Source organism: Cuculus canorus, chromosome 3 (assembly GCF_017976375.1).
Source record: "Cuculus canorus isolate bCucCan1 chromosome 3, bCucCan1.pri, whole genome shotgun sequence".
NCBI classification, from domain to species: Eukaryota; Metazoa; Chordata; class Aves; order Cuculiformes; family Cuculidae; genus Cuculus; species Cuculus canorus.
In genome coordinates this window covers 30,759,200-31,023,857 of record NC_071403.1, presented here as the reverse complement: position 1 = coordinate 31,023,857, position 264,658 = coordinate 30,759,200, and the positions used below count along the sequence as shown (strand labels likewise).

Here is a 264,658-nt window from a genome sequence, read left to right as displayed (position 1 = left end):
CACCTTGTGTATGGGCATGGGGTGCAGTAACTTGCAGATGGCAGGACCGTGAATTAGATTTAGGGCAGAAAAACACTGCTTTTGGAATAAATTTGAAGTTGGCATGCATAGGCAAAAGGAACAAGTTATAAAAGTCAGTGGGGGTTTGTTTGCATAAAATGATTTGAAGCTCCCACTGCACCAAAATGTTGGCAGAGGTTCGTTAATATTAAAGGAAACTTCACTTTTCCCCTGTCTGCTACTGGATGACTAGAAGTTACACTTCTGCAAGGCACTGGTAAATCTCTACGTTGCGAATGTCTTGTGGGTTGGAGGAGCCCTTAAACCATAGAGAAGGCGCTTTTTCCACCTACAGGGTGTAGTTCCAGGCTAGGCTCCAGCAGGGGGAGGCAAGGGCATGGGATTCTTCAGGAAACCATGGGATTCTTCCGGGGAATACCGAGTTTATTCCGAATTGTAGATTTGGGTTTGTTTTCCCAGTTTCGGAGGGCGAAAGTGTAGATGGAGCTTTCTTCTGTTACGTATGCATTCCTCCTATTTTTATGCCTGTTTATCTGTAGGGGGTTTCTTCCAAACTCCTTGATGAATTTATACTGAGGGAAGCACATGTTAAGATTGGAATTATTTAAATTATTTTCACTATTTTTTTAAAAAAAAGCCTCAACTGGCAGACAAAGAAAGGTAGAGCTTCCTTTTTGTAGCAGGAATAGGGGTGTCAATGGGTCAATTTTGAGCCTTAAACGTGGCTTCGCATTAGTTTTTGGAAAAGTTTTGCATAAGATGGACATTGTGATGGTATCTCCAATTCAGCTGTATTTTAGGTGCTGCAAAGTTATATATGTTAGGCATATATATAGGCAGTTCTACTGTGAGAATGCTCATACCTCAAAGAACTGATTTATGGTGTACCTGGGATGCCTTTTGGGCATCCACAATGTGGTCATCAGAGTTTTACATTCTGTGCAGTAACACATTTAAAAATGCCCCTGGCGGTATCATATTTAAAATCTGTGCAAGGGGATGGCACTCTCTTTTCTTGGGATTGGTCGAAGACAAAGCCTGAGTGCTGGATTTGAGGTTGAACATGTGCTTAACCTCATTTCTATCCTGTAAGGTATGTAGGTGCTTTGTTGGCTGTGCAGTGTTGAGACCTTAGCGAGCTGGGGAGCAAATAGAAGAGAACTTCGGGTGACACGTGTGTAGTGCTGAGCTCCAGACAGGATACCAAATTTGTACACACTCTATATCTGGGTGATATTCGTGGCTTGCACTTTGTTTCTTTCCTGTCGTTGTTTTGTTTTACAAGGCAAATTGAGCCCACGCAGACACTATTTAGTTGGTAGAAATAATTTCCTGCCAAAATTGCTTATCATTCAGTTTAACAGAACTGTTACTGGCAACGAAACCTATTAATAAATCTAATTAGCACAATAGATTGTAAAGCTAATGATAATATTTATAAGCCAAGTTGCATACTCTTTACCTAGAATTTAGTTTCAAATGTGTGCTGAATCAGGAAGCATTTTCAACCTTTCGCTGTGTATAAACCTTACACCTATAGCCATGCCATAGTGTGACTGTGCTTGCTCTAAGAATTAAGCAGGGAAGTTGTTACGGTTCCATCGCACGTGTGGAATTTAATAGCACAAAGGAAACTGCACAGACCACCTTGAGCAATTTCTTAATTTGTCCACCTTTAAAACAAGTTGTGAGTGCTTTCCTTTTCATACAAACAACATAGCTAGATGCTTCACGGCATAAAGCTGGAGGCATTCTGGAGAGAAACCCTAAAAAGCTGGACATCTTGCAGGTATCTCCTGCAATGCCTTAATGACGCCAGGGCATTCCTGGTCTGACTTGGCCCAATGAGGATTGCCCAGGCCTTGCTTTTGGCTTTGCATGGGCATGGCTGTTAGATGCTCCAAAAGCCAGGCTGGTATGATGCCACCCTTAAGGTGAATGAAAATGAAATGCTGCTCTTGCTACAAAAGGTTGTCCTGGCTTTTAGGCGTGGTTTTCCATCACTGGAGTTGTTTACTTGTATGCCACAGAGTCAGTGTCTTTTGTAGCCTCTGTACCCTGTGATCTTATACCCTGTTGACCTACTCTGCTCTCTCCGATGGATATGCACCCCGAACATATGCAGGGATCAGAATGAGGTCATACTCACCAATATGCCAGGCTGATGTTTCCAGCTGCTGGGAACTGAGATAGAAGTGGCAGCAGGGACTTTGCCTCCCGACATCCAAGCATCCATGCTGAGATGCCTGGATTTATTTAGATGCTACTCTCCCACTGAGGAGATGCCTCTGGAGCAGGAGGTTTGGTAGGCCAGTGGCACATTGTTTATTGGGCATTTTATTTTCTTCTTCCCGGCACACAACCCTTTTTCCATGCCCAGATCATGGCTATGGAATTTATGCTTTCTAATGTATGCGTGTGCAGTAAATTAAACTCAAATTGAATGACCAATTTCCTTACCGCTGAAGCTCCATTAATTACTATGTGTAAATCACATTAGCTGAGATTATTTATTATAATGGCTGTAAAACAGACAGTGTCCATGACAGGGTGGTGAGATTTGGAGGCCTAGGTGACAATCACTTCTGTCTTTTGAAATGAACAAATGAAATGTAATAGTTCTTACTTTGTTTTGCATTTGACATTTGATCCATTCAAGCCATCCTGCTGTGCAGGTCCTTCCAAATAAATTCAGATGCAAGAGAGCCTGTTGTTGTCTTGGTCCTCTGTGCAACTCATGAGTGGCAGCTTCCCATTGTGAGACAATCCGAGCAACCTCATTTATATCATTAGCTTCTCTTAAATGCTACATGGCAGAAGGCACTGCTGCCTACAGGTATACTTCTTTCTTAAGCTATGAGGATTTACTCTTTACAGTTAACTTCCTCATGTAAGGTTTTATCTTGGTTGTATCTTTTTATGGTTCCCTCCTGATGTAGGTTTGTTAAGTGTATTTGGTTCTTTTTTTTTTTTTCCCTCTCCTTCATTGCAATTGGAGCTTAATAGTTCATTTAGATGATGAAAAGCTGGCCAATTATATTTTACGTTCAAATTTACATTTAATATATAGTATGTATCCTAAAAGTTACCAGGGATTTAAAATAAGGAGACTTCTATACACAAGCTCTCTATTTCCTGGCACAAACTGCTTTATAACGTCTGGCTGATGTCTCGGCAAGCTTATAAGACTCAGAGGCTATCAGGCAGGGCAGCTGGGGCCAATGTCATAGTGGGGTTCAAATGGCCCATGTCCCCTGCTTGTCCTCCACCCTGTACTCCCCCAGAGACCTTTTGCCTCTGGGTCCCAGAACAGGGGATTGGGCTGTTTTGGATGAGTGAGGAACCTCATCTCCCATCATCGTTTTTTGCCTGGCAGCCATAGAAGTCGGGACAATGGGCCACAGCCGTTTAAAGGGCTGTTGCTTTTGGAAAGAGGATGTTGGTGGGGAATGGCTAAGTGCTGCTGCTCTTCATGTGATGATGTCCCCACTGTGGTGACACCAGAGCTGGCTCTGCTGGGCAGACAGAAACAGGTAGCATGCTGCATTGAGCACTTTGGAAATGAGACAAGCCAAGCACTAAAAGCAAGAGGGGGTGGGTGGCAAGGCCAGGGACAACGTCTGCATTATAAGCTCAACAGAAACAGAAGGCTTATAAGAGAAATAGTCAGGATGAAAGCAACTTAGTCTGTCCAGTCCATTGCCTCCTTGAAGCATAAACACTAAAATCAGCCCTGCCTGATGGCTCTTTAACCTTTTTCTCCAAAAGGTTGTTGATAGAGATACCTGAAGTGGTGCCCATGAGGTGTCCCTGGAGTGTCAATGTTGGGCAGCAGTGCAGGTCAGGGTGAGCCGCTTGGCCAGCCCTGCCCACCTCCATCTTCGTGCACGTTGCTAAAAGCCAATTAAAACAAACAAACAAACAAAATAGTGTGATATTGTTCAAACCCTGGTGTTTCTTAAATGAAGCATGGCCCTCTCGGTCAAATGTGAGCCTGAGATATTCCCAGGAATGACAGCAATTAATCACCACATGGCTTCGAATCTTGATGTAAGTGCTCAGTGTTAAATATTACAATGGCACCTCTGTGGAGGCTGACACCAGCCTTTGTAAGCCAAGTCTCTGTAGATACGAAGTTGTAGGCTAGGCAATAATAAAATAATTCGGCTTGTTAGACACAGGCAGGGCTTTTCGGTATGCACATCATGCAACTCTCAAAAATGATGGAAGTGTCAAAATAGCAGAGGAAGGAAAATATAAGGAAAACCCTAAAATCAAAACTTTTATTTAACAAATTTCACCGCTAATATTAGATTAGTTTTATTTAACTACAGTATGATTTCTGAAGTTTAGCATGTGAGTAATTAATCAACTAGCCCAGATAACAACTGGGAAGTATGTTTAGGTTCTGGATTTTTATTTTCCTTTTTTCCTGTTGGCAGCTATTCCACAGCTGAAATTTGTAGCATTTGCATAGAGCAGAGGCCACTTGTAAAGTTCAAACCTCTTTTGCTAGGTCAACTTATTGCTTGCCTGTGACAGGATCTTACAAGTCATTGCAGAGCTGGATGTGGATGAAAGACAACAGAGCCTGCCCTGGGATTCTGGATTTCGTGTGACTTTGGGGTGCTTTGGAGGTGAACTATACTAAAGTATACCAGTAAAATAAAATCCAGATACAGATCATCCTCGGAAACCAAATGAATGAAGAAACTTTGATACATTTCTGATCTCTTCTTGTACTTTTAAAAAGTGTTGTGTGGCCAAGAGATGTAGCTGCTGTCTGTTGGTTAGCCAGGCAAATGTGGGTGTAGGTGCTACAGCTGCCTGGGTGGCTGCCCAGTGGCATCTCTCTCCAGCAGCAGGACAGTGCTGCTCCAGGGCTTTACTTAAAGGTATCACTCCCCTCAGCAGCATGCTGGGGCTCCCTGTGTCTCTCACAGCTGTCACTGAACCCCAAAGGGTTTGTGGAGAGGTGCCTGTACGTTGGCTCCAGCTTGGGGATGCGAATGATGTGCCCTGGGCAGAAATCATCCTGTGCAACCAGTGTTGGATGTGGCATTTTGACATACTGACAGTGGAGGGACACCTGTCCCATATACCCATCTGACAGTTTTCTGAGAAGAGGAGCACTCATCACTGAAGTACCTTAGAGTCATAGAATCACCAGGTTGGAAAAGACCTCTTGGATCATCGAGTCCAAACATTCCTATCTGCCATTAAACCATATCCTTGAGCATCTCGTCTACCCATCTTTTAAACACCCCTAGGGATAGTGACTCAACCACCCCCCTGGGCAGCCTCTGCCAGTGCCCGATGACCTTTTCTGTGAAAATTTTTTTTCTGGTGTCCAGTCTGAACCTCCCCTGGCGGAGCTGGAGGCCATTCCTCCCTGTCCTGTCCCCTGTCACTTGGGAGAAGAAGCCAGCTCCCTCCTCTCTACGACCTTCTTTCACATAGTTGTAGAGAGAAATACGGTCTCCCCTCAACCTCCTCTTCTCAACCCCAGTTCCCTCAGCCACTCCTCGTAAGACTTGTTCTCCAGCCCCTTCACCAGCTCTTCTCTGGACACGCTCCAGAGCCTCAACATCCTTCTTGTAGAGAGGGGCCCAGAACTGAACACAGTATTTGAAGTGCAGTCTCACCAGTGCCGAGTACCTTCTTCCACTCAGCCCCTCTTCTCTCCTCCAATAAAAAAGCTGTGGCATTTGAGCCCTTGGATCACAATTACTGTTCAACAGGCTCTAAACAGTCCCAGGGTTTGGCTGCGAAGGAGACTCTGCCCCTCCTCGTTGTACAAGCAGATGCTGTGTGGGGAAGTTTCACAACTGAGTTTGTATGCAAACAACATACAGCTCCTGACTGCTGATGGCTATCCAACTCCCGACTAATTAAAATCTATAAACTATGCTGGCATATGTAATTTAAAAAATAACTATGTTATAGTATGACTATGCATGTGTATTGACTAAAAATAGCACTTGCCAAGAGAAAAAAAAAAAGAGATAATTACAGTGAATTTGGATGGCAAGTGATTTTATTTTTTTCCATTGAATTAAGGAAAAGGAGTGTGCAAACATAGCTTATATAGAGACATATATCTTTGCTGCTCTTTTAGCCATGGAGAAAAATCAAATCTACTGGACTTGACTATTTATATAAAATTTCTTTATATTTAATTGCTCTTAATGGCTTTCTCTCTGATGAGTTTTACTTGAGGGTGGCAGCTGAGCCCACCCCAGCTAGTGAGATGCAGCGCTCCTTTGGCTGCAGTCAGGAGATGGCACCATCACACCTCATTTCCCTCTGTTTCTGGTGTGCGAGCAAGTGTTCAGTCTGGTGGAGAGAGGCTTTCTGTGGGATGGTGAGCCGTGGCTGCAAGGGAGGAGCTGTAATGGAAGCATAGTTTTCTTCCTGCTGCAGTTATTAATATTCGGGGACCAAATTTTTGGGACTGAACCCTGGTTGTGAATTGCTTTCTTGGCTTTCACCCCCACTTAGGTGTCTGTGGCACACATCAGCTGTTATCCCTGCCTAGCATCTTCAGCACTATTTCCTCCAGGATTTATGTGCTCACATACGCCCAGGAGCACATAATTTTTCATGGTGGGAATAACTTCTGCTTTCTTGGTGCCAGAACAGTTTTCTAAGCCTAAGGGATAAGAGGGAAAAGCCAGCGAGGGTACGATCCTGTTGTGATCTGATGGGGAAGGGTCCACACAGGTTCGCAGCACGTAATGCAATAGCTGCTGGAATGAGGGGTTGCAGTGGGGAGGGAGAAGAACCCCATTTGATATCCCCCTCTGCAAAAAATTACCTCTCCATTGCTTCTCTTTTAATCACATCCATGTGCAAAGCCAGCAGCTCAGGCTTTGTGTCTGCAAGGCAGGACCAGGGGTGCAGGGAAGCAGAGCGTAGGCATCTGCACTGCTCACATGCTGAATGGGAGCCAATGAATGGAACTCAGTGGTACCTTGCACAGGAACGGGGTTTCCTGGCTGTGGTCTCCTGCTGCCAAGCAGGGAGCTGCAGGCTGCTGCTGGGCTGTAGGTGTTTGATTATCACTTATCTCTACTGCAGAAATCTAGGCTAATTCAGCCAAGCTGTTTGAGAAAGAGGCTCAAAACAGGAAATGTTTAGATTGCTGTTTTGGTTATAATCTCATTGAGTTATTAATTGAATTAATTATTGTACTACGCTATTATATTTGTTAAAATAGATTCCTTTTATTTGTCAGATGATAACACTTCCCAGCTCATGATGCCTTGCTGTATAAAGCCAAGATTTAGAGCAAAGATGCTAGTGAATGAACTCCAGGTAATTTCCCAGAATCAGAGAATCAGCAAAATCTCCATTTAGGAAAGGTACTCATCTAGGAAAGGTACCCTAAATGCTGTTTAAACCATTTCGCTTTCCAAGACGGTAAATGGACAATTGATTTTTTTTCCCTGTAAAGGCAGTGTGTAAAGCCTCTGGGGCTCTGCAAGTATAAGTTGCCTTAAAACATGCACCCAATATGCATCCATGCTCACTGCTCCATCCTTTGAGCATTCCTGCAAGGACAAGTGCCTTTTGTGTCGTGCCCTGTGCTCCACGCATGGAAGGGAAATGGACTGCATCTGCTCCAAAGTCATCTCTGGCTCTGCCCTGGTCTGCCAGAGGGGAGCAGGGTGCTGCTTATGCCTCGTGGCAGTGTCAGTTACTGCAGCTGGAGCAGGAGAAAATACTGTCATGAAAACTCTCTGTCTCTGTATTATTGCAATTCTTAGAAGAAAAAGGTAATGTTTCAGTGCTTCACAAATAACAGTCCTGGTACACACTCAGCAAAGAGTTTCTAATTTAGCTTTTCAATGCCCTACCCTTGTCAGGCACTTCTCATGTAATTAGCAGCTGAAAGTCATGCAAAAACTAATCCTGACTCTTCCTTCGTTTTCTGTTGAATGAGATGTGGTAATTTCCACCCATCTCGTCACTCCTGGGGCAAGCCCCTCTGCCCAGCATCTGCTGAGATACTGCTGAATGAAGATGCTGGGCTGGGCCGCGGTAGTGTGTCTGTTCTGGGAACAGCCTCCAGAAACACCGTTTTGGGAGCCAGTGGGAGCTCTGTCAGCTGAACAGCAACAACTGCCAACATGGAGGCCAAGGTTGGCACCATGTCCCTGTGGGGCCATCCCTCTGCTGCTTCAGAACCTTCACAGGCGGGTTTATTGGGCTGCTGACACCAGAGGTGAAGCCTCCAGCTGCACCCAGGTGCTGACCAGTGAGGCTGTTATCCCACATACACAAGGGTGGAAGTGAAGCCAGAAGCTCGAGGGGAGAGCAGCGTTCCTATTCCTGAACTGCCCAGCTTTTCCTTATGCCAGCACCAAGGCTGCTTTTCCGAGGGGTGTGGGTGCCGCATCAGGGCAGTGCCACACATCTGGAGCAGGTACTGGGTACCTGTTAGGGGTGGGAGCGTGGCAGCCTGACCGCTTCAGCTCTGCCTCTGCAGATTGCTGTACGCTGGGTCTCAAGAGAGTGTCATCAGAAAACATTTGCAGATAAGCAAATTAGAGTGGTCTGCCCCAGCTGGCATCAACAAAACCTCCCTGCGCTGGACCTGGAGGCACAGTACGGTTTTAGAATCACTGCTGATGGTGGACAGACAGAGACGGTCCATGGCCACTCACCTCGGTCATATGAAACAAACACATAAAGCATGACCATATGTATCAAGTGCATCAAACAAGGGGGATTAATAAGCCTTCTTCATTCCTAGCTGCAGCAAGTTGCTTTGATGCTTCGGAGTTTTGGCTACAGCTTATTGCTCCTTATTCTGCCTACTTGTGGTTGCAGAGGATTTTGCCGGGCATTTGGCCTTTTGGATTCCATTGTTGTTATTGTTTTTCTTGAAATAAGCTGAGAGGGGAAGGGACGAGGTGTGATTTCTAAAGCTCAAAGATTATTTCTTTTATCGCTAAGGATGCTGCTTGACTTTATTGCCTTTCCAAGCTCTTTAACACAGCACTAAACGAGCTGTTAAAATATTTTAAAATCAATAAATGTAATAAAGAAGCAAGCAAATTACAAAGCTGCTCCTGATGTTTAGTGATTTGGGAAATAATTGTGTCCTGAAGCCAACATTGAGTCGGGACAGGGAGGTGGCTGGGTGACCTTGCAGGGGTGACTGTGATGGGGGATGGAGGAGGCAGAGCCCATTTGGAGCCTGTCCGGGGCGGGGCGGGGGGGGGCACAGGGAGCTTCAGGGCATCTGGTGAGTGCAGACTGGTCTGGATGGGGGTCTGAGTGGGATGAGAACCCAGCCCTGCCACCTCTTGCCCATCCAGGCCACTGCCAGGCTTTTATTTGGGAGTTTCCCTTTGCCTCCCTGGCAGCACGCTCAGGCATGGGCTTAATATTCAGCTTAGCCTCCTGAGCAAATTGCCAGAGCGCATCAGTAAAGTCTCTGAGGCTTCATTCATGTTTAGCAACGTGCCTAAATGAAAGGTGACATTCAGGGACAGGCTGAGCAGGAGCTACTGGTGGATGGTGTAGGTTCCAGCCTGCCTGAGGATTTCCTGCTTGCCTAAGTGCTGCTATCCCACCTTACCTCCTCCATTGGGCAAGTGGATAGGAGCCGGGATGTGAGAAGGGAACAGGGGTGGTGATGGCTGGAGTCATCCCCTCTCACTGCTCTTTTCAAAGGTTTACCCATCTTAAATGCCTTTTCAGCAGCTGCCCTCCCTGGAGACCGGCTTGCTTGAAAGATGATACCACTCTTGTAATTAAGGTAATTGTTTAAATTCAGTCCCATGAACCAGACCCCATCATAGCTTAACCCACTCTGTCTATGTAAGTGTGAGGGGGATGTAGAGGGTCGAGGTGGGTGTCACAAGATCGATTCAGCATCCAGAAAGATTTATGGCTAAAAATCTTGTTAAATTGAAATGCCTAATAAAGATGCAGGGAAAAATCACATACAGGGCATAACCTGGGCAGGCAACTGCCCCATAAGATCCTCTGCTGCCTTTTGTGCAGCAGTGACTGATGGGGTGATCCAATGAGACATTTGCTTGTGGCAGAAAGATGTGCTCCAAGCCCCCGCATCCCTGCTCATCTTCTACCCGAATAGTGGGTAGGGCTGCATACACTTGGGCTGTTTCAGGATATTTAATTTCCTTTCTCAGTTCCTCTGCATGCTTTCTGATTTCATGGAAATCTGAAGGTAATTGAATGTAATTGTTTAAAGAATCGAATTATTTAAATTATAGAGTAATGCTTGAAATAAAACGACAATCTGCGGGAGTTTATTAATGTTGTTGGTGAATGGAAAGCAGCAAAATGCTGTGTGCCTTCCCACCTGGCGCAGGGCTGCAGGGGCCGGTGTGCCAGGGAGCCCTCGCTGGGGAGGGATGATGGCACAAGATCAGGATCCAGCACACTCCTGCATGGGTGACAACACTCTGGGATGCTTGTCCCTCACTGTGAGAACCCAGGTCATGGCCAGGTTTATCCTCAGTCCAAAATGGGCTGTGGGAGTTCAGCAAGAGCTGGTGAGTCAGTCAGTCCCTTTTGGAGGTGTTTCAGGGCATCTGCAGAGGATGACACAGATTACCCTGAGAATAGTAGCTGTTCCTGCACCTGTTCCCCCTATTCTTATGGATTGCGATGGGCACCCATGACCCCAACCAACAACGTCAGCAAAAGAAGAGCCCACAGCAGACAGCAGGGCAGGGCTTTGGTGAGGCTGCTGCTTTTTCAGGTGTGACTTCAGGCAGCCAGGGGTAAAATTTGTATCAGTGGCACAGAAAAATACCTAGCAAATCTGAAGGCAGACAAGCAAAGCCTTTGCACCCAGGTGACCAGGTGAGCTACTGTTTAATCCGGCTCTGAACAATTCAACTTGAACCCTGGGCATCCAGCCGCCACTCAGCCAGTCCTTAAAGCATGCCCTTTGTGGTGCCATCACCTGCCCCAAAAGCTTCACTCCTGTGCCTGGGATCTGATCCTGCTCAAAGGAGGCTATGAGGACAAACAGGGGAGAAAAGGGTTGAAAATTAGCAATACAAACAAAGTGACAGAGAAACATCTAGACACTGATGCAAAGAGCATGGAGGGGGATGGAGAACACAATGAGAAAGATCTGTACTGAAAAAAAAATATGCAGATGGATGATGGCCCAGGGTTCAAATTGTCAGGGAAGCTGCAACAGGAGGCAGGAGACTCCAGTAATGCTCCTTGCTCTGCTATTGCCTGCCTCTCTGTGCAGAGATCCTTTAGCTTTCTCTGCAGCATCATCTTCATTTGCAAATCCCATGCCTACAGAGGAAAGTGTTTTAGCATTTTTTAAGCTAGCTGATGCCAAAGGCCTCAAGTAAACAAGACTTTATTTCTCCCCTCCCCCACTTTATCACCTTTTTCATGTCTATTTGGAAACAAAGTGCGTGTTTACATGGCTTAAATGTGTTTCTGCTGTTTGGTGGGCAGCTTTGATTGAGTAGCGATTTAAAGCCCTTCTACCTTCTCCATCTCTCCCGCACCATGCAGTCTGGCACATGGGAGAATGGAGTGGGCAAGCGTTAGGCTGGAAGGGCCACCATTAGGTTGAAGCCACCAACAGGTGATCACGGCTGCTCACATGGAGCCTGACACTTGCATGAGTGTGCCAGGAGCACATAAACAGACTGTTCCTATGGACTGTCCTGGATCCCTCTCTTGTGGAGCCCAGGATCTGGAAATGAACCTTCCATTTGACTTCATGGCAGATGTAAATGCTTCAAACAATTCCTCTAACACTATCTCATCCTCCCTTACTTTTGGCTATAAGTTAAGCTGCCCTCCAAACTAGTAATAGAATCATAGAATCACCAGGTTGGAAAGGACCCAATGGGTCATTGAGTCCAACCATTCCTAACACTTCCTAAACCATGCCGCTCAGCACCTCGTCCACCCGTCCCTTAGACACCTCCAGGGAAGGTGACTGAACCACCTCCCTGGGCAGCCTCTGCCAGTGCCCAAATGAACTAGTTTTTGATGAACAAAAATTCAAGACTCTGTAAATTAAGCTTTAAATTCGAGGCTGTCAAATAGGCCCTGCAAAGAGCACAGTCCGAAAAATTCTGCAGTCCTTAACGGAGCAAAACTTGCTCCCAGAGCAGCAGGGGCTTGGCTGGTTTGGGGCCTGAAAAATTATGTGTGGCATTAACAACAGTGGTGAAAAAGAAAAATTACCAGTTCCCTCCCCAACACTTTGCTATTGTGTTGCATTGTATTAATACCATTTTTTCTTGTTGTGAGAAGCTGCAGCTGATGCCTCAGCGCTGCGCTGTTGTGCCAGCCTGCCCGTGCTAGATGACATCGGTAACGTGGTGTGACATAACCAGCAGCACGGGGTGTGACAAACCACAGCAGCAACGCATCTACTGAGGTGATGTGAAACGACAGGGGTGGCTAAGACCCATGCTCAAAATTTTAAACTGCTTAAAGAGAAGGCAGGCTTTTAAAAAGATTCTGTCATGATTTTTCTTAATCACTAACACTTCTCTCGTTTATCCTATTAGGGAACATAAACAGGAATTTGCACGGTGCTGCAGTTCCCTCCATTTTATTCTGGTGCATGAATCCATGATTACTGGTCTACTGACCTTGATTTTTTTTCAAAAAAAAAGAGAAGAGGGAGAAAAGGGGATTACAGGACTTTGCCAGGATGAAGGCCAGGCTGAGGAGCACTTGGGTATCTCCTTACCCAGTGTGTTTGCGAGTACCATGGATTTCATACACCAGTAGTAGAAGATCGAAAAACAGTGTTCCAATTTTTTGTTGATAATGCATCTTATCACACCGACGAAGTCCATTGAGTTTATAGCAATGCAAGCAAAAAAAAAAACCCAAAACACCAAAACAAAAAGAAAAAATGCTCTCTTGTTTCTCCTGGCTCTACCAAACTTTATTATTTTCTTTCTTTAAACATATGAAGTTTTTCTCTAGACACGATTTTAAGAAAGAAACAAACACCCCAACCATCCTCCTGACCTTATTGTGCTTGCAACAAACCCGTGGTATGAGCTTGAATGTCTCACCTTGTTTGCGGTCTAGGGTGGGCAGGTACTCATTGTCCTCCCTGCCACCAGGGAAGGGCACCAGCGTGGCCCTGGCTCTTATAGATACAAATGGTCCAAGATCTGACATCCCCTGCATTTCTTCCTCTTTGTCGGTAAATATAACAGGCTTAACATTCATCTTGTCCTCTGTGGTGACAAGTTGAAAGCAACTCCCCAAAACCCTGTAAAGCCAGGGTAGTCAAAACAAGTGTGCAGGGACCATGAAAGCAGCAGAACCAGTGATTGTGGCTGCAAGCCTGTCTGATGAGCTATTCACAGAAGTGGAAGCAAAGAGAGGTGAGGAGCATGTTTTGGCGTGCAGTACATACGAAGGAACAATATATGTGTGTGAAGTGGGCAGTGGGGAGCTCTGCAACACTTGCAAACAACTGTGACAAATCCCTTTGCTGGGATAATTTGATCTAGCACAGTCAATGGAGCATGGCAGGATTATTATGATCATTATTTATTACATGTATTACTGAGGTTTTTTTTGGGGGGTGGGGTGTTGCTAGTGCTGTGATAAATGAAGGAAGACCTGGTGCCTTCTGTGATGTGTGACTGGAAATGCAGTGAAAAACTGCTCCCACATGCTGCCCAAATGCCATAATATGGGTGTGATAACTGATATTTCTACATGTTATGGATATCATTGCCTGACCATACCTGAAAATTATTCACAGTGTGTACAGGTGCATGTGTGTGTGTGCATGAGTAACACTGTACACACACACCTAGTGTCACTGGCAAAAAGGTCCCGAGTGTAATTCCCCGATTTCCACGTAAATAATCCAAAACAGAGTGACTGGTCCTTCCCATCCATGGCATCACACAAGCTCAGCATCGGGCCAGGCTGCTGCAGGAGTGGGACAAAGGGCTGATGCTACACTCCGGTTTCCATGGCAACGGAGGAGGGGTAGTGAAACCAGAAATGTTGCAAACACCCCCTCTGCTCATCGAAGCCCAATGCACGTTATTGCAAAAGATACTACTATTTGGCAGAAAGGGGGAGGGGGTGAGGGGGAAGGGTCCAAATGCCTTTACCTCTCAGCTTGCGGAGTTTCCGAAATAAAAAGAAGCGGCTTTTTTTTCTCAGTATAGCTGCGGAGAGAAAGGAAACCCGATGCGCAGGCCTCATTTTCTGCGTGTAAAATGTGTGTGTTCTTTAAAAGGCAGTGGTTGGCTGCTTTTCCGGACATGATGTGGTTGAAGCTGTCATCTTAATGGAAATTCATTGCTGTAGCTATGGTAAATCGAGTTTTCTGCCTGTGCTGAATGCATTAGTCTAATGAGATGTTTGCAGCTGGAGAGCTGAGCTGCTGGAGACTTACACTGTGCTAAGAGACAGGGGGAAGATGGCTTTTGCTGAGGTCTGTGTGACTGTGCTGAAAGTCCTCTGCCCTTTGGGTCCCAGTGCCCGGGCTCTCTAAAGGCACTGCTCAGTGTTTTAACCTAAGCAATAGGTAAGGGGAAAGCATGCTTCTTCTTCTCTGCCTGTTTGTGGTTGAGCCGTGTTGGAGCAATTCTTGTTCTGCTTGTCTGTATGGTAACTTTACAGCTCCTCAGTTGGAGACTCTCTTCACCAAAGCACACCCTTACTTAGCCCCGGGAGCAGTTTGTGCGAAGAGAGGGGCAGCAGATCGGTGTCTGCTGTCGGCTGGTGCTGCGCGGTGGTGGGAGCGTGTGTGTCTGTGTGTGTGTGCGCGCACTAGTTGATGAAGACTTCTGACTACAGAGCACTCTGCATTCAGGGTGGCTTCGGGTTTTTCCAAACCTGAAGCTAAGCGGGTTTTTCTTTTACTGCCAGGTAAATATCTCTTCTATTTTAAAAGCAACTTGTTTTGCAATGTATGTAGCAGGCAGTATTTATATCACAGATTTTGGGGTTTAGGATAGTTCATAGAGCAATGCGTTTAATTGTCATCTCCTCATATCTTCAATCTAGGTGTTAAGTTGAATTTTTATCCCTAACTGAAAACTGCAGAGAGCAATACTCTTCATATGCTGGGTTTTTCTTGCAAGACTAACAGGCATCTAGCTTGTGAGGGTCGCCAAGGAGCATACTTTAGCAGAGTTGTTTATGTATGTCTTTTGAGGTGTTTTAAGGGTAACTTTGAGAGAGGACAGAGCATGGAGATGAAATGTGTGAGTGTGCCTGGCTAGTCACGCTGGTCCCTCCCTCACTCCCCAAGACTCCACCACTACCCCAGTCTGCAGCTCTCCAATTGCTGATAGAGGGTAAAGCCTGGTATGGTTTAGTGAGTAGCTCAGTCTTTGAGATCTGGATGCTGTTTTCCTTTCCATAGTTGGTGAGTGGCTGTGAGCATTGGTTTCTTTGCCTCGAGATCAGCTAGCGACAGTGATCCAGCAGAGAGAAGTTGTTTTTGGTATTGGTGCATGCGAGGCTTGTGGCAGGAATAAATATAAAGTTAATCCGGTGAGCTGCAGAAGGAAAGTTGTTTGAATTCTCTGCGTGAAGAGGATTTCTATTTGATCCTAGGTTTATTTCAAAAGAATTCTGAAGACATTTTGCTCAAGGTTACACCAAGGGCTTTTCAAGCTGAAAAAGTGCACAATGGGAGATGTAAAGCACATAAATGTGTGTTAAGTAGCAAATACTTAGAAAGAGGGGGGATACTGTTATTTGCGAGAGCAGGACTGGAGTCTAAAAAGTGTCTTTGTGCCAGAGAAGTACTTGCGGCATCCTCCACCGTGCTGTGCTGCCAGTCCCCAGTCCAGAGAAACACACCAGTCTCTGTCGGCCGGTAGTGTGTATCACCACATCTTCCTTGTCTCCAGCCTCACCTGACATCAGCTGAGGATATAACTCGGAGATCTGCAAATTCAGTTTTGTGATCTTATTTAAATGAGGTGTTTCCCAGTCCTCTCCAGCTGCAGGTGACTTTTTATTTTAATTCAGAGGTCACACTGATTTTCCTGATAAGGCAGAGCCCCACTGCCCCGTCATAAAAGTTATTCAGCCAATGTACATGTTCCTCAGATTCAAAAGACTGGCAGAGGCAAGAGGTTTTTAATGATGGAGTGTGGGAGCGAGACAGGAAAAAAACTAACAGAAAAAGTGCATGTGCTGAATTAGCTCAGAAACTCTGCAGAGGCTTTACCTTGAGAAATGCTTTGTTGATGTAGGGTAGTAACTCTGATATTTCTGTTATGTTTTTTATTGAAATATTTAACTTGTGTACTTTCTCGTGTTTTGTGGAAAAGAGCGGGTAGAAAGAGGCAATGCTCTTCTTGGGCCTTGCCCTGAGGTTTTTCGCCTGCTGGGAACACATGACTCTATGGGTGCTTGATGGTAGCTACAGTAACTAGAAAGAAGAAATTGCAGTAGGATGCTTTCCGCTCAGCCATTCCCTTAGCTTTGTGCTTGACACAAAAATTTCATTTTTGATACATATATAAAAAAAAAGAAAAGAGAAATTCCGTAGTACACCCCATCACGGTATGTGAGTGACACCCTGAGCTTCATGAAGCTGAGATGTGATCTTACAGAGATGTCTTCCCAATGCCTTCCCTCCCTTGAATTTGAGGGAACATTAGAAGAAAAGGAAAAAAGCAAGAGAGGGCACAGTTTGCAGGGCGAGACAAATAAGCGGGGTGTGGGAAAACTGGTTGTTCACAGCCTGGGAACAGGAAACAGGCAAGCAGCGCAATGGGATGAGGCAGGCAAGTGAGGAGCTTTCTGCTGGGACACGGACTGCCCTCAGTGGGGATGTACCCACCATAATCGTTCCTGGACATGCCAATGCCTGTCAGCATCCTCGCAGGCTCTGCCAGCACCCGGCTCTGGTGGGAGCTGACCTGAACCCCACAAGAGCAGCATCACCACTCCTTGTCGGGCTCTGACCAGAGGAACCCAGGGTCTCCTGTCATGCTGCAGACTGAACTCATGTCAACAAGGCTATTCACAGCTTCAGTTTGAAAACATCCAGGGTACTTCAAACTTGAGATTGAGGCATGCTCACCTCCTGCGGATGGCAGGAAACCAATGCAAGCCTGGAAAATAAATACAAGGCATAAAAGCATGGTTCAGGTAAGGCGCAGACCTTCAGGAAATAGTTTGTGAGAATAAGGACAGCAATGATTTCTGTTAAAAATTGAATGAAGCAAAATGTTTGTATTTGATAACATTGAAGTCAGCAAAGCCCTGTTATCTTCAGGGGTTTTTATTTCACTTTCACAAAGTATACTCAGTGGCATTGTGGTGTTTTTTCAGAAGAAAATCATAACAATGAGAAAAAAATACCCCAGTTCCCTAAAATCCTGTGCTACTTCTCTCCCTACAGCTTTAAAATGGTGCAAAGGAGGAGTCAGCCCTATTTACATAAAACACTCCTAGCTGAGTTCTCTAGCTGACCATTAAGAGCAGCTACAGTATTTAACAGGGGACAGTCACCAGCAGGCTCCCTGCTGTGTGAATAAACAATAATTGTTTTATTTATGAGGAGAAAAATATTCCAGACTCACCTTAAAGGGAAAAATGAATTACATGTATTAATTCTGTCATAACAAGTTCATGAGGAACTGGTTTCCTGTGCAAAGGATGCAAAATTTTGTCTTTATTTTGCTGTATATTAAAAAAACCACAACTCCTTCAAAATTGTGAGTCAGGGGATTAGACACTGCTCTGCCAAACAAAATCTTGATATATGGGTGCATTAAAGGTACTTACTCAATTTGCTATTGACTAATAAATTTGAGAATAATTTATAATCTAAGCTAGCATCTTTGCATTGAGTTTTCCTATTGATGAGAATGAAGGAATTGACAAAAGAAAAGGTAAGGTGCAGTGAAGGTGGAGTTAAGATCTGCTAACTAAAGATCTAAACTTCTGATGTTCTTTTTTTTTTAATAAAGCTTTATAAAGATGTTGAACCTCTAAGTCATTCATTAATATTGACTGCTCCCTTTAGGAACAAGTGTAAATTCGGCCCGAATAAAGAATTGCCCAGAGAGACTCTGGATGTGTAATTATGTTCCGCTGAAGGATGAATAATTCCTCTTGAATTGAACAGTTTGCTGTTGCCCTGCAGTTTATCCTGACCCCATCTTTAAAGGTGCTTCTCATCATGCAGGAGAAATGGTGCTATAAATGGTAGCCTTTTGCTCTCTGCCTGTTTGAGTTTGTTGCTCTGTTTAGTTTGGATGTGGGATGTAAAGGACAGGATTTTCTTTCTGTCACCATCAGTAGTGGGGCCAGGAATATGCACCTGGTTTCCCGCTTCTCTTACCTGGCACGTGAGTGGATGCTGACGTGCTTGGAATTTGAAATGTCAAACTAACAAAAGCTTTCACAGGGGCCAGCTGTTGCTCTTGTTGCTTCAAATACTTATATGTGTGGGACTCCCAGGAGTATTCCCTGGCATTTTCTTGGTTTATGACAGGTGTGACCAAAATTGAGCACTCAGGGTTGTGTCCTACATCGGTCTCGGTGCTTTGGTTTCCATACTCCGCACAGAGGGTCTTCTCCTACCCGCATCGTGGCGTGCATGGATCCTGGGTGCCCGCACTCCCCTGCTCTGGCTGGGGGCAGGAGGGAAAAGCCCAAGGTCTCACTCCTCCATTAACTCTGCTGTGGTGTGTGGCACTGCCCATCATCCTGCCACCATGCTGCAGCTTCTGGGTCTCAGCTAGGGAGACGGGTAGCTGGCTAAGGCCATCTGCAGCTCTACCCCTAATGCATGCCAGTAAATACATGTTTTTCTCCATATCTGGAACTGGCTCTGATTCTGAAGCAGTGCCCAGCCCTGTATGCCAGCTCTCTCCTCCGCACAGGGTGCCCAGGAGCAGTGGCAGGTCGGCTGCCGGAGCTCTGCCTAGCACCTGTGCAAGCCTTGTGTTCCCGGGGAGAGCTGCAAAGTGTTCATCCTGCAGAATGTGCAGCAGTAGACGACTCCTCACAACATCTTCTGTGATCCCAGGTAGCAGAAGTAATATGTAAAAAAACACCTATATTTGTCTTTGTAATGCTCCTTGGATATGGGCAGCATGTGTGCACGTGCCTTTTGATGAGGGACTGGACATCAAGGGCTGCTCTACCTTTCTGTTGTGTAAATACCTTTTGCTAATGCTTGCCTCCATCTCTCCACACTTCCTCTGTGTTTCAGTGGTGTGAAGGACATATCACAAACTGTGGTGTGTTTCACTTGATGGGAGGTGTAGGGAACGTACGAGATGCTTTCTTCTTTCACACTGTCTTCCTGCAGGTGTCATGCACCTGAGATTTCAATATAGGAACTAATTGTGAGTGCTTTTGCTCTCAAAACTTATTTAGATTGAATGGCATGTGAGAACATGCTATTCCCACACTCCAAGCCTTGCAGGATAGACTACCAGGAACCAGTTTCCCCACTGCTGACAGAGCTTCCTGAGGACTGCAATAAGCATTTCTTACAAGGAAAGTCTTCCCCAAAACAACTTCACAGAGGAAGATGCCATCTTGGGATGTACTGAGTTGAGCAGACTGGCTTGCAGGCAGCTGTCTGTGCAAGGGTCTCTTGTGCGTTAGTTTCCTTCTGCTGGCAGGAGGAAGGTGCCACATCCCTGTGATGCAGAAGTCATCCTTAGTGACCTAAAAGTGTCTAAGCAGCACTGGTCCCCAGTGGTTTCTTCCTGCCTGACTGCCATAGAGGGCACTACAGACAGATAAGTTTTTAATTCAAGACCATATCTTGGGACACAGGCACATTTATAGAGAATTATGCTCATTGTCACCCCAAGAAGCTCCAGCAAATGTTTAGGCACTCTATAAAGTCCCAGGGAGTGTGTCACTCAAGCACTGCAAGTCTATCAAGGCAGGGGAAAAGAAAGGTGGGAGCAAGGGACCACTGCCAGTCCCATTTGCTGGGTGTTCCCTTTGCCATCTCCTGTACCCTTGCCACAAAATCAATCTCTTGGGTGCCCTCATGCTCCCAGAGGGCCTCCTGCGGCTCCCTGGCCCCAGAGTGCAGCCCAGATTTGGGGCAGAGTGGGCACTCCTGAGCCACGGGGCCAGCATGGCACCCTGCAAGGGGCAGTGGTGGCTGTCCTGGAGAGAGAGTGGGGGGACACAGCAATGTCAAAATGAGCACAAGGAGGTTTGGGATTGTGGGCTTTGTTTTATAGAGCTGATGTGTAAAGTGATCTGCTTTCCAAAGTATACTATTGGAGATTTGCAGCCATCTGCACCTTCAGGCACTGTGGGGTGAGAAGTGTCTCACTGAAGAGAGCAAAGGTTTGGGAGGGGACTTCAAACCTGGCCAGAAATAGTATTTGAACAGAAGAGATTTCAAAAGGAAAGGTAGTCACTGAACAGGGGAAAGTGGAGTTTTGAGGTCTTACCTGAGGACAAACCCAAAGGGCAGTGTTACAAGAAGGGACCCCACATTAAGGACAGATGCATGGTATTTTTTTCCTCTGCTATCATTTTTGTTGGGGGCTGAGCTGCTGCTGTGCCTGGGCACCCTGGGCTGATCCACTGGGCAGCCAGGCAAGCATGGTGGTGGTGGTGCTGGCCACTCTGTTGTGGCTTGCACCTTGCTTTGCACAGCCTTACCGTTGTTCCCTCAAGCTTGGACAGACACAGCAGCCCAGGATGCTGGAAAGACCTCAGGCCATAGAAGGTATCAGTCTTCTGCCTTGGAAAAGAACAGAATTGGAGAGGGCTCTATCTTGCAAATACCAGATGCAGATCCTCAAAAGAGCATCCATGAGAAGAATCTGTGCAAAAGGTCTCCCTCCTCTTTTCTGTACCAGTTGCCTTTAGGGGAAGGGTGCCAAGAAAAGAGGCTTGCAGCGGGTGACCCATCTTTCCAAGGTGAGTGTGTTCCCTTCCTGCAGCTGGGCATCTGCTAAGGAGGAGGTGAGTGAGAGAGCAGGGACAGTGCAGGGCCCTGCTATGTCCCCAAGGGACAGGAGGGACTCCACTGCCACCAGCAGGGAAAAGCAACATGAATAGAGGTTTAGTGCAGGTCTGTAGTTGACACACACACAGAGTAACAATAAATAGAAGAGAGGATGTCTTCAAGAAACTGTTCATGATCATTATTTATGTACATATGGAGACTCAGTACCCTTTCCCCTGTTACCTTAAAAAAATATTTATAGCATTTATCTCCCGATTTCATCTGACAGCCTCCATCTATTTCCCTATAAACGATGAATGAGAGATGTGCCTAGTAGCTGTCTCTTATGGCTCAGTAAATACTTGAATTTATTTGCATATTAAGTCTGCCACATTTATATTGCGCTCACTAAATGCAGCAACACGAAATACTACACAGAGCAGGCTAGTCGGCCATTAACGTGCAAGGATTTATGTGAGTGACTTCCTTTAACATTAATGGAAGTTATCTACACAAATCGCCTTCCAATGGGAGAACAGACCATAATGTATGTAAATACATATTAGTCACTGCCGTTTAGTCATTCAAAAGGGTGCCTAGCAATCTAAAACACTGCTCTGGTGCAGATAATCAATCAGTTTTCCTTAAAATATGGGAAGGGAGGGTGCTGCTCGTGTAGGTTGCTGTGTACTGCCTGAGCTGGCACACACTTGGAGGTGGCTGCAGTCACTCAGGCTTCAGCGGGACACAGGGAAGGAAAGTTTTCCAGGGCTGAGTCCTTGATGAACCACTGTTCCATGTGGAAGTGGGGGAAGATCATAAGCTCCTGGTGTGTCTGGGTAAGGTGTTCCTCACTTTCTACCAGAAGACCCTGCTGTGTGCCCCAGTGCCAGGAGGAATTACAGTCACCTCTCTGGTTTTGTCAGGCTTGTTTCTCCTGCCATTTAATCTTTTAATCTCTCACCTGGGAGGACACATTCATGTGGGTCAGTGAGCACCATCACTAGGTTCTACCCATGCACGTGATGTATTACGTCTCCTTTCCCCAAAAAAGGACATCCGCCTTGCAACACTGGGAGCTTTGCTGCTGGCTCTCAGGAGCCCCCGGGGGTCAGTGGGGCTGACTGTCTCACTGTGGAGACTGCAGACGTGGGCAAGGTGTGCTCTGGGGGGAAACCAGCTTTGCACCCCCTCTGCATGTCTATTTTTTGGCTCTCCCATCTGGGAAAAAGGCAGTGATGGGTGCAAGTGCTGCTGTGCTGGCCCCCAGCTCAGCTCACAGTCATTTGCACTACCTGGGCAAGAAGAGTCTGCAGAAGTTGGGTGCCTGGGGGTAAGAGCCTTTTTGTTACTGACCTGCCATTCAGCCCTACCTGCTCCCTAGGGCGGCTGAACTGAGAGCAGTTATTATTTTCTTTATCCATTTGCAATTGCATGCCTGATTTTGGGCCAGGCACCAGGGCTTCTCTAAAGGCACAGTGCCTTTGACCAAGTTTTGCAATAAATGTCAGAGGGAGCCCATGTTGTTGAAACTGAAAATCTGCAAGTCTCGGTGAGGTGAGACATGATGTTTCTCAATGACATGTTTTAAAACAAACTTGCCTTTTCTACAGCTCCTTTGGTCCAGATTGTCTCCCAGGGACCTGTGATCCACTTGCATGTATGCATGTGTTGCCCTGGGGAGCAGGCAGGCGGTAGGCCTCACTCTTGTCTTGCTGGCAAGGGCTAGGATGGGGACTGGGACTGAGCAGTCAAACCTTGGCTGTGGCTGCTGTTCCCTTGGCTGTCTCAGCTGCAGGAAAAGATGCTCCCGCCTTTCTGGCCATGCTGTTCTCCCCACTCAGCCACAAAGCCCTGTGCAGCACTGAGCATCTTCTTTTCCTTCTTTATCAGAGGAGATAGAAGCCAGGCAGGTGAACAAAGAAAACCTTGTGGTAAGAGGACAAACTTTGGGGGCATCTTGACCCTCATGGATGTGCACGTGGCACTGCTGCCATGTTGCTCAGGAGGCACCTCACGGATTCAATAGTCCAGGGATATTTACCACTTGTTGCTCTTTATTATGTTTATTGAACACACATTAATGTGTTTTGTTGCTCATGGGATTGCTTTTTTCTCTCTGTCAGCTTAGATCACGTGGAGCAAGAGATTCAGCCCAGGGAAGGGCTGATGTCTAGTGGTGGACATGGAAGTGTTATGCTTATGGTTGGACTCGATGATCTTAAAGGTCTTTTTCAACCTAAATGATACTATGATGCAGGTATTTATTTACCCAGGTAGGCAGGAGGCTGCCCGTGCTGAGGAGAAAACAAAGGGTGCCTGAGGAATGTGGTCTGGAGGGAGGCGTGCAGGAACATCCGCCTCTGTGAAATGGGGAGAGCAGGACTGATTGAGGCTTCTGGTGAGTGATTTATTCTAATTAATTTGGAAGTTGGGGAGCTCTCCCTAACTCATTAATATTTAGCTCTGCAGATACAGAGGTCTCATGCACAGGGACATATGGGAAGGGTTGATGAGCACAAAGGACCCCCATCATCCTGCCTGAGTGAAAGTGTCAGAGCAGGCAGGGAGCTGGGAGGGGAATGAGGTGAGGCTCCAGCCCTTCTCAAGTGCCCTCAGGGACCAGGGAGCAGCTCTGTGAGTGCAGCTGGCAGCAAGCGAGGTGGGAGGCTGTGCCAAGAGAAAAGGTCCCCAGGGCCAAAGAGGGGGAAAGCTTGCCAGAGCAAGCAAAAATTGCCATACATGCCTGCCTGTGTGCTTTAGGAGATCACACAAGCCTTTTCTCCCAAAAATCATGTGAGATTATAGAAACACATGACATATAGGCCATGGCCATGCCTGTCCCTGAGTTATTTCTGCCATTAGCGCCAGCACATGGATACGTGTATAACCATGGGACACTGGTGTCTGGCACTTTAACAGCTAAGTGGAAGTGCAGAGGAACTGGAACTGGAAATGATGGTTTGCTGTGTGCTCAGTCTGTGTCCCAGGCTGCGACTGCAGCCTTAATCACTGTTCAATTAAAAAGTGTTACTGGTCAGAGGCATTTTGATGATTATTGTTAGTAAATCTGGGAGAGAATGCACTGCTTTTTTATTTATTGTTTTTTTTCCTGGCAACAGAGAAATAAATAGCGACTGAATAAATAAGCCTCTGAAAAGGTCACATTTGCCTACAGTCACAGTCCATGTGTCAGTTTCTTATGCTAATTTTGGGACAGTAAAAAGCTTGACGCTATGGTCCCGCTGCCTGATGATTGCTAGAGAGGGCAGCTGGGGCTGGTCGATGTAGGGGAGTTAAAGCATCAGGAGAGAAATGATATGCTGGGAGGGCCAGGAAAGTGTGTTCCTTAAAGGAACACAAAACTAGAGGAAAGCAGAAGGAAAATGAAATAAATAAAGTCTGAAATCCCTCCAGATATTCAGGGGGCTCCATTCCTTGTGCGATTTGGATGGCACCATGCCACGGCCCCTCACAGGCTCCTTGCAGGCATGGAAGATCTCTCTGAATGAAGTATGTTAAAATCATCTGTTCTCAGAGATGATAAAGGAGCTAAGAAAGCTTGTAGGGGGAAATAGCATAAACTCCAAATGGGGAAAATGGCTTCAAAGAATTTGAGGCATAGTAATGACATTGATGGTATTTGATCCTGTATGAATTAAAACATAAGAGATTAAATCTGACTTTGGGCTTTAAGATGCAGAAGGAAAAGTTTGCAGTAGGGCACTTCGGCTGTTCTAATGTAGGTAGCTGAAACACACTTGGTCCAGGGGCATTTAGAGAGTGTTTTGAATTTCCAAGAGAAATACAAGGACCATGTCAATCTAAGGTTTACTTTCCTTTGCAATTTCACAGAGATTTCACAAAGAGATACATACTAATTTTCTCAAACTATGCACTGCCTCAAAGAGGTGATAACATATCCCAGAGTGATGTGGTCACACACACAAACCAAAAAAGGATGTCTTACCTCCATCCAATCTCCTCATTCCCTACACAAGGCAGGCAGAGTGAACTGTGACCTGCTGATATTTTGTCTGTCTCTCTCATAATCACTTCTGCTTTCTCTCTGGCAGAAGAAAGGGATTAAAAGCTGAAATGTTTTATTGAACAACTTTGAAATGATTCTGCAGGGATAGATATGCCTAGGACCTGGAGGCGCTTATGAAAGCTTCTGGGTTAGGGAGATTTGTGGGACTGAGGAGCAGAACAGACCACCTTCCTGACCAGGGCTCATGCAGGCACCCTGAGAGCTTCTCACCAAGTGCCCACTGTGCTCAGCAAATGGTGGAGATCTCCCTTTCTGAGCAAAAGACTGGTGTGCCAGCAGGCATGGATGTGTGTTTCTTTGCTAGTGATTCATGTACTGGGACAATCCTCAGCCACCGAGTGATTCCTGGAGCCCTCAGTACCACCGAGCATGAAACCCTCTGTGCTACATCAGCATATGACATAATGAGTGGTTGTTGTCAGGCTCAGGCTGCTGCGTGCCTCAGTCTGTGCAAGGAGACACTTCTTTCTCAGCAGCCCCAGGTATTTCCATGGAGCTGTGATGTTGTCTTTGCTACTCAAATTGCTGTCTTTGCTACTCTAATTGTTGTCCCAATTAGTTAGAAGAAATATAGCCAGGAGTGGAAGACATTGCCGGTCTGGGCTGGACACCTCTTGCCAATCTTATGATATAGACATAAAAAAAAGCAAATAATGACATCTTGAGAACCAGTAAACAATTCAGTGTACTGGGGGAAAAATCACTGTGTGCAGGGAGTGAGTATGCAATATAAGCTCTTCCGTGGTCCCACAGAGCGTGGTTTTGGAGGCTTAAGCTGGACCGCAAGAGTGCATATGCCTTCCACTACTGCTCGTGTTGCTCTCCCAAATTACTGTAGAAATTACATGAGGGCCAGGCTTTGGGATTAGTTTCTGTAACATGCCTGAAAACTTTCTGTTAATTGCCCCGGGAGCTGGCCTGGAAATGTGTTTTCTACTGACTGGCACCTGCAAACACAAACCAACTGAAAATTCATTCAATGGGACCTTTCGTCTGAGATATTTTTATTTGAAAATCAGCAAAAGCAGACATTTAATCAGTACAATTTTGCAAAAGTCAAAAGTTTTGCAGATGCTGTGGTCCCTGAAGTCTCCAAAGACAGAAACATAAGAGCTACTTCAGTTTATGCCAGAAATGGATGAATCTTTTATAAGTATTATTTCTCAAAATGTAATATAAAAGTGCAGCAGGTCCCTAAGGGATAAGGATAACTTTATGTGAGAAATGTGTGAAATTCCTGCCCTTTATCTAAGAAAAGATATTTCCCTATTGACTTTTGTGATATAACTTCTTCAGTTTTAGAGGGGTTAATTTATTTCCTGGGACAGATATTTGTGGCAGGGATATCAGCTGGTACACACGATCCAGCAAAGTGTGTTGGTGTTGGAGACAAATCATCCCAGAGTCAGTGGCTGGATATTACTGGTGACAGAAAGAGAGGCAGCGGGTGATGTGGGAGCAGGGGGACCAGACACGGCTGCTGAGCCCCCTCAGGCACCCAAGCATGCTGCTGTGGTATCATTTGTGTGCAATAAGAGAAGCAGTGGACTGCTTCTTCAGCGCTCAGACTGCCTGGAAAGCACATTTTTATTGGAAAGGGGCCTGTCCCAGCTCTTTCCCCAGCCCTGGTGATTTCATGCAGCAGACATAATTTAACACGGAAGGAAGCACAGAAGTTTTATTCTATATTGTGGGCTCAAGAAAGATGGGAATGACTGTGGTTGTACCCAGGACAGGGGCTGTCTCTGTGTTAAAAACTTATTTACTTGGCAATGTAGCTGAGGATGATAGTATGTAAGCCATAATTAAACACTTAGAAGGCAATAAATTGCAGCAAAAAAAATCCAGACCACCCCAAGCGGCTCATCATGACAATTTTCTCTCTCTTTTCCACTATGAAGTTCACTCGTGTTTCTTATTAAACTGCTGGAGGTCCACTGGACCTGGGGAAGACGGAGTTTTTCAACTCGACTCCTGTTTCTGTGCTAGTGACTCTTTTTGTGAGTTTCAGATGTTTTCAGGGATCGGCCCAGGTTGTACAACCCAGATTAGCTCCAGACTAGCAGGTGTTGGGGGAAGGCTGGGGCGCCATCGGCAGGATTGGTGGGAAGCAGATTGATGTCCTACCAGTGTTTTGGGGGTGGAAAGTCCATTTTCATCCTGCATTGGGTGTAAATCATAGTAATTTCCTTGTGCATAGGAGAAAGTCAGTGAGCCAATGCCTTTATATCCAGTACATAAGGTTGGGATGGGGTTGCTCGGTGATGAACGCACACAACATAGGAGAGCCGTGGCAGCAAATAATGAGAGGATAGGACCTCACATTAGGTAACAGTCTGACACTGAGAGGCCATCTCTTCCTAACAGAGTACCTCCTCTCATGAACAGAGAAGAGGGAGAGGTCTCAACCTTCTCCACTCTGTTTAATGTTAACACCTTTCCTGGCTTTCATCCAGGCTGCCTCATCCAACACTCTCAAGACAAATCTGCAGTCCAAGGACCAACCTTAGCTATGTGGATGCAAGTTATGCTGTGCCCTTAAGCCCTGGAGATAAGCATTAGTACTGCTTGTCTTTTATTTAGTAGTATAGCTGTAGTTAGACAGACTCTGGCTTGGTCCTGAATATGATGGGGACCAAAGTTTCATGATCCCATGGGCTGGGGAGTGGCCAGGCTGCAAGTGAGCAGGGCTGCGGCAAGTCTGCTTTCTAGTTTTTTTTTTTTTTGTTCTGTTGCTTTCTAGTTCTTTTTCCCTCATGCAGACTCTTTTGCTGCTTTCCAACAAAATTTTTGTTGCGCTTTGCTCTTTACCTCAAAACGTTGATGTAAGAAAGAAGAATTTCTATACATTGTGGTTTTCAAAAATCCCCAGCCAGCTCTCATTGCAGTGTGCCACAGGGAAGTGGCATAAGCATCCTGAATCCTTGCATATCTGCTTGTCTGGATCACACTGGTGAGACTTTCTCTCTTCTATCTATTTATATTTGCTCTCCTCCATTGTCTCCACTGCAAGGTATATGAAATCTCTCCTCAACTTGTCCTGTCCCAAATGCACCCAAGAGGTGAGAGGGCATGTACATCTAGAAAAACACCGTGTGTGGGTACATTGTCTCTTCTCCCTGCCCACCTCCCATCATCTAACTTGAATACTTTGACTTTCTCTGAGTAAGTATCTGATCCTTCTTCCTGCTACATATAAACGTCAAACTCTTGTTTTCCTGCAGGAAGGGCAATACATAGCTGGTTCAAGAAAACAGTTCTGGAAGCAGTTCAGGAAAATCATCTAGATATTTGGATCCTTCTTTGAAGCGAGCTAGGAGCTTTGTGAAGCTTACCCATTCATGGCAGACACTGGTTGAAAATGCCCCATAAATGTAAAAACTATGGAAAATGGGGAGGGGAAGAGGGGAAGGCAAGCAGTTATAAAAGAAGAGGCCAGAATATTGCCATACAAGCAAGAAGGAAAAAGTATGAATCAGCCAATTACCAACTCAACTGGAGAACTGAAATGACCGTAATATAAATGTTGCTCATTTCACATTCATTTGTTCCAAATCTTTGTGCCTGAAAATGTAACAGAGACGAGAAAGGATCTGTGGTTTATGGGTGATGAAAGCATCTGGCTTCTGCGTGAGAAACAGAAGATGAGAAAGAAAGTAACTGCATTCAAAAGAGAAGATGGTGCTTTCTTCCTTGGTCTGAAGGCTGTAGATAAATAAGGTATTGCTTTGTGTGCCTGTAGTTCAAGGAGGGTTAGCTTGTTAACTGTGCAAGTTCCCTGGTAACAAAGGTAATGGCAGGAGGGGACTTCTGGAAAGCAACCAGTAAATCACACTGGCGAACTGTGTGATCAGAAACAAGGGCGACTGAACTAGCAATTGCTTGGCCGAATGCATGAAACTGGACCTGCTACAATACAAAGCCCAATTTAAATTTAATTGCTGGTTCAGAATCACTCAGCCTCAGTTTTATGAGCTGAAGCCCTATGACGGCTACAAACATTCATGTATTTAAGGAAAGATTTGTTTCAGTGTCGTCTAATCAATAGTATACATCCTGAGCATATTTACATCTCCAGCACTCAGGGTTTGACCTGGGGGAACTGAGGCTGGAGGATCTTGGTGTTGGAAGATATTTCCTCCCTGGTAGTTCAGGGAGGAAAGAGGGATGTGCTCTGTATTACAATCCTCCTAGTCCCTGGAAAACTCAACTTGGTCCTGAACTGCAGATGGCCAGAGGCAGGGCAACCGGGAGTCAGGTGGAGGATCCGCAGGAAGTATCTTCAGCTGGTGGCAGCCTGAAAAGGTAGCAGCCCTCCACTACACCTCCCAGAGGTGTATGTTACACACATGTGGAGGGATGCTGGTGTAGGCAGCAGCACGCCATCAGCCTGCTGAGCAGAGGGAATGTTAACAGCCTTTGCAGGCAACAGGGGAGAAGATATACCGCCTTCAAAAATTTTGCAGCCTGTCGGCATGGAGGAGAGGGCTCTCTGATGAGGTGGGGAAGGCGAGGATGTGAATTAGAATTAAGCTGCTAGGAAGGCTTGGCAAACCGTAATCCTGAGATTGCAAGTCTGCGGGAGTAGCTACTTGTATAATAAATACCTAATTTATACTACTCAACCCTCAGCCTCAGCTCTCCATCCTGCACCTCCAAGCTTGCAGAGGGAGTTCTGCACCGCTCCTGGACCAGCAGTCCCCTACATTTTACGACTCTTAGGATTTCAGGACAGGGGATTTTAAGAGGCTTTTTTTTTAGCAAACTAAAATGGCAGCTTTGCATACCCAGATGCTGAGGCAGAAAACTTGGCAAACCACAGTCTAAGGCAAAGACCTGCAAAAGGATCTCCTCCCTCTCCTGCAGCTCGTCAACATGGGAGACTGAGTCCAGGCACTGGTTTATTTCTTATTTCTATGCAGTATCAGAAGTGGTGCTACTAGTTCCACATAAGAGAGAGAAGGAAGGAATTGCTATTGTTTTCTCCTTTTTTAGTGCACATTTGGCCTGATCACTTCAGAAGAGTGACCCTTGCCACTCACATGGTATCATCACATCCATTTTTTCACATCTTTTCTTTGGTGCTCTGCCCATGTTCACTCACTGTCTGTAAAGTTTCATTTGCTCAATTCCCAGCTACAGGCTACTTGTCTGCAACAAAACTGTCAGGCCAAATGAAGAAAGGTAAGAGCAGGAGGCAAGGCTGGCCTCAACTGCTCCTGGGGGTCCCATTCTCGCCAGGGTTTTCAAGTTCTTCTGGCTCATTAAGCAAACCTGAGTGAGAGGGGGCACGCAACTACTGCTCTACCTGCTGTCACCAGGGTGCTATCCTTCAAAAGAACACCTCCTCAAGGACAGCACTCTCACTGCTGCTGAATTTCACTTAAAAAAAAAAATCAGGTTGTAAGATGACACTGGGAATAATTTTTCCTTTCTTTTGCTTTTAGTAACAAGGAGAGGAACAGACACCATCAATACTTTTTGCCTGGATATTGAAGAATCTTGTGCTATTTTCTATCAGCTTTCTGCCCCTTTATTAAGGGATGCAGACCATGAGAGGGAGAAGAGGGCAGGGTACAGTACTGGGTGCTGCTTGCATGATGTCTGTTCCTGTCCCACCCCAATGCAGCAACTGTAAAATGTCAAATGCAGCTGTGCAAGACCTGCTCTCAGCAGCTGAAGAGCAAGCCTGCTGCAGGATCCCTTCTGAAGGGTGCTGCCAATCATGAGCCTGGAACAGCCAGCAAAGCACCCATGGCAGAAACCTTGCTGGGTTTCTCCTGCACTGGAACACATTTGTAAGAGTAAAAAGGTGTTTTCTTTTTTGAACTCAGTTATATTTGAATCCTCTGGCAAATTGTTTAATAAATTGCCATGCAATTGCTATTGCAGTGTAACCTTCAGCACATTTTGCAGCTGGAGACATGCAAGTAAAAAGGGCTGAAACTAGCTGCGAAGAGAAATGTGCTGTTTGCTGAGATGTGAATAGTCAGGCAGTAATGTGCCAACCATGTGCAGACTGGCTACTGCACCTCCTTCAGTACCCATGAAATGGGACAAACTAAAGTACAGAGCAATTAAAAGAACAGCCTCAGGTAGTTTCCTGAGCAGAAGCGAGGAGGATGCTTGGTTTTCTATAGATTTGTGCCATGGAGCTGCCTGATTCTGGTGTCTGAGAGGGGATCTGATCTAACATGACCTTTTCCCAGAATCAAAGCTTTCATATTCTGTCTTCTGCTCTCACTGTCTCATAAGTCAGTTGGCCAAAACTGAGGAAGCACAGCTGAAGGATCTCACGTTTCTATCTGGTACACATTTCTACTACACCTCCAAACACTTGCATCCTTTGCTCTCGTGCCCCTTCAGGTATGTTTGAAATGTTTGAAAGTCCAGGAGTCATGTGGGGAGTGAAAGAGAGCATGAGTTTGTGGATACATGAACACTTACTCTACAGGAAAGTAGACTAAAAAACACACACCACCTTTTTGCCATTCTCTCAAACACAGAATGAAGGCACTGGAGGAAAACTTGCCACCATCTTCTCACTGTTGTCTCCCATAGTCTCTCTGGCTGACATAATCGCTTCAGGGTAAGGTAACGGATGCTGGTATATGCTGTTTGAGATGCTGCTGCTACTTTCACTTCTATCAAGAAGAGTTAAATCTCTGCTGTGCTGCAGGGAGAAGATGATATATGGCTCCCAGCTCTAGGAAAATATTACAGCTCATTAGAAATCCATGTTTTTACTGCCTAGAACAAACCTACATTCACTCCTCCTTGTACATGCTCACAGGCTCCAGTGTAGCACTGCTCCGTGTAGGGAGTATTCAAAAATACCTCTTTGGAATACTTAAAGATCAGTCTCCTTGGGAGTGGGTCCAAGCAGAAGAAAAGGTGTCCGTATTTTCTCCAGCCCTTTCTAAACGTATGTGATAATGTTTAAAACATAAGATAGCTGGCAAAATTCGACTACTCTAGGAACTAATAAAGGAAACACGTTCTTTTGTCCAAGTGAGAGGTACTAGAATATTTGGCCCAATTTTCCTTGAGAAGCAGCATGTCACATGAGAAACAACGGTTGGGAGATAGGTGACAGGAGTAGAAGGAGCCTGGAACCTGTCATCAGCTGACCTCGTCCCAAGCAAGTCACTTTGCATGTTTGATTCTCCTCCTGCCTCCTGGAGGGGATACTGTGGAAAATATGGGAGAAGTGAGTCACTGAAAGGTTAGGAAGTTCCTTACTCGGGACCTTGCAGAGAGTCTGGGACAAGCCCAGGAATCTCAAGTCTTTCTAACCTGTGAAGCTCGAGTTTCCACTTCCAAAAAGGTAATGATTTCTTCTGCAACGCAATGTGCTATTGACCAGAAATATGGTGAATACAGCATAAGACAGAACTGGCCATTGCAGGTAGACCTGAGAGGCCAAGGGTGGATTTCATACGGGCATTATAGATATCTAGACTTAAGCCTTTTTTCGCCGACTCACTTTATAACAGAAGAAACTTACTTGTTTATACGGAGGACATCATTAACCTCATCCAAATATTGGGTCTAAAATAGGTGAGGCAACCCCAACTGTGATTAACTTTGGATTAAAACACTTAAATAAAGGTGTCTACAAGGAAGTGACAGAGCCTCCAGGATAGTCATATTGTGCCTGGTCAGTGGACCCTTAAGCCACTGAGCATACAATAATGTACATCTGCATCTGGGCAGCTGAATGCGCATCTTTGACTTCATTAACTACATCTCCAAGGATACCACGGGAGATCAGACATCCAGCACACACAGAAACACCATTCTGTAAGGGTCTGAACGTAGGGATTTATGTGTCTTAATCTGTTATTGAATTCTTCCCTATAACTAAATCTGGTTGCCTAAAACAGTCCTCTAGTGTCCCCTGAGATGATTTGAGGTGTTGAAGATATTTGGCAGATGTGACACAAGATGTAAGAGAGAGCACATCTGAAATGACTGGAGGCACTGAGGTTATGGATGAACTGAGGTTTGAAATTAGGTGAGGTTAATCCTATTTTTGTTCCCACAACTACCACAGGTATTTTTGGTGGTTGTTTCTTTAATGATTGGTTTGGGAAATTCGACCATTCTAATCACAGTTGGCTGGGCAGTCTCAAGGGGATTAATTATGTACAAATTCTCTTCCTGGGGACAAAATAGGCAAGAGAGTCTTTCAGAGAAGAAGCTTTGTCTCACCTCAATCCCCAAGGCAACAGTCAAGAGAAGAGTGGAGCTTTGCAAATCTCTGTAGAAAAACTTCATGCCATGGCTGAAAATTATCCTGACCTTTCTTCCAGCAACGGTGGGACAGATGATCTCCATACAATGTCATTAAGTAGTCACATTCGGACATGCAGGGTATGTTGGTTCAATGCTTTTATTAGCAGAAATTCCTACTGTCTGCTTCACTAAGCACCTTTCACGTACTATGCAGTGCTGCTTTGGTATTCGTCATGAAGAGATGCGTAACACCTCATGTCCCTGAATACTACCCAGGTGGAGCACGCAGGTATAAAGCTTTGCTTTAGATCAGGCAACGTTTCTCATTTTGCTTACCTACTCTGCAGGACACCATCCTGAGTGGTCACTGCCAAAGGGCTGCCCTGCTGTGCACAGAGAAGAAGAAAATAGTCCTGTGACTGGCTGAAAAGTATCCCCTCTCTCCCATTTAATAACATTAAATTCCCCCACAGAATGTGCTTTCCTGAACAACAGCTGAAGGAAATACAGACAAGTTGACAAGAAGTTTGTATCTTTTCCTACTGTGGCTGTTGGGTGGGTAGATCTGGGAGACATGAAGCTCTGAAGGAGTCAAGAGTTGGAGGCAGGGTTGCAAGTGCTGGCAGGAATTCCTGGGCTGGAGTCCTTCTGCAGTGGCTGTACTAGGAGTGAAGGTCATTCTTCTTCATCTGGCGTGAAATGGGCATATTTTCTACTCGACTGCACTTTTGCAACTTCCTTTGGCTTAAAGCATGAATAGCTTGTTCCTTCGCTATGCATCATCCTTGTGCCACTCCAGGCACAGGTTTGCACGACACCTCGTGTAAACCAAGTTTAAATGATCATTCTCTGGAATTACCCATATAAAATTTAATGTGATATTTTTACTTTCAGCCCTTGCAGTTACTGGAGCGCAGGTTAAAAGCTGCATTTATTGCAGGCATTTATTTTTATTAAGAATGGATCTTTGCAGTCCATCAAAAATACTCAGCTTGGGAGGAAATGCACTGTAGCTCTCCGCTATCAGCTGTAGTTGCCAGCACGGTGAGCTGTGCGGCTAATCATACAGCACATACACCAACATGTGATGTTGGGCAAGTGGAGTGCAAAGCATGGGCTGTTAGAAATATCCTACAGGTCACAGGTGTTGATCTAGTGTTTTTCTTTTCACTCCTGACTTTCCATGGGGCAGACTGCTGTGCACAGAGTGATCCTCAGGATCCTCTGAAGTCATGACAGAACCTCTGCTGCCCAGAAGGAACAAGATTCCTGCAATGCTTGCCTAGGCATCAGGATGGGGAGAGGATTTTTCCTGCTGCCTCCTCTCTATGATTTGATGGGGCAATGTGGAAGGCAGGCTTGTAAATCAAATTTCCAGATTACAATGTCTGAGAGACAAGCAAGGAAAGTTTACCACATGTCTGGCCCTGCATTAAGTGATGAGAAGTCACAAATGTTAAGCAATGTCCCGCTGTTATTTTTATACTAACAATAGGAAAGTGATAGACTCAGGTCAGATGAGCTGCACTGTGTTCATCTGTCCAAAGCAGTGCCTTGCGAAAAGTACAAGGACAGGGCAAATGTATACTGATTTCCCTCCCAAAATACTCTCCCAGGCTATTTGTACCACAGTGTCTAAACAGAGGAGGTGCCTTTGTTGGTAGCCTATAATTTTCTTCCTTGAATTTGCCCTTAAATTGCATCAAGTTCTCTCAACTTGCCTCGAAGCCACAAGGCTTTCCAGCAGCTGAGCCATGGGTCAAGCACAGACTGTGGCAGTCATTGGAGCTGCCCCAGGGAAGTCCTTCCGAAGTAACACCCTGACTTTGTCAGGGGGTGTGGACAGTCAGACAACCTCTTCTGTCCCTCTGGCCTCTCTGGCCAACCCATAATTTAACTGCATGTTTTTCAGCCTGCCCAAAACCTTTCTCCTAAGAAGATGTCATGCTGTCACCCTCCATCACCAGACAGTGGCAATATTTGCTTGTCTGCTATCTTCTCCCCCTGCTGGGGAGCACACTTTCTCTCCAGGACTTGCAGCAGTGTAACACAGTAAATGCTGCCAAAGATGCTCTTCGTTTCTCTTAGCATACAAGAAAGAAGAATCAAGTCATGGTTGGGCTTGTAATTAAGCGTAATAAAAACAGCTTGTATATTGCAGTTGACTCCTTGTCTTTGCTGTTTCAATTCAAATGCAATACACTGACACCATTTCATGCGCAGTCCAGTTGGGTCTTCTATGTCAGCATATGTGGCAAGGAGTTTTAAGAGGTTTTGCCTAAGCACAGTGTCACAAGTGTAGAGAGCAGAGAGAGGACAGAAAAATTGAGATTGTTAATATTTAGTATGGTTCCTGACCACCCTGTGTTTAATACTTCACCAACTGCAGAAGAAACCAACATTTCAGTCAAAGGAGAGTTCTGTGTCAGCAGCTCTTTTGCTTCAGTAGCTGTTAACTCTCAGAGTTTCTGAGGTGCAGACAGCTACCTTTACCATCTACGGAGAATATGATAAAGACTACGCAATGCAGTCAATGCAGGTCCATATCCTCCGTGTCGCAGCCTCATGGCCATCCATGGACCCCACGTAGGAACCACTGCTCTTCCTCAGGCAGGGACCAAACCAGGATTGGGCTTGCCTTAGCCTCTGCTGAGCTCCTCTGGGAAAAAAAACCTTTGGGTTGCCAGGCTTTGTTTACCAAAATGCAAAACTTGAAGCAATGGGTTTTCATAGTGGGTTTCTGTGCCAAACCCAATGTAATCCTTGTATTATAATAATATATAATATTATTGAATATCTAAAGGGTGAGTGTCAAGAGGATGGGGCTAGACCCCTTTCAGTGGTCCCCAGCAACAGGAAAAGGGGTAATGGCACAAACTGGAGAACCTGAATTTCCACCTGAACACGAGCAAAAACATCTTTTCTGCAAGGGTGATGGAGCACTAGGACAGGCTGCTCAGAGAGGTTGTGGAGTCTCCTTCTCTGGAGGTATTCAAAATGCACCTGTATGCTTTCCTGTGCAACCTGCTTTAGGTGAACCTGCTTTTAGCAGGAGGGTTTGGACTAGATGACCTCCAGAGGTCCCTTTTAACCTCCACCATTCTGTGATGCTGTGCTTTCCCTTTCCAGCCAAAGTCCCTGCCTGTAGCTAGCCTGTAATGTAATGTCCTGGAGATGTTTCGTTTTGGGAGGTGGAAGAAACACCGAGGCTGTCTCTCAGAAAGCACTGTGGGAAGGAGAATGCACACTGCTGAAGACAGAAGGAAAGCAGTTATGCTTAGCATAGCCAGAGCCTTTCCATTTGACTCCTGCTGTGGCAAGCCTGAATGCTTTTAATCCTGAAAGCATATTCTCTGCAGTCATACAAGACTTCTATTTGGTAAAAATCAGAGTCCCAAGGCAGTCTTTCAGGTGTTTCCCAATCTGGCTGATCGTGCCTGGAAGGTGCAACCACAGTGACCCCAGAAAATCTGGTAAATTAGGCACTACAGGTTTGCACTGATCTGATGTTAGACATTCAGAGTTTGCATGAAGGTTCTAGGCAGCCAGTGTTGAAGACTGGGAATTTTAAAGTCAATATATAAATACTCCCATATGTAGTGGATCTGTCTGGACTGAGCAGATACCCCTAGTGTTATTAAATCCCTCAGTTTTTAATATGTTGTAAATAAATGCATTTAGTGGAGCGTGGGGCTGGGAGCTCTCTGTTTTTCCTGGATAAGACCAGAGAAGTGAATTTTTTATTAGTCAATCATGCTTACAAAGTTTTAACTAGGCAAAACGTATTTGCCTTTGAAGCAAAGAAGCCCCCAGCTGCAAACACTTGTCACCAGAGGTCCCTATGAAGTGACACACTTCCCACTATGTGGCTGAGCACCCCTGATTTCATTCCCAGCAATGTCAGCTCTGATCACACTGCATTATGAAATTGTAAGATTTTAAGTGTAGTAAGAAATTTTGTAGGTTTCTATAGTTTGTAGTTTTGAAAATACGTCGTCGTTTGTGGTAACAAGCAAGCCTTTACTTGCTTTATGTAGTTTGAAGTTAGAGGATGCTCTTGGTCCACATCTTTTCTCTGCAGCCAAGATGACTATGAGTCTGCTCTATAAGAACAGAGGGGAAGGAGTCTTCCATTATCACTGGCCTGAGGGAGCATGAAATTGAAAACCTCAGCCATCACAAGGCTTATCATAAAAGCATGAGAATTGCTAAGACCCTTATGTTTAGTAATGTATGCAGGCAGGACTGGGTCCAGTATTCTGCCCACACACAGGAAAGACGATGCCTGGACAAACCAACATCTAAAAACGTATTTCTGCAGGTTTCTTTTTTTATTGACTTTTGTTAACATTTGATCCTTGCCAGAACCAGTGAAGAATGCTGTATATTCCTGTGGTACTGTGTGTATGATTATATACTTGTTTTCTTCATTAAAACCTGGACAGAGGAAAATGGACCAGATTCCACTCCATCAGCTGCATGGAGTTGTGGTAAAATAACAGCTTTTGATGGAGCACATCCAAAAACCCACTACTAGCATGCGTGGTAACAGATGCTATAAAATTGCAGAGAGTAAATGTTTGGCAATTCTCTAACACGGCTACCTTGTACGGGCAGCCTCATGGTCAAATTCAGCCTCTCTGCTCAGGAGTGTTGCATATGAAGTGGAGGGAAGTCCATTTTCATACTGATAGCACTTCCAAGGTGAGGAAAGGCTTGCAGAATAACAGAAGTCAGGAAAAAAATCAGGTTGGCAGGGACCTCAGGAGGTCATCTACTCCAAACCCACTGTGAAAACAGGCATTGCTGGATGGGTGTAAACTCATGTCTTCATTGTATTTATCTGCAGAATCCAGATTTAAGGTCACCGTAGTGGGATTTGCCTATTAGACATCTGCAATAGAGACCTTGTCAGGCGAACCAGCTCCCTGTACAAGGGTTATGTCCCACTTTGGAGAAGCTGAGCCAGCTGTGGTCAGGTGAATCCCACCCAGGAATCCTACCTAGGAATGCATTTCTGTGGTATATTTCTTGCTGCTTTACAATGGATGGTAACATGGAAAATGATAGCATGATAAAACTGCCTTCAGATGAAAAACCTAAAGGGAAAAATAAATAACTGGGGTTTTTTTTCTTTCTTTTTTTTAATCTCTTTTTTTTCTGGTTTATCAGCAGCCTCGGGGCAAATGAGCCACCTACAGTGCCTGCCCCCCAGCCTGGTTCCTGGGGAGATGGAGACCCCCAGGATGGTGGGGAAGAAGCGAGGGCGGCCCCCACTCCAGCCAGCACCCATCAAAGTGGCAGCACACAACCTCTACTCAGCACCAGCTGGTGCTTTGCCCGTCATGAAGATCCCAAAGAAGAGAGGAAGAAAACCTGGGTACAAGGTAGATACATCGTTTTCATACTCCTTCTCCATGTTCTAATACATTTTCTCCTAGTGTTTCAGGAGAAATCCAGGAATGGAGGAAAGTTGTACAAGTGTGGAGCAGTGCAATGCAGAAAAAGTAGGAGAAGCTGGTTTCTTTTCTATTTGAGCTGGTGTAAAAGAGAGGAAATCTGTCTTCTTAAGTTTACAGTTATTTAAGTTGCGTTGTTTGAAAATAACTTGTCCCCCATAATGTTGCGTGAGATAGCTGCACACTTTCTAGGACACATTTCTCTCTCATCACTGTTTTCTTCTCTCTTACTAACAGTGACTAGAAACTAAACAAATCAAAGGAAAAGGAAAGTAATATGGGGAATAAAAGGAGAAAATACAGCTCATTTCCAGAGGAAAGAAAAGGGCCTTTGTAGAAAGTAATGAGATTTCACTTGCTGAGGAAAAGGCAGTTTTGGTTATTTGTCTACTGACTTTGGGGGAAAATCATACCCAGCTCTCAATACAACCCTGGTGGGGAGGCATGGCTAAACAAAGAAACACCTTAAACCCCTCGCATGCTGCCAGTGGGCTGGGGCTCTGACATTAGGCTGGGGTTCTCTCACCGTTCTCCTCCCGGCATTCTCAGCACTGGCAGGAGTAGGGTGACCAGGTGAAAATGGGACAGTGGTGCTGAGGGGAGGGGAAATTATTCTGGGGAGTGAAAATGAGCTACATTGTAGTGAGAGGTCCTGTTGTCAGTAGATTTCTCTGTTATTCTCTCTATCACTGCCCAGAGCCAGCTAGGGGCACAGTACGTGTGCTGTGCATGTTCCTTGTTTTTAATGGGAATAGGCACAGACATGCAGTCTGTTCCATAAGGAGGACAAATTGCTGTTAGAAAAGAATAACTGCTTAAGTTCCTGATGTCAAAACAAAAAAGTGAGTAATAGGAGTGGTGCACGCACAGGGTCTGCCCCAGCCTTCCCTGGAGAAGGTCTTGGATCCATGTGTTTCCCTGCTCTTCACTGGGTCTCTCCCGCTTCACAAAAGACAACAAGGCCCTATGTACAGTGCTGCCAGGTGAGCTCTGGGCACAGGGACCAAATATCTCAGCTCCTTGGGTCCGGGCTTTATCTGGTGTGGGCTGCCCTTATTGTTGCCCTTCCCTCCTTTTCACCTCCTGCCAGACTGTTTTCCTTCCATCCTCCAACCTCCCTCCTTCCTCCTCTCTCTTTTCCAGGCAAGCTCCCCTCAACACCCGCTGCATCCCATTACCAGATTTCCCTGCTCCTCTTCACCCATTCTGTGCAACGCCTATTGCAGTGGACATCAGTACCTCAACTCTTAATGCTTTCTTCTCATCTTTTGCCTTCTTCTGTATCTCTCCTTGCTTCATGTATACCTTTCTGCTATGGGGGTGCATTTTGAAGTGTGCTTCAGTGTGTGCTGAAAACAGACTTCACATGGCTAAGAAATTTTTACAGCTGCAGTTTCCTATTTCTTCTGAAAAGCCTTAAATTTGGTAATGTGCGTGATATAACACTCAGCCAAGCAGAGCCAACCTGACAGCAGACTTGGGTGCCTCTCTTGGGATTACTGCAGAATTTTATAGCAATAGTCCAAAATAGAGCTGCATGTCCAGGCTAAGACTGGGGCAAACACTCTGGTGTTCTGTGAAATGCAGAATATGGAAATACTTATTTTTCACTTCAGTATTAGGTTAAAACTTATTATATTTATTTTAGTTTATTTATGACAAGTAATAATTTAAATTATTATCAGTAAAGCTGGGTCACTTGTAGGCTTTTTAGGTCCAAACCATCTAAGTCTGGGATAATAGTACTTACGAGATGTGGTGAAATTGAGTCTCTGAGATGATTAAAATACATGCTCCAAGTTTCAGCAGACCCCATGCCTTCTACCCCTGCTCGTCTTGCTGACCCCGGTCCTTACTCCTATATTTACATTTGATTTATAATTTGACAAAAAAAAATACTCTGGGGAATACCTTCTGTTCCACACATTCACCTGTGAAAATGCACCCATCCACCTGTGAAAAAGCCTCTCTCCAATCACCACATATTTGTAAGCAGAAGAAGAAAAAAAGGAAACTCGATTAAACACTTAATCTCCTAAAATACTGCAGTAACATTGTGCTCTGAACCTACGTGGCCAAGCACCTGATTGCTGTTGCCCCATCTTCTTCTGAAGGGAAGTTTTTTTTCCCTTGGCTGGGTACCATGCACTTCTCCTCCCCAATTTCCCCAGGGACTTAGTGGAGAGGCGACAGCACCCCTTTTTCAGTAGTGAATCTGGGATGATTTTATTTCTTGGTGAGCGATGGCACATAAAAAAGGCATCCTTGTATAACCAATGGCTTAGTTTCCTGGACCTGACATTCATAAGTTGTAGCATCCATGGCATCTGGCCTGACACTGTTTATTTGCGCTATAGGATTCGTACACCAAAGCGATATTTTCTGTGAGGCAGATTTGTACTCTTTGTGCTCAGCTGAAATGAACCCCTCTCCATCAAAGACACTTCCCCAGCATGAGTCAAAGATTACATTTTTTGATGGGGAACTCTAGTTTGATTTAATTAGCTTGCTAATTGTATGACTTTCAGATACCATGAGACTTACATGCATTTTAAAAAATGACTCCCTGTCCAAATGGCAGACGACCAAATTCTTTATAGCAACCAGATAGCTGAATTATTACAGAACAGATGGAAAAATACTTCTGAAATTTTAGCAAACTAGGAATTTACAGCCTAGATTTAAATTTATTTTGACCGAGATGTGAATAACAGACATTTTTAACCACATGCTCCTTATAGCCAGATGACCCATTGCCTGTTTTCATTGATATTAAAGCAAATATCTGTGTCTTCCTAAAATGAGGTTTTATCACACTTCACCATCAAGCAAAGTCCTTTTCCTCGTTATCCTGCTTATTTTTTTCACAGCTTTGGTTATAATATTTAGTCAGATGTTTTTGCAAAAAAGAGTTTTGTACCTGATGTGGAGCTATTTGCTGTAAAATCCTACATTTTCCCCAAATATAATATTCTTTCTGACTGTCTAAATCTCTAGGAAAAGTCTGTTGTGGCAGCCCCAGGGGTTAGGTTAGTCGATGGATCAGTTTTATTTCTCTGGCTATAAGTGTGGGGCAGCCCCGAAGAGCTGCTTAGAAAGCCTGTGTGAAGGAAGGCTGTATTAGGATCCAGGGGGGGATTTGTGGTGTTAAAAGACATTGTAGAGACAACCATGTGGGGCAGCTGCGACAAAGACCACCACATGCCTTCCAGCGGGCAACAAAGCTATGAACCCACCTGAGCAGTCCCAGGGCAGTTTATCTCATCCACATTACGAGCCATTGCAGCAGATCCCACGTGGATATGTGGTCTCAGATGGGGTGAGCAATCAGCCAGGATGCTGCGAACTCCTGCTAGGTGGGGTGCACAGGACGGTGTGTGGGGTCACAATTCCGTTTCAGGGCATAGGTTCCCCTGCTGCCCTAGAAGTCACTATTAATGCTGACAAATAAGCAGTCAGGATTTGGACACAGTGGCTCTGACATTACACAGACAGCCTTAAAAGTGCCCTGGTTGTTCACCTGTCCTCTGCTACAGCCTTAGATTTCAAGGCTACACGCACTCCTGTCAAAGTTACCTGCCTCATTCACTGCAAAACAGTTGGGAGATATAAGAGGCTGCATGCAGACTGCCTTGCTTCAGAGGCGAAGAGGGGGATTGGGATGACATAAAAAGAAAATGTGGGAAAGATCTTGGACTGTGTTTTGCATTCGCCAGCACAGCAATGAACACTCTCTGCCCTGGTAAATGAGCTAAGACTTGACTTGCCTCGTGCTGAACCTCGTCACCTGCAGCTAAATGCACAGAGAGCACGAGTACAGCCAAAGACCCCAGAAGGTGTACTCGGGAGATCTATGCTTCCCTGGCTGGTGAGAGGGCTGGAGAACAAGTCTTATGAGGAGCGGCTGAGAGAGCTGGGGTTGTTTAGCCTGGAGAAGAGGAGGCTGAGGGGAGACCTCATTGCTCTCTATGACTACCTGAAAGGAGGTTGTAGAGAGGAGGGAGCTGGGCTCTTGTCCCAAGTGACAGAGGACAGGACAAGGGGGAATGGCCTGAAGCTCTGCCAGGGGAGGTTCAGACTGGATATTACGAAAAAATTTTTTACAGAAAGGGTTACTGGGCACTGGAACAGGCTGCCCAGGGAGGTGGTTGAGTCACCTTCCCTGGAGGTGTTTAAGGGACAGGTGGACGAGGTGCTGAGGCGCATGGTTTAGGGAGTGTTAGGAATGGTTGTACTCAATGACCCAATGGGTCCTTTCCAACCTGGTGATTCTATTCTATTCTATTCTGTTCTATTCTATTCTATTCTATTCTATTCTATTCTATTCTATTCTATTCTATGATTCTGTGCTTCCCTGGTGCAGGCTTAATGGCACCTTTCTGCCCAGCCGTTGGAAGCCCACCAGCAGGACCTAGCTGGCCCAGGCACCCACCTTGGTGCCTCTGCCCTTCTGACTGGAAGGACACAGGCCTGTGGCGATAGGGTGAACCCTAGCCTTTTCTAGAAACATGTTCTAGAAAATGTTTTGTCAGGGCAAGGGATAATTGGTGCAAGGGAACTAGGAGCCTTAAAGATGGCTATGATCTAAATGGTTTAAGAAAAGTACAGGGCAAGTTTGCATTGTGGTTCATCTTGTTTCTTTCCTGAGTATTTTATTGTCTAATCTGGCAGAGAACTTGTTCAGAAGGAAAAAAATCTACCTGGGAAAATGTTCCTTCTTCCTTTTCTAATTTTTTTTGGTGTTGGATGATAGAAATATCAGCTAGATAAATCCTGACTGCTCCGAAGGGGTGTGCAGATTGTAAAGGAAACTCTAGGACTCAACAGGATCTGCCTTTTCTGCAGCCACTGCTTACTCAGACAAGCTTGCAGCCAGCATCAACAGCACAAAAACTCATGCTCTCTCTGCATCTACTGCATGTGACTTTGGTGAAGTAGACACACTTATTTGCTACCCTAAGTCCCTGATCAGCTTTCTCTGATCTCTTTTCCATGCTAGAAAGTCCATAAGAGTGGGAGGGTTGGTTGTACATCTTGTTCTAAAACAACCACTGCTTTTTATAGCAGTGGGGTTTTTTTATAGTTCATGCTGTGCATATTAAAACTTATGACATTTGATATTGAAAAGCTGATTTGAATGCCTTACTGCCAGGATTTCCCAAAATGCTGTGACAGATTTTTACCGTCTCCTTTTCTCTTCTCTCTTTTTCTCTTCTTTATTGCTTTTTTTCACATTCATGCATATGTGCTCTTTACTGCCAAGATCCTTGTCAGTCAGCTGGTTGGTTGGGTTGGCTTTTTGATTGAGAATAATCAGTCCAAGAAAAGACGTCTTTAAATGAAATACTTTAAGATTTACACTTAGTGATATATAGGGATTATTCAGGATTTCAGTGGCCAGTAGGTATATAAGCCGTGTTTGCTAGTGTACTGTCTCTTGTAATCAGGCATTTTTTATTTTGATCTAATGAAGGCATATTCTCTGCTACCCCTAATAAAACAGCATTTATCAGTATCCAGAGGCTGTAGAGCACATACTGTTGCAATTAAATTTGTACTAAACTGTTCACTAAAACAGCAAACTGCCAAGAAGGGGCTTCCAGGCTACATAGTTTACACAAGTCTTGCCCTCTGTTTATTCACTCCTGAACATGAGCCTGCCTGGGCTTCCAAGAGGAAGGGAACAGGCAGAGAAAGAGTTCTGCTGGTCATTGTCCTACTTCTACTGGGCTGATGGTGCTGGTGGAGCAGCGCACACTCAGATCATGCATAAGGTTCAAGGACTGGAGAGGAGACTTCTGCCCCTGTGTTTGGAGCCACAGGGCTGTGAGCCAGTAAGGATGTTAAGGAGCCACAAAGCAAGTGAAACAGAAGTTACTAGGTGTGCTGTCTCCAAAATAGTATCCATATAGATGTGTGCATGTATGAGTACAAGCGTATGTAAATGTACATGTCAATATATATACAATTATATGTGTATATCTTTATATCAATGTATATATTTTATATCTGTGTATTTATTTTGTATAAACACACATACGTATATAGGCATTTATTATACATGCATATATGTGTACGATCAAAAGGAAGCCCAGAAGCCTGGCATATGTGTTACCCAAAGTTTCACAGTGCTAGTCCACTTCAACAAAAAAAGCAAGTCGTAGACATGTTGTTATAGAAAATAACAGATAATGATGCTTCTCTCCTTCTCACTTGGGATAAACCCAAACCTGGATGGGGACCTTGATTTTTGAAACATCATTTTTCTCTCTTTTATTTTGATTGTTTGGAAAATAAACACCCTTTGCTTCTGGCCTTTCCTGATCCCAGTCTGTAGGCAAGAAAACCCTACAAAAAAAAAAAAGACAATATAGGCAGGTATGGACTGGCAGTAGCCAGGGGCCAGCTCAGGGTCCCTCGTGCACTATGGCTGCCATAGAGCAGAAGGTCAAATCCATAGTTTGTCTTAGATTCACTTATTGAACATATTCTTCCTTGTTCTGGCTGAATCCTAAGGGATTGAGCAGTGCCCTGAACAGTGGCCTGCAGGGGATGGTGACTGGATGAAGTGCCAGCTTTTATTTCCATCCAGGTTTGTCATGCCCATCTTTCCACAGAGGCTGCTCTGAGGGAAACTCTAGGTTGTGTTAAAGAACAAGTTCACAAAGGGCTTGGTGGAGGTCTGGAAGGCAAAAATTACACCCATCTCAACAAGACGGCTTTTTAATTTGTTTTGATAGGTACCACCCCAGTTGAGGCCACTGTGCTACTTGCTTGTGAAAGCAAGACCATGAATTCTCTCTTAGTGAAGCCCTTGCTGGGTTTAGCCAGTAATTGGGGAATGATCCAAATTCCCAAATATTTAATGATTAAAAACTCACTTGGATGGCACAAAGTCCAACAGACTTCCTCACCCTTTCCCAGCTTTCTGTTTTTACCATTACACTGAAACAGTGACAATTATTTTAGAGAGTTGTAATCATAATAATTGGAAATTCCATAATTCATGGAAAACACGAATCTTTATCAAAATTACTTTTATTGTTCCCCAGGAATTGCTCAAAGTTTGGTTTGTAGGTAGTGGCCTGGCTTCATTTCTACCTAAAATTCTATTCCAAAATGTATTTTGTACATTATTTCTAGTTTGGGTGTAAGCCTCAAGAGAAGCAATACTCTGCGAATTTAACAGGGCTAAAAATACCTTTTTAATCTTAAGCTTGTCACTTATATCAGTTTTAGCTGTGACCACTGAAAAACAATAACAAAAAAATCACCTGCCAGAAGAACAGCTCAGTGTAGTGTATGTAAATATATAAACCACCCAGCTGTGTGCTTGGCTCTCCCTTCATAGCAAAAGGAAAAGAAAGAGTGGTGCCTTCAGGTCATATCCATCACATCAGCCCTTTATAATTACTGATGAGACATTGCCAAGTACCAGCAGTAGTGATATTGCACCATAAATTCCCATTGTGTTTCACTTCTCCAAGCTGGGCTGCAGGTCACAAAGATTGCTGGGTGCAACAGTGCAACAGTTTGTATTTACTACCTGGTAATAACACACTACGGATCATGGTCTGGTCTTATTTACATGGGTGGCAGCCCAAGGTAGCCTCTTGGTGCCAGTGACTTTACACAAGATTTACACTCCTGTAACCAAGAGCAGAATTTAGTCCTAAATTATGGCGTAGTTAAAGACCCTGTGTTTCCAAGCTGCAGTGAATTGTTTACACCCACATGAAGCGGGTTGTAAAATGCCGTTGCGCTGATTTGTTAGAGCGTTAGATCCAATTTGCTCAGGTGTAAATAACTGCCCGCTGGGTGGCATAATATTTGCATCCCGTAACTTAACGCGTTCCTGTCTGCTGCAAATCAGTCAGGCTTCAGGCTTCAGTATCCTCCCAGGAGCGGAATGGATGCTCCTGGCCTGGAGAAAGTGGTGCAATAGCAGATTGCTAATGAGTGGGAGTTCATGGGGAGAGACATACATGGAATAAAATTGGAATATCTTGTGTATACTTTCATTACCCAATCGATTATTTTTTTGCAGCTGAAGTCTCGTGTTCTGATGACTCCCTTAGCAATCTCTCCACCGAGAAGCACACCGGAGCCAAATATCAGTTCAATACCCCAGGATGCAGCTACGATACCCAACTCAGCCACCCCACAGGCTCTCACAGGTACCCAGCCTCTACTACTCATTTGCCGAGGGGTAGGAAGCCAGATGCTGTGCTTTGCAGAACAGCAGAGCTCTTGAAAATAGTTTTTTTTGCAGATCAAACTGGCAACCACCGACAAAGAACAGAGATGACCTACAAGACGGTATTTTGAATGCTATATGTGAAATTCAGCGGAGATGTCAGATTCATTCTTCTTGAAATGCAGACATCAGGATCCCATGAATGCTATAATTCCATACCCAACACTCATCCCATCAAATGTGTTGCAATGACCAGGCTAAACCCCAATGTGAACATGAAGCAGCTGTTGCAGCTGTGGGGAGAATAAGGATGGGGAAGCCACAGTCTAACTGTAGGCAGGGTTACCAGCACATAAAAACCAATGCCTTATTATAGCAGCAGACCAGGTCATTTCTGACTGTAGTCAGGGAAAACATAACCTTGGTTTTTTTTGCTTATCTGACCAAAAGTAACATAGATCAATGCTTTTAAGCTGATGCAAATGAGAAGAAAATCAACAAGACAGCTGATTTACTCTGAGATTTCGGCAGAGAAATGGATTAGATAACATTAGAATCTAAACACAATGCATAAATCCCATTATTTCTTAGCTGGGATGCACAGAGGAGAAGTTTTCCATCTGCTCTGGTAGCAGAATGATACTAAGTGTAATGACGATGACAATAATAATATATTTTATACTCATTTATCCCTTCACATGTGGAGACTGTAAAGTGCCTGGCAAACATCAGTTGAGTAGTGTTTCATAACACTGACCTGAGAGGTGTGCCCAGTGCTGCTTTCAGAGGAGGATAGGGAGGCACAGTCCACCAGCCCCACTAGATCACAGGGGTGGCCACAGAGGCAGAGACTCTGTGAGCCATTTCCAGCTCTGCAGATGCAGTGCCCCGGACCTCTCACTGCCCATCTCCATGCTGCTGGCACCCTTTCACCTGGCACTTTCCCAATGGTGTGTGCAGGCTCCCACTAGAGCAAGGTTTGCAGGAGATGGAGGCAGGCTCAGGCCGACTTTTACCTCCCTATATGCACTGAATGGACCGTAGGGACCTCGGTGGGGGACCCAGAAGGCTGAAGAATCCTCTCCATGGCTGAGCCCTGGACAAAAGCTGTGGCTTGTCATGGCAGAAGCCACATCCAGCAGATTAGGTGAGGTTTGGCATGGTGGCATGCTGGGAAAGCTGTCCCCTGCAATTCATGCATGCTCCTGCTGTTTTTTTGTGTGTTATCCCTTTGTTTGTTTGGCAGTTGGAAAGTGTAAAGTGCTAGGTAATGATAAGTGTGATTGCTATTATCCTCCTGTTTACCCAAGATATACTGCTTGAGCCCCTTCTGCTGTTCAGTGAGAGATGGGGTAGCAGAGTGTGCTGTGACAGTTGCACTAGATTTTCATTATGGTGATGCAAACTGTAAATTATTTCCAACTTTACACAGCTGTCATCATGTCCTCCACTCCGCTTGATGATTTTTTTGTCACATATCTGATTTCCGTCAGAGGATAATATTATATTGTCTGGGAGGTGACAGCTCAAGCACACTCACTCAGCTATTATAATATGTCTCACTTTAGTCTGACTTTAGGCTATGTCTTAGTCACCCTTAGTTACCACAGCGTTATCTCTGCTTCCTCCAAGGAGCCAGTCTTAAAGTAAGTCCATGCTAGTGAAAGGAGAAGACTGGGTTTTTTTGGCTATTGACAGCAGGCCTGATAGCACATAGAAAAACTGCCTTTGCAGGCAACAGCATGTGAGAGGAGGCATGTAGGGCTTGGCTGCGGAGAGGCTGGAGCATCCTTCGCAGATCTCTGTGCAGTACAGTCACATGGCTGTGCTCCCAAATGCGGATTTATCACTGCATGCAACGTACAGCTTCCCTTGAGGTCATGCAATTTGCAGAGCACTGGGTTGGACGCGGGGGGGGGGGTGGGGGGGGGTGGGGGTGTGGGGTGTGGGGTGTGGGTGGGGAGTAGGATGCTTCCAAAGGCCAGAGTCTCTGCCACTGCACTGTGCAGCTCAGAAGAGCGTAGCCCTCCAGCAGTGAAAGCTGCATAAAGGTCAGAAGCAGCAAGGGCCAAAGTCTCACAAAACTCATCTCAGAGCAGTGCTTCTCACAAAGCCTCTCAGTGAATCAGCTTAGAAAAACACAGAGGAAAAAAAACCAAACCCAAAACACATCTCAGGCTGGAGTTTACACATCGCTGTAGGGCCACCCCTGCTAGTCACTGTCTTGCACTCACTGGCCATTTTTTCCGGTCACCAGCTGTGTGGACAAGGTAGGCTGCAAAAGAGTGAACCCCAGGACCTTCACTAACCATAAAGGAGCTTCTGTAGTTGCATGTAACTTATCCTCACCCAGGATGCTGAGCAAGGCTTCCCTTGGCTCAGAAAATGGGTGATTGGTGCAAGGAAGCCCTGCGGTGTCATGGCAAATGGAAGCAATTCACTTGTGAATCGAAGAGCTTGTGAAATAGATAGGAATGTATAAAGATAACATTTGCTAGGATGCTCTCAGGGCCATTTTGTAACAACCTTGTGGGGATTTTGTGTCCACAGTCTGTATTTATGTCAACAAACAAGCGAACCTGGGGCCTTACCTTGACAGAAAAAAAGTGCAGCAGCTGCCAGAGCACTTTGGACCAGAGCGACCATCAGCGGCCCTGCAGCAAGCTGTTCAGGCCTGCATCGACTGTGCGCTCCAGCAAAAGGTGGTCTTCTCACTCATCAAGCAGGGCTATGGAGGAGAGACGGTGTCAGGTAAAGCATTTTTGTAAGGAGTTTGTGACCATATGGGAAGTACAGATGTGATCTATATAGACTTCTGTAAAGCCTTTGACACAGTCCCCTACAATATCCTTCTCTCTATATTGGAGAGATATTGATTTGATGGGTGGATGGTATGGTGGATAAGAAACTGGTTGGATGGTGGTATTCAAAGAGTAGTGGTCAATGGCTCCAAGTCCAGATGGAGATCCATGACAAGTGTTGTCCCTCAGAGGTCCGTCCTGGGACCGGTGCTGTTCAATGTCTTTATCAATGATATTGACAGTGAAATTCACTGAACCCTCAGCAAGTTTACAGATGACACGAAGCTGAGTGGTGTAGTTGCCACACTGAAAGGACTGGATGTCATCCAGAGGGACCTGCACAGACTGGAGAATTGGACCTGTGAGAACACCATGAGGTTCAACAAGGCCAAGTGTAAGGTCCTGCACCTGGTTAGGGGCAATCTCCATTTTCAGTACATGATGGGGGATGACGTGATTGAGAGCAGCCCTGCAGAGAAGGACTTTGGAGTGCTGGTTGGTGAGAAGCTTGCCATGAGCCAGCAAGGTGCGCTCGCAGAAGGCCAACCGTATCCTGGGCTGCATCAAAAGAAGTGTGGCCAGCAGGTGGAGGGAGGTGATTCTGCCCCTCTGTTCCTCTCTTGTGAGACCCCACCTGGAATATTGTGTCCAGTTCTGGAATCCTCAACATAAGAAGGATATGGAGCTGTTGGAACGGGTCCAGAAGAGGGCTACAAAGATGACTGGAGCACATCCCATATGAGGACAGGCTGAGAGAGTTGGGCTTGTTCAGCCTGGAGAAGAGAAGGCTCCGAGGAGACCTTATAGCGACCTTCCAGTACCTGAAGGGGCTACAGGAAATCTGGGGAGGGACTGTTCACAAAGGCTTGTAGTGACAGGGCTAGGGGCAATGGGTATAAACTGGAGAGGGGCAGATTTAAACAAGACACAAGGAAGAAATTCTTCACCATGAGGGTGGTGAGGCACTGGCACAGGTTGGCCGGGGATGTTGTGGATGCCCCACCCCTGGAGGTGTTCAAGGACAGGTTGGATGGGGCCTTGGGTAGCCTGATCTGGTGGGATGTCGCTGCCCATGGCAGAGGGGTTGGAACTAGGTGATCTTTAAGGTCCTTTCCAACCCAAACTATCCTATGATTCTATGATCCCCAGTCCTGACTAAGACTAGTCTATTCTAGCTGTCCCATTCACATCAGCAAGCTGACAACCAGCTTTGAACAGCACTAATGCCTTTGTAAAATAAGCTGCTGCAGGAATCGTCTTGGTGTCAGATGAGAGTGTACCAGTTAAGAATATTGCAGTGATATTCAGAGAAGGAACAGAGATAGCTCCAGAGTCCTGTGCTTATCATTCTCTGAAAACAGTGCTGAGGCCAGGACTGTGAGCTAAGATTTTCATGCAGCTGTACACAGATGAGCAGCATTGCAAGCCCGCTCCATGCCACCTGTTGCTGCCACCTGTTGCTCTAAAGAAAAACTCTCACAAAGCTCAGATGCTGATGTGTCCTCTGCCTGCAGTTCATGAGCCAAATCTGTTCTCAGCTGTAGGAATTGCAGAAGTCGCGTGGCAACTTCCCATACAGCAGGACTATCTAAACATATCAAAGAGAATCAGAGATCAGAGGGAACTTCCCCAAAGCTCCTCATCTTCCTGCATTAAGACTTCTTGTGGTGTCCTGATGAGTCTCCCACATCCCTTGGTGAATCCCCTGACCCGGCTCTCAGATTGAACATGAACTTTTAGTCACAGCGAGCACTTTGTGTCACAGCACTGTTTTAGTTCATGGAGGTGCAGCGGGAATGGAACAATGATGGGAATATAGGAACGAAACTCTCCGTTGAGCTGCTGCGGATGAGTCAGTCATGAACACAAAGCCAAGGACCACAAGTCTAATCAGTTTTGCAGGGAAAACACCAGATCAGCTATGCCGTTGGGACTCTTACGTGGGAGCCTAGTTTCTGGCCCTCTGTGCAGCACATAAATCCTGCTTCCTCCCTTTCCTCTCAAACTACAGATGTGCCTTCCCTAAGGGACATCAGATATATTCTAAGAATAATTTAAGTTTGTTCACAGAAACACAAGACTGAAGCAATTTACTATAAACCTTCACTTTTGCCTGGTTCTGTGCCGTGTATATGTTTTTCATTACAAGCAGGAGAATCACGATGGGCACCAAACCTGCCACACTCCTTGGTCTCAGCTCCTCTACACTAGCTCAGCTTCAGATACCCGAGATGAAAGCACCTGGTCAATATTGCTCCCAGCTTCATACCTCTTCTAATCATTGAGGAAGGATGAATGACCTCCTAGTCATGGTGCGGCTCTGAGATTGCAGCTTTCTCCCAGCTCAACAGCAGGGCAGACAGATTTTCTCATGTGCTTACCAATCTTCCCATGGCTCAGCTCACAGATGCTCAATTGGCCGTGGAGCATGATCCCTTACAGCAGCTCAGGTCAGCAGGAAATCTCTGAAGTTATTGCAACGATTATAAGCCTAACATTGCAATTTATGCTCATTAGTAGTGACTGGAAGCTGTAGAACTGGAAAAAACTTTCCAGGTGATGGAGTTCAGGCAGTCATATCATGTAGTCTTCCCTGCAAACCTGTTGAAACCTAAATGGGTCCTGCTACAAGTGATCCTGGTGAGACTGTTGTGACCCCTTCATGTCTTTCATGGCTGTGACCTCTCACATTTTAGATTCCTGGCTAAATATGTTCCTTGACAGCTTTGTCCAGGAATTTTAATTACTCTGCTCTCATCATTGAGTTCAATCTTGGATATATGTCTAGAGAGAAATCCTCATCCTGCTGGCTGAAATACACAGTTTCTTTCAGGTCCTCTCTGCATTGTGCAGAAGATCGCTGGATTAGTGTAGGAAGTGTCTTGCCACAGCTCCATGTAGCAGAGATGGTAATGAATGCAGTGCCACAGGGAAACTTTCTGCTCCCTGAACATTGCTTTAGCCTGCCTACACACCTGTTCAGCTGTGAATTCACCCTTCCTGAGCCTAGGTGACCAGAATGGTGTTCACTGGTCCACCTCAGGTTTCACTAGGACATTATAGAGTGGTATTGACCTCCCTTGTCTCTCCTGCAAATGCTTTGTTCAACACGTCTTTGAAATCTGACTTTTTCATCACTGTGTCACTTTGGTGATTCAGGGGCATGTGGTGAGCCTGTCCAATCATTTCTCCTCTCATCAGGTCATGCTGACCCTCCTCGAAGAATTGTGCATTGTAGTGTACTTCCCAGTATTTTTTTGCACTCATTTTTATGAGTGCAGATCTCAAAATCAGCTACTCCTTTGTGTGCAGTCTCCCAGGCCTCTTCTCCATTGATAAACCCTCCTATCTTACAGTATGTACAAAATGCTTTTTTTGCCAGCACAGACCACTGCTGGTTCCTCTCCAGCACTTGCAGTCTCCGGTCAGCAGAGCCTGATGTCATCTCCTGATCCACCATTCATACGCAATAATTTCCAGTTTAACAAAAGACTTCTCATACTTTACTTAATTCTAGACAGACCACAACTGAAAACCTTCCTCTGACTATAAATACAAATAAATCAGTAAATAAAAATCCGTGATGAAGCTGGTAGCCCTCTCTTCAATACAACCCTGGTACCTTTTTTTCATTTTCATTAAAGCGTCATCTTTAATACTTGTCTCCCTATTATCTTTTAAACCCTTGGGTATTGCTGAAGTCAGTCTAATAGTCTGTCATTGGCAGATCAATTTCTTTCCCCTTCCTTAGACTGGAGTATCATAATTGCCTCCTTCCAATCATACTATACAGTTTTCAGTTGGATGCATATATTAGAAATCCTTGAGCTGCTGGCCGTACCAGTTGGCATCGTTTAGCACTTCAGAAGGAAGGTAATCCGGGCCACACAAACACAGCTTTTTAAGCTCTTCAAGTTCATTTTGGTCTTCAGAGGGGGTAATTATGAAAGATAACTTAAGACACATGAACACTTGTGTGAAATCTTCCCCTGCTCTCATTCTTCCTCCTGCTGTGTATCTGCACGTATTGAATTACTCCACTTGTTTTGCAGTTTCCGCTTCTTTTGAGGGGAAGCAGCATCTCTTGAACCTGCAGATAGTGAACAGCATCGGGTATGTCCTGCGCTTCCTGAAGAAACTCTGTCGCAGCCTCTTGTGTGACAATCTCTTCAGCAACCAGCCTTTCCAGCAGTACAATGCCATGTCGGAAAGCCCAGAGGTGTATGAAAACAGACGGATGGAGGCAGGTAGGCTACTTGATCAACTTGGGCTTGGGATTTAATAGGGCTGAAGAAGTGACTGTCTTTTTTTTGGTCCTGTACCATGTATGCTAGAAAACTGCAGGTCTCTGTGGCACCTTTCCAGGGGGAGGCAGTGGACTGACTTGCAGTATTTTTCACAGTGGCTATAGAGGAGGCTTTCAGGTGAGAACTACTGTGTTGGGGAACTGCGGCAGTGATAGGGATAATATTTTTTAATTATCATTTTATAGCTTTTTTCTTTTATTTCTTTTTCTAAGGAAACAAGATTCATATAATCTGCTTTTCCTTGTTACTGTCAGTTCTTTCCCATAACTTCTGGCCTCCTCAAGCATACCTGGCCCTGGGGTAGAAGCCTCAAAGGGATTAAGTTCCTTCAGGCTGCAGGTAGGTAGGAAGGTAGAGGGGAAATTTCTCTCTCTACTCAACTCAACCATCATATTTGATATTGAAGGATCCCCACTGACTACAAAACCTTCTCTGCCTGCAGACAGAGTGTTGTTTTTCCCCACCCCCTGATCCCTCCGCTAATGCACTGCCTTGGCTCATTTGCTGCAGCCAGAGGTGGGAGGCCAGGTGAGCACTTGGACCCCAGCCCACAATTTGGTGTCGCCACAATGTGAATAGGAACTCATGCAGTAATGGGTATGCTCTGGGCCAGCACTTCGTTACCTGTGCACTTCCCCACTTGCATGCTGCTTGTTTTAAAAATCACTTGCAAAGCCAAACAACCTGCCGTCACTTGAGGGGACCTCTTACTGGGCAGAAGGAGGGAGCCACTCACAGCAGTGCAGTTTTGGGTCAGTACTGTTTGCATAAATCTAAGTTGAGTTTATTAAATGCAGTGTATTCAGCCTGGATCTTGAACTGTTACTTACCTTGGTGACTGTAACCTAAATGAGAGTTGTGACTGCAAACCTAAATGAGAGTTGTGACTGCTAAGGGGTTTGCCCGGCACTTGTGGGAGTGTCTCTGCCAGTTTAAAATGCCTGTAGGCACCATCAAGGTCTCTGCCTTTATGCTTGACCATGTGGGGTGAAGCCTTGAGAGGCTATAGCTTTGGGAAGGTGTACCCAAGGACGATGGTGGACCAAAGAGGCACCTACCCCAAGAAGCACCACGCTCCCAGGTTGATGGCATGCCTGGTCCTCCTTCTTGCCCATAGCCCAGTGTGCTGGTCCAAGGTGTTGGCCCTGTGTAGCCTCCATGGAGTCCGGACATGCCTGCAGCCCCCACCTGTAATCAGTGGCTGAAAAGCTGCCCTGGGGCCCTGCTATAGACGTCACAGAAGTTAGTTTAGAAAAAAGAAAGAGACAAAGTTATGGCCCCAAACCTCTGCTTGACCTGCAGGCTTCCTCCTGACTTAAATTAATTTCCCTTCTCTTTTATTAACAACACCATGGGTGTTTGGGGAGCACACTGTCTCTCATGCATTCAGTTTAATAGATATCACACTGGCAGCAGAGAGAAAGGTGGTTTAGTGTCCACAATTACAATGCACAAATTCCTTTTTTGCCAGGAAGACCCTTCACTGTGGGATGTGGAGAAATTACCTTTTTGTGCAAAGAAATGCAGCTCCCACTCTGTCTCATAGGGGAGAAAAGGCAGGAACCCAGATCGGAAAGCAATAACTTTTTCCTCTGGACTAGGACATTTGCAGCAATCTGAATGTTTCTAAGAGGTCAAGAGGTTTCTGTAGTACTGAATGAGTGCAGCCCAGGAGGCCTGGCATTTGAGTTTGCATTTGCATTTTCATTTGCACTTACATTTGCACTTACTTTGCACAGCAGGTCTATATGTGATAGAAGACAACTCCACAACCAGAGTTCTTGCAGTGGCTGTTACACTCTGAGCATCTTCCTCCCTACACAATTTCAATGCAGGTATCCCTGACGCAATTTCCACTGACTGCCCAGATAAGAAGGAAGGGGCAAAATATTGGTTTTGCTCCAGATCAGGCAGGAGACGTGGATGCAGGGAAGGCTTCTCTTCCCTGGTTTTCCCACTGCTGAAGGGAACAATGAATAGCCCCTCTGGAGGCAGCATAGGATGGGCAGCCTGAGCTGGTCAGGGCTTGTGCTGGCCTGAGCTCTCCTCTCCTATGCCTGGGAGTGGGACGGAGTAAGAAGCAGTAGCCCTTGGGACTTTGTATCTCCATCAGCAGCAGCGCTGTGGTACAGTGAACAATGTGAGCTGTGAAATAGCTGAGGGCAGCAGTTACATGTGAGGTTAAAACTCCCTCACCAGGCTCCACCAGTGGGGTCTGATAGCCACTGGCCTGCTAGGTAGAGAGCTTTAGTGTGGGTCAGCACGACCTGCAGAGATTTGGTTGCTTCTGTGTTGAAGTGAGGACATGGGAGAGGTGATGGAGTAGACATCTGGTCCCACAGTGAGGGAGGCTGTTCTTTTTCTGGAGCACCTGAGCACTCAGATGATTCTCTGAGCTGGCAGCCCCAGAAGGGGACTCTCCTTCCATCAAAGATTATCAGAAATATTGTGAGGCAAGATTTGAGGACACTTTCTGCACTCTGCTGACCACTGATCCAATATACCAAATTTCGTAAACCTGGGTTGCTCTCCTGAAGCCTGTACATGTGCCTAGGGTTTTCTGGGGGTGGAGCTCAGCAGCCTTACCAGTTACTGTCTGCACTGCTGTGGGCTCCAAGATACAGGCTGGAGAGTTGAGGACTTGTTTCAGTGTAGCCAGGTAGTTGTTTGGAAAATCCACCTGCAAGATTACTGCTCTGCCCCAGAGCACACATGAAGGCACAGAAGGAGGCATTAATTCTTCTGCATAAGGCCCTTGAAATGGAGAATTTTGGGAAGGAGAAAAGCTGCTTCTTCCCCATGGCAACTCATACTCAGCTGGAGGAGCTATCTGTCTGTGGCAGTGCGGCAGAAGAACTGGAGTAGCAGGCATGGTTGTACTGGGCTGATGGTTGGACATGATAATCTTAGAGGTCTTTTCCAACCTTAATGATGCTATGTTTCTGTGATTCTATGATTTACAGTGGCAGCCTCACACCTTTCATGCTGTTCTCAGCTGGAGCCAGACAGATGCATATTATTCCTGCTCATCATGTTAGGATGTATTCAACAGCTCTGTTGACACCAGTGGAATAATTCCAGTTTTAGGCACTGGGATCTGAGCCACAAAGTCTATGTTTAATGCTGCGTTGCCTAAATCTCCTTCTGTCCCAGTGTTTCTGTGCAGCAAGGTCTGTGTCAGCCAGTGTTTCTCTGCAGCAAAGTCAGCACAGGTGGGACCTCTGCTATACAGAGCACAGACAGGATTTTCCTGTTGTGGCAATAATAAGGAGGACAGAGATCTCCTCGCAGATGGGTCCACAAGGGTGCCTGTTGGGATAGAACTCACATGGAAGGAACAGGGCCATAATAAAGCACCACAGGAAGACATGCAAAGCAGCCACATTTTTCGTTGTTTCTGTTCTCCAGCTTGTAATCAAGATGTACTTTCTTTTAAAACCACATGCTTGTCAGTCACTGTGTATTAATGAATTTAATACACGTATTGACTTCAGTGCAGTAACTCTTGATTTACACTGGCAGAAGTGAGAGGAGAAGTTGACGTTGTGTCCCGTCATATTAATCCACTTACACCATACAGGAATCACCTCTTAACCTTGCCCTGAAGCACATGCCCCTAAGACATTATTCACCTGTGCTCATAGCAAACTGCCAGATGCTAATGGCTTCATACAGGCCAGGTGGGATTTGTTGATATATGCATATATCCATTACAACAATGTTTTACATGTCTAAGAAGCACACATTCTTTGGGCTGCACCCAGCATTGGCCTCTGCAACGAGCCTTGTTTGCTATGCATTACTCTCCCTGTGCCTGAACTCCAACACTCTGCCTGCCCTGTCTACTCTCACATCAGCACCCAGTCTCCAGTGAGGGAACTTCCTGCCTCACAATAACAATTTGTGGGGAGCAGCTGTGGAATGACTCCCAGGACTTCATATGGGAAGTGCCTGGCTTCAGGTCTGCATTGCAGCAAATCCTGAGATGTTACCTGTCCCCACAGCACCCGAGTTCAAAATACCTCTGGTCCTGTGCTCCACAATTTTCCTTCAGAATGGTAATGCAGTTTGAACTAAAATGCTGGCCAGATCTGGGTGAGCTCTGCAGAAAATGCTGTAAAGTGTGCCAGAGCCTATATGGATCGGAAGCCAACAGAGATCCTGTGAAGAGTCTCCATTCACACCCTCTGTGTTCAGCTTTCATTAGTCATTCTGTGCTGAGCTAGTGGAGGCTTGGAATGAGCATGGGAAAGGGATGTTTCTGGAACACCATCATACTAGTGACATGTACCTATGCAATGTTAGGCTGTTATTTTTCAGAGGAAAGCATGTTTCTTATAAAACTTCTTGCCAACCTGATGGTCGTCACAGAAATTGAAGTAGATTCACTTATGTGGGAAGCATAAAACTTGATAAGCATCGTCTTTCCCCTTTCAGTCAACTCTTTCCTTGCTCTTTCAGTCTTGAACTTTACATTTTGGTTATTTTGTGCTGTTGGACAGTTACTGAGCTCCATGCAGAGTATGGCTAAATGTAGCTGCAGCAAATCTTTCGTTACTCAAGGACTTCTGTGGCCAGCCTTTAAACTTGTCCTTATCAAGGTGAAGACACAAAAGGTCTGTGGATAAAGCCCCCAGCCTTGCTCTTCTCCCCACGGCCAAGTCAAATTTGTATGCATAGGTTCCATGTGGTGTCCTCTACCACTGTCCACAGGAGAACATGCCAGTGGCTGGATGTAGGAGCCCATATGGAGCAGACATGCAGAAGGAGGTAGAGGTACTGTTTACTACATCAGTGCTTCTATATATAGGAAGGTGGACTCCTCCTGCCTACAGACACTCGAAAAGTTGGTACAAGAAGTGCTGTAGCAGTGCGCTATAAGAGACTAGTAGGCAAGACACTAAGCTGGAAGCTGGATTTTGTCAGAGACTTTCCCATTGATTGTGTGGGCAAGTCACTCTTCCCTGCTGTGCCTTTATTTGAGCACCTCTCCAAGGAAGGCAATAATTCTTGCCACCATGTACAAAGCCCTCCTAAAACAGTTAGGAAAAAAAACAATAACATGATAGAAAACCACACATTATTACAATCAATATTTTCTCTTCCAAGCACCAAATAAACAGCAGCTCAGAAATTTCAAGCCCTGAGAGGGCAAGAAAAATGTTTTCTTTCCTCTTTCTAGTACTGTGGTTTGTTTAATCTTGTCTTGTTTCATCCTATGAGGAACAGTGCTTCTGGCTTCTCAGCATGCTCAGAATAAATGGCTTTTATGGCTATCAATAGCTTCAGCTCCTTTCAGCATTTAATTACCTGCAAAGGCCATTTATTGCCTCATATATTCCTCTACCATGAACATTATCCTTTAAACAATAAATAAAGTATTAAAGTCACTCTTAAAGAGGGAGCAGAGGAACTGCACAAGCCGTTCAGCCACAGCAATGTCTAATATAAAAAGTCTGTCTGGCCTTAGGTGAACTTGAATTGATGGCAGAGCCTGCAGCAGAGTAGAGAAAGAGTGGGATGGCTGCAGGCATTTCTTCCTTCCTTCCTTACATGGGTACATGAGTGTGTGCACCTCTCAGCAGGCTGGGTGCCTCCTCCCTTTCCAGACACGACCCAGCTGGTTGCAGGGCAGGGCATCCCACCGAGGACACCCACGCTGAGGTCCTGCCTGCAGCTGGGGCACCATCCTCAGCACTGGCCTCCTGAAACAAAGTCTACAAGGTGGCAGCTCTGTGGCAGAGCAGAAAGAGAAGCACCTGCAGCTGGAGCTGCATGTTGTCATTCAGAAATTTGGAGGGGGACGGGAACAGTTTAAGATAGTACAGGAGGTAGGAAGGAAAAGGAGAGTGAGAGAAAATAAGACAGTCAGGCAGGGCTCCTGGAGTGGGGTTTCATGAAGGTGGTAGTAGGGGCTTTGGCATTCAGGCCCTTTAAATCTAGACCAGAAGAAACTAATGAAATGTACACTAAGGGGCAAATCCTAGCAGGAAGAAAAATGAGAGGGGGATGGGAGGGATTAAATTCACTTGTGATATAATCTTCCTGAACTCTATAGAATTGACAGAATTTGATAAATAGACCATTCTGACCTTTAAGCTGTGTGATTACTGTTTGCTAACCCCCAAATGAAGAAAGAGTCCTTTTCTCTTGCTTTAAATTTATGAAATTGTATCTCCCTGTGGATGCTAAGCAATGAAGCTATAAACAGACAACCCAAGGGAATACCTCCTTCCCATCTTCTGTCAGGCTGTTTTACCTCTATGGTCTTGAAGGGATGCAAGAAAATCCATCCCTTCTGAAAAGCTACTCCAGGGGGCGATTGGCACTCTGCTCCCAGCAGTGGACAAGGAAATGCCCAAAGGTCTTTCTGTCCTTCAGCCCAAGATGTGCTCAGAGCACAGGCACTGACAGTGCTGGAGGTTGCCTGTACTGCAGCCATGAAGGTTAGGAGAGAGAGATAAGTTTAAAGAAGGGAAAAAAGATCCTCTATTTTTGCTTATCAAAGGGTATGTTTAAGGAAAGTGGATGAAATGATGGGCATAAATGCATGAAGCACAGGCAAGAACTGATGGTGAAAAACCTAACCTTCATCCAAGTGCTGCATGCATTAGCCAGCATGACCACCAGTTTTTTCATAGGTGCAAGAGGGGAAAAAGATGATCCTTAGGATCCTTTCCTTGATAACATCACTTGGGAGCTGCATGCAATGTGACCATGTAGGCTCTGATAGTCCATGAAAGCTGTGTAGCTCATTGCTGCTGGGCTGCTGTCACAGCCAGGGTAATGCAAAAACTGGCTATGACAGTGAAGGGAGCTGCGAGAGTCAGCAAAGCCAGCACTTACTAAGTTAAAGACAAAACAAGAGATGTTTTGGAAGAGGGATGAACATTTGCTTATGTTTTGTGAATCTGGAGCAGAGAACCCTTGATTCTGGGACCGTCTGGTACATGGTGCCTACAGCCTAGGCTTGGACCTCCATAGGAGGAAGAAGAGCCACCTGACAGGGGGGAAAAGGGAGTGCTGTGTTGAAGCTATTATCATTTGACAGATTTCAAAGCAGATTCAGAATTATTTTTCAAGGGACATTACTGATTTTTGCTTGGTTGTTTTTCACTGTTTCAGCTCAGTTTTTCTCCTCCGCTATATTGCTGTCTTTTCCAGCCATTTAGATTAGAAGGTTCTTTCTTCTTTATTTATCTTTATCTGCCTTCTGTTTCTCTCTATCCTTTTTCAGTTCATTACAAAATAAATGGAAACCCCCACACAATGGCATTTCCAGTTCCATGGAAATAAAGCATCCATTTTTTTTTTCCATGAAAATTCTTGCCCCCTGTTTAATCAGCAGTGCTCCCCAGCTCCTTAGGATTTATTTGTTCTCAGTAATTATACAGAGTACATCAAAGTGCTTTTCAGGAAACTAGTAACACACAGCATCTGCCTGAAGAACATTCATCTGTTGTCAAAACGAGTGCAAAGAAGGAGATTAAAGCAACTAAGAGAGTAACAGAAGCAAACTGTTGGCAGTGATGTGCAGTTCGGTGTTTGTGTTGGGATGGTGCTGGCTGTGGGCAGCAATGAGGAAGCTAAGGGTGCACAGTGAGGACTTGCATCACTGGCAGCTTGGCAAGAGAAATACATCCCAACCTCTCACTGAAAGTAAGCTACGAACAGAGGTTTGGGGAACCTGGTACCTTATGGTGGGTTTCTTCATGGAAAAGATAAGGCTATGGATTGATTTATACGAAAAGGTGATAGTGGCTTGCTAGACTCCAGAAGAGAAGCCAAAGTTAAGGAAAATGTAGTGAGGCTGGGGATGAGTCCTGGGATGGAATCTTGGGGCAAGCCCAGCTCCCTGACAGCACAGTGCAGTGCAGCAGGTGGGTTTGAAGGGAAACTGGCTTTTCGGAATCAGGGGGAGAAGGGGTAGTAAAAAGAACTGAGAAAGGGGAATTGGTGAGTTCCTACTTGCTGGGACTCGTATTGGCCAGAGTCGTCAGAGGCAGCAATGAAGAAAGCGGGAAAAGAAAATATTTGTGAAAGGGAACAAAGGCTTTAGGGCCCAGCTGTGTTGTATTTATATGGCAGAGGAAACCCCAGAAGAAATGTCAGTAAGTCCAGCTGAGCTGCAGAACTAGGCAGGGAGAAATGAAGCAAAGGCATTATAAAAGATTTTATACCCACATATAAACTTGTGCACAGGGTCATGGGTTATATGTGTTGCACCTATTTTCTGGATGAGATTATTAGTTATTAATGTACAGCTTATTTTACAGTTATGGCACTTTTATAAAGTCATCTCACTTCTTGTGTGTCAAAGTGTTTGTTTTTCAAACAAAAAACCTGCTGTTAAATATTTTAAGCCAGTACTAAGCCACATAATTCAGGGAGATTCATCATGGTGGTAGCAGAACAGAAATGCACTAAGTACTTTTGCTGCAGAGAATCCCAGTACGTAGCACCTCGAAATTTTCAAATAACGGTCATTTTTATCTAGTCTGTTCTATATACTGCTTTTTGCGACTTTTATCAATGCTGATTTATAAGCATACAGTCTACATTATAAACTACCTAGATAGAGAAACCCCCCTCTAGGTACTCCTAGAAGCTGGAGACAGAAGAGGTCGATAGCAGTCTCTCCTGTCTGCCTCTGCCAGTGCAGAACTATTGCTGTGCTAAAACACAAAATTATACGACCCTGATATATCTCCTTTTCATGATGTACATTTTGGTGTAACATCAGGGTAAAAAAGGAGGGAAGACAGTGGAGGAGCAGGTCTGAAATGAGGAGAAAGAGACCAAAGGAAGGCTTTTTCTAAAGGACAGGTCTCTATGTAATTGAAACCCGTTTGCTGTCACTCATGGGTATGCAGTACCTGAACAATTTGCCTATGCTGTACAATAGGACTAAAACCTCTCCATTGCAACACAAAGCATATACTCAATTATCACCAAGCCCCTAACCAAAAAAAATATATATTTCCTCAATGGATTATTTGTACACACGAGCACCTTTTATTATCAAATCTAATATATTTGTAAGCAGCAAGCTCATGAATTTACTCTACCTTTTATACTCAGTTTGGACAATAAAACTGTGTTCATCTGTTCCCAGCTGGTTTCATTCCCTGGTTCTACTGCATTAAACACAATGTGGCTGTTGTCTGGGCTGCAAACACTCCAGGGATATTGTTTAAATAATGAAAAAAAAAAAAGCCTATGCTGAATTCTTTGCAATCAGGACAACACTGGATTTTGGAAAAGTCTCTAAAAAATTCACATTATTGATGTTAACTGACTAGCAGCTTCTCCTTAGGGGATTTGGCATTTCAGTTACTGCAAAATATTTTTTAGCAGCTAAGACACAGTGAGATGATATATCATGCAGTAAAACCCCAGACTAAACCCTGGAGATTTCACTGCAGGTTTTATCTCCACAGTGTGACCATGGTTTCGGTGTTTATAATATCTACATTCACAAGTGGATGATGCTTATTTGCATTTTCCTGTTCTGACTGACTTGTATCCCATCCCCCACCCTTTTTTTCCTCCATGGATGCAATTGTGTGTTCCTATAACCAATGCAAAAGTTCTTCTGTAGACCCAAAAATGCAGGTATGACAGCCCTGAGCTGCTGTTGGTGAGCCCAGCTTGCTTGCTGCCTCTCTCTCTGCAGCAGCCTCAGGGATGCTGTGGCTCCTTGGGGACGCAGCTTTGTGCCAGTCCACCTACATGAACAGTGAGCAGCTCAGCTCCACTGCCATGAACCAGATGTCACTCCCTATAATGCTTTCCTGGTCCAGCCAAGCTGTGGCAGCCACGGGTTGGTGTGGAAAATATCTGGTCCTTGTCCAGCTATGCGGGGTGCAGATGCATGCACTGGAGAGTGGCATTGACATGGTGTAGAAACACCTGTTAAGGGGTGACATCATAGTTTCATTGTGCTGCATGACTTGACAGGTGATGGAACTGAAAGAAGTGAGTTGGTGCTGTAATCGCAGAGTAAATCACAGCAGGCAGAGTTGGAAAGTCTTAATCCATCATAGGAAGCTCTTATCTTTAGATAGATGCATGCAGGCCCAAACTACAAGGAAGATAAGGTCTGTGGTCTATTTCTGACTGGGCAGAAATGTGTGAGGTTGTTTGGCAGACACAGAAAGTTATTTTTTAGTCTTTTAAGGGCTGACATTAAAAAGAATATAGCATTTCAGAACCAATGCGTATTTTTCACACTCTTAAATACTGTTTAGATCTCGCTGCTCTCTCCCTCTCCAGCTTACATTAGATGGAACTGATGGTTAAACTCACTTGAGGTATTTTCTTCTACATTTCTGCATTTGCTTTTTGTGTTTCCCTACTTTTATTTTTCTGTCCATTAAGGATGAGATGCAGAGTTTCCAACCTCCACAGCTGCTTAAAGCTGTCCCCTCCCACTCACCCTCAGTGCTTCCCAGACAGGGCAAATGCCCTTGTGTGGGGAGCTGGAGCCAAGCGCAGGAGTTATAAAATACAGGCAAAGATAAAACCATAGAAGGAGTCTCTCAACAGGATTTTGACACTGTGGCTGGCTTCTCTCAAAACGACTGGGAGATGAGAAAAGGCTGGCTCTGGCTGAGGGAAAGGAGAGGTCTGAGGAAGGTATGATATCATGCAGCTTAAAATACAGAGTTCACATCTGGTCAACCCGCTGCAGAAAATATATAGCAGCACTTAAAAAGGTACAGGGAAGTGTCAAAGGGCAAAGCCTGTCACTGAACAATATGAGGAATAGGAGACAACACAAAAAAGGAAGAATGGGGGAGGAGAAAAGAAAGAAATCTATATTGACTATGAGGAAAAGTGGTTAATGGGAAAATTAGTTAGAGCAAATACAAATGACCAAACATTAGAGGTGGTGGAGTTAAAGGTTATGAAATGACACAAAAGTATTGGTATAGAAGGACAGGCAGTTGTCCTGGGAAGCTACCAGTGTGTAAAAGAGGACCTCCCTGGTTTGGCGATCGGTGTCCAGCATGCTCACAGGGGTTTGGGTTTCCATTGGTGCCCTGTGCAACCTTCACACAGATGGAGCCACTCCATGGCTGTGCAGGACATGACCTGTTAAATGGGAAAGGAGACCCTGATCCCAGTTCACTGCCCTGACCTCAGGCTCAGCTGTCCAAGTGGCAATCTGGGGATGAACCCAGAGAAAAGCACAGGCTTATCAGGAAAAGGAAAGCTGGATGAATGAAAGTGTGAGATAGATGGAAAGTGAACAGCCTGAGGAAAAAATGTCTATGTAGGAGAGTGGTGTGGGAGGAAGGAAAGTAGAAAAGGTAGATGGGAAAATAGCTGGCAAAATGGGAAAAGGGAATTGCTGCTGGTGTGCAAAAGCAGCTTTAGAGCACGTTACCAAACATTCCCTCTATATATTCTACTTTCATACCTCTATGGCATGCTGTAGTAACATACAGATACAAGCAAGGCAGAGGATTTAACATGTTACTGAGGTGAGAGACACAACAAGCATTTTTTTTCATCCTAATGGAGAACTAGGGTCCAGAGATGACCTGACCAAGGTCACTCCAGAGATCTGCAGCAGAGTTGGGATGTGAGCCACAGATTCTCATGCTGTTTTAACTCTCAGCTGGCCCATCTTCAGGAATTTAGCTAGGAATCATACAGATCTTCAAAGAAACTCAGCTAAAGAAATGTGCATTTTTAGATTGGGAATGCAGGTGGGGTTTTTTTCTCTCCTCTTTTGCTACTTTTTAAGGTGTGCTGGAGGTACAGCCTTGGGCTTTTCAATCCAGTTGCCTGTGGACCATTCATGGAAAGGAAAACTATGCCAAAATAGCTTGAGCATCTCAGGGTGCTGAACACTTGTAATGGAAAATACTATCCTCAAAGAAAAGGCTCAATGCAGCTTTCTGATAAATCCTGCTTTAAAACATCTTTTCTAATTTCTCAGTAGTGTGTGCCCTTATGCTGACTACCTAAAAAGAAAATACAGAAGCGTAACAAAATGCAGAAGGGCTAAACTACAGATTTATGAACTGGTTGCATTTTAAACCTCAATAGAGGGTTATGTTTTCTTTTGTTGTTTTATAAAACATGTTTTTCCCTAACCAGCCACAGTGAGATTAATAGCTGTGAAAGCTGTATACTTTATACTTTTGTACTGGGAGTGTACAAAGTGCAGATATTTTCATATACCTCATTGGTGGAGCCTCAACTCATCCAGCTTCTCTGTGGTACAAACTAAAAAGGACCTGGAGAAATATGAACACAAAGAGCTTCCACAGTCTTTTGTAATTTTTGGACAGTGGAACTTGTCACTCCTGCTGCTTCCTGTGCCACTGTAAGGGGCGCTGGACCCCTCACATGAGCCCTCGCTGCTGTTCTTCCCCACATTCTATGGCTGGTTCTTGGAGCAGAGAAGACATCAGTCATAGTATCAGAGAAGAGTTCAGGTGGGAAGGAACCCAAGGAGGTCTCTGGTCCAAACTTTTGCCCAAGGCATGGTCAGCTGTGGGGTCAGACTAAGTTGCTCAGGGCTATATCCAGTTCATCCTGGAAAATCTCCAGTGCCAGAGCCTATGCAGTCTCTCCAGGCAACCTCTGCCACTGCCTCACTGCCTTCACAGGAAAAAAGTCTCTCCTTACATCCAGTCTGAAGTTTTCATTTCATTTTTTCCCAGCTGTCTTTTGTTCTCCTACTGCACACTACTGCGAAGAGCCTGGCTCCCTCTTCTTGATGACCCCGCCATGGGTCCTGCGCAGCTGGTGTTTAGGTTCCTGCACTCAAGCTGCCTCACCCTTGGGCTGAACAAACCCCGTTCCCCCAGTCTCTCCTCATAAGCGCTACAGGCTACAGGCATCTTGATGGCCCTCTGAACTCACCCATTTGTCCATGTCTGTTTGGTACTGCAGAGATGGATACCAAGTTAGACCCCGGTGGTACCCCACTTTTTACTGGCCTCCATACAATTCTGCCACCCACTAGCACAGAAGCTGGCCAACACCTTTTAAAACTGTATGATTTATAATCTATAACCACACCTACTCAAATGTACAGCCTCCTTCTTCCCAATCTAACTGTGACCTGCATTTCACTAAGAGCTTCTTTCAGTCAGGAGGAGGTGACTCTGACGAATTGCTCTTGTAACCTACTGACGGCTTATGTCAACTTGAAGATCAGGAGCTCTGAAAAGGTTTGCACAGAAACCTGGCTGCATGAGATAATCCCTGCTTCCCTCATCCAATGGAGACATGAATATGAAATCTCAAATTCCCACAGCACCTTCCACTGGAGCATGTTTCTAACAGTAATGAACAGAGGCTGCTGCTTGGTCCGTGGCAATAGGCATCATTACACCCATGCTGGACCCCAAAGCAGGGACCTGTAGAATGAATCGATCTAGATCAAGAGAAGAGTTTTAGACAGGATCAGGAACAGAACAGACAGCATCTGTCTTCTCATCATAGTCTTTTACACAACTCATGGATGTCCTTCCATGAGGAGATTTCACCTAAACATCTTATTTCACACAGACTACTGAGAGAGTCTGACATCAGTCAAAAAATCCCTGGTGTCAGCTCAGAAATTTTGGAGTAATTTACATCCGAAGTAATAGAAGCTGAATGCCGCTTATTTAGCAGGATTCTTTTAATGTGCTGTTTGTTGTTTTGATAGTCTGCGTCTTCTTCATATTGTAGTCATATTAAAAGAGCATTCTTTTCCTGCAATAAAGAGGTAATGATTCACAAGAGGCATAATTATTCCATGCAGTGCAGGCAGGATACTGCAGAAAGAGCTGTCTTCTTTATGTGTAAGAGGCTTTTATTGCAAGTGTGCTACACAGTAATTAAATTCCTTTGAATGAAGAGGCTTGATTGGATTTTCTTTGGTTTATTGGGAGGAGTTTGAAAAGCAAGGTATTTAGTTCAATTGCTATACAATTTTGGCATCTGTTGGAGGTTAGGGAGAAAGATTCAGAATGTCTGATTCCCATTTCTCTTGTGCTAGCGTTACATTAGTTGAACTCCGTTGAATTCATTTGAATTACACCCTACCTGTATTTGTGTGAGAATCAAACTCAGAAATCCCTGGCAGAAAGCAGCAAATACCTGAATGCATGCTGCAAGAATACAAATCATCCCATGGAAAAAAAGCCTTGCTAAAGAAAAGCTACTTGCACTTGCAAAGGCAAATGCCCCAAAGCGAGGAAACGTCACATTTATGCTGTCCTTCAGCTCTGACGTTTGCCTTATGGTGAGCCCAGCCTTGGCCGAGAATGGGGCAAAGTTTTAAAAGACAGCAGCAAAAAAATGAAAAATCAGGCAATCATGTACCAAAAATCTGTGTTGTGGCTTGACACACGAGTCAGGATGCTGGCACGGTGCAACTCTTGTGTATTTGAGTTGTCAAACTAAATCATGTTTGTTTAACCTCAGCTACTGAACACAGCTGCCAAGGGTTGTTTTTGGTTTTTTTTTTTGTTTCCAAAGGAAAAAAGTAAAAATGTAAATTAAAAGGAAAACTGAATTATATACAGTCTCAACATCTATTAGTGATGGGGTTTGGGTCTTGTGGCATAAATTACAGCATAAATTCTTCCTGTTATGCAATAAAGGCTACACAATGTGTCAGGTGGCGAATGTTGCTCAGGCAGGGAAGGAGATGTGCGACAGCACTGGGGTAATTTCAGCCTGCTCAGATTTCTCTGAAGGAAGAGTACACACAATGAGGAAAGTAGCATTTCCAATAGCTCAAAGAAACTTCGTGCCTCAATGGCAGGCACTTTCCTAGTCTAGGCGCTCCCTGCCCACCAGATGTTAATACCTTGCTGGTCCCAGTGAGAGTGGGAATCTGAGGTGCAGGTTGCCAGTATTTTAGATGTTACATGAAGGTTTGGATCTCAGAGAGGTTTCCAGGGGCTCTGCTTGTATCCTAGTCACTATGGTGGTGCTGGTGGCAGTGAAGGAGAGGGTCCTGGGGCTGGATGAGGAGAAGACTGGTTTTGCAGGGAAAACAGCAGCGGGAAAGAGGAGGAGGAAGAGCTTTGACTATGTTTTGTGAAGATGTAAAAGACAAGTAAGAAGGAGTTTGGATATCAAGGCCTGTTGGGAGCAGACAGACTGGCGAGAGAGGGGCAATGACACAGACACGGAGGTTTCAGTCCAGACAGCAAAGTGACAAACCCAGACCTAGGTGTGAGGGGAATTAGCAAAAAAAACCCTGTGGACTGCAAAATCTGGGACTAGACCTGCCTCATGCCTGTGTGTTAGACCTCAGAACAAAGAGGAATATAAGTCTTTAGAATAGGTCTGTAAATGCAAAATTAGGTTTATTGAGAGGAGTCTGAAAAGCAAGGTATTTAACCTCACGTGGTGTGCAAAGTGCAATGCAGAAGACAGGAACCAAAGCAATAGTTTACAGCCATCTGTGATGCCAATACACGTCTGAATGCTAGCTGAGTCCAAGTGACATTCTTACACATCTGTGCCCATGATAAACCTTGGGCATGCTTGTTGGCCATCAAATCTTTTCTTCTTGCGGGACACCAGGCCTGGTGGATGTCTGCAAATGAGTGTATTTTCTAAATAATTTTCGTAGTTGCAGATAGAACGCTTTGGATTATTGCCTTCACTGTCTCCTACTGACTGCCATGCATTATGAACCCAACAAAACGCCTGTCCTGTTGTTCTCCTCTGCCTTCTTCCTTTCAGCTCTTGTGTTTTTAAATGAAAGACAAAGCAAGCAATAGCTGCACAATTCTCCAGTCTCAGTGGTATTCAGGGAGCACCATGAGGCAAATGGGACACACCAGTCAGTGGCCCAGGACTTTACAGAGAATATCACTGTAAGCTCACATGGATGAGTAACATTAAACCACAGTTTTCCTCTTGTGACTCTAGTAGACTTCTGATTGCGCTTCCCTTCATTATTTAGTGATTCGCAGCAAGAATCTCTCCTGGAGCCAGCTGCCTGTACAGAAAGTTGTAAATGCAGTTAAACTTTTTGCCAAAAAAAGAGAATTTTTGGCAAATATGTATATACTTTTTTTTTCCTAAGGCTGAATTAAAATTGGTTCTGTTTTACTGATGCTTCTTCTGTGTCTTGGCTTCCTGAACAGAAACAGTTACACCTGAGGACTACCTGGTTGATCCCGCAAACATGAAGCGGTACAGCGTGGATCCTGCTGATTCTGCCTTCAGTTGCATGGGCTCCATGTACACCATGCGACAGAATCCTGCGGATGCATATCCTGCTGGAGCCTCCTCTTCCTCCTGTAGCCATCGTCCTGCCCAAATGTCTTCAGGGGGTTCCTCATCTGCTGGCCTGCGGCATCAGAACTCAAGCCCAAAGAAGAATGGGAGCTATATTGAAGGAAACAGAAGTGGTAATATATTATCTTCTGTTTAGCAATGTGCGTTGCTGTGCTGCTGCCATGCTGCAGTCATAACTCACTCCTAAAATCCCAGGAAAATTAGTGAGGTAGGTCTGGGATGACATACACCCAGACCATTCATGCTTCCATTTAGAAGGAGTAATAATAACCTATGCAAACACAAAATCAATCTGTTCATCATTAAGTAAAAAGGTGAATGTTTTCTAATGCTGTTATTAATTATGTAAACATATGTATTAGGTATAATCATGTGGCAATCACAACTGTTATTATCAACTTAGAGATATAAATATTAATATACAAGACATTCCTCCCAAAGGCTGATACTGCCTACAGGCAGGTATGTGTTATTTGTGTGACACCACATGTACAAGATACAATGCAGAGAAAATCCAAATATTAGTGCCTGTCTCAAGGCATTTTAGCAAAAAGTTTTTTCCTAGCTGTGTGGCTCGTCCTGCCCCTTTAATCATGAACTAAGGCAGATTTTGCTTGAAGAAGACTGCCCAGCAAACCATATATATTTAGAAATCATCCAGCTCAATGCTCAAGGTTTTTTTATCATTCAGGAAACAAAGTTTCAAAAAGTTTATCTGCAAATTCAAGGGATACCATGGGAACCACTGTTTTCGATAATCCTTCTTCCCTCTCTTTGTGTTTTTGTCCAGTTACCCTGCTAGGATTTACATTTGCTGCATTGGCCACTCTCCCCGTCAGCTATATTCCCTATCTGCCATGATTTGTTTTTCCTCTAGAAATGACCTGTTTTCATCAGATAGGTTAGCCAGTTCCCTGAACTTTGGTTAACTTTGCCTTTGTTTGCATTTTTCAAGTTCTCCATTAACAGTTTTTTATCAGTAGTGATTCCAACAATGTCTTCACCCTTACTAATTATTCAAACTTCATTTATGCATTTTCATCTTGAAGAAAAATCTAACAAGGGAGTTGAGTGTCTCAGCCATTTTTTAGTCATCAATTTCTTTCCCTTCTTCATTTATTAATGGAATCTACTGTCACTCTATTTTTTTCAATCTTGATATATTTGCAGAAGTTCCCCTAGTCCTTTTGTCTACTGTTAGATTATTGCACTGTCTTTCTGCCCTTGCATTTGCCTTGGAAACTGCAAGTGGTTCTGCATGTTCTTGCTTAATAGCCACTCCGGAGGCTCTTTCCAGTAGCTGCAGATCTTTAAGTAATTCCTTCACATCCCTCACTGGCCCAACGTCTGTATTATTTCTTGTTCCTGAACTTTCACTGTTTAATATTTTAGAACATTATTCTTCCAAAATACATATTACCAGTATTTATCGTTGTACTTCTTTCTTTGTCTAAATTTGCCTCTTAAATGTTCAATACCTACTCAAAACCATCTCTTGCTTTGCTGTTATTTTTACATACCCTTTTCCCTGGTTTACCCCTGTGTTACTCTATTATACAGACCACAGATAAGCTTTTGGTTCTCATCATTATTTTTTCTTTTACTTACAGAGTCAACTTTACACAAAGCAAACTGGATAGTATAGAAATGTACTACTGTAAACAACTTGTAAAATGTTGTCACTAAGAACCAGGGGCCTCAGTTACAAAGAAAAGGAAATGAAAAGTCCTTTCTTTCAGGTCTTGTTCAGTGCCTCTCAGGCCAGCATAATCAGGTACTGGGAGGACAAAAGGCTTACTGTGCACAGAATTAATTTTCCCCTCTCCTACTGCTTCCCTAGAGCCTCCTAGCAGAACCAGGCAGGACCCTTTCGTCAAGCTTTTTAGCTGCCAGCCGTGAGCCAAGATTTAACAATGATGTTGTTACTTGCTTGCTTTGAAAATCTTTATCATTCTGCTTGGGATCAGTCCTTATCTCTTTGTAATACATACGAAGGGTCAGAGCAGTTCAGAGCAAAGGTCTGCCTGGCTGCACTGCCTGTATCAAGCATGAGATGTAGCACACCCTTAGAGAAGAGAGAAATGCAGAAATCTCTGGCTCGGGGGTTTCCTGAACCAGAAATGGTGGATTAATATTTAGTAAATTTTCATATATTTTTCTTCCCTGAATCACCCAGTGGCTTATTGAATAGTTTGCACTTTTTCAGTGTCCACAAAATACTGTGGTAAAGTTCCTGTGCTTAAAAATGTGGTTTTTGTGAAGCTTTGGTACCAGAGGCTTGAATCTATCTTCAAGGGACTAAGGTGTAAAATCAGAGCTCTTTAATCTTGTCCATTTGAATTACTTTCCCTTCTTGTTTCTGACAGTGAATGCTACTGTTTCTTATCTCAAAACAGTCATCCAGTTGCCACGCCATAGGCTTTGCGAGTTCCTATATTTCTCTAGCTTGAAACAGATACTGATCAATAGTAAAGATTCCCTAAAACCAACAGTTATGCAGTGGACATCATAAAAACTATTATTAATTTGCTGATATTGTTTATTTACAATTATTAACAATTTATTAGTCCCACTATCACCCATTGTAGATTAGGGGCTACCATAATGGTACATGTAAAAGCATACAGAGATGGGTTTGCAGTCAAGGTCTTCAACAGAAGGAATAGCAATCCCCTGTGCTCCACCAACATGCACCACTGAACATCAGCACAAAGGCTATTGCATGTTTGTGCCACCACTATCCATCACATATACTCTGATCTACTCAGTTGCTTTCTGGAGCCTCTGGCAGAAAGTCTTCCATAGTCCATGAAGTCATGGTGTCCACAGATTCATTATGATATCACTTCTAGCATTAAAAAAAACATGCTGTTTCCACTTAAAGCCTGGTTTCATCTCCTACTCTGTTTACAATACCATCAGTTCTGTACCACTGGAATTCCCACCACAGAGTCCTACCAAGCATTGTCTGCTCCTCCTTAAAATTAGAGACTTTATTTCTTCACAGCTATCACATTTTTATCCACTGTGCTGCTTCCACTTTTACTGGCAATTCCCGACTTTTAAAATACTGCAATTCTGCAGTTGCCTCAGTGCACCTACACTAGAGTTTGATTACTGTCTTCACAGTCTCTTTTCCAAAGGTCTTTGGAATCTGCACTGTCACTACCATGCTTCTACATATGCTTTTCCTCTTTCTAGGGATAATTTATATGCTGCTGAATCATAAGTAAGCAAAGATGAGCAAGTGGTGCATGTCACTCTCTATTCTTATCCTCCTCTGTTTGTATACTTACAAAGCAAGGATGGGTAGGAAAAAGAGGAAGAATTTCTCTCTGAAACCTCAAACCAATCCTCTTTATTTATGGATTTTTTTTTAAAAAATAGCTTGGCTTATTTATCATGGTGGTAAAATATCATGGAAAAAAGCCATAACCGTAAAACATATCTCAGTGCATAGCAGAACGTGTCTCTCAAGCGGAATGGATGAGATTAAACCTCAAAGCTCTCATTAATGCCATCGGAAGCTTGATGCCTAATTCTCCCCGATTATGCTAAAAATTTCCAAACAAACAAACAAACAAACAAAAATTTCATTTCATAAAGCCAGTTGGGGCTGCTAACAGATCAGCATGCACTTTCCTGTCATCATTTGCCAAACTGAAGGTCTTAAATCAGGAAAGGAATAGTCAAGGACATCATAAACCTTTCTAAGTCTGCTTACATAACAAACAAAGCCTTGATTCTAAATATGAAGGATTGAGTGTTCAACCACAACATAATAACCTTAACCTTGCCCCATAGCTTGTTATTTTAGTGTAGATTTTATTATCCAATGTTAGCAGTTAATTATTATCACCCTAGGGCCTTTGTTGAAGAGGCAATCCTGCTTGCTAAAACATTTATTTCCTGAAAACATTTAGGAGTGCAGGGTTTGAAGCTTCTCCTTTTCTGGACCAATACTGCAAGCACCCTGGGGGGGCTGAATCCAGCACCTCCCCAAGGCAGTGGCAAATGAGCTGCTGACGGCATTGCAAGGGTCAGTATTTTGGCAAACACAGTCTGCCCGTTAATTTTTGCGGACATTTACAGTCTGAAATGTTCAATGCTTTCACTGAGCTGCCTATTTCCCTTCCACCCCTGCAAAAGAGAGGCAAATCAACAAAAGCTCAAATAAATGTGTAACATCAGCCTATGGTTGCATCTCATGCAGCTGGATGCTGGGCTGCTTTTGCAGTGGGTGAGGGAGCACCTGTGGTGTTGCATCCCCACATGTTGTGTGCCATGCTGGCAGCAGGAGCAGTCACTGTGCTCGTGGGACAAGGCGCCCTGACGTGCTGCAGGGCTAAGACCACGAGCCAGGTGGTGCATGGCATTTCCTGCAAGCACCTACCAGTTCAAATCAATGCACTATGCCCAATATTCTTTCCAGAGCTCTTGCTGACTGTGGCTTGTCCTCCATCCCTCATCCCATGCCTACAAATATCCTGTAACTGTGTTCTCCCACACACCTTTTCTGATGCCTCTCCTCTTCTGCTTTGGTGTGTCCTAGACTTTTAGAAAAAGGTCTTCTACAAAGCCCTCCTCCTGTCCTGGTTTATAGTGGGAGGCGCTTTGGTTTTTTTTAAAAAGAATTTCAATTTCTCTGCACCTTTGAGGGTCTGCTACTTCTACTTAGTTTCAGTAGATCTGCTGCTCCTTATTATCTGCTCCAGTGCAATCAGAGAGAACATTTTAAAATTTCATTCCCATCCCCTTCCCCTGAGGCAAAGCAATCATTTAGGCCTGCAGCAATATTAAAGTTCATCTGTCACTCCCTTTCCACTCTTATCTATCAATGACCGTACTCCCTCTGGGCTCTGTATGTTTGCCAAGAACATATTTAGGGAGTCTGTTATTTATCTTTCCTTCTTTTCCAGGTTTAACTCCATTTCAGTAGCAGATTTTCTTGTCATGTCTCTGCAACCATTTGGCTGTCGGCTTTCTCTCTCTCCATCCTCCTTGTCAGGAAGGTCCTGAGGCCAGAGATGGGGGCAGAGAAAAGCCTGTAGGGAGTGAAAGCTCAGACCAAGCCAGGCCACATCTTTCCATTGGCTTTGCTATGCTTTGGTCACTGACACGGTATCTCCAGCCATTTCTATGCAGGCAAAGGTGTCAACTGGCATGCCCCAAGACATTCTCCTGCAGAGGAACTTTTTCACTCTCCTTTTCCAGCACCGCTTCAGGCAGGAGGGGAAAGTGCCTTCCTCTGATTACCTGAATTTCCATATCCCATTCCATTAATTTGACAAATTTTTGCCACTTGTCAAAAACAGGAAATTGGATTTGACCTAGATTACAATCTCTGAAAATAATTATTGGTCATGAGCACTCCCATCTCTTTGTAATCTGAGTATTCATTATCATCTTGATTAATTCTGATGACAGAATGGCATAGGATACCCAGGAGACATGAGACTTCCTCATTTATCTAATTCTTAGGTTAAGTGTGAATACCTTCAGATAAGAAAAAATGTATAGTGCTTGCCCTGCAGCCATCAAACACTTTTGCGTTTAGTATGATCTTTTAGCAAAGTGACGCATTGAAACAAGCTCCGTGCCTTTGTGTAGACATGGAGTGATGCATTTGCTTTTGTAAATAGAGAGATTACACTCAAATGTGTAAAATATGTTAAAAAGCCAGAGTAAATTAAACAACAAAATACTTTTAAAAAGATATGGAAAAACAGACTTTTTTTCCAGACTCACCAGCTGCAAACTGTGTTCAAGATATTTGTCTGCAAGCCAGTGGTATCCCAGTTTTACCCACAACACTGAAAGGTGCCCCTTACACAGGAGTAAAATAACATCTTAATTCATGAAAAAACAGCAGAGAATCCAGGATTTGACTCTAGGTAGTTAAACAAAGATGAAACAATTTTTGAAGAGTTAATATCTACACATAAACCTTGTTTTTCTGTTATCATATTATACCTTGGGTAGGGATCTGAAAGGATTATTTTCACCTGCTAGGGCATGGAAGAGTTCTAGCCATTCACTCTCTTTAGAGAGGTCATTTATATATTTGTCTTTAAAAAATCAAGAAAGCTAGATTGTGAAGAAGTGAATAGAATTCCTCTGTCATTTCAAGCTTTTCTTCTCATCCCCCCTTCACATTCAAATACCTGTGAAGGCTCCCAACTACTCTTGAGGCCTTTTGAGGCCCCTTTGCCCTTTCCTGGCATTTCTGAAAGCAACGGGTTGCAGGCAGGAGTCACTGGGCCAGAGCTGCTCTCTCTGTTCACAGTGTGAATTCCAGACTAAGACTTTTGGGCTTTCCTTACATTCGTACAAATTTAAGGGGAGAAATGTGGTCTTCAGTAGTGGCACAACATCTCCCCTGACTGCATTAAGGAAGAAGCACAGAAACTTTCACAATCCATTGGACATGTCCAAACATTTCTCTCCCTCCTCTATTTTCTGACTTGTTTGTGAAAGCTTGGTTTCTCCCAGCCTTTGGTTTGAGGTGCTGAGGTGCCAAGTATCTCCACACATCAGCTGGCACCCAGACTGCTGGCAGATCAGGTAGGAGAGAAATACTCACCTTTGCCTGCAAGATAAGTCTCAGTTTTCCCACTTGTCCCTGACAAAGTTACTCGATGTTACTGATGATCCAGGGGTTGGCCAAGATTACTCTGCTCATTTTGAACTCTTTTCTTCATTGTTTCATGCCAAAGGCTCCAGATGGTGTTGATACCGTTGTGTATTGCATTTATTCTGTGAACGAAGCCCAGGGTTGTCTGAGTGTATACGAACACCAATCCTCACTGTCTAATTAAGAGGACCTGTGGCTATTCCTTGTCCTTTATATCCAGAACAGTGACTTAGCAAATGAGGGTGTAATTATCATGATATTTACATCACATCTCATTATGAAGCCCATCGACCAGATTTGCACATTCATAGCAATGCTTCTTACTGGAGTTCATCCTTCATAACTGCAAAATATATTGCATTGTATTACACTGTAAAATGAGCACGGCTGCAAGAGAGAAAGGACCAATATGCACATAAAGCTGTTATTGTGCATATATGGGCAGATCCTCAGCTAATATAAATCTGCATGGCTCTACTGAAGTCAATGGAATGACAATCCACACAAGCCACAAACCCAGCCCACTACATTTGCTCACATGCATTAGGGTTGTGTTTTGAGTCATGCATGGAGATTCTCATATATTCCATCTGTCTTTATAAGCTCAGTATTTATCTGGATAGCTCAGCCCTCCTCTCCTCAGCAGCTCTGATTGCCTTCTTGGCTACTTGGGGCTTCTCCAGGCTCCAGTTTAGGTATATGTGGTCTCCCTCTACTTGCACTGTTCTGCTTCCTCTTCTGTCCTCTGTTAGTGCCTGCTTGCTTACCATTTGCACATCTCTCAGAAAAACTGGGCCTTAACTGAAAGACATGAGCAGGTCTGGGCAAGTAACATTTTATATACCTGTGTGCTGCCACTTGCTAATGCAAAGTTTTCTTGGTCATAAACAATTTAAACAGCTTTCCTGTAACCTAGCATAACAGAGTTCCTGTAACAGTGACACAACACAAGCAGGGGTTTACTTGAAGGCTGAGATTTATAATTCTGGGAAGACTAAGAACAAAAACATAAATGCACTTTCATTCCAATGTGCCTTTATTCACCTGATTTAAAGCTACAGTAAGCTGAAGTGACCTTAAATCATCTAGGGCTTATAACATTAAAAAGTCACATGTGCAGTGTTCATCTTCACATGTTTTAGTAGCTTTCCAAAAAGGCATTAATTGAGGACCATCAGCTTTGTGTGAGCCTAAGATTAGGAGGATATCGACTAGAAACCTTCCTATAAGCTCTAGGATAAGTGTGAATATCCAAATGTGAAGAAACAAAGAAACAAACAAAACTTGATAAATCCTGATGTTATCCTCTAGTCTTCACGTTCAATAGCAAACTCCTTTGTTTGGTGCTGAAGTGATTTCTCTCCAGGTGGGAGGGTGGTATCTTCTTGAGCCAAGAACCCCACTGCTTGCAGATCAGACAGCAGGGGCAGCCTGGTTTAAAAGCCTGGCAGCTGGCACATTTTTCCTCCCCCAGTAGGAATCTCAGGGTTTCATGTTTTTTAACACAATTCGCCAGCTGGTATCGTGTCTCCCAATAAACAGTCAGATTGGAAACTGCTCCAAGTCCCCTTCTCTTGCCACCCCACCATCTCAGGCTGGCACTTGCATGCACAGATCCAATGTCCGAGGCCACAGAGAGACTGCTGTACCACTGCACACTCACAAATGAAAGAAACTGCTGCGTGCCTTATAATGAGCTGTTTTGTCCTTTTTTACACCAATAGCCTCAAGCCCTTCACCAGAACAAGATGCAGCTCGGCCATCAAGCAAGAATCCTTTGACCTGGACAGTGGATGATGTGGTTTGGTTTGTGAAGGATGCAGACCCTCATGCTTTAGGTCCCCACGTGGAGCTCTTCAGAAAACACGTATGTAAAAGACTGCCCTTACTGCTTTTGGATGATGTCAAACAAGTGCATGGGCAGTCCCAAGAGACAGTCAGTACCCATCACACACCCCACCTCAGCTGCCTTGGGCTGGTATTAGTCAGTGTTTGTGGTCAGCCAAGTTGAACTCAGGGACCTGCAAAGGTGTTCAGCACAACTGGCTGGTGGGGTTGAGCTGAAGAAAGGTTCACTTATCACCTGAGAGAGTGGTTGAACAGTGCAACAGGCCTCCTACAGAGATGGCTGATGCCCCAAGCCTGTCAGTGCTTAAGAGTCATTTGGGCAGTGCCCATAATAACATGCCTTGACTTTTGGTCAGCCCTGGATTAGTCAGACAGTTGGATTATATGAGTGTTGTGCGTCCCTTCCAACTCTCCTCTCCTCTCCTCTCCTCTCCTCTCCTCTCCTCTCCTCTCCTCTCCTCTCCTCTCCTCTCCTCTCCTCTCCTCTCCTCTCCTCTCCTCTCCTCTCCTCTCCTCTCCTCTCCTCTCCTCTCCTCTCCTCTCCTCTCCTCTCCTCTCCTCTCCTCTCCTCTCCTCTCCTCTCCTCTCCTCTCCTCTCCTCTCCTCTCCCCTCCCCTCCCCTCCGCTTTACCCTAAAAGTGACTTGCTTGTATCCAGCTGGAGGTAATATCTTCAGATTTGAGTGCCTGGACCTAGGTCTCAATGAGAAGTGCTTCCCAGCCATGACTCCTCATCAGTGCATCAAGCTGCAAAGCAAGAGAGAGGGCTTGATCACCAGGTCACACTCCTTGCCTGTGGACCAGCAAGGACAGGTTGGAATGCAGGGCTGCAGCCAAAAGCTGAGGGACACAACTGATGGACTTCCAGCTACACCCTGGATGCAGAGTTTCCAGATACTGATAAGAGGAAGTGGCTGAGGAACAGATGAAAATGAAGATGAACAGAGTCCTTGATGTCTGCTCACCCCAGGCAGATATTGAGGCTATCTGCCATTCTGTAGACAGGACAGTGGGATGGGGAAAACAGAGCAGGCATAGTGGTGCCAGGACCAAATCTACAATTCCAGCTCAGGTGCCAGCCTCCTTCCCTGTCTTCTGGAGAGTAGTCAGATTTGCCTTATAAGCTAATAATGAAAACATGGTCTATGCTGGCCATGTGGGTAACCAGGTACATAAACAAGCTACCTTCAGATTTAAAGGATCTTGCTTTAATTTGAGCTTTTTAGATTGTCAGAAGGGGCTCTTCATTAAAACAAAACTCTTCATCAAGGGAGAAAGAATTGCCATGATCTGAGGCACACAGGTACATCCCAAAGAAGAGAAATGTTTGAAGTTCATCTTGTAATTATGGACAGTGCAAAAGCATCAGTTTTGTCCCTTTTCTACTTGCAGCAAAGGATGGCACAGCATTTTCTAGCAACATTATCTATCAATAGGGTAGTGATGTGCTCCAGGCAGCCATGGGCCAGCTGCACTGAGGCATGTCTACAGCTGCTCTGTGATCAAAGAGACCAAGCTAAATTGCCACTAAAGTCGATCCTTGCGATCTTTTGTAGAACACCCAGCACCCATGGGCTCTACTTATCTTTGGTTTCCTTATAAAATATGCCATAGTTGTGAGAACTTGTGTAAGACTGCCACACAACTCAATTCAATTATGCCTTTGAGTTATAAATATTCCTGCAAGTTTTCCAGACATCAAATTTCATCTGGATTAGCACAAGGACCCCAAGGGTGAGAGACAAGTGATTAGTCCATTAACTTTAGTCATATCTTCCTGTGTGTTCAATCTTTCTAGGAAGCGAGTGCGTAATTTACTTAGAAGCACTTACGATCATTGACCAGACCCAGCCATCACCTAAAAATGTTGCTTTGGCCATCAGTTCATCTGAGCTATGACACTGGAAGAGAGAGGGTGGTGGGACCATTGTGAAGAAAACACTAGGGGGAGGATCCTGTGAGTGGGCAGTGCTCTTTCCCAAGGCTATTTGGGAATTGGCCATTTGGTTAAGCCATTTGGTTGCTGACCACAGTCCACAAGAGCCAACTGTCCCGGGATGCAGTAAGGAGGTGCAGCCCACATCCTCCACAGTTGCCATAAGCATTGCAGAATTACCATGGCTCTGCTCTTCCCTCCAAAGAAGCAGCTCTTCTTCTTAGCAAGGACAGATACCCAAGGAGCTCTGTCAAAAGTGGCTCCTGGGATTGTCCACCAAAGACCATCAAACTGCCTACTACTTCCCCTCTGCTGTTCCCTGTTCCCTCGGCAGGCATATGTGCCAAGGAAATCCTAGCCAATAACTGATAGATATTTTGGCCTTATGTAAAGGAGGAACCTCGTAGTGGCGCTGTGTGAAAACTCCATACAGTGCTCTCTCAGCCAGAAAGACCTGGTAGAAAGACTGAGGGAGGGAAATGAAGGAAGCGAAAGAGTTACACAGGGAATTAGCAGGTAGAAAGGTCAAGTTGGAAGGGATTGAAGCAATGTTATGGTCTGACAGTTTAATTATGGCCAGTGATTGGCAAATGCATGTATGAAGGAGACACAAACCTTTGAGTTTAACATAATTAATCCAATTCATTCAAATAGAAACCTGTCTCTGTCAGTGCTAGACATCAGACTTTTGAACGTGCATCTTTCTCTGGACCTTCTTTATCTCAAGTGTTTGAGCACTGACCACTGACCTGCCACTCGCTGCACTCCTGTCACAGGTGGTGGGCTTACCAGGGTTTATGTCTGTTCACGAAACTGCAGAATTCAAAAAAGTAGGGTTATATGTATATATCTCAAGCAAGATACAGATCCTGAAGCCTTTCATTTTACTCAGAATGAAGTGCTTAAACACCCATGACGATGGGGACTTCAATCTTTCTCATTAAAAGCCTCATCCTGGGGACACCCACCACCAGGTGCAACTCTTGTTTGCATAGCACTGGGCTTGTTTAGGAGCTACTCTGCTTTTTGAACAGTATCCTCAGAACAGGTGCTACAAAAAACTGGCAGAAATATAGTATATTCTTGCAGGTAGAAGCCATAAGTACATTCTTGCAGGTAGAAGCCATAAGTTTATATCTGTTGTACCGTGACCTCGTGGCTTATATGTTTGCTCTATCTCCTCTCAGGAACATGGCAATGATGTCCTGCAATATTCTAACTTGCCATGGGACAGATCTCAACTCTTGTGAAACAAGCTAATTGATGACAGTGTATTTTACCAGCTCCAGACTTGGTTCAAGACCTTCTGGTGGGGCTATTGCAGATTTGGGGACCATGCCATAGAATCCTTCTTTTTGAAATTATATTTGAAAAGGGCTGACACAGTAATACTGTAGATAAGTCAAGCCAACAATCTGCACAGGGACACAGCTAATATGGGATATTTAATTGGATATGAATGCTCCCTCTGGCATACTCTTGTCATGGAGTTTAATTTTGACCCCTACAGAGTAATAATAAAGGAAATAACAAAATGCTGAGCTCAGCATTTAGAAACAGCTGCCTCCACATCAGATGCTTGACAGTGGTTTTGCCCTGTGGCATCACAGTTCCAGGAGTTTGTTTTTCATTCTTATGCAAATATTATTGCATGTAATGCTTATTCTTACTTTCCTTTAGCTTCCTTAAAATAATGGAAAGAAGAAGGTGAAGGTGAAGAAAGTTTCTAGTGTGGATAGAGTTTGGATTGCAAAATGAAGAGCATTAATTGATTGAGTTAATCAGAAAGTGACCTTAACTACTCATCAGCTAAATCACCTATTGAATGGAATAATAATGATCAGGGCAAATTAGGATCCATAGCATTGCTTAATTAGTAGGTAATGGACCACAGAGGAAAGATCTGACCATCAAACCCAGAATACTATATACACAGCATTAGTATGAGTGTATATGTGCGTATCTACGCACACACACATAGCACTCATTATGTTTTAGCTTCCATTGTCCGAGTCAGTAAGCCTAGTGGAAATTGTGGGGTAGGGTAGTAGGTTTTAGCAGATCCACTAATATAACTTGAAAAACCCAGGCCAGCTCAGGATCCAAGGAAGGACATTCTGGCTGACAGCTTCTGTCTTTTACAGTCCACAGTAAAACTGAAACCATTTCTCTGTACACCGAAGCTACTTTGTGCTCCTTTCTTAATTTCAAAAGGTTTTCAAGCCAACAGGTGTGGGATAAAAAACTGAACTTGATGGTAATTTCTTACATTTACATGATGGTTAGATGAAATCTGGACAAATTTTATCAATAAATGCAATAAAATAAGAAATACTACTATTTTCAACTTAAGAAAAAGAAACATACGTATATCACCAGATATACATGCACTGGGGATACGCAAAACACACAGATAGCAAGGGATAAAACTGAAACTAAGATTCAGAGATGCGCTATTAACAGTTAATGAGGCCACATCCCTCTTCCTCTTTCCTTCACTCACTCCTTTTTTTCAGGGTTGACTGACTTTTCTCAGAGTTGGGCTTAGAGAAAACCTTATTTTTTTTCTTTAAATCCTAGTGGTTTAATTGCAAAATAATTAAAAATCTCAACAAAACTTACAGTTCCTCGAAGAATAAAAAGTAGTATTTGATTAACCCTTTCTTTAGAGTTTCTTTCTGTCATACTTCAGATTTCAGTTTTCTAAATGAAATTTCAAACTGCACATTTCAGCTAGCTCTATGCTAAAAGACACGCTGTTTCTGATTCACCATATTTAATGTGTCGGGACACAGCACTGGAAGGGGGTTAACAAATTCTGATTCTCTTTCTTTCTTGAAACTAGGAGATTGATGGCAATGCTTTGTTGCTGCTGAAAAGTGACATGATCATGAAATACCTGGGGCTGAAACTGGGACCCGCGCTGAAACTGTGTTACCACATTGATAAGCTCAAGCAAGCAAAGTTCTAACAATTTCTTGAAAAACCACAGCACCTGACCTAAATCTAGGCGGAAAACTAAAGGTAACACTTTGCCTTACAGAAATGCATTCATTTGCAGATTGTTTTTCCTTCTTTTTTAACAAAGACTTTGTCTTTTTTAACATTTCTGCATTGTCACCTTTTTTTGATCCAATAGGCTCTTTGGGGCTGCTTTGTGTTAATAATTTGCCAAAAAGTATATAATTACAATAATTATTTTGTATCATTAATATTAATATTAATATTATTATGATTATAGTAAGTGCTATTTTTGTAATCAGAAATGGGAAATCAAAACCAGACATAGCTATGGCATATGCTGAGGAGTGCTGGAAGACTAACCAAGAGTCCCTCACTTGCCATGGGTCTGCCTGGAAGGAGCTACTGCTGACCTGCATCTACTGGGCTCCAGCTCCACCACTGATGCTCAAGGGCTGGAAAGCCGCTGTGTTTGGTCATCTGTTGTCCGATGGAAACTGCCCCATGTCTTGCACTGTGTGGAAAACTTGAATTCTTTCACTTTGGAAAAAAAAAAAAAAAAAAAGGAAAAATAGTAAAAAAAATAAAAAAGATTTTTGCAACTAAAGTACTTTTTCCCACTAGAGGGAGCAGCCCTAATAGACTTGAGGCTGGAGCTCTGATGCCATGGTGCTTTCTGTCTGATGAGCTTTGACCATCATGACTCTCCTATGAGCACATCCATAAATACTGACAAGGAATCACAGGTACGGAGCAGAATAAGCCTCTCACTGTTTACAGATAAATAATTCAAGAAAAGCTCAAATGCAGAGAGTGTTTCTGGCAGGATGTTTCCCATTATGCCGAAGAGGGAGTGGATGGCTCCTGCGGTGTCTGGTGCACTCAGCTGTTAGCTCCCTTCCCTGAGCCATTTCTGTCTGGTGCACAGTTTGTGGCACTTAAAGAAAAAGCAGAATTTCTGGGGTTGGTTTTGTTTGCTTTTTTAAAAACCAAGGGAGCCAAATAGGAGCATTCGCCAGGTGCAGCTGGTGATGCAGGGCACCTCTCTGCACTTTGCAGCAATGATCATGTCTGGGGTGAACAACACTGTAGGGTTGGTTCTTGATTGTGCTGCAGCTTTCAGCACATAGGCAGATGTACTGGGCTTTCAGTCCCAAGTGGATTAAAAATAATGCCCTTCTGCTTCTTACACAAATCCAAAAGGTGCTTACTTATACTCCACATAGCCTGGCAGGAGAGAAAGGGTCTCAGGCTGAGGAGGTACCTGATGGCATGGCTCTGCCCACATTTTCATCTTTCACAGCAGAGGATTAAAAAGGGACACATCCATGCAGTTTAAACCCTTAGTGCATGACAAGCGGTTGTAGCAAGTATTTTTAAGTCATGCAGATTATTTTAGAGCTAGCCTCAAGTGAATTGAGAAACAAGGTCCTGATAATATGCAAGAAATCATAGTGTCCAATCATATGCAGAACAGTATATTACCAAAAATACCTCATGGAATAAAATTCAACTTGGTGCATGGTGCTAGACTAGAACTCCCACAACAAATACCAGTTCAAGACCTAATCCTGAAAATACTTGACAATATGAGAGACAAAGTCCCACAAGACTTTCACTGGAATCTTGGAGGCTGATCTCCCAAATTAAAAATTTTATCTGAGTATGATTGTAGGATTGGGTCTTTACAGAACCAGCAAGCTTTCAGCAAATCCTGCCTGCAAGCTGAAACCCCTCAAATAGGAATAGCTGAACAAGTGTGTTAAATGAAAAGTCGTATATTGTCAAGTGATGTAATACACTGAACCCTAGACATGCTGATGTTGGGAAGGTCAACACCCAACAGCAACGGTTCATGTCCATGGTGTAGAGAATAGAAATCTGTTTAACTGTTGTCTGTCTGATTGAGGCAGAGTTGACTTCACATTGACATCCAACCTATACAGTTCATTTTTCACTCTCACATTCTTTTAAACAAATGAATCTTTTCCCCACCAAGATTGGGAAAAATTGTAAAAATCTTACTGTATTAGTAATGTCACATTCGGAGAGTTCTCCAACAATCTTCTCCCCCCACCCCCCCTCCTAATTTTGAACTTAGTTAACCTCTCATTTTTTAATTCCTTCATTTAAAAACCCACCTTGCTGTAGTGTATCAGTAAGCAGAACTGGTTAGACTTCATCAGATGGCTTCAATGCTGGAAAATCCCACTTTGTCAAAATCAAAACTCTTCATAAAAGCATGTCACTTTCTAACATAAAATCCTATTTAACTGAAACTACAGCTTTCAGTAATGTCAAAACATCATTTTGACATTTTGGAAATGGAACATTTTTCTTCCAAGAAGACTTTTGCATTTTATTGTATATTCCTGGAGAATTTGTAGCCTCATATTTTGTTCTGAGAGGATTCCTGAGCAGGAATCTTTCCCTTTCAGCTCTGTGTCTCACCCCTTTCTTCCACCTCCTGTACTCTGGACATTACAGCTAAGAGGCCTGATAATACCAACACAGTATTTACAAACTCCATACTGGCAATGATATTCCTACATTTTTATATCCTGAAATAGTTTTCATGTATATATCTAATATACACAGTCAATGGTGCTATCTGGTTTGAGGTGGCACTTGTAGCGATGACAGGACTGTCCAGGTCATGGTATTTAATGTTCTGTCTTTTACAGGGGAGGCAGTTAGTGGATTCATTTTACATGTAAGTAACGCTTATAATAAAAATTCCTCACTGCATGTGTTTTTTTTTTTCATTCACCGAAAGGCAATTAAGAGGCAAAGGTTACTGCAGTAATATTGCAATTATAACTATTTTTTCTCTTTCAAGTCTTGTTGGTGATGCTAGTTACGCAGCTCTGCTGCTCTGAGGGTGTCAGGCCATTTCCTCAGAAAAAGCACTAAAGAGCCAGAACATGCATGTCAACCACTTCTCCATTGGCTGCTGGTTTAGACGTTGCTTGTACAAATTACTTTGCTTGCTGCTGTGTTCGTAGCTCTTGCTTCAGACTGCAGCCAGCTCAGCTCTATTTTTGAACTGTCCCCAACAGACAGGTGGATGTGCATACCCTTAAAAGCAACACACGTGTATCTTTTCTACTTCTAAGCACTCACAGCTGGGTCAAGAGGCACTTCAGCTGCTTCAGGTAGTTTCAACACTTTGTGAGCATTCACTTTAATACAAAAAAAGAAAGCAATCAAAGTCTAAGGATCTGGGAAGAACCAGGCTCTGCTGTGACACAAGTCAGCTATGCCACCTTCCCACCTATCTGCTGGCACGGCCTCTTCTCTCACACCAATAAATGCCTTGTTCCTCAACCACACCTAATTGAGTTTCAAGAAATGCCTGTAGGAATGCCTCCACCTCTCTGAGCCCACTGTCTTGCTTGGTAGGCTGAGGAGTGTGAGGGCCCTTGCAGCGTTAGCAGCTTTGCTTAATGTGATTAATGCAGACAAGCACCCTTGGGACTGGCATGTAAAGCATCGCTCTGGGCTGTAACTGCCTTTAAACTGACTGCTGAATTTCCATGGGTTGTCGGCAGTCTTCATGAGTTACACTTCTTTCTTAAAGAAAGGATGGCTATGAAAGATTAACTACAATATTACTAGCAAACCCAGCAATAATCAGCAAAACAATAAGAAAACGGATGATGAAGTTTGGCATGAAAAGATACCTCTGTGGGATAAGCGGCAGGAGCACAAAACGTCCCCCAGTTCAAGCAGTGCCACCTAGGCAAGGCAGTATGAAATGACAGTGCAGGAGAGGTGTACAGCTTTAGAGAATCATAGAATAATAAAGTCACTAGGTTGGAAAAGACCTCTTAGATTGAGTCCAACCATTTCTACCAAGGAGCAGCTTGGAAGCCTGGCCCCAACTCAGGCAACCATGGATGGCCTTTCCTCTTGCCCCAGCACAGCCACCTCATGGTCCCTTCTTGCCTGGTGATGCAGGGCTCTCCCCTTCACAGATGAATCATCCAGGGGCCAAGTAAACTCAGGGAGAAATTCATCGGCTTTTACCTATTGAGCTAGTGTTAGATGATTGCTCTGCTGGCACAGGCTGCTTCCACATCAACAGGCTTGGGGTTGCTAGGGAAATAATTCATAATAAGCACTTTGTGGCCAAAAATTCAGGGAAATGGCAGGTCACAAAGAAATTTCCTCCCTTTCCAAGCGCTTCTGTACACAGAACCTTACTGTGGTGCCTCCAGAACAGGGACCACATGCTGTCACTCCCCATTGCTGGCAATTGGGTCATATGGAGCCATACAAAATTTGCTTCTCTCACCAAAAAATATGGTCCCAAATTTGCACATCTTCACTGGAGAAGGCAGGCAAGTCACTGCACACACTGCCTCTGATTCCTTGCAATAGTTGCATGCTGCTCTCTAATCTATGCTCCCTTCATGGACAATTGGAAACCGATTCCCTTGGAAATCTAAAATTTTGCTTGAGAAAGAATCACTTTCATTCACTGCCATGAGTTAAATATTATGGAAACATGTCTGCTAACAATTTGCTTTGTGTAATTTGTACTAATGCTAATAAGCAACAGCTGTAACGCTTCCTGTTGTAAATTCTTTTGTGGTTGCAGCGGTATTATCACATCTGTACTTCACAAATCTGATAGATTCTAGCACAGCTCATTCATTCTGGCCCCAGCTCCAGCAAATCCCTGTGCCTCAGAAGTACAGCTATGCAAACGAGAACTTACAGTCTGTCTCCCTTTGCTCCCAGAGCCTCTGCTTCCCACCAGGTACCTGGAGCTCAAGGGTAGGTGGGGATGTGGTAGTCCAGACGTCAGCTGGTGGATGCATGGTGTGGTTATAGGGGATTGCTTTCAGCAGAGACAACACTTACCAGCGAGGTTTATAGCAGTTCAAGCAGACAGGTTTTGGTCAGAGGCTAAGTGCAGAAGAAACATCATTCATTAAAGAAAAAGAAGGTTATATGAGTGTGCAATAGACTGCCACCATAAGACTCAAGCTGAAACCCAAGAATCTTTCAACTGTAATCTAAAGAAAAATGTTTCCTTCACTTAAGACATTAAATAAAGCATGCTAGGCCAGACCCAGGTCCCACTGAGGTCTACGTAAGTTTTTCTATTAAGTTCATAAGACCAGGTCTTGGCTCATAAACCAGGTCAAGCTTCAGCCACGTCCCATAGTAACTAGAGCCTAACAGACTGTTTCATCCTCCCTTACAAGGAGTGGAGACAGCCGCCGCTGGCTAGCCCCCAATCCCCTGCTCCCAGGAGAGCTGCTAGCTTCCTGGTAGAAAGCTCTTCCAGCTGCACTTCTACCTGATCCCAACACATTCTCCAGTTAGTTTTGTGTTTTAGCTACGAGTTTCGTGGAGGGTGGTTTGGGTTTTCCACTTCACAGCAAACCGAAGCCTGCACACTGAGGATTCAGCCGTGCCACTAGGCAGAAACTCACCCTGATCTGAACATGACTTCACTAGGAGATTTCCACACATTCCTGAGGCAAAGCCCTAGGTACTACTTAAAAATAAAACTTTCCAAGATCAGTCCAAGGGACCCACAGTTTTTGGCTCCTTCAGCATCCACAGCACTTCATCATACTTCAAACAGTTGAGTCTCTTGGTAGTGTCATAATCAGACAGGAATAGCTCACAGGACTTGAGAAGAGACTCCATCTCTGACTAGAGTCTTGCTCCTCTTGGTCTGTGGGCAGCAGCCAAAAAGCTGCATTTAAGACTGGACAGGAGAGTGTGTGAGAGTGTATGCGCTGTTCAGAGAGGCTTACCTAGCTGCACAGACAGGCTGTGAGATGAGTGAAATAAGAGCACGGCTGAGCAGCTAGGAAGGATAAGCTTCAAAAATGGACAACTGTCAGGCTTCATTGGGGTTCCCATGGAGTTTGTGCCCTGTCTCCAGGTTTGTATTGAACTTTCCCTGCATAGAGCAGTATGTCTTTATTACCCAGAGTTTTCCCTTTGTGTTATATAAACTTGAATCTTGCTGTCCTTTTCTTTTTGAACATGAAATATGGGCAACAAATTTCCTCTTGTCAGAGATCTATAAAAGAGTGGGGAATAGGAAAAAACTGAAGTCCAAGTGGTACAGGAATGAGGACATTTCACAGCGGAGCAGTTTCACAGCTTTCGGTGTCTTTCAGTTGAAACACAGGAGAAAGGGACAAAAAGGCCTTCTGAATTGCAGAGAATCCAAGACAGTAAAAGACTAGTGATTAATTTTGTCCTTTGCTTTGATGAGTTCCTGATCTGTAATGTGTTTTATGGCATGGAGCATTTGCTGTAGTGGCAGCATTGTGAATTGATCCATGTGTCCAGGTTCCAGTGGAACTAAATGACTATCTCTAAAACCTATCTGTCTTCTTCATGGCTTTTCTAATGTGCTGTAGCATCCAGAAAGCTTCTGATCAGCTTGGTAAGAGTCAGTATTTTAAGAAAAACTTCTTTTTTTTTCCTCTTGTGGCACAAAAACTTCAGAAAGCAGCTGTAACCATAGCTGTGTAGCAGGTCAACATACACCAGCATTTCATTTCATTTCGTACCTTTCAGAAACCTAGTAGCAAAAGAAAGACGCTTGCTTACCAGTCTATATTCTTAAAAGAGCCAACCTAACTTCCAGTCTTCCATTGACCCTGCTGTAAATTTAGTAGTTATTCAGCATTTTTACTAGTGTAAGTGACAATACTAACAGTTCAAATACAAGCATGTCTGGCTACTGTTATCGAAACTCACTATCAGTATTTGTGTCACAACGACATGCAGAGATTGTGTCTGGCGCTGTGCAGGCATACTGTAAGACACCCAGCCTGCCCTAGCGAGCTGACGACTTCATGAGGCACTAAGGAGAAGGGTTCTCTAGAGGTAGTTTTCCCTTCCTGTTGCAGATAAATTCTGAAAAGAGATAGAAGTCAATAGCACAAATTTCCCTCAGCCACAGTGAAGGGAAAATCATCAAGGAAAATGAACTAAAACTTCAAAAAAAGTGAACTGTATTGCCTCCTTCCCAACATTGTTAAACCTGACTGTTGGTGAAGCCAGGAGCTTGAACCCAGACCTCCTGGTCTGAATCTAGTGCCTTTCCTACAAGACCAACTGTTCTCACTGTTCTCACCAGCCTTTCCCCCTGCGTGGTCCACATCTGACTTACTCCTTGTATAGCCCTTGCCTACACCTTCCATGCACCTAAAAAACAGCACTCATATTGGCTTTTAAAGATCAGCTATTCCTTCACCTTGCCCTCATTCTTTTCCATCTTAGTCCTCTGCTCTCTAGCTTTTTTCCCGTTCCTTTCCATTCCTATGCCCTCACTGTAGTTACATCCATTTTTTTTCCCTCCTCTGTTCCTTTTTTTTTGCTGAATTTCTTCTTTCCCTTCCTTTCCACCTTTCAGTGACCACATATGTGTCTCCTTCATCCCTGGTGCAACTCTTTCTCTTCCTTTTGACTCTTCCTTACTCTTACATTGTTGTCTGTTTCTCCTCTCTCTTTCTCTGTGGTTTTCTACAACCCTTTCTTTCCTTTCAATCAAGTGCCTTTCACAGGAGACTCTAGTACCAATTCTGCTGCAACAATGACTACCATGTGCTGACATCTTTGAATTAGATTGTCTGTATTTTTTTGACACACTCTTTATCTCACACAAAAAATATTCCACTGCTTTCATTCACCATCATGAAAGGCACTTATTGAGAATGGTTTTTAACCAGTTGGCTGATAACTATTTGCAATAAATACCTCATGAAAGGCTCAGAACTTTTACACAGGGTAAGTGCAGTTTTCTTCTTTAGCTTCTATCTTTTCCTGTGCTGCTTCTTGATATTCAAGCTGTTTAAATGCTTATTGCTTTGCAGTCCCGGTTAGACTGCTCACTGGGATGAATCCTTGCTTCCCGCCCTGCTGCTGATGGCCATGTAGACGGGGCTTGGCCCTGCAAAAGGCACACCATTAGGCAGGTGTGAGCGTTGATATGTGCTGCTCACAGAGCCACCAGCAATCCTCCCCCAGATTGGGAGAAAGTCCAGCCTGCTTTCAGCCGGCATCAGAAAGTTGGTTGGAAAGAAGAGCTGCCCGTTGCCAATGCTAAGGACAACAGGAGGTAGAAAACAGCCATCCGGCTGGAAGAAGAAAAGTGGTGTTGGCCAGTTGGAAGGCAGTGGTGGGATAGAGAAAATCAGCAGTGAGGGAAAGCCATGCTTGCAGGCCTACATAAAGCATCGTGAAAAAATCTGCAAGGCAATTGGCATTGCAATATTTACAGTATCATCCTCTATACTGAAATGCGTGCAATAATGCAGAGCAGATTCGCACACAGATGCACAAGTATGGGTTTAGAGTAATGACTGTAGCTTCTGTGGGGCTACTGCTTACTTCTACCACTGGGAATGAGATCAGGTTTTGGCTCTGGGTCTCTGTTTCCAAACAGTATGAAGGATGAGAGCAGAACAGTTTCGATCCAGCTGGAAAGTGGCAGCCTTAAATCAGGCCACAAAATAGCACAACTCCTGCTCTCACACTTTTTTTTTTTTTTTTTAAATGCTGCTCTGAGCTCTCTTCCAACTCCTCAGCATTAGCTTCCAAGGCTAGTGAAGCATGTACAGGGCTTTTTTTGAAGTACGTGCAGCTATTAGATTTTGTATTGCTAATTGGGCTCAAAGTGTGTTAGCTTAGATTTTTAATGTTCTCTAATTTGCTGATTAAGCCTCAGTTTCTGCAACAGCTGTATAAGTAGTACTGCCTTGATCACATCTTGCAGGTATTTTACAGTCTTGGACTTCTTACATAACTCCTATACATTAATCTCACCCTCCTTGAAAGGTGAACAACATCTCTTTCCCTGTACCACACAACATTAGGAATAGACATTTTGTAAGGAACATCATATATCAAGTGACTAGAAAGTTATTTTCATTTTTTTTAAGCATATACAAAATCTGCCAGACAGAAAAATCCCCTGCACATATAAACAATTTGGTCACCATCAAAAATTCAAACTCACACTGTCCTGCAGTCACTCCCAAACTTATTACAGGCTATACCACTTAGTACTGATAGACACAAGATCTCCAAATCTTACATCATTAGAAACATACGTTTGCAACTGCTCTCATCCAAATCCCACAGGAGCTAACAGGAGCCTGCCCAGCACATGGCACAGGCCTCTCCTCTGTGACTGCCTCCAAAACAGAGCAATCATCTCGTGTACACTAGCTCACCATGTTTCCTTCACCTGCCAGTCTGTATATTATAAATAGAATGTAAATAATGAGATTTCCTTTTTAATAAAAATGTGCTGTCATGATGAGATTATGGGCTTGAATGATGCTGACTTCAGTCTTAGATCTTGCGACTCAGTGTGAGGTGTATGTAAGACCAATGCGTTTTGAAAATCCTTGGCTCAGATTGTCCCACTTGTTTCCAGTGTTCTGCCTGGTTTTACTTCAGCTGGTGCAGCCACCCTGGTGCAGCCACCCTGGTGCTATTTAGTGCTAAACCTACACTTTGGTATCACTGCAGTGTGTTTTCAGTTTTGTTTCAAGATGACTGCTTGACATGCTTTTCTGAATCTAGCTAGTATCTAATTCTGTAAAGCCTGAGTAGTTCTTTTGCTTTATGTTCTTTCATTCATTTTACTTAGCACCATATTTTAGCAGTGCTTTGTTTTTCTATTATTGTCAGATGGTACTAAACAATTAGGGGTTACAGAAACAGCCTAGACGCCTATGACTTTTCTTAATCAAACCTTCTCCATTTTTGACCAAGAGTTCTTACTAAACATGACATATAGGATACATTATTAATTATACTAGAATTACCATACGATTCTAACAATAACAGGGAAAAGGCATCTGCCCCTTAGTTCCACATATTGGAAGTGCAATGAAAGCCCTTTAATACTTTGCTGTTTCTCAGCTGGCAAGAACTCCCCTAATAAATCATCTTCAACAGTGAACACTGCATTATACTGAATAGTTTGGTACTCACTTTGCAAATATGCAAACAAGGGAGAGCTGCAGTGAAATGAATAAGTGAGAATAACATGTGAATAAAATGCCCAGAGCTCTAGAAGCAGCATGATTATGACTAACAGCGTGTTAATATTGCTCTCACCCTGCCGCAAAGGGTTTTATTGAAGTGATTTGTCTTCAGCTGTGGAGGTGTGTGCCTTCCTATGTGTATGCAGGCACAGGTCTGAGGTATGCACACAGATATGCACCTGCCCACCATATGTACACCTCACACGTACTCACACATCCAAATGAAAGAATAACTGTTGATTTAGCATGTTCTGTGTGGTTGGGTCCAATGTATTCATTCTTAATATGTGAAGTGTTTCAATACACATGCAACCATTTAACAAATATAAGGCCAAACTGTGATTCCTTTTTTATTTCTTCAGACACTGTTTTATGTTATTTGTAACTATTCCTCCCACTGGATTCTCGGTCACTATTTAGAGGCATGTTTTAATGTATAGCTGTATACTGACTGTTCTGTGTGCTGTATGCTACTGTTTGCATCTTAATTAAACCCAGTATTATTGCTCTAAGTGTTTTTAATTTTGTACAATGGACTTTTACTTGGGTTTCACAATTTGATGCAGTATGTTTAAGAATGTAGTATGGAGGGGGACCAGCAGTCATAAAGCAAAAGGGTCCCAAACCTTCAGATTTATGTTTCTTAGGAAAAGCCAGTACTTTCTTTTACTATTGTAAAATTATTTCTGTATTTTTAATAAAGAATTTTATTTACTTGGTTCTATGTATGTTTTATCTAATAAACTGTATTTTTTAAATAAGACCCTAGTCTCAGTCTTTACACTCCTGCAATGTTCATGGACACACAAGGCATTTTTGCCTACTAAATACCCTGTGGCTTAGCCTGCAGCTCTGTTAATGCCAGAATTACCTCCTATCCTGACCAGTGTAAAACTAATCTCACATTTTTCTTCACATTTATCTGCTATGCAAATACGAGATGGCTACTGAGGTGTCAGCCTGTTGATAAATCCCCACTGCAATGCATTAGCATCAGCACTCATTTGCAGGGCAAGCAGTTTCTTTGGTTCTCCACTGCACTAAAGGTAGGGTGTCAATTTGAAGACTCCTAGTTCCTCAGGCTGCATCTGCATGAGCAGACCTTGCTCTCATTTATGCTGATGTAAATCTGAAGTGGCTCAGCTGGCGTCATTACTGTTACTCTGGATTTACACTAGGGAGAAAACAAGAGAAAAATTTGTCTGAAGATCATAATATTTCAAGGTTGATCTACCCACTTCACACACTGGTAGCTAGTGGAATACTCTAGCAATGTCTCAATAAAAAGCCTGAAAAAGAGCCAACAAACTCTCAGCTCAACTACCATTAAAAATCTTCCTCTAGAAAATAAGAAATGCTTTCCCTGTTGAGTCAGCTCTAGTTATCCAAGAAATACACTGCAGTGACTGATTCCCTACTTTTTTGCCCTTTAATTACACTTTCTTCTATGATGTTATCAACTCTACAGCATGATAAAGTTTCCCTTGAAGTCAATTTGCCATCCGCATCAGTGAAAGTGAGAATAGGCCCCTGGATAATAGTCTTTGGGTCCTATCTTCTTATTGCTCTCTGTAATCTGATAGAAATCAGCTGCAAAAACTAATGTTACAGAAAAGGTAGATGAACATATCCAAGAGACCCTACTAAAGAAAACTGGCTTGAGGTCGCCCCTTGATTTCATTGAATCTTGTCCCTCTTTATGAATCTTGAATTTAAGGTAGACTTTAAAAAATAAGCTTTAAAGTTATTCCTCCTTATACTATTTCTTTCCATGCTAAGACTAAAGAAGGCTTGTGAGATATGTCCATGCCCAGCTGTGGCTTGTCACTTGCTCCTCCATCCAAGGAAAAGGAGAAAGAGCAGGAAAATTCTTGTCCCTGGGCTGAGCAACTACAGGCAAAGTGAGCATGAAGCCCAACTCCTGCCAACAATCACAGAGTCCTCTCCCCTGCCATGGGTGCTCACATTTCCAGTGGGTTACTGTGTTCAGACCCACTTCATACATCAAGCCTGACCTCAGGCATACACCTCCCTTGTGCCCCTAAATAATTGACTGCAGCATTTTGGCTCTTCTGGCCAAATTTGCTTTTTTTTTTTTTTTTCACCAGAAAGTTCTTTTATCTCCAGACTTTAAAGCCAGAAGGAAGTTTTCCTTCAGAGTGAATACATTTAGAAGCTGTCTGGAGTCATTTGGAGCCTGCTTTCTGAGGTGAAGCAATTTAACTTCATCGTTTGTTTATGTGTCTGTGAAGCGCTCCATCGTCGTGGTTTGAAACTCAGACATTGTCTATAATAAATGCTGGGGGGAAGGAGAAAGTTCCTTCCTTTCATTATAATAAGTCTATAGAGTCGACTGGACTTCAGGAAGCCAGCATTGATCTTGAAGATCACTGAATAACACGGTCTGCGTGGCAGTTTCATTTACTATTCTCTCTAAAGATCCCAGTTTGGGTTCATGTCCCAGCTTCATGAAGGATCATACAAGGAAATAAGACCTTGGCATTTCTGCCCTGCACAGCTCACAGACCGGGATTTAGGTCTTAGGCAACAATGAATATACATCTCTATATATTTATACAATAACATGTATATAAAAGTATATGCATGCATGTATATAGAAAGAGAGAAACACCATCTTCTAAAACTGGTAGTGCAAAGCAAACAGAAGATTGGATGCACTTTATAATATTTATGCAAATATAGCAAGTTCTTTTCTTCCCCTAATTACTTGGTGTGATGGCAGCAGTTGCCTGACGGTCCTTCTCCATATAAGAACTCACGGGTATAAGACCAGTCAGTCACGAGCTCATACAACTGTTACCTCACACACACCTGCCAAAAATATATGGTTCAATAGCCGGGATATGGAAGGTGATGAATTTTTGTTCAGCACTCTGCATAGGCTGTTTATCTGGTGTTTCCAGGTGAAAGAGTCGTGTAATATGCCAGGAATGTTTCAGCCTGTTCAGATTTCTGCAAGGAAAGCTCTGCTCGCCTTTGCCATGGTCATCTACACCGAAGATGCCTGAGAATGATCTTCATTTACCATTTTAAGGAAAACTTCTTGTTAAAAAATGATATCCAGGCAAGATGAGTTATTAAGCCAGAAGAAGCCGTTGAGAGATCAGAGTTGATTCCCATGCCCCTGGCTTACTCTGCCTATCCAGGAAGAAGATCATAGATCGCCAGTTTAGCAGAGGGTTACACTGGAAGCAACAATGTGCACTTTTACAGTCCTGTAAATAACTCCAAGATCTGTCTGTGTGAGAGTTCTTGAGGGGAAAACCCAGCCTCCATTCACGTCCTGAGAATGAGACTCATTCTAATGAACACATCTATCTGCCAATGCCATCTTGATTGCACACATGCCACCAACAGCTGAGCAGGACTCAGCTGTTGACATCTGGCACAGAAGTTAAGTGGAAGAACATACATATCCCTTGTTGATTTGCTTAGTGCCCTGTTAGTGCCAAGAGAGTGTGAAAGAGAAAGACATATCCCAAGCAGAGGTGGAAAACTCAGTCAAAGGGACAGGGTGGTTGGAGAATGGACAAAAGATACACGAGAGACTGAGACTGGTGGAAGGCTAATGGTATTGCTTGAGACTGGGAGAAAATAGGAAAGAAGGGAAGTGTAAGCAAAAGCAGAAAACGCTGAAACAAAAAAAAAAAAAAGAAGAGAAAATATGGAATAAGATGGTGAAGGAACTATGGAGAAGGAGAGTGGAGACTATGATGGTCTGTAAGTGGACAAGACACTACAGCTAGGAGAGAGGGTAAAGCACGTACTCTGAATCCAGCAGCGACTGTGCAGAGACTGCTCTTCACCAGAGGGACATGAGGAATAGGTGAAGAGCAGCAGGCAGCAGTGTATGGTACCCTCACCAGTACTTCAGAGGTAGCTGCAGCAGGGAGCAAAGCCCTGCTATCCCGCAAACATGCTCTCCTCGTGCCACTGTGCAAGCCATCGCCTCACCAAGTAGGGCTGGGGGCCAGGAGTGTGGATAACCCCAGGCACTGCCATGCACCTCCAGCCCCCCCATGCTCTTTCCAGTAGCCCCTCTCCCAGCCCCACTCAGACCCCAGGCTTTTCTTCCTCAGTGCCCATTTCTCGATTTCTCTCTTAATTTATCTTTATCCCTCTGGATTTTCAAATGGATGGGAGCTCTTTGTTCAAAAATAAACCATCTTTTGAAACAGTGTTACTTCTCTCCTTGAACTTTTCCCTGTGAATGACTTGACATTAAGCTGATAGTTGCTCTTAACTAATTGTTAACCTATTAGTTGAGACCATAAAAATTATTCAAAGGCCAAGGCTAAAGCTGTTTAAATGAGAAATATTTCTACAGAACTCCCCCGAGATGAAATAAAAAAGCTCCTGCCGACAGAGCGGCTGCCAGTTTCAGACTAACGGGTTTGAAGATGATGTTTTGCTAACAGCAGTTAATCAGTAAATTCCCATTACTAATAAGGCCATCACTCTTGGCTGAAGCCGCAAATTACATGTTATGTTTTTCAGCGCTAAAGATAAAGTGTTCTTTAAATTTTGCATCTCCAAATGTAATGTTTAGCACAAAACACCATCAGGAAAAACAAGAGGAAAATTGAAGAAGTGTCATATACACTCAGCATCAATTTGCTACTCTGTCACTAAAATTACGTATCTTTTTTGTTCCAGTATTTATTAGCACCTTGAAAATTGTATTTAGGAGTGCAATGGAAATGCAGAGGGCTAAGTTTTGATCTCAGACACACTGCTGCTGCATGAGAGGTGTCCTAAAATCAGGCATAGTCTGATGTAAGAGAAATCAGAATGTGGCACAATCACTTAGGACAAAATGAAAAAGGAAGCAACCCAAAAAGTTTCATTATAATGGTGCGCCTTGATTGTCAGCCAGATCTTTTGCTCGCTTAGAGCATTGCAAATCTGGCTTCCTTCCACTAATGCAATCATCATCCCAGATTTCAACTCTCTTACTAGAGAGTAGGATTTTTTGCCATCAGTGTCCAAAGAAGAGTATGAGAATGTGTTTTATCATGGTCAAAGAGCTGGAGTTTCTCCCTGATTACTAGTCCCCTTTGTACTGCTCTCCTTGTCCCAAATACAGCCTATTCAGAATCCAGCCAGTTGCTTAGAAATGGAAGATGAAAAGTGCCAATAGCTAACTCAACAGCAAGGCATTTTTCCACTATGAAACATTCTTTATCTACATTTCCAGAGATAGCCATACAAAAGTCAGCTTCTTTAGGCAAAGCTCCAGTGTCAAATTATCTTTGCAGGGATGCGGCAGCCTCACTTCCTCTCTAAGTGCCTACATACCTGGCACCCTCCTATGACCTCCAGCAACACCTCCAAACTTACGCAGCTATTGGTGAGAGCAGGATTTTGACCTGCACTCAAAATTCTGCATAGAAATGGATGCACCCATCCAGGCAGACACATGCCAACCCTGCAGCAGTGACCGTGGGTCCCACTTAATGTTAGTGGATGTTGGTTAGTGATGTTGGTTGGAGCACATTGTTCAGCCTCTGCTGGGGTGGGTGCAGGCGAGTGGTCCCCTCTATTGGTGGTGATAGGGCTGCTCTCCTCTTGGTGCTACTAAGGTTGTGCTCAGGATCAAAACCACATTTTCTTCCAAGACTGCCCAGCAGCCCCTTTATGGGGCATACACAGATCTGTGGTCCCCTGGGGAAGGAAAGATGGTGTAACAGTGTACAGGCGGCAGACAGGAAACCTTGTGCTTTGGTCCAGGAGAAGCTTATTCCCTCACAGGGAAAAAGCTGAAAGAAAACAGTTGTTTTGAAGGAGAAGCATATGTGGCCCATGAGAATACAAAACATGTTGTGCATGCCATGGTATCCTCCCTGTAGCGAGCAGTACTTGTCAGAAGTTGAGAAGGACTCGGGACTAGAGGGTCAGAGCCTGATAAAAAAGTGCTTTTTGAATCCCTGGCTGTGTGTTTTCTTGGCAATGAAAATCTCGCCTGTGAATTTCTCAGTTAAGATGATGCCGGCTGGTGATGTTTGGTGTTTTCTTCTTGACTTTTCTTTCTGTTAACACATCTTCTGCTTTCTCTGGTATGTCTTAGAGCTATGTACAGTTTCCTGTTGGGTGGAACTCTGTAATTTTTGGCTGTGCTCTACTTTCTACATTTTCTACAGATATTTTCCCACTTTTGCTTGCACCTCTGTATCCTTCCTTCACTTAGACACTATCCTTTTTCTAATAATTACTTCCCTCTCCCTGCTCTCCCCAATTAGAACAGCTTGGTTTTTCTCTTACAAGTTTGTATTTTCCACTGGAAAAATCCTCTTCGAGGTGGATCCTTCTTTCAGGATCTCTGTAGATAGAAAACAGGATGTCAGCTGAGAGATTTCTGCCTCAAACTGGGCAATGTGGACAGGCATGAAACTCAAGTTCCAGGGAGCAGGTCTGGAAAGCTGAGAACTCATTTTTCTGTCACAGCTGTTCCACATGAAAGGCTGTATGTGGCTTCACAGCCAGTCAGTGACCTCCACTGCAGTTCTTAATTTTCCTGTTCCTGTTGCCAAGGATGTTCCCTCAGTCACGCCATCTCAGCTTTGACTCAGTCCACCGTCCTGCAAAGAAGAGTTAATAACAATTCTTCTCTTGATAAGTAATTTTACATGCTATTTCTCATGTGCTGGCATCCAGCTGCTGTAAGCTAAAAACAAGGTACAGTGGAGTAGTACAAGTCGTCTTATATGTAGACCCATATACACGTATGTGTGCACACACATACATGCATATATGAATGCCTACCTGTGCCCGGTCCCTGAGGAGTTACCACCACATACAGAAAATGGTGCATCCCAGAGAGATAGGAGTTGAATCTGGTTTGTATTTCCAGTCTTCTCTGAGCACCCTGGCGATGATGTACGAGGTGTTTATCTTTCCCACACTGCTGCCTCCCTGTGTTGTGCTGATATAGATTCAATCAGATGCACACCAGTAAAATTCTTTTCAGCATAGTTTCCTGATGAAGGGACAGTGTCTCCCTGTCTATCTCCTTTTGACCTTCTCCCTGCTAACCCTTAGACCAGCTGATACACTCAGACATAGAGCAGAGGCTCAGGGCTGCTGATATCCTTCAAGTTTTACCCATGGATTCTCCATACTGACACAACAGCCTTTCTTTGTGTGGGAGATGGCTTTGCTGTCCTTACAATTGATGTCTCCGTGGCCATGAACAGCTACATTTACATTAGGGACAAAAGCTTTCTTTTAATGCCAACTCCACCAAAAGGTGACACAATGACCGCAGCTTTCACCAGGAAAGTTCCCTGCATACTCTAAGACCTTGGTCTGGGGCATGGTTGGACTCGATGATCTGTTGGGTCCTTTCCAACCTGGTGATTCTATATGATTGTATGATTCTATGGACAGCAGTTTCTAAGCCCTCAGGAGTGTGAGACTGCACCTCACTTGTATTTGCAGAATACACAAAATAAGCATCCTTCTTGCTTATCTCATCTGCAGGGCCTGGTCTAGCAGACTTTTTTTTTAAGATTTCTCCTGGGACATGTAAATTTTAATCATCTCACTGGGGCTGAAAATTTATTGTGGCTTATTCCACACCTCAGCTAGTCATCTAGCCATCAACTGGCCAAATAAAAGACCTGCCACCATGTCATCAGCTTGTCTTTTAGAAGGACTGAGTTCTTCTGAGCTTTTGAACAACCAGGCTTTGGCCTTTAGTTCCAGGAGGTTTAGGGCTGTGAATCCCAACTAAAACAAAGTACCTCCTTCAGCATACGGAGCTCACCTACCCTAGGATTGAGGGAAGGAGGAGGGAGACAAAATCTAAGACAAGCTCTTGTCCATACTGTATTCTATCAGCAAGCTTCAGGTGATCTCTGCCTGAAAATGAGCCCAGAAATGAAGGGGGCCAGGGTCTTGTGCAGTGACCAGGAACATAAATTCCGATCTTACAGTTCTGAATATTGTTATGAAATGAACGGCTTACAAATCTCCTTCAACAGAGTCAGATAAGCCCAGTATGAGTTCTGAGAAAGTCTTCATTGGAAAACAATAAAGTGACAGTGGACTGGAGGGATGGGGGAGGCAGGAAGGGGATAGCTTTTCTCTGATTTCTTCTTTCCTATATTTCCATATGTTGATTTTCCATTTCCACACACAAAGCCATCTGTCTCCTGTGTTTTAATTATCCAGTTAGAAGCATTTCATCTTGGTCTTGATTTTACTGACTTGGGTATTTTTGTTGGCTTCACCATCAATCATGAGCAGGGACTGAGAATGAGCCCTTCGCAGCCAAAACCATGTCTCATTACTGCCTGTGTGCAAGAAGCATCACCAATAGCCATGGGCAGCAGTGGGCTTTTCTCTCCAGAGACAAATTGCCCAAAGAGGATGCAAACTTCCAAGCCAATATGTTATATAATAAGAAAAAAAAGCTAACCTCCATTAGAGTAAATGAATTACTCTGGGTTTCCTTTAGTGGTTATTTGAAAGGTTAATGAGATGACTGCTTGTTTCTTTTGCAGAGAACTGTGAAGTGTGGGTTTTCAAATGTGAACTGGTTCATTTTTAAGCCAGCTCTATAGGTCCATACACCAGCTGCAGCAACCTAGAACTTGTTTAGCTCAGAAACAATTTCAAATTGAGCAATCTGCAGGAGAAAGCCTCCAGTTTAAGAAGTAAACTGAATTAAAAAGCATGATTAATTGCTACAGATTATTTAGCTTCAGATTTCTCTGCTTTGCACACTTAGAGAAATCACAGCAGTTACATTTGGTGCTAATAAAAACTCTATTTATGCTAATTGATTTTTACATCAAAAATTTATTAGCTAGAGTTTCATGCCATGTGGCCATGTGCTTTAACAGCTTATTGTCTGCAGCTCACCTTACGCTCAGCATGGGCACTTCCATTAAAGCTCCACATGGAAGGTACTGCAGCTTTCAGACTCACTCTGACACAGAGTTCAGCACAACAGAGTTCTCTGAATGTCAGGAGACCTATGCTCAGGTGACAAAAACAGGCTGACACCAAAGGTGCACTGGAGGAAGAGCCTCACTGGTCACAGGAACCACCCAGGCCCTGCCTCAGTGAGTCTGTGAGAAGTTTCAGGTCACAGAGTCAGTGATAAGCCTAAAAAGCTGTGGACAGAGAGCAGAGGGAATGGGAGGAAGGAGCTGAGGGCTGAGCACTGCAAGGCAGGCAGCACTGCCTGAAGAAGCTCTGAGCTGAGAGGAAGGATGCAGCTAAAAAGCCAAGTAAAAATTAGTTGAATCTCTTAACATAAAAAATTATTTGGGGATTCATCCAAAACTCAAAGTGTCAGTCATTTCTGAGGTTGCAATAGCACTGTTTGCTTTTATTATATTTTGTTTTCTTAAATTAACACCTCTGCCTGGATGCTGCCATTTCAAAAAGAGCAGAATAATTCTTTTCTCTCTCTCTTTTTTTTTTTTTTCCTACAACTTTCTGCAAAACCCTTCACCTCCAGCCAGAAAGGAGGCCTGGAAAATTTCAGCTTTCTAGGTGAAACTTTTGGATAGTCACAAGCAAGTGAAAACAGGGAGATATAACATAATGGAAACACTTTGGCAGCTTTAGCTGTAGCTGTCACCAGTGCTCCAGCCCTAATGAAAACTTTCCTGAAGTAAGGCTGGGGTAGGCACATTAACCCAAAGACAGCCTTTCCTGATCTCACTAGTAGGCAGACTGAACCTTCTGGGAAGGAGAGGGGTGCTCGGGTGGCAGCAGGGGCACCCTGGTGACTTTCAGATCTCTGCTGCAGGCACTCACACCACGGGTGTTCTGGCTCCAGGAGGGCAGAAGGCAGCACCTGTCTTCTCTTTGCAGCCACCCAATGGGGGCTACATGGACACAGGTTTAATCTGCACCCGCTGGGCTTCCTCCTGCATGCCCCATATCAGAAGAGCCTTGCATGTATAAATCAGAAGGCTATTCCTGCCCAGGTTTTAATCACCTCACCTGGAGGTGAGACACTACAACAGCTTGCCCAGGACAAGAGTTTTCTACGTTCCTTTTTCACAGAAAACTCTGTCTTTTGTTTCCCAAGTACTGTCAGCACTGCTCTGGACAGATTCCCTGGACCTGCCATCCTGTTGGCGGCCAAGTTTCCACGGAAAGGACACTCAGCCTCGTCCGACAGGAGACAGAGCTGGAGACCCAGACAAACAGCCCTCAACTCCTAGCTCAAACTCCCTCATGGGGCAGCCCTGCACACTGCAAGGTCAAGAGAGTGTGCTGCAGTACAGCAGTCACCGTCAAGTGGGAATTGGTGCACCAAAGCTTCCCCCAGCACAGCTCTGGCCACAGCAGCCACAGCCAAGGGGACAGAGCTATGTGCAGGGCAGCCCTTTCAAGTGCAGGCAGTAGGCTGTAGAACCTTAGGGGCACCCTTGGCCCTTGAACACTCTTCATTTCATTGAGATGACCAGTTGGCATTTCTGAGAAAGATTCATGGTTTATTATCTGCATTGTCAACTGGTTTGTAACACATAGAGGCAAAACATGCTTTAGATTATACCCCGCTGGCAATCCACACAAGTTGTATGATCTTGAAACTCTATGACATCATCCCAGTGGCTTCCAGTAAGAGCAAAATCCAGCCAATGTTTCTTGTGATTTTCTTACCTGAGAGTTTCCTGGATAAAACCAAGATGTTGGATTACTATTTGTCAGTTGAAATCATTAACTTTGGGCCAAGACATTTATAGCATTTCAGCACTGCTCAACTTGAAGGTTTCAAATAAAAGTGCTTTCCTCATTACTTTCTTATTATGTATCTAATTGTCTTATAATGTGCCTAATTTCAAGAGAGGCCTGAGGGCTGATTCTGAAAAGAAATAGCACACTTTCCATCTGTTTAAGTGACTGAAAGGTGAAAGACCTCTGTCATTGACATGCCCAAGAGACAGCCTTAGGCACCTGTCCCATGAATATGCCCTTCCCTTTCTTGGGGTCCTTTCTCTACTTATGCATTACACATGGCCAGTTGCTGGTCTTCAGGGACCACTGCAGGAGACTCACAGTGTCACAGCTACAGGGGATGCCATTACAAAGCTGGGGTAAGGTAGACACAGTCCAGAGCTGAACAAGGGCTGAGCAACCACAACCACTGATTTCTGGCCTCCTCACCATCAAAACATGAAATTTCGTGCCGAATTTCTGGGACAAAAGGGCTGCAATGCAGGCACAGAGCAATCTGTACACAATACCATGGGCTTGGGGCAATCATCAAGATCAAAATAAAAGCAGGCTTGTTCGTTTGAAACCAGGTAGCTGGCAAACTACCACCTTTTCACTAGGGTGGGAACAATGCATGCAGTCCCAGATCGTGTTAATGAGAGGCAGAGCAGCAGGAAATACTGTCCATTTGGCCCCTGAGCATTACTGAGGTCTGAGGCTGCTTTGTCTCCCATTTTTATTTTCATATGTGCATGTACCTGAATTACCTATGCATCTGTATAACTCTTGCATCTCTAGAAACAGACAACTATAGATCTATATTTATACACATACATTTTCTGGAGTCTATCAATCAGGAGTGAGCCAGACTTGTGGTAAGAGCTGCTAATTTTGTTCTCTAAGTGCAAGAAAATAGCAACAGTGATTGTTCGTGTGTTGTTCATCCTCTCCCCTTAAAAGAGGGAGGTTTCTGGACCCACACCTAGAGGATTGCCAGACAAACAGTTGGGTTTGCATCCAACATAACTGAGGCATGGAAAACAAGGTATCCTCTAACAGCAAATATACCACTGGCAGAGAAAGTTTCTGTTGTGTCAGAAAGTGCTTGACACAAGGCTGCTGCCTCCCCTCTTCACCACTCATTTCTGCCTCCCTTTCCCTGCAAATCCTTTCCTCCTCCAGGATGAACCAAACAGTAACAGCAATTTTTGCAGAGATAATCCAAACCAAGGCTAAAAGCTTCCAGGAGGAGTTAGGAACAAGCAGCTGGGGCTGCTGGCAAAGGTTAGAGGGAAATTTAAAATAATAATAAACCCTAGTTATTACTGTAAATTGCTGACGGGCTTCTGTTTAACAACCTTACCTGTGACCAGGCTGATACTAATTTTAAATCCAGGAACAGGAATGATGGCATGTGCATTGAAAACATTACATTTAAGCACAAAGGCTCTTAAAGGATAAGTTCACAACATTTCTCTGACATACTGCTAACAGGCCACTCAGAGTACCTAGATATATGAAGCAATTGAAAGGACACATACTGTAATTACAGGGATACACAGATATGCATGTTTCAACCTTAGCTTCAGAACAATAAATCTTCGCTAGGTAGATAAATCTTTGGTTGGTAAGATTTGCAGCTGGTTCCTGTAAAGTAAACGTGCTCTCACATTAATAAGCTTTAACAGTGAATAGTTCCATTGATTTTGGTGGGGTTTCTTGCAAAAGCGAAGATTGTAAAATTTCTTTGGAAGAAATCTGACTGGGACACATTTTCTTCAGCGTATTTCAGGTACTTCAGTAGTAAAAATTACCAGTTTTTCCAAACCAAGGTTTCAGGATGCTTCTTTTTCATTATTAAACCAGTAATCTAGAGCAGACAGCATTTTTCTATGGAGTAGCCCTTGATACATTTACTGACAGCAGGTAAGATAAGATGGCTTTACTATCATGCAAGGGGATCACTATTGCTATCACACAAGGGTGCCACTACTACTTCCTCATGTCCTGCATTTATTGCACTGAGGGGTTGAAAGTAAGTGCATGAGGCTCACACAATGCCAAAAGCTGAGTCTAATTATTTTCAGGGTTTACGACTGTATAGACAAATGACTGAATTGATCTGGTTTTCACTTGTGCCAGTGTTGTCTTACCCATAGTAAAATTGCCTAGAAGCTCCAAGCCCACTTTAGACTGTAACGTCTCTGACCAGCACACAATGGGAATATCAGAAAATGCAAAGACCATGAATACATCCAGATGTTTTACCAGTCACTATCAGCTAACAGCTGGCTTGTGCTCTGGAAAACATAACTCTGAATGTTCTTCCCTCTGTAAACATATGTCATCCTTTTGAAAACTCCTCTGGCTCCAAAGTCCTGTGGCAATGGTATACTTAGGTTAATATGTAACGCTAAAAAATCCTTATACTGATTGTTTTAAATGTATTTCTATATTATGAGGGGTAAGTAGCAATATTTTACCCACCTCTCCCATGCCACTATTCTGTGCTTCTGTGGTATTATGCCCTTCAGTCTTTAAAACCAAAGTCCCATCCTTCTACCTCTCGCTTTGCACGGAAGCCTGTGCAGGCTTCCAATTGTTTTTGTTCTAGTAAGCTCAACACCACCATGAACTTATTATTTCCCACTATTCCCTTGCCAATCCATACGTAGGGAATGCCATTCATCTTGGCCAATGATCTATTTGGCACTAGGAATGCTTTTTTCTTACTCTTTAGATAATCTGCGACCCTGAGGGACTTTGTCACTGGTAGGAATTCTTTAGGCAACATAAATTAACCATTAACCAGCTGAATCTTCCAAGTCTAATCGAACTCAGCAAGGCTTAAGATAAGCTCAGTGAGGTTTGGGAAGTCCAGGTGGCTTGCAGGACTGACTATTCTTGCTCAGAAGTACTTTCCCAATTAAGCAGTAGTTCAGAAGAGACCATGGGATTTGGATCATTATTGGTGACAGTCCTTGGGAGCTCTGAAGAAAGGGCTGCAGGGAATAGTCCCCTCTCTCACTCAAGCAATGAGGTGACTCCCCTGGAAACCACTCCTTTTAGTGCCCTATTAGTATTCTGACACACCGTTCATCCTCTAAAGAATTACCTTGTCACTGGTGCCTTTACTAACTGTCATAATCATGGATGGGGCATTAACAGGCAAGTCATTAGCTCTGCTCTGTTCCAGCACTCTGAAGCTGTTCACAGCTGCTGAGGAAGGGTTTCTTCAATATGGGATAGAGCCTGCCCTGGAAATATCCATAAAGATCCATGCACCTTCATGTGTTTGGCCTATGGGCCATAATATTATTTTCCTGTTTCACCCCCCGAGGAAAATTGAATGCATTTCTCCCCTTAGTGAGAAAAAGGTGCAGAAAACCATGAAGCTAACAGGACTGTCAAGGACACAGGTGGGACAGGAGATCAGGGTGAGGCCTGGAGGAGAGAACTGTTTTGAAGAAAATAGCATCACTGCTCTTCACCCCAAATCTTTCTTGTACTTTTTTTTGGAAAGGATGCCTAGAGAAAAAAAGGTGCAGAAAAGTGTTCTATTTGACCTATTGGGAACCCCATTTCATGAGTTAACTTTTTTTCCTTCTCTCAAAGACAGTGGTTGCTGCTGTTTAGTTAGCTAATTTTAATGAAGTGAATTAAGAGGAAAGTTCATTAATTGTAATAAAGTCAATTTCATATATACTTAAAGTGGGAGTACAGCTAAAGATACGGAAACTTCACAGCAATTTTAAAAGATAAAGTCCCAAAAGAGCATGTAGGACCTACTGTTCAAAGATCTACGTCCTCTTTGTGATTTCACTAGAGCTGCAGAAGTAACTGTTTTTTCTCTGCTCACATCTGACGTCATAACTGTTTGGATACCAAGAAATACTCATTTTGAATTTATTTTTATCTTTTGTCTTTTCTACATCCAGTTTAGGTTAATTCTGATCCTAAAGTGAATATTTTACTTTTTCTTTCTCTCTTTAAGGTTGTGGTGTCTTGTGCACCCTGTCTGACAGCCCATGTGACAAGAAGGCATATTTATATGTTCTCTTTTCTTTTGTTTTTGTTTCTATGGAATATAATCCACAGGAAATCTACACATGCCTTTTTATTCAAGAAAAGGGAACATCTTCAGTGACATGCTTTGTGCAGAAATAGTTTAAAGAACAAAGTAAAAAAGCAGTTAACATCGAAGTGTGATCCAGAGTCAACCGAAAGTCCTGGAAATCTTACAGTTAACTGCCGTGAAGCATCCTCTGCCAAAAGCACCATCTCAGCTCTCTAGCTGTAACAGTGAAGCACCTTTCATCCTCTGTTCCACAAGCATCGGACGAAAGGAAAACTGTGGACAGCGATCATCTTGAAATTACGTGGAACTAACAGATCTAATACAAGGAATCATCACATGCAAAGGATTCCTTTGATCAGATAAAATCTCTCCGATTGGGGCTATTTCCTTTAAAATGTGCTCTGCTTTCCTTTCCAGGATCTGCATTTCTGAGGTATCATTTAGCTGTTCACAGCCCTGCAAAGGGGCAGCCACAGGTTTACTCACAGCAGAGGTAAATGCCTATATACAATGGACTCTAGAATCCATAATGAAGAACAGTTGAGAAAACAGTTTCCTGCTCTTTACCTAGGGAATGAGGAGCACTGCTTTGGGACCTGGCTCCTCACTCAGTATAATAACTAACTACATATGGCAGAAGAAAAAAAAATGTTTCTTAATTTATTTCCATGAGTTAAACGCATACTTTAGGAATAAGGGACTCACTCTGTTGTTTCCTGTCTCCTGCCAATAAAAGGAGACCTACTTTAAGTATGCTGGTCTACAACAGAGCCACTCAATTTTTACAAAGAACTGTTGGATCACGTTAATGAAGTCCACCAGCACACTGATTCCAGGTTCTTTGGAGCTGCTAGATCCTATGTGCTCACTTCCCAGTGGGGAATCACTGCCTGGAGAACAGAAGCCTGCACAATTGCCAAGAAGAATGAGAGATATCACATGTCTGGGAACTCAGGACAAGGGGTAATGACTTTAAGATGAAAGTAGGGAGATTTAGATTAGACAACAGGAAGAAATTTTTTTCTGTGAAGGTGATGAGGCACTGGAACAGGTTGCCTGAGAGTTCATGGATGCCCCATCCCCAGAGGTGTTCAAGGCCAGGGTGGATGAGGCCTTGAGCAACCTGACACAGTAGAAAGTGTCCCTGCTCATGGCAGAGGAGTTGGAATTAGATGATCTTTAAGATCCCTTCTAAGCAAAAACATTCTATGAGTCGATGATTCTATGTTTCATTTGGAGATCACGTGTGCTATCAGAATTGCCATTCAAGAGTCACCCGCTCACAGTGGTTGTAAAATTGTGTAGCCCCACAAAAGTTAGCATAATTCTATTGCCTCCTAACCCAGCAAACCCAGACTGTAAATTTCAAAATGACAAGGCAGCACAGGTCCTAGAGATCTACAGAGGCCTTTTTGCCCCTAAATCACACAGACTTTGAACTCCACCAATATTTAGGTCCCTAATACCTAACGAAGTGCTTAGCTCACTTGAAACCTATGTTACAGATGTCAGCACAAGGCAGCAGCCTCAATGCCTCTGCTGCGAGCAAGTCCCTTAGCACCTTTGATGAATCTGAGAGTGTAATATCCAGAGAACCTTGTAGAGCCCAGAACACAGCATCATAGGATCATTTGGTTGGAAAAGACCTTTGAAACTGTAGAGTCCAGCCCTACTTGTTCCCTACTAAACCATATCCTTGAGCACCTCACCTACAGTCTTGTAAACATCTCCAGGGATGGGGACACAATCACCTCCCTGTACAACCTCTGCCAGTGCCCAATAATCCTTTTGGTGAAGAAATTTTCCCTGATATCTAATCTGAACCTCCCCTAGAGCAACTTGAGGCCATTTCCTCTCATGCCATCACTTGTTACTTAGGAGAAGAGACCAACACCACCTCACTACAATCACCTTTCAGGCAGTTGTAGACAGTGATGGGGTCTGCCCTCAGCCTCCTTTTCTCCAGGCTGAACAACCCCAGCTCCCTTAGCCACCTCCCATGGCCACTGTGTGAGAAGGCTTAGGATTCCATGACAAGCGGTGTCCCTCAGGGGTCCGTACTGGGAGCAGTGCTTTTTAGTTTAGTATCTTCATCAATGATATGGACAGTGAGATTGAGTGCACCCCCAGCAATTTTGCCAATGACACCAACCTGCGTGGTGCAGTTTCCGCACTGGAAGGAGGAGATGTCATTCAGAGAGACCTGGACAGACTGGAGAAGTGGGGCTGTGAGAACTTCAGGAGGTTCAACAAGGCCAAGTGTTAGGTCCCGCACCTGGGTTGAGGCAATCTGCAATTTCAATACAGGATGGCAGATGATGTGATTGAGAGCTGCTCTGCAGAGAAGGACTTGGGGATGCTGGTTGATGAGAAGCTCAATGTGAGCCGGCAATGTGCGCTCGCAGCCCAGGCGGCCAACCGTATCCTGGGCTGCATCAAAAGAAGTGTGGCCAGCAGGTCAAGGGAGGTGATTCTGCCTCTCTATTTCTCTATTCCTCTCTATTTCTCTCTTGTGAGACCCCACCTGGAGTATTGTGTCCAGTTCTGGAATCCTCAATGTAAGAAGGATATGGAACTGTTGGAACGGGTCCAGAAGAGGGCTACAAAGATGACTGGAGGGCTGGAGCACCTCTGCTATGAGGACAGGCTGAGAGAGTTGGGCTTGTTCAGCCTGGAGAAGAGAAGGCTCTGAGGAGACCTCATAGCGACCTTCCAGTACCTGAAGGGGCTACAGGAAATCTAGGGAGGGACTGTTCACAAAGGCTTGTAGTGACAGGATGAGGGGCAATGGGTACAAACTGGAGAGGGGCGTATTTAAACGAGAAGAAATTCTTCACCATGAGGGTGGTGAGGCACTGGCACAGGTTGTCCAGGGAAGCTGTGGCTGTGCCATCCCCGGAGGTGTTCAAGGCCAGGTTGGATGGGGCTCTGAGCAGCCTGGTCAGCGGGACGTATCCCTGCCCATGGCAGAGGGTGGACCCGGATGGCCTTTAAGGTCTCTTCCAACCCACACCCCACCCGCTCCCGCGCAGCCCGGCCCTCGGCTGACACCTGGCGGCTGCCAGCGCTGCGGGCGGCGAGCGGCGGTGGCTGCGCTCGGGCGGGCGCGGGGCTGGCGCGGAGCTCCCCTGTCCCCCCCGGGGCCGGCAGCGCCGCCAGGGGGCGCCGCGGGGCAGGCGGGGCGGGGCGGGAAGCGGCCCGTCTCTCCCGGTGCCCTGCGGGAGGTGCAGCGGGAGGGGGAGCGGGCTCCAGCGGCGCCAGGGCAGGGTCAGATCAGACAGCAGGAAATTTCTTCACCGAAAGGGTTCTCAGGCACTGGCAGAGGCTGCCCAGGGAGGTGGTTGAGTCCCCATCCCCGGAGGTGTTTGAAGGGCAGTTAGATGAGGTGCTCAGGGATCTGGTTTAGTAGAGGAAGGTGCGGCTGGACTCGATGGTCTCAAAGGTCTTTTCCAACCAAACGATTCTATGATTGCATTAAATTCCTAAAAAAAAAAAGCATCCCTGCTGCTGCCACTCCGTCTCAGCACTGTCCCACTGAAAGGGCCAGTTTCATTTTAAATTACTCAGCATCAGAAATGGCACATGGGAAAAAGCACCTGACGTCAGCAACAGCACGGACACGGGTGTGAGACCACTCTGGCTGGTGATGCGGTTGAAACACTAGGGACTATTCATAAAATCATAGTATCTTCATAAAATCATAGAATGGTTTTGGTTGGAAGGACCTCAGTGATAACCTAGTTCTAATCCCCTTGCCATGGGCAGGGACACCTTCCACTGATCAGGTTGCTCGGAGCCCCATCCAACCTGGCCGTGAACACCTCCAGGCCTGGGGCATCCACAGCTTCCCTGGGCAACCTGTGCCAGTGCCTCACTACCCTCACAAGAAAAAAGTTCTTCCTAGTATCTGATCTAAGTCTCCCCTATTTCAGCTTAAAACCATTAGCCCTTGTCCTATCACTGCACTACCTAACCTTTTCCCTATCTTGTATTTGAACCACACCTTCCCTATTCTCCAGCTGCAATCCATACCACCAGGTGTCCTAGAATGTGCGGAGATTTCAAGAGCTAATGTTAACCACAAAGAGTATTTGTCTCCGTTTTGTCAGGCGCAGGAAGCACAAAGTGTGACTTTTTCATCAGACAAGTGATGCCTGCTTTGAACAAAGAGTCCGGTTGAGCATTGGCTGTGCCATCCTCCCTCTCTACAGTTCCTGCTGAGAGCTGCTGGTCTTTCTGTTCGTCATTATTTACCAGCAGCATCTGTAATTAAAAAGAAAAAAAATCTCCACGGTGTCATATTTATAGCTCCCCATTTTGCATTCGAAGCACGGGAGACATTCAGGCTGCGGTAATGAGGCCGGTTGGCCGGTCGCAGTCCAGCTGGGGCGAGTGGCAGAGCCTGGTGTAGCTGGCTGGCACGTTGCGGGGACATTATGAACTCAGGTGACTGCCAGACTCAGAGGTGAAGTTACAGAAGGGCCTCATCTGACTTCACTCATGCAGCATTTCATTAAAGGACTTTGTGCCCATCAAAATGATGGAGCATAGGCCAGTGTGTTGGCTCTGCAGGCTAATTAGTCTCTCAGACCTTCTGCTCCTCTGGAAGTCCCAGCCCGGCTGGGCAGGACAGGGCTTTGTGCTGCTGGTGTCGAGTGGCCAGGTTCCACATCTGTGGTGCTGGTATTTCGCTGGTCTGCGGGGCTCTCATTTGGCCTATAAACCACAAACATCTGCTGGGGTTATGGTCGGCTTGTTGGCTCATTTCAGCAGGGGTGGTGACCTGCTGTACTAGTCAATCCGTTCTGGAAGAGCAAACTGGATGCAATGCGGAGGAGTTTGAGAGTGCAGGAAAAGCGTTCAGCCAGTCAAAAATGAAAACTAGGTTAGAAAAAAAAAAAAAGCTGTGGAAATAGTAAAATGCTGCAGCTTAATAGCCTAGGCAAAATGCACCCTTGCACTCCCAGTGTCCTTGGCGTTTCCCACACATTCTCTCCCTCAATGGCTAGATATTGGCTTTTAATGCATGTTGACAACTGAGTGCATTACTTTTTCAACCCAATAAGATAAACAAAAATCTAGAGCCACTTAAGAAGTAAATTATGAGAAGAAAACGTGCCTCATGCCTACACTGATAAAGTACCCTTAATTTGATTTAGTGGGGGAATAGTTTATTTTAAAGTGATATTATAGCAATCATTTCACCATAACAGCCCAGATAACATTGACATCTTTTGCTATTAATGCTTATGCCATGTGCCTCTCAGAGAAATGTCACCATGGTTCGGCAGGCTGAGGAACAGCATATAAAAGACTCTGTTCTCCATCACAGCCATGTCGGCTAGAAGCATTTCACCAACGCTTCCCTCTAGTTCCTATGGATTGACACAGATGGGAACGGAGGCAGGACTGGACTGTCAAAGCTCTCAGCGTTCATCTTCATTTCTTTAAAAACAAAGATACCGCCACTGCTCTGATTCACCTCTCTTCTGTGCCAAGCTAGATCAAGACTGATTCTGGAGGACATGATGGATTTGCAGTAGCTGACAGCAGATCTGTCCTTTCTTAAGCGAAGCATGCATAGTCTTTCCATGTAAATTCAGTTTAGATGCAGGAGTTCAGGTGAACTGTCAAAGCGACTTATTCTGCCAGTTATTCTATAGCCTCATTGAGCATTTATTTCCAAGGCAAACAGGGCACTACATGCCGAGAAGGAGCGACGGAGCACAACTCAGTGTAAATAATACATTAGGCCTGATCTGGACCCACTTCTCCTGGCAAAACAGACTCTTTGTTCAGGAAATTAGTCCAGTTGGGACTTCCAACAAATAGAAGTATTTTATAGCACAATCTTGTAAACTACTTAAGGATATAAAAAATAAACAAATGCATGCAAAGATACTGTTGCTGTTCCTCAGTGGCTGGTAATTTCCCAAGAGCATGGATGGCTGAAGAAAGATCTCTTTTCTCATGGTTACATACCCTGCCATTTTGGGAATGTCATTCACTGGACTGCATTATAAAAAACATTTAATGACTCTTCGCTTGGATTTGTGTTCCTGAAGAAAGCCATAGCAGCCCAGACTGCAACCTAACTGCTTCTTGAGCCCATGCTCATCCTGCTGGGTGACCTCCTCAGCCTCTCTAAAATGCATACAAGTGCCTGATCCCTTTGGGAGCCCTTGAAAAGCGCAGGGTATTCACCGGCACGTCCCTTGCAGAAGAACCACATGCAGCTGGACAGGAGCAAGGTGAGGAGACTTCTGTAAAAAACAGTCTACAAACCCATTAACTTAATGGAGAGTGAAAAACATAATATTTTTTTTAATCAACCATTGTAAGTATTAAAGTAGGGAATAAAATTTTCCATTAAATTCTATATGGTGGGAAGGTTATTGCTTACTATTGAATTCTCCTGGATTTTCCTGTGAGAGCAAACGTGCCTGCCTGATAGCATGTGGCTATCAGACACAAGGAAAATTATCTAATTTATAGCCAGTATTGAGAAAGCTACCAGTAGCAGAATAAAATAGTTCTCCATATGGTACCGTAAAGCTTCCAAAAACTATAGTTAAAGAAAACAACAATGCTAGTAGAGAAAGTCTCCTTTTTTATATCAAGTAAAGGGTTACAGCAACAAGACTGGTAGAGACTCACAAGAAGGGATGATGTCTTTGATTGTCTTATATGAATTTATAGCTTTTATGTACAGGATTACAAGTATTAGATGTGTCTTTGTGCTAACAGGGCTCATGTTTTGAAGTACAAGAAAACTCTACAGTTACATTCTGTGGAGGCTTCAGGACACGGTTTGCCAAATGGAAAAACATTTGGAGGTTTGGAAAAATCTTGCACATAAATTACTAAAGGCACGAAGCGCCTGAAAGATGGATGAAATCAGAAGCCAAGGAAAAGCAGTGCGTATGCCAAGGAACAAAAAAAAACATGTAATGATTTCTTTTAATGACTCTCCTGCAAAATGGAGAGCAAGCTTCCAGGGCATGTCTTATTCTCATAAAAGCAGCTTGCCTGGGTGATGAGAAATACCCTGTAAGTGGTCAGACCGAGACCCAATTTTTCATCCTTTCTGCATGTAGCTCTCCATTGATTATGTTAAGTGCTACCCACTGGTTAAAAACACAGCAAGCTCATTGTCTGCCTGTGGCAAAGGGCAGCTACACACTTGCTAATTTCCTGATTTATGACACCCTATAGAAGGAATTGAAAGTGGGCACATGGCGGGGGGGACACACACTATTAAAACAGAGGGAGATCAGGAAGTTTGTGATAAAGAAAAGGCAGGCTCTCGTCTGACATGTAATCTCTCTTTTGGCTTGAAGTAAACCTGCTCCTTCAAGGCTGTGCCATCAACAGGGCCTGGCTCAAGTTTCACCACTAAATCTGAGTCAACAATCTCTAATCTGGACACTGGGCTCAGGATCCAGGCTCAAGTTGCAGTTGGAAGCAGACAACAGGGACATGGGGAGGTGAGGGCTGGAGGGGAGTGGGGAGACGAGGAAAAAGACAATCTTTGTTTCTCATTTGATTGTCCATACAAGGCTGAACTGAGGTCATGTGTCATTTTTTTTGTCATCTCCGAGATAAAACCTTGCACCTCTCTGGCCTTGAAATTGCCTTCCTGACACTTACATTAAGTACAGAAGATGTATGTCCGAGAATGGGAGACATAAGTTTGCGGAGCAGCTCAGATTTGGAGTTCTTTTCATCTTTCTGACATGCGATACTGTGACATAAGCTGCCTGCACTGGGGTTGCTATGCAGATATAGTTTCTGAAAAGTTACACCAGGAAAACTAAAACCTACCAGTGGATTTAGCATTTCACAAAGAAGCAGGATAAAATGTGTAGCAGTTAGACTCAAAAGCTAAAAAAGGTGAATTAAACTTTCATGAAAACAATCTCCCTAAAAAAAAGGATCAGTAAGTATGAAAGTATCTTGTTGCATTCCAAACCTTTGGGCCGCTGGCTTAATCCCGCTACTGTATATAATAAAGGAGACCCTGTGTGTTTAATGGCAGGAACAGAAAGAAGGGGGAAATACTTGGGTACTGTTCCCCCTAATTTCACCCTCTTCTCCCCTCTTTGTTGCTGCTTTGCCATGATTTTATTTTGAAAAATAAAGACTAGAATAAAAAATATGTTGTCTGAGGCTTCCAGCCAAAAATATGCCAGCACTTTCCCTTCCCACCCCACCCCCCAAACTCCTTAGGCCAAAAGCCTTAACAAAAGCTGTTTTCTGTTTGGAAGATCTCCGGGTCCTTCGCTCTTTCCTAACCCGTAACACAGGAAATGATTTTATAATTCACATTATTAAGGAATTCGACTCACGCTCCCCCGCTTCCCACCCTGTTCCCTGGATATCAACCGACAATAAACCTGTGGGCTGGCACCCGTCCTCTCTGACCTGCTCTTGTCAGCTCCTCTACCTGACCCTGCCTGTAAATCACCTCCCTGGACCTCTTTTGCAGGCGGGCAGCAGCCAGCTTTCCCCAGCATCCAGCTGTGCTTCAGTGCCTGCTTAGGCTTATGCTTAGAAAGATACCTGTGAGATAAATAGTGGACTGGACTGCTCCTGAGTCCTTTTCCTTTCCCAAACATTATGTTTCATGTCGTGTCAAAGCCCGTGCTGTCAATTGGGAGACAATAAATTGGTCTCCCTTGGTAAGAGCTGAAAACCGTGTCTCCTGAGGTGCTCCAGAAGGAGAGGGCACGTAATGCCAAGGTCTGGCATCACACAGCAAATGTGATTAAGACCTGCAGATGCAATCCTGCCAGCCTGGCTTGCTCCCCTCCTCCAAAAACAACAGAGTGATGCTGCCAGCAGGGTGGCTTCTGGGACCTTTGTGGCCACCCATGACCTCTGCAGCCACCTGCCCTCCTTTGTCTTGCAGCTGGGCTCTGTAAGGGGTCAGTATTTATTGTAGCAACTCTGAAGCCATTTTGGGAGCAGAAGGACATTTTTACTAAATCAGTGCAGTAAAGTCCTTCAAGGAAAAAGCATCCTTGCTGAGGGGTGGGAATTGCAACACATCTCTGTCCTCAGATATATTATTGGTTAATAATAAACAATCTTTCCTTCCCAGTCTGGACAGTGTCACATGCTGCGTGGGCTGCCTGGATGCCAATGAGCCCCATGTAGGAGATCTTGTTGGATATCCTTATTACAGGAGAGAGCCTCAAGTACTAATTTAAGGGCTGTGCTCCTTCTTCCTGGCCCTGCAGATGTCATATTGGCATCTCTTCCACAACAGCACCTCTCCTGCCTTTCTTGGCATACCTTGTGTCCTGGCGGGCAAGCCAGGAGAGATTGTATCTCATTGATCCTGGCCTGGGACACAGGGAAGGGTGACAGCCTCTCTCAACACCTTGATTTTTGTGAACCTATGTAGGCTCAGTTCCTTCAGCTGGAGAAGAGGAATGAATCTGGGTCTTCTGGCCCCTCAACAAGCCCCCTAACCACAACGCCTTCCTAGTAAAGAAGGCAGTGTTACTTCTTCCTCAAGAAGATTTTCTTTTACAAAATCAGTGCAGTAGAATCCTTCAAAGAAAAAGCAACCTTGCTGAGGGGTGGGAATCGCAACACGTCTCTGTCCTCAGCTATCTTATTGGCTAATAATACACAAGGTCTCCTCCCCAGCCTAGGCTGTGTCCCACCTGGCGCGTAGGCTGCCCAGGTGCCAGTGAGCCCCATGCAGGAGGCACAGGCAAGGCTGCCCCTCCTCCCAAGACAGTCAGGTGCCTGGACATTTGATGTAGGGGCTCATCACTTTTAGATGCTTGTATCAATTGCAAGAAAAGGTCCCAGTCAATGTACCTGGCTGCCTCTCTGTGTCTTGTATGTCCTTGAAAAACTATTTCAGTAGAGCAGTGGGTGAAGTGGCAGGGACCTGCTCCATTAGGTAGAAGATGCTTTAGACACTAGGGAACATCTTCAAGAAAAGACACTGTCAGCAGTCTAAGTTACTCTTTTTGTTCATTTGTTTGCCTTGCGGCTGAGTCAGTTCTTCACAGTGTCACAAATTCCAAGTCCCAAGAGGTCCTGACTGGCCAACAGGACAAGCTAAAGAGCATCTCTGTGTCAGCGACCCTGTCTCCCTTGGAGCTGCTGCAGCACCCTGCAGCCTTCATCCATTGCACCCTGCAGCCTCCATGCACTGGACCTTTGAGGGGCCATGCTTCCACCGTTCCTGGAAGAAAACAGGCAGGAGCTGTTGTTCAGCTGTATTTTTCACAGCTCTGTGTTTTGCTGATGCATCCTATGCTTACTGGAAAACATCATAGAATAGTATCATAAAATCATTTAGGTTGGAAAAGACCTTTAAGATCATCAAGTTCAACCCTTACCTAACACTGCCAAGTCCACCACTAAACCATGTACCTACACACCACACCTACACATCTTTTATATACCCTCAAGGATGGGGACTCAAACACTTCCCTGGGCAGCCTGTGACAATGCTTGACAACCCTTTCAGTGAATAAATTTTTCCCAATATCCAATCCAAACCTCCCCTGGCACAACCTAGGGCCATTTCCTCTCATCCTATCACTTGTTACTTGGGAGAAGAGACCAACATCCACCTCACTACAGCCTTCTTTCTGGTAGTTACAGAGAGTGATAAAGTCTCCTTTCAGCCTCTTCTTCTCCAAACTAAACAAACTCAGTTCCCTCAGCCACTCCTCATAAGATTTGTTCTCCAGACCCTTCACTAGCTTCGTTGCCCTTCTCTGGACATGCTCCAGCACCTCAATGTCCTTGTGGTGAGGACCCCAAAACCGAACACAATATTCAATGTGCAGCCTCACCAGTGTTGAGTACAGAGGGAGGATCACTTCCCTAGTCCTGCTGGCCAGACTATTTCTGATACAGATAAGGATGCTGTTGGCCTTCTTGGCCACCTGGGCTCACTACTGGCTCATGTTCAGCTGGCTGTTTACCAATACCCTCAGGTCCTTTCCTGATAGGCAGCTTTCCAGCCACTCTTCCCCAAGCCTGTAGCACTGCATGGGTTGTTGTGACCCAAGCACAGGACCCAACACTTTGCCTTGTTAAACCTCATAAAATTGGCCGTGGCCCATCAATCCAGCCTGTCCAGATCCCTCTGCAGAACCTTCTTTCTTGCAAGTAGATTAATACTCCTGTCTAACTTGGTGCCATCCTTCGGGTGCTAAAGTTAGTATTGCATTTTTTTGTCCAGTACCATATTAACAGCAAGTAAAATGTGTGCAAGCCCATGTAAAGTTGTTCTATCAATTTCAAGACCTTTTAGCAGCTAAGATGTTCAATAGAAAGTAAGTTCAACTCAGTTCCTTACTCTCTTTCTCTCCCTCTGCCGCATGTGTAGCTATTGCCCTCGTACCACGTTCCCATACTTACAGATCCCAAACATGACGTCAGCTTTGGGTGGAAGTGAAAGCTAAGCAACTCAAGGAGCCATTTCTTATTTTGAGTTACACCTCTGTAAATGCAGAGCAATTTCAAGGGAATCAACCTGTACTGGCACTGGCAAATTTGTTCTCAATATGAGCACAGAATGTTTGTCATAGTTGTTATTAAATGATGCCTTTATATATTCCAGGCCTATTTTTAAAACAAAGGCAATGATGTTAGGACATCCAGTTCTATATATGGACACTCCAAATGGCACTGAAATGCCTCACGCATGTGTTTGGCTGAGTGTTGATTTGGGTGTCCAAATATGGACCTCAGAATGGGATATCTCACTTGGATAAGCATCCTTGCAAATTTGGCATGCAGCACTTACTTGAACAAAGCAAATTTATTTCTATCATTTAGCACAGAAAAAGCACACGATGTTATCATTTTGAAGGACTTTCTTATCCACAGAACTGGGCCAATCAAATACTGATGTGTAGTAGTTCTGAAAAAAATTAAAGCTCTCAAAATCAGCTAGGACAACCCAGGAGGTAACTGATGCACGTGTTTACAGCACATGTTACACAGACCCCCTGTTATTGCAAGGGCAAAATTCTTGTTCACAGCAAGAATTCAGTGCCAGCAAAAGGACCCATGCAACTAGATCACAGCAAATTCCCCTCCTGCCCCAGGAATGTGAAGGGATGCATGCTGGCTGACTGCTTAGAGACCTGCCTCTCTCTGCTCACTAAAAGTCTCCACATCTCAAAATTGCACATGTGCAAGAGCTGAGGTGTTTGCTGTTACACGCAGGAACCCTCCCCTGTATCTCCTAGTGCATCAGGATTTTCTTTGTCTGGCTCATTGATGTTGAGTTCTCCAGGAAAAAGCTTGGCTTGACTGTTAGGTCTTAGTGCGTAATAAACAATGTCAGCAGTGAGCGAGCACTGTTCTGCAAGCCTTTGCTGGGTTTCCATAAATTGCGAAGGGCCTTCTTACATCCTTTGTGTAATTCCACTCATTTTGTTGGCATCATACAAGGGGATGGATTTGGCCTCAAAAATAAAGCAGGTTTCTTTTGCATAATGTATCGTACCATTTGGTCTACATTTTGCTGAAGGTTTATGTGCACTTGGAGACTTCTGCCCAGATATACAGCTGTAGATTTTTTTAAAATAGCAAACAATGAACTAATTCAATTGTCCAAAGCAGCTGTTCAGATTCCAAATTTTGGAAAAGTTGTTAAGAAAGTGTAAGATGGGCAAATTGTCAGGAAAGCAAAGGTGAGTTTGCGATTGTTGGAAACGTGTGAAACCAGTTCCTGTCTAAATCGCTTTCTCTACCTCTGCTGTCCTGACAATTTTTGACAAGCTGATTCCATTTCTGGAAAAAGCAGTTCACAAGAGAGAAAGATTTCTCTAAAGAGTCTGTTGTTTTTCAGAAGAGTGAAAATGTGTGCTAACAATTCTGGACCGCTGACAAAAGCAAAATCAATACACACGGCCTTCATTTTACAGCCAAGATCAGATGAATAAATAGAGATGCAGCAAGCTGTTTACTAGGGAGACAAGCTTTGCTCTACGTGCCCTTCCAAGCAGGCATGCTTATGCTGTTGTTGTTTGCCTTACATGGCTGGTTAATGAAATCAGTCAAATAGTTACAGAGCTCACTGGACATTTCAAACCCGTACATCAGTGGCATTGCCTGTGCCGGCTGAGAGCTGGGAAGCAAACGTTATTGTGCGAGATCACTCAGGGTCTGCATATATGTAGCTGTTGCAGAGTTTTGGGGCCATTTGGGAAGAGTTTGGTGCATAATCTGGGCTTAATTTTGATGGGGGGGGGAGGGAGGTGGTCATGCATAGAAAAACCCTATTCTTATGAAAGGCAGGCAGAACTGGCTCTGTATGCAGCCCCAAACTGTGCTTGCACAGATCCCCTTGAAATGAATGAAGCTGCAGCCAGTGCTTCCATCCAGGGCTATTCTCTAAGATCAGGACCTAATTCTGCACTGTTCTTTCTGTGGGGTTTCTTCCCCCCAAGCCTTAAAAACTCCAGAAACTGCGAGGTGATGAGGGAGGCGCGAAAATGGAAGGGACACAGATGCAGCCTTCGAGAACATTTACACACATTTTTTCTGAGACTTCAGACTCAGTTTTGTTTGATCTGTGACCAGGCAGGTAGAGGAATGAATCACCACATGCACAAAAAGGAAAAAAAATAAAAAAAATAAAAAAACAACAGCACATTTAAGTGCATTTTTTTTTCTTGGAGATTTATTTTGTTTTAATAAATCTGACACCAGTCAGGGAGAGAGAAAAGCGTTGCAAGCCCAAAAGGAAAACAGAGCACACTTAGGGTGCTGCAGATTCTTGCTGTCTTGAAGATGTTTAATCAGTACCTCTTTGAGCTCTCTCCCTAGACTCAGGAGTTGCTGGATTTCTGCCCCCCCCCCCAATCTTTTTTGTGTTTTTTTTTTTAAATCATTTTTTTAAAAAGCGAGCTTACTCGCCCGGTGTGTTTTCCAAGCTTTCACAGCTCTAATAAATAAGGAGCACCTGTAAAACAGTAGCTTGACGTAAGTGAATCTGTACAAAGGAAAATATAGAAATACAGTATATACATAGTGCTCATAGTGCACCATCACTACAAGGCTCTGGTTCAGCTGACTGTGTTTCTCCTGCTCCCAACACCATTGCCACTGCCAGAGACACCGCTCCTGCAAACTGATCCTCACTTCCCTGCAGCAGCCTTATAGAAAAGGTGTACTCTGAACACTCAAGAGTGAACAATTGCTTTATTCGAGTTAGTAAACAGTTACACTGAATCACAAGGTGATCTGAATTTTTTTAAAGTTTTTTTGATTGTTTTTTTTATTTTTTTGTGGGGGTTTTGTGGGTTTTTGTTGTTTTTTTTTGTTTTTTTTTACTTTTCTTTTCTTTTTTTTTTTTTTCTTTTGTATTTATCAGAATGGGATACTCCACGACTCTCTTACCAATTCAGTGCCAGTATAACATGCTCTAGTGTACTTTTGGACTCTTGGCTACAACTGTACAAGTGCACACAAGTAAATTCTACCCTGTTATCCTCCACCCACTGATTGAGGATCGAATTGCACATTTCTCTTAACCATGACAGGAGAAAGCAAACAGTGAAACAGAATCATGGGGGATCTTTCTCACTTTACCCTTGTTTTCATTGGTTTGTCCATACCATTCTAATTATCATGAAAGAGCTATGCATATGGAGAGATTGTCTCACTGCCTTCCTGGATCACTGAAAACCATCAGGGTTGAAATTTCATCCAAGTCTTTCATGACGCCCAGCAAATATTCCCCTCAGATTATTTTACACCTTGAGGGAATTTTGGTCTTTAGTTCAACACTCTTGCTCTGTTCCCAAATGGGGCGCTATTTAGGGGAATTTAAAGAGAAAGCTGAGAAGAATAAACATTTACTGAGTTCTCTTGGCATTCAGTCTCTGAAAAACCACAGTATAAACTATTCATGCTGCTTCTTACATCTGTCAAATCAAAAATTAAAAGCCATAAAAGTGTAACACTGAAAATATGGCATTAGAAAGGATAAAGGTGGCCTTTGTAAAAATAACAAGGAAAGTATATTAGCCAATAAAATATTCTAACTCTTCATTTAAAAGTGCATCGTGGGTAGGACAGAGATGACTCTGAAGCGTTGCTACTCCAGTATTACCCCTTTCCCCCATCAAAACTTGAATAGGTCCAAAAACCATACAATGCAAATCATGATTCTTAGTGTAGCAGCAAAACCACAGCAGTTTTTCAAAAGAAAAATAAAAATTTAAAAATCAAAAATCCATCTCATTGTCCAGTCTCAAATATCTGAACTTTGAAATCAGAGAGGGAAAAGTACCTATGTTGGTCCGTGTGGTTTTTGAAACCAGGGTGAAAAATACCCCCCAGCAAGAAACCAAGAGGAAAAAAGCGTTCCTTGGAGGAGAAGAGGGGTGGTAGCAGGAATGCTGAGCACACTGTGTGAGTCCATGATGTGCTGTCTTCTGGGTCAAAGGCATCCGTGGGACCGAGGCTTCCTCGGAGGGGCTTCATGACAGGAAGCTGTGTTCTTTGCTGGACTTTTAGCCAGAGGGGGTGGTGAGCGGACCAGCTGGTGTCATTCGATGGAGTGACATGGTTTGCTCTGCTCCCTTTCTCCATGCAAGGTACCCTGTCGGTGAGCATTCCTGCAAAGCAGACAAGGAGAGGTGATCAGGGCAAGTGGCAGGAAACATTGCAAATGGGCTGGGCACAGCCTGAGCTTCCATGCAGCCTTATGCTGGGCAGGCAGCCAGGCAGAGAGACAAGCCCACCCCCTTGGCCTCGGCTGCCCCTTGTGCCGCAAGGGCCATCGGGACATGCAGCCTCTGAGGTCATTGGAAAGGAAGATTGAGGAATGCCTGTGATAAAAAGCTGGAGACTGATACAATAATAGCGCATTCTCTGGGTTTCGTAGAGTGCCTTTCATCCTACAAGGGCATGGGTGAGTAATGATACTTTGCAATAATACAGTACCCTTCACTCCTTGATCTGAGTGTCCTTTACAGAGATGGCATTCACCACTCTTTGCACGGCACAGAGGAGTCAGAGAAGCAGAAGTATTTGGACCAGGACCCCGCAGCACCAGCGATGGGTGTAGGATGGAGAACATGGTGCATGCCAGGGCTCCCCAGAGACACGTCACTGCACTGGTTGGTGTGCAGCTCCACAGAGCTGATAGGTCTCACAGAGAAACTGGGACAGCACCCGGAGACAGCTCCACTCTCATGTAAATACACATCTCCCACTAACAGAGATAACTCTGTAGGTACTACCCATGCTATGCGTATATATTGAAGATGCCCCTCTTGGCCTTCCCCTGAATCCATTGTCGTACAAAGGAGACCAGTATGGTCAAGATAGCAAAACTGAGCTGCAATGAGGGAAGTCAGGCTGGAGGTCCCCTCAACCTCCTTGGTCCTCTCTTTGGATGGTCTGCAGCCAACAGTCTTGTACCAACACCACAGTAGCTACAGCACCAGGGGGTTTACAACCAGCAGAGCGTGGTGACTGACACTTGCATAGCATGACAAGCAGAATTCCAATAAAGGCATTTTAGGACTCAAAACAGAACTATGTATGACACTCACCAAGGTAAACTGCTACCAAAATTTGATATTTTCAGAGCTGAACACATACATTTCTATGGACCATATGTGAGATGAGAACAAAACCCTCCAGATCTTGCTAGAGCAGATCACAGAGTTAGGTAAAGAATTTAACTTTCTAGTTGTTCCCTTCTTCTGTCCTGTTCCTCATTTCCAGGTCCATTTTTCTCCTGTAATCTGACTAGATGTACTGACTGGTTGGATTTTCTTTCTTTTCTCATTTTTTAGGACACAAAATGGATGCATCCCACAGGAATTATTCAGACGATCCCCTATTGGAGCTCACTGGTGCTTTGACTGGGTGAACAATACTGAAGCAAACGCAGCTTTATTGATTTGACACCTTCAGAAAACTGCATGATAGCTCCTCTGAAATAAGATGAGCTTTGCAACTGATGATGGCCAAGGTCATGAAAATTTTTGGAATCATGTTTCTGAAAACCCAAATCACTTTCTCATCAGTCTAATGCAACTAACAACACGGCAGTGGTTACAAGCTCCTGATGCCTTAGTTTATCTAGGGGCTACAGTGTGACACACCATGGCCTCATGTGCTTCTGCATCCTTTGTCAGTTGACCATGTAGACTGTCTTCTCTCTCCACACAGCATGCTTTGGACTGTCTCTTTCAATGGGATCTGCTGTCCCCTAGAGATTCAAACTGAAACTCTGAAGTATTTATCAGCCTTAATTTTGGTGCTGGGTCACATTTTTCTTCTCAGTTTGCTCCAAAATCTCCCCTTCATGCTCCTTTGTGGTCCCTCTTGTCACTGTACTCATATTCCCCTATCACATCTCCACCCTTCTCAAAGCAGAGACTGGAAGGCACATTGAATATGTTGGCCAGCATCAACCCCTAGAGCACAAGACCTAGATCTAGGTTAAGGAGTAACATTGGGTTTTCAGGCAATGTGCCCAGCAGGACAAGCTTCACGTGTACAGAGAGCTGTGGACAAGAACTAGACTGAGAAGTGTGATTTATCTACCCACTGAGTATTCATAAAGTATATGACTGCTTTCTATCACTTTTTGGCTTGAAATCTTGCCCTGCAATTAACTGAAAAAGGAAGCAAAGAAAATAAAATCTGTAATGTCTGTATGAAACTTCACTCTGCACTTCAGGTATTTTGCCTGCTCCTCTTTTTCCATACATTAAGGGAAACAAATTTCCATCCCTCACTAATCAATCTCAAATGGCACGGCATCGCAAAGGCTGATAAGTGACTTGGGAGGGAAAGCATAAAGAAGTTCACTACCTCAATGCTTTCTGCCTGGAGCAGTCAGTTAGCTTTGTTAAATCCTGTCTATTTTCCCCTGCTGCAGATAGACTCAGTGTAACAGAGTCTGCCAATTGGAGAGAAGGATCTTCCCCGTTGATGGGCTCATATGGCAGTCATTGCATTTGATGAATGCATCTCTGAAGCGATCAGGTGACAGAATAAAAATACATATCAGGCATAGCATGCAAAATTTGATGAAGAAACGGGAACACACTAGTCATCATCACTTCACAGTTAGATGTTATGCACCTCGTGCCAACACCAGTGTGCACGACCAGCACAATAAAGTCAGCTATTTATACCTCCCCCCAAAACCAGATTACTTTTTAGGAGTGTGGCATATGCTCTTCACCCCAGCTGAACTTCCCCTCAACGCACATCAAGTATCGCTGGTCAGATAAAAAAAAAAAAATACATCAGCCACAAAAGAAGAATTTTCATAAGCATAAAGCCATGGAGTTGAGCCTATGTGAGTTGCACTGAGTTGAGCTCACTGGATTTTGCCTGTTTTCCAAAGGTAAGTGGGGCTGGGTGGATCCTGGGATGGAAGACCCCCTAGAAGAAAGAGGCGGGCTATAGTTCCAACCCCAGGAGGCAGCATGGAAAAGATGACAGAAAGAGAACAAGTACAAAGGCTCGTTTCTGCCTTGCTGTCAATGTGGGGGTGGGGGTGCTGGTGGTAAAGAAAATAATTCAACTGGGTGATGACTTAGCTCAAGCAGAAAACTTGGAAGCTTACTGATGTGGGCTCAGATCCCGAGGCAGTGCTCATCTGAACAGTAGGTGAGAGCTGCACTACTGCGTTCTGTGGCTTTTAGTCATAACCTGAGCAATGGGGAGCTATGTCAAAGGCTGCACCAAGGCAGAGCTTCATCTTCGTTTTACACCTTCGTTTTACATGAGGATTTAAATCCTTGCTCAAAACAAAACAGAGTTAAGAGTATGGCAGGACAGTTTGTTAACTAGAGCAAAGCCTTCCCAGCAAGCTTCTCTCCTCCCTTTCTGCAGCTGGCCAGCTCTTTCCAGGTCCTGCTGCAGACCTACAGCCCTTTGTCCCGTGCAGTCCCTGATACTGGCGTGGTGGAAAGTTTGGCCCTGCTTGGTAGAGACGACTGATAGAAGTGCTCCTTACTTTGCTCCCCCTCCCCCTTTGCTCAGTAGCTCAGCTGTGGTGGCATTTCCTTCTCCTACTCCCCCATATCCAAGCTCCCAGAGCTGGCCCACAAGTCGAGTGTTGCCACAGTGGCAGCACACTCCTGCTGGAAGTGGTAGGCACCAGAAATAGTTACTTCTACCCAGTCCCCTCCCTGGTCATGTCCTACCTGCTCAGCAGAGCCATTTCATTGTCATTGTCACTCTTGTTGTCACTCTCATTGTCATGGCTTTGGACACACGCATGCACGCAGACACACATAGTATTTTCCATGGTTGCTTCCTCCTCATTCTCTGCTCCATTCAACATTTCTGTCTCCAGATTCACATCATATAATTCAGAAAAAAATTAGAGACTGGGTGGGGAAGGCTTGAAGCAACGGTTGATGTGGGCTGGCATGGCAGAGTTTTTCCATCATTTAGCACAGCACTTAATTCACCCGGACAATGAATGCTGATGTGCTAAAAGAGCCCTAGTTCATCTGGGACATGCATGGCCCTAGAGTAAAGGCACTGGCAATTATTTTCCCAGGGAAAATGCTCTGAAGATAAACCGCAAGAGCAGCTAAAGTCAGCATGGGAGCAAGCTCAGCCCTGGAAACACTCTGGAATCATCTGTTATTGGTAACAGTTCTGTAATTTTTTTCATATATATATCTTTTATTTTTTTTTAGCAATGCTTAAAGCAGTTCAAGCTTCTTCATTAAAATACTTCATGATTTATCTTTCCATGAGCTAACTGAAGGGATGCCACATCACAAGACTCAGGAGAGGCCTTTAGCACAAACAGGATAACAAGGAGGGTCCTTAAGCACCAACCCTTGGTTTGGAGGGTGGTGTTTTCCTTCTGCTCTGGTCTGGTAACCTATGGATTCTTGACAGCTTTTGGTCAGATACCCAACTCCAGCTCTCCTGCCTACTGAAATGTGAACTGTAATTTGAGCAGACATTGTGATGTTAAGGAATGCACTGGGGTAGTGGCTTGGGATTTTTTTGTCCTTTTATTCCTAGGCAGAAAAAGTGTTAGGGACAGCTTAGTCACCCCCAACTCTGTGACTGAATTGTTGCAGGGATGCACCAGAGGCCATGCCTGCAACCATATCCAGTTGCCTGGCAGTCAGGGAAGGACTTTGAGGGAGAAACATGAACTGGAAAGCAGAAGGCCTGTTGTGTGCTGACTCCTGCTTCTCTGCAACTATTCCTAGAAAAGTATTTGGGGAAATTTCACCAGTTTAGATCTATGTTTGGCCCCTTGCTGGTATATTTAGTACCATCTCTCACTAACTCACTCAATGTATGTTAAATTGAACCCTGAAACTAGCTAGTGAAGTTAGGAACAGGGATGTATGTCACGATGCCCTTGTTATGTGGCAAGGAAACAGAGGAAATACAGGCTCTCCTTCATCCTCCTGCATGGCCCAAAGGAAAATCTCCTCATAAAAAGAGGGAGCAATGGAATCATCACTGTGGAAGAGATCCCGAGAATCACCAAGAAGATGCAGGGTCCACACTCCTGCATTTACCAGGCAGCCAGTTCAATGAAGAGAAATGAGACAGAAATGAAGCCCTCTACCCCATCCAAATTTGGTGACAATTGTTCAAAACCCAGCTATCTAGCAGCAGAATCTGCTCTTGATTGTTTTGTTCCAGCCTCAGGCTCTACAGTAGGAGAAAATCATAAGGCAAAGGGAAAAGTAGTTTCTTCCCTCCACTATACACTTCCATAAAGAACATGCTCACCACAAAACAGGAGTACAGTCTTGGCCTGGGTAAGCATGCAGCTCTCCTTCACAGTCAATGAAAATAGGATTCCCTAAATTCAGGGAATTAGGAATCCTTGGGAAGAGAGACCTGGGCTGCTGTAAGCTCTCCCCCATACCCAAAGCAGCGATGCAACCTTGCCATACAACTTACTCTGCACAGACGCAGGGAACACGGCACTTCTTCCCCATTTCAGGTTTGGATATCCCTGGGCAAAACAGCTGCCACCAGGAACCCATGCCACAGCATTTTGAATTTACATTTCCTCACGTTCCCACCACTGTCAAGCTTTTTGTGAAAGCAGCTCCCCACTGAATGACATTGCTTTCTCCTTTCCTCTCCTTGTGGTCCAGGGAGAGGAGATGTGGGGGCTCATGAGCTTTAACCCAGGGGGACCAGGGTCCTCATTCTCCTTGCCAGGGGTGCTCCAGAGCAGGCTCTGCATTAGATACTCCAAAACACACCTGGGAAGAGCCTCTCTATCCACTAGGCACGTAAGGAGGCAGAGGAGACCAGTCTTGGTAGGCTAAGATGAACATCTGTGCTCAGTTCCCCAGATTTCAGCATTGGTGCTGCTGTCAGGTTTCTCTGCCACTGCCATTCTTCCATCCCCACAGTTCTGATGTGAGCTAAAGCAGAATAAATTTTCTAACTTTTCAGCTAAGCATCCTGTAAGTAACTTCATTTTCTGAAAGTTAACTACATGTTTTTCAGACGTCTGTCTCTGGAAGTGACAATGCTTAAAATTTATGATTATCACCAAAGTAATGGGGCATTGGTATATGGCAAAGTATGGGGCAAGGCCATGGCTTATATTTATTTTTATGGAAACTAAGGTTACTTTCAAGTTGGTGAAATGCTGCAAGTCAAAGCGGCGAAAAAGGGTCACACCTGCAGGAGGAGAGGACAGGACAGGTGACCTAAAACTGACAGCAGAATATCCCATTCTATATATATCACATTCAGTACAGAACTGGGGGATCACAAGGATCAAGCTCTCTTCTTCAATGGCCAGTCTAATACAGACCTTGTCTGCCCTTCTGCCTCCTGATCCCAGATCTGTGTGTTCCTGAATCCCATTCCTGAGTCCAGCTCCTATCTGCTGCTGAGTTCTGCTCAGGACCTTTCCCCCTACCTGCTCAGCAGCATCAGTAGTAATATCTAGTCATCGGGGGGTACAATTTTATATATTTGTATATATTTTAATATTTTCTTAATAATTTTATTTTCCTTTTAATTATTATTGTTTCATTAAAGCTGTTTTAAATTGTTGTTTCCAAACCACAAGCCTCTTTCTCACTTCCCTTTCTCTAGGTGGGGAGGGGATTGGGACCAGAACTGCGCACATTTAGCTGCTGACCTGGCTGGGGTGGGGCTAAACCGTGATACCCATGATGATACCCATGTATACCATTTTCTGGTTTTCAAAGTAGCAATCTCCCCAGAACACCTCAAAATATCTCTTCATGTAATTTTTTGACATTTCAAAGAAGTTTCTCATGTTTTAACCTGTTACAGAACAATTGTTCAGCAAGTTCATGAAACTCTCCTTCACTTTCAATCTAAACTAAAGACAAAAGCAATGTCAACCAGGCCCTCCTGCCCAGCTCCACCACACCATCTTTCTCCAAGCTTTCACTGATAGAGAGTCTCTGGTTTAAATTTTGGGGCATTTCCAGGTATGGATGCAAATCATGCAAAGAGGAAAATGCCATCACAGTTCTAGACTTCTTAATGCTTTCTACAACTACCTGAAAAGTGGTTGTAGCAAGGTGGGTGCTAGTTTCTTCTCCCAGGCAACAAGTGATAAGACGAGAGGAAATGGCCTCAAGTTGCACCAGGGGAGGTTTAGATTGGATATTAGAAAAAATTTCTTTACTGAAAGAGTGGTAAAGCATTGGAACTGGCTGCCCAGGGAAGTGCTGGAGGGTCCATCCCTGAAGATGTACAAAAAGTATGTAGATGTGGCACTTTGGGACATGATTTAGTAGGCATGGTAGTGCTGGGCTGACGGTTGGACTTGATGATCTTAGAGGTCTTTTCCAACCTTAATGACTATGATTCTGCTCACAGCTGTAGCACCCATTGCCTCCAGCCATGTCCTCCACAGCAGACAACAGAGCCTGCCTGGACCAGATCCTGCTTTACACTTGAGTAACCGGGTATATCTCCACAACAACAAGGCAGCCCATGTCTCTCCAGTTAGTGCAGCACCAGTATATTTGACAGACCTGTAAACAGTTTGCTTCGTCCTACTGATGCTTCACGTGCAGATGTGTCAGAAGATAGGATTTTCCTTTTAATAAAACCAGCTATATTTTCAACTAATTCTCCCATTCTGTGCTGGGACAAAGCTGAAACTTTGCAAGTATTTTTTTTGGCAAAAAAATAACAAATAACAAAAAGAAAACATAAATAATAAACCAGAGGGAAAACCCAATCCAGACAGCTTCTACTCTCCTTTCGTAAAAACAGGCAACCACTGTGATGTGATAACCCTTCTTTAAGCCTTTGATTTTGTCTGAATCAGAATAGAAACTTCAACTTGAATTTCAGCAGCCTCCTGTGGGCCCAAACCACTAGGCTTTTGGCTATTCTGAGGTGCTTCTCAATTTTCTTACCCAAACCGATCTCCAGAAAACACAGCTAAATAGCCAGAAAAAGGCAGATTAACTGTGGGTAGCAGTATGGAGGAGGACAAATAGTGAGGATGGGGGTCTTGCCAAGCAACAGCCCACACCTCCCTGTAAGAGTCCTCCTCCTTGCCTGGATTATACCTGGGCCCTTTTTATCATCTGAAACACTATTGTGTGCCACAAAACAACCCCGACCAAACAAACCAAATAATAACAATAACAATAATAAAAATAGCAGCAATACTTTTTTTGCAGAAACAGCATCATATCTTTTTAGGGAAAAGTTTTAGCATCCCATATCATGAAGCAATGAACATTTTCCCACAAACCCCTCCATCCATCACCATTCAGGTCTGCATGTCTGCCACCATCCTCATGGGGTTTCTCCCTGGTTTTCACAGCCCTCATCTTGGTTCCTTTCAACATAAGCAAGAGCAGGTGCAGACTCATTCAAAAGCAAGGGGTATGCTCAGGTGGCCAAAACAACAGGTAGATTATACTGTAGGGGAAGGCAGAGGAAAAGCCCATCCAGAACACATAAGGAACAAGCAGGTGAGGCCTGGCATAGACCTTGGTGCAGTGCCAGGCATCTTAGGGCATCTCAGGGCATCTCCCTTATCCCTACCGCTGCTGGCCACTGAGCAGCCTGTGTTGGATGAAGCCATTGTGATTTTCTGTATTTTCCACCTCCCCTCCCACCCCAAGAAAATGGAAACAATGTTTTTACCACCAAGATAAGTATTTCAGCAATAACTGGTAACTCCTTCAATTAAAGCAGAATTGGTGTTTTAGCTATCTTCTAAAGGTGGGGTCAGAATTCAAATTTTCAGTGACCTCATCATGTATCTTTTCTTTTATATTAGTGTTCAAGCATTTGTCAGTTGGAGAATTCCTGTGGGAAAGTGTTCCCCCCACTCCTTGGATATGAAACTTAGAAGTAGCAGCACAAGTGGTTCATGAAAGCTTATAAATATTCGGAGCATAAGCAGGCAACATAAAGTTTTACATTTAACCACGTGGGCTCAAAATAAATATCTGAAAATTGCTCTAACCATAGGTTTCAATATAAATCAGCCAACAATGTGATGCAGATCTTTCCACCGAGGTCGGAACTCGATAGTTATTTCATTCTGTACTATCCAACCCCTAAAACCTCTACTTATTTATTTATTTATTTATTTATTTAATATTTGCTTCTATAGAAGATGATTACATTACACAATCTGACAGTCCAAAACCAGGACTGGAAGATGGAGTGCAGTAGGGAGTGGGGGCATCCTCTCAACAAATGCAGTTCACCTCTTTGCCTCTAGATAACTTGTTACTGTAGGTTGGCTCGAATTTAAGACAGTAATATTTCAGAAACACTTGGAAAAGCAAGGCAGCTGCAGGGAGGATATCATTACAAATTGAGACACATGTTGTACAAGAATACCATTCTTTTCAAATACAAAAATCGTGTCCAGGGAAGTAAAGCCACGCAAATGAGTTGGAGGCAGGACCTCAGACTGTAACGTACCGAGGACCTTCAACTTGCATTAGAGGCACCAAGCACTGAGTGCACACAGTACTGCATAGGATCAAGCCAAGATATTTAATTAGCTATAATTTTCACAGTAGAAGCAAATGTTGAATTTGAATAGTTGAGGGCTCTGCAGAATGTCAGAGGTTACTTCGATTCATGGCTCTCACGGGATGATCACACACGCTTCCAAACACAGCCTCTGGTCCCGGGAATGAAATGCAGCTCATTAACAAACTAAGTGTAAATAAGGTAATGATTAGTAGGCCTCAGCCATGAGGTCTCAACTGATGGAGGCACCCAGGAATGTGCTTAACTTGCCAGTTTTGTTCTATGGGACCTAAAAATAGACAGGAGAGACTCAGCAGGTAATCAGGAAACAAAAAGTGCTTCAGAAAGGATTGCTTGCCACACTCTGATTTCCTCCTGATTTCTTGCTCAAACAGCTCTGCTTCTGCTTTGCTTGAATCTCCCACTGCTTTTTAAACAAGAATTTAGTTTTATCTTTATATCTATTGCTCACTGCTTGATTATGTCCAAGTTTTATGCAACCATGGTCCTCAAGAGTGTTCTCCTTTCTGACTCACTTTCAGGTGTTACTCTTAATACTGAGAAATGGGTTATAAGCTCCCCATCGTTGTTCAGAGCTCACAGCTTCAGGCTGAAGTTGGCGGTGATTGTTTCAGCATCAAGCTCCACAAAGGCTATTAGGTGCATCACTGCTTATCAGATTTCAGTAGCAATCAGACATATACTGTCCAGGAGGCGGCCTCTGAATGTAAAGGCAATTGTTGTTTCGGATGAAGTTTTTACAAGGGTGCCTGTCTTTTTTATTGTGGTCTTTGTTGTTAAGGACTCTGTATTTAATCATGAGTTGTACTTATTTTCACCATAAACTTTCCTTGCCACTGGCTTTGGTTGCTTGACAGCACAAGAACAGAGTGATGGAGAGCTAGAGTCTCCCTCATGCCTGTTTCACATTTAAAACTTTTGAATGCAGTCAAATCTGTTTTGCACCAGCTGAAATAAGAGGAGCATTAGGCCCTATGTGTATGAACGCGCCTGGTCAGTCTTTAAAGCCTGGCAAAGAATTACGAGTAACTCGTTGTTTCGATATGAATGTGGGTTGTACCAGCTTAGGGAATGGTACAGATTAGATGTTTGTTTCAGTTCAAAAAAAATCTTTATTTCAGAAGACAATTAAAACTAATAGGGCAAGTAAGCACTGAGATCATCTCTGATGTCAGCAGTCCTATGCCCTAGGAGCTGCCAGGTAGGCTACAGTCTCCAGGAGTCGCAGACTCTGCAGATTTCTGTGGGTCTGTCAATCGAGCTGTGGCATTTTTTGCTGCCTAAAGTTCAGGCTGTGTGTTTTGTTTGTCAACAGCCCTAGACGCTCACTTTTGCAAATCAGACCAGGTGTAACTATTTTCCAAACTGTGTTCAAGAACTGGATTTCCTATTTGAAACATATGTCCTAGGAGGATTTATAGAAAAGCAGAAACTCATTAGAAATCAGAACTTGTTCTTTCGATTCCAAGTGTGTAGCAACTTACAACAGTATACCACGAGTCTGCTATTTATTGCCACTGAGATGGAAGTTAGCGTTCCCGCACCCTGGTAGCAAGATGTGGGAGCTGAGAGCTACCCTGGAGGTGTGTCATTTTATACTTAACCATTTTGAGAACTTTGCTTTTTCTTTCTTTTTTCTTTTTCTTTTTTTTTTTTTTTTGTTTTTCCCAGGAAATCCTTTTTCTGATTTAATGTATCTCAGAAGCTACACAGGTAATTTTGAAATGTAAGATCATACTGCTAGAGCCAGGCAGCTCTCAAGGGCAAAGCTTCAGTTCCAAGCAAATGTGTTTAAGCCTTTGTGGTGTTAACAGTTTCTCCTCTCCCCCTTTGGATAAATGGAACATTTCTGTAGGCTCATAAGAAGCCAAGTGAGGGAAAACTTCTGAACCAGGAGAGTAGGTGTTAACTGTATGAGTCCAACTACTCTGCTAATTTAAATCAGTTTAGCACCAGTGGAACTATATCCGGTTAAAATTAGCTAAGACTCTAGTCTATATTACTGTGTCAACGAAGATGACTAGCATAAAAATGTGTTTAAATATTGAAAATCTGTTTGCCGGTATATCTTTAAAGTCAAATTCTGTCCTGATCACAATATGCAGGTCAGGGTAAGATGCTGGTAGATAGATGCTACAGTGGCAGGAGTGTGATAAAATCTCTAAAGGCAGAAAGGGAGGTTAATAGCTATGTCCCTTGCCTCAGGAGTCCTGAACAGAGCAGGAAATCTAATGATGGACCATTATGGCTAGGGCAGCTCATAGCGGGGTGAGCCTCATGAGGTTCAACAAGGCCAAGTGCAAGGTCCTACACCTGGGTCGGGGCAATCCACGGTTTCAATACAGGATGGGGGATGATGTGATTGAGAGCAATCCTGCGGAGAAGGACTTGGGGGCACTCATTGATGAGAAGCTCAATCTGAGCCAGCAATGATCGCAACCCAGAAGGCCAACCATATCCTGGGCTGCATCAAAAGAAGCATGTCCAGCAGGTAAAGGGAGGTGATTCTGCCCCTTTATTCCCCTCTTGTGAGACCCCCCACCTTGAATACTGTGTCCAGTTCTGGAATCCTCAATATAAGAAGGAAATGAACTGTTGGAATGGGTCCAGAGAAGGGCCATGAAGATGATCAGAGGGCTAGAGCACCTCTACTATGAGGACAGGCTGAGAGAGTTGGGCTGTTCAGCCTGGAGAAGACTCTGGGGAGACCTTAGAGTGGCCTTCCAGTACCTGAAGGGCATGTACCAGAAAGCCAGGCAGGGACTTTTTACAAGGGCAAGTAGTGATAGAACGGGGGCAGGTGGCTTTAAATTGGAGAGGGGAAGATTTACACTAGATGTAATGAAGAAATTCTTCATGATGAGGGTGGTGAAACATTGGCACAGGTTGCCCAGGGAAGTTGTGAATGCCTCCTCCCTGGAAGTGTTAAAGGGCAGGCTGGATGGGGCCTTGAGTAGCCTGGTCTGGTGCTAGGTGTCCCTGCCCACGGCAGAGGGGTTAGAACTGGATGGGCTTTAAGGTCGCTTTCAACTCAAACCATTCTATGATTCTGTATTACTTCTGCTCTGAACTGGAGCATTCCGCATGTTGAATTTTTTTCACAACTACAATGTATGGAGTAAACAGCTGGAGGTTTAGGCCTATAACTCAGCAGATATTTACCCCAGGGTGTACGGGTTGGCTCTGTAGGTGGCCATATTCCCACTATTTCTATTACTTCTGGGAGAAATTCTGCTGGCAACAGCAGAAAAACTCCTTCCTTTTCTTAAGCCTCTGCCCCCAAATCAGGCTTAGTCAACGCACACACGAACACACACAGAGAAGCTAGTTGTGCATTTAGCATGTGTCACTTAATTTCCTAATTTAGTTAACCATAACTATCATGTTAAATCCAAGCAGACCTTCCTGTTTTCATTTGTTTGCTTTAGGAAACCTTGACACCAAAAGCGAAGGGTTAAAACTGATCCTGCCTGGACACAAAAGCACGTAGGCAGGCAACACTAACACTACTAATTTTAGAAACTCTCATTGCTCAAACTTGAAAAAAACCCACTCAACAGAATATTCTTCTTAGCTTCGTTCCTTTATCATAGTAGGACTTTGGCACTGCAACGTCTTTTGCTGGTTCTTCAAATTGCATCAAGCTAGAACAGCTTGACAGTCCACATCCTGATGAAGAGACTAAACTTTAGCATTAAGGATGATGTTCCTGATTAGCACTTCCAATAATCAAGTAATCAGTGCATTAAATAATCCAGAGTTCGGTGACTTGCCTGAAAAGGTCATGCTTGCATTAATTCCTTTTTAGAGAATACATGTTGCTATTACATGAATTCAATCTGTCTGTCCAGAACTCCAGCGTAAAAATACTTGGCTAATTTTCTTCTTTTCATGGAATTTGATGGGAGATAAAATCCAGGAAAAGCTGCACATTAGGGTAATATGCTCAAATTTTCCAGTTAAGGTAGGTAGGGAGTAAGACAGAAAAAGACAGTTCTCTGGACTTTTTCTTCTCCTGAGTTAGCATGGCCAGTGCAATCAATACAAACCTCCAATGGCCCAAGTCAACACAATTATTAGTGCAGCTCCTACCCTCTTTATACAATATTAGAACTTCCATGAGGTTGGGAGTCTTTCATGAGGGATCCTCCCCACAACCATACTGCTGAAGGAGCAGGATTCTACCTTTGTCCTTCCCAAGGTTTGGTCAGGAGGAACTCAAGGGCATGGCTGAGGTCAGGGCTGCAGTGCAAGAGATTGCACCGATGCTCTGCAGCCCCTGCTTGTCCCCCCTGGACAGATGTGGGCAGGCTCTGAGTCCTGCACAGTCTTCACAGACAGACTGCTGAGAAGCCAGAAATATAAGCAGCCCCCTTGCTCCCCTGGACTGGCTGTAACCAGCACTAGTGAAAAGAGGGCTCTGCATGAAATCAGAGTCCTTGCCTCAAATCAGTCATCAGAGCAGCACAAAGCACTTGTGCATGCCTTGAGAGGTTCAAAAGACACACACATTTCACTGAGGTACCCACTAGGATGAGATGATTATCATGCTGTTTATTTCTGCAGAGTATTTTGAGTATCCTCTTTCCCTTGAAGCACACATGGATCCTGGCCTCACATCTCTGTTCATTTTGTGGAGAAAGGAGGGGACAAACACAGATTGACCAAAAACTACCAACATGCCATGCTATGCTATCACACAAACACTAGAAGCATGGCAAACACCTAGGCTGGACTTTGTCCAGTATCTATGGGGACATCTGTGTCTGTGCCAGTCACCCTAAGTTTCGTCCATGGCAGGAGAATTAGGCACTTCTAGGGTACAACTCATCTGAGCTGTCTTAGTTGTCATCTTCAGGCTGAGCTCAGCTCTCTTTGAAGTGCCTGCTTCTCTATGTTGATTTTTAAGAGCATTTGGACAATTAGCTCAGCTGTGTCTTCATTCCAGATGTCTGTATTAGATCAGATTAATCTTGCCTGGCAACCTGAAAACTTTCCTGTAAGACAACCCTTACACTGAGAGAAAGGAATATATAAAGTTCTTGATGAATGGGAAAATGGTTATTCCTGAGTATAACCACAGTGACAGTTACTGAGATTTAGAGAATACAAAGGGCTGAGGACAATAACCAAGTGATAAAGCATCCTCCTCGTCTCTTCAATGCAGCTTGTTCAGTTTGCCCATTTTCTCTGTAAAATACCATCTGTAAAGTGATACATATAATGTATAACTGTGTCAACAAGCAAAACCACACAACTCAGCGAAGCCAGAACCCTCTCTGAGCTTTAAGGCTCTGGCTCTAGATGATGCTAAACCCTCCTTGGGATTGGGACCTCAGAGAGGTGGCATTACTGCAGCCTGGATGGTCCAGGCAAGCATAAATAGATGCTACCAGCCTGTCTTTGACTGCAGTGAGCACACAAATGTGCAAATCTCTTAGCGCTGACTTGAAACAAACCACATTTACAGGGATTTTGAGCAAGGTGGGAAAGGAGGGGTTAGCCATGGCTCTCCTATAATTAAATAAAAGGGATATAGTCAAATAGTGTCACTCTCCTTAGATTAGATCACCGCTCCTAGGTAAAAGCACACATACTCTTACGAAGAGACAATCTTTCAAGCTCCAAAGGTGGCACACTGGGGTTTGCCATAAAGGTCTTGCTGCTGAGAGGGACATATAGTCCATCTATACCTCAGGGGTAGGTAGGGGGTTCCCCCCTAGCAGGGCCTAGGAGTGTGTGAAGATTTTAAAGATTCATTTGACTAATGAATTATTGTATATATTGGTTATTAGTCTAAGCAAGTTATAGTCATCCTCTGCTCTTACAAATATATCTCTTGAATGTGACAGCACATGCTGAGAGCAAAGAACAATGGTTCTGTTCCACCAAAAAAAAAGTAAATAAATACTGTTTGTGAGCAAGGGAAGAAACTTCTCTGGCACTGCAGCCAGAACTTGCAATGCTGTATTAACAAATAAAAAGGGAGTCTTGACTATACTGCGGTATCTTTGATGGTGCAGTTAGCCTGATGGAGCAAGGAGATATTGCAATGGCCCAGATTCCACAGTGTGCACTGCTCTTTGCGGTTGTAGATGCCAAGCCCTTCGAGGCAATATTTGTATTGCACTGCTGCAGTCACTATTTGTGCTATCAGGGACAGGGATTTACTGGAGGCTACAGAATATTCCATGGATTGTAATGAAATCTGGCATGTCACCAAGCCACATCCAGCAAACCGGCAGTATTTTACTGCTGAACAGATTTCTTGCAACACCCACCATTTTCCCTTTTCCAGAAAGAAGTTCTCCACGCTTGTGAATCTAAACAAATGCAATTACATTTGTTTCTTGCTCACAGGTTTGAAGCAACAGACATACATTAAATTAACAGCTTTTTAAAGGTGCTATTTTATCAGAGAGATTTGGTAGGCTGGGAACAGGGAATGAAGGGCAGGAGAGTTCTGCCTCTGGAGCACTGTCCTTGGACAAGCCACAGTTGTTGGTAATCTTACCCATATCTCTGCTTTTGCTTTTGCAGGAACCACACACACACAGCAACTACAGGGCACGCTGAAACCTCAGCTGCTTTTCTAAAGTGGGAGACTTGCACCAAAGGCACCTACCTCAGGTAAAGTGTAAAGCCCCATGGCACAAGTTGTGCTGAGATAAGCTTCAGCAGACAGGCACCAAACAGCGGGCAGTCCCTAAGCATCAATACCCAAGGAAGGAAAGCTCAGGGAGAGCGGGTTCACTCTCTAGACAACAGCCCAGCTGAAAGCCGGGGTGCAGTCTGGAGTCAGACCAAAGTAAGGTGCTTGGAGAGGACTACTTGGTAAGTCAATTGGATCTGAACTAGCAGGAAGCAGCTGGGTCGTCCTGCTCTGTGCTATGCTGTAGGGCGATTTCAATCATCATCATGAAGGCTTGAGTTGCTGCATAACTCAGCTGGAATAAGTAAGCAGATTAATGGCCCAGACCTAAACCATGTCCCAGGCAGAAAACCACTGACTTTGACACACACAGCACAATAACTTCATAGCCAGCATCATCACAAAATGTTCTGTGAGCAAAAATGTAATGATGCTGTTGATGGATGGAGTACTGACAAGTGCAGATGCAATACAACACAAAGAACACTATTAAAACATAAACACCAATAGTTTTCTGAAAGTGCTGATAAATAGGAACCTGTATATTTTTGTTTCACAAAGGCCACATCCACGCGAGTTTGACCTCATATTGGAAAATACTTATTCTACTCACACAGAAGGCAATAGTGATCACACAAACCTTTACTTATTCTGATTTCGAATTCGGAGACACCTCCTTTTCAATGGTGGCTCCAGATCCTCTGGCCCTGTGCTGAGTATTGGTGTTGAGATAATGCACGGTGAGATTGCAGTCTTTTCTGCTGGTTTTGGCACAGGCTGGATCACACAACCTGTCTTGGGCAGCATTCGCAAAGCATACGCATGGTCCTCATCTGCTGGATTGTTAAGGTTCGGGTCCTGTTTGTCTCCCCCAGCAAGCGGCTCTTCCCCAGTCTTCTTGCCAGCATCTCCCTCGAGGTGGCAGTTTGATGCGCAGTTGTTCTCCTTAACAGACTCCAGCTCGCTCACCGCCAGCTCCTCCAGGGGCTGGGGCTTTTTTGGCTCCTGGGGCGGCTCCGGGTTCTTGGAACCCTCCGTGCTCTTTGTGCCATTCACAATGACATTGCACACTGCTGCACCAGCTTCCAGTCCCAGCGTGCCGGAGGCCAAGGAGACAGGACAGCAGTGAGCTCCATCACTGCATGGTAAAGTTTTTGAGTCAACTGGACTGCAGTTGTCCCTGCAGTCACTGCAGTTCCTTTTGTCTGAGCTACCAAAAGCCAAATTTACAACACTGTTAGGTTCACGCTCAACTTTCACTTGGGCATGTAAAGCCCTGTGGATAACATTGTGCAGCCTAGACCGGTGGCCTACTGTTAGGTCTATCACACCGTCCTGTGGACCCTGTAGCACAGTGGGGAAACCAAATTTACTGTTCACTGGACTACTAGGTCTGACAGTCAAGTCAACAACTTCATTTTTACTGTGCTCCTGAAGCACTTGAGCTTGATTTAGGGACTGGCCTGAGCAGCTCGGTGATGAGTCAGAGGATTTAGAAGATCCTTGCTTTGACTCTCGAGGGGATGAAGAGCTATTGGTTGGCTTTGCCCCAGGCGTCTCGCTGGAGGTACTTGGAATGAAGCTTTCACCGTTGCTGGAGAAGCCATTGGGGGGTTTGGAGTCGTTGATGTGAGGGATGGGGATGGGAATGGGGATAGGGACAGGCAAAGGGACAATGACAGGATATGGCACTAGTAGAGTTGGGGGTGGCACCAGCGGGGCAAGGGATGGCAATCCGAAGTTCATCATCTGTGGCATAGGCATAGGACCATTTGGCATCATGCTGACAGGGGGAAAGGGAAGACTGGGCAAAGGAGCTCCAGGAGGAGGAGGCGGCAACAAGCCTGGAGGATTCCCAGGCATGGTAGGTGTTGTAGGGGGGTGGATATGAGGGGAAAGCATTGGCCTGTGCATGGGACTAGAGGTGGGACCCATATTTCTGGGACCACCTGGTGGCGGACCGATTCCAGGAATCATTGGATTTGACAGAGGGCTGTTAGGATTTGAGGCATGGTGAGGCGGCCCACGAATAAATGGTGGACGGATTTGCTGCATAATTTGCTGTTCCATGAAAATGGGCAGAGGAACTGGCCCACGGTTTGTCATCACCATGGGAGGACTGCGAGGTGGGACACCAATTGGAGGCACAATGCTAGCAGGTGGCTGGACAGAAACTGGTGGAATATTTGGATTCTCACTGATGGGAATAGGTTTAGGAACTGGCGTGGGGATTTTAGTGGCAGAGCAGTTGCCAGTGTCAGACGGAGAGGCAGTGGTAGACGCTGATGGTCCAGGACCTTGAATTTGGCCAGCTGCAGACGCTGGGGATGGGGCTTTTCTCCGAGCATCTGCTAGCGGTATATTCCAAGAATCTGGAGTCAGCAGCTGCACCCCAGTGCCTTCTGCTTTATTTTCAACTGGAGGATGTAATGTACTGCACAGTCCAGCTGGAAGATTGGCCTGTGTCTCTTTGTAGAAAATGTCCATTTTGTACTGATTGAGACATTTTGCACTGCAGAATTGAAGCCTTCTTTCCCCGTCCCCAAAATCCAGATACTCTTTTGTGTGTCTTATGTGCTTACACCAGTCACATACCTACAACACAGTAATAAAATCAAATCAGGTAAGAAAAGCAATCTTCTCTTCATAGTGTTATTTAAAAGTAATTTTTCAGTTGCTTTCTAAATACATTATTTTTCTAGCAGAAAAAAAATAGTTACATATGTGAAAACTATACACTTTTTTTGCTCCAAAATATTGGTGAATTGAATACCACTTCCTTTTCTGGCTCTCATGATCTCAATTCTACCTTTTATAGTACATTGTATATCTTAAGCCCATACCACAGAGAAGAATATTCAGCTGGCGTAAACTGTTTTAACGCACATACGTAAGTATACAAAATGCGTATGATTATGGCTATTATTCCTCAGTGGTAATCTAAGCACACCTGTACTGTCTGAGATGCCATATGACACAAGCAGTATGATAACTGGAAAAGGACTCAGAAAGTTGCTGGAAATGAATGCAAATCATTTCTGCTAAGCTACAGCACACAGTAACATTTAGTGTTCTATTAAGGGTATCAAACAGTAAGTTGGAAAGGGTGTGATATTTTAAAAAGGCAACACAAAGCAAAAAGCATCATCCATCCTTAGCCCTTCATTCCAAGGAGAAACTCGGAGATAGTAAAGACATTTGTGTAAGGTTTGAATAGTCCCAATTTGTGACGTTTCGGCAAGCTGGAATTACTTTCTGAGCGTTTTGCCTGCTCTTGTGTACAAGTCACTTTGAGTAAAACGTCTTGGCAAGCAAGGGCCTATTTAGCTACTTATCAAATACTACAGCAAAAAGTTTGCATTGCAGGCTCATCTTTGTTTTGTTTCTCTGCTTTCCATTTAATCCTTGCCCATGTTACTATTGGTGTGGTGGAGGCACAGTGATTTTTTTTTAAAGTACGGCTGCAGAACTAATTAAGCTGTGAAAGGTTTTCCCAGTTGTAAACCACTAGACACCAAAGTTCAAAAAATAGTCATTCTAGGCTTCAGAATCCATTACTTCAGAGAAATTATTGTGATTTCATTAACACATTAATTTTGCAACACCAACAGCTCTCACAGATGGTGAAGACATGATCTACAATTCAAATATGACTCTTGTTTGCACAAATGCCTTTCCTTCATATGGCATTTTAAACAAGAATTAATATGAGTAATCTTGCCATAGCTATAAACAGATAAACAGATGTCAGAATTTTCAGTGCCTTACTTTTTTGACAGAATTTTACACACACAAAAAACCTCCATTTTTGTCATTTATTTTAGTTCTCAAAATACTCCGTTGACAGAGATTTTTGGTGCTTTCTATCGGCATGTTGAGCCCATGACCGTGTCAGAATACATCCTGGTATTGTTTGTTCTGCCTTTTCCAAATAGCCCATATTAGCTTGTTTTGAAAGGACTATATCTTGTATTAAGAGAAAAAAAAAAGAATATGATTGTGAAAAAGACTGCATTGAAAGGATAATTAATTTTAATAACTATTGGTCATATAAACAATTCAAAACAACATATGTCGGGCATCTGATTACCCATCTCATTTAACTCTCAGCTTTCCTTTAATATAAACAGTGGTGACATTTTTGAGTTTTCAGTAATATATCTTTAATATATATACATACACACACATATACACACTATATGCTACATCTATTAGCCCGTTTACTTCAACTCCACAACCTTTTGGTCATCCGGTTGGGTTGCAATTTGATCCCTTCTCCTGCTCCCCCACCCCATGCACACACTCACACACACACACATTTCTCTCTCTCTACCATAAAGTTTTTATCCAAACATTTAAACCAAACTAAACAATTACTTGAGAAGTAGCAGCTATTAAGTTACCCCTGAAGACTGGGAATACAGGAATGATTTTTAATTTGGACACACAGACACAGTGCCACGTGAAACAAAGCACAAGGGGCTGTGGGTGCTGCTTGACGTGCACAGCATTAGGATGGGTGTATTTCCAGCATGATGCCCCATGCCCTGGTGTCACTAACACAGCCAGTCCTGCATTGAACATGCACTGACGATGTAGTGCCCTAAAAAACGAGGACAAAAAGGCTGTCAAACGCATAGAAGAGGTGGATAAACATTTCTGCTGCAATGGCACATGGCGTAGGGCAGATGGGAAGCAGGAGTGCATGGAGTAAGGCAAAGCAGGAGCACCTCCACTTCCAAGACACCAAGGTTTTTCCAGGCACCAGCTCTCCCTGAGCTCCCTGCAGGAAAGCTCAGTGGCCGTCACAGACAGCACTGGAGCTGGGCAACTCCTCACACAAATACTGCAAACACGCAGCAGTGGGCACTGAACCATCCCAGGTATTTGGCAGGCATTTTGCCACCCACCTGGCAATACCGCACAGGGTCATCTCATGGAAACATCTTATAATTGACCTGAAATTTTCTGGCTTGCCACTGTTTTCCAAGCAGACAAAAGGGGAAATTGTGAGTCTATGTCATGAGTTCATAAGGTATTATTTAACTCAGTAAAGCAGCTGAATTTATGTTTAAGTTATTTTTGATCGAGAGTTCACTGCTGTAGACCAAAATAATATCTATTTTTCATGTATGGAATCAGGATGTAAACCACTGTGTTCCTTCTGCAGCTTGCAGGGTATGCTCTTGCCCCAGGGGCTGCGCAAAGAGGCAAGGGGTCTCTACGTGCACCCGAAGTGCTGCACAAAATATTACCAGGAGCTCCCAGCTGGCTCTCATTCAGGCTGGGGCAGGACTAAGCCCACCCCAACTCATCACCCTCCAAAAGAGTGTCTCCTTGTACGAGAAAAACAAGGAGGAGACCAGTCATAGAGTTGGCTGCTGTAAATGATGGAGCAGGACTTCAGATGCAGCTGTATCCCTGATTTAGTTCTGGGATGGTGCAGCTACAACTTGCTCTTCCTTTGAGGCAAAGGAAACAAGTCAACTTGTAAACCTGCTGCCATAGAAGTACCTGAGAGAAATACCAGAGAATAAAACCAGCCTCCTTATCTTCCTAGGTCAAGTCCCTTCAATGACTTTAATTAACAGACTGAAAGAAAAAAATAGCCTCCTCAAAAATTTGTGGCATAATTCATGGTATCTTTTCTAATCATTTAACTTGTATTAATTATCAGTTGAAAAAATCACTGAAATACTTTATTTTTTTATTGCTGTACTGATTTGTTTATCTCAAGTGGGCTCCTATGTCACTTCTAGCTAAACAAATATTCTCTCCTCCTCAGTAAAATACTGAGAATTTCTGCTTAGAAATTTTCTTCTGATTTCTCCTGTTTTCAATAATTCACTGAGGTACAAGAAACTCTGAAGTCTGCCTGCCTCACTCACATATTGATCAGACCATTCTGTATATTTTATCACTAGATAAAACTAATTAAAACCACAGACATTAAAGGCAGCAATTCTGTTCCTCTCAACATCCTGGATGGACCAAATATCTAATAATTATCACATTGATTTTACACAAAGTGTTGACATTAACATCAGTGAGAAACGTCTATCTACTATAGCCATGTATTGTGTTATATTCCCTTCCTTCCTTCCTTCCTTCCTTCCTTCCTTCCTTCCTTCCTTCCTTCCTTCCTTCCTTCCTTCCTTCCTTCCTTCCTTCCTTCCTTCCTTCCTTCCTTCCTTCCTTCCTTCCTTTCCTTCCTTCCTTCCTTCCTTCCTTCCTTCCTTCCTTCCTTCCTTCCTCTTTTCTTTCTTTCTTTCTTTCTTTCTTTCTTTCTTTCTTTCTTTCTTTCTTTCTTTCTTTCTTTCTTTCTCTTTCCCTCTTTCTCTCTTTCTGCATAACCATCTGTCATTGCTGCTTATTTAAGACACAAACATAAAATGTGTATGCCATATGCAGGTAATAAGACATCTTACAATACCATACTAAAAGACAGAAAAACAGTCCCTACAATGAGGAGGAAATTACTGGAGGAGAAAAAATGACGCTTAAGAATTAATGAATCAAGTCTGTCTTACAGGATTGATCATTTAAGATGAGGTCAATGAATTTATGATACAAATGGCTATATCACTAGAGGTAATAAAACGGAGCAATATCATTCATTTTACATCTAACAAATGACGTGCTCAGAGTAATTACATACTTCTTCTAAAAGCCTACACTGATTAGTTTGCATGTGGTAGGAGAAACATGTATATCTTTCCATTCAATAAAATAACATTTTCTCACTTGTAAAATACATGGCCACCACCTTATTTTTTTAAGTACTTACATTCTATGCAGAACATCATTGTTCTTCACAACAATCTCTAAATCTCTCTGTTCATTTATTCTTTCTGCTTCCTTTTTCCTGCCTCATTTTTTCCCTTCAGCATACAATCAAGAGAAGAGCTAAACTGTTGCAGAGCGTTCGTTAATGTTGTGCGCTGGATTTGGTAGTGCTTATCCATGGGAGCAATTCCCTGCATTTCAATGGGATTAGTCACAAGAGTTAACGTTGTGGGAGCATGTTCAGAGGGCTTGACCCAGCACCCATGGAAAACAATGGAGAGACTCCTGTTTAATGCAGTCAATCGGCTTTGGGTCTGATGCTTAACATTGGCCTCTGCTCACCCTACAGTCAGTGGGAGCCTTGCACCTGACCTCCACAGGAACAGAGGCACAGCTGGGGACTTTGGAAGGAACTTTGGCAGAAATACACAGGAAGAAAATGAATGTGAGGAGGCTGAGTTTCAGACATTTCCTAACAAACATAGGCAAAGCAACCATTATGTACATTTCTACTGAAAAGGAGGCAGGGCTGGTAAGAGTGTGACTGACTAGGAGCATGAACATTCCTCAGATAAAGGGTCAGACCTTGCAAGGTGCTAACAGATGCCCTACACACCTTCATGTCCCTTGGAAAATACTCCAAGGACCTCTCTTGGGCAAGCACACTTGACACCATGAATGCCAGGACACAAACAGTGAATGACAGAAAGATCAGTAAGAAGATAACTCTGTATCTCATTCAGCTGTAATGCAACAACCCTCAAGAAGATTAAATTTACCTAACTGGGGCATGTCCAATGCTAAACAACAGAATGAACATTTCCTTCAGTACATTTAATGTATTTATATTTTAGTGGCGGGTTGCCAGTGTGCTACTTATAAGCTCAATGACTTGATATCATTCATCCGCTTTCCTGTGAAACACACAGCAATCTACACCAGGATACAACTCAGAAGACACTGCATCAGCAGAAACACTACTCGTACCCAATACGGGAACACTGAGGAAGTCAAGACCGAGGGATCTTGTAACGCTCGGATTTCTCTAACACAAAGAAGGCAGAAAGGCTATTCCTGTTGGCATCCGTATCTTTATTTTGGTAGAAATGTCCAAAGCAAAGTCCAGATGTGGCCACGAGGTTGTCCTGTGGACACAACACAAGCATCCTGCTGTGCTTAAAAGGGCCACACTTGGGCTTCAGGCACAGTGTAATTAATATTTTAATTGGCTGTCAAATGCAGGCATAAAGTTCATCCATTAGTGCAGCCCACCACTAACCTCTCAATGATGATCTAGTATCAGACACTATTTCATTAAGAAATACATTTGCTAAAATCTGTTTGTGCGTATTTACATCAGCCTGAGAGAAACCAGGAAAAAGGAATGTGTGAACATCACCACTGAGATGAAAGATGTGTCTTACACATAGTGTTTTGACTAATAGCAGCTCCCTGGTGCTTAGTGAAAGCACAGAAAGGGGTCATTAGGGCAAAGACAGTCCCTTTTCAGCTTCTCCAGAATCAGAGGGTGACTAATGAAGCCCCCTTCTTTACTCATGAGAATGCTGTCATGGGACACCTTGCACAACAGAGGTCTGCATCATATCCTCAGGACAAGGGTTTTATCAAGGATGTCAAAACATGGGATGTAAGATTATCAAAGCCTCACTTTCCAGCATAAAATCCATGTATTCAGCTTTGGAGGGTAGCTTCTACACCCTCTTCCCACTGTGCTACACAACCGCTGACCCTTCACACACACTCAGGTATATGTTCAGGCTTCACAGGTGGCACTGCACATTTCCTATAGCCCACTCTGGCCCTGGCTGCCCTTGCTTTTAGCCCAGACTATCTCTTACGACCTTCCCTTTGGTTTCCGACCCTGCCACCCACCCAGATGTGTGAACTGGGAGGCAGAGGCTCCCACCCTGTCCCAAAAGCTGCAAGGTAAGGAGGCAACCTCCCTCCCCCTGCACACACTCCTGCCTCGCAGCCAAGTGAGAACACAACACGCCAGCCATATGTTTTTCAGCAATGGCTCAGGTTTTTCTGAAGCCTTCCAAACATTGGACACAGCAGCAATCTAGAAATTAGGAAGTGGTTTGAAATGCATATACAGAGGTTTCTTGTAAATAGCCAAATGAGTCACAGCTAGTGCTCTTACACACAGCTCGGTCAGACCCTTTGTGGATCACGCAGTGGCCGATGCAGCACGGACACCAAGCCACCTTGCTACTCGGGGCCCCTGTGCAAAGCTGTGAAGCACTCCCAGCAGGACACTAGGGGAAAACTCAGTGTATCAGAAGGAAAAACCCAGATCTGTGTGTCCTGAAGGACTATGTGCTGAACTATCTTTAAAAGGCAAACAAGTTTGTGAAATCTCTCTCAGCTGTTCTCACCAGGCCCTCCAGCTTGTTGGGCAATGTAGCTGCCCGCTCCCTCCCTCCTTTCCTCCATTTATTCACCACCAAGGCTTCGGATTAGGTCACCTAAAAGGTAATGGTAACAGCTAAACAAATCCTCTCATACATCCCACCTGCAGTGCTAAATCTCTCCCATGACCCTATCACTGCAGCCTACTTGATGACCAAAAATGGAGAATCTTCGGGGCAAGAGCTGTACTTCGAGTGTTAACGCATTCAATACTTGTGAGCTCAGAGAAGCCGTGACACAAGTGGGGCTCTGGGTTGGACTGACTGCAAACATCAACCCGTTCCAAGGCACTGGAGTTCCCTTTTAGCATTTCTTGACTTGGAAAAAGAATGATTATTAAGAATGCAAGGTAGAAACCTTGCCATGCCAGTTGGGAAGGCAAGCAGGTGAAGATCTGCAGGACACAGCTATGTTCCACTCCGATGCACAGGGTCGTAGTGAAGAAGAGGAGGGGAATACATTCCACCCAGAGAAAACAGCAAAGGACGAACTTTGAGAGGTTAGCAATAATCAGCATAATGAAATTGAAATTTATAATTTAAAGGCTTTTTCGCTTATCCTAATGCTTTTGTGCTTTTCTCCCAGCTGAGTTATCACAAAAGGTATTCAGCTGCACTCTGCACCAAGAGAAGGAGCGGGTGCCACTTTGCCAGAAGCCTAACAGCCCGCTGTCTCTCACCAAGGTACCCTGTGTTTTCCCACCCAACCTTTCTGAAAATGTCCACCCTGGATCTGCTTAGGCTTCTTCTCAAGAGGGACTGGGTAGCCCGGGGTACAGATGGTGCCTGAGCAGGGTAAGCAGGGGTCTGTGTGTCCATCACTGCAGCCACCACATGCTAGCCCATGGGGCAGAAGATGTTGGTCCAGGGGTCCCTGGCAGGCATGCAGACTGTTCCTAAACAGCTGGGGATGGCAGTTCACAGCATTTACTTTCAAGATGACTGTGACCAAGTCCTCACCTCAGCTGTCATGACTGGGAATTGATGCTCTTTCACTACCAAATGTCAAATGATACTAGCCACAGGCACAATACAAAGCATGGCTCTGAGCAGTTATCAAGTCTCAATCACCATTTTCAATGTGCTTATTGCAAGATATTCAGCATGTTTATAGTGGCAGGATTTTTCTGCCCAAGATGGCTCATGATAATTTTTTATAATGATTGTTCCATTTGAATGGAGTGATTATTATAATAAAAAATAACACGATTCCAGCTGAAACCTGATGCGAAGGAACCCCGAGGCAGGCTCTAACACACTGTGAATGTGGTTACAATACAGCTCGTAGTAATGCTAGGTGTGAATGAAAACAGATTCTTACAATGTTTGGAGCTTTGTGCAAAAACAGTTGACAAAACATAACGCTGCAGTTGTCTACAACTTAAAACTGTCCTGTGACAAGTTTCTCTCTGTTTAACAGAGACCAAAGCTTGCCTGCTTGCTTTCTTTTTCTTTCCTTGATATAACCCTCCTAAACTTCTTGCATTCCTGAAAATCTTTACCATAGTTTTCCAAGAAGTGAATACTGACTGTATGTCATTTAAATGCAAGACCCACTCCATCTCCATTTTTCATCCTAATTATGCAAAAGTCTAAGCTACGTGAAGCATAAGGAGAAAAGAGAGCTATTTGGTAATTAATGACTAATGATAAATTGATTTCATTTTTTGAATCATTGCAGTTGTCATCTGTGGTATTTAAAACATAGTCTTTTCAAAGCCCTTGCAGTCCTTTGTGTTGGGGGGCTTTTTAATGTTCCCAGCCAAAAACAATGAATGTAAGCTATGCTAATGCCCAGTGGAAATCCAGGTTGGGTCTTGTTTCATCAAAGTGGTTACATATTTGATTTTGTATATAAACAGCTGAGCTCCCTGTTTTCAACTTCAGTCTGAGGCTTTGAAACTACAGGAGGAACTTTGGATCTGAAACCACTGGTGAAGCCCACAATATGGTGGGTGAAACTTCAAGGGAAAATAATGAAGTGTGAGGTGGGACTTGCCTAGAGGGAAGTTCTTCTCCTCAGAAACCTTTCTGGCTGAAATAACACAGAATGGGACAAAACAGCATTTAAACCTTAAAATGAGGTTTTCACTTTTGTACCATGCAAGAGCTGATCACAGGGCACATCTACACTGCTGTTTCAGTACTGTCTAAGGCCACCACTCCAACAGTGACAGAAGTCTTAAATAAAATTAACATAATGCAGAAGATGAAAGGAGGGCGAGAGTGGGAGAGAAGAGACATGGGGGGGTGTTTACACACAGTCAGCGGGACAGACAACCTGTCTCACCGAGACTCATGTTTCAGAAATGTCTGAAGAACATCTAAGCCTCAATGCCCTTTTCAGGGGTAATGCAGGCCCTGAGAAACCTCATCCCACTGTAGCTGATGGGCTTCTGAGCATAACTACATCATGCAAGAGATTGTAGAGCATAGCAAACCCCAGTGCAAGCCAGATGGCTGCCACAGATCTGCAAACAGTAGCCCAATATTTGTATGGTGGTATGCCCACATAAAAAGGGCAAGAGCCAGTTCCTTTTCAGACTTAACCTGGTCTGACAAGGGAGCATTCAACTGTGTCTCTAGCCTCCTTCTTGGTGAGCCTAATTCAAAGGTAGGGATGTGTGGAGTCAGCTGAGTGTCTGCACCATACTCCCCATGGCCCTCAGTCTATGGCTTGACAGACCAAGAGCACAGACATACTTGCTGGTCAGGCAAGCAGTTTCAGGTTTTATGGGCACTGGTCACCTTGAACTCTGACACTTTTTTCCAGGTCAAGAAATCCCACTATGTGCATTCTCAAACTTCACCTGGTCCTGAAATGATCCAGGGAAAAAATGAGCAGCTAGAAGCAAGAACTACCTTAAGTAAGTGAAGCTGGGAGTCTCAGTGAACTACAGCATGTGCCTTTCCACAACAAGAGGCTTTGCTTTATCATCCTTGTTAGCGCCACAGCGAGAGTTTCACTTCTTTCTAAAGATGACATGAATGTATCTCCTCAAACTGTTGCCACTAAAGCCATGCAAAGTATTGTCAGTAAGAAGCATCATAAACATCTTGAGAATAGAACAAGAACTGTCAGGTTTGAATATTCAAGAAGCCAACAGAAAGGAAACAAATCTAGCAACTGGAAAAATACTGGGGCTTAGAAGTACTTCTTCAGTGTCCAGTGCCTGCCATCTCTTTGGGGCAGCAGGGGAAGGTCACACTAGGAAATCCCCCTCCTTCCTCTCCCTCAGAGAGTGGAAAAGTGTTTCTTTTCTCTGGAGGACCCTTACCTCCATGTCCTTGGAGAACTTGACACTTCCACGTGCTCAGCTACAGAAGGCAGCAGAGCAGCTTCTCCATCCCTGGGGTGCCCACGCAGTGAGAACCCAGGCTGAGAACCACGGCCACCCTTCTTCAGGGAACAGACAAGAGGGCCAGCACTGCTGCCATAGCAGGAGCTCCTCGCTGCAGGGTCTAAGGGCTGCAGAGACCCTGCTCCTCCTGAGAACAGGACCAAACACCAACCACAGAAGGTTTCTTCTGCAGAGCAGCTATCAACCAGTGCACTGGGGAAAGAGAGTCTGTATACTCCTTGCTTTTGCTGTCCTCCCTGCATCCAGCCCCAGCAATCAGGAAAAGAAAAGGAAATCAAGAGCACTTAACACTGTAAATGTTTTTATCAAGTTCTTTTGAGAATTGTGGATGCTGTTAAGCACAGGAAAACATAGAGGTAAAATAGGACAGAGGCACTTTACTAGCCTCAAATAATCTCTCACTTACAGAGCGACCAAAATCTCTCCAAATGAGAAATCTTCACCCTTGACAATCTCATGCAAGCCTAGAGATGACTTCAGAAGCTAGACCAAGATTTATATTTCCTAATTAATTCACTTTTTTATTGAGAATCTGAATAAACACTTTCACCCTTTTTTCTTAACAAAACTTTATTCTGTTCATATAGCAAAGTAACTCTATGAGATGGAAAATAACCCATGTGGCTCATCTGTCTAGAATTTATATCTAGCAATATCTCATATGTATTTTTTTCTCCAATATATTTTCTTTTTACTATTCAAGAGAATAAAAAAATAACAATAAAACTCCCTCCGTTATATTTCCAGCAGCTCATAGGTTGGTTGACAGGACTATAAATGTAATAATGAGCTTTGAGGGGCAGGTTAGTGTTTTTTGCTAACACATGATGCTTTTAGCCTAAGGCATTGCTGGAGGCAAATACCACTTTACCTGGACCAAAATCACCACTGAACAGCCAATAAATCACTCAAAATTAAACGTAATATTACTGGGCTTAGAGAACACTACTGTAATCCACATTCGAAATATCATTAGTCCATAGAATAGCAAGTAGGAATGCAATCTGAAATCTTGAGAAATCTCCATTTACCTAGGAAGTGTTCTAAGTCCAGTACTGCCTCTCACCTATGCCATTTTACAGTGGCATAACTCTCACAGATACACGTGTTGTTTCTTCCAATTTATGCTTGTACAAGCAAGAGTCTCTGGGTGCTTTGAAAAATATATATATATTTTCCCCACCTGCCTATGTAGGTCAGGGAACTTCAGCCTTTATTATTACATGTCAACCTTTATCATGCAACAATATTGACAAGCCAGGACCCACTACGCTACGTGCTCTAACATACACATGGCCATCGCATGGACAGCAGCAGAACTGGCTTGGTCTTGCAGTTTACCTGAGGCAGACCCCCCACACTTTTCCTCACTTTTCCCAAACATATAAAATCTTTGAGGAACTGCATCAGCCACTTACTTGGAAAAATAATATTGGAGAAAGACTGATGTGATTGGGGAAAGATTGACTTGACCGTTAGTAAAAACGGGTGAAAAATATCCAAACTTTCCAAGAGAAGTGTTGCTGGGTTTTAGTCTGTAGAACTTTGAAGAGAGTCAAAACTGTTCCAGGTTTGACTGCGTGTGATTCACACTTTGAGAATTGATGGTTTCACCACTGTAATGGTATGCATCACCCCACATCCCAGAATGCATTCAGTTTAAAAGCAGCTCTCTGTCTGGAAACCACATTTGATTAGAACAACCCTGGGCAAGATCCAAAATCTGCTTGGATCAAGGAAAAGTGTGTCACATCAGTTTCAGCCCAGGACCAAGACGCGTCACATCTCTTGCAGATTGGGCATGGACAGAGGAACTCATTTTCCCATTTCCTCTGGAGCTGGGAGCTGGCAAAGACAAAGCCAAGCTAGGGAAAGTGCTTGGCTGTGCACAGAGGAAGCATCCTGTGTCCTCTAGTTTCTCTTGCTGCGAGGTACCGATCCTGGCTCTAACCCAGAGCTTGTTGGTACAGACCCAGCTTCTCCTCCCCCTCCTATTAGCACAAAATCACCAGTGGATAGAGACATATTCTGAACAACTGCAAAACTCACTCTTGGACACTCCCATATAGAGCAGGTAAGACTGAAATAAGGGCTAGGAAAAAGAAGAGATGGGGAATGCAATAGTCTGCACCCTCTCTCAATAGTGAGAAGAAAGGAGAAAGGGAAAAACAAAAAGAAACAAGAAAAAAGGATAAAAAAGAAAAAAAAAGGATAAAAAAGAAAAAAAAAAAGGAAAAAAGAAAAAAGAAAAATAAGAAAAAAAATACACCCTGTCTCTGGTAGGTAGGATTTACCATGACTATTACAGTCCCTAGCTATCTTAAACCACTGTTTTCCAGGATTTTAGCCTTAAAAATAATAAATGAGGAGTTATAAAGGTCTGAAACTGCAGCCTAGAGCCAAACATATGGTGAACTAATGTGTGTGAAAACTTCCTTGTCTTCTTCTGCTAATGCCTCTCTTGTTTTACTAAGAACATTCTTGCCGCGAAGCTCAGCTTCCTCCAACAAGACCCACTGGCAGTAAGGGTGGCAGACAGCAACAAGCTTTAGTTGTGACCAATGCCTGAGGGAGACAGGGCTAGCCCTTCATGATCTTCGGATGATGCTTTTGTCAGGCCTGAAACATTTGTACGTTCTCAAGTGAAGTAAAATGCACTTTCTTCCTTGGTGATTTACACCTACCTTTTTCTAAGTAAGGTATGAATGTGGGGGGAAAAAGCGCCACTAGGTTTTTTCTACTCAAATGAAAAGAGAGAATATGTCTTACTTACCCCTTTGTTTAGAAAGTGTTTAGCACTGGAGCATACCTGACACCCGGCTATTTACATAAATCAAATCTATTCTTAGTAGCCTCAGGATGTTCCTGGGATAATGCCACTGAAGCCAGCGCTGTTTTTTCAATTTGAACCATGTAACTGAGAGTTGAAGTTGGCACAAAGTATTAATTTCTCACCTAGGAGGGTACATTACAGCAGAAGGCATTAGATGTGTTATTCGGTAAAGAACACAATTACAGGGGACATTTTAGTAATGCATTGTGTTACTGTAGATGGCACTCATTCCTTGCCTGTATGTATCCTGCATGCTGTGACTGCATAGGTTTTGTTATGTAAATGCATCACGGCAAACACTTTCATATTTGCAAGATCATGCAGATCACTTTCTCAATGAACGACATGCGCAATGAAGCAGCTATGTGGGAGCTACACACCAGGACAAAAGAAATCAATATATTTAAATCCTCACCCTGCAAGTGTATCGCAAGCAAGGCTCTTAAAAGTGATATGCTTTTTAGACCCCCTCAGAAAGGACTAACTTCGTCTTGCTTTCTCCAGCCCCTTTTATTTCCATAGATATTTCCACAAAACTCCCTGTGACAATAGTTGCCATTTCACAGGGCAGAGCAACACTGGAAATATTCCTCATTGAATTAACTGAGATCGCACTGGCAAATGAAGACCCATAGGCATCACATACAAAGACTCCTAACCGTGTATTTGTTCAATGCAACTGAAATGCATTTTATTCTAAGGGCTTTCCTTTAATAACCACCCTCGGTCAAATGTTTCTCATCCAGTGACTTAGAGCAGTAAAAGAAGGAAGGTTATGTAGGTAAGGTGCTGAGACGGAACTTCACAGATTGGCATTGAGTCATTACCCACAAACACAAAATTCCTGAACAGGCTGGGTCAATGGGATGGGACCAACAGTCTCAAGTTCAACAAGACCAAGTGCTGAGTCCTGCACTTGGGGCACAACAACCTTGTGCAGTGCTACAGACTGGAAGAGTGTCTGGAAAGCTGCCTGGCAGAGAAGGACCTGGGGTTTTTGGTTGACAGACAAGTGAATATAAGCCAGCAATGTGCCAAGGTAGCCAAGAAGGCCGATGGCACCTTGGCCAATATCAGAAACGGCGTGGCCAGCAGGAACAGGGAAGTGATTCTGCCCCTGTACTTGGCATTGGTGAGACCACACCTTGAATACTGTGTTCAGTTTTGGGCCCCTCCCTACAATAAAGACATTGAGGTCCTGGAGTGTGTCCAGAGAAGAGCAGCAAAGCCGGTGAAGGGGCTGGAGAACAAGTCTTATGAAGACGGGCTGAGGGAACTGGGGTTGTTTAGCTTAGAGAAAAGAAGGCTGAGGGGAGACCTTATCACTGTCTACAACTACCTGAAAGGAGGTTGTAGCAAGGTGGGTTTTGGTCTCTTCTCCCAAGTGATACTTGACAGGACAAAAGGAAATAGCCTCAAGCTGCACCAGGGGAGGTTCAGATTAGACATCAGGAAAAACTTATTCACCGAAAGGGTCATTAGGTACTAGAACTGGCTGCCCAGGGAAATGGTTGAGTCATCCCTGGAGGTATTTAAAAGATGGGTATATGAAGCACTCAGGGATATGGTTTAGTAGTGGACAGGTGTAGTTAGACTTGATGACCTCAAAGGTCTTTTCCAACCAAGATTCTATGATTCTTTATTTTCAGTCTGTATCTTTGATCCTTCTTTCAAAATGAGAACAAGCTTTCTCCTTACTTGGCTAGTCTGCTTAGAGCATGAGTTTCTTGAAATGGGAATCAGGTTGGCCTACGTGTGTGTACACCATCTGGTATAATCACACAGTGCGTGCCTCGAACCACTACTGCCACCATTTGAACAGTTACTACAGGGCTATTTTGACTGTGTGGGATCAGCAAATACAAGGGGCTTTGCCCAAGCCCTGACTTTAACGTTTGGTCCCCTGTGGCTAGGTAGAAATGTGTGCACACTCGTACACATCTAGTTATATGAAATAATACAGGGAATAACTTGTTGCAGGATGCAAAATAGCAATGGAGGTAAAGGAAGACAGAATTAAGTACAGAATTAAGTATAGCGTATTTACTAGTAGACATGACTAAAAATATTGATGGTTCTTCACATCTGCCAGGCACATTTATCACCCTGTGGTATAGGAAAGGAGATGATAGGGAAGTGGGGACATGCCAGTTAACCTCAGGCACTTGTCCAGGCACGAGAGATCTGAGGTATGTGCGAGGGTTGAAGTTCCATTATAAGTTCTAAATTATTAAACACTACATGTTTGGAAGCTCATTCCTTCCTATTACTTTTTAAATAATTAATCTGTATTTACATCTATTGAACTTCATGGAGCTATGCACATAACAAATTTGAATCAAGTTGTAGCAGAGAGATTTTTCCTGTCTGACAGCATTACAAATGTTTCTTGTTGTATACAGTAACTTCAGCTATGAAGGATCAGTCAAAAACTAAATCCAAGCTAGATGCTGTACATCACAGGCACATGTATAAGGGGTTTCCTATCAAATTATTCACAAGTAATCAAAACATTAAGAGAAACTGTAAATCCCCAGAGGAAAAAAATGTGCTTCGAACATTTTAGAATAGCAAAAAGAGATTCAAGTTGGAAGAGAGTAAACCGAAAAACTGCATGTATTGTTCCTGTTGAACATACTCATTATGTTCAAGCTAATGCTATCAGTTCCATACAACCCACTGCAAAATTTGATAAAAACCCCAGATTCCTGCAATTGAAAATACTAACCTCAAAGTCTAGAATAATAGATATAACAGAGTAACAGAATGTAGAACAGCAAAAATAGTCTTCACCTACAGTACTTTTCTTCCTACAACACATTATTTCCCTCTATTTACTTCTGGTTCAAGCTGAACAAGCTGTTAAATACCCAGTAGGTTTCACCTAACCTGAACTACAAGTGATACACCAAAGCGAATAACCAACACTGTTCAAACAGTAGAGCACCGAAATGGGCTCTTGAAACCGTAGCTCTGCCCTGGGAAATGAATTTGTAGCAATGGCATCAGGATTACATGTTTATTGTACATGTGATTTCCAGCTCTATTATTAGCTTCTATTTCAAGTAAGCAGATATATATGCATTCACTTATGCACTTCTGGCTAGCATTCCTACAAATTCAGTCCGAAAGTCCAACTAAGTTATTTCCTTTTCAAACAGCATTACTACTAATAGAGATGCTGCTGGCCAAACAGTTCTTTCAATTACAATAAGTGGAGCAAAGCTGTCTTCAAACTGAGATCTCAGTTACACCTGCACAGTTATTCTGGAAGTTAATTAGATTGCACAGGGGTAAATACGGAGTTAATGTGCTCTTCAGAGGCCTCATAATGGCAGAAGACCTATTAGGGAGAGAAGAAAGAAACTAACTTGACTTTCAAATCCCAGGTTGTCTTTGCAAGGAATGGAGCAAAAATATCTGTACCTGTAGGTGAAGCAGTGGTGCGTTAGATCACGGAAAGCCAGTGTCACCTTGCAGGGGAAAGGTTCACTTGAAAAAAATATTGCAATGTTCTTGTTTTGTAATTGTTATTAAAAAATAAAACCAAGGAAACCTAAATCAGGGTCAGGCATTGGATCCAATAATGAGAACTCTCCTGTTTGCTCCTTTGACCCGTGCAGCTCTAATTCAGAGTCCTGAGGACAGAAGCTGCATATTTCTGAAAGGCCGAAGACAAACAGGGCTGCAGAAGAAGGGACCACAAGGTCAGGTTTCAGTGAAAGCCAGGCTTGCATGCCAGGCATGGAGATCAAGGACTGACTAACTCAAAGCACAGGAAGAATCAGGGCTTCAGATGTCAGCTGTTTCAAGGATTACAGGTCCTCCTGTTTCTGGTGTCAAGGTAATAATCAGAGCAGCGGATGCGTGAGGCTCCTTGCAGTGATGGCTGAATGTGCAGTCCTCGATTTGGATTCAGTTTGGGGGATTTTGTTTCCTTTTTTGACAAAGCCAACAGCACCAAGTATTCATATTTCAAGACGGTTTTAAGGATCAAACCTCTTCTTAATAAAAAGACGAGTAAGATTCAAAGCAGAAAATTATATGGGATCTTCACATACAGTAGGTAGAGAGGCAGGATCCTGTGACTTTTTATCAAAGGTAGTTATTTAGAGATTGGTGCTAATGACAGCTTCTTAAAAATGCCCCCCTTCTTCCCTTCCCATAGTCATGTTTTCACATAAATCCTGATTTTGGCATATTACTTTATTGTGGACACATCTTCTGTGTACTGGATGGCTTATGCAAATTAACCAAATGTCCTATAAATTACTCTTGAAATGCCTCGGATAATGAGCTGCTTGCGTGGTGAGCAGTGCATAGTATTCAAAGAAGGACTCTTGACAGGGTGAGAGAGCAGGAGAACATTACAGATATGCCCAGGTTGTACAGGAAGGCGGGATGCTCCACTGGCATCATGCTCCTCACCCTGAAAGACAACACTGTCTGACTAGAATTGAAAGATGCAATGCTGGGGGATACCTAAAAACTTAAAAACCCAGTATTATCTGTCAGTCAGACAATGCATCCCTAGCTGCTGAAGCTCAATCCTGCAGATTACCTTAAGAGACTTGGCCCACATATTTAAATTGGTTGCAAACTGGATTTTCTTCCCTGCATAATTTGGATTTTCACTGAAGGCTTTTTGACCTACGTTATGTATGTGAATGGTATTGTATTCAGTGCTTTTCTTGGAGATGTGCATCTGCCTACCAACAGTCATACCTCACTTGTGTTCCTCACCTTGGATGGAAAATGCTTCAAAACTACACTCTTGGCTTTATTTTAAAAACAAATGTTTTATGCCAGTTGCCATTTTCTTATGAAGTGTAGGTTTAAGAGCAAGCTTTATGTACAAAAGGGCTGGTTTTCTACTCATGACTCAGGCAATGCTGTCTGAGGTGCATGAGGTAAATGATAATAAATCAGAAGAAAAATCAAAGATATACCACTTGCTTTCGGTGTGTGCTTAATTGGCATTCCACCTCTAATAATTACATCCATATTGAATTTGTGGGGGGGCATCTTCATTCGCAACATCACAATAATTCAATAGCATTAGCATTGAAAAGCAGGTATGTGAGGGAGAAAGTGCTATTAACATTAGTTGGCAACAATGACAGCCTTAAAGATGCCTTTACCTTGCATTCCTTTATTTCATTATAGTCACAGAACTAAAGTGGGGAGGCGAAGGAGAGGATGGACATGAGGAATGAAAACTGGAGATGCATTTTACAAACGGGACAATTCCCCTGCCTTGGATAGTTCTTTGTTTGCTATTCATAGATAGCACAGGAAGCTCCTTGAAGCACAAAAGACTGCTATGCAAACAGTAATAAAGCTGACTTTCTGCTATCAATGTTGTCAGGACACGGCGAGCAGCTCGGCCAGCTGCTTGAAGCATACACTGTGTAGTGACCATGGCTATTCTGATTCAGTCATGTTTTATCCCAGCTGACAAACGTATAGACAAAAGGTATGAGATAAAGGGAAAGCAAGCAGAAGGAATTCATTGTTGCAATTCCACATGAGCTTCAGAAGGGCAATTATGCCCATTTTATGCGTGGGGAGTAGAGAAAAAGAGAGATAAAGTGACTTGCCCAGGGTCATGGGGAATATCCATAACAGAGCTGAGAAGTGAACAGACGTCTTATTAAGACCTGGTCTAATACCAGGTATTGAGGCAACTTTCTTCCTAAGAAAATCAGGGCTTGTGTTCAGAGCCACAAACCACCCACCTTGGTTATACTAAAAAATCAAGCTGTGAACAGCAACAGGTTTTTAGAGGGCAAGAATCACATTTAGTAACATCTGGGCATCACAACATTTAGGGAACGGGACTTTCTATAGCTAACAGCACCAAGGAGCCAAAGACTACAGGAACATTGAAAGCAAGTGGGGACACAAAAATATGTGATGTAACTTATGACGGATCTGGGAAAAGAAGATAGTGAAATTGAGAGAAAGGAAAGACAGTAATGGAGGAAGAGAGATCATGAGATGGAGAAGAGACACCTAAGGAAAAAGTTGCAAGGAGCAGAAAACCAAAAACAATGGACAAAGATAATTTAAAATGGAAGAATAACAGATACGCTTAGGTGAAAACAGCTCAGCTGGAGTGCCTCAGGGATGATCCCTGCCTCACTGCAGCTTTCAACAAACACGCACCAGCTTGCGTGAATTCTGGATGGAGGAGCAGGATCATGCTGGGGACAGCCACAAGACGAGCAGCCCAAGGAGACAGGCTCCTGGCACAGAGGTACAAAGGCAGGTGAGGAGCAGCAGCCATGCCCCGCAGTGCTCTACTCTCTCCCTCCTCTGCATCTGCAGTGAGGATAACGTTAGCAGCAGCTGTTTCAATAATGTTTTAAACCTTCCTGCCCTCCTTTTCAGAGCTCCAATATGTAGATTCAAATCCCTGGACATTCACAAGCAATTATTTTCTAATGATGCTAGAAGCAAAGCTTCCAGTCCTATAGCTTCAAAAAACCCTGCCCAGCCGCACTCTGCTGTTGACCTTTTCAAGACCTAAATATATACGAGATACCTAAATACGATAATTGGCCAAGTATAATGCTGGTGTGAGCCAGAGGCTTTTTACCAGAGGTGACACAAGACCCCTCTAAGCAGGAAAGAAACTGCTGGAACTCCATCCTTGCTGGTTTGCCCCCTGCATTCAAAAGCTTCTCTGTTGCTCGCTCCTCTCCTGATTTTCTGTGATTTTATTCATGGGCATCCCAGTGTTAGGTTTCACAGTGGATGTTCTTAGCTGTACAAATTGTGCTAAGTGAGCTTACCAGAATGGCAATATTGTGCAGGAGACGGTACTTTTGCAAGGGCAGCCCCAAATTCCTCTTTTCGATTGTTGCATGAGAACAGCCCACCACGCTGTATAAAATATAAATGTTTTGTGGCCTTGCAGATAAGCTAGATAGACAGCCAATCCATCATCATGACTGCACATCACCACCTCGGTGAAAGGATAAGGAGTGAAGCTGATGGCTTCTGCACAACAAACAAACAAGCAAGCACAGAGACAGTGTTTGTTCATTTCAATGTGCAAAGCTGACTTGTTTAAATATGAATATGTTGCTTATAGCCAAATTTTAGTGACAGCAGCCCTGTGGCATCTATCACTGTTTGCACTTTTGCTAAAAATACTCACATTGTCTCTTGATTTTTTTAGATGCCACATCTGTAGGTAGTTTTCACTTCTCCCACCCCATCTCTACCCATTACCGTTTCCTCCACCCTCCAGGGTATATCATGCTCAGGAAAACACTAAAGGTTCACATGGGGTCAGAAAAACCTGAAATCACCTCCCTGTCCTGACCAAAAGTCTGTGCCCTGTTCTCTCTCCTTTCCTCACTCTCTCTGTTTATTGGCAGTGGTGCCAGGCACAGCTTCAAAGTGCCCCCAGCGCCTGCACTGAAGAGTAGGTTGTCTAGAAGGGAGAAAACACTCAGGAGACTGTGGAGCGGTTTCTCTCAGACCAGGTCGTGATACTTGCTGCTTCTCCATTTACAGAATAGCGAGCAACTTTCTCTTCTCCCCCCTGCCAGCCTACAGCACATTACTGATACGCATTAGAATCAAAGCACCAGTTGGAGTAACTAACAGATCTTTTCCATTTCTGGCTTTTCACTGTATATATACTCAGATGAAGCACTTGTCTCAAATTCAGAGTGACCCGCTCTGAGTCAGGCTCCTCCCAGAGCTCAAATAGGCACTGTGTTTACAGCCATGAAAAGGAGCAAATCCCACCCAGAAATCAAGCCGCAGTGAAAAAACACACTATGTGAAATCTAAACACTTCTGACGCCCTCTGAATGCTGCAGTCCAGGCAGATCTTTTAAGACAGAGCTATGCAGAGCTCCTGGAGGATCAACAAGGTCCAGACTATTCTGATTTACCATATTTGCAGTTTTCTGACCCTCTTGGCTCAGGGAGGTCCCCATGCCTGCAGCAGTTCATATCTCTGGCATGGGCACCTGCATTCATCCGGATGGATTCTGGTGCAGTGCCAGGGCTTTGCACATCAGGGATGCAGTACCTCCACGGCACTCCTGTTGTGGCACTGCACTGTGGTATCAATATGCTGCCACTCTGATATTCAAAAAGTGACTCTGAAAATAAGAGGCTCCCCAGGCCACACAGCATTTTGCTAGCTCACCACCTAGGAACAGACAGACAGCACAGACCATGAACTGCAGCACCTACCAGTTCATGAAAATTCAAAAACATTTCCACTTCTGTTTGCAATGTACCTGCACTAGTGACAATCCTCAGTACTTTATAGACAAGCTATTTACTCCACTGTGTTAATGAGCTTTGCTTTCAGCTGTTTTTTCTAACAGCACAGGGGGGAAACTGGGCCAAATTCAGCTACATGATGACTCCTCCCAGCACTCACACTGACTCAGTTGAACTGGAGGCAAACAGTGGTGGGATTATAGTGAACTTAATGGAGGCAAGCACAGCCTGCCTTCCAAGTATTGCAAGGTACAACAGCTCACCCAAGCAGCTTGCTGTGGTCTGCTCAGTCCCCGTCTCCCTGTTAGGTGCTGAGTTGGTCACAGAGGGACAGCAGCCCAGGGACACCGAAGGGACACATCTTACCAGGAAGGAAGTAGAAAGAAAAGCTCTCTGTTCCTGGAGAGAAAGAAGCCACCACTTCTGTCACTGCTGCTGAATGGTGACTTAGCGCAGCTGAGAGGTCTTTGAGGAAGGATTTTGATAACCAATGTGGAGAAATATCTTCATTTATATGGTGTTGTGTCAGCAGTCAGGCCCTCTGGTTATTTCCTGTCACCGATTGCAGTGATCTTCAGCTAATCTGGTGTGAACTTTGGACAGCTTGCACTCATCCAGACTTCGTCCATGCCCTGCTCCTGGGGAGACTTTTAGCCGTAGTTTGTGGCTGGAGGAAGAGACTTAAAGCTGGACTGCTGGACTGTGTAAGCACATCAGCTCTAACCCCTCATTAAATCAGCGCAGCATGGTGCCTAAGAAGGATGACAGCACAGAGCCCTATGGCAATGCACCAAGCACACCTGCTGGGGAGAAAAGCACAGCCTTTTGCAATCTCTCAGAAAGGAAGATACAGGATATACGTAAGATAAGATCAGAGACACTTCCCAGGCCCTGCACTATGCCTGTGCGTGTGAGGGTGTGTGTGCACTGGCCAAGGATGCTGTTCCTCCCCAGGCACATGCTCTGGCAGGGGTACCACAAGCTGCAGGTGCACGAACACTTGGGACTCTCATCTGCAGGCTTTTCTCATGCCTTTCCATGTTACACTTTAAATGTAAATACTGAAAGAGCTGGTGGTTTACATGAGATACAGTCACAGATACTTATTAATACAAAGTGAACAATAACTGAGTAGAGAAGCACTTGCCATTTCTCTCTACTGAGTCAGTCTCTTAGCTCTTTTAGTTTCCAGCATCCTTTAGCCCTTCTGTCTTGGTGCCAGGCCAGCTATAACACAACACACCAGCACCATGTCCTACCGCTGTCTTCTGGCATTACATAAACCTACATTTGGGCCTGATTCTCACCCATTTTGAGGCTCCTTTGCACCACTCTGCCAACAGAAACGGGCCGCAGGAGTACACTACATGCACACTACCTTTTGAAACTTCTTTTTGTTGCCAAAGTAATGTAAGAGCATCCCCATTTCAAGCCAGAATCTGGCCCTTTGCTTAATGTGTTTAACAAATGAAGCTGCTGTTTGCATCTCAAGACAGAGACAGAGTTGGTAACCAAGTGAGCACCAAGTGCTTCTTCCCTTGGCAGTTGGGAATCCACATTGTTAGAAAGTGGAAATGTATTGTGTGTATCAGCTTCCTAACCACAAAAAAAGTCTCTCAGAAAATTACTATTTCCCCATCTTAACTAAGGAGACATTAATTTCAGTGGCACGTGCAGCAATGTTCATTCAGGACAGGCCACAGGTGGTCAATTATTCCTCTGCCTGTCTAGAAGCATGTTTATTCCTCATAATAAAAAGTATTAGTATAGCACAGAGTTTATTGCTCAATTAAGAAAGTGACATGCAAAGAGTTACAGCCTCTTGTGGAAAATACATTTAGAAACTAATTTTTGCAGCTGAATGAAATACCACCTTCCTCCCCATCAGACACACAAAACCTACACAACTTAAGAGCCAACTGGCAGGTATTTTAGGACGAATATTTAACTAGCCTGTACAACCAAATATTGTATTGTATATTAAAGGTCTGGACTTCAATTGTGTTCCTTTCTCTGTTTAAAACATTTTCAATTGATCATTCAGGCACTGATCAAAAAGAAAAATAAGCAAAGGACTGAATGTTAGTCCCGAGCATAAACAAAGCTGTGCCTTGAGCAGAATTTGAGAACATTGTGCACATGCACACTTTGATCACTGCTCTGCTTGATTCAGTTACTAAATGCATTGCCCGGGCAGTCACATGGCTTTTCAATACCTAAAGTAAACCTCGGAACCTGTTTTCTCTTATTGTGTCAGATAATAATTCATAATAAATGAACTTCTCTGCAAATACCAAGGGTGCTGTTGTTAGCTATTTGGAGTATAACACAACATTAAATAACAGATATTGCTTTGCACTTCTAACATTTTAATCTCAATCTCAAACTGCATGCAAATGAAATTAAATAACAGCATCCTCATTTCAAAGCTGGAGACCAGACATCTAAACACAAAGTCAGCAGATACCTAACTTCAAGCATAGAAGCAGTCCCTCTGCCTGAACTGAATCGCTCTACGTGCAAGCTTAGACATATGCAGAAATACACAGTTCAGCTGATAACTGTAGCTATCAAAAATGTAGGTGTTATATGGAAAAAATGAAAATGTGTGGTGTCATATCTACTTGATAAACAGATATAGGCACAGCTAAACATGGTTTAACCAATCCTACATTAGCACCTAACTATTTTGAGTAAATCACTCTCTAGAAGTGCTTGCCTTCCGCAATTAACTATCAACGGGACCTAGAAAGAGAGTCCAGCCCAGATGTCAAATAATAAGATGTTACAGTTAGGCACATGAACTGAACTATGTCCTAAAACAAAGAGTGCCGTGAAAGTGGGAAGAAATGTGGCACAAGTGAAAAGAAGACTGAAACATCTACTGCCTCATTGTGAGTGCAACTGAGAGCATTGGACCACCTGAATCCCACAGGAGTGAGGGGTATCAGTCACAGGGAGACATGCATGGTCCGTAAAAATTGAGAAGTAACCTCTGGCATGATGAAGGCTTCACTGAAATTGTTAATGCTATTTTGGTGCAAGGTGTACAGCACAGAAATAATTCAGATTATTATAAGCAAAATGGACCCTGCTTGTAGAGAACAGCTGTGCTCAAGAAATTGCTGCATGTTAATCTGCATGTACACCCAGCTGAAAGACCTCAGTCTGAAAGAAAAGCATTAACAGGAAAGCATGTAGGGACACTTCTTCCCGGAGAGGGAGACAACACCACATCAAAATCACACTGTGTAAGACAACATTTATAGAAATGTTGACAGATATCATCCCCCATTTGACTTACGGAGCCATCAAAAGCTCACTTCCACAGAGCATTTTTGGACCCTTTAGTTGACTAAATCACCAATTTAGAATCTGTCAGACTTTGTTATACAGACTAAGAGTCCTTCCTTGGTTTCATTTGTCATGCATTAATATGAGAGCATCGGTGATTGTATCCTCTCAAACAACCGAAGCCTTTCTGCCATTACATAGTAAATTTTGTTCTTTTTAACATTTGGAAAAAAACCTCAGCACAACAGCAACACGGCTTAGTTGCTATGCAAAGACTTAGAGCCACCACTGCATAGGGATCAGTTCCAGAGTTTGGTTTGATTCAGACCCAGCCAGGCAAATTATGCCTGGATGTGATCTGAAAAGGTTTTCCTGCTTGCCTGTTTCTCTCATCTGCAGGTGAAGGGCGGGCTTACTCCAGACCCTACGCAACCCCAATGCACCTTCCAGCTTGATGCCTGGTGCAGTTAAAATAATCAGTACCAAAAGGCAGATTTATTACAAATACTGGTAGGGATCTTTTTTCTCTCTCATTGACTAGATGTGACTCAAAAAGTTAATGGTAATTGCTCTCATCTTCATTTAGCAATGAGAGAGAGAGAGAAATGGGAGCAATTTGCAGATCTGAGAACAGGTCATTACAGGTGTGTTATATTAGTGTATTCATGAGCCCCCTGGGACAGCCATGCTGCGATATCCAATAACTTTCTTAATGTGTAATTACACACCATTGGACTATAATTGATTAATTGAAAAGAGAATGTAGGCAGATGCTAGGCCAAGGCTGCTGCTGCTCATTAAATGAGTATGTCCTTGCTTCTTTTTAATAAGTTAAGTGAACTACTCAAAAGCAATTAAGTGAGAACTGAAATTCATTAGATTTTAAGTAATTATTGGTATTAACTTCTACAATAAAATGCAGGATTTATATTTTGGGGTTTTTTTTCCCATCCCAAAAGCAACATAATACACGTCACAACTGAGACCTAAAAACGGTGTCTGCTACAGACAGCAGCAAGATATGCACTCCTTGCAGACAGATTTTCTTCAGTGATAACTGTGTGACATTAATCTGCCTCCTTGGGATGTCATTCCTGGAAGCTCTCCACAGTCCTACAGATTCCCAAAGAGAGGAGGCCACACACTCAATATTCCAGAGCAACTCCAAGCCTCCCTGCAGTCCAGCTGAATGGTGGTCAGTCTCTTTTCAACCCTCCTCCCCATAGGCTGGATCTTAACTCTGAGAAATAAATGAGCACGGGCTCCTAATTTTCAAAATCTTGCCATCTTACCACTATACGTTGGCTCTTAAAAAAGACCAATGCCTTCAACCTCTCTTCCATTTTAAAGGGGAGGTCAATGCACGCAGCAAGATGTGGCATAAACCAGCTGCACTGTAAGACATGCTGGTCTACACAGGCATCTCTTCAGACCTGAAAAAACCCATTCTCACTAACACTCTGCAAGAGTGAGAGCCAGGGTAGAGGTGCAGAAGGACCAGAGCACCAGGGGACCAAAGCTAGTTGTCTGGCCTGACAATGCTGCTCCAAGTACGGCTGTGGCAAGGTGCAGAGCAAGAGATGGATCCTTCCAGGTAGTTGCCAGGGTGCCCCTCTTGATACTTTCCCCGGGCCCTACTGAATCACCTGCATCTCCTGCACAGATCCCAAGAGGAAAATATTTATAGCTCTGGGTGATGACTTTGGAAATTTTATTTCCAATTTATGTGGAAGGAAATCAGATGAATTTTATTTCACCGCACTTCACTTCCTTTGGAACAAGGCATATCTTTATTCTTTAATGTTCCATAAAAACTGTCTGAATTTTATTTAAATGGGTTATGAATGCCAGTTTCATAAAGCAAAGCCACGATTCCCAACTGATTTTCTTTCCAAGGGATACAAACCTGCTTTTTTTTTTTTCCCCCCCCGGTTTTATAGAGGTTTGATGGCTAAAAATGTTTCTCAGGCATTTTTTGCTTAAAATTTATTAAAACTGTTCTTAAAAAGTAGCCTGCTAAAAATGCAGTTTCAGCTAACAGTTTCTGAACTTTTTACTTGTTTAAATTCCCCATCAATAAAAAGATTAGTATTTTTTAAAAATCATTTTTGGAAAAGCAATTTTCCCATGAGAACATGTTTAATATGAAAATTATAACTTCAGTAAACACATCAAATTAGGAAAGCAAGAGTTAAAAATAGAGTATTACAATGCAGCATTGCAGTGAGGAGAATTTAACGTTGGAGAAATTATTCAGAGGTCACCAGTAATTGCACATTTATTAATAAAAATCTTAATGCTTGTTCTGGGGAGGAAGATGACAGAATTGGAGCTGTAATGAGATTTTAATTATTTTCCTTTTTAACAAATGCATTTTGCTTCTCTTTTGAAATAATAATAACAGTGATGTTAAAAACTAGAAAACATGCCTCCTTCTGAGGAAAGGCAGGCTTGTGTTCACAAAGTGTCAACTGTCACATCCTAAAATAATGCTCATGTATTGGTATGAAAGCAAATGCTAAACTAGAGACACCAGGGTGAACTTGCTTGCTATTTCTAGCATACCCAAGGCAAGTGCTGTAGGAAAGGGGATATGACTTGCTCTCGGCTCTGAGAGGCCCAACACCCATTGTCGGTAGTCGTGGTCATTCCTAGATCTGCCCCATTCCCATTGCTCATCTTCCCAAGCTGCCTAACCCTCTTGCTGCCACACCTTTTTTTTCATCTCTTCTGCTGAATTGTCTGCCCTAATTAGGTTCACTGGACCAAAAAGGTGGAGATTATGCAGACCTACCAGGTATACCAATCTGCTTGTGCAGGAAGCCACATCCCTGGCCACGAGGGATCTTCGCTGCTTTTATCCCCATCTCTTTCTCTTCCTTTCCCCTGCTCCCCCTGTTCCTAGGGATTTTATAGCTTGTGTTTACGTATCACTGGGAACTGGCAGAGACTTGCCCTCCTTGCTGCTCTCCAGAGTTATTGGTGCTCCCCTGCCACCTCTTTATTGCTGTAGGTCATGGTCACTCACTAACCCCGAGTATAAAAGGAGTGAGGTTTGGGTTTTAGTTGCAGTAGAGATGCTATCTTGGACTTGCTGTAACAGGGTTGTGTTTTCAGTAAGCTCCTACAGCTAGTCTCTGATTGCAGCCTTCAGCTTAAATATTATTAACAAAGATCATGTTTGCTATACTTAAAATTAGCTGTTAGATGGCCTACAGCAATTTTTCATCAGAGAGAGGGAAGATGTCTCAAAGCAGACATTTACCTTTCCTTATCTACAGAATACAGGGTGCCATTCGGAGCCCACTTAAAGTTAACGAGAGGGATCTTATTGATTTCACCAGGCTTTGGATCAGAGGTTGTGGGGTCCTAAACACAGTGCGAGTCAAGAAAAAAGAAGCACATCTCTTTAGCAGGATTGTGGTACAGAATAGAGGAAGGGGAAAAGAAGGCCTGAAGGACCAAGGAAATCTCACAAGACCCCCAGGAAGGCGTGCTGCAGCTGCAGGAATAGGACCCAAACCTCCCAGGTCCAGCCCATACTGCTGTAATGCGAACAACAGCCTTCACTTCTGTTACGGAGTAGAAAAACATTTAATTAAAAAGCAGAGCAAGAAGGACACAGCCCATGCACTGGGTAAGACTGTGAACACATTTGTTCTAAAACATTAAATAGATATGTGTAGACAGGCAAAGAGCCTATCATTTCCTGGGGACAGCATATTGCAGGGCTGCTGGCAGGCTGCAGCTCTGTATTTGGTCTGGCATTATCCTGGCGAGATGCCTATCAGGGTGCAGCTGCTGAGGCAGCCAGTGCCCTGTGGGTGCCGACATCAGCACCCACCTTGCAGGCAGGCAGCAGGCAGGGAGGGTCAGCCAGGGCCAGGTGCTGGGGTTCTCCTCTCCCCTGAGAGGCTGCAAATCTGACTGTTACCTAAGCACTGCACTTTTTCAGTGTGTTTGCCCAGTGCCCGTGGACTTCCAACAGTCTTTAGGAGTGTGCATCAGGTGAATACCACACACCCTTCATTGAGCCTGGCAACAATTAAGTACCAAAAAAAACTACAATAATTTTTCCTGGTTTGTTGCCCTTGCTTAAAAAGAAACAGAATAAAATTTTTTGGTGGGGTTTTAGGGAAATTCTTTTTTTAAATATTCTGCTATAAATCATGAACAATTTATTTTTTGAAAATGAAGTATTACAGGCGATTAGTCTACAATATGACCTAAGCCTCACTGCTATTTCAGTCTTAAGAAAGCTTGAATTTCATGTGGCCAAGATTACTGAGGTTTTAAGAACACCAGCATCAATTCACTGCTACAATTGCTTTGCTCAATATTTTTGTTCCAGTGCTGTAACTACCATTCTGACAGCTTTCTGTGCCTGATCCAAAGTCCCTGAAACCAACAGCAGGCTCTCCGTTGGCTCTTGTGGGTTTTGCATGACCATTTGCCCAAATCACTGCATACACTACAGTGCAGCTGATGGAGCAGTATCAGTTGCTCTCAGACTGTGGTGGCAAACTGAGCAAGAAACTGATGAAGTCCATCAGTAAACTACCAAAAGATAGTACCAGTAAATGCCAAGCAATGCTGCAACAGCGATAGGCAATGCTATGGATGTTTAGACTCTTGGCAGGCTTGGGTACCAGTAGCCCTATGACCTGGAGTTCTGCAGGGTGTCACAGCTCTTGCCTCCCTCTCCCCTGTGCAGCAGTTTCACTCCAGTTTTCTGGATGTAACCTCTGTGCATTCCAAACCCTGGACCAGGATGAAGGAAGTGCTCTCCCTCTCCTTCTATCAGTTTGTACCTAACAGTGAAAGAAAATCCAGGGAGAGCTGCAAGTGAAAGAGCCTTTGCTTTCTCTCTCTTCTCTGCTAAGAATAAGGAGCCAGCATGGGAGACAAAAAGGGTGGAGAGGCAAGAGAGGGAATGAGCAAAGCTATCTCCCCCTAATCAAGCCCTCCTTTGAGGGCACTGTGATTATAAATGGACCGAGAGCTATTTTCTTTCAATACTGAAACACCAACAGGGAGAAGTTTTGATTGATGCTGGGGGACAGAAAACAAGCCAGGTACCTTAAAATAAAGAATTCAAATCTTATTTTCTGAAACCAAAACTCTCATGAGTTCTTAAGGATACTGATAGGCATATTTACATTTAACTTTACAACTGCAAAACCTACTGGCCTCATCTGATCACAAACATTCTCAGTGCTTTTTAAAATCAGTCTTGTAGGTATGCAATCTTTCCCACATTCCAGTACCACGATGCTGTGGTTAACCTGCCTGCATCCTTGCTGCCCTGTCTGGATACTCAACCTGTGCCATGCTTCCCGACCCTGCCTCTAGGGCTGAAACAACAAAGCAAAGCAATATGAATTCAAGCTAAGCATCAGCTGTATCTCTGGCTCCTCTCAGCCTTGCCATAGCCTCCCCAAAGGACTTTTGTTTGTAGGAGAAAGTTTTCGCATTTCATACTTCAGTTGTAGATGTGTTTTCAGAGTTTTCTCTGCTTCTTTTTGTTAGTGATTAAGGATAACTGGTCATAGGTGAGTTTGCAAGCATGTTTTATTTTGTGTCTTCTACATAACAGCTTCCAAGCGTTAAGATTCCCTTCTAATTCATTGCATACCAGAGTAAAGAATTTATCCTCCCAGAGCAGAATTACTATGAGCAGACTTTTTTATTTCAAACAGAAAAAGATCATATTTTTTCTGCAGGAAAATCATGGAACACAGCTGGGTGTGGGACTGGAAACAATTTTTTTTTCAGAATGTTTATGTTTTGTTTCATTATTTGTTTGCTTTACATATAATCCCACAGCAGTAGGTGGTACTCTGATCATCTCCATAAACAAATGATCTGGAAAGAAACGTGGTGTTTAATTTCCTTAACCCATCAAACCCTCCTTTGCTCATACAGCTGCATGCCAATCTGAAACCTTGACTCAATACTCTGGGTAACTGGCGAGGGGGTGGGGAAGGACAAACTGTTGGTTTTTCTTTCCCACTTTTGTTCAAAGGCATCCAAGCATAGCTCTTCCTACCCTGACTAACCTGGGTAGGTGCCAGATGAATTTTTCCTTTCTCTAGGCAATGGCTCAGGAATTTCAGCCATCTAGAGCCAAGGCTGTGGGCTTTTCACTGGCCTTTTCACTCTAGCCTACCCTTTCTCTACAGTTAATCCCATCTCTCTCCCACATCCATTATTAGCTGGACTGTATTGCTCCTTGACAATCAGCTTCCAGAGAACTAAATTTTGCCTTTTCCTTCCTGAAACAAAGAGATGTGCCTGAAAGAAAGGCTTCCAGCCATTCATGGAAGAAGAAATGAAAATCCTGAGACAGTGCCTAGATGAGAAGAGTGGATGGCTGGTCAAGACAGTATGCTGGCCTGGTTCTTTAAAAATAAATTTGTTTTATGTAGATCCCAGTATTTATTGCGGGTAGCTAAACTTAAGAAAACATGATTCTCAAAAATACTGTGAAGTTCACAAGGAAAATTCAATGTCCTCATTGACTAGAGCATCTTAACCAGTTTGTTTTCTATAACAAATGGCACGAAACACAACATTAAATAACTGGCTTCAATGCGGGAAATGAACACTCTGCCCTAATCCTGTAACTGCATAACAGCTTTTTACACCAACCAAAATCTTTCATTGACACTGCTTCTCTTTATGTGCAGAACTACTAGAAGCACTCAGGGGAAGTTTCTTTTGCCTAAATCATATCTCTTTCTTCCTCCTATTTCCTATCAAGCTTTCCCTCAAAAACAACAAAAAATCCCCAATGAGTAGCTCACTAACCAAAACATCTCTTCGGCTGAGGAGTAAGCAATGAAGAAAGCATAAAATTTGTAATACTGTATGTTACTATGCTTTCAAATCGTTCCAAGTACTGAGGAGTTAAAACTCACCATGTGTGCCTGTGACCTGGGATGTTAAGATTCAGCTGGTGTAGAAGGGCTTTTGTGGGAAAGTCCTGGCACTCAGACCCAGCAGCAGTGCCCCAGCCCCTGGACCCCACCCAGCAGCACCTCCCAAGCACAAGCATTTCCCAAACAGAGGAGCTTGTGCTTGCCGGAACAAACTTTCCTGGAAGATGGTAGCCAAACCCTAAAGCAAAGAAGGCACTCTTGAGCCGAAGCCTCCAATTTCACCTGACGAGCTATTACAGTACTTACTCTCAACTGCACTGAGAAAATGCCATGGGTTTCCCGATTCTCAGAAGCATAAACAAGTTTCACTTTCATTTAAAAAATCTCAGCTTTTCACTCAGCCAGCATCTGACTTGCACCATTAGTCCTGAGTAAGGTTTTATCATTGGGAAAATGTTTTTTTTAGCAGAAGCAAGTTGCCCCCATCCCTTTCTTTTAATATCTCCCCCACACACACCCAAGGAGACAATTCCTTGCACAAATGTAGGAATACTGACAACCTTTTAGGAGAATGATGCTGTCTTAATGGCCAGTTCCTGTGAATTCACTTTACTCTCAAGCATATTTAAACATAGCATTGTTTCCGAAAAAAGTAAAAATATTGAAGGAAAACCACTGCTTCTCTGCAAAACACATAGCTTCTTCAACAAATAACACCACTTCCGTGCCCACCAAAGCCTAGGCCCAGCATCGTACTTTCACTGAAAGTTTCTAAAAGACACCTTTAAAGATAGCTGAGGTACATATTCACTATTTATCTACTTTTTTTCAATACAAATTTGAGTACAAATTACATCCTTGCCAATTTTGTTGCTAATACCACAGGAAAAATAAAACTATGACAAATTGCTTTTATTACTTCCTTAAACAAGAAGTGAAACTTGTCCAAAAAAGCATAAGAAAGACTGACTTGGATGATTTGAGCTTTTGCCAGGTACAGAAGTGACATAATAAAGAAAAAACTTAAATGCACATTCATAGAGGAATAATTAACTGGGCTTTAAAAGAATGCTGGATTTTAATAGCACAAAGGGTGTTAATTAGTTCATTGATTTCTTGCACTAAAAATAAAGCAGATTTTCAATTGAAATAATACATGACTTGTTTTGTCACATTGTCGCTCAACTCTAGTCCTGAACTGCTTTGACACCGAGAAGCCCCATTGACTTCAAGGGCTTCTTGGTATGTTCTGATGGTTCATCAGGACTGATTTGACCAGCAGCACAGTAATTAAGCACGGCCTTGAAAAATGAGTTTCACTTATTTGGCACAAGGATTGTGACTGCACCGGGAAATAGCTTTTTGTGTCTGTCTCGTTTCCTCCCCTCAGAACACAACCCTGCTGCCCCTGAAACCAACAGGAACCTTGCAAGGCGTTTAAGAGTAAACAAGATCAGATCTTATGGCTTACATTGCTTTTTGCTGGTGAAAATTATACTGGGAACTCACTGACCCTTCTGAGCGACACCTGTGGCTCTAAAAGGTGTTGTTGTTACCTAACCAAGGGGTTGGCTCAGCACAGGAGATGCTTGTGGGGAGGTGATTCTACAAGCCCACTAGTGAGGCCAAAATGCTTTGTGCTCTGGCCAGTGCCAGAGTGGGGACTGGCCACCCCCGGGCTGCTACCCTCCAGTCTAGGCTTCTCTGATCAACTGATTGAATCTGGGGGCCAATTTCAGCACTGGGTTCCATCAGCTCATCAGCTCGATTTCATCAGATGTTGCACTTGGGACACTAAGATTAGCATTTGGCCCTGCACCCTCTACGAGGAAAGCAGACATGGGTTTTAACGCAGAGGAAACACAGCTTGTTCCACTGGCACCCCCTCTTCTGTAGTTATAAGGAGAAAAAAAGTGGTATCGTTTCAAAATATAACCCCGTGCTCCAGCTCTCCACAAATATCTCCATTTAGCCAAAGGATATATTTTACTGAAGTGTGGCCAAGAAGAAAGGTGAATGCAAGGGAGAGATCTATCATCTAAAACTCCCTTTTCAAAAGCCATGCGTGAATCTCTCTTAAATGTATTACAATTCATTCTCTGTTTACTTTAGGCAAACAGAAAAATTCATCGTGAACACTCATTTTCGCAAGCTAATCGAGAACATTAGGTCCCAACAGATTCATTTAATAGAAATATAATAGGCATCCCTGCTTGCTTTTAATCTTACCTAGCTGCAAATGCTAAAATGAACATCAAATTAAACCTGCCTTGGAACAGAGATCCTTTCACAACTGATACCATCTCTCTTACCGCTTGTAAACACTCCAGCCTCCCTGTATGCACTCTCCTGGCTTTTGCTCTTTCCTGGAGGAGAGGAGAGGAGAGGAGAGGAGAGGAGAGGAGAGGAGAGGAGAGGAGAGGAGAGGAGAGGAGAGGAGAGGAGAGGAGAGGAGAGGAGAGGAGAGGAGAGGAGAGGAGAGGAGAGGAGAGGAGAGGAGAGGAGAGGAGAGGAGAGGAGAGGAGAGGAGAGGAGAGGAGAGGAGAGGAGAGGAGAGGAGAGGAGAGGAGAGGAGAGGAGAGGAGAGGAGAGGAGAGGAGAGGAGAGGAGAGGAGAGGAGAGAGGAGAGGAAGTGTCTACCTGCATGCAGCTAGGAAGGGGAGGAATAGTGAGCTCTACAAGGAGTATTGCAGAATGAAACATGGCACTGCTGCCCAAAACCAAGGCAGAGTTAAAAAGTGGATGGGAAAGTGAGTTTTGGGGTGCCTCGAGGGGAGGGTTCCTTTTCATGCATCACCAGCCACTGCCTGTATAGGTCTCCCTGATTTACCGCGCAAGACTAGGTAGTACAACCAGGCCATTCACATGCTGTCATCAACTATATGAGATTTTTCAAGCAATTTGAGATGTTAAATTGTTCATCGATAGTAAAACTAGCATCAGAACACTAAACAGACAAAAAAAAAAAAAACTATCATATTTCATAATGTATGTCATAATGAACAAAAGCCTTTAAAAAAACTGTTTTCACTGTGCTAAAGTAACAATCTAGACTTGTTGTAAGTATGTTATTCTTACAAGTAGTTCGCAGTTATTCTTGAAGGCAAGTCTTGGAGTTTCCTTAGCATAGTGCTGCTGGGGAAAATTTTCAGCATGTCCATCTTCATCTCTAGCCTGAAGGGAAATATAATGGCCTATTTAGGGACTTACAAATAATGGAAGGAAAAAAAATATCTAAAAGCATAACAGCTCAGATCATTAAGACAGACGGGAATCCCAAAATACAACATTATTTAAAAGTTTGTTTAAATATGCAGTACATCTTTTAGATACGAGAACTTGGGATGCTGTTTTCTTACATAGCTTAGGTTGAACATGCAAATTCATTGCATTGTAAATAATTAGAACAACAAAAGACAAATCCAAAATGAAATATTTGAGCTGGAAACTGTCAGTAACTCAGGGTTTCAATTTACTCCAATGCATTTTTCAGGATTACATTACATATGTACTCAATTAAACTTTCTGACATGCTTAAGCAATCCCTATATATTGCACATTTATTTTCAGTTTAACAGCAAGGCCAAAAAAAATAAATGTTTACATACTCATAATTTTCATGTAATACTATTATAGATAAATGAATTTCCTCTCCACGTTTAAGTGAAGCTTTGAAAGGAGCAATCATCTAGAGAGAACAATGATCCTCAAAATATGCGGTCAAAATATTTAATGATGAAGATACATTAAAAGTTACCAGTTATTTGGAACTACACTGTTAATTAAGAAAGCTGAAGTTTCAATGGAGACATTACCAGAGCCCATTAGCAATCCTGCTTGCACATAGTATTTTTCCCTTCTCATCGGCAGTGTTTTCTGCTTTCGAGTTAAAGCAAAAAGGAGAAGCAGGTGAAAGGAGGAGTGTCAGCAATACACTCATTACACTGTTCATTTGGGTGACACTTGCACTCCGTTCCGCTCCATCTCATCTGATCCCTGACTGTTCACTCTCTCCCTCTCGCAGCCTCCCGAAATTCACAGCTGAGCTGTCTCCCTCACATATGGCTTGCATATAATTATGCACATTCCATTTTACACTGCATTAAAATGATGAGCTCCTGGCTCCCTGCCAACCTATTTAAATCAGCCCCTGCCCAAAGAAGCTGGGGAGAGGAGGAGAGCAGAGAGGGGGTGACTGGGGAAGGGAGGCGAAGGGAGTGGGCAAAGAAGATGGGGTGAGGAGTGGGTAGTCCTGCTCCCAGTCTCTCCAGCTGCCCTGTGTCCCTCCTCTCCAGGGGGTGCGGGGGTCCAGGGATGCCTGAGTGCAAAACATGCGCATCTCAGTGGCTGCGGCAATGCTGGCATATCGTTCCCCCCTCGCGCGGCGTGAACTGCCTGTCGTCGTGTGTCACACTCCCGGCGCCCAGGCGTTTTCAGTGTTGGCATTTATGAAAGATATTTACACCTTGTAGGCTCTACGGCTTGTTTGCCTTCAAATAGGCTTCTGCCTGTCCCCAGGGAAACGGGGTGGGAAAGGGAGGCTGCAGATTAACAGCACTGGGGATTTTTAGGAAAACGTGCACCTCATTCAAAGCCCATTGAGTTCAGTGGGCTTCAGCTTGGTCCTCTGCTCCTCTGCCACGGGGTGTGAACAAACTCTGCCCAACAGAAAATACGATTTTTAAAAGTGCAAGGTTTGTCCGAAATGTAGTAGTACCTACAGCTGATGATTATTACAAGAAGTAGAAAGTGGGAAATTAGTTTGATTTTGTACATTTCATAGCAGTTTACAGGTATTTTCTTTCACTGCCCTCAACAGCTGCAGGGTGGAAAATGTTTAGAATTTTTCCTTCAAACCACAAGGAAGAGGCAGAGCATTCCTGAGCACCTGAAATCACTACTATATTGACAAAGGTTTAAATGTATTCTTCTAATTATTAGTTTGAAACTGAAACCTTGCCCACACAATAAATCTACCTCCCATGCTGCCTGGAATACAAAGTCCAAATTTCAACATGTTGGTTCTTTTTTTAAAAAAAAAAAAAAATCTTATTTTGAAAACAAACTTTGTCCTTTCTTCTCCATGAAGCAATATGGGCAACTCACTGAAGCCCTTCAGGTCACCTAGAAGGCAAGTGGGGGATGCATGCCTTAAAAATGCCTTGCACAAACAGAAACAGACCTGTCAGCTTGGGATCACAGGTGCCAAGAGGAATGCTCAGTGACAGCAAACTAGTGAGATGTTGCATGGGGCACAGGTGTTATGTAGGGCTCTGAATGCTGTCAGTGCCCTCTGAATGCTATCAGTGCCCCCAGACCCTTGAAACTGTATCTTGGCCCTATTCTAGACATCAGGCACGTGATGGCTGGCATGTTGTAACCTGCCAGTGACCCTGGAGTATTATCTCAGTGCACACACACACACCTTGTAAAACGAAATGGATATCAGGGTGTTTGCGGTGCGGGTGTCAAAATATAGAGACAAACCCTACCGACCTTGACCCGCTTACCAAAACTGCCAGTTATACAAAAGTTATTCATTCTCGCTGATGGCAACATGCCCCCCTTCACTAATCCAAACCTTATTTTATTTAATTTTGGATGTCACCCAAAAATTCCTAGTCTCAAAACCAGTTTAGCTACATAATGCTATCATTTACTTGAGCAGCAAAAGTAAACCTAGCTCAGCTAGCTGCTTTCTATTGTAAAAATTACCTGTTCTCAGTAGTCACGGCTAATTTGCCAATTGCTTTACATGAATTCATTATTACCATCTTCCAGTTATAAATAATTTGCAGAAGGAAACACTCTTACAATGTTCAGCACTGTTCTAACCATACTAAAACTATGGCTGAGTTTATCTTGCCATGGCAATATTGTGATATGCCTCTATCTACACTAACTTACTCTCAATCATTGCTGCACACCAGTAAGCGACTGCCTTAACTCCCCAGCATCTTGACCTCACTCACAGCAGGCTGGCATCTACAGCCGCTCCATCAGGCCTGTCTGCCAAAGGATGTTTTTTGCCTGCTATTGTTTAAGCAGATGCAACTTCAGAAAAACCCAAGCCAAACCTGTGATGTCTCTGATTTTTTTTTTTAAATGCTTTTAAGCTGTTAAAATCGTTATGGAAATACTCTCTTCAAAAAAATGTATGTCCGAGTGTGAGATGCAATCGATTGCCTATATGGAATATAAGGTAGAACTGTTCTCACAGCACATTTTCTTCCAGAACGAAAAAGGCTCCAGCTCCTGTTCTGAGGCCTGGGACCATGGCGAGCCCTGCTAGTTTTATCAGCACAAAACTGCTGCAACTTCACTGTGGCAGCGCCTCTCCTGGGATTTACTGAATCTCCTAATTCAATAGCCTCTACTGGCAGGCGGCCACTTTCCTGTCAGCTGCATGGGATCCGAGAGGGAAACCTGCCCATCGCTGGTCCATGGGACGATGGGCTGGACACGACAAAACCAGTGGTACTGCACTGCCCTGGTTACTCCTGGCAGAAGAGAGCATGTTATCCAAGAAGCAGTGTTGGCAAGGAAGATCTTGCAAGGAAAATGCAGTTGAGTTGGTGTAGCTGCTTGGCTCTAAGGTCAGCCTGATGATGGGTTGCATGGGAAACCGTGGCCTTTAATTGCAGGTTAGATATCAGGAAGCCTTTCCTAATGATAGGTACAGAAAGCACTGGAGCAGATTGCCTAAGGAGACTGTCAAAGCCCCGTCACCAGAGTTTTTTAAGAGCAGATTAGGCAAACATCTGTCAGGAATGACATGCTCAGAGTAGCTCCTGACATGGGGAAGCTAGGCAGATGAAAACATCTCATTTCCCAGGTCCCTTTCCTCTCTGCTTTCTACCACTAAGCTTTGAAGGAAAATGACAGGAGAGTAAGGAAAAAAAATTAAGAAAAAGAACAGAAAATAGGATCTGAAAGGACCTCTCTGAAAAAAAGGACAGCATTTGATGTTCAGAGATGTGAATACTCATTAATAAGTGGATGATGACGACTACTTTTGGCTACACAAACTGTGCTATCTATTCATAAGCCAGCCAGCCTACATTTGTGAAAGATGCCAACAGTTTGGAAACAGACTATATATTAAGTCAACATTTCTTTTTTTTAACAAGACGGAGGAAGAACATTCTACATCAAAATCTCCTCCTCTCCAAAGTGCATGGATATTTGTTTCTTTTTATTCTCAGAGAAAAATTATCTTTATCCAGATAGAGGATTTCTTAGCCTCAGTGTAAGTCTTTTTATGCAGCCTTAGGCTTGGGAGAGGAAACCTGTGCTTACATTTTAATATTAAGGGCAGGATCTTATGATAGTATAAGTCACAAGGCAGGTTGAACAGAATAATTTATTAAGATGGAACTTGTTAATGCAAAGCTTCCACTAAAATAGGACAATGCATTTGCAATGAAATCCTACTGCTCGGTCCACAAAAGTTTAATGACACTTAACTGAAAACACCTAACATCTGTTTTCTAAAAGCAATGGCCACCTGAGTAATGCAGAGTGACAGAATATTAGCCTGCTTAGTCAGGATAAAATTTGCACCTAATTTCCATAAATGTCCTTTAAAACAGATGAAACATGGGACTGCTACCCCAGACATGGTGAATGCAGGCATTAGTTGAACATCTCCGGTAGGACAAAAAAAAAAAGCTGTGAGAAATTGAACAGCATTGCTATGGAAGCACAGAGAACTGTATCAAGGCACCCATCCGGCAGCGATGAACAGAGGAAGTTCACATCATCCTTAATACTATTGTCTCTGGAGGCTGGCCACAGATGGGAACAGAAAGCCGTGTTTCCGTTTCCACCAGAAAGGTTATCTCTCCCTTCACTGAAGCTCAAAGGAAATCCTCAGGGAGATCCTAATCCTTGAAATTCTAGTTCCTGTGCATTTCTGTTGTCCCAGATAATCAATTATCATGCTTTCTACATTCACCGCACCAGCAACGGTAAAAATAGTACTAAACTTCCATCTGTTGAGCATATTCTTCCCAGAAATGTGAACATACTCACTGTGGGCTGGGCAGCAGGGGAGCCCAATGTCAGGGTGCCAAGCTGTGGCTCCACACTGGGAGCAAAGCAGGGCCAGGGATAATGATCCAGAGAGGATGTCCCTGGTTCAGCAACCGCACAGCTGTAGGAGTGAGTGAGCCCTCAGCTCAGGGAAAGTCCTCCCTCGGGGAAAGCTGCTACTAATGTTCTACAAGAGGTTTGTGCTTCACAAGGATTTCAGGATTTTCCTGATTCAGGGTGTGCAGGAATAAGTGGTATTTATTAATTTGTTGCCTCCCTGAGCTGCACTCTATACACTAATCTCTACAGTTGTAATATTTTGCCACTCTAAACTTCTAGAATCTTCTCAAGCTTTTCAAAAAAGTCATGGGTATTCTGAAACATGTCAAAACAATGTTTCATAAAATCTCCCAAACCTCAGATCAGTGACAACAAAGGACCTAAAAAAATCACACAGGTTGTTTATGATGTTGTTATAATTTACATTACACTAAAAGTGAGGCAATCCCTTTTGCTTGACCTCCTGCGACTACCGCAGGTTAGAGATGACCACTCTACCCAATGTTTCCCAGCCTTAAGTCTCTCTACCAGCAGAGGCTCTCTGAATACTTGATGGTGGTCTATGGAGAGCTTGCAGGTCACGTGCTACTAACTCCCCTTGTTTCCAGCTGCTAAAATGCATTTAAAGACAGCTAAAAATACATTAAATACTTTCCTAATGTTATTTTTCCATGTAAGCAACTGCTGTAGTCACCACAGGAATGTTATTTGATCTCCAAGGGGAGGGGAAGTGGTCCACGAGACAATCTGTCTGCAGAAGGTGATCTACGAAGTTAAAAAGAAACTGGGAATATACCCTCTAATAACTTCTTTATTAAGTATGCAGAGGAAAACCAGAAGGTCTTTCACGGACTTCTTTTGCTGCCTTCTCTCCCATTCCCACACATGCCATCCCAACACATACGCAAACACACATACAAACACACACATGCACAATTCCAACCGTTATTTAAGTTAGAATTGAGGTAGTGCCTACACCGGAAGAAGTGACCAGTGGATAGAAACCAGTGGAACAATATCAGCATGACAAGCAAAACCTTGGGATCACATGTGTGGCTCTTCCCAGGTCATAAGCAGAGGGCGTAATACTGGTGACAGGTTTGTGCCATTTTGTTTCTGGAATCTACCCACAAACTTCCTTCAAATCTCTCCCTGGCGCTCAGCTACTCCTGACTCCTATATATGACAGTACAGATTCCACAGCTGTGGAGTCCCCTTCACAGTGAGTGAAGCTCTATGGACATAAGAAGGAGTAAAGATGTCCCTGCAAAGATGCAGTCCCCAACTAGAGCCTCAGGTTCAATTCCCTGCAGGCATCCTTGGCAAGAGAAGGGACCCTATAGCTGGTGAGTATCGTGGTAAGAACTGCTTATGCTTTACTGTGCTATGTCCATGATGGAGAGTGATTAATCTAGACCCAAACTCTAACCTTTGTTGCGATTTTAGTTGCTATTTCAAAAGTGAATACAAAATCTAACGGCATCACTAACGGCAGATTGCATTAATAAAGCCACTCAAGTCCACATGTTTAGGAAAAGGTTTGGTATGGAAATGCCTTCAGCAGCCTGTGATCTGTCTGCTGTGATTAAAACCAGAGGAAATGCATCATTCAGAATATCCTGCCATCTTCTCCATTGTGCTGATAGAAGAAATACCCTCCGAGTTTAAAAAATAAATAGTTATCAGGTCAAACCTGTTATTCCAACCAAACCCAACCCACATCTCCTCATTGTCCCTTTCTGAACAGGTGTAAAAACTCCTGGAAAACAGGTAGTTTTGCTGAAAAAGGCTGCCCCAGAAAAATGCATTGCAACAAAGAAGGAGAATGTGCCAATTTGTGGAACAGAGCAGTGTTTCTGACATTATCCTCATCAAAGTAACTGAGGAATGTCACGTTCATTTTCTTGCATAACTGAAGCACACTAAAAAATCCAAACAATTCTGCCTTAAAATCTGATAAATGGTTATCTATGGATCTTTTGATTTTTTTTGGAATAATGCTTTTCTTATAACAGCTATGGCTCAGAATAGTCCTGCTTTTTGTACTTGATTTTTCACTTAGAATTTCACAGTATAAAATTATTCACAGTTTATATATAAAATGCAAGCTGCAAATTCTATTACAATATAAGTAATATCATAAGTGAATAAAAAGGAAATACTAATGACAGTACTAACCTAGTGCCTGCTAAAGTCATAACTTTCATCCTACTGCATCTAAAAGTCACTCAAAACTTTTACCCTAGAAAATAAGGATTCAGCTTTTTGGACTCAAAACACCTTCCCCCACTGCCTTCAGTTTTGTTTCATATACTTTATGGAAGAACACTGATTTTGTGCTGGACTTATCCTTCCAGGCAAAATTGGAGTTTTCTTTCTATACAGCTCACAATGCTGTATATTTATAGCCACTCCTACTACAGTCATAAAATACTTAGGAAAAGCTGATGACCACCTTCAGTTCCACAATATATCCAGAAAGAGAAACTGAAATGAAAATAGTGGTGTCTACTGCTCTGGACAACTCTTCTAATTTTTATAGGAAGAGGAGAGGAAGGATTGAGATGTGAAATGACTTGGGCCCATGAGCAAGTGAAAGTGGTCCCCACTCAATCCAGTTGCTGGTGCAGGGAACTGCCTTAGGCTGTCAAATGAAAATGCCCCATTACATCTCATTTTCCCACTGCATTCCAGACTGGCGCACCTTTTTCCTTCCTCTGTTGGCTAATAACCAGGTAGTTTCTGCAGCTTTACCAGCTTCTGTGGGACTGCACTACTCTTTTCCTGACAGTTCACTGCATGGTGATACATGAGAAGTGTTCAGATGGCTGCCACAAAAGCTAGATTTTCAAACTGCACAAACCTTTACCCATATCGCAAATTCTTAATAATCAGTTCCAAATTGTCAAAGAATAAATAGGATAACAAACACATAACAGACATAATTTGAAATAAGCTTTGTTTATTGCCCTTTTGAACACTTCTTTGACAAGACACAGATGTGTGGCACCTCCATGAAAGTCAGACTATCCTACTAATCTCCCTTCTGATCCATGACAGACCTAATCCAGAGACACTAATGGACCATGTTTGACAGTTATGCAACATATTCAATAAGCACCCTAAAATATGGCTAGGAAAAAAATGAAAATATACTACAGACTTTCCCAGCAGATTCTGTTGTTGTAACGGGTAGCTCACACCAGCATAGGTGATTAGCTCTCCTTCTATTCACCTTCCCTGTTTATTATAATTTATGAGGTAAGAGCTTTTTCCAAAGGATTCTATGTGGTTCCCTGTCAGGTAGCTCAAGTATCCCTTCTCACTCCTGCCATTTCTACAAGGGATCCCCAGCACAGAGGAGAGACCAGGAGAGGCTCCTGTGCAAAACAAGCACACATTTCAAATCAGCCTGCCAGGGAAGAAGCAGGCAGCCAGCAAAACAAAACACAACACCAAGGAGGGGGAAAAAAAAAAGAAAAAAACCATCCTCAAATGTTGGTTACGGTTAGCTAAGGCTCACAGACCAAACAAATCACTGTCCCTAATGAATTTGTTTCAATGCATCTGCTTATTTCAAGCTTCAGTGTTGTAAATACCAGAGCAACAATGCGGATTTTCTCTGATTGCAGTGTCACATATATGATTAATCATCTTGACTCAGAGCATATTTTTTTAAAGCAATTGCAGGCTGGTTTAATGAACTCCTCTCCCACTGGCTTTTATAGACTAGTCATGATCAACACACCATTAAGATAAACCTCATGCCCCATCCCTGCCTTCTCTGACAGCTTGCCTTATTTGCCTCACAACAGTCAATATCCAATTAAGAAGCAACAGATTTGATCAATACAGAAGGTAACAATAAGATTTAAACAGCTGGTAAATTCTACACATACTCTTCTTCTTTCATTCCCATCTTTGTGTTATATAAGCAGTTCTGCACTTTACACTTTGAATAAATGCAGAGAAGGAAAAACAATGGCCAGGTCTTGTTGGTAAAGCTTTCCCCCAAATGGGCTGTGTATGCAAGCTACGCTGCAGCAATACAAGCTTGTCTGGGAATCTATCCTATGTATTTTCTGAGGCCTTTTCAAGGGTGAAAATAGAAATCTCTCCCTGCTTTGGTTATGAGCAACGTGCCACTTGGGCCATTGACACATGAAAATGGAGGGGCCGTAATATTATTAAAGCAATCACTTATGAGCTGGGTGAAGGGATGACTGGTCTGGAAACAGGAGCAGTACCCAATAAGAATGGAGTGAGTGCAGGAGAAGCAAGGAGAGGGTGAAAAGAAAGGAGGGGAAGCTTTGATACAAATGACATCTTCTACAATCTTCATATTATCTCCCAGTCTTTCTGCCAATGACGAATGGCTGCAATAAAAGGTGGGATAGTGGGAGTTATAAGCAGGACAAAAGCAAAACCTGGCTGGTGGTGAGGAGAATTCATTATAATTCCTGACAGCCCAGCTGGAGGTCAGGTGCTGAGGTCACAATATCACCAATGGCTTTGGGTCTAATATCAGGTACGGTACTTCTCTCTCCCCTCCCACCACCTTTTCTGAGTCCTTTATTCAAAGTTTTATTGTCAAGGGTAGTTCACAGAGTAATAGGCTGATATAGCCCAAATAAGGTAGCCCTCCCTTACCAGCATTTCTTCTTTAAAGACAATGTCATGACCACAGGGGGAATGCCACGCTCTCACTGACAAATGGAATGTAACTCAAACACCTCTAAGCCTGCTCCCAACGGAGGCAGAAAGTTATTTCTGAATCACAGAGGCATGCCTGTGTTTTCCACTGCCCACTGCAACTCTCTATCACCCAGAGGGATTCCTGTAACATATATCATGTCTAAAACCAGGAAACTGACTGTTCAAACTCTAAGAAAGTTCAGAGCACATGGATCCTTTCAGGCAACGGGAGGCAGCCAACTATAATTTATCTTCCCAATTTGCCTTGGGATTTAAAAAGTCCCATTCTGAGTTTTCTCCTTTCTGTCACAGTAAGATGAAATGTGCTGAAAAATGCCTCTATCTTCCCAGTTTCCTTCACAACCATCTTCCTCAGGGAGTGGTTGCAGGTAGGTTCTTGGCCAGTTTTCTGAGCCTACAGGCATCTAATTCTAACTATTCCCAGCAGCTACTTCAGGCCTAGGGTTTATCAGACTATACCTTTGTTTTCTACTCTGTGCATTGTTATTACATAAAAAAAATATTACTCTAAATCTTAAATACAGGCATAAAAATGGGGATGCTTCCACTAGAAAAAGGAGCAGATGATAGAAACACATTCGTCTTTTCATCTCCTCTATTGACTCAAATGGCTTGTGTGTCCATCCCTATTCTGACCTGCCAGGCCCCTTACAACAGGGCAGAGGCTTGTGTGTTTGGCTGTTTTACCACCTCTCCTGTAGCCTTGATCGGCTCTTTCTTACCTCTCCCCCACAACTCCTGTCTTGAAGAGCATCCCTTGAGGCTACACCAGACTCCTGCAAGCTCCCAGCTAGCAATTCTGTCTCCTCATGCATATACATGAGTATGTACATGCCATATCAGGGTAGCACTATGAGCTTTTTTTAAACCTTCCATGGGTTTATTCCAGCCCCTCAAGTGCTGATCCCTTATACAACTCCTGTTTGTTCAACACTTCCAACAAATATGTAGCCAATAACCTTGCTTACAGCTCTGATGTTCTTTAATGTTTCCTCACTGTCCAATGGATTATTCAGTGTTACTTCAAATATACACCCATTGTATTGCTGAGCCCACTGAAGTCCAGCTGGTGGCCTACGCAATAGGTCTGCTGTCATAAGCCTGTCCCATTTTCCTCAAAGATGGAGCTACTGCTTCCACAGCAAAGAAAAGAGATGGAGGTAGGACACTCCTGTGCACTGTAAGTGCCACAACCCCAGAGCTGGGAGCTGCCAAAATCACACCCTCTGCGTAGTTAGTAGCCCTGGCTCCTCTGTTCAGCAGTTGGGCTTGAAGCAGCCAAGCAGGCTCTGCAATATTCAGAAAGTGAAGCATTGCTTGTGTTTCTCCACTCACAGTAGAGAAATTGAAAGTTTGCCTCTTTTGTCATCAGTGCAGATTTTAGGGCAGAGTCAAAATTAAGTCTCTGTCTAAGGAGAGTCCAGTGAAACTTGTAGAACCATTGCAAGCCACCTTGTACAGCTCCACAAATTCCCTATCATTTAACCAAGAGGCAGAGGTCTTTCTCTTGGTCACAGTGCATATTACAGTTGGAGGCAGCAAGGCTTGGGGGAAATGGATGCTCTTGTTACTACTGCTACACTGAAGTACAAAAAAAAAAAAGCATCAAGCAAAGAACCAGCTCTACATACACACTTTAAGCACATTTTTACTCTACTGAATATTGCTGCTATCTGAAAAACTTAACATAACTTTCTATTCTGTAGTTGATTCCATCAAAATCCAAGACCCAATTCTCCCACCTGCATCCAGACTGTTTTGAATTGGGTATCAGTTTTGTAAAGTGCAGTAACAGGCTTGACCTCTGTTGTTCTTACTGCATTTTTCAATCTGTGCCTAAAGCTTCTCTATAGTGAAGAAAGCACCTACTTGCCCTTCACACAGTCACCTGTAAGGCTAAGCTTAGGCAAAGGCCACTGATAGCAAGAAAACACCAGGCTAGTGACAGATGTTCAGCCTAACATAAGATTGAAGCCAACAGACAAGAAAATCTGTCCACGTTTCCCAGTAGTACTAGCAAGAGGAGCAACGTGGTGGCGGCTGTCACCGTCTTTTCTTTAGCAACAGGCTGGTCAGAGAGAAAAGAAGCTAAGGAATCCCCTTTTCATACTCAGAGCACGACTTCCACGAAGAGAATTACAATTTAAATTAATTACAACTAACCATGTAATTAACGTTTGTGTCAGTTTATTACAGGCATCTTCACCATCACTGCTGTGAAATGCAACTTAGTGACTTTTTTGTGGAGAATGAGATGGAACAACCATTTGCCTCACTTGCATTGTTTATATATTAATCGTTAAATTGTTGCTAATATTATTAATCTCATTATCCTAATTACATGTGTTCTGTCTTTTTACAGTAGCATTCATTCCAAAATTATTCTACTTCACACATCTCCATTGTTCCCCTCTCTTTGTTTAGAAAACCTGATAAAGAATCACTGGCATCGAAGAAAAGGAAAATGAATATTGAGCATGAGGAGCTGCAACATCAGCTGCTTAGGAGGAAGGGGAAATCTATGAGTGTTCTTTAACAACCGGCACACTTCGCAGCGTATAATGGCAAAACATTTCACACAGTGGAAGGCGAGGTTTAAAAAACTGGACCACTATAATCCTTTAAAAGCAGCCAGGGTCTCTTTCTGAAAGCCTAGGTCATGTGCCTGGCGCTGTGTCATATGGTGTCTCTCTTCCGCCATTTGTTTATTTGCTTCTGGCAGTTTTGGCAGTGAGGTATCAGAGTGAAATGCACACCACTCCATACATATGGTGGGAAGAATCTAGTGCATCAGTTGAATGCATACTGTACTGTATACACATTCTGTTTTATCTCTGAGCACAGCTGTGCTGTAAAAGCTTACAAAATGTGAAGCCTTCTGTGCAGCAAAAACATCGACTGGAGAAGCTGGCCTATAACTTATTAGGTTGTGACACAAGCCAAAAAAAGCCGGAATTAAAGCTGACAACTCCTGGCATCGTGATGAAAAGCACAGTGGCTCAAGTTAAAGAGAGATTGTCAGCCCTGACTTCAGGTTTCAGGCTTTTGCTGCTGTGGGTTGCAAATATGGCTCTCTTTGTCCAGCAGAGTAGCCTTCAAACTGTGATCAGTCCCTTGTCTCCTACTCCCCCAGCTCTTTGGACTGAAGGTAGTGGAAACATATGGTAGGAAACTCTCCTGAATACTGGTTGGAGCAGATTGTCTGAGTAGTTTGATTATTTTTTTCCACCACAACCTTGAAACGTGGTCTCTTTATTTTAATCTAAGAAGGGCCACACTGGGTCAGATTTAAGGTCCCCTTGTCCAGGCTTGTCTCCAGCAGTGGCCGGTATCACCCTCTTGAGCACAAACTGAGGAGCAATGGGCCACCAGTCCTTCCAGGGGTACAGACCTGCCGCAAGCACAGTGAGGGTTGCGTAGGTGAGATATTTGGTATGTTTGGCCTGTACATCCACTGTGTCTGGATTTTTTCCTGTACGTGTCACGCTGCAGCACTGAGCTACATGAGATCGTAGTACTTCTCCTTTTCTACCTACTGACAGACTCCATATGTGCTTGTATGTGTAGGCAGAGGAAGTAAGGTGAGTAAGCAAAAGAGAGAAAGGAAACACAAGGTGGGATGGTAATTTTAGGATGCAGAGAGATTTATCATGATAAGAAAAACATGACTGGAGACATCACGTTCCCCTCCTGATCCGATAGGAATGAACTCCTCATGCAGCTGACCACTGGAGCTGTCACAGCTAACCCATGTGCTCCTCCTGCATGCTGTGAGGGACACCGAGCCAGAGGAAGCCTTGGGTAACATCTGAGAAAAAATCCCTTCTGTCCAGTCCCACCAGTGCCTGAGATGATATTGGGTCCCAAAGTGGGTCTCTGGCTTTAGCAGCTTCCTTGACATCCACTCTTCTCTGCTCCTCACACAACCTTATTCCTTTCAGGCAAGAGCCCACCTGATCCCGAGCGGGAAGGGGAACATGACCATCCTGCCAGCTGGAGCTAAGGGAGAAAGGCTTCCAACAAGGAAGCTTTCTCCTAGCCTCCTCCACATACCTCAGCTGCGGGGGCTTTCCTCCTCCAACACAGTAATGATGGCACTTCCGAACCCAGTTGCTCCTCAGGGCTGCCCAACAGGCATCAGAGGCGTCCTGCAGCAGAGCACTGCCACTCAGCCCACTCCAGTTGCTGCCCTGCACCCCTGGGGCTCCCCTAGAAGTGAGACTGCCTTGCACAGCGCATCGCTGCAGAGGACAAAATACAACCCCCAGCTAAGTTCAGCTTGTCTGCCTTGTCTCATGGGACCACAGTTGCGTGGCTCAGCCACCGCCCTGTGTCCACTGCCTTTTTCCCCAGCCCTGCGGTTAACTCCCTGCCAACTTCCTCACAAAGAAGAAGGGTGACATGCCTGTCACACTTTTAGGGGGAGACAGAAAAGAAACAGCAATTTAAGGCTCAGCCAGACATTTTGTCACCTTTCCTTTCAAAGATGTGAAAATAAAAGAGAACCAAGGGAAGAGGAAAATAACAAGTTCTTGCCTTGAGCACTAATTGCTGCTGATGTTAGTTCGTCTTCAACAACCAATTTTAATTGCATCTCCACACTGGATAAACCTTCTTCTTCAAATGTTATTTTAAATACACGGAAGGCTCCTCCTTAAAACCAGATCATGGTCTACACTTAAGGGAACAGTATCAGGGAAGGGTAATCACGTTTGGAATGGCTGTTATGTAATGCACTAAATACAAGGACTTATCTACTTAGAAAAACACAGATAAGAATGAATACGGTAGTAGTCTATACAGGCTGCTATATTTTTACCACCGAAAAACTCCCGTATTTTTGTTAGCAAAAAAAGAGTGGCTACTAACTATCCATTAATTGTCTATTATTCCTCACAATACAAAAAGGTAGAGGTTCAATAAATATGCAATGTTTTCAAATAAAATAACTGTTCACAGAACAAGTCACCAAGTGGTGTGAAGGCCGAAACCATACACGAATCCAGGAGGAGCACAACGCAGTCTGGAAGGACACATTCATCAGCTATTAACAACAATGGTACAAGTGCTGCCACACTAGAGTAGTTTCAATGAACTGGTACAGAGATGATGTAAAGAGCCATGAGTCTGGCCTGCAGAGTGTTTTGGGATATTTGTGCCTCTCTGCAATCAGGCTCTAGGAACTGACCTTGGCGATGGGAACTTAGGATCTGTTTTCAAACCTTGAAAGCAATCCATGGAAATAAGTTGCAGCTATCATTTCTACTTACATAGAAATAGTAGAAAAAAAAGCCTTTTTCCTACTGGAAAAAGGCGGCTAAATTGTTTCTGAAACTGGTGAGAGACTTCAGAGATAGAAGTTGAATTTAACATGCAGAGGAAACACATCTGGTTACACTACATGCTGTCAGAGAGATGGAAGGGCAAAACACATGCGTTAACTCCTGATGGTACTGGACACGGACTGGCTTTTCTTCTTATGCATGCTTTAGGGAAGGTTTGTCAGAGGGCATTTGGAAAGCCAGGAGGTCACAGTCTCTCTGGTCTTTCAGGTGTCCACACCACAAAAAAATTTTCCATATGTTTACTCCCATTGTGAGAAAGCACAGCACTCTTGAAAGTCAAAAACTTTAAAGATCCTGACTTGTGCCAGAATGAGACAACTGGACTTGAAACACATAAATATCCACATGTAAACATGCAAATACAATGAGGAGTACAACAAAGATAAATTTCACTGATTTCTAGCCTTTCTTCTGTTTTTTCCTGCATTTCTGAGTTCAATGGCATGATTATCCAGGAAACCAACTTAGATTTTACACCTAGAGATACATGAAGTAACCAGAAATGTCATCACTCTCCTAATGCTTTTCAGCAAGGGTTTAAATCTTTCTCTCCCAATCTAAGGAACACAAAGTTGCCCAAAGAAATTCAGACAATTACAAACGAGTCTTGTAGTAAACACCATGACTGGAAGCTTATGAAAGCACTGCCAACTACTTAGGCACTTTCCCTGTAATGCGTGAGTGGGGAGGGAAAGGGGAATTATAGGTGTTAGGAAATTATTTCGCGTAGACACTCAGGACACTTTAATATTTTTGTTACTAAACCCGTGATTTTAAAAAAAAAAAAAAAAAAAGAAAAAGTAAAGATGAGTCTTGGACATATTTTTAACTAACTTTGATAGTACAGTGTTACTAGATGTATTTCCTGTCTTTCAAAATCACCTTCAATACTTCCATTGGTTTCTATGAGAGCTCCAAATCCACAGTCTCCTGCAACTGTCAGTCACATGCTGTGATAACAGGTGGAATGGGTAACATTAATGCTGTACTGAAACACAGAAATGAGAATGTAATGATGGAAAAGAAGTAAAACCTACCAGCCATGCCAAGACAGGCCATTTCTCTTTAGACAGTTCAGAGGAAAAGACAGTGGTGTCTCCGTGTGCATATACATGTAGAAGAGTGTGAATCTCTAGTCTCAGTTCCACTGCTCATGAGAAGTAATTGGAGACCTTAGAGTCAACCCTTAACATCCTCAAACTACAACTGAGTTGCTTCACGAGAGGGTGGTGCTGCCACATGTGGCTGGGGCTGGTCAAGTGCTCCGAGCACTCACAAAAGTCTATGTGGTTTTTACTTTTTTTAATCATTTTTCATCCCTGTTGGGCATCAAGTGCTGGCTGCTGGAGAAAGATCACTGCGGGAAGCAAAGGATCTTAAGAACAAAGCTGAAAAGTGGTTTTTAAGCCACCCTTGTCGGATCAGCTAGATCAGACCAACTTCCATTTCTTCCACATCCTTGCTTGTCTCCCCACACACTAGGGAAGACCTGTTTTATTCCACAGATTGACTTAAATGGAAAACTAATGAATAGGAGGCCCACGTCATGGCCTCAGCAGGGAACCAAACTGGAATACTCACAATACAATTGACAGGCTTGATAGCTAAATGGATTTAAACAATAGCTGGAATCTGATGAGTCTAAAATCACTTCCTGTGAGAAAGCTGATCAGGAGAGTAAATCTTTCATGGATTACATTCAATTAAGAGCTTTCACATCACTGAGAGACAGCTAGAAATCCACGCACAGTGTAAGCTAAAAATAACTGGGTTCTCAGTTGATCCATTGAGGCTAAAAGCACAGACTTCTGGAGTTTCTCTACTAGGCTGGGTAGCGGCTGTACCATCCTCTGATCAACATGAAAAAATCACCAACACTTTTGGAAGGAGGCTAAACTCTAAATATCCCTCTGGAGGGATCCTGTGATAACAAAGCATGTGACGCCTTTATATTCGTTACATCTGTTGTATGCAGGAGATGGATTGATTTCTAAAAGCCACCACTGGACAATAAAGGCAACAAAGCTTTATGCCAGCTAGTTTTAGCCACGAAGCAGAAAGCAGCAGAGCTGAGCCCACTACGCATGCAAAGGCTTTCATTTCATGGGCTCCCAGGGCACAGAAGCTGTGGTGCTCTTAACAAATCTGAAATAGCTTTCATGGTTTAAGATCAAGTCTCCATAGTGAAAGTTCATGAAACAACAAAGGCAGAGAGGCAGACCCTGAACTCCTAGAGCAAAACAAGCCAAAAATTGACTGGAAAGACAACACGTTTCTTAGGAAAAGTGTTTAAATGTGACTTTATGGTGCTAATATTTGAGATTAAGCAACAACTAAATCTAGGGTTCTTAGAATATCTGAACTAGAAAAAAGGCAATTGTGGGTGTACTTTTACAAATGGACCTACATACACCTGCTTTTTTGACACTGCATGCCAATGAAGTGACAGACTGAAAAGTGGCCCTCCTAGTTTTTTGCTTTAAAAAAACCCAAAACACATAAGTAAAAGGAAGATCATGTAAACATAAGCGTGATGAGAAAACTGCAACAGCTCTTCTGGCCTGTCAAGCAATGAATAGGCAGTCTTCTTCCAACCAGCCCAAATCTACATCTTTCATTCTTGTTTTTCATCAGAGGGAATTTTAAAGAGGGACCAATTTCTTGCAGAAATTTCCCATTAAAAGTATGTCACAACAGCAATTAAGACATGACAGAAGGAGATTATGATGTGGGTTCTGGATTTATACGACAGTGCTGGAGCTGAAAGCCCATGCGACTCCCTTTTACAAAGTCACTTGGGCTTGGATTCTCAGAAGACTCAGTGTAGGTTAAGCAAACAAAGCCCATTGTTTGCTTTTCTTCAGGGAAATTCGTTGCTTAATTTTGTCTCATGATTTTGGAAATCTCAGCCTTGGGAGAGGATCAAAAGAAACATTTTCCCTCATTCCTGTGATGATGACAGGACTGGCCACAAATGCCTGGCTCCATTAGGACTGCTCAGACGTGGTGCTCCCCGTGGTGCGGCAGCATGCCCTCCTGCTCCCTTCATGAGTGCTCACCTGGTGCAGGAGCACCCACCTGACTTGCACTGTGCCTTTGTGGGTGCCTCTCCTTTCCTGCTGGGAGCAAGCACTTGTCTGTCAGCTACCGCTGTCAATCAGAAAGGAAAATAAAATGGCAGAAGCCCATATTCTGCTGATATGTAGCTGTTTCCCTGTGAAACTTTGGCCAAGCTGCAAATCCACCACAGACCTTCAGCTGACAGGAGGCCAGTTCATAAAGAATCACCTTAAACACATGACTCATGCAGAGTCCTGAGTACCCATCAGGCAGTGGCTGCTGTGTGAGACCAGCCCTGCGGTACCGACATGAGCCTGACTTCCCTTTTGACAGTTACAACATCGGATGTGCTTGGCTTGGTTTTTCATTATAGAGGTGGCTCTCTCAGAGTGGATAGGGTTGTACTTTTCTGTCTGTCTAAAAAAAATCAATCCATGATTCAAAAATGAAGCTGTGCTCTTTCACTATTTTGTCACTCCTGGTAGAAAAAAAAAAAATCTATGTATCAGGCTTTCTTGGCTGTTACCCTGAGGATGCTAACTGGGGTGGGAAGTTATCTACTCGTTCTTCAGCAACACTGACAGAGACAAGACACATCTGGGTCAACACAGGAAGCATATAGAGAATGTAAAGCCTCTTTGTTAAACATGAAGATGCTATTTCTAAATAGCCACTTTCTTAACTACAGTCTCATTTTAAGCAGAGGTCACTGGCCTCTGGCTTTCAAGGAGTAAGAGTACTGTGATAAAATCAGCATCAGGAAGGACGCATGATTAAAAACAAGGGACAGAGAGCAACGGTTTATGAAGTTGAGAGTGTCCCTAAATCTAAAACATGCTCACTTTCCCCAAACAGAAATCTACCATTTGGGTCTTGAAATCTGAGACTCACAATAAGAACACGAGCTCTGTCAAACCAGCCGGGTTTTCTGCAACTCTGACAAGGAATTTGGTGCAACAGCTCATGAAAACAGGTGGTGAGCGTCCAGTTCACACTTGGAAGCAGTGGACTACTGTAAAATTCCCATCTTCCCGCCCCTTGATGTAAGAATTCCCATGTCAAAAGAAAAGGGTCAGCTCAGCAAACAGACTGAACTATGTTGTAAAAGTTTTGTCCTTTTAATTACAATAGCTGTTAAATACACAATGCATCTTTAAGATTTTACAGTGCTGAAAATATAAAAGAACCGAAATATTTGCCACTATGTTATCAAAGTATCAAGTCTGCAGTTTACAGGAATATTTTATGAATGGCAAACCAGAAGGACTTGCTTTTTCATTCTTGGGTCACATTCACAGTAATGCAACAGAAAAGAATAAGCCCCTCTCTCTTTCGAAGAATTTATTTGCCTTATTAGAAGCCAAGCCCTCTTTCTCTTGCCAGCTGAAATAGCTGCCTTTGTATCCTTAAGTGAAATCATTAAAAAACATGTCAGACTGAGAAAGATGTATTTTTCCCAGGTATTTCTGAAAGCCATCAAGTACTACAAGTTAGCACCACGAAATTATGCTGCACCACTAGAAGCATTTGTTTCTCCTCCCAAACAGAGCATCATTGTTCTTATTTAAAGAAATAATCCTCACAAAGCTCAAATAATTATTCAGCCCAAACAGCCCATAGCAAGTGAAGCAGTCTTTAGACAGCTGTCATGGCTCAGTCTTCCAGAACCTCTGAATTTAATGGAACTCATTAAGGAAAGAAATTAACAGAAATTAACAGGAAAATATCATAATTTGTCTTGTTTCAGAAAGCTTGAATGGAGACAAAAGGCTCTTTAACATGACACGTAATGCGACCAGTCAAAACTGCCTGTGTCGCTGAGTCTCGCACACTGAGTAAATAAGTTCGAAGTTGCTTATGTTGCAGCTCCACAGTTTGGTGCAGTGAAATGAAAACATTAAATGAGAATACCCTGTCTTCGGGTGCTAAGATGCCTGTCTCCTAGCATCTGTACACTGTGTGCTCATACAAGTATGCAGGATTGTTCAACATAATGAATACACTACCTGTAAATATCCTAGGGTAATGAAAGATGAAGGGTAATAAACTCTCTGGGTAAGGGAATCATGTTGTAGATAGTTTATGACAACTCTCTTTCTGCAACACTCTTCAACCAAGGAGGAAAAAAAGCTTCAGTTATCTTTTCAGATACATAATAGTTATGTAAGTTATCTCTGATTAGCCGTTCAGAAGCACAAAAAGGAAAATTTCACTGTAGTTTTTAATCTGAGCAGAATTGAGAGAGGAGCATGCAGCGCTGTAAGCACTTCAGAAAGTCAGAGATAACATTGACATATTTCAGTTCAGTGTCCTCAGCCTCTCCTTTGGCACTCACTGCAATGCTCTCTCTTGAGCAAGCTTGCTACACCGCTGCCTCGTCCCAGCAGAGCAACATGCACAGCCACACACAATGTGGGACGGGCATCTGCTCAACGAAGAGTGGCTTGGCTAGAATCTTGCTCCTCCTGAAGCCAACTGAGCTTTACCTTCCACTTTCAAAGTGGCCGGGCTCTAGACTCCAGAGACATGTGAAACGGGACAGAACACGTACTCAGAGGGAAGCAGAGGGGACAGCTGGAGAGAAAAAGGGGCACGGAAGTGAATAGACCACATTTATAAACTAGAAGTTCACCCAGAGTCACTGCTCCTTATGGAGACCAGTTTTTGCTGCAGAAATGTGGAGGAAAATGACTAAGAATCTGTTGGAAACATGTAAATAAAAGCATTAGCTATTTGTCATTGCCCCTTGCCACTTGCAAAGGCAGTCATCCCCAGACGCAGAGCCATGTTATTTTGCTATCGTACTACAAATCTCCTAACAATGGCAGAGGAATAACAGGGACAGTTACTATCACTTCCCAGCACAAGGAATGTGTATAAATATATGTTAAAAAACAGAATAGTCTTCAAGGAAAAGAGAAGTCTTAGTTACATGGAATTTCGTAACAGTTTTCTTCTCATTTCTTTTGGAGCTCACAGCAAGTGCCAGTGGCATAAGGAAGTGCCAGGATCCACAGGGGCAGATAGAGAGAGCAGATATGACAGACAGGAAGAGTTGAAAGAGTATGTAGGAGCTGGTGGCAGGAGAGAAAGGCGGGCAAACAGAGACTAAGAAAAACTAATAGTAATGCTGCTGAGAAAATTAAAAGTGTTGAGCCTTCAGATAAAAGAATTTTGGAGAAACAGGCAACAACAAAATTACTTCCATCCAGTTTACATAAAATGATAACACAAGCCATACAGGATATGACTTTGGAAACTGAGTCCTATCCAAATGGCCTCAGAAGAAGCTGTATCTATCTAAACTGGAATCACCTGGATCTTCCTCTATCCCCGCTGACATCCCCTCCACCTTTGAGTTAGATAATTCTCACTTGACAGTTATCCAAAATTGTACACTGTTTCTAATCAAGAATACCAGCAACATCCTTCATACTAACAGGTCCATGCCTAAAGCAATGACCCACTTGTGAATACAGCTGTTCCTAAATAAATAGTTTATCTATTAAAATCACTAGAGACAAACTGATGAGAATGAGCAGAATTCAACTCCAGAGCCTACACAGTTAACACTATATACAAGTTGGGAAAGTTAGTTGTGAACTTTTACTTATTCTGTTAAACTTTCTGGACTTCAAGGAGCTGAGTAAAGCTACTGAAATACATCAAAAGGGAGAGTACCTCCTTATAGTCTCTCAGACTTTTTATTATATGTTTTTGTCCAGTAATGCCATGAGGATAGACTAGGATTAAATTAAACAACCCTCTTGAAATATAAGGAAGTGCCTGGATGTCCTCCGGGAGGATTTTTCTGCCCTAACTATTTCAATGTCAAAGCCATTTTAGGAATACAAATGAGTGGAGAGATTAGGGAATCCTATCTGACTTCTTGCAAAAAGGAACCCCCCAAAATCATCCTCCTCTCACCTGTATTACCTACTCCCTGACTCTGAGAGGGCACTACGTTTCTCTTATGTTTCACTCCTTCTCATGAGATGCATCAGACTATTTACTTAGGCCGGAAGACTATCTTATGTGTCTTCTAGCACACAAAAAAAAAACATACATAAATGATTCAGAAGTACATGTTTTGTCCATTCCTCCTGTTTAAAATCTTGTAAGCCAAACACTAATCACTTGACTGTCACTCAGCTCAGGCTTTCTACTGACTTCAGCCTGACTACGAATGCACCAAACATGACCTGACTTTGGCAGACATGGATGTCTAGCTGTAAGCGCTATCACAGTTCCTGAGAGAAGAGGTGCTCACAACACCTAGGAAAATCAAATCATTACAATATGGCTCTTTTTCCTCTTTGTTTCAGCTATTGTGGTTAGCAGAAAATATTCCACTAAAATTCTTTTGCTATCTTGATTTGCCTTCATTTATTCTGGCATGCAATACACTATGCGTTTATAACGTTCATTCACAACAGTTATTTCAAAATTGCTTGCGCTTCATCAAGTTTCCGTTTATATCCTCCTTTTTCCTTATTCCAAGGAGGGCAAACATAACTTATTCACCTTTTTTATAAAGGAAGCCTGGAAACCCGCTAAAGTCCTTTGCAAACCTCCCACTGCCCAATACCTCCACAACTGAAACATCACATTCCTTACTCACTGGTACTTCTCTTTCTCTGTAATCCCTGCCTCTGGAGGAGGTGTGGTCCTGGAGTGACCATTCTAGCAGCAGCTCAGTGACCGTACTTCAGAAGTGCCCCTATGAGCCCCCCAACTACTCAGCAAGGAGAACAGTGCCCACTGTCCATCTCCTGCTTTGGGAATAGGTCAGTACGTCTCCCTCAAATGCAGATATGGCACAGAAGTCTGACCCACTTCAGTCCCTGCTCTCTTGTTTATGAATCCCACAACAAGGATGACTGAGACAAGGACCCGTTTTTCCATCACCATCCACTCCTCCATAACACTTGGCTGAGGGCGCCTGTCTGTTCCCTGCGAAAAGCCAGAAACTCATACAAAGAAACCTGTACCAAGAACACAGACACCCTGTGCATCAAAGCAAAATTCTTTCCTTCCTATTTATATTGGAAATTTCAAAACGGCCACCTCAGCCTTTGCCGTCACTTTGGCTGTTACAGAAGAACCTGTCCTTTGCTTTCAGATACATTTATTTTACATAGCATGACAAGAAACCACAGTCAAATTTTTTCATTACTCTAGTCCGAAAAAAAAAAAAAAGCTTTTTCTTCTTTGTTATAAAGGAAGAAAAGCTTTGAGAACTTAATAGGCAGGTTTGTTGATGAAGTATTTTAAATATGAGATGGAAAGCAGCCTTCTTGTGATCCTTTTCTTGAGTATATTTACCGGACATTTATTAATTCAGGAAACAACAGCATGTGGCTGCTGCACCTACAATCTTCAGACCAGATTTTCCATTAGTTTACTTCAGTTTTATAGACACATAATTCAACCAATTTCTATGGGATTACTACATGGTAAAACTGGGTGATCCCATGGAGAATTTCTTTCTCAGTGTTCTTACTGTCACTTATTGCAAAAATAACAAGATCAAACATTACACAAAAGGCAATTTTCCAGCGAGTGTTACACACACTGCAGCAGCCCATGACAATTTACAAGTAAAACGTAAGTAAAATGGAAAGACTCAGAGCACTAGTTTCATTTATGCCTGGTAATTTGTCTGTGTGCCCGTGTCCTGGAGGCAGGTGATGTTGGTCAGTTGGGGATAATTTCTATAAAATCACAGACCCACACTATACCTGGCACAAGGTTTGATTCTCCTTAGGACACGTGCTATGACTCGGTGGAGGCTCACTTTTGCCACTGACATTACTCTGGTGGACATAGACCTCATTTCAGGATTAGACCCTATCTCATATTGGAGCATCTGTGCCTCCACACTGCCAAACATGTACATCCTTCCTGACGGGCTAGTCAGAGCCAGTTAAGCCGAGCAAACGTGTTTGTGCATGTTACTTGAGCAACACAGCAATGCACAAAACCTGCTAGCTTTCTTCCATAATATTTGCAAATTCTGTAACAGTTGATTATTTATACATTAACCCACAGACTTCATTTCTTCCATCTTATACCCATCCACTGTAGATGTAGTGTCGTTGCCACTTGCTCTGTTAGGCACAAATTAATGCATCAGAGCCGTGTAATTTATGCATGCTATTTTGTCAAGTCTGTTTGCATGGAATCTGCTTTGGAGAGGCAAGCTGCTCTGTACTCCGGGGCCAGAAATAGCATTAATTTTTTTTTTCCTTTGGTGCCATGGATCAACGTAACTTCAGAGCAGTCACCAACAAATCTTTGATGAGATGGAAATTGCAATGTTCCGTGTTTTATGCCATTTCAGGTAAAGATGATTTGTGTGCATGCAGAAGTATGACATTGATATAATAGAAGAAAACCCTACTTGACATGGATATCCAGGGGAAACCATTATCAGGGCAGCCAAAGGACCAAGGACAAAAGACTGATTTACTAAGTTAGAATATGACTGTGCATTTCTGGGTTTTAAAAGCGAGTGAGGAAACTGAACTGCCTGCCTTTCCCAGGAAGCAGCCTGACAAGGCAAACAGCTTGTTCCACTTAAATGCGCCCTGCTGCAATAACAGTATTACTTGGGAAATGAAGACACAACATACAGTCTTTTCTTAGTGCTTTACAATTCTCAGGTCAAGTGCTAATACATATTACAGAGCTCTCTCTGGCAAGTATTGTTGGAGCTGTCATTAAAGACCTCCAAAAGTCTTAGCTGTGCAATTGAAAATGTCTCCAAATCCTCTTATCCCAAACATAACAAATCTTGCTGTTGTTAAATCTGATGTTTTGTAAATTTGATAGTACTTGGCTTATTGAGGGGGCTGGAAAACGTTTTTGTGCAATAACACAGATCTCCAGAAAAGGAATAAAGCATCTCTGCAGCAAGGGAATAACGCAGATCTCTGCGAAGGGATTTACACAGGCCGGTAGAAAAGGGAAAATCAAAGACCACCTCCAGTACAGTATGAAGATGATTCTAGGATTAAAAGGCTCAATAATGCTACCCAATTACAGCTCTGCCTGGGTCATGCGCTATGCGTAGCAGAGAGAAGCAAGATGGCAGATACCCTGGGTTATTTTAATTAATTTAATCATGTGACTAATTGGTCTCTGCTGGGTTTCTGTGGTAACTGCTTCCTAAGTGCTGATGGGCAATTGTGTTAAATGTAGCTTGGAAACTGCACGTAGGGTGCAGTGCCTTCTAGAGAGCAAAGGGAATTGTACAGCTGTGCAGGGAAGGTGCTCCTGCTGGGGCGCTGATTATCTCCGAGCAGAATGTTTACAGCTGTACTGTCCTCTTTGCTCCTCAGCAAGCACGCTTCCCAAAGGAACACACTTATTTGCAGAAAACGTGCTAGACTTTCTTCCTCTTGGGCGTGAAAGTAGATTTCCTGTAGGAATATGCGAAGGCACATGTACGTGGCAGAGCACACACTACTTGGAAACAAAGGGAGAGCAGACAGAGAGCCGTGCGTGTAAAACCGAAATTACTCTTGTGTGCGCCGCGTGGGGCCCTGGAAACCAGAATGTCTTCTTAGCGGTGGCTGCATTTGGGGGCAAATCCATTACTGAGACCTGAGACAAACAACATGCAAAACTGTTTTTTTTCAACTGCCCCTGCATCTCTTCTATTATTCATGAAATCCCTAAATCCACATGGGTTACAATTAGCATGGAGTATTGCAAAATGGCACAGAGCCGCCTTTAAAATTGGCAAACATGAAAATTACTTGTAAAAGTCATTCTTTGCTTCATGGGCTGAATTTTGGATCACCACAAACAAGAAGCTGTCATCCTGCCGGATCCAAACTTACACCCATGTCTCCTCACATGATTAATGTAACAGTATGAATGGAAAGATGATTAATAATAGCAACCTACATTGCAGTAATCACAATTATACATAAGAAATGACTGTTAAATGGGATGGTAAGTGAAAACCATTTAAGGGCACAGAGAAAAAAACAACTGAGAATCTCCTTGATACCTTTCACCAAAAAAACACAACCAAAGAAAACATCCATAAGATAACACAAGACATGCCACAAATACAGAACACAACACGGAACAGTAAATGCCATACCTTATCCTAACCTCACCAGTGAAAATGCAGAAACAGGTTAGGAAATACAGGAAGACATAGCCAGAGAGAGGTTAAAAGTTTGGTAGTTGTATTGCAAAGTCTAAAAACGTTCCACTTAATAAAGCAAGGGAAAGGATAAGGTAGAATGGTGAAGGAGGAAAAATGTGCAATACCTCCCTGTGCTGGACTAGTGGAAAAGAAAGAGCTATCCAGCCTATGTGTGGCAAGCCTGGGCTTTAGCTTATTTAAAATAAATTAGATTAAATTTAAAATACTTTATACAGCTTCATCAGCAAGAAGTGCTAGCTGTAGATCACAAAGTAGACAGACAAATACCTAATTCCTCATTTTTCCTGCCACCATTGGCTTATAGCTTGGGATCCACTTCTCATCCTACTGACATAGATATAAACGTTGCCCCTGACACCTGCAAGACCAAAATACCTCCTATGTTCTGAAACCAGTAGCCAGTAGCTTACTGTATATTCTGTTCTGCAATTCATATTGCGTTATTCAAACCTAAGTTCAAGGCTGAAGAAACAAAAAGCTCAACAGGACCACATTTGCAATTAGCTGTCTTTATAAAACCATTTTTAGGAAACATCTTGCAAACTATGCAACATGCTGCAATATCTCTATTTGTGTTCTATGGAAAAGTTAGGCATAGTGAAGGTGCTACACATTACATTCTATACTGAAATGTCCAGATACAATGAATTAGAGTTCTACATGACACTTCTCATGTCCATAAGGACAAGCTGAGAAAGTTGGGCTTGTTCAGCCTGGACAAGAGAAGGCTCAGAGAAGATCTTATAGTGACCCTCCAGTACCTGAAAGGGGCTACAAGAAAGCTGGAGAGGGACAATTTACAAAGGCTTGTAGTGATAGGACTAGAGCAATGAGTATAAATGGGAGAGGGGCAGATTTAGACTAGCCATAAGGAGGAATTTCTTCACTATGAGAGTGATGAGGCACTGGCACAGGATGCCCAGGGAAGCTGTGGCTGCCCCATCCCTGGAGGTGTTCAATGCCAGGTTGGATGGGGCCTTGGGCAACCTGATCCACTGGGAGGTGTCCCTGCCCATGGCAGGGGGGTTGGAACTGGATGGGCTTTAAGGTCCCTTCCAACCCAAAATACTCTATGATTCTATGATTCCATGATTCTTTAAAAGAGCCCTTACTATGTGATACTGAGCATCATCTTACATATTGCTTTAATGTTTTTATATAAAGTCTTCTACACTTTCCCTATTTGCATCAACAGTAAATATTAGAAAATACAGAGATTTTCAAAATACTCCAAAAGTGCAATGCAGTGACACTGATTACTGCATTACAAACATCGAAAATTCCTAGGTGAGATTTGAGGATGACTGCAAGTGAGACAAAACATTTTCATTTTAATGATAATAATAAAAAACCTTTTCCAGTGACACTATAGCAGATCTATCACTTCTCCAGATCCATTAAGAACTAAGTGGAGCTATTACAATTCCTGCACTGGGCCAAAATCAAGGCTAATGTAAGCAGCACCATTGATTTTAACAAAGCTACACCTGCTTACACCAGTTACATATTCAGCCAACCAAATAGGACATGACAATTTAGATTTGGATTATGTCACAGAGCCCTTCATGCTTGCTGTGCCATCAATGCAACCACTCTGTTAGGAAGATGGGTCTCGTCATAGTCATCGGCCCATTTGTTCATCTTGTCTGGCAAATTGCAGCTGACAATAGCCAGTACCTGAAGGAAGGAGTGAAAAATATCCTATAATTTATGCAGTTATAGGATGCATCTGGGGCTTCCACTGGCAGGCCATATCTCTGATGAATGAGGTTTGGTTTCCACTGCTTTTTAACTTGGCTTAGCTTCACATTTTGCTAAGAATAATGAGGTTTATCAAACCTATGAAACTGTACTATTTAATTTCAAGCCCCGTTCGACCGCTCCTCTGAGCCACTCAGTGGATCACCACTCAGTGGCTCAGATCTTTAACTACTATTTGTGATAGTTCAGTCTAAAAATGGGAAGTGCAATTTTGTGAAGCAATACTGCCTGCTGAATCTGAGTATGCTATCCTTTCATTTCTGCAGAAGTCGGAGACGGAAAATAAACAGAAGACGGTGTATGTATTCCCTCTGCCAGTGCCAGCTGTGGTATTTACCAGCATTTGCTCATCCCAGCTTAGTCTGTCCCAAGCAAAGCAGATCGTTTCAGGCCACAGTTCCAAGTCCTAACACACTGAAGTATTATATATCAAAACTACAAAACACAAACTTCTTTCCAGCCTTCTCCTCCTCCTCCACAGGACTACCTCACCTTTGTATTTACTGAATCATTCTTGACTCTGCTCATCCTTTATCCCTGCCCATCCAAACTCCCTCCAAGTCTTGCTGTTCCTTGTTCTATCTATGTTTCAGCAACCATCCAACTATCCTCTTCAACAGCTCCATGCTCCAGGTCCTAGCTATGGCCTTTTAACTACCATTACATCTGCACGCTCCAACTTACTACATTTATTTATCCTTCAGCCTCTTGTCCAACTTTTACTCACTCCACTGAGATTTGTTTTCAGGTTGTTTTTTTTAACACTAGATATATTAACCTACATTTGTCAAAGTACAAGTAATTTAGTTGTCTTTTCTCATTATTTCTGAGTCCAGAGTATTATTTTCTGTCCTGTCTGGTATCTGCAACTCCTCCTAGTTTAGTATCATCTGCAGAGTTTGTGAACTTGCTCTCTATTCTCTCCTGGAGATCATTAATGAAATATGAAACAAGACCAACCTCACACAACTCCCTCTGGCGCTTCTCTATCCACAACCTGATATGCTGCTCTTTATCACTACCCTTTACTTTATTCCTTAAGCCCATTTTCAGGCCACTTGACAGTGTTCATATCCAAAGTAATTTGAATTAATCTGAGGGTAAGATTTCATCAGATGCTATTTCAAGTGCTTTACTAAATTCCAAATCCATTAGAACTCCTAATTTCCCTCCCTCAGCTAGTTTCCATGCGTGTGTATACATACTAGCTGTGTTTGCTTGGCAAAACCTCTGTACTCCTCTGTTACTCCTTGGCCATATGGCACAACTGCAGAAAACAGGGATTTGTTTGAGTGGATTTGTGTATCAAATTACTTGCTTTTGTCAAAAAATTCAACACTTCGTTTTCTAAAAACAATTAATTTTTCTGTACCAAATTGAATGTAAAACTTTTGTAGCACACATGAAAACATTCCTCACCATTATAAAGCAATTTTGGCGTTGGCAGTAAACTCAGGTCCTTTGGAATGCAACCAGTTTCTTATTTAAATGTCCACCTTCATACGAAAACATGGACTGAGGTACACTGCTGTGCCAAAATGCATTCATTGTCTCTATGGAGGGCATCAAACTACCCATAGACATCAAATAAATCAAAAAATAAGCAACCTTACCCAGCAAACATGATTCTGAGTCCAAATAAACTATGGTCACCTATATATCTTTGTACAAAAGCTGTTAAGCATAAAAATTACACCCCAGCTGTTCTCTACAATAAACTTTCAACCTGCCAGGTAGTGCCTAACTGAAAGTTATTTTGTTCTGCCATTAAGGAAATCAAGTAAAAAATACTTAAGAACTCTCAGCTTTACTCCTGATGCTCAAGAAGCAAGCAACCATCTTATCTCATTTTATAAATTTTTTTGAAACACCATACAAATTACTTAGAAATTTTCACAAACAGTTGCTGGTTTTAATGATATATTGCTGATCCTTGTCAATATCTCTGCTGCTTCACACTTTTATTTCCTTAGGAACACTCCGCTGAGTACCATCTGCTCCTGGTGATTTACTGCTCTCTAGTTGCTGAAGTTGCTCCATAACTTCCTCCTAAGAGACTTCAGTTTGTGTTGTAAGGCCACACTCTGATTTCCTGTGAAAAGTGTCCTTGGAATAGGAATTTCTTCATGATCTTCTGTGGTAAAGACATATGCAGAAAATTTAATTTAATTTTTCTGCTCTTCCACTTTTTCAGAAGGGGCTGGAGTCATGGCTGGGTGGCTGGGAACTTCCAGGTGGCTTTTTGTTTTCTACAGTGACACTTTCCCTACACCTTCTACAGTGCCTTGTACATACACCTTTCAGATAATTTCCTTGTCATTTTACTTCTGCACTTTATCTCAGGGACTTTTGATTATAACTGACTTGATCGCATTTTCAAATTTTTTGAACAATGAGTTTTGTCTTAAAAAAAAGAAATATTTGGCACTTTTGGTACAAGTGTGCCTGGGACCTCGATGGTATTTCCACAGTTTAATAACCACACTTCCAATTTGGAAAAAAAAACGTTTTTGCCCTTCTTGCAATGTGAAAAAACAGAGAAACAGCAACAGACCACACATAAAAATAATGAAACTGCCCATATACAATGCACAGGCAAATGTGCACAGGGCCTGATCCAAAGCTCATTACAAGCAATGGGACAAAACCAACTGACACTGATGGAGTCTGGATTGGGCCAAAGGAAGCACAGCAAAAAGCAGAGGGAGTTTTTTTGTCTCATCTTTCAGTTGCAGTAACCATAAGTGTTGTTTGTAACACTAGTAGGTAACAAATTTTCCAATAAACCTGTGATTTTAAGTTGACAGTGTCCCTTTAAGCTTATGCACTTCTTCACTTAACTATGCCAGATTTACTCTCCCCTTTCTACTTTTTCCTTGCTCAGAGGTATCCGTACCATCTGTGCATCTAATATGGTGTTCTTAAACAGCCTCCAGAGTGATTCAATGCTCCTTTTTCCCCCTTTTTCTAAACTTTCTCTCTATTAACCCTTTTCCTCAGTATTTTAGAGCTTTCTCTTTCAGAGCTCCTGGTCCTTCCTTTCTTTAGGATGAAGTAACTATCTTCTGACATGGAAGTTAGCAGTAGGGCCACTTCTTTTAACGCCTGTGCATTAGATGAAACTCAGTGGGGAGTTGCCTTATCAAGGCCCTGATCACAGAACCAGAGAATCAGAGAATCATTAGGTTGGAAAAGACCTTTGAGATCATCAACTCTAACCGTACCTGTCTACTACTAAATCAAGTCCCCAAGCACCTCATCTACCTGCCCCTTAAACACCTCTCAGGATGGCGACACAACCACCTCCCTGGGCAGCCTCTGTCAGTGCTTGAGAATCCTTTCTGTGAAGAAATTTTTTCTGATGTCCAATCTAAACTCCCCCTGACGCAGCTTAAGGCCATTTCCTCTTGCCCTATTACCAGTCACTTGGCAGAAGAGACCAACACCCACCTCTCTGCAATCTCCTTTTAGGTACTTTTAGAGAGCAATAAGGTCTCCCCTCAGCCTCCTCTTCTCCAGGCTTCTGTAAATGAAGGCATGAGACTGCACCATTCAACAATGGCTGAAGTTCACCATTATTACTACTACACCATGAAAATATTGAAACTTGCCTCCTCATAAGTATCTACGTGTTAGTATTCTGTTTATATCTCCAGATTAAGCTTTTAAGACGTATTTAGTTGTAGGAGCTCTCCTCCACCTGATTTATTAGCATCGAACACTGTGACTATGAAAGCCTGGGGGTTAAATTAAAAATAATAGAGTAATTGAGACCGAGTTGTTTAATTTCTAACTCAACTCCTTTCATTTGACAGTCCAAATTTTAGGGTAGGGAGAGGCCATAGGTATACCAGACACTGCATTCCTGCATCCATCTATACAATACAGGGAAAATTACTGCATTCATCTAGTGCCCTGAGGGCCTTACAGACTGCCAAGTAAAGGTGCACCAGGCTATCATAACCCACTGAAGATCTTTCCCCTCACAAAGCCCAGAGAAAAGCCAGAGAGATGCTTTGCCCTCCTTGTAAAGCCAATGAACAGCAATGGAGCCACATCTTCCCCTGTCCACTCCAAGTGTGCCAGTCAAAAGAGCTGGCTCCTGCCAGAGCATCTCCACCAGCCCCTCCAAGCAACGGAGGCAGTCTGGCCTCTTTCTTCTTAGGCAAGAAAGTAAGTAAACCAAAACCATCTGAAGTCACACACAACCACAGTCCCCTCATGCCTCCCTCCACCTCTCCCTTCACTCCCCATCCCTCCAAAACCATCAGACATTTTAGGACTGTTTCTAAAAAATACTAAACAGATGCGTACATTTACTTTTAATATAAAATTGTATTCAGGCTGACAACTTGCAGTATATGTTTACTTTCAGCCCAATTTAAATTCAAATAGATGAGTTGTCAAGGCTTGGGGTTTGACAGAGCACAGCACATCCCTGAACTTAGCTGGCCAGCAAACCATCTTTTATTATCGCAGAAACAATTTTCTACAGGAAAGATACTTGACATTTTCAGACTTTTGCCCTACAAAACCCACCTTGTTTTTCCAGCCAGTTTAACACTTGCGCATTGAGCACGGCTTGATATATGGCAAGAAGCTGACTTTAACAATTCCCAGTAGTAGATTTTCCTGTTCATCCAGCAGCTTGTAAGTTATATCCATTTGGCTTCTCCTAGCCTCATTTAGACTCACAAGGCCAGATTCAAGGTTAATGTGTGTAAGGGTTTCTTCAGTCTTCCCAGAAATCAGCAAATGTTTGCAAACAAACCTAAAGGGGATGAAACTTTCCTACCTAGAAGGGGCCAAAAGATATCCAATGTGATTTACCCCTTGATCTGACCCAGTTTCAGACCTTGAATTTAGCCCAGGATTGCTATGGGTGATGGAAAGGGAAGTCACCCCTTCAGGAGAGTAAGAGAGTAATGAAATGCAGACCATCAGCTGACAAGAAACATCCAAACTCCACTGAATTGCTGTCTCACCTGCACAAATTACTAGCAAAATGTGGCAGCAACATGCTCCCGAAAAGCTTTAGGTCTAGAAATTAACTTCCACCTTCACCTGGGCCCCTCAGGTTTTCTGCTGCTGCCCAGGTCCCCTGCCTGGGTAGAATAGCACCCTGTTAAACTGTGTGGTTAATTGTAATAGTCCATATGTCCTTTCAGGAATGCATACAAAGGGTGTTGTTCACAACATTTCTCCTAATCCAAACATGTTTCAAGAACCATATTTGCTTAATTTGTGTTTTTAAATAAAAATACAGAGAGTGAAAAAAATACTCAAACTTATTTTTCAGTATTTCCCTAAGTTAATGAGCTGACTGATAAGTGAACAGATGCATTAAGGCAATAATTTATTCAAATGTCATGATATTTTTGAACAAACATTATTTAATATGCATTTCATTATTTGCCCAACTCATATTAGTATTAATGACTGATGTGTTCGTTAGCACAGGGAAAAGTGGCACCAAATATAATCCAAGCAAATTAGATTCACTTTGGAGATCTACCCTAAGTTTTCATCTGAATAAAGACTCTTCTTGATGTTCATTCTGTGTTGATTACATGGAAACAAAGCCAGAAGGTGCCTAATTTCATATGGGGCCAAGACAATGAGGGCTAATCTAATGCAACCTGAACCGAGACATGGAATGTAGGGGAGAGCAATATTTTTTGAGCAATTGCATAGCTCACATAGGTTGGAGCCAAAGGGGTTCAGAGGTGAAGTAAGCACCCATGTGCATTATATCTGCTCCTTTTCTGAATGTATCATTGTTACGCATCTAAAATCTTTAATCAAGAATCCCTTGGTGATGTAAAAATGCTCTGGATACAGATCACGAAGCCTATCTTGCCAAACTTTTTAATGGAGCAAAGTGTCTTTTTTTTCCCCAGTGCCTCCCTCTCCCCTTCAAAAATTCATCCTAAGTGATTTAAGACTTAAGTAAAGAACCTTAGTAACCTCCAGAAAAATAGCCATCTTTCTTCCTCAGTAACCCTGGAAGGCAGCCACTTCTTTCACATCTACAATATCAAGGTGTCATAACATCTATTTAAATCCAAATCACTGGTCTAAACTGCATACACTTGGTGCATGAAAACCTTAAAAGCTTTCTAGTCAAGTCCTAACACAATTAGTGGTGGTTTGTTGTAACATCTGTATGTAAACAGAAGGAGAGATGCAATCACTGAAGCTGTCCAGAACTGATGCAAGGACACCTCGCATAAAATGGTCACTTCATTTGAATGAAATGCCTGCTGTCCAAGAGGCAGCAGATTCTCAAGCTATAATTAGCATATTCATCTTAATATAACCAAAGTAGCCAGAATGCAACACGACTGATGTAATGTGACTTGGTGGTTAAAATTAAAAGTGAACACGCCTTTTAATTGGATTGGATACCTGCTAGTAATTCAGACAATGGGAATTTGATTCAAATTTATAGTATTAAATGGCAGCAGATGGACAGTAAAATGTCCATTGAGTTTGCAAACTGACAAGCACGCTGTGTTTGCCAGATCCCTCCATTAAGTCTGTGGTAGCACTAGTCAGGTGCTGATGCATTTCATCGTTAGCAATGTTAATACGTTTTGCTTTGCTGTGGGTGAGCAGTAAGATATTCTGACTGATGGTCTCAGTAGGTTAATTTGGAACTGCACTTTCATCTTCTAATCTCGAAAAATCCTAGCTCTGATTTAGGGAAGGAGTTTTATGGGTTTCTGGGTTTAGTATCCAGTAAATAAAAAGGCCGGTTGATGATAGCTAGACAATGACCGCCAAATCTTCTCCTTTCTGACTGGTGCCACCCACCTCTTTCATAGCTCAGGATTTGCTTGATATTTCAGTGTCTGTTCCAATTCTTGGTGACTGTCTGCAGCCTTCTACTCTCCACAGTCATTAAAAACATCCTCTGAAGGAGGATATTTCCCTTTCTCCTCCTTCTCCAGATAGTTTCTTAAAGAAGTTTGCAATTGTGCCCCACGCTTGAACTATTTACTGACTCAGCATCTCACCTGCCTTCTCTCATCAACACTCATCTATATCTCAGCATAGCAATCGTGGCTTATGAAGATGTTTGTCATCTTTTCCCCTTTCACCCTCAAGCACTAGCAAGAAATCTTATTAATTGTCTTCTGTGGTGAATATGTGTGTGCACACATGCAGATGTGCACATACACATAGAAGCACACATAAACACACGCACACATGCATTCTATGCAAACTCTCAGCAGCAGAATCCATTTTGTGAACTGTTTATTATATCCCACTTCTCTACAGCTCCGCAGAACCAAAGATGGATGATTTCATGCAAATCAAGTAGGGCACCTGCTCTGCACTGACCTTTCTGAACATCTAAATAATGCAAGTTAAACCTCTAGGAGAAATAGGTTCTCTAATCAGAGCCTCATGTGTTTCAAAACTTATTCATAGAATCATAGGATCACAGAATCAAAGAATGGTTCAGGAGGACCTTAAAGCTCATCTAGTTCCAAACTCCCTGCCATGACCAGGGACATTTTCCACTAGATCAGGTTGTCAAAGCCTCATCCAACCTGGCCTTGAACAACTCCAGGGAAGGGGCATCCACCACTTCTCTGGGCAACCTGTGCCAGTGCCTCACGTCTCTCACAATAAAAAATTTCTTCCTAATATCTAATCTAAATCTCCTCTCTTTCAACTTTAAACCATTAGTTGTCATCCTATCACTGCAGTCCCTGATAAAGAGCCTCTCCACAGCTTTCCTGTAGGCCCCCTTTAAGAGCCGTCCCCAGAACCTTCTCTTCTCCAGGCTGAACAATCCCAACTTTCTCAGCCTGTCCTCATAGGGGAGGTGGTCCAGCTCCCTGATCTTCTTTATGGTCCTTCTCTGGACCCATTCTAACAGATCCATAACAGATTATGGAAAGGGACTCTAAAGGAAGATGTAACAACTAAATTTTTTTGTTTGGTTTTTTTTTTTTGGTTTTGTTTTTCGTTTTTTTTTTCAGGGACACTATTAGCATCAAGTTGCTTTAAGCAGTTTTCCAAATTTCCATTAATAATTATAACTTCACAAACTAAATTTTGCAGCTGCATAAGAAAGGGAAGAAAGTAACATTTTTTTTGCAGTTACTCACTGAATTAACAGGAAGATTGTTAAATGTTTCTTATGTGCTTTTAGGCTGCACAACTGAGCTTGAAATAAAGAGAACTTTCTCTGACAACCCTCTGTAATAATTTGTTGGAATGATAGCTTCTGTTCACTCCCAGTTTTCGGTACATGTTTGCATAAATATATCCATATTAATCACATAGTGATATACATTAATTAACCAAAAAAATATTCAGGCAGGAGTACTAAGGCATACTAAGGAATATTGATGCTGTGTGCACTTTATTGTCTTTAAATATCACTTGAAAATGTAAGGAATTATGTAACGCAACAGAACTCAGGACTAAATAAGTGTGTGCAACTTCTTACAGCCCCATTTGATTGTTCACATTTATTCTTGGTAAGCAGATGATACAAAAGAGCATGAACCACATCGCCTATCTGTGCTACCGACTCACACGCAGTGCTGCCCATCACTGTCCCATACAGGGAGAAAAGAGCCATCATTATTTATTTCTTCATGTTGCTAAACATGCCTTTTTGTTTATTAGTATAAATAAAATTTGACTGTACTGTAAACAAATGCATCGATCACCTTTTTTCCTGACTGGGAGGAAGCATGAAAACAGGAACAAGGTCAAGCATAAAACAACAGCTGACAACCTTGCAGTCACTTTGTCTCCGATGTCTTAGTCAAACCAAGCAAATTATCCTTTAATATATTTGTGAACAGAGCATATAACCTCTATGAATTCAGTCTTCATTCTGGGTCTGGATATGTGGTCATAATAAATTTGTTTTCTGACCCATTGAGTCAATAAACTTAATTTGAAAATTCATCTTTTCAGGCTTCAAACTCACTGGATTCAATTATGAATCCCATCGTTCCCTTTAAATTTAATATTCTGAAACTTGGTGGTCTAGTGCTTTTTGCCCTTATATGCCTCTTTGGTACTTAACTTCATGTTAGTTGGCCTATAAAATTAAATCTCTAAGGAAAGGAGCATCAGAGCAGCTCTGAATCTTAAATCTTCAGTTACAAACATTGCTTTCAGTTACAAAATGCTTTCTTTTCCTTTAACACTTCATTTTAATTGGTATTATTATGCACAACAGGTTATCATTATACTAGCTCATTACATGTTTTTGTCTGTGAATACTAGACCAAACAGGATCAGGAATGCAGATCTGGGTTATTTGTGTTTGGGGGTAGGAGTGGTATTTTCAGGTTTTTTCCAAACTAGATATAGTCTAAACATTTCACTTTTTGACGAAAGAGGTAAAACTGCCAATTTTTCCTTCATTTATTTCTAGTAATTCAGATAAAATTACACTCTGTGGGGAGACCCACTGTAATTTCAAAATACATGTATTTCTATTCTTGCAAGGTATGGTTGCTAATATAGATAATTTTAAACCATCAGGACTGCAGGATACCTGGGGCAAAATTTGTATTCCTTATAAGAAAAGCACCTTACAGTAATGCAAGTCTTTTTCCTTAAAACTTCCCTGTCCCAGCCATGAATATCCCTGACAATCCTGCCTGTGTACAGACGCAGAAGGTACAGCTTCTGAAGCAGAAATGGACACAACCCCACTGGTATGAAAGGCAAGAAGAAGTGATGTGCACCTCCAACTAAACTGCTTGAGTTCAAACACTCCTGAGGCCAGCAAGGTCTTGCTAAACCTACTACAGGAGGGCTGGGAAGGAGTTAGAGGTTGGGAGCAGTCACTCCCCACCTAACCTGGGTCTTTGGAGTGCTTCTGTTGCTCTCTAAGGGCACTTCAAAGTGGTCTCATGTGAAGCCTCTCCCCGCTGCGAGTTTGGGGGCATGCATTGCTTCAGTGGGCATTTGCCCTGTGCATGGGAGAGCATTTTGTTATTAGGATGATGCCAAAAATCCTAATTCTGAACATAGCAATTGGCATTCAAGGAGGGCTAATTCACAGCATTACTTGAAGCCATTTTGAGACATTAGTGGTGACTTACTCTTTAGTGTTTGAACAGTCCTATCATTTTAAGTAAGTGCTTATTACAGCACTTCTTATCTAGCGGAGGGAGAGAAGACTGCTTAACACAATCCATTAGGAAATTCAAGCCTTAAATGAAGTGACCACAAGGTCCTATCAGCTCCCAGAAATGCAGCAACTGTACATATTTAATGTAATACAAAACTATATTGTTGCAGAGATTTGCTGTTTAAAACATACATAAGGCAGGTGAAATGTGACTATTTTACTTCTCTGTTTGAAAAATGAGAAAGTGTAGACTGGCACAACTTCTCAAATACATAAATAAGCATTAGACTCATGGAGAAGACACTGTTGGAACTAGTAATAGCAGATTAAAAGTCAGCATTTTAATCCGAAGCTATTGCAGCCTTTCCCTTTGATCTTGTTCCCCAAGACTCCACTCTATTACTAACAGGTGAAGAGCAAAACAAGAAGCATGAGGGTCTGCTGAATTCAATTGTACCTGTCTTATTTTAATGGCAGCATTTCCTAAATATTCTGTCCTTGGATCATCTAATACCACAAATATACATACAGAGGGCAGCTCCAGATTTCCCCTGCTGGGTCAAATCCTGTGCAATTCCAGATTCCATAGGTGCAAAGAGGAAAAAAATTTGACCCACTGGCTTAGCTTTGAAGTGGAGCCAATGTAGCAACAAACACACACAATCAGTTTTCTGTTATCTTGTCCTGTTTTGCCAAGTCTTCCCACATGACATTTTGCTAATTCGCAGCTTCTTTATTGGAAAATAGGAAAAACTGGGATATGATGGTATATGAAAAGATTTGGAACATCTATTGTTATTTAGATATATACAAAATAATGAATACAGAGAGCTTTCTGGATGAAAATATTCAGCATCCTTTAGCTTCCAGAAGAAGTTAACAGTGTAGGAAAATGAACCAGAGGGAATGAGATGCTCTAATTCATCCTTTCTCATAATACAAAGGCAAAGAAGCCTCCAACAAAGCACACGGGTAATAAATACTATCCGGTGAAAGGGAACTTTTTCACATATTCCCTGACTGATTGAATTCATGGCCATAAACTATTACTGAATCCTACTGCTCATGGATTAGTAAAAGGTTGAAGTTTACCTATGCATTGTTAACATGTATTTGTTTTCATTTAGTAAGGGATCTAAACCTCCTGTTTCAGGATTGAAGCTGTAGATGAAAGAGAATCCACCACAAACTGCTCGTTCTTTCATCTGCATCCCCAAGGTTTCCCAAATTATCTGGCACACATCACACAGATAAACATACAGGACCACCTAACTAGGATCACTGACAATGCCTCCATTACTATGAACTATCTTATCCATGTAAATTTGCTACTGAAATTTAAGGGAGCATCAGCTGAAGGTGATGTGGATCCTGTCACCTCAGAAAGTCTCACACATTTTAAGGCACGTTGAACTGCATGTGCATAAACACGTGTGTGTGCACATAGACCGTATACACATACCTCCATGGGAACCTACTTTCAAATGAGGAGCATCTAAGGAGCATGTATTTCCCTCCTTCACACTTTTTCTACACAAAAGCATGTAAACACCACTCCTCACAGAAGACTCACGTGACTTTAACTTGCCTTCTGCTCCAGTAGACATTATGAGTTTGATTCTCCAAGACTGCCACTAAAATTTCACTCTATTGATTTTTGCAACCTAATTCTTCAGGCATTTTTCTCCTTCATTTTTTTTTGGCAGGATGATGTGACCCAAGTTTAGTAAGGAGGGTAATTTGCTATAACACTGCATCCTGAATCTAGGATCCATATATATTTATTTGTTATTACCACAGATGTAAAAGTCTAGATTGAGAGACCTGAATTCAGTTTGAACTTGACGAGCTTTGAATGATCTGTAGCATGAGGAAAAATCGCATTTTTTATAAAACCCAAATGTAAAGGGGTTTATGAATAATAAATATTTCTAAGACAATAAAAGCTACCTAAAGATTCATGCTATTAAGCAACAAAAGGACGTGGCTACTTTTTCAAGAACTAAAAATGCCAGAGCATTTCTTCATTATTTTTCTTTAAATGACATGTCGCACATTCTGCTGCAGAAACAGCTGCTGAAGTAACCTAGGGGGTGTTTTCAGGCACTGTACTTCAGTGATTACAGCAATTTTTGTAGCATTCAATTTTAGGATCGCATTCTAATTTTAGACAGAGCTAAATTTAAATTGAGTAGGAGGGGTTTTCACACTACTCTAGATGTTCTAACATTGCTTACCCTGACCCAAAACCTGTATAGTCTCTGAATATTGCAGCAATGATAATTTAATAGTAATGATACACTTTAAAATGAAACTAGAGCTCACTAGTAGTAGTGGGAAGATGTTTCCTATTGTTATGAGACCCAGCTGTAGGCCCCAAAAGCATTTACCCACCAGCCATGATCCCAACACTCTGGGCCTTAGTGACACTGTCACATGCAATCCTCCTTTACTCTGTCTTCATTATTCCTGCTCTTGGATTTTGTATCTTCAGCAAATATCCTAAGACTCTAAGGCCAAACTGGGACTCTGAGTATTTAAATTCCCTGACTCTTACAAAACCCAAGCATAGAGCTGAAGGAAACTTAAAGAAACAGGCTTAGTAAAGGGCTGACAGTCCAACAGACAATACAGCTGGAAAGAGGAGGGACTAGGTGAAAAAGAAAACAAAAGAAAAGAGTTTCTATTAGATGCTAAATGAGATCCAGGCTGGGCCTGATTAAAGCTATGTCTATGTAGGTTATATCTTTCCTTATTTCTCTTACCTTGTTTCTCTTGAAATATGCTCTTCGGCAAGCTGCAAAGCACTTCTCGCTGCAGAAGCATTTCACTTCACTTCCCATACTCAGGGAATAGCGCTTGATTCCAACTTTCTGGCACCAGGCACACATTATTTGTACATTTGACACATCATCTTCTACAACAAAAATATAAGAACAATGTTTACACGAGATGAAAAACACCTTCCTCAGACATCTGCACGCTTACTCTTAGATACAACCAGCTCTGGCTCATCTTATTTCTAAATTCTCACTGTCTAAGAGCAGAACTGTGCATGCCTGTGATCACCAGTTTCACCCTCAGGCAGCCGGTGACCTGTGCCAGCCAGGCTCAGCAGATTGGCAAACCTTCTGAGGTGACTGGAAAAGAATACTAGCTTAAAAAAATGGTGTGTTGTTGAAAAGCTCTGGAAATCTTGAGCTTTTTAGCATTTTTAAGAGCACACAATTCTCTATCAAACAAGTAACCAAGACTAGAGGCTTAATGAGTACTGCTGCTCTGTTCTTGTTACTTACAGTCTGTTGTAGTGAGCCCCTGAGATGTTCTGCTCAGCAAGCTGATAAAACACACCCAGAAGGTAATGGACCACGGCAGGTCATTAACAAGAGCCCGCTTCTATACAAGAAGGAACAAGAAATACCTCTTTTCTGCATTGTTTCAACATAATGACTAGTGTACAAAATGGTGAGCTTTTGTGTGAATATCACAGTCAGAGAAACAGACATGAGAAAGAAGGAAGACAAAGCACTGTGGTGAAGTCTGATGGGTTACTTTCCAGTCTTCATGCTCATCAGTCAAATTTAAATTCAGGCAGAGTTCCTGCACCTCTTTTGAGCTCTTCTCTGATGCGTGTTACAAATGTGGCATGTATGCCTTCTGCCATGTAAAAAAAACCCAGGGCTTAATTGCTAAAGCGCTAGCGATATCCGAGTGTGGTCATCATCCCTACCCCAGTTTCATATATGGCATCAGTGAATCCTGAATTACTGCCTTACCAAGACAGTAAGTCTGTAGGAATCTTTCTGACTTAAAAATCAGAATTCTTCAGTTCTCATGTCCAGTCTATGATACAGTGTAACCTTTCAGTTGCAGACAGAAGCCATTGTCTAACTTCTGGAAAAAAAAAATCCCCAAAGTCTAATTGTTAAAGCAGTTCCTGGCCCATGAGCTGTGGAGAATTCATAGCTCAGAGGGTCTGTCATGGAGCTATCCCATTTCCCTATAAAGGATTTGTTATTGAAGCTACACTGTCATCGTTCTGTGAAATTATTGGCAAACTAATTTTTAGCAGAGTGATTTGGCTCCTTTCCCCAGCTATCATAACTCAGAACTACATGCTGCATTTTATTCACCTTAACGAAATAAATATTGCCAGTTTAATAACTTTTTTCCTTCCACAAATTGTGTTATGATTTATAGCTACAAATAAAATTGCACGATATAAAATAATGATCTTTTAGTTTTAATCAGACTGTCTACCTTTAAACCTATATTTAAGGCTAAGTTATAACACTGATTTGCGTTTAATGTATCCTATCACTTACCCTTTAGAGTGGGATTTGCTGATATTGTAAAAGCTTTCATATACTGAGCATCAAGGGAAATCAAAATGATTTGCCCAAAATTATCACTAGCCACCTACAGGGTCAAGAAGCCTGCCCTTGAGCTGGCTGTAATCTCAGCCAGACACACAAGAGCACAGGGTGCTGTTACAGTGGTGTCACACTGTTGTGGTGCTGTCACAGCTTTCTGTTCAGACCAGTCTTGGCAAGGATGGTAACTACTCCAGCACAGCCCAAGAGCTCTTCTCACCATTTTTATCCTGAAATATTTGAAGTACTAAGCTTTTACAAAGTCGTCCTGATCGAGCTACTTCTGCATCACAACAAACCAGTTCCTTCCAGGATGAACTTGCCCCTTCGAATATCAGGAGAAGATACTGTGAACCAAAAGGAAGAGACAGCAACCTCCTGTTTCACGTAACAGCAACATATATTCTCCTACTGATAACAAGTATTTCACCTCCAGAAAATGGAAGATTTACCAGTGATACCTTTCTAATAGCCTTCATTGCTGATGAAAATAATTGTCATAAGTGAAAAAAAGAAAATTACAGAGCTGAAAGAGAGTTCACTGGCAAAGTAGATGCTGGAGTACCTCTTTCTGCAGCAGGCTGGCTCATCTGAAGCAGTTTTTAAGAAGCACAGAGCTCCACCCCAGGGATACTCAGGGGCTTTCACGCATGACTTCAAAAGGGAAGCACCTCACCTACCATTCAACTCCTGTTCACTACACATGAACTCTCCCATTGGTTGATCAGAAAATCCACAGAACTGTCTGCTTTCAGTGACAGAGCATTCCAGCAGCAGCAACTGTTTACACGGAAAAGCTGCATTACACACTCCTCTGTGAGAGGTTATGCAGAACAGTAAGGGTCAATCCACCCCCTCCTGTCAGACTTCCTCTAAGATAGATTCTGGCAAGAACACAAGATGGAGAGGCACCTACTCTGTCAAGTTTTTGCCTTCCCATGCCCTGACTAGCAGAACTTCACCACCAACTCGCAGGAGATCCTTTGAAGCAGCATTGCTTCTCTTCTGGTCCATGGATCTGACAGTCAATAAACCAGCAGAAAATGGTATACAAGCTACTGCTTCCAGCAACTGTCTGCACTCTCAGGAAGAGACAACTGATATTCAGAAGGCACCATCAATATTAATCAAAATGGTCATATTTTTGAAAGAATGAAGGGAGAAAGGGAAGGAAAGAGTCTGACTAAATACAGAGATCTTGAATTATTTCTCTATTCTACTCCCTTCCCCCCAGACAGTGAGGACTGGTCATATATAGTACAGTCCTTTTAATAATAACAGTAATAATAAAATTAGATGTCCGTTCCATTTAAAAGACTCAGGAACACTGCTACAAAAGGTTTAGCTAAGTACATCCACATAAAGCAGCCAGGAAACAGCAGTACTTTGGAGCATGTGCTTCCTGGAACCGTGCACTAACGTGTCACTATTACATCACCTTTTATCCTTCAGGTGTACATTTGCCCAAGTAGATTTTTGATGCAACTCTTATCTTCTTCCAATGTAATTCATCAGGTAAAAAAAAAAAAGAAAAATATCCAACTTGACTAATTCATGACGGACCATCAACAAGAGCCCTGTGCAGCCTAGTGGGAAGAAGACTTGGCCTAAAACCAATACCTTTCCTTTAGCATCAAATGAAGCTAAGAACAGCAGAGAAAAGGACTCGTTCTTGGTATTTGGGATAGGCACAGAGCCATGCCCTGTGGTTTATGGGTGTGCAGGATAGCTGGGGACAATGATAAAGGTCCAAATCTGATCACATGCTTTCCTTCTTGACACTGGTTGCAGTAGAGATCTGAGCCCAAGTTGTAAAAAGAACTAACAGGGATGCTTCATCACAGTGCTAAGCTTAGTGACCAAATAAGAGGAATGCAACATTAACGGAAAGTAATAGTCCATCTATTTCTACCATTACAATCCACAGCAGTGGGAAGCAATAACTGAGGAAAAAAAACATTAAGATCGTGTGAAATAAGGAAAGCCAAAGGCTGGTGAATTAATCATCTTTTGCTAAACACAAACTGGCATAATCCAAACCAGTAATTAAAATCTTCCATTCAAGATAAGATTCCTCTTACTTTTTCATAGACCTCTGTTTTGCAAGGCCAAATATTTTAAAAACCACTTTACCAGAGTCTTGCCCTTCTTTTAGGAAAATGTATCAAATCCCTGTCCCTAGAGCACTCAGCAAGAACCTACTGCAACAAGAAAGCACAGAAGTGGGGAACTTCAAATCCAGTAGTCTGAGACCGCTTATCTATCTTGAATCTTTATTTTAATCCTTTTTAGATTAGGTCTGCACTAAGAAAGCTTCTCCACAACAATTACATCGGTATATGACATCAGCAGTGTTCTCCTTTGCTCACAGACAAACTTTTGCTGGTAGTCTAGCTTAATATATCCGCTAGAGTAACATGAGCTTATTCTGACAGTGCGCCCATGTTCATCATGTGAGCTCTCGCTGGAGCAGCTCATCAGATGAAGATCATTCAGCATCACTTTCAGGACTCACATAGCCAGGCTGACACTTTTGTAAAGTACAAAAATAACATTTTCAAGTCTTAGTACAGATCATTTTGAAGTGAAAGAAAATACTTTTTAACAACTGGGGGGGGTGTCCATCTGGCCTTACAACTTTATGACCTGCTCTTGCAATGTGCTTAGCATCTTCTTAGATCTGTCACACTTATGATGTGTAGTGGGGGCCCTCATACAGGAAAGACAGAGTACTTGGCACATGGACAACTGCATAGTAACAGGATAGATCTCAGCAGAAGGTACGTACCACTGTCTTCCTTAATTACACCAGGTAATAGGAAAGATATATTTGTTCCACATATAGTACAAGATATGAATTTCTTGCTTCCGCTTGTCGGAATTCTCAGCTCTTCAAAGGGAGAGCTATTGTGTGAGTTCCAATACGGTGTTTTCCTGCCCCTGGGTTGTGTCATTACAGGTGGAAAAGTAGTCCCTGCACCCACAGCACAGATAACATTCAGATACATCTCCTTGTGATTTTTAGCCTGTGTATTTTTCATAATGAACAATGCAATAAACACAGAATGTTTGCAGTGTTAAATCATGTTCCCAAAGGGAGCAGTTTGTATAACAAGATAAAATTATCACATTATAATAACTAAATATGCATCAGTCTAAACCATGCTTCAATTAATCATCAAAAGTTTGCACCGCCTCTTTAGGTCTTAATTAAGCAGAATGTTTGGTATTTTTTTTCCTTTCAAACCAGTGTGAAGGAGCTGCAGAAAATTGTTCCCCTTAAACCCAAGGAGCAGCAGTTTAGACTAATCGATCTTACATGGAGCCATAATTTGCAGAGGTGGGGGGAGGAGAAAGAAGGCAACGAGTACAATACAGTAAATCCATCATGTACAGCTCTGTCTCTTTATCTAAAAAAACAGCATGGCCTACAGTGTTTAGGAGGATGATCCTAAAACCTCTGTAATTCTGGAGTTAAATACTGATCAGCTTACCAAACTTTTACTAAAACCATTTTGAACTAACTGATCAGTACTTTCAATTTTAACTCCAGTTTCAAGAATTCAGGCAAAACTAAATGCAGCTGCAGTCTAATCCTGCAGATCATGATAATCCCTGGGCAGGTACTCTAAAACCTCATTTGCCACATTTCCTTGCAAGAAATTCAGCAGGAGATACTCAACTCTTCTGGCAAGAAGAAAATATCACTCCTGAAGGTGCCCAACCCAGTACTGAAGAAGTCCTTTTGGGCAGAAGGAAGACCATGAAGGCACAGGGTTTGGAACTGAGATCTCAAAGGGTACATCGCCTGGACTGAATGAGTCTATACGAAATCTGTACCTTGGTTGTGGCTGTATCTGTGATTTCATAGAGAAAATATTTTGCCACCTCCTCAGTGTCTCACTGCTTCCCATCTCTTCCTGGCATACGAGTTCCCTTCCCCCAACAGCTATCTGCAGCCTTGTTTCACCACTATGGCTTTCTTCTGTTCTCCTTTCTTTTCACTTTGCTGTGTCCCAACCTCTCAAACAAGCAGTCTGGATCCCAGGATTTCTCAGAGGAGATATAAGAGCCCTTTTACCCCCTGCTGGGAACTATGCTCAATCCACTGGCATACATCTTTAAATATTTCAGCTGCTTTCACTACTACTTGCCAATGAAAAACTGCAAAACTTCTTTCTTAAAGACATTAGATCTTAACTTGACCCTAGCATCTGCAGCATTAACAAAAAAGGGCTCACTGTTTTCACTGGGACCTGCCACTATTTCAGAATGGTTAATTCAGAGTTCCTCGCCTGTCGCTCCTGAAACCCCAGGTTGCCACTGAAGAAAACCAAGGAGCATATGTTTGGATTTTTGACAGCAAAGCAGTTTCTGAGGGTGATGACCCCAAGCAAGGTAGAAGAATTGTTTCAGTCATTTTTCTTATACCCAAGATGCTTTATCTGAACAATCTCAAGCTAAAAAGGTGAACAAACAAAGCATCTGAAACATTGCTGCAGAATCTCCTTGTGTAGCATTTATATGTCCTCTGGCCTGGACAGGCGCACACTCTCCTGTGTTGAAAACTGGCTGGATGGCCGGGCCCAGAGAGTGGTGGTCAATGGAGTTAACTCCAGATGGAGGACAGTTACATCCGAGGTTCTCCCAGGGCTCAGTACTGGGTCAAGCCCTGTTCAATGTCTTTATCCATGACCTGGATGAAGGCACTGAGTGCACCCTTAGCAAGTTTGCGGATAACACTAAACTGGGTGGAAGTGTGGACCTGCTGGAGGGCAGGGAGACTCCAAAGGGATCCGAACAGGCTGGACGGCTGGGCTGAGACCAATGGCATGAGGTTCAACAAGGCCAAATGCCAGATCCTGCACTTGGGGCACAACAACCCTGTGCAGTGCTACAGACTAGGAGAAGTCTGGCTAGAAAGCTGCCTGGAGGAGAATGACCCGGGGGTGTTGGTCGACAGCTTACTGAACATGAGCCCGCAGTGTGCCCAGGTGGCCGAGAAGGCCAATGGCATCTTGGCTTGGATCAGAAACAGTGTGACCAGCAGGTCCGGGGAGGTTATTCTCCCTCTGTACTCGGCACTGGTGAGACTGCACCTCGAATACTGTGTTCAGTCCTGGGCCCCTCACCAGAAGAAGGATGTTGAGGCTCTGGAGCGTGTCCAGAGAAGAGCAACAAAGCTGGTGAGAGGGCTGGAGAACAAGTCTTACGAGGAGCAGCTGAGAGAGCTGGAGTTGTTTAGCCTGGAGAAGAGGAGGCTGAGGGGAGACCTTATTGCCCTCTACAATGACCTGAAAGGAGGTTGTGGAGAGGAGGGAGCTGGCCTCTTGTCCCAAGTGACAGGGGACAGGACAAGGGGAATGGCCCCGAGCTCTGACAGGGGAGGTTCAGGATGGACATCAGGAAAAAATCTTTCACAAAAAGGGTCTTTGGGCACTGGAACAGCTGCCCAGGGAGGTGGTTGAGTCACTTTCCCTGGAGGTGTTTAAGGGACAGGTGGATGGGGTGCTGAGGGGCATGGTTTAGGGAGTGTTAGGAATGGTTGGACTTGATGATCCAGTGGGTCCTTTCCAACCTGGTGATTCTATGATTCAATGATTCTATAATTCTAAATGCTTATTTTCTAAATATATGGGGTGTGTGACAAACTTAAGCTACAAAAAGTACCCTTGGAAAAAGTAATTACAAGAAGATTAAAAAGTAAGGCTGACAATAGCAAGCTTGCTGCAACCATCGCTATGGAAATACCTCAGGGGCTTTACAATGCATTTCCTTTTAAGGACCGGTCTCCTGAAGTTCACTACTCTGCCAACAAAGCAGTGTCCCAGCTCCATTTAAAAAATCATTTTGGGGAACCATGGCTTGCCTACGATTTCTATACATGAGCTGAGGCACATTCTGATGCATAGTTCAGCAAGGACTGAATGCAAAACACAAATGAAAGTTCGCATTTAGGCAGGTTTTAAGCAGGCAAACAAAAAAGCACCTATTACAGCTAATGGGGGGGAACTCCCTGTTTATTTTTAATAAAAGCTATTAAAGTACATAGGTGAACTTTGTGATTTTCTTTTTAGCACAAAGGAAACACATTTGGCCCTCCACAGAGAGCAAGACATCAACAACAGGCTAGATGGGGCAGGAATGCCAGCAACCATTAGCATTTTAAAACACAGGCACTAATAACCCTATGATCAGTGAAAATTAGATGATGTTTTAAAGTGAAATCAACAGAAAGAATTTGAAGAGTAGTGACTATAGGATTTGTTGTGGTGGTCTTAACCTACAGTTAGAGAAATTGTAATGCTGTTTAGCAACTGGAATAAGATTTGGGAAATATTTAAGCAGGATGCAGAGTGCAGTAAATGAGTCTCCTCAATATACAGGCTTAATTAAATCTGATAATATGGTCCACCACTGAGTTCTGCCTGAGATCAGACTTCTTGGTAATGCAGTCATAGAATCAATTCCTTAGTGAATTTAGACAGATGATCTTAGAAATAATTTTTACTGCCCTGCTAACTACCATTTAAAACATCTTTTATGCTTCCAGATTCCCCCAATACAAGATAAATATTGAGAGAGGTTACAGTTGGCAGTTCCAAAGTGTTTGTAGGGCAGGGACTCCGCTTAATCCCATGCGTTGCACCAAGTTACTCATATGCATTTGTACTCATAAAACAAAAAATCCTGTAAGCTTTAATTCTAAAGTTACATTAACCTATAACACAGAAAATCACGCGTTCTTTTCTATAAAATATCTGATTACTTGGTTTAGTATTTGAATACGACATTCCCTTGCCAACTCACAGGTCACAGGCCTCTTCAAGGTACTCAGTACTAGAAATGCTGCTGTTTCTCCTTTAAGACATTTTGCCTCACCAGATACAGCTCCTCCAGTCCATTCCTCCTTCATTTTGATGAATTTCTGATAACTTTTGGTATGACCCAAATCATTATCATTTAGAAACCACCAAATCAAATGGTGCAGAGGCTCTGATTTGCATGTTAGAGGCTTAAAATCCCCTTTCCTTTCCCAAATGTGCTCATTGTCTTGTGAAAACCCTGGGAAGGAGCTTTTTTTTTTTTTTCCCTTGTAATTCCCCTGTGGAAAGCTCAGTCAACTCCATGTGGTCATCCTCTCTGCCTCCCCTTCCACCACATCCCTTGACGTGACCTCTCCTCACAGTGCAGCATAGCAGGGAGCCACTTCTTGTTTGGGGTGCTTAGAACAGCTGATGTACTCTCTGCATTGCTCGTACACAGAAAGAGGCAGAAAGGGAAGGGGTTTGCCAACGCCCATGCTCAAAGGCTAGACTCACCCGAAGCTGTACCTCCCCAGTTGAGGCACTGCCATGGGGAACACAAGAAAAAGTAAACCAAAGAGCACTCTTAAAAAAACAGGGAAATTGAGACACTAGAGCCTTCAGCAGGTGCCGGGAGAAGAAGACAGCATGTTCTCACCTGCATTGAAAGAATTTTTTGCATTCTTCCTTGACTAGTCTTGATTTTAGCCTTTCTTCATCCCATGTAACAACAGCCGTCCAAACTTGTCTGAGTGAAAGGGCAGAGTCACCCTAAGTGCCCTCTCAGACTTACTTTATCACTATGGGCTGTGGAATAGCAGTTAGGATGTTTGCATGCTGCATGCTAGGGCCACATACACTGCACAGCTATGGTGGGATTTTTATTTCTAGATCGTTCTTGACTATTGAATTTCTGTTCCTTGCTATTCCTACGAAATTTTTAAATGGGAAAAAAAAATACTTTCTTTACACTGCTGTGTAGAAAATAATAATCATCTAATACTAAGCAGAACTAATCTCAGTATCAGTTTGTTGCAATGGGCTGTGCTTGAGATGAACCCCAAAGATCACTCGGAATATGCTGTGGATGCTAAATGTAGTCGGCAACTTGCTGGGTGAGAAGGATGGTTATCAGAAACAAAGAGACTGTTACACTAACACTGTGGAGGCTGCACTGACTTCTTATTTGCTTCCAGATGCAGGTAAGACGGCTGATACCGACTCATAAAGCCCCATTTACTTCGGTACTGCCCGAGTGTGGTCTATCTGCCTGGTGGTACAGACCAGAGGGGTGCTCTTGCAAATAATCTTCGGATCCAAGCAACTGAGATCCTTCTTGTGGAGACTTCCCAAGCCTAGATTTAGTATTCTCCATTGAAATGCCATAATCGGAGTCTGTAGACCACATAGGGACCATAACTCAGCCTTTATAGGTCTGATTTAGTGATAGAGTAAAGAAAGTGCCTTTACTGAAGCTGTTTATATTTGCTCAGGTAGCAGTCTAACATTTTCCAGGATTGCATATGCAAATGTTTACCTAATATTTCATTTGAGTAAAACAGAAAACTGAACAGCTTGGAGATAAAATTTTAGTCTGACTGCTCAAAATTATTTGGTTTTCCAAAGAAAAAAAAACACTTTACTATAAAATAAAAATGATGAGAAAACGGTGATTTTGATAACTGTTCAAAGTCTTAGCCTGTCATGCTGGTATTGGCTGGGATAAAGTTAACTTTTGTTTTCAGCTGGTATGGGGCTATGCTTTGGATTTGTGCTGAAAAACAGTGTCAATAACACAAAGATGATTTAGTTATTGCTGAGCAGTGCTTACATAGAGATAAGGCCTTCTCTGCTGCTCACATCACTCCACCAGTGTCCAGGCTGGGAGTGCAACAGAAGACAGGAGGGGGCACAGCCAGGACAGCTGACCCCAAAGGACCAAAGGGACATCCCAGACCATGTGACATCACGCTCAGCGTACAAAGCTGGGGGAAGAAGAAAGAATGGGGAGCCGCTCAGTCACGGCATTTGTCTTCCCAAGTAACCACTATTCTTGATGGAGCTCTGATTTTCTGGAGATGGCTGAACAGCTGCCTGCTGAGGGAAAGTGCTGAACGAATTCCCTGTTTTGCTTTGCTTACGTGTGCGGCTTTTGCTTTAGCTATTAAAATGTCTTTATCTCAACCCACAACTTTTCTCATTTTTACTCCTCCAATTCTCCCTTCCATCCCACCGGGAGGGACTGAGCAAGCAGCTGTGTGGTGCTTAGCTGCCAGCTGGGGTTAAACCACAACAGTCTTTTCTGGGGCTCAAAACGTTTGAGATAACGTCAGATTTTATTGGAATGTGCTAGATCAAATTTATAGTTGTTATTGCTGTGTAGCTATTAATTGACAGACTCCTGCGCTTGCCATAGGGCTTGCTTCCCTTACTGTATATTAGAGTCTAGTGCTCATTAGTGGCTGCTTTTTGCTTTCACTGCTGTAGTGCTGTACTGCTTATCATCTGACTCTGCTGTGCCTGGGAACATTTTGATAACAGCAATGGCAACGCGCCTGGGCTGGCAGATGGCCAGAGCATCGCTGCTGTTTCTGTGCTGTTGTACTGGACAAGCAGGAACCCCAGTACAAGCTTGAGTTGAAGGTACTGTGACCTGTGGATCAGTTCACGCAGGAACAGGACACCCCAAAGCCTCCGTGGTTGTGAATAAGTCTACACCAAAGCAGGCAGGTCTCAAAGCATCTGTGGCCACGTTTATGTCTGTGTCACAGCAAGTATATCTCTGAAAGAATTGTGGCCCAAGGATAAATCCATGCTGCAGAAAGTACACATTTAAGCATCTATGTCTGTGCATGAATTCATGCTGGAGCACCTCAAAGTGTGTGGCCATGGATAAGCCCACAATAGAGCAGGTACACCGTTATAAGGACAGCAGCCATGGGTAAGGTCATACTGGAGCAGGTATATTTCTGAAAGCATTGTGGCCCATGGAGAACACCATGCTGGAACGCTTGTACCTCAAAGTGACTGTGGCTGTGGATAAGCCTATGCCACAACAGGTATATCCCTGGAGAGGCAGTGGCTCGTAGATAAGGTCAACTTGAGCAGGTACACCCCTAAGGCACTACACTGTGTGGGTAAGTCCAAGCCAGAGCAGGGGCATGGAGTTCATTGCAATGTTAAACCTCATGGTCTGGTTCAAAGGGATCAGAGATGGAGACGGTAGTGGAAAAACCTTCAAATTGTTGTAACCCATTATTTGAATTGCATGTTATAAGAATTAGTACAGGCAGAAACCACTTGAACCAAGGGTGGACAAGCAGTGCAAGTGCAGCAGTGACCCGACCGGAGCTGGCTTTCGTGCCCAGTAACTCCATGCAACACACTACCTCTCCTGTCCTGAGCGACCACCGTAACAGACGGAGCTCAGCATCATGAATTAAATTAACTCAATGGACATTTTGTGGACATCTGTGCACATTTTACAGATATTTCATAGGGGTGCTCCACAAACTAAGGGAATGATGTCTGCATATTATATCAAAGGCTGGGAAGGGTGGTGGTGGTTAATGAGGTTGTATTGGATAGTGTGGTAGCTGAGCATGACATAAATGGTATGGAATAAGGGGTGGAGAATGTGCTGGTCTTGGCTGGGATACAGGTAAGTTTCTTCATAGTAGCTGGTATGGGGCTATGGTTTGGATTTGTGCTGAAAAACAGTGTCAATAACACAGAAATCATTTAGTTATCGCTGAGCAGTCCTTACATAGAGATAAGGCCTTCTCTGCTGCTCACATCACCAGTGTCCAGGCTGGGAGTGCACAAGAAGCCAGGAGGGGGCACAGCCAGGACAGCTGACCCTAACTGACCAAAGGGACATCCCAGACCATGTGACATCGTGCTCAGCATATAAAGCTGGGGCAAGAAGGAAGGGGGGTACATTGGGAGTCATGGTGTTTATCTTCTCAAGTAACCATTACACTTGATGTAGCCTGGCTTTTCTGGAGATGGCTGAACATCTGCCTGCTAAGGGGAAGTGCTGAATGGATTCCTTCTTTTGCTTTACTTATCTTTATCTTAAAACCCATGAGTTTTCTCACTTTTATTCTTCCAATTATCTCCTGCATGCCAGCAGATGGAGCAAGTGAGTGGCTGGGCAGTATTGAGATGCCACCTGGCATTAAAATACAGTAGCAGTTCATTCAAAGCATGAATGCAGATAGGACACTGTCAAGTTTTCCAGCATGCTCAGGGAAGACCTAATCTGCCAAAATCTCCAATGACTGCTTCCTAGACGGATCAGTTTAGGATCAGTACTCCTTCCTCCTTCTTCCTGAGCTGGTAACTGGTTTTGATGTGAAGAATCATACTGCCACTTTGGAAATTCTGTTCCTTTGGCGTACTGACTCAGTCTTCCTCCCTCTGCAATCACTACATGAGTCCACCTTAGAGAGTACCCTTCCTACTTCTCCCTTCAGGCTTCTGTGAACATTTCCCCTGCTTTGCTCTTTCTCTTCTCCCACTTATCTGTAGAGAATCTTACCTGAAAAAAATTATTCAGCTAGCAATTTGTCGAGACTGTTTCTTAGATCTGCTTATCCTCTCCAGACCATTGCCCTCCTGTCCAAACGAGTACCTCAGCCTGTCCCTCTGACACTTCCTTACCAGTGCAGACCCTTCAGTTCAAGATCAATACAGCAAGAATTAAACTCTTAATAATTCCTCCCTGAGTGCTCACTCCACATTATTTGCTCAATAACACTGGACTGCACCATCATCTTTCCTGTCCTTCAGGTTCATAATTTAGACGTCATTTCTGTCTGTGGAACTCTCTTTTGAGCTATATCTAAATCTTGTAGATTTTTATCCTGGACAATATCTAAAGCTTTCCCCATCCATCCACAAAGTCTGAACTCATCCCATTCTCAGCATTTCAGTCACCACAGTGCATCACTACCTGGTTTTCCTTTTGGCCTGTTCTGTAAACTTGTCCTATGCATGTCTATTCAAAATGCCTAAAAGATCCCTTTTCTGCCCAGCATTTTAACCTTCAAGATTTCTGTTGAACTCTTTCTGCCTCTCCCTTCTGTCCTCTTCCTTCATTTATTAACTCAATCAAGCATAAGCTACTTCTGTTCTTGTGGCAGATCAGTCACAGTCTGTCTCTCCCCCTGCGTTGAAAATGCTGACTTTAAGCTTTAGCAATTATTGATTTAAATCTTTCTTCATTTGCCTGCTCAACTCAAAGAAACATCTTTGCCGTGCTGTTTCCCAAGTTGCCCCCTGTGCTTGTGATGGGCTCTGAGAAAACATCTCCAGAGTTACCCTTGTCTGGCTTTTTACCACTCTGAAGTTTTCTGCTTTGATGTAGTGCCCACAAAACGGTGTCAAAGTGCACTGCCAAGACCACTGCTTCACATGCTGGCTCTCCTCCTCCTTTGTACTCCCTTTTCTACTTGTACTCACCAGTTGTTTCTTGCCAGGCTCTTTGGGGTGATCATGAATAGGGCACCTACGCCCTAAGATAAAACAAAACAATTACTACCAATGTTTATTGCAAATCCCACAAAGGTTGTGGTTCTCCTCCCCTGCAGTCCTCTTAAACTTTGCTCTCTAAAACAAAGGTGAGATAAGCATGCTCATCTGCTCAGAAGTCCTGGAAATCTAGTGCCTATTAGTGATCATGGGATAGATTCAGAAGAGGCAGAGAGATTATGCATTAGTGTCTCCTCCGTAAGCAAAACAGGTGAGCAAAATGACAATATTCATTATGAAATATTGAACTAAAAACCTGACGCTGGAAAATACTTATTAAAAAGCCTCTGTACATTAACCTTACCAGTACAACTGAACAGGGGACCACACACAGTAGGTGGACGGGCAAAGAACAGAAGGCAGTTGACCGGGCCCAGGCTCCCCTGCGTTCCCTTAACTACTGCTGCAGTAATTTGTTTTTCTACTTCATAGTTCCATCTCCTCCTGCTTGTTTGATGTCATAAAAATCCAGCAACTGTAGCAGTTTGCACAATGCATGTTATAGCCTTGCATTAGTGTACCACAAATTCAGCATTCTGGATTCAGTCATGACTCAGATTGGAGGAGAAAACAGCTTGGGATGGCACAAGCCCTTGATTAAAGCTTTAGGGCCAAATCAACAACAGCTGAGGATCCAGCCCATATGGCCCGAGATTTTTAGCTGTGTAAAGGCTGCAGGAATGGGCCCAAATAGCTTTGGTAATTAGCAAATACAGTATAAAATAGATGAAAAGTCTTTGGCAGGGAATGCATATTGAGTAACATTCGAAAATTATTCATAGCATATTAGTATATTTCTTCAGAGATAAAACTCAATGGCATAAAAATAATTTGGGAGGGGCAACCATACTTTCTGACATGACTGTCACCAGGCAATCAATTTGTTGGACCAATCAGTATTTTAGTTACCTTACGTCAATGCAATGAAGGGCAGAGGTGATCTAACACCTGGGACCTGACCCTACAAGCTGTTCTGCCTCTGCAGAAGCACCCTTACCTCTGGTGGGAACTCTTTAATCAAGGTGCCTCCCTGTGTGCAGAGAGCTACCTACCATTCTTGGGCAGGTGTTGCAGGCCACCCTGCACCCCTCAGTGGCTTGGTAACCCAAGGGGACCCCAAACAACACCCAGGGATGTCCATGAAAGCAGGAATGAGCCTGCTGCTACTTTCATTCACCAATTATCACACCAGGTACAGCAATAAACAATAATACGGTGATTAATCACTCTGGTGTAGTCGTAAGAGTTACTTTTGCAGATTATGGTAAGCAGCATGCACTGTGGAATAAATAATTTTTCATGCAAACTCTGAGGAATGGCATGTTATAAAATCACTCCTGATAAAAATCTAATGAAAATGTAAAACATCTCAGTGCAGTCTCCTGGGTAGAGTCAAGATCATATTAAACTCTCAAGAGACAATGGTCAGGGATTCCAATGAGAATCAAGAGACAGTTTTCCCAGGATGAGCTTGTTAACCTGATATAAAGATATGATATTGATTTGATGGCTTTGTCTCTTCTGCCATTTCCTCTGTGAAGCCTATTTTTAATTTAATCATCTTCCATTAATTTATTTAAAGGCTTTATTAATCAAAAGAAAATCTTTTTTTTTTTCTTTTAAAAAAAACCAGAGGTTGTTGAAGTGTTGAGAGTATAATCCATCACACAGAGTGTCACAAGCAGCACAGGTTTGTTGTCATTATGTTTGTACAAGTTTTTCAAGAATAGTAACAAATAAAGTCACTCTCCCATTCTGTTTTCAAGTTCCCTGTGACCTGCTTTTAAAGATTTTGAAATCGGCTCTCTTAGGCATCATAATCTAGCAATCTCAGGACACATGTCAATGACAGTTACCACTTTAAAATCTTCATTAGGATTTACCTGCTGGTGGTTTTATGAAAGGTGGTGGAATTAATGGGACAATAATAGGTACATTCCCGTGATCCTTCGACCCTGCTGGTGAGTCTGAAAGTCCATTTCCTGTGGCAAGCCCTGGGTAGCCTGGGTTTATATTGTACGGTGAAATAACACTGTCCTCAGGTAATTTTGGTTTTGGCAAAGAATTTTCTGCAAAACACAAAGAACACATTGTACAGTATGACAAATATAATTCTTTAATGCCCCTACATACTTTCACCACCCTGCTCATTAAATTACTTCCCCTAATATGAGTGCAGAACTACCCCCAGATATTTCCCCTTTTAAAAAAAGTGATACTTTCCAGTATTCTTCAGAAATTATCCTTTTTTTTTCTTTTTTTTAAAGGGTGGGATTATTTTGTCACACATATCCCTAGTATGTCTGATTTAATTAATGATAACCTATTCCTGTCCTTCACTTCTACTGTTTGCATGGTGATCACGCTCAGTGTACTGTGACTTCACCAATAGAAGAAGCATAAACTGAAAAATAAAAGAATTCCTATTTCTCTCTCAATTCTATGATAATAGTAATGGAAAGGATTTAAAGAAAGGAACAAAATATTGAAATTACAGCAAAGTGTGCATGAAATTGTGACAGTTATTATTCTAGTTCATTAATCCCAAATCACCTCAGGATTGTTGTAGAAATTTCTCTAATGCACTTCAGTTAGCTATAGGACAGGACTTAATTCTCACTATTCTCTCTCCTCCCATCTCTCAGCAAAAGAAACACACTTCTTTTCCCCTCCCACAGACTGCACACATGAAAAATTTCCACCTGGCACAGGTATTAAACATCTTTGTTTAGTATATAAAACGTGATTTTTAACATGTGTCTATAAAGAAAAGCATGTCACAAATTTCATCGGGCATAGACTGGAGCCACAAATCACTCAATAAAAGATCTATATTTATTAAAACATAGATAAATTAATTGCAATACTATACAGGAACAAGTTTCTTCAAAGGTGGCCTAATGACATAGCATTTTCAATGAAAAATAAATATTGATCACCAGTGTCACTACAGAACTAACAAGCTGCAAACGTTCAATTCTGACATGATTAGATTGTTTCACCTTACCTCTAATTTTTTCCACCTTTTTTCCAGGCACCTCTCCATCAGAACTGGTCTCTCTGGTTATCAGTACTCATTGCAACATTCACTGAATACAGTGCTGCTGCTGGCCATCAGAAAAAAATTCCAAACACTGCTGGCCACAAATGCAGTGAAAAGTGGCAGTCCAAGAGTGTCAAAGCTGCTGCAATTTCCTCTCTTTACTTCACCTTGGAGGAACCCTCATCCGATAAGTCAAGACGCAGCATTTCTCTGCTCTTATCTTCACTCTGATCACAAGTTCCTACCCATTTACTGCAGCTGAGGAGTCAGAAGGCAGTAACTGAATGGCTGAACAAAAAGACTGGATCCTATCCTTCACATTTTGAATTATCTCATACTACAGTACACAAAGATCCAGCACTGTCTCAAATAAATTCCAGTCCTGGAGAACTTTTACAGTACTTGCAGTAGACGGTACAGTACAAACATCCCTGAGGAGCCTTTTGTGAACATTAACACTGATTCCCATGTGTTGTGAATATTCCAGCTCAAAATCTTTCAGCATTTTAAAAAGCCATAGGCCAAAAAGCTTTAGTTTTGAAAGCAAAAGGGTTCCTTAAAGCCACACAGCTAGAAAAGCACTCTCGCTTTTTTCCAGTTGTGAGTGGTTTGTTGGTACCACAGGTACACAACTTTCAACTGACTCACAAAAGGTATTTTTTGTGAAGACAGACTAGTAAGTGTCTACTAACAGCTATTTTGTTAAGTGATTTTCCTCGTACCCTACTGGCTTCCTCATACAACAAGGCACTTGCCGACATCTTTATTTAAACCAACTACAAAGCAAGCAGCAGAACGCACTTCCCAGCCCGTGCCAATTCAGACAGGTTGAGATATTAATCCTTCTTTGCGTGAACACAGAAACATTAAGTCTCATTACCTTTGAGAACAGAAATGTGTTGGCGGCTTTCCCCGTCTGCTGAGTAGTTCCTGAATTCAATATCTTCTCCATCTTTCAATTCAACCTTATCATAACCATACCAGCCAAGGAGCTCATTCATAGTGTTTTCTGCAAAGTTCTGAAAGAGAAAAATTACCTACTTATTTATGTAATCAATAACCATTTGGAAGGAAGGGAGGACTGCATAAATCGAACCGTATCTCTGCTACATGAGAAAGTGTCAGTTTTGGCCCACCTCCTCAAAGACGAATGCTCGTTTCATAAGTCAAGTGCATAAAGTGCAATGCATTTAAATCTCCGACTGGCACATGTAATTATGACAGAGACTCATACGTCCGTAATTTAAAGAAAATGAAAAGGAGAGTTATTTATGACTTTTGCTCTGGCACTCAATGTCAGAAATATTTTAACATACATTTGTCACACAAACTTGTCTGTGTTGCCATAAAATATTTAAGACTGCAGCAAGAGAATAACAGAAAACTAGGATTTTTTTCAACTAGCAGTTAATCAATCTTACTGCGCTCAAATCTTTTCAGTTGGAGCAGGTCACTAACACAATTACAGTTCCTTGAGGTGCCCATGAACCAAATCAAATAAAATCACAGCGAGGATGTTTTTCTTCAGAGTTATAAGCCCTCACATAGTCAAGCCACTTAAAAACTCTTCACCATGAAAGCATTTTACCATAATGTTTCCGATAAACATCTCTTCCATTTGTTCAAGAAAACCTCTCTCAGTTATGTCATATTTATTTTCAAACCGATTTCCAAGCAGCTGTGTGGTTACATTTTGTGTTTGTATGGAAAGGCAAAATATGGAACATGACTGTTATAACTCTCAAATTCTACTGAAAACACATCCTCTAGGTCATACGGCAAAAATAGTTCTGTTGAAAATGCTCATTATTGGGCCAGGAGATTTAGTGGAGCAGGTAAAGAAAGCTGCAGCCAGGCAACAAAGCTTTCTGAAACCAAATAGTGACATAGAGCTGTAGGGCTTATGGATGTAGGAAACTACTGAAGGAAACCACTTAATGAATTATTGTGATGGTAAAGATCAGTTTAAAGTAACAAGACAAATATAAAATGAAATGGAAAAGCCACACACAAAGCCTTTTGATTTGTCTCCATGTTTTTTTATTATCACTCCTTTAAAACAAATTCCAAAACTCATTTTTGCTGTAAGATCTTGACTTCTAAAATAATGTTCCTAACAAGCACCATCTCCTGGGACTCTGGCTAGCAGCAAAGGAATAAAGAGAATATGACACCAATTCAAAACAAATGGTACATGTCAAATTTGCAGGTTGCTAGATTTTGTCTAATAACTGCTCTAGCTCAGTTTTTGAGTGGGAGCAAGTCTAATGATAGAACACAGCAACTCTCCAATCATTTAAATACATAAATAAAATTAATCAGTTGATAATTGCTTCTGAATTCAAAGCTACCGCAGACACTCTGGCCCAGAACATCAGAGAGCTGAACTGCTCCCAGCACATTCATCACACCAGATTGCACAGGTCTTCCTGTCACTCACGGAGTGCCGTAAAGTAGCTATAAGTAATAATAAACACAACCAATTTGTACTCTTCCAGAGAATCATCTTTGCAACTGTACTACAAATGCACATATCAGGGGAAAAAAAAAAACAACAAAAAAACAACACAACAAAAAACCCTCAAAAAAACCCAAACAAAAATAAAAAAAAAAAAACAGAGCAGAACCCTGGAGTATCAATTTCCCTGTTTTTCTGCCCTTTCATTTTCACTTGACGTCCTGCTGGAAGTGTCCATTCTGAAGCTGTCCCATGCAGCCCCAAATTGCTGGAAAACATAGCATGATTCCACCTTTACCTCTAGTATCAGCAGCGTTAAGTACCACAGCCCGTTATCTCTGAACTACATCACCACTGCAGCCCGCACCAAGCACAATGCAGTGTAATGAGGCTAACACCTACACTCATTTCTAAAGTATATATTTAAACTCTCATTTGAATGACCCAGTGTCGTTTTAAATACCAGTAAAACTGGGAAATTTTTCTAAAGTTTTTTGGGGTTTTTTTAACCTTTTAGAAAGCTTCTTCCTTAGTGCTGGAAGTCCCAACGCGCCAACCCAAGGGAATCCAACAAAATGACCCGGTGACAACAAATGAAACCTCAGCACTGCAGCTCAGCCAGAATAACCTGACAGGGTTCCTAGAGGCCCAAAGGCAAGTTCTGCCAGCTTCCCTTGCTTTGCTAGATTTCAGCTATAGAGAAGCAGCTTTAGAGACTAATTGAGCAAGGTAGAGACCAATTGACTTGAACCCCATGCAAGCAAATTACCTGAGTAGCTCTAAATATGCCTCCTGTAGATGCTTTGTGTTTTATTTGCACTGTTGATCAACTTCAGCAATGAGTAATTTCTAATTACTTGTCAAGGTATATGTAAGCAAGTCTAAATATATGATCATTTTTCCCCAAAAATTCATACATGTGTATGTGTCCTCAGAATCCAGTCAAAGTGACAGTTGGGTTTGTAATGGCACAAAATTTAAGTACCTTTCAAGCCTCATTTTACCATCCCTGATGAGTGATGCACAAAAATGAACAGTCATAATGACAAAAAATATATTTGATTTTGAAATTACTCATAATAGAGAATCGATTCTCTAAAAAAAAAAAAAATTACCAGGGTCTTTGCTATTAGCTTCAATAAGAGTAGAATGAGGTGACATATTAGCAGTAAAAAAAGTAAGCATCTTTTTAACACCATGCATTCTCAACAAGGATATTGGGATAAAAAACAAGCCATTCTCTTTCATAATTTATCTCACTTCTTACAATGATGGTGATCACTCCTCATGCTATTCTCTCAGTAGCCAGAGCACTATTACACAGCACTTTGCACACAGCAAGCAGAGAGGATGATCCCATCCTTAGCAAGCTGACAATCAAAGCTGAGAAATGCTTTCTTCTACACTAACCCTCTCACAGAGATGGGTATCCACAGAACTACGACATCACCTCCCCTTGGACTCCTAAAATACCTCTTTACACTGATGTCTAACACCCTGTCAGTCTAGATGACGGTTGCACAGCTCACGTGCTTCCTGAAGCCACTGCCCTGAAGCTGACCACAATTATTTCTTTGTTTCCATGTATTCTCCCTTCTTTCAATTTCAATGGTAGATCCAGTCTACAGGGATACAAGATATGGCTAAAAGACAGGATATGTAAAGACCAGCCTGGTGGCAACTGTCAAAATACGAACAATGAGATGAAACAATTTTTCTCTATATGAACGTGGGGGCTGGGTGAAGCCCAGTTCTCAATTAAGTTAAGGAAAGGAAGCAAGCCAATTAATACGTAACTTGTACATGCAGAGCAGAAGCTCACTGCACAAGCACAAGCTTCAACGGCTTAGTGGAAAGAAGGATGATGATTATAACCACGGTGCTTGAGAAAAGCAAGAATGTGGGACCTGATGTTGGAGCAGGAGAACAGAAGTGACAAAGCAGGCTAGAGAGGAACCTGATGAACTGAGAGATGATGGAGCTACCCAGGGAGAAGCAGATGTGAAGACAAGTGAGGATGACCAGATGAAGGATGTGCAAGAAGGTGTAATTCCAAGCTTTTGCAGGAACAGAACAGTAGAGACACTGAGCTAGTCCATGCTTACTTTCAGACTCATTCTCCAAAAGGATGTGGAGGGTCTGCAGGATGGTGGCTGCCACACTGAACCCACAGCTCTACCAGAGGACTGGGATGACATGAAAGACTAGCGCACCAGAGAAAACCTTGTCCACCATCAATAAAATTCCAAATCAGCAATCACACTGCTAAGCTGGGATTCTTGAGACCAGAGTGAATCCCACTGAATCCAAAGAGAGGTGAGTCCTGCAGAGGTCTATGGATTTCATCATGAAATCACAGCACCAAAGCCAAATTCACCCTGCTGGGGGGACAATGCTCAGTCTCCTGCAGGGGAACCAGGAGACTGAGTCCTGGTACCACTTACAGTATACGGGCCAGCATCGGAGCTGAGAAGACAAGCACAGAAATCCTGCCCCATGTTCTTCTGTGCTCACACCGACATGCCACGCTCAGCCTTTTGTGCATGCACGAAGCAGCTAGGCTCCCAGGGCTGCAGGGGAAACACCACTAACCTCTCGAGCCACCAGCCCACCTAGGTAGTCAGTTAACATCCTCCTGGAGCCACATCTCCTGCAATTCTCCAGCTGACAGTGCAGGTGTGCAGCCATGCACCATCGCAGCTGCCTAACTCCCAGGGCATTGACTATGGCTGCAGCACAACTACTTCATCCCTGCCACAGAAACTGGCCTCAAAATGCTCCAGTGGCCCCAACCACACAACACCACCAAAGATAGATGGCAATTCTTTTTTTGCCCCCTTCTAAGTCGCAAACCACTTATCACCACTGCAGGGCAGTGTGTGATTTGCACGTTTTAACTCTGGGATCTCTCTATTCTTGTACTATACAGAAATATCCTCCCGCCTAGAAGAGTCAGGATAACTAACTATTATACTCTTAAGTATTTTAACTTGAATTTGCTCTCCATTCACGGGAAAGCTGAAGAAGAATGTGTTGACTCGCCAGACTGTGGTTTCTTTCCTTTGTAAGACTAACTTATATGCTAGGCAGTAAAAATGTAATCACGTTTATTCCCGCTTTAAGATTCATTTCATCGTAACAACACACCTATAGCTTGATTTTTTACATTGCAATGCACCATTTTCCCAAATCTTCACTAATTAATACATCCCAAAGCTAAGTCACACTTCTCTTTCCATCTTAGATCTCTTGCCCTTCCTTCTCTACGAATCTTATTCACAGGGAGCAAAGCCTGGCTTCACCAAATGGCAAACACGGAGGCGGGAAACACAGGGGAGAATGAGTCTGTCAGACTCATTTTCTTCTAGGTTTTACTGACGAATGTTTATTTCAGATCTGGGAGGAAACACCATGGCTCCATTCCATTTCCTTGCCTGCATAACCCACCCAGTGCAGAGCCCCACAAATACACTTTTCGCCTTCATTGCATCAAGGAAATAAAAATGTTTCTATAGCCACAACACGAATTTGAATTTTTTTTTAACTGCCCTCACTTTCTTTGCTTATTTATGTTGTTGCCATATTGAACTTAATGGTCAGAGCTTTATGCTATCAGAAAGCAAAATTTCTTGATGCTTTTATTTCCTTTGTCCTTCCACACATGCATTTGGTTCTGTAATACCCACCTAATTTGAATAAGCACTATTACTATGATGCACAGGCAGGTGAGGCTCCCTGCGCAGACAACACAACTCCCTTTTGCAGCCATCCCACAGAACTCCTTCCATGCAGACTACAGACTCCACACACACACAGCATTTGATCTCCTGAAACAGTACGATTGATAAACTCTGTCTGCTTTTACTCTTTCCCAAAGACATTTTTGCTTTTCAGGAAAGAAGGGAGGAGTTTCCTTGGAATTTTCTGAGTGCTCCAAGCAACCTGGCTCACTCCAGGCACAGCGCTAGTACGCCTACTTCACTGCTTTCTTCCTCCTGACAGTACTAGTTCTCAATACCAAATGGGGAATATTAAAACACTAAACTGAAAGATCTTCTGATGAGTTTACTATTGAACTATAACAGATGGGGATGTCTTAAGCTCTAGGCATCGGGAACAAAGCCCAATTTTAGATACAGATTAGTTATTGAGAATATTTATAGATAGTAAACTCCTCGGGCATATGAAGCTGCCCTGCAAAAGTACTGCATAAAGTAATAATTGCTCATCTTTCAACTGACAGGCACATGCAGATACATTTTCCTTCTTGTTCAGGAGAACTTCCCAGGCAACCCAGTACTGGATTAACTTCACAATGTTGCAGAGCACCCAGCTGCTCCTCCTGAGCAGCACTGCTGCCTGGCAGCAGGACAGCAAACCAGGAGGGATGGATGGGGAAGAGGAGGGATGGATGGGGAAACCATCACTGCGCCTTGACAAGTGCTTTCATCAGTTAAACTGTCAAAAATATTTTAATCTTAAAATACTATTGGGTTCCCTGACCACAACAGCTTTGGATCTGTTAGGGGTTCTGTTATTCACCAGCGAGTGGCACTGCACTGAATGAGGGATACAGTGCCACCTCTGGAAATAAAAACGGAAAGTATCATCTGAAGGAGAAAGGGGGTCAAAAGAAAACAATAATTAGGGAAAAGAAAGAGAAACTGTGAAGGTCACAGCAAAACAAAACAGTTCCTCCTGAATATATTTTTCATTGAAATGTAATATCGGAAAACTGTGCAGAACCATGTACTTTTTGCACACAACATTGTATCAAATTAAAACTTGTTATAACCACGATGTACATTAAGTTAGCGATAACAAAAATGTAACTTCATATCTGGCATAAGGGAAGAGCAAGCAACCTGAATATCCATTCAGTCCCTTTAAATTCAAGCTGTGAAACTACTGCTGGAATACACCAAACCAAGCAGTTAGGTGTTGTGATCCTCCTCGAGTAAATATCTGGCTGTATCACACAGCAAATCTTGAAGGAAGTCTCTGTGATGAGGTAATTTTATTGCTCATTCATAGTGCCCTGCATTTGCTGTACTTAAAATAGACACTTGTACCAATGGCCTTTTTATTACCCGAAGGGGGAAAAAAAAAAAATCACATATACACCAGTCCTTTTTCTTTCTGCTAGCAAAGGGAGGCAATTTGATCCAACGTGGGCTGAAACCTGAGTAGGTCACTGTACACCATGATAAAATTCCCTAATCCCTGAGCCAAATTTCCCCGAGGGGGCCCTCCTTCTTCTCCTTCACTTTCCAAGCTGACTTTTCCATTCCCTCTCTCGTCTTTTCCTCCCCTTCATCTCTTTCATTTCCCCTACCTTAAAGCCTTGATATCTGATCTGCTGCTGATACTCGGGTTACAGTTTTTACAGCTTAGGCTGTCTATTGCTGTATACATTCCTTTCTTTCTGCTCTGCCGTGATTACTTACCAGAGCTTATTTTACACTGGTCCAGATGAAAGCAGTTCAGATGAAGGAAAACAGTCAGCCTGTTTGAACATTACAGATATGAACCTACACAAGGGCACATTGTGCTCCCTCTGTCATTTCGTTGCAAACATTTCGCACAGTGTAACCAATTTGTTGCATTATTGCATTCCCCAGGTTTATGAAGAACAGTAAAGAAAATGAGCAAATGAACACCATGGAATTTTAGCTTTCTCAACCAGACAAAAATTCAAACTGCCCCTCAATTCCTGCCCCCCCACCCCTCCTTCTTGGATGATAGCAGCCAACTATCCTACTAAAAATGTATAGCCCATATAGCATAGTTTACATTGAATGGTGGCCTATGTCTTGTGAAAGGGTCTGCCATTAGCTCTCTCACTCTTGACCAGAAATCACATCGGTTCAAAATGCCGTTTCTATGTGCCTTTAATTTTCAAGTCAGCCAAAATCGACGTTTCTAACCTTAAGCAGCTACCCGTAATTAAGAAAGAGAAACCCTCTACATGCAGGTTAACACCAGAGCTTAATACCAAAGCATTAGTTTAAAATTGTGTAATTTTCCTCCTTCACACAATGTTGTTTTTGTTTCTTCCTCACCCTTTCAAACAAACATCTGTTATACTGTAGAAGAACAACTATCTCCCAAACCGCTGAGTGCGCCTGCAGCCAAAGTAAACAAAACAAACCCAGAGGATCCAGCACAGTCAGCCTTTATATCCAGCCAGGATAACATTTCTCATGTTTTGATTAAAATTAGCTAATTTGTAATTCTAGAACCTATGAAACTTAAAAGCTGCAATCCATATAGATGGCATTAGGCAATGCTCTCAGGGGCCAATGCTCGGTACGATAGACCTTTGCAGCCCTCAAAACTATGTGGGGTTACAATGAGCAGAAACTCTCACTCTTCAATGCCTGCACCAAGCCCTCTCCAAAAATAGGATGTGTCATATATCTCGCAAAGAATAATACCATTCCTCGGGACTTGGAACTAGTACAGTTTGTTTCCCCAAGAGATGCACCAACACGTTATTGTGTTCATTCCCCCAATACTACTCCTGTCCACATTTCCAGCTAATGTGCACGCAGCACCGTGCTCACTTTGCAGGCAGCAGGAGCAGGAACGCCTGCCTTATGCAGGAAAGGGCACCTAACCGAAATTAGTGGTGTGCAAAACAGGGAAGAGAGGAGGGGATTGTGCATTCCCATTTAATTTTACATGGGGAAATCAATGCTACACAAAGCAAAGGTATTTTCACCAGGCATCATGCATATTTACATGCCCGCCTATATAGTATACATACTATGGGAACGTGTGACATTTTCCAGGCAGCCCTCCACTTACAATCAGCCTTTTAATAAATGACATATTCAAATTAAACGTCAGCAGTTTTCTCTCAGAACCAGACTATGCCATTTTAGTCACTTTATCCGCGTATTAAACAACAGCAGCAACAACAAGTTCAGCTGAAGTCTCGTAATGCCTCGTTCCCAACTTCGGGGAATTAGAAACGTAAGACAGACACGGAACATACGTGAAAAACAAAAATAAAATGGGGCCGGTCAAGCCTGGAGCAGCGACCTAACATAAAAGAAGTCCTGAAATAAGGTTGTGGTGCGATCGCTGCCATCGCAACATCTGGAGCGGGCGCCTCCAGTGCCGCCTCCGGAGCACAGCTGGGCTGGCACCGCTTCCTATCAGGCAGGACAGCTCTGGGCACGACAAATGCTCTTCCCTGGAAAGCAGCCCTCGGCCGGGCAGGCACCGCTGACAACTGCGAGGAGCTGGGAGAGAGGGAGAGGAGAGAGAGGGACAGACAAGGGGGCTCCGGTGCCACAACGATGCGCGGCTCGGAGCGTAACGGTGCACTTTGACAATTTAATCACACAGCTGCGGCTGGCTTGGGGGAAAAAGGAGAGAAATGCAGCGCTTAAAAGAGGTCCCTTTCTTTCCTAACTTTAGGGATTCCCAGATACCTGACGGGTATAGAAAGGGGAAAAAAATGAAACCCCAAACAGCTCATCACCGGCACCCGGGGAGCTCGAAAGCCCAGCGAGGGAGAGAAGGGGGTATATATATATATATATATATATAAAGATAAAAAATAAATCAAAGCTGTTCAATGAACAGGATTTGTAGCCTGTGAATTCGTCTCTGTTTTCAGCCCAGGAGGCGGAGTTGAGACACATTCAGTGCATCCTACAAAAAAAAAAAAAAATGACAAGAGATCCTTTCTTATTCCATTTCCAGGCGGGGAGGCGGGGGGGGACCCCGCTCCCTCCCCACCGCGGGCACCCACCTTCATCTCCTCGTTGATCTCCCGCTTCACCGGGTGAGCGGGCTTCCTGCTCCTTTTATTTTCGGGAGGTCTCCCTTCTTTCTCCATTTCTGCCATTTTTTGCGCCTACTTGGTGGTGGAGATGAAATGGCTGCTGGTGCGGTGGGGGGGCCGGGCGGGGGGCGGCGGCTCTCAGCGGCGGAGCGCCCGGGGGGAGCGCGGCGGCGGCGGGGGTCGCGGCTGCCCCGGCGAATCAGCCATCCCCTGCCTCGCCGCCCGCCTGCACGGGAGCGGGGCGGGCGGGGAGCGAGCCGGCCCCGCGCCTGCTGCGGCGCCGCTGCCGGGGGGGAAGCGGGGGACGGGCCGGCACCGCGCCGGGCGGGGCTTGGGCCGGCACCGAATCGGCCGCCGCGGCTCCGCCATGGGAGATGGAGCGGGGAGGGGGGGGGGCGGGGGGCGGGCGGGGCGAGGGGAGGGGGCGGTGCGAGGCCGGGGAGGGGGGAGGGAGACGGGGTGTCCCTGCGGGGGATATTGGGGGGTGTCCCCGCCGGGATTGGGGAATGGAGGGGGGAATGCGTGTCGCCTGCCGCCGCTGGGGTTGGAGAATGGGGAGTGGGGAATGGAGGGGGAGTGTGTGTCCCGCTGTTGGGATTAGGGAATGGGGGGGGGGGGAATTGTGTCCCCCGCCGCTGCTGGGATTGGGGAATGAGGGGGGCTTGTCTCCCCCGCCGGGATTGGGGAATGAGGGGTGGAGGAGAGTGTCCCCACCGCTGGGACTGGGGAATGGGCCGGTCCCCGCGCCCCCGCCGGGAATGGGGAATCGGGGGGGTTGTGTCCCCCACTGCTGGGATTGGGAAATTGGAGGGAGAATTGTATCCCCCGCCGGGATTAGGGAATGGAGGGGGAAATGTTTGCCCCCCCGCCACCGCTGGGATTGGGGAATGGAGGGGAGGGGAAGAAGTGTGTCCCTCGCCGGTGCTGGGATTGGGCAGTGGGAGGGGGAATTGTGTCCCCCGCTGCCGCTGGGAATGGGAAATGGGGGGGGGGGGGGGATTGCGTACCCCGCCGCTGGGACTGGGGAATGTGACGGGGGGATGTCCCCCGCCGGGATTGGGGAATAGGAGTTGAGGAGGAGTATGTCCCCCGCCGCTGGGATTGGGGAATGGGGGAGGCGTGTGTCCCTGCTCCCGCTGGGACTGAGGAATTGGGGGGGGAGGGGGGCGACTGTGTCCGCCGCCACCGGCATTGGGGAATGGGGTTGTCGGGGTGCAGCCGCCGTGCCCCCCTTATTCTCGCCCCCAGCACCCGCCTCGTCCCGTGCCCGCCGCTTTGGCGTTTGGTGACTCCTGTTTTTCTCTTTATGGGAGGTGAGGATGAATGGTTTGGTGGGACGGGACGCGCTTCAGCAAGGAGGTGCTGGATTACAGCACACACCGTGGGGGATACATTGATTATTCCTGGGTTGTGCTTTCCCGCTTCCTGGCAGTCCCTAATTGCTCAATACAGCACGGTACGGGGGTGTCCCTTGTTCCATTAGTCAAAATTGTAATCGTACCGGGCTTCTCATTCGTTATGACTGTGGTACACCTTAAAAAAAGGCCTTTAAAAAAAAAAAAAAAAAAAGAAAAAGAAAACAACCCGCGGTTGAAAGATAAACTGAGTTCCATGTGGGTATGACTGGCTCCCCATAAAAATCTCTGTTTAGCCTGTCAAAGATAAGTTCGGTTTGCGTGCAACAATGTCTAATTTACATTCTCTGTTTCTGAAGCTTTAAATCACTGACATTTTTCAGTATGAAAAGTTGAGCGCAAATCCTTCTCTCGTTTCATGACTAAAATGAGCCTGGCTTGCCTCCTTCAGATGGCAGAGCCATTAGAGACACGGAGCACATTTTCCTCAGTGACACTGAAAATAGGAACAACCTGTGATTTTGCATAGTCTTAGCTGTTAGAGCAAGGAACATTAGAAGGTGAGATAGCAACCAGATCTCACTCTGTAAAATCCTAGAGCCCGTTGTGAAATGAAGGTGCTGCCACTCCCCTCACTGCCTGAAAGAATCAGGCAGATGTTGGAGAAAAACACATTTGATCGTTCATTTTCACAGAACAACAGGACCTCAAGGAGACTCTTGAGAAGGCTCTGCCAGCAGCAAGGAGCTGCAAGAGTCAGCCACAGAGGCAGTCATGCTGTGGGCTTCATCCATTCTGCACAGCCCTGGAATGCAAGGTCTGTCCTCAGACTCTTCAGCAGCAAGCATGAAAAGAAACTGAGATTTGTTCGTTTTCTTTCGTGTAATATTTTAAGATACGGTGAGTTCTGGAACTTGGGGTAACTAACTTGTGACGCCACAGGAAACCTCCAAAGGAAGGTGCTTAATAAGGAAGTTTCCCTCCTCCTGTTTCCCACCACCACCAGCAGCAACCTCATCTCCATGTTTTGTTCAGTGTATTCTACTACAAATAAATCGGTACCGTTGAGCTCTCATCAAGTACAGGAGGTATTTCCAGAATCTCGGTGTATTCTCTCACACATTAGGGTTAAGACAGGCAAAGCAAGGGGAAAGCTACACAGTCTCCTTTAGCCTCAGAGCTTTTTGAAACCTTTAGCTGTAAAAAGCAAGCCAGCATCAGACAGCTATTCTGCTTTGAATGGCTACCACCTTGCTGATTGATACATGAAGCCATTCTAATGAAAAAAAAGCAAAATTCATTCTTGTATTAGGGACATATCACTCGTTTCCGTGTACAGCTGATAGCAGTTGCAAAATAAAGCCATAAATACTCTCTTCTGCTAAAGACAGTATTGCCTCAAATGATTCTTGCTCCATGAAACATCTGAAGACTCTTTCTCAACTCTTACTATGTATATTATAATAAAGCACTGTTTTGCTGCACAAATTTAACAGATTGAGTAGATAACCTCACAAAGATTAATCCCAAACTCCCAACTTAAGCAGTATTTCCTTTAATATTGGAAAGGACTTCAGGGAGTATACCTGCAAGCCCAAATGATGCAAATCAACGCCCTCAGGCTCATGGTGTGAATGTTGGGGTTCTCCTATACAGGGGCAGGAGTTGGAATCATTATACTTGTGGGTCTCTTCCACCTCAGGACATTCTATGAAATTGTTTTCAGCAGGTTACGGTGAGAAGATGAAAAAGAATGTCTTCAGGATCAAATCTGTGATTCCAGTTTTCCTGACTATCGGCTGAAGTTTTAGTTGTAAATTGAAGCATTTCCCACTGCTCTCACTACCAGTTCTGAACACTGATCCTCACCTCTTGATCAACAAAATTGGTAGCTTTCAGTTAGGGTTTTTTTAAGTTGCACACTCCAAATGTATTTGTATGGAGATGTGAACTTATGTCTGCTGACAGTAGGCTCACCTCAGTTTTCTCACCTACTTATAGTAAGCTCCTTAAAAGCAGCCTACGGTCCCCCAGTACTCCATCAACCATCAGATGAAAGCCATGATCCTAGAGTATCCTGGTTTTCTGAGTATCTATTACAGCCTTTGGATGGATACAAAAGTTCTACCTCTCTGTGTTCTGATAATATCTCTTCATCTGACAGCAGATTATTTCTGCAACTGTCATGATTCCTATTTTTCTAGAGCTGTTATTACCTTTACATATTGCATATTATTATACTACATATTCTTGGGAAGTTGTTCTTCTAGTGACAACATATGGAAGACCATCAACTGTCAACACAGAAGTTCATGCATTTAGAGCACTCAGATGTTATCTGACACACATCGTAGATACTGAAGTAAGTTTTGGAAGCCGTCTAATTATTCCACTTGTTACTGGGAAATGAATGACTAGCAAAAAAAGAATGTGTTCAGGTTTTACTGGTAGCTTATGAACTCATAAGGAGAGGCAGAATATTAGAATCTATAGAAGCCACGAATTTGTCAGTCATACAATGGCATTGATCTGGATGTCTCCAAAAAGTTATGAGAAAATAAATCTGGTATTTACATTACAGAGACCCTAACATTAAATACGTTTACTGAACTGTGACAGAACGTATTTCTTATGTGAAAACCTGTACTTTTGGTAAAGAAACCTGGTTCAACAGTACTCTATATGGATTCTGCAAACGGCTCCCTATTCACCTGTGGGGCCAACAGGAGTGCCTGATTGGATCAATAGGACTGCTCACATTTATTCTGCCAGATGGAGATACTGGAGTACATGATATCAGTAAGCAATTTTCATCCAAAGATGAAATCTTGATCCTGTGGAAATCAGTGAAGATTTTGCTCCTGAGTGTAACAACACTGAAATCCTTGAGAAATTTCCAAGGTGATTTTAAATCAATCTATTATATAGTGTGCACTGGAAAGTAAGAATCTCATGCTCTTAAAAAAATAAAGCTGCAGGGTTTTCAAAATATGTTTCCATTCTCATTCAAAGCAAAAATACGTTTTTTTTTTATGTGAAGGGGGGAAAAATCTTCATACTCCTTATTGTAACTCATCTCAAAAGGGAGTAGGAACCGCCTGTCAGGCTTCCCATGATGAGTGCATGCACTAACCACAATGCAACAGAGTAAGTTTCTCATTGTCTTGCCTGTTGAAGGGTTTGGGGTTGGTTGGAGTTATTTTGCTTCACTGTTTGGTTACTTTCAGAGTTGGGAAGAAAAAAGCCAAGTAGCTGCCTTTTGGTAGTCACTAAGTTAGCTGCAAGACTGAGGTTCGGGTGCCTGCTGTATCTGAGTTGTGGCAAGAACCAATGTTTTCCTTCCCTTGCCCAAGCACATATTTTACACCCCAGGCACTTTGCCAAGCTCTGTATTATCGTTTGAGCTTTGCATTTCCAGCTCTGCATTTGCACTTGGATTTTTGCGAGTGCGGTAATTTGGACCTCTGAAAATCAAATATTGTTCAGAAAGCAACAGGTGCAAATGACTTGCCTAAAAACTGCTCCAGGTTTAATTTATATTCTAATATTCATATTCCTATTTATTAGTGTTTACATGTTTTAATAGAGCACCTATCCACTTGCTGGAGTTGCTTTTTAAAGAGTAAAAAAAAAAAAAAAGCAATGCTTTGCTATAATGAACTTCTTTAATTTCATCTTTATTAATGTATAACTTTCTTTAATATTATTATCGAGCTATTTCTTCATTCTTGCCTGCTGGAGAGGACAAGATAAACAAGTCGACCTGATTTTTCCAGCAGGTAAAGATGGAAGCAGCACAACGGCTTCAAAGCGAAAGATTTTAAAAGGCAATGGGCACATGGGAAAAGGGCAACGGGCAAAACGCTGTGGGCATACGGGAAATGATGTGACAGTTCTCACAGCCAGAATCGGGACAAGCAGGGTAACTCCTGCAGCAGCCAAGCTGCCTGTGGGAGGAAGGAGATGAGCCCTGGCAATGCATTCTGTTAGCATTCTCCATTCTGCTTAGGAAATTGCCTCTGGCCTGGGCAGGCGCACACTCTCCTGGGTGGAACACTGGTTGAATGGCCAGGCCCAAAGAATCATGGTAAATGGAGTTAACTCCAGATGGAGGCCGGTCACAAGTGGGGTTCCCCAGGGCTCAGTACTGGGTCCAGCCCTGTTCAATGACTTTATCCACGACCTGGATGAAGGCATTGAGTCGACCCTTAACAAGTTTGCAGATGACACTAAGCTGGGAGGAAGTGTTGATCTGCTGGAGGGCAGGGAGGCTCTGCAGAGGGATCTGAACAGGCTGGACCGCTGGGCCGAGGCCAACGGCATGAGGTTTAACAAGGCCAAATGCCGGGTCCTGCACTTGGGGCACAACAACCCTATGCAGTGCTACAGACTAGGGGAAGTCTGGCTGGAGAGCTGCACAGAGGAGAAGGAACTGGGGGTGTTGATCGACATCTTACTGAACATGAGCCCGCAGTGTGCCCAGGTGGCCAAGAAGGCCAATGGCAACTTGGCTTGGATCAGAAACAGCGTGGCCAGCAGGTCCAGGGAGGTTATTCTGCCCCAGTACTCAGCACCTCGAATCCTGTGTTCATTTCTGGGCCCCTCTCTACAAGAAGGATGTTGAGGCTCTGGAGCGTGTCCAGAGAAGAGCAATGAAGCTGGTGAGGGGGCTGGAGAACAAGTCTTGCAAGGACTGGCTGAGAGAGCTGGGGTTGTTTAGCCTGGAGAAGAGGAGGCTGAGGGGAGACCTTATTGCTCTCTACAACTACCTGAAAGGAGGTTGTGGAGAGGAGGGTGATGGCCTCTTGTCCCAAGTGACAAGGGACAGGACAAGGGGGAATGGCCTCTACCTGTGCCAGGGGAGGTTCAGACTGGATATCAGGAAAAATTTTTTCACAGAAAGGGTCATCGGGCTCTGGCAGAGGCTGCCCAGGGAGGGGGTTGAGTCTCCATCCCTGCAGGGATTTAAAAGACGGGCAGACGGACAAGGTGCTCAGGGACATGGTTTAGTGGCAGATAGAAATGGTTGAACTCGATGATCCAAGGGGTCTTTTCCAACCTGGTGGTTCTACGATTCTATGACGCCGGGAGCATCCCTGCCCGGCGCGCCCGGGATGCCGCGGCGAGAGCTCCCCCTGCTGTTTCTCTCCCCTTCAACACGCCGGGAAACGCATGATGGAACCTGCGATACCAAAACGTGTGTAAGCACAGTCTGCGTGCGTTTATGCACGTATAAACACACGTGTACACCCACGCGGCCAGGGAGAAAGCTGAGAGTAAAAAGGGGGGCTCTCGAGGTGTTTTTCCAAAGAACAGCCACGGGCGTTGTGAGCCAAAATAAAGATGTGGCTGTTAACTGGTTTCTCGTAATGTCACTGATAATGTACCTCATTTTTCCCTCCTCGCCAAGGTGTTCCCAGCTCTCCATCCAGTCACTTCGTAATGCCAGTCACCGTGGAAGACATATGACTGCATAGCTAACCTATTTTTGTTTCACCTGTAGCCAAGGGGAAGCCGTAATAAACAGTTATTTGAATTCAGGTATTTGGTTTGCTGAAGTGTTTTATTAAACAAAGAAATTCATTATATGTGTGCATAGAAAAGTACCATTATGTTGATTTTTTTTTCATTTGGCTTGAAGTGGAAATGTTCCTTTGACTTCTAGTACAACACACTAAGTTTATATTTTATGCCATCAGAAGCAAATAAACACACTGAATAATTAAAATATTGGCTCCCGATATTGTTTTTCTTTTTTTAAGCACAGCCAGCCATTTTCATATACACTGCAAACATGCATATGAATTTCTCCCTTGCTTCACTTCCATGCAATGCCCACTTCCACTTCAGTGATATGTCACCCATATCTTTGAGAAGGGGTACATTCCACTCATTCTGGAGCTTGGATGAACGCCCATAGCATTACTCACACACAGTAGTGTCTGTAAATTCCTTTCTGCTGTGGCTACTAATCTCAATCCAGAGTTTCCTTCTATGATTAGAGGCTGTTCTGCAAAATGTCAAGAGGTAGCCTCTCCAAAGCAGATGCAACATGGCAGTTGAAATGGGAGTAGTGGCAGGTTTCCAAATACAAAGGTTTGGAAATGCTTGGAGGTATTTTCATATTGATGAATATTTATCTTTTTTGGTGCTGCTTTCAGGTATCAGTGTCAAATCTGTACAGATTAATGGCAGGATAGAGCCTTAATACTACTAATGCTTTTTAAAGGTCTGGCAAACAGAGAGAAACTTTATTTAGATTGCTGTTCTTGCTTGAAACTTCACATAATTTGATAAACAGAAAGAAATGTTAACTTGTTTCTCTGGTTCTTCGTTAAAGACTTCTTAGTCTTCTGTTAAAATGCTTTTTTGTTTCTTCTTTCATTTCTCATGTTCCCTACACCAAAAGTAAGCAAGGAGAAGTCTTTCTTCTTCAGCATCAGAGAACACCCACACCATTAAAAATCAATCAATATCAAACCTTTAAAAAGGTATCAGCAATGCATTAAAAACCAAATTAGTAAAATATGCCCCGGATACCAGTATTGACTTCAGGGAAAAATCTTTAGTATCTGTCTACTGCCACACCCTATCTATCCACTACAGTTATTCAGTGACTCTGCTGTGGCGTTCTCATATTGAATATCATGCCAAAGATCAAGTAGAGGAAAACAAATGACCTATGGATGAGCAAGAAACTCAGACACATTGTACCTGACTTGAACTTGGCTGTGACAAACTATGAGCTTGCAACCTCTAGACTTCATTACAGTTAAGGACTGTACTTCAGAATGAAATTTGTGAAAATATGGAAGTTTTGTTTGGTTCAAAACAGTTGTATAATTGCTCTGTCATACAAGTTGGTAAGAGCATATACTAAGCCCTATTTTCCTGTGGGCTTCTTATTGCTTTGCAGGTAACACCCAAAATGCTGACCTCCAAAGGCTACTTTGGAGAAGGTCAGAGGTACCTGGGAGACCCTCTGACTGTCTATGTCTCTGTTTCTCACACACCTTGAAAACATGGAATTGTGTAAGCCAGAAGCAAAACTGGTGAAGGGTGGAGACTGGCACTCCCTGCAGCTGTCCCACAGCTGTAAAGCTCCCTCCAGAGTTAACTGAGAATATTTACAGCCAAGGTAGACTCATTTCTTCACCGGTCATTTCCGCCCCTTTCCATCTTCTACTTCTCCACACAGAAGAAGGCAGGAGAGAGTCTTCTTGTTTTCACATTAAGAAATGGGTAAGTCTCCCAGATGCTACATGACAGGAGGAGAAGAGAAGAGGTTGTGTGGTATTGGGAAACAGTGGAAAGGTCTCCCTTCTTTTTAACAGCATTCCTTTTCTTAATAGATCAATCATGCTGATACAGTCCTGAAAATATTATTACAGTAATCTACATCGAGTTCTTCCTAAAAGGAATCCCTCCTCTCTTTTTCTTTCTGTAAAGAATAAAAGATTTTTTTACAATAAAGACATGGTTTATACATTTTCTCATAATCCCGTATTCCCCTTGTGAGCTTTGTTGCATGATATAGCATGTCAGTTTAAGTAACATCTGTCAAGGGATGGAAAACAATTGCAGGTTCTTTTCATTCATAAAAGTAATTCTGGAGTTTCTTCATCCTTAATTTTCTTGTCATTCTTTCAAAAACCTTACATCATTTTGTCCAAATTACCCCCTGCATTGCACATACAAGATACAGTGGGTTATTCATTTCTTTCCTGGACCCAAAGAAACATGTCAAGGTATCTACTGTGACATACACTAAATGATTTAGACTTCGGTAAAGTTGGGCTTTGACAAGTCATTATTTAACAATTACTCTTCTACTGCAATGCTTGCTTTCCTGCCAGCATCTCACTAGAATCCTACATGACATGTGATTCAGTTGCTTGATCTCCTCAGTTATATTTACATGAATTTTATACATCCTAATATAAAATGGCAATGCATTCACATCACTGTGGCAAAAAGTCTGTCAAAAAAAAACCCAAACGTATCTTGGGAATGCATAACACAAATATATTCAGGTCTAGGATGTAGCACACATTTTCAGCATAGGAAAATGTTTTTTATTCAGCAAATGAAAGAACAGCTGACATTAGAAGGGACCTCTGAAGATCACAGAATAACCTGAATTGGAAGAGACCCATCAAGCCCAACTCCTATCCCTGCACAGGACAACCCCAAAATACACATTGTGTGTCTGAGGATGTTGTCCAAATGATTCTTGAATATTGTTAGGCTTGGCACCATTCCTGCTTCCCTGGGGAGCCTGTCCCAGTGCTCCACCACCCTCTGACTGAAGAACCTTTTCCTAATATCCAACCAAAACCTCCCCTGACACATCTACCTGCCACTTCCTTGGGTCCTGTCATTGGTCACCAGACAGGAGAGATTAGTGCCTGCTCCTCCTCCTTCCCTTGTGAGGAAGCAGTAAACTGCTGTGTGGTCCCTCCTCAGTCTCCTCTCCTCCGGACTGAAGAGGCCAAGTGACTTCAGCCGGACTGAAGAGGCCAAGTGACTTCAGCCACCCCTCATATGACTTACCCTCTCAATCCTTCATCAACATCGTGGCCCTTCTTTGGACATTCTCCAGTAGCTTTATAACCTTTCCATACCATGGCGTGCAAAACTGCACCCTATACTTGAGGTGAGGCCATGGCAGTGTGGAGCAGAGAGGGACATACACCTCCCTCAACTGGCTAGCAACACTGTGCTTGATGCACCTCAGGGCACAGATGGACTTCTTGGCTCACGTTCAACTTGCCATCAAGCAGAATCCCCAGATCCTTTTTCTGCAGGGCTACTCTCTAGCCTCTTGCTCCCCAGTTTGTGTGTATGCACAGTTCCATGTTCCAGGTGCAAAACCCGTCACTTTTCCTTGTCAAAGTCCATGTCAAACTTCTCCAAATTGTCTAGATCCTTCTGCAGGGTCTCTTTGCCCTCAAGACTGTCAACAGCTCCCCCCAGTTTCGTGTCATCAGCAAACTTGGTTAGTAGACCTTTGAGTCCTGCATCCAGATCATAAAGTTCAACCTCACCGTTCAAAGCAAAGCATGTTGGCTCTGTGTCCAGTTGTATTTTGAATACCTCCAAGGAAGGAGACTCCAAAGTGTCTCTGGACAACCTGTTCCAGTGTTTGATCACCTTCACAGTGAAAAAAAGCTTTTTCTTATGTTCAAATGACATTTGCTGTATTTCAGGTTGTCCCTACATGCTTCTTGACCTTTCATTGAGAAGAGCCTTTCTCCAACATCTCTATTGCCTCTGCATCAGGTATTTATACACAATGATTATATCCTGTTCTCCTGGCTGAACAACCCCGAATCTCTCAGCCTCTCCTCATACATGAGATGCTACAGTTCCTTCATCATATCTACAGCCCTTCACTGCTCTTGTTCCAGTGTGTCCATGCCTCTTTTACATCAAGGATCCTAGATCTTGACTCAGCAATCCAGACATGTCTCATCACAGCTAAGCAGAGAGGAAAGATCACCTCCCTCCACCTCTAAGCAGCGCTGTTCCTAATGCACCTTGATTGCACTGGTAGTTCATGATGAGCTTGTTGGATGTCAGGGTCCCTGGGGTCTTTTCTGCAAAGCTGCTTTCTAGCCAGTCCTCTGCTTATATTATTCCAAATATTCCTTTCCATGTGCAGGACTTTATAGTTCTTTGCTGAACTTCATGAAATTCTTGTCAGCCTATTTATCCTGCAATTTATTTAATATGCTTTAATTCATGATCTTTTAGATAATTAGTGTAACTATTATTTGGGAAGATTTTGTTTTCCTGAACTGCATTTCTTTTTCTAATTAAATCATGAATGTATCATTAATGATGATAATCTATGTCTCTTACTGCCATAATCAAAAATCGATTTTGCTCAAAGATAGTCCTGACAATCCTTCTCTACACAGGTAGGATTTTTTGTCTTAAAATGGGATCAATGTATGTATCCCTCTCCATCAGAGTCATGTGTAGTTATCAATTTCTTTTCACAACACTACAAGTTAAAGAAGGATTGATATGTCCTTTGTATGCCCTTTCAGATCACCAGAGGGTGCTGATGGGAGACGGTCACACACAATTTGCATCCCACCGAGGTGGCCTGGCAAAGGCTTACCACAAGACTTAAGCTTTGGGTAACTTCTGGGAGTCGAAGGTCAGGAAGTCTGTGCATAACTCTGTTAGCATGCATTGAAACGTCACTCCCTGCCATACCGTGGATTATTCTAAGTGTCTGTAGAGGCACTGAGGTGCACCACCACTCCTGCAAGCTCAGGCAGCAATTCAGTTGGCTTATAGAGACAGATCTCTGTATTACTGCTTCCTCTCACCTCCTGGATCACCATGAAGAATTGTCTCTTGCAGACTGTGTGTCACAGCCAGTGCCTCTTAAGCCCTCGTGTGAGGAGCTGTTGACTGATGTTTATTGGTTTTACCTGAACTGCCAACACCAAAACCAGGTTCAAGGCCAACTTCAAACCTAGCCACCCATACAATTAGCTGGGGTCTTGTTGTCTGTTGTAACTAATATTAAAACTACCAGGTAGTATTACAGCTATTTTGCAGATGAGAAATCATCAGGAGAGAGATAAAGTGACAAAACACATGTACTTGAAGAGACTCGTGGCCTCAACTAGAACCCAGCTCTTATGTCTTATAGGACAGCCCTGTCACCATTAGAACACATAATCTAAGCTTCCTGGAAAAAAATGAAATGTGAGCCTCCCTTTGAACCAGCTTGACTTTGAGCTCTCTCATGAAACACTGACGACCTTTGAAAGAAAACAGGGATGGCACCATTGACAGATTTTGCCTCAGTTGGCTGCAAATAAAGTTATTTGAAATAACTGCCAAAGCTGTAATTTATCAGACTTTTTCACAGATTCCACAAAGGCAAGGAAATTCAAAGTCGAAAGACTTTCTCCAGGCAGCACATGCCAGGCATTTGTGCATGAATTGCAGGAGGGGAAATGATATGTTTCTTTCAGAGCTGTTGTTGCCATCATGGAAAGCGAACAAGCATCTGTGCTTTGGAAATCAGTGGAAGGAAGGTGTTCCGTGAAAGGAGAGCATGTGGGGAAGCAGCTTAAAATGGTGAGAGTGTATGAAAGTAGCAGGAGTTCTGAATGCCGTTGGGGAGAAGAACTGGAACAAGACTGGCACATAGAAAGGAGGTGAGAAAGCAAAAAGAAATGCAAAAAGGAGTACACTGAAGGGAAAAAAAGAGAGAGATTTGGCTAGAGGATAGGTCTCAGCAAATTCCAAAAGTGAAACAGGAACAGAGAAAAATGATAGGGTGCATGGAAATTGTATTGATTGGATGATTGTGCTGCTGAACATGTAAGTTCAAGTTTTGGTGTGTTTTACTGCGGAAACAGATATAAAGCTGAAAACCAGAGGTCCAGTTAGGACTCAGAATACAGCAATGCCCTCTACACTTACACTACTCGAAGTCTGTAAGATAATTGTCCTTTGTAGTGCTTGCCACTGATCTGGAAAAGGATGAGAACACTCAAATTTAGTAATATTTAATTCAAGGGGACTGTTTACCTTAAATCACCATAAGTAAGGGTTGCTCCCGCCAGCCCTAATGTTCTTAATTTCAGTCCGGGCTGACAATTTCCTATGTCACTACACTGTGAAGTTGAATCCAGAATAACAATTTAATACTTGAGTGCCCAGAACCAGGCAGATGCTTTGCATAGAAGTGTTCTCTTGTGTGCGCCGAGTGCCTGCAGCTCCCCCCAGGAGGTGGTGGGTGCTAAGCACCTCTGAAAACCAGGTCACTGTCACTCAGGAGCTCAGAAAGGAATCAAGGTGCCAAAGTTTAAGACTAAACTTACAAGCGAGTGACATCGTTGTGGAAGAGTGTATCTCTGAAGGATTGCCATGCTTTTGGTAATTCAAATTTTGGTACGTAATAGGGACCTATTTGTAAAATCAGATGCCTGTGTAGCTTATAACACCCTCCAGAGATTATATTAGGATAAAAGAAAAAGGGAAGAAACGAAAGAGAGAAAAAGGAAGATGGGGGAATTAATAAAACAGACAGGGAGGGAGATATTGTTCAAGCCTTCTTATAGACTAGCTTGGGCATGCCTCAGCAGCTCTGAATGAAAACTATTAGTTAGGAGGCTTAAAATAAACATAGTGAAGTGTTTTTCTCCCACATAATGCATAACTAAATTGTGGAACACATGTGCACAGGATGTTAACAGGAGCAAAATTCTAAATAGCTTCGAATAAGAGCTTAGAAGAGCCAGACATGAAAGTTCTGCAAAATAGATCCATTTTGGCTTATTAAACATGATAGACTTGATAGAGCATCTGGCTCAAGATGTCTCTAAAGCGTGGTCTGATGGAAGCTGGGTGGACATGCCACAGGACATACTTCCCCATAATTGCTCATTTTCTCATTCTCTTCCCTTAAGCATTTTCTATTGGCTCTTATCAAAGACAAGGTGTACTGCCTTAGATGCATCTGACCCCGTACTCTTAGATTCTATTTTGCATTAGTAGCATATGGTTTCCCTTCTATAGCTTCCTTAACTGTGTTGGCATAGATCAATTTTTCTTCCCTTTGTACGGCTGCAGTAACAATGACTGTTATAATGTTCAAATTGTAAACATTTTAAAGCATGTCCTGAAGTGGCAAGCAGGCGTTTTAATTACAGAGATTAAAAGGAAAACAGATACAAGTGAGTCAAGTGCTAGGTAAAAATATATGCATTGTGCCTTGTACCCTGAGGGTCATCACTCTTTGTCTCCAATGGATTTACATCAGGACAAACTCAAAAGCAGAAGGAATCATAATGAAAAACACCTATATTGAACAGAAGGGTTTACCTAGACCAGCTGAAAATACATGGATAGTATGGTATCGATAAATCTTTATCTTGTTTTAATTTCCCTAAAGCCAGTGCCATTTAAAAGACAATACTTTGTTCAGACACAGAATTACAAGGATAGATTCAGATGATTTTGTTTACCTTATATTTTCTAACTCAATTTTAAAGCCATTTTCCTTACCATTCAGGTTGACTTTCGTATATTGAGAGCTGATTCCTGAGAAGACATTAATCTCCACCTGATAGCAAGACAGCATGTGGGCACAGAGTGAGAGAAGCCCTTGAGATAACCGTTTATTCAAGTGCTTTGGGCTTTAAAGTTAATCAGTAAACAGCAAGCCAGTGCTGAGTCTCTGGTGCGGAGCGCTCTTGCTGTGCAGCACTGCTTGGGGAGCAGGTAGGGCTTTCTCAGGAACTGGATCTTTCAGGTATGCTTCAAAGGAGACTCAAATAGAAAGGTACAGAAACCCAGGTGGAGGTAACAAAGGCATTGGTGACTTCTGCGAAGTTTACTCAAGAGGAAATGTGCAGCCAGTCTTGGAGGAGAATGCATAGCTTCCCTTCTAAGCCAAAAAATAGGGCAGGGTGGAAAAAAGGTTACAGATCTTCTCCCCTCAAATCCAGCATTGCTAGCAGAAAGAATGCTTAGTATTGTATCTATGTTTTGATTACACATGTGAACAGCAAGCAGGGAAATATAAATAATACTTCATAAATGACATATATTTAGTCCCTGAGAAATAGGCATTTTAACCAAGAAGTGCTTCCATTTATTTATTTAAATCCATATAAAATGTGTATATTGTGTATATTTGCCGGTTCCTTACTACACTATGACTTTAATCTCTGGGTTGTATCACAACCTAGTAATTGTGGAATGATTTAGGTAAAGTTTTTTGATCTATTTTTCAACTAACACACAAAATCCCATATTTTTTTCTGCTGTACCCTCACAAATTGCATCATCTTCTGTGATTTTAAGAGGTGCTGAGATGGAACTCAGTAGGAAAAAAAAACATATAAAACCTGTAGGTTTGTGGAGCAGGGAGTAAGCCTTTGTTCAGTATGGCTGTCGTTTCCTCTTTGCTGCATTTCACTCTTGCCCAGACCATGTACTCCTTCAGCAAGGGACCATCTCCTTTGTTCCAGTTTTGAAATGTGTCTAGTTGGTGTTTTCCACTGCTACTAGAGTTCAATTAAATACAAATAATAAATAGTTAATGGGTTGCCAAGCTGCAGAGGTGGAGCTAATCAGCTGAGGCTTCATGGGGTGGTTAATGATGGATTAGGAATGGGCGAACTGATAAAGCTGAATATTTAAAGGCTAATATTCTACAGGATGATGGATGCTTTGTCAGCTTCAATTGCGTATGACTAGAACTAAAATGGTGCTTATCTTGCTCCTCTTTCTTTCGTAGATTACTCGGCTCCAAAACATTGCTGTTTTGAGAGTCTCTGTCCAAATTCCCCTGAGTGGAGGACTGCCCGACAGAGGAGATGACCTAAGAGGCTGTCTTACAATTGAAATTGGGTTGGGAGGTGAAAAAATAGTAACTCTTTTAAGGAGGGGCATTATCAGCTGCACACTTGTCTGCTCCTGTTTCTACTGAGACTACTGAAATGGAGGGATTTCAATTGATCTTGTTTTCTTTGCAGTGCTAACTGGTGAGCCAGTTTGAAAGGAGCTATGTTCTGTGAGTGTGCAGCACAGGAGGGGCACATCCCACTGCCTGCGCAGCACTGCTGAGAGCTGCCGGAAGGTTTGGCTTCTCACCCGTGTGGTGCACTGATGAGCCACTGTATCACAGCATTTTGTGTGCACAGTGAAAAGGGTAAAACACACCTACTCACACAAAGGATCCCTACATGTCACAGCTCTATCTATGTATTAAATAAAATAAAAATAATTATGCATGTTAGCATTTATTAACCAGCATCACATCATGTTCTGATATTTGTATCCCAGTAGGTATATTTAGGCTTAAAAATGAATACCTTTTAGTGCCAAATTCTGTCCAAGGCACAGGACTCCTACTGAAATCAACTGATGCTAAATGATGCTGTTTTTTCAGCGACTTAACTAAAGGATCAATAAGGCCATCACCCTTCTCAGTAGTCTGTCAGCTAGGAAGACAGGCAGCCTTGTAGACAAGACACAGACAACGAGGTCAAGAGAAGTGGATTCTTTTCTCGGTTTGCCTTAGGGGTTTTATGAAGCATTGGACAAATCACACAACCTCTCTGTTAAACCTTCTGACTTCCAAAATGGAAATGATCATAACTGTCTACTTCCTGAGGATGTCATGGAGTAAATAAATTCTCCGTATGCATGTAGGAGGGGGAGGGAGATGGGAGGGGAGCTACCTGGGTGCTTTGAAAGGAACAAACATATCCCTGTTTGTTAGCTTTCATTTTTGTAAACAGCCTTAGAGCATCCTTTAATGCATTAGAGCATCCTAAGCTCTAATGCATTAAAAAGTTAGGCACAATCTAGAAGAAGATGCCTGTAATTGTGAAATATTAACTAGTTTGTAATGATTTTTTTTCTGTGATTGGTGTATCAGCCCGAAGCTTATTTTTAAAATAGTTAGGTCAGTTTGCAAAATGACGTTGGCAAAAAAATACATGTTACTTGTGTTAAAAAATATTGTTGAGCTGCAACTGAAATTTGGCAAAGGATTTGCTGAGGATTTGATTGGTGCAATGTCTCAGACTGTTTCCATTAAGAAATGTAAATACAGAACAGAGTTTACACGTTCTTCTGTCTGAAAAGTTGAACATCTGCTTTAGGTTTACTGGGGATGGGCAAGACTTTCCAGCATTGGCTTTTCCTAGACCAGAAGGCTTTGTGGAGGAGAGTGCAAGAACTGAGAGAGGATTCTGCTCTTGCTCCCCACAGTCCCACCCATAAACATGTGTGAAGAGTTCATGATTAGGATGCAGGCTGAGCAGACAAGAGGATGGTTGGAACTTAATGAGAAAAAGATGAAGAGCCTGGGACAAGAATATAAAAAAACCAGTAGCTGGTAAGGATGGTGTGGAGGAATTAAGCAAAGAAGTGAGCAGTTTGGGAGAAACTTGGACCAGGAGTTAAAAATGGACTCCTGAAGTAAGAACATTATGTTGTTATGAGAAAGGAAAGGCATGAAGGCTGAAAGAAGAGGGTCTTTGAGCATTACACTATAATCCTTTCAAAGAGTCTCTGGTCAATTTGGAAAAAAAAAAAAAAAAGCTATGAAACTCACTGTCAAAATATATGTTTTTTTTCTCTAGTGATTCCTGTATTTAGAGAACACCAACCTACTGTTGGTGAACGTTGAGGAAGTTCTAGTGGTAGCATGCATGTGGCATTGTGGGTATCAAGGGTCTTGCCCTAATTCTAAATCATTTGAATTTAAGAGAATTCTACATGAGAGTGACAGAGGTGTTCAGTTTCTTAGACTGTAACACAAAGAACTGATTTTGAAAAGATAGTCTCACATATTAGGAGATGGTAGGTTTACCACCTATAGAACCCTAATTGTCCTCAGTTTGTACACACTGTTTTAAGCAGACTTTAATTACATAATCATGTTAATTTTTCACAGAACACTTACCACATTAAGTGCAAGAATGGATATGGCTCAGGAAATGAATCAAGGAATTCGTCACCATTACAGGATGAGGTGACTTGGAAGCTCCTCTTCAGTGCATCCCTCCGGCAATTTTCATTAAGTCTTTCTACACAGAAATATTCCATTGCATTCTCTCACTTTTAGACTGTTTTTATGAGCTGAAACTCCCTGTTTAGAAAAACAGTTTGTCTTGTGACACTAGCTAACTAACTAAACTGACTCAATGGCAGCTCCTTCAAAGCAAACCTTTATTCTCTCAGAAATGGGTAGCACAGAAAGTAAAGATTTGACAGCAGAACATTAACTCTCCTGTCATCTTCCTGGTTTCTACAGCTTCTATTAATTCTAATTTTTCCTCTCTCCTGTTTGGGAGAGGCCCCTTATGAGATTCCACAGGCATCGTCAGCCATTGTCGACTCCACAGTCAAATCTCTTTCCTTAGGACAGTAACTAACAGTTTCATGTCCATTTTGAGTTTTGTCTCAGGCGTAAGAACAATAAACACCTTGTCATTGTCACTGGAAACAGGTAAGGGTGTTTCTTTTTAGCAGCTTCCCTCTTGTAACTTCTAGAGTAATTTATGCTTTGTATTGAAAGGCTGCAATAAGGTCTCCTTGGAGACTTCTCGTCTCCAAGCTGAACACCACCAACTCTTTCAGCCTCTGTTCATAGAGGAGGTGTTCCAGGCCTTTCATAATTTTTATGAAGTCCAGCAGGTTGATCTCCTTCCTGTGCTGAAATTAAAGAACAATTAGGAAAACACGAATCACAACTGTGTAGCAAATGTTTGCACATTGAACAGTTTATGCAGAAACTTGAACTGTCTTCTGTGTTGGTCTGTGTATGCACCAGGCAGAGCCCTCTGCCATAGCCAGGCTGGTTCCCACACGCCGCTGTGGGAGGCAACAAGTGGATTGGGGAGGATGAGCAGCAGCCCTTTACGCAGTGCAAGAGTAAAGCTACTGGAGTGTCCAGAGGACAGCCACAAAGTTGATGGAGGGTCTAGAGGGGAAGTCATATGATGAGTGGCTGAAGTCACTTTGTCACTTCAGCCTGGAGGAGACTGAGGAGGGACCACACAGCAGTTTACTGTTTCCTCAAAAGGGAAGGAGGAGGAGCAGGCACTGACTCTTCTCTCTGGTGACCAATGACAGGACCCAAGGAAATGGCAGGCAGATGTGTCAGGGGAGGTTTAGGTTGGGTATTAGGAAAAGGTTCTTCAGTCAGATGGTGGTGGAGCACTGAGACAGGCTCCCCAGGGAAGCAGGAGGAGCCAAGCCTAACAATATTCAAGAATCATTTGGACAACATCCTCAGACACACAATGTGTATTTTGGGGTTGTCCTGTGCAGGGATAGGAGTTGGGCTTGATGATCCTTGTGGGTCCCTTCCAACTCAGGTCATTCTATCATTCTGTGATCCCAAGAACTACAGGAGAAGAGAAAGGGGAGACATCACCTTTAGGCATTAGGACCCCTTAACTCTGACACTGCTGCCCTGCCCACACTGGAACAGGCTGCCCAGGGAGGTGGTAAAGTCACCATCCCTGGAGATGTTTAAAAGGTAGGTAGTCTAGTTGCTCAGAA

At 43.3% G+C, this 264,658-nt stretch overlaps 2 protein-coding genes and 1 long non-coding RNA gene across 6 annotated transcripts; 2 read left to right on the top strand and 1 right to left on the bottom strand.

Annotated features, from left to right (window-relative positions):
• Positions 1-14,457: 14,457 nt before the first annotated feature.
• Positions 14,458-84,714, top strand: SCML4 (Scm polycomb group protein like 4). 2 transcript variants are annotated; one of them, XM_054063117.1, is made up of 9 exons: positions 14,458-14,563; positions 38,403-38,617; positions 46,737-46,866; positions 49,437-49,637; positions 53,740-53,934; positions 70,113-70,379; positions 78,625-78,767; positions 83,529-83,707; positions 84,269-84,714. In XM_054063117.1, exons 2-8 carry the CDS (start codon positions 38,417-38,419, stop codon positions 83,652-83,654), a joined length of 1,263 nt encoding a protein of 420 aa, XP_053919092.1. In that variant the 5' UTR covers positions 14,458-14,563; positions 38,403-38,416; the 3' UTR covers positions 83,655-83,707; positions 84,269-84,714. The 2 variants fall into 2 exon arrangements, with proteins under 2 accessions (XP_053919092.1, XP_053919091.1); XM_054063116.1 differs by lacking the exon at positions 84,269-84,714 and adding an exon at positions 83,947-84,082.
• Positions 84,715-122,811: 38,097 nt separating this feature from the next.
• On the bottom strand, positions 122,812-245,520 carry SOBP (sine oculis binding protein homolog). Of its 3 annotated transcripts, none has more exons than XM_054061595.1 (7): positions 245,211-245,519; positions 235,868-236,006; positions 233,828-234,013; positions 217,996-218,147; positions 177,031-177,126; positions 140,752-142,706; positions 122,812-124,077 (listed from the first exon to the last, which is right to left on the bottom strand). In XM_054061595.1, the coding sequence occupies exons 1-6, from the start codon at positions 245,304-245,306 to the stop codon at positions 140,754-140,756; spliced, it is 2,622 nt and encodes an 873-aa protein (XP_053917570.1). In that variant the 5' UTR covers positions 245,307-245,519; the 3' UTR covers positions 122,812-124,077; positions 140,752-140,753. The 3 variants fall into 3 exon arrangements, with proteins under 3 accessions (XP_053917570.1, XP_053917572.1, XP_053917571.1); XM_054061597.1 differs by lacking the exon at positions 245,211-245,519 and adding an exon at positions 242,893-243,146; XM_054061596.1 differs by lacking the exon at positions 177,031-177,126 and having other exon boundaries at positions 245,211-245,520.
• On the top strand, positions 149,377-153,341 carry LOC128851639 (uncharacterized). Its single transcript, XR_008449005.1, has 3 exons — positions 149,377-149,829; positions 149,916-150,124; positions 152,103-153,341. It is a non-coding gene; the product is annotated as an uncharacterized LOC128851639 (long non-coding RNA).
• Positions 245,521-264,658: the final 19,138 nt, after the last annotated feature.

Bases quoted from the DNA above. Each gene is read 5' to 3' on its own strand.
- SOBP (XM_054061595.1), bottom strand. From the start codon at position 245,306: ATGGCAGAAATGGAGAAAGAAGGGAGACCTCCCGAAAATAAAAGGAGC. The intron at 234,014-235,867 runs GTAATGAGACTT...TGTGTTTTGCAG, and splicing joins ACACATTTCTGTTCTCAAAG to AAAATTCTTTGCCAAAACCA. The intron at 177,127-217,995 runs GTAAGAGAAATA...ATTTCCCTTCAG, and splicing joins CATATTTCAAGAGAAACAAG to GCTAGAGATGAAGATGGACA.
- SCML4 (XM_054063117.1), top strand. From the start codon at position 38,417: ATGAGCCACCTACAGTGCCTGCCCCCCAGCCTGGTTCCTGGGGAGATG. The intron at 46,867-49,436 runs GTACCCAGCCTC...TTGTGTCCACAG, and splicing joins CACCCCACAGGCTCTCACAG to TCTGTATTTATGTCAACAAA. The intron at 78,768-83,528 runs GTATGTAAAAGA...TCTTGAAACTAG, and splicing joins TGGAGCTCTTCAGAAAACAC to GAGATTGATGGCAATGCTTT.